We start from the raw sequence: 288,358 nt of genomic DNA, 5'->3' as shown, positions 1-288,358 counted from the left end.
AAGAGTGCTAGGAGAGTGGCAGAGGCACAGGATAAAAGCACGTGGAGAGCGGCAGAGACACAGGATAAAGAAGCGTGAGGAGTGCAGCGGAGGCGCGGGGTAAAGAGCGCGAGGAGAGCGGCGGAGATGCAGGATAAAAGAGCGCGAGGAGAGCGGCGGAGCTGCAGGATAAAAGAGCGTGAGGAGAGTGTCGGAGATGCAGGATAAAAGAGCGCAAGGAGAGTGTCAGAGATGCAGGATAAAAGAGCACGAGGAGAGTGGCAGAGTCGCGGGATAAAAGAGCGCGAGGAGAGCGGCGGAGACGCGGGATAAAAGAGCGTGAGGAAAGCAGTGGAGATGCAGGATAAAAGAGCACGAGGAGAGCGTCAGAGATGCAGGATAAAAGAGCGCGAGGAGAGTGTCGGAGATGCGGGATAAAAGTGCGCGAGGAGAGTGTCTGAGATGCGGGATAAAAGTGCGCGAGAAGAGTGTCGGAGATGCAGGATAAAAGATCTCAAGGAGAGTGGCAGAGGCACGGGAAAAAAGCGCGAGAAGAGCGGCAGAGACACAGGATAAAGAAGCGTGAGGAGTGCAGCGGAGGCGCGGGGTAAAGAGCGTGAGGAGATCGGCGGAGATGCAAGATAAAAGAGCACGAGGAGAGCGGCGGAGATGCAGGATAAAAGAGCACGAGGAGAGCGGCGGAGATGCAGGATAAAAGAGCACAAAGAGAGCGGCAGAGATGCAGGATAAAAGAGCGCGAGGAGAGTGTCGGAGATGCAGGATAAAAGAGCACAAGGAGAGTGTCGGAATTGCAGGATAAAAGAGCGCGAGGAGAGTGTCGGAGATGCAGGATAAAAGAGCGCGAGGAGAGCAGTGGAGAAGCAGGATAAAAGAGCACGAGGAGAGCAGCGGAGACGCAGGATAAGAGAGCGCGAGGAGAGCTGCGTAAACGGGAATAAAAGAGCATGAGGAGAGTGGTGGAGACAAAAGAGCATGAGGAAAGCAGCGGAGACGCAGGTTAAAAGAGCGCGAGGAGAGCGGCGGAGATGCTGGATAAAAGAGCGCGAGGAGAGTGTCGGAGACGCAGGATAAAAGAGCGCGAGGAGAGCAGTGGAGAAGCAGGATAAAAGAGCACGAGGAGAGCAGCGGAGACGCAGGATAAGAGAGCGCGAGGAGAGCTGCGTAAACGGGAATAAAAGAGCATGAGGAGAGTGGTGGAGACAAAAGAGCATGAGGAAAGCAGCGGAGACGCAGGTTAAAAGAGCGCGAGGAGAGCGGCGGAGACGCTGGATAAAAGAGTGCGAGGATAGTGCCGGAGATGCAGGATAAAAGAGCGCGAGGAGAGCGGCGGAGATGCAGGATAAAAGATCGCGAGGAGAGTGGCAGAGACGCAGGATAAAAGAGCGCTAGGAGAGTGGCAGAGGCACAGGATAAAAGCGCGTGGAGAGCGGCAGAGACACAGGATAAAGAAGCGTGAGGAGTGCAGCGGAGGTACGGGGTAACGAGCGCAAGGAGAGCGGCGGAAATGCAAGATAAAAGAGCGCGAGGAGAGCAGTGGAGACGCAGGATAAAAGAGCATGAGGAGAGTGGCAGAAACGCGGGATAAAAGAGCGCGAGGAGTGCTGCGTAAACGGGGAATAAAAGAGCACGAGGAGAGTGGCGGATACACAGTGTTAAAGAGCCCGAGGAGAGTGGCAGAGACGCGGGATAAAAGATCGTGAGGAGAGCAGTGGAGATGCATAATAAAAGAGCGCAAGGAGAGCAGCAGAGAGGCAGGATAAAAGAGCGCGAGGAGAGTGTCGGAGATGCGGGATAAAAGAGCGCGAGGAGAGTGGCAGAGACACGGGATAAAAGAGCGTGAGGAGAGCAGCGTAAACGGGGAATAAAAGAGCGCGAGGAGAGTGGCAGAGAGGCCAGATGAAAGAGCGTGAGGAGAGTGGCAGAGAGGCCAGATGAAAGAGCGTGAGGAGAGCAGTGGAGATGCAGAATAAAAGAGCGTGAGGAGAGCAGTGGAGATGCAGAATAAAAGAGTGCGAGGAGAGTAGCGGAGACGCAGGATAAAAGAGCACGAGGAGAGTGGCAGAGAAGGGGGATAAAAGAGCACGAGGAGAGCGGCGGAGGCGCGGAATAAAAGAGCGTGAGGAGAGTGTCGGAGATGCGGGATAAAAGAGCACGAGGACAGTGGCAGAGATGCGGGATAACAGAGCACGAGGAGAGTGGCGGAGACAAAAGAGCATGAGGAAAGCAGCGGAGAAGCAGGATAAAAGAGCACGAGGAGAGCGTCGGAGATGCAGGATAAAAGAGCGCGAGAGAGAGCGGCGGTGATGCAGGATAAAAGAGCGCGAGGTGAGTGTTGGAGACGCAGGATGAAAGGGTGCGAGGAGAGCGGCGGAGATGCAGGATGAAAGAGTGCTAGGAGAGTGGCAGAGGCACAGGATAAAAGCACGTGGAGAGCGGCAGAGACACAGGATAAAGAAGCGTGAGGAGTGCAGCGGAGGCGCGGGGTAAAGAGCGCGAGGAGAGCGGCGGAGATGCAGGATAAAAGAGCGCGAGGAGAGCGGCGGAGCTGCAGGATAAAAGAGCGTGAGGAGAGTGTCAGAGATGCAGGATAAAAGAGCACGAGGAGAGTGGCAGAGTCGCGGGATAAAAGAGCGCGAGGAGAGCGGCGGAGACGCGGGATAAAAGAGCGTGAGGAAAGCAGCGGAGATGCAGGATAAAAGAGCACGAGGAGAGCGTCGGAGATGCAGGATAAAAGAGCGCGAGGAGAGTGTCGGAGATGCGGGATAAAAGTGCGCGAGGAGAGTGTCTGAGATGCGGGATAAAAGTGCGCGAGAAGAGTGTCGGAGATGCAGGATAAAAGATCTCAAGGAGAGTGGCAGAGGCACGGGAAAAAAGCGCGAGAAGAGCGGCAGAGACACAGGATAAAGAAGCGTGAGGAGTGCAGCGGAGGCGCGGGGTAAAGAGCGCGAGGAGATCGGCGGAGATGCAAGATAAAAGAGCACGAGGAGAGCGGCGGAGATGCAGGATAAAAGAGCACGAGGAGAGCGGCGGAGATGCAGGATAAAAGAGCACAAAGAGAGCGGCAGAGATGCAGGATAAAAGAGCGCGAGGAGAGTGTCGGAGATGCAGGATAAAAGAGCACAAGGAGAGTGTCGGAATTGCAGGATAAAAGAGCGCGAGGAGAGTGTCGGAGATGCAGGATAAAAGAGCGCGAGGAGAGCAGTGGAGAAGCAGGATAAAAGAGCACGAGGAGAGCAGCGGAGACGCAGGATAAGAGAGCGCGAGGAGAGCTGCGTAAACGGGAATAAAAGAGCATGAGGAGAGTGGTGGAGACAAAAGAGCATGAGGAAAGCAGCGGAGACGCAGGTTAAAAGAGCGCGAGGAGAGCGGCGGAGATGCAGGATAAAAGAGCGCGAGGAGAGTGTCGGAGACGCAGGATAAAAGAGCGCGAGGAGAGCAGTGGAGAAGCAGGATAAAAGAGCACGAGGAGAGCAGCGGAGACGCAGGATAAGAGAGCGCGAGGAGAGCTGCGTAAACGGGAATAAAAGAGCATGAGGAGAGTGGTGGAGACAAAAGAGCATGAGGAAAGCAGCGGAGACGCAGGTTAAAAGAGCGCGAGGAGAGCGGCGGAGACGCTGGATAAAAGAGTGCGAGGATAGTGCCGGAGATGCAGGATAAAAGAGCGCGAGGAGAGCGGCGGAGATGCAGGATAAAAGATCGCGAGGAGAGTGGCAGAGACGCAGGATAAAAGAGCGCTAGGAGAGTGGCAGAGGCACAGGATAAAAGCGCGTGGAGAGCGGCAGAGACACAGGATAAAGAAGCGTGAGGAGTGCAGCGGAGGTACGGGGTAACGAGCGCAAGGAGAGCGGCGGAAATGCAAGATAAAAGAGCGCGAGGAGAGCAGTGGAGACGCAGGATAAAAGAGCATGAGGAGAGTGGCAGAAACGCGGGATAAAAGAGCGCGAGGAGTGCTGCGTAAACGGGGAATAAAAGAGCACGAGGAGAGTGGCGGATACACAGTGTTAAAGAGCCCGAGGAGAGTGGCAGAGACGCGGGATAAAAGATCGTGAGGAGAGCAGTGGAGATGCATAATAAAAGAGCGCAAGGAGAGCAGCAGAGAGGCAGGATAAAAGAGCGCGAGGAGAGTGTCGGAGATGCGGGATAAAAGAGCGCGAGGAGAGTGGCAGAGACACGGGATAAAAGAGCGTGAGGAGAGCAGCGTAAACGGGGAATAAAAGAGCGCGAGGAGAGTGGCAGAGAGGCCAGATGAAAGAGCGTGAGGAGAGTGGCAGAGAGGCCAGATGAAAGAGCGTGAGGAGAGCAGTGGAGATGCAGAATAAAAGAGCGTGAGGAGAGCAGTGGAGATGCAGAATAAAAGAGTGCGAGGAGAGTAGCGGAGACGCAGGATAAAAGAGCACGAGGAGAGTGTCGGAGATGCAGGATAAAAGAATGTGAGGAGAGTGGCAAAGACGCGGGATAAAAGAGCGCGAGGAGAGTGTCGGAGATGCAGGATAAAAGAATGCGAGGAAAGCAGCAAAGACGCAGGATAAAACAGCACGAGGAGAGTGTCGGAGATGCAGGATAAAAGAGTGCGAGGAGAGTGGCAGAGACGGGGGATAAAAGAGCGCGAGGAGAGCGGCGGAGATGCAGGATAAAAGAGCGCAAGGAGAGTGGCAAAGGCACGGGATAAAAGCGCGAGGAGAGCGGCAGAGACACAGGATAAAGAAGCGTGAGGAATGCAGCGGAGGCACGGGGTAAAGAGTGCGAGGAGAGCGGCGGAGACGCAGGATAAAAGAGCACGAGGAACGTGTCAGAGATGCAGGATAAAAGAGCGCAAGGAGAGTTTCGGAGACGCAGGATGAAAGAGCGCGAGGAGAGCGGCAGAGATGCTGGATAAGAGCGCGAGGAGAGTGGCGGAGACGCAGGATAAAAGAGCACGAGGAACGTGTCGGAGATGCAGGATAAAAGAGCGCAAGGAGAGTTTCGGAGACGCAGGATGAAAGATCGCGAGGAGAGTGTCGGAGCCGCAGGATAAAAGAGCGCGAGGAGAGCAGCGGAGACACAGGATAAAAGAGTGTGAGGAGAGTGTCGGAGATGAAGGATAAAAGAGCGTGAAGAGAGTGTCGGAGATGCAGGATAAAAGAGCGAGAGGAGAGCGGCAGAGACGCTGGATAAGAGCGCGAGGAGAGTGGCGGAGACGCAGGATAAAAGAGCGCCAGGAGAATGGCAGAGGCGCGGGATAAAAGAGCGCGAGGAGAGCAGCGGAAATGCAGGATAAAAGAGCGCGAGGAGAGCAGCGGAGACGCAGGATAAAAGAGCACGAGGAGAGCAGCAGAGACACAGGATAAAAGAGCACGAGGAGTGCGGCAGAGACGCAGGATAAAGAAGCGTGAGGAGTGCAGCAGAGGTGCGGGGTAAAGAGCGCGAGGAGCGCGGCGGAGACACAGGATAAAAGAGCGCGAGGAGAGCCGTGGAGGCTCAGGATAAAAGAGCGCAAAGAGAGTGTCGGAGACGCAGGATAAAAGAGCACGAGGAGAGCAGCGGAAATGCAGGACAAAAGAGCGCAAGGAGAGCAGAGGAGACGTAGGATAAAAGAGCATGAGGAGAGCAGCGGAAATGCAGGATAAAAGAGTGTGAGGAGAGTGTCGGAGACGAAGGATAAAAGAGCGTGAAGAGAGTGTCGGAGATGCAGGATAAAAGAGCGAGAGGAGAGCGGCAGAAACGCTGGATAAGAGCGCGAGGAGAGTGGCGGAGACGCAGGATAAAAGAGCGCCAGGAGAATGGCAGAGGCGCGGGATAAAAGAGCGCGAGGAGAGCAGCGGAAATGCAGGATAAAAGAGCGCGAGGAGAGCAGCGGAGACGCAGGATAAAAGAGCGCGAGGAGAGCAGCAGAGACACAGGATAAAAGAGCACGAGGAGTGCAGCAGAGACGCAGGATAAAGAAGCGTGAGAAGTGCAGCAGAGGTGCGGGGTAAAGAGCGCGAGGAGCGCGGCGGAGACACAGGATAAAAGAGCGCGAGGAGAGCCGTGGAGGCGCAGGATAAAAGAGCGCAAAGAGAGTGTCGGAGACGCAGGATAAAAGAGCACGAGGAGAGCAGCGGAAATGCAGGATAAAAGAGCGCGAGGAGAGCAGAGGAGACGTAGGATAAAAGAGCATGAGGAGAGCAGCGGAAATGCAGGATAAAAGAGCGCGAGCAGAGCAGAGGAGACGCAGGATAAAAGAGCGCGAGGAGAGCAGAGGAGACGCAGGATAAAAGAGCATGAGGAGAGCAGCGGAGACACAGGATAAAAGAGCGCGAGGAGAGCCGTGGAGGCGCAGGATAAAAGAGCGCAAGGAGAGTGTCGGAGACGCAGGATAAAAGAGCACGAGGAGAGCAGCGGAAATGCAGGATAAAAGAGCGCGAGGAGAGCAGAGGAGACGCAGGATAAAAGAGCATGTGGAGAGCAGCGGAGACACAGGATAAAAGAGCGCGAGGAGAGCGGCGGAGACGCTGGATAAAAGTGCGCGAGGAGAGCGGCAGAGACGCAGGATAAAAGAGCGCGAGGAGAGCAGTGGAGGCGCAGGATAAAACAGCGCAAGGAGAGTGTCGGAGACGCAGGATAAAAGAGTGCGAGGAGAGCGGCGGAGACGCAGGATAAAAGAGCGCGAGGAGAGCAGCGGAGACGCAGGATAAAAGAGCGCGAGGAGAGCAGCGGAGACGCAGGATAACAGAGCGCGAGGAGAGCGGTGGAGATGCAGGATAAAAGAGCGCGAGGAGAGTGGCAGAGGCACGGGATAAAAGTGCGAGGAGAGCAGCAGAGACGCAGGATAAAGAAGCGTGAGGAGTGCAGCGGAGGCACGGGGTAAAGAGCGTGAGGAGAGCGGCGAAGACGCAGGATAAAAGAGCACGAGGAGAGCAGCGGAGATGCAGGATAAAAGAGCGCGAGGAGAGCGGCGGGGATGCAGGATAAAAGAGCGCAAGGAGAGTGTCAGAGACACAGGATAAAAGAGCGCGAGGAGAGCGGCAGAGTCGCGGGATAAAAGTGGAAAAGTGACGTCACAGGAAAGCTCTGACCTGATTGGTTAGTGGGAAATCTGCACCAAAAAAAACTGCAAAGCTAATTAATAAATTAATTATCTATGTTGAGGTGTCTGGGCAGGTGATGTGCTATAGCTGTATGACGTGGGAGCTGGCAGATCCCATTGCGAGCCGCAGTGACCATATCTGCAGCAAGCGTTGGTTGCTGGAGGATCTCTGGATCAGATTTGGTGAGCTGGAGTCCAAGTTCTGGACGTTGCGGCACATCTGGGATGGGGAGAGTTACCTGGACGCTTTGTTTGAGGAGGCGGTCACACCCGGTAGATTAAGTACCTCAAATTCAGTCAGTGGTCAGAGTCAGCAGTGTGTGACTGCAAGTGAGGCAGGTAGAGGGATTCTGTATTCAGGAACAGAGGAGCTTCAGCTCTTGACCTTGTCCAACAGGTGTGAGGTACTTGCTCCCTGTGTGGATGAGGAAGAGGGCTGTAGGGAGGATGAGTCAGCTGACCACACACCGTGGCACAGGAGGCCATTCAAGAGGGAGGAGCAAAAAGACAAGTGGTAGTTGTAGGGGATTCTATAATTAGGGGAATTGATAGTATCCCTTGTAAGCAGGATCGAGAGTCCCGCATGGTATGTTGCCTGCCCGGTGCCAGGGTGAGGGACATCTCACTTGAAAGGATTTTGGAGAGCAAGGGGAAGTGTCCAGTTGTTGTGGTCTACGTCGGGACAAATAACATAGGTAAGACTAGGAAGGAAGACCGATTGAGGATTATCAGGAACTAGGAACTAAATTAAAGAACAGGTCCTCAAGTGTTATATTCACCAAATTACTACCTGAGCCACATGCAAATTGGCATAGGGACACGAGAATAAGGGAAGTAAACGCGTGGCTCAAGGAGTGGTGCAGGAAAGAGGGGTTCCATTTCGTGGGGCACTGGCATCAGTATTGGAACAGCAGGGATCTGTACCATTAGGACGGTCTCCACCTGAACCGATCTGGGACCAATGTTCTAGCAAAAAGGTTAAATAGGATTTTAAGCTAGAAATTGCGGTGGAAGGGAAGGGTAAAACTCCAAGAAGTATGGCTAATGAGAAACAAAGCAGCAGGTTAGCATGTGGGGGGTGGATTCAACTTCATGGAAAATTATGAAAAAACTGAAAATGAAGGAGACCAGAACACAAAATAGGACAGAGTGTTTGGAAAGGGCTAGGAATTTAACTTCAAGCACATCAGATAAAGGGACGACAATGAGAAAGGGGACGGGAAATACAGGACTGAAGGTGTTGTATCTAAATGCACGCAGTGTACAAAATAAGGTAAATGTGTTTGTGGCGTAGATTGAAGTTGGCAGGTATGATGTGGTGGGCATCGCGGAGACCTGGCTGCAGAGGAATCAGGACTGGGAGCTAAATATCCAAGGATGTATATCCTATCGAAAAGATAGGTAGGTTGGCAGAGGGGGTGAGGTTGCTTTGTTAGTAAGAAATGAAATTAAATCGATAGCAAGAAACAACGTAGGGTCAGATGATGTAGGATCTGTGTGGGTAGAGTTGAGGAACCGCAAAGGTAAAAAAACTGCAATGGGAGTTATGTACAGGCCTCCGAACAGTAGTCAGGATGTGGGGCACAAGATACACCAGGAGATGGAAAAGGTGTGTAAGAAAGGCAAGGTTACAGTGATCATGGGGGATTTCAATATGCAGGTAGACTGGGAAAATCAGGTTGGTAGTGGACCCCAAGAAAAGGAATTTGTGGAATGGCTGCAAGATAGCTTTTTGGAGCAGCTTGTGGTGGAGCCCACTAGGGAACAGGTAATTCTAGATTTAGTGATGTGTAATGAGGCAGGTTTGATAAGGGAGCATAAGTTGAAGGAACCCTTAGGAAGAAGTGACCATAATATGATCAAATTTACCCTGCAATTTGAGAGGAAAAAGCTGGAATCAGATGTAACGGTATTACAGTTGAATAAAGGTAACTACAGAGGCTTGAGAGAGAGCTGGCCAGAATTGATTGGGAGATGAGCCTAGTAGGAAAGACAGTGGAACAGCAATGGCAGGAGTTTCTGGGTGTAATTTGAGAGACACAGCAAAAATTCATCCCTAGGAAGAAGAAGCATACTAAAGGGAGGACAAGGCAACCATGGCTGACAAGGGAAGTCAGGGACAGCATAAAAGCTAAAGAGAAAGCATACAATGCGGTGAAGAGCAGTGGGAAACCAGGGGATTGGGAAGCCTACAAAGACCAACAGAGGACAACTAAAAAAGATATAAGGAGGGAGAAAATTAAATATGAGGGTAAACTAGCTGGTAATATAAAAGAAGATTGCAAGAGTTTTTTTAGATATATACAGGGTGAGAGAGAGGCAAAAGTAGACATTGGGCCGTTGGAAAATGACGCTGGAGAAGTAATAATGGGGAACAAAGAAATGGTGGAGGTTCTGAATAGGTACTTTGCGTCAGTCTTCACAGTGGAAGGCACGAGTAACATCCCCAAAATTCAAGAGCGCCGGGGGGCAGAGGTGAGTATGGTGGTCATTACCAAGGAGGAGGTGCTAGGAAAACTGAAACGTCTGAAGGTGGATAAATCATCTGGACCAGATGGATTACACCCCAGAGTTCTGAAGGAGATAGCGGAAGAGAAAGTGGAGGCGTTACTGGTGATCTTTCAGGAATCGCTTGAGTCAGGGAGGGTCCCAGAGGACTGGAAAATCACTAATGTAACCCCCTGTTTAAGAAGGGAGTGAGGCAAAAGTCGGGAAATTACAGGCCGATTAGCCTGACCTCGGTCGTTGGTAAGATTTTAGAGTCCATTATTAAGGATGAGATTTCAGAATACTTGGAAGTGCATGGTAAAATAGGGCAAAGTCAGCTTGGTTTCATCAAGGGGAGGCCATGCCTGATAAATCTGTTAGAATTCTTTGAGGAGATAATGAGCAGGTTAGACAAAGGAGAGCCAATGGATGTTATCTACTTGGACTTCCAGAAGGCCTTTGACAAAGTGCCACACAGGAGGCTGCTCAGTAAGATAAGAGCCCATGGTGTTAGAGGCAAGGTACTAGCATGGATAGAAGATTGGTTGTCTTGCAGGAGACAGAGAGTGGGGATAAGGGGGTCCTTCTCAGGATGGCAGCCGGTGACTAATGGATTTCCGCAAGGGTCAGTGTTGGGACCACAACTTTTCACTTTATACATTAATGATCTAGATGAAGGAACTGAGGGCATCCTGGCTAACTTTGCAGATGATACAAGATAGGTGGAGGAACAGGTAGTATTGAGGAGGCGGGGAGGCTGCAGAAGGATTTGGACATGTTAGGAGAATGGGCAAAGAAGTGCCACCAGATGGAATACAATGTTGGGAAGTGTGAGGTCATGCGCTTTGGTAGGAAGAATAGAGGCATAGACTATCTTCTAAATGGGGAGAGAATTTAGAAATCTGGAGTGCAAAGGAACTTGGAAGTCCTAGTCCAGGATTCTCTTAAGGTTAAATTGCAGGTTGAGTTGGTAGTTAAGAAGGCAAATTGAATGTTGGCATTTATTTCGAGAGGACTAGGATGTGCTGCTGAGGCTTTATAAGGCTCAGACCACATTTAGAATATTGTGAGCAATTTTGAGCCCCATATCTCAGGAAGGATGTGCTGGCCCTGGAAAGGGTCCAGAGGAGGTTCACGAGAATGATCCCAGGAATGAAAGGCTCAACATATGAGGAACGTTTGAGGACTCTGGCTCTATACTCGATGGAATTTAGAAGGATGAGGGGGATCTGACTGAAACTTACAGAATACTGAAAGGCCTGGATAGAGTGTGTGTGGGGAAGATGTTTCCATTAGTAGGAGAGACTAGGACCCGAGGGCACAGCCTCAGAGTAAAGGGAAGACCTTTTAGAACAGAGATGAGGAGAAACTTCTTTAGCCAGAGAGTGGTGTTCATGGAATTCATTGCCACAGAAGGCTGTGGAGGCCAGGTCATTGAGTGTATTTAAGACCAAGATAGATAGGTTCTTGACTGGTAAGGTGATCAAAGGCTACGGGGAGAAGGCGGGAGAATGGGGTTGAGAAACTTATCAGCCATGATTGAATGGCGGAGCAGACTCGATGTGCTGAATGGCCTAATTTCTGCTCCTATGCCTTATGGTCTTATGGTCTAACCAGTTCACCTTGTTATCTTCAAGCAAATGGAGAAACTGGGAGAGGCATACAAACCAAAGATTTGCTGAAGAAGAAAGATTTTAATCAAGCTCATCTGAGTTATCGAACCTCACCACTACAAAATGGTTTCTCACAATCAAATTTATTTACGGGAAGGAGATTGAAAAAACATTTAACATCTCTGATATAGAAATGAATTTCCAAAATAACGATGAGAGGCTAAAACAGCATGAGGAAGGAGAGGCTCATAACTTTAACCACAGGCACAGAGCACATGAGTTAGGTGCTGAAGCCAGGGGAGGGAGTATGGGTTCCAGACCAACAGGGAGAAGGCACAATCATCAAAAGAACTCCACAACCAAGACTGTACAGGACTGAGACAGGCCAGGCCACCATTAGGAGAAACCGTAGTGCCTCAATATCCTTGGAAAGAAAGCCAATAGAAACTTGGGCTCGCTATTCAGTTCCTGAGGAGAAAAATGAAGAATCAAGGCAAAACTTTACAGCCACCCAGGAGAAGAAACTCACACTGATAGAACGGAGAGTGCAGAACATCCTTGACCATAAAAAGAGATTAGAACAAGATCAGGGGATTGCTCAAGGCACCTCAGAGACTAATCTTGTGAAGTCTGAAACTTTGGAAGGAGATGGAGGAAGATGTAATATGACAGAAATAAAGACTTGTGGGGAAATGTAGAGTAAAGGGTTAAAATGAGAAGCACATGATGCTGATATAATGGTGATGTAACATCACATGATTGAGTAACAGCAATCTGGAGAAAGATGTTCCAACCACATGCAGAGTTCCCAATATGTACATAGTTACTTCCTCTTCAGTAGTCCCTAGGGACTGAGGATGACTTTCTTCAACTCCAGAGTTATGGGTCCTGTGGTGACTAAAAAGTTCAATTCTGGATCCACACATTCTGCCATAGGTGGGGCAGGTAGTGTTCGATGAGGTGGGTGCGTAGGATGCTTGCTTTTGGTACGCTCCTTCTGCTGTTTGCACTCTACCTGGGCCTGTTGAAGACATTTGAAATGGTTTGCACCTTCACAGATGCTTCTTCTCCAGTTTGGGCAGTCTTGAGCCAGAGATTCCCACATATCAGTGGGGACATTCCTTTTTATTCAGGGAGGCTTTGAGGACATACCCGAAACGTTTCTTCTGACCTCCTGATAATGCTCCCCATGATGAAGTTCGGGGTAGTGAGCTTGTTTTGGGAGTTTTGTGTCAGGCATGAGGATGATGTAGCCCCCCCAAACATAGCTGATGAGCAATAACCAATGCCTAGATATGGGGGATGTTGGCCTGAGAAAGGACACTGATATTAGAGCGCTTATCCCGCCATTGAATTGGCATAAAGAGAATAAATTGAATAAAGAGTCATAGTTTTAACAAACTACAGTCCCGAGCAGCTTATTTTGGGAGAATAGGCAAACCCAAATAATGTTCTCTAGACCCTGAACACGTGACAAAACAATATGAAGAAAGGACCATGGCGAAGGCAAAATACTGCAGATGCTGGAAATCTGAAACAAAAACAAAAAATGCTGGAAAAGCTCAGCAGGTCTGACAGCATCTGTGGAGGGAAAGACAGAGTTAACGTTTCAAATCCGTATGACTCTTCTTCAGAGCTCTGGAATATTATAAATCATGAACCTTTTTGTAATGCACATGGTGCAAAATTTACATCTAGTTTCCATGGATCATTATTACAGAGAATACTCAAGCCTTTTGACCTGAATGAACACCAATCCCTCAATATCCTTTATCTAAATATCATTATGGATTCTGGAGATAATCTCCTCAGAAAGTAAAAAGGTATTCAAGTTGACAGGAACATAAATTGTATATGACTGATACCATGCAGAAGTGTCATTATTTCATTAGATAATTAAATTTATTACAAATATTTTGTGTGATTTAAAACATTCATTTTAAAACATTGATTTTTTTGCCTTGTTTTGATGATAATTATACAAAAATCGTAGCTGTACAATTGTGTTTCTAGCTGTAATGTTTTAGTTAGAATTTTGACAGCTCCAAAATTCACAGTCTGATAGAAAATAATTGTGGCAACATTGGGAAAATCTCCATTATATCCATGGAAACCTGAGAAAATGATATAAGTGGCTGAAAGCAGGAGAACCTCTGTGGACTTTTAGGGCCAGGAAATGAGGAATAATAAAGTGTGGGAGTAGAATGTATCCAAAGTATAGAAGGACATGTTTTGCTATTTTTGGAAGGGCAATTGATGTTTTTTTTATTCATTCATGGAATGAGGTGTTGCTGGCTAGGCCAGCATTTATTGCCCATCTCTAATTACCCTTGAGAACTGAGTGGCTTGTTAGGTCATTTCACAGTGCATTTGCTGTGGGTCTAAATTCACATGGAAGAATAGCAGATTTCCTTCCCTAAAGGACATTAGTGAACCAGATGGGTTTTTAGACTTTTTCAAATTCCATCACCTGCCATGGATTTGGACCAAGGTCCCCAGAGCATTACCCTGGGTCCCAGGATTCACTAGTCCAGTAACTATACCACTATGCCACCACCTCCCCCTATGTCTATCTCCTATTATATTTTATTTGTCAGTGTACCTGATGAGATGGATAGAGAACTGTCAGAATGGACAAAGCTGACTTATTTACTGAAATGTAATTGTAATTTTTGGATTGAGTGTATTGGGGAGAAAACTTCTATGTAATACAGCTCTTAAATAAGAAAGCTAGAAAACAATTCACTAAAAGGGGAAAAATACAGACTTAACCAGTGAGCGATAATAACTTGACAGACAGACTTGACAAGATGTCTTGTAAAGGTATAGAATCTATATTATCTTGCAGTCAGTAAAATAAACTCCAATAACACAGCTTGTTGAATTTCATTAGGCTTAATTATTGCTTGTCAAATCACATGTCAACAATTGACGATGCTTTCAGTCACTGCACTCACATTGGCAAAAACATGAGATCGAAAACAATAGCAAATAACTATGTCTGTTCACTGTACTACACAGAATAAATCAGGACTGTCTTCAAAAATAGCAGCATGTCTCTTGGCTTATTATCTCAGTCACTCAATATGCTACTTTATTATAGTACAATGTTGACTCTGTGTCACTCAATGTTTTGCTAAAATACTTCCTCTTTAATCACAAAATATTGCAAAATCGTTAAGTGTTTTTGTTCAAACATAACAATTCCATCTGACGTATCTATGTCTTGTTGAACAATTCTGCCTGTAAAGAGTTATATACTAACACAAGAACAATGATGGATAGGAAAAGACCCTCTGGTCCATTGAGCCTGTCCATAATGCTGCAATGCCTCATGCATCACAGCATCCATACTCCCTCCTCACATGAAAATTGTGTAATCTCCTGGGGAAGGCAAAAATAACAGGGCCATTGGGGGAAGAAAAATCCAGAAATTCCTCTTTGATTTCCCTTTGGTGATTAAAACTATTCCATCTTAACTAAAATTATTAAAAGCTACATTTGCATTTATGCTAACCATAGAGTTGGCAGCACAGAAGAAAGGACATTCAGCAAATCATTTCTCTGTCCATCCTTTTTTAGACTAGAGTATTCCAAAACTAATTGTACACTCTTGCTCTCTATCCATAGCCTTTGTATATATCTGTTTCAAATATTTATCAATTATTCCCTTAAAAGATGCAATTGCCTCAAATATTTTCTGTTGTAAAGCATTCGCTGCCCCAACAACTGTTTGAGAAATTTCTACTAACTGCTGTCCTCAAACTCTTACAGACAATTTTAAATTACTGACCCTTTATTTCTGATCCCAAAAATGAAGAAATGGTCCCTTAAGTCAAAGTTCATTTGAGTTTGGAAGATCTACATTCTATTGCTTCCAAGAGCCATGGTATCATGGTATTCTGTATAGATATGTATGATCCCAAACTGTAAAGCTGATATGCATCAATGTGAGTTGAATTTCCTAACTATCCCAAACAAAGACAAGATCAGTCCCATTGTATTTATATGCTGAGAAATGATTCCCTTCATAGGCATATGTATTACAGATAGTTAAAAGCTAAATTTGGGCATAATCTGAAATCATTATTGTGGCATACATCATGTTATAGAGTTGAGCTTCAGGCAATTTTTCTTAGTGGAAACATTTAACTTTATTTACAAGGCAGCAGCAGCAACTACACGTGTGCATCAAACTCCATAACTAAAGAAGAACTCCTTCCTAGAGGTTCCCTGTGCTGTTAACACATTATTTGCATAGATCATGTGATCTTACAACACAGGATTATTCTTAAAGCTACAGTCCTACATTTCCCAAAACTGTTATTACTATATTCCTCCCCCTTTAACTTATCTGTACATTTTGTATTTACAAGGATATTTATCTCATGACATTACGATATTTACAAAGGTCATGAAATTACAAGTTCAGTCTTTCAGGTAGTTTCCTGATCCGTGTAGAACATCGTAGCTCCATGGAACCGTATTAACATCAGGTACTTCATTAGGCTCATGCAGTTCAGTATCTTCCATTCCGACAGAGATATCAGGCATGTCTGAACTTGGTTGAACAACTTCAACAGGAACCGTTGGTTCAGTAATGGTTACAGGTGGAACATCATTTTGTTGGGGTATCTCTCTTTTCCTTAAGTGAAGCACATGCTTAAAGGGTGATCCAGCCCTCCACTTCCACGTAGTACGACAATGGTCCGTTCACAGAACTCACTTTACCAGGTAACCACTTCGGTCCTCCACCGAAATTCTTTACATACACTGCTTCTCCAACGTTAAATTGTCGCTCACGACTATGCAAATCATGAGTTGCTTTTTGGTTCACTTGACTTTTCTCCACCTTCCCCTCCACATTGGGAAGTATTAGGCTCAGTTTTGTCCAAAGATAGCACCTTGATGAAAAGATAGAGGCATATTCTGAACTCCTGGGTAAGCAAAGGTGCAAACCTGCACTTGTATCGCTGGATTGACTTGTGTTTGTTTAAGCAGCATTCATGTGTGGTTACTCTGGTAGTGGCACACTCATGGGTTGCCTCTGATCCAGAGTTCTAGAATGATTCACAAAATCAGGATGTTGAGCAATGCTGAATCACATGCAGCATGATTTTTTTTTTTTAAAAGCCAGTGCCTTATCAGCGAGTCTGCATCCTTTTTCTACGTGTCATCTTTTTACCACAGAGTTTAGTCTCGGCCTTCTTTTTGACTTCACTGTCAGCCAGCCTTCTCTCAGGTACAATCTCAACTTGTTTTAGTCCAGTAGTTGAGCTACTCATGACTTCATTATTTACTTGTATCTTGGGAAGTACTTCAACTTTTGCTTTCAAAGCCTCTTTATCTTCATTTAGCTGATTCTTCAGCTCTTCTGCCTCCTTCTAGTATTGTTGGCTTCCTCCTGGAAACTTGAACATTGCTGCATCTTCTCTGCCAACTGGTTCTTCAGTTTATTCAGAGAGGTGTTAAATTCTTCCAGTTTCTCTTCGTAATTTTTCAGAGCCACAGACTTTTACTGGGGATCCTTGTAGTATGTGAAGGTCTTTCAACAGGTTTTCCTTTCCTTTGTGAAGTTTGCTCACTTGAACTCTGTCATCCAGCAGAGTCTCTTCGGGTTCCTTCTGCTTTCTTCCATTTCATTGTTTAAGACAGCCTTCATTTCTTCAGGTTGCTGAATATTTACACATTCATTTTTCATCCTGTTGCAGTCCTTGGACTTTCCAGGGTCTTTCTGGAGTACCTTGCCTTGTTCCTTTTTCTAGCTTACTTTTCAAATCTCATTGGCCAATCATGGTTAATTTCCCTCAACCAATTTTGACCTAGAAGGCTTGGGCCTCTGCCTTCAAATACCATCACTGGTAGCTGTGATGATTGGTGCCTATAATGAACAGTTGCTCTGGTAGTATCTTTTACTTGGATTTCTTCACCTGAGTATGTTTTCAACTTGGCAGATGTGTGTTCCAAATTTAATTGTTGATCATCTTTATCTAAATATCTGAAAGTATGTTCTCCTATTACAGTGGTAGAAGCACTCGAGTCTATTTCCATTTTTAATGGTTTACCATTCAATTGCACTGTAACAAATTTTGGCTCCGTCTTCCCAACTTTCATGCTGAATAATGAATAAATGTCAGAATTGGGTGTTTTTGGCTCTTCCATGCTACAGACTTCATTTGATTTCATTTTCTGTTTGGAAGCCTGGTTAAATCTCGTTTTGCACTGTCTCATTATATGTCCACTTCTGTGACAAAAATAACATTCTACTTATTAAAATTGCCAATTGTTAGAAGGCCAATTGTTTCCAATTTGATTAAAGTAATTTTTCAATTTAGTTGCTAAGCTGTCTTCTCTCATTTTTCGGTTAGCGGGGGCTGTTTCCTGCTTCATGGCAGGATCCCGGCTTTTCGCACCACTTTTGGCTGACCATTCTTGCCCAGCTAGGAGAACGGCACCATTTTGCACCCTTGAATTGCTCAGCGCTTTCCATCGCCAGCTCTATTTCTAACACTTTCTTAAAATCAAGACTCATTTCAGCCAGCAATCTTCGCTGAATAGTATCTTTCTGCACGCCACATAATAAATGATCTCTGAGCATGTCATTCAGGGTTTCCCAGAAATTACAATATTTTGTTAGTTGTTTTAATTTCACCATGTAGGTAGCAATTGTCTCCTCAGCTCTATTCCATGAATTGTACCTGAATCTCTGCATTGTGACTGAGGGCTTGGGTTGAAAATGTCCCTTAATGGGGTCTACTAATTCATTGAAAGTCTTATAATCTGGAGCACTGGGGGCAATCAAGCTTCAATCTATACTGCAGCTCTTGTTCCCACAAATACTCAGGAGAATCGTTCTCCTCTTTTCCTCCCCTGTGATTTTGTTTGCTTGAAAGAAGAATACAAGGCTTCTATGTATTGAGACCAATTACCTGTGCCTGGTGCAAAGGGATCAATTTTGCCAAACTGTGGCATTTCAGATGAGAATGTCTTCTTTTATTTTTAACGAGCTTAGATACAATCGCTGGGCGATGTACAGCACCGAATCTGATTTACCCTCATCGACGGTTTGTTATAGAACTGATTTTCAGACAACTTTTCTTAGTGGAAACATTTAACTTTATTTACAAGACAGCAGCAGCAACTACACGTGTGCATCAAGCTCCATAACTAAAGAAGAACCCCTTCCTAGAGGTTCCCGTGCTGCTAATATTTGTTTTACATAGATCATGTGATGTTATAATACAGGATTATTCTTAAAGCTACAGTCCTACATTTCCCAATTATTATTATTACATATCACTACTTGAAGAATAGCAGATCTGCAGTTCCTAAGAATAATATCTACACATAACAACTAGTCTTCTACTGTGATATGTTTTAAGCAGCAAACACTATGCTGAATAACACAAGTATCTTGAAAGCTTTATCATGCAATTAATTGGATGGTATTTATATTTAAAATGTTGCTATCTTATAAATAAACATGTTACAGCTTTACCTGAAAATATGTTTGCTTCAAATGGCAATATATTATAACAAAGCAAAGATGAACAATTATAAAGGTACAAAAAATACTGACATTTCCACCATTACAATAAATTTGTAATTATAAGAGAATGTCAAAATGGAAATATTGAAGCAAGCAGTTAGATAAAACTGCAGTCTGGTGCTATACACGGTTACATAATGTCGCTGGCACTTTTCCTCACTTGTTAATAGATCAACACAATAAATTAAAAACTGAAAAGGATTAAGGCAGCACACCATCTGCACACTGTTCTCCTGCCAATGCAGATGAAAGGCAGATGTTATAATATTCAGCTGAGGAATATTTTAAATCATGGGCTATTTTGCAATGTACATGGTACAAAATTTACATCTAGTTTCCAAAGGTCCTTATTACGGAGAATACTCTAACTATTTGACCTGAAGAACACCAATCCCTTGTCTGAATATCATTATGGACTCTGGAGATAAGCTGCTCAGAAAGTAAAAGAGTTTTCAAGTTGACAGAAACATAAATTGTATGTGACTGATACCATGCAGCAGTGATATTATTTCATTAAATAATTAAATCTCTTACAAGAATTTTGAGTTATTTAAAACATTAAAAGTGGATAGATTTCCAAATGGCTGATTTTTTTTTTGTTTTGAATATAATTATATGGAAAATTATAGCTGTACAATTAGGCTTCCAGCTGTAATGTTTTGATAGAATATTGACAGCTCCAAAATTCACTGTTTAATATAAAATAATCATGGCAACATTGAGAGCAACAAATATTTATTATTCACTGGAGAGCATATTCCTAAGGAAACCTTTGTCTGCCAATAGTAATGGGTAAACAGCCAGAAGCAATCGAAGTTCCAAATATTTTGAATGAATAGGAACACAGATAAACTATAACACAGGGTGTTTTCATCCGGTAAACTCTTGCAAAACAATTTACAAATTAAGTTCATATTAAAGTGGATGGTAATACAATTAAGTTACTAACTATTCTTAGTTTTCCAAATTCATTATTTTCATCTTGGTTCAACAAGCTAAGAGAAAATTTCTGGTGTATTTGTTCAGAATTTTAGCCAAAAGTACAAACATTTTACTCATAAAATAGATCTATTTTCAGTCAGCTCACTTCAAATGAAATAACCACACAGTAGAATGTTTATTCATGTACAATCCAGTGTAGTGCTACAGGTAATTTACTACGAAAATGTAAATGGAGAACAAAGGGAATGGTTTGCAATGGATAAGCACATTGTTCTTTCAATTCAAAGATCCAATTTTGATTCCACCCCAGAGATCAAGATGAGAGTCCTGCCTTCTTGAGGTTCCTGCTGGCAGTAAAGAGCATTGCACATTCTGGGTTCTTATCTATATTTCTGCCTTAGATTCAAACCTAGGATTCAGAGGTGAATGAAGAATATTTTTAATGAAGGTGAATTTCAGATGAAGCTGTGATGGGGGCCAGCTCCAATTTCATTGTAATATGTTAAGTATGATCATCAGATATGATGCCAAATTTTACATTGTTTGGATGAGCTCTGAATCACAGAAATATTACAGCGCAGAAGGAAGCCATTCAGCCCATCGTGTCTGCACCAGCTCTCTGAATGAGTAAGTTGCTTTGTGCCATTATTCCACCATCTCCCCATAACCCTGCACATTCTTCCTTTTCAGATAACGGTCTAATTCCCTTTTGAATGGTTCAATTGAACATGCTGCCACCACACTCTTAGGAATTGCATTCCAAACCTTAACCACTATTTGTGTGAAAAAGCTTTTCCTCATGTCACTTTTGCTTCTTTTACCAATTACTTTAAATACATGCCTTCTTATTCTCAATCCTTTCACGAGTAAGTAAATTTTCTCCATGTCTACTCTGTCTGGACCCCTCATGATTTTGAAGATCTCCATCAAATCTCTTGTCAGCCTTCTTTTCTGTAAGGAAAACAGTCCTAACTTCTCTAATCTATCTTCATAACTGAAGTTACTCAACCCTGAAACCATTCCCATGAATCTTTTCTGCACTCTCTCAAAGCCTTCATATCCTTCCTAAAATGCAGTGTCTGGAACTAGGCACAATACTCCACAATGCCAAACTATTGTCTTATACAAGTTCAGCATAATGCCCTTGCTCTTGTACTCTATGCCCCTATTAATAAAGTTAGGATACCGTCTACATTATTAACTGCTCTCTCAATGTTTCTTCTCACCTTCAATGATTTATGTGCATATATATGCGGGTACTTCAGCTCCTGCATCCCTTTTATTTTATATTGTCCCTCCATGTTCTTCCTACCGTAATGAATCACTTCACATTTCTCCGCATTAAAGTTCATATGCTTCTAGTCCACCCATTCCACCAACTTGTCTACATCCTTTTGAAGTTCTACACCATCCTCCTCACAGTTCACAATGTTTCCAAGTTTCGTATCATCCATCAACTTTGAAATTGTGCTCTGTGCCCCAAAGTCTACAACATTAATATATACCAGGAAAAGCAAGGGACCCCACACTGGAACCCTGAAGAACTCCACTACAAACCTTCCTCCAACCTTGAAAACATCCATTAACCACTACTCTCTGTTTCCTGTCACTCAGCCAGTTGCACATCCATGTTACTATTGCCCGTTTATTCCATGGGCCACAATTTTGCTCACAAGTCTGTTGTGTGGCACTGTATCAAATATCTCTTGGAAGTCCATACACACCGCATCAACTGCATTCAAGACTCTCTGTTATCAGCAAGATAGTTAAACATGATTTTCCCTTAAGAAATCCATGCTAGCTTTCTTTAATTAACCTGCATTTGTCCATATGACTATTAACTTTGGCCAAATTATTGTTTCTAGAAGTTTCCCCACCACTGAAGTTAAACTGACTGGCCTGTAGATTCTGGGCTTATCCTTGCATCTTTTTTTGAACAAGGGTGCAATGTTTGCAATTCTCCAATGCTCTGGCACCACCCCCAAGCCCAAGGAAGACTGAAAAATTATGGCCAATGCCTCCATAATATCCACTCTCACTTGGATGTATTGCATCTGCCCCCGATGCCTTATGCACTTTAAGTGCAGATAGTCTTCCAATACCTCCTCCTGAAAGACGACCCCTGAGTTGAAAGGGTATGGAATTGTCCCGTTCCCAGTGTGTCCCACCTCATTAATAATGCATTCCCGGGAAACAAGCCCGGGAATGATGCCGAGGCGGCCTCTGATTTGTCTGCCCACCGTCTCCTCAAGCCTTCAGCAATCCGGGTGCCATATTTAAAGGGTGCCCCTGCACAGAGCTAGCACTCTCAAAGTGATCAGAAGCTGCTGGAAATCCATGACTGCCAAAGGGAGGAAACATGCTGCCAACAAATGCAGCAATGCCTCCCTCGGGTGCCTACTGGACACAGTGGAGGCCTGCTGTGAAGTCCTTTACCCCCACTATGGGCAAAGACCAGCAAGCAAGGTGACCAAACCAGCATAGGAGGTGGTGGCAGCGATGGTCAGCGCCAACGTTCTGTAAATGAGGGCAGGCACCAATGCCGAAAGAGGGAGAATGGCCTCCTCCGTTCCAGCAGGGTAAGTCACTCTTCTTATCCTTCCCAACTCCCACACTCACAAACCCATCACACATCCACAGGACCCTCACTCACTGCCAGTTCAAGGGGCATCACCATTCACTCTCTCACATTTACCTTCATTATCCTCATCCCATCCATGGCACCTCTCACCTCTCACACACGCCAGGCATACTTGTCATCTGTCCTAGCTTGCGTCCTGCTTACACTCTCTCCATTTCTATTTATGCAGGACAAGCTGGCACACAACAAGAGGGTGAAGTCACAGACTGATGATGGAATGGCCGACATCAACGTGCTCCCAGAATTTGAAAATAGAGCCATACAACTGGCCGCCGCCGATCTGGACTGTTCCTGTGCCAACGATGAGGTCGATGATACTCAGCCAAGGGTCCAGCAGTGCAACATCCATCAGACAACTATACTGTGAGTGGGGTCCACCGTTCCGCAGTCCCCTGCCATGCACAAATTATTGCTCCTTGCTTTTGCAGGCACATCTAGGAAGCAGCCGAGGGGATCCACAACCCAGGCTCTCAACTCAAACCCCTAAGACAACTCAGGCAAAGAATCTGATGACACCCTAATTGAATACTCATCACAGCACTCACCCACATTCTGCAACATAGATACACACACCTCGGTGGGACCTGGGGGTTACTATTGACTAGAAATTGAACTGGGGACATGCCACAAAAAACTGTGGCTACAAGAGCAGGTCAGAGGCAAGGAATCCTCTGGTGAATAACTCACCCCCTGACTCCCCAAAGCCTGTCCAGCATCAACAAGGCACAAGTCAGGAGTGTGATGGAATACTCCCCACTTTCCTGGATGAGTACAGCTCCAACAATGCTCAAGAATCTTGACACCATCCAGGACAAAGCAGCCCACTTGATTGGCATCCCATCCACAAATATTCACTCCCTCCACCATCGATGAACAATGGCAGCAGTGTGTACCATCTACAAGATACACTGTAGAATCTCACCAAAGCTCCTTCAACAGCACCTTCCAAACCCATAACCACTATCATCTAGAAGGACAAGGGCAGCAGATACATGAGAACACCACTAACTGAAAAGTTCCCCTCCATCCTGACTTGGAAATATATCACCGTTCCTTCGATGTTGCTGGGTCAAAATCTGGATCCCTCCCTAACAGCACAGTGGGTGTACCTACAGAACAATAGAACCATAGAAAAGTATCAGCACAGAAAGAGGACATTCAGCCCACCATGTTTAATTGAGCATTTCAGCCTCAGCCACTGATTTAGGTAATGAATTCCAAACACACACCACCCTCTGGGTGAAAACATTTTTCCTTTCCTCATGTCCTCTCTAATTCTTCTACGAATCCCCTTAAATTTATGCCCCCTGGTAATTGGTCCCTTAGCTGGTGGAAACATGTCTTCCCTGTCTACCCTGCCTAGGTCACTCACTTGTGTACACCTTAATTAGGTCATCCCTCAGCCTCCTGTTTAAGGAAAACAACCCTAGCCTATCCAATCTTTCCTCATAGCTGCAATTTTCAAGCTCTGGTAACGTTCTGGTAAATTTAATCTGTACTCTTTGTTTTCTGTAGTTGAGCCAATCTTGGATCTAACTTGCCACATTCCCCTGTATCCCTTGGGATCTCACTTTTCTGACCAGTCTGCCATGTGGGGCCTTGTCAAATGCTTTACTGAATTCCATGTAGACAACCTCATGTACACTACCCTCATAAGTCCTCCTTGCTACTTGCTCAAAAAATGCTACCAAGATAGTAAGACATGACTTTCCCTTAAAAAAACCATACTGACTGTTCCTGATTAATCTGTGCCTTTCTAAGTGACAGTTTATCCTGTCACTCAGAATTGATTCTAATAATTTACCCACCACTGAAGTCAGACTGACCAGTCTATAATTTTCTGGCCTATCCCTTATACCCCTTTTAAATAATGGTACAACATTTGCAGGCCTCCAATCCTCTGATACGTCGCCTGTATCTGGTGAGGATTGGGAAATGACCCTCAGAGCATCCACTATTTCCTCCCTGGCTTCCTTTAACAGCCTGCGATATAATCCATCCGGCCCTGGTGACTTATCCACCTTCAAGGATGTCAGTCGCTCCAGTACTTCCTCTCTCACTATGCTTATTGTACCTAATGTTTCACACTCATCATTAACTAGAATGTTTGCATCATCCCTCTCCTTAGTGAAGACAGAGACAAAGTAATCATTGAGAATCCTGCCCACATCAATGCACAAGTTACCATGTACATCTCTGATAGGCCTTACCCTTTCCTTATTTAGTCTCTTGTTCTTAATGTACTGGTAAAACATGTTTGGGTTTTCTTTGACTTTACCTGCCAATATTTTTTCATATCCTCTCTTTGCTTTCCTACTTCCTTTTTACTTGACCCTGTACTTTCTATACTCCTCTAGGCTTTCTACGTATTAAGTCTTTTGTGACTGCCATAAGCTTACTTTTTCTGCTTTATCTTGGCCTATATGCTTATGGATAACCAGGGGGCTCTAGATTTGGCAGTACATCACTACACCTATTACCTACACCACATGAACTGCAGCGATTCAAGGAGGCAGCTCACCTCCACCTTCGCAAGGGCTATTAGGAATGGGTAATAAATGCTGGTCTAGCCAGCAATGCCCACACCCCATAAATGAATAAAAAATAAAGTAGACCCAAGGTCACAATCTGGCAGGCACATCGCAATGTCTGATCCACAACAGGCGGTGGTAGGGACTTCTCAGGTGTCCGGCACTCGGAGGAGTGCTGGAGGCCAGAAATCTACTGAGTCCGAGTCAGATAAGAAGGCTCTTGTCTCAGTCATACCTCAGTTGCTGGAGCTGAAAAGGAATTCAGGAACATCGGGAAGGGATGTCTGTAGCACTCCTCAGATTACAAGGCACGATAGAGGAGTCCATCCACCTTCATTCTGAGGTGATAGCGCCGGCATGTCAACACACTGAGGTCAACACTCATAGGATGGCAGCCGCCATGGAGGCCTTAGTCAGGGCATGGGCTGAATTCCATCACTGATGCCATAGTTGTCTTCCAACAGTGTCAACACGAGAGGGGTGCGGCACAGTTCGATCTCTTTTCCTCAAGGAGTCAGCCTCAGGTACCCATAGGGAGGGGAATCGGCAGGAGCACACCCTGGAGCCATCCACCCAGATGACTTCGGGAATGTCCAACCCATCCGAATCCCCTCTTCCTCAGATCCCAGCAGCTCCAGCTTCAAGGGTGAAGAAGGTGCCACTGCCTCACAGCAGGACCCCGAAAGCAGACTGAGGCCCTCTAGATCTTGGCCCTCCAGAGGACGCCCACCAAGGTCATCAAAGACAGGGCGTCGCAGTCAGCAGGCTGCCTCCACCTCCACTGTGGATGTCAGGGAAGCACCAAGAAGTAGCAGCAGGGTTAGGAATGTTAAGAAGATGTAATTGCGCAGCCTGGGCACGGGTGTTAGTCACTTGTACATAATGTTCATTATTGTAGATAAATTCCCAAGAATGTCTCCTTGCCTATGGCTCCTTGTTATGATGAGCAGTGTTCGTGTCATTCAGATGTGAATCCTTGGTTACTGCACAAGATAAAGGCAGGTGTCCCAGTCCAGGGCCTCTTCCCTCTGAAGTGTTTAACCTTCAGACCAAAGTGATGATCCGGCTTCACACTGACTGGACACATTAGTGATGCCTGCACCTCGATGGTGCTTGTTATTGCTGCCAGAATGTCGTTGGCAGGCATTACAGGGTTTCATCATTCTCTCTGTGTGCTCTCAGCATCTTTGACTGGCCCCCCATTTCTTCAGCATCTGTGACCAGTGACGCTGTGCACCTGAAGGGGACAGATGCTGAAAGTGAACAAAGGATCAGGTTCATTTTAAGTTTCGCAGCTGCATCTCCATAATATAACCCTGATCACAAAGCGCAAGCAAGCTGCCCTCGGCCAAATGGGAGTCAGACATTTACGGAGGCTATGTGAAGAACTATGGAGTGTCCTCACTACATGTCGTTATCATCCTCATGGAGTCTAGCGACTATTAGGGCCTCTGCTGTGTCTTCATGACATGACATGAGGGTATGTGCGTTGCTATCAGCCACACACGAGTCAAACATTCACAGATGCAAGTTGAGGATGTCAGGACTGTCCTCACTGCGTCTCATCATCACCCTCCATGCAGCTATGAGGGACTCCCGAGCGTGCCTGCCTTGTCAGGGCAGTGCGAGGGCCTCATCGCCAGCATCCTCATCTTCGAGGACCTCATCATCGTCATTCCCTTCGATGTCCTCCTCATCAGAGGAGGTGTGCAGCTCATCCATATCCTCCTCAGCCAGGCCCATCCCCCATTGCAGCACCATGTTGTGGAGCGCGCAGCAAATGATGATGATGAGTGACACCCTCTGGGGACTGGCTCCACCAGACCTGGTGAGGCACTGGACCTCATTTTCAAAATATCTGTCATTTGCTCCACGAAATCCAGGTTGCAGCATGAGCCTCGTTACGCCATTGCTCTGCTGCAGTCTGAGGCCGCACACAGGTGTCATCAGCCACGTCCTCTATGGGTAGCTCCTGTCCCTGAGGAGCCAACCCTGCAGCATCTGTGGATCCTGGAAGATGTCAGAAATCTGCTGCCTGTTAAGAATGTGGACGCTCCCTGGGAATCATGCACAACCTGTAGGATGTGTTTGTGGTGATCACACCCCAGTTGAATATTCAGCAAGTGGAAGCCCTTGGGGTTGACATAGTTGACTGCTTGTTGCCACGGAGATCTAAGTGCCGCAAGTGCAGTTAATCGTGCCCTGCATCTGTAGAAAACCTGAGATCTGTGCATGTCCCAGGGCTTTTGCTTCCTGGCTTTCCTGATCCCGGTCGAAATGCACAAAGTTCTGTGCCTTTGTGAAGATGGTATCTGCAACCTCTTGGGCTCACTTGTCCATGGAGGCTTGCAAGATCCCATTCAGATCACCTGTGGAGCCCTGGAAGGAGACACTGGCGTAAAAATTGAGTGCCGCGGTCAGTTTCAAAGCGACTGGGAGTGTATGCCCTCCATGTCCCCATGATGCCAAATCTTGCAGCAGGTGGCAGATGTGACCAACCTGTTCCCTAGAAATGCGCAGTCATCTGCAGGAAGAACAAGAGCCATCTAGCCTGGGTCTAGCAAGGTGCCTATGAACGATAGATCTCTGTGGATCTTCAGCTGCATGTGCAACAGGCCCTGCCGCCTCTTCATCTTGAGGGAGACGCTCTTCCCATTGCCGAGCCAGATGCCTCCATCGGTGTCTTCTTCTCCTTCTCTGTTCTCTATAAGCCATGAGGTATACCATTAGATCACCAGGCTCCATGCTCCTGATGCTCTCCTCCTGCAGCATCAAAGAGAGGGTTAGCATATGTGTCCTAAAAACCTCTCTTGGTTAAGTCTGAAGGCACTTTCACGCATGCCAGAGAGTGCTGGCCACTACTTGGACAGGGCGCTCATTGGCTGTCTGAAACTCCACCCTCCTCTGCCCCACTCCATTTGACCGATTGGCGGCAACTTCGACAATTGGACTGCATGCTGTGTTATCAGCTCAGGCACAGGCATTCTAACCCATACTGCAAGGCTGCACTGTTCGCTTGAAACATTGGGGACATTGGTCCAAACCTAAGAAAGACATTGCAAGGGGCTGTGACACCTTCACCAGTGACAGTGCCACGGCCACCTTTCACAAGGGGATTGTACAACTTGCCCAATTGCTCTGCTGCCCCTAAAACACACATTAATTTGCAATCTGCACTGAAGGGATGAAAAGTCCTGGAGCATTTCATGCTTTTGTGTTGCTTGAGCGGTCAGAAAATCTTCAGAGAACTGACTGCAAGTGTGTCAATGGAGCTGATGCTAACCAGTCTCAGCTGCGGAGGAATGCTTACTTTTGACAAATGTTTCCAAGTGCATGGCCGCTTAGCTCACCACCCCCGCCCGGCATGTGCTTGAGTACTTCCCTCAATCTGTGCTGCCTTGGTCCCACCACCCCAGTGGAGTAACGCGGGGGTGGGGGTGAAGGAAGTGGCCACATATTTAGAAAATCTTGTCAAAAGTGAGCATTCTTCCACAGCTGAGATCGTCAGCTGCAGCTCCATTGACACGCTTGGAGTCGGACCTCTGAAGCATTTCTGCTTCTTAATTTGGTGCTTAGCTCCTCATACTGACTTTACAGAACCTCTTTCCTAGCTCTACTTATGTCATTGGTACCTACATGGACCACGACAACTGGATCTTCCCCGTGCCATTGCAAGTTCCTCTCCAGCCCTGAGCAGATGTCCTGAACCTTGGCACCAGGTAGGCAAAACAGCCTTCTGGACTCTTGCTCATTGCTGCAGAGAACAGTGTCAATCCCCTTTACTATACTATCCCCTACTACCACTACATTCCTTACTGACTTCCCTACTTAAATGGATTCCTATACCATGGTGCCATGGCCAGCCAGCTCATCCACTTTGCAGACTTCGCTTTCATCCACGCAGGTTGTGAGCACCTCAAACCTGTTTGACAATTGCAAAGTCTGAGGCTCCTCCCCTACTGTCTGCTCAGTCCCATTACCTGCCTCACTAACAATCACATCCCCCTGTTGACCAAAACAGCTGACCCTCTTCTATGAGGTATGACTGTCTTCTGGAACAGTGTCCAGGTATTTCTTTCCCTCCCTTATGTTGTGCAGTGTCTGCATTTCAGCTTCCAGATCAATAATCCTGATCCAGAATTCCTCAAGCTTCAACCCAAGCCTTCTCCATTACCTCAAAGGTAATAATCTCTAGATTATTACCTGAGCCACGTGCAAATTGGCATAGGTCAAATAAGATTAGAGAGATGAATGCGTGGCTCAAAGACTGGTGTGGGAGAAGTGGGTTCCAGTTTGTTGGGCACTGGCATTAGTACTGGGGGAAGTGGGGGTTGTACCGTTGGGATGGTTTGCACCTGTGTGAGTGGGATAAGTGTCCTCGCAAATTGCTTAACTAGGAAGGTAGAGAGGGTTTTAAACTAAACAAGGGAGGTGAGGGGTTATGCTTGGGTAGAGGTAGCAATTCAAAGTGTAGAGTCAATACATGAGAGCTAAATAGTAATATGAGAAATGAGGGTCAGAGAATGGCAGGAAGGGACAGAGAGAAAAAACCTGTCGAGACCAGATATTACAAAGGTAACAAAAAGACAAAGCTGAAGGCTCTCTATCTGAATGCATGTAGCATTCATAACAAAGTAAATGAATTGATGGTCACATTGAAGTAAATAAATATGATCTGTTAGGAATTACAGAGATGTGACTGCAGGGTGACAAAGATTGGGTCCTTAATATTGAGGGATACATGACATTCAAGAAGAATAGGAAGCTAGGTAGAGGTGGAGTGGTAGCACTGTTATTCAAAGACGGCATTGGTACAACAGTTCAGAGGTGACCTTCATTCAGGAGATCAGGATGTAGAATCAGTTTGGTTGGAGTCCAGGAATAGTTGAGGAAAAAAGCCATTAGTGGGAGTGGTCTACAGGGCCCCTAACAGTAGCCATAGTGTAGGACAAAGTATTCAAGAGAAAGTATTGAGTGCTTGTGATAAAGGGACGGCAATAATCAGGAATGATTTTAATCTACACATACTAGAAAAATTAGGTTGGCAGTAGTAGCCTTGGTGAGGAGTTCTTAGAATGCTTTCAAGATAGTTTCTAAGAGCAGCATGTTCTGGAACCAACAAGAGAGCTGGTTATATTAGACTTGGTTTTGTGTAACGTGACAGGGTTAATTAATGATCTCAGGGTAAAGACACCCCTAGGTAGCAGCGACCACAATGTGATTGAATCTTACATGCAGTTTGAAAGGGAGAAGAGTGGGTCTGAGACTAGTACCTTAAACTTAAATAAGGGCAACTATGTGGGGATGAAAGCTGAGCTTGCTGAAGTGAACTGGGAAACTAGGCTAGAGGATAGATCAATGGAGGAGCTGTGGCAGACACTTAAAGGGATATTTCAAAGTATTCAGAATAAGTACATTCCTACTATAAAGAAAAACTCTAAGGGGAGGACCCATCAACCGTGGTTAACTAAAGAAGTTAAGGAAAGCAGCAAACTTAAGGAAAAAGCATATAACTCAGCAAACATGAGTTGCAGGACAAATGATTTGAACAGAATATAAAGAACGGCAGAGAATGACTAAAAGGTTAATCAGGAGAAATAAATTAAAGTATGAGAGGAAGCTAGCTAGAAATGTAAAAACGGATAGGAAGAATTTCTACAGGTACTTAAAAAGGAAAACAGTAAGTAAAGTGAATGTTGGTCCTTTAGAGAGTGACAGTGGGGAGTTAATAGTCAATAATAAGGAAATGGTGGAAGAAATGAACAAATATTTTGTGTCTGTGTTCACTATAGAGGATATAAAAAATTCCAGTAATAGCTGCAAATCAGGAGGTAAACGGGAGAAAGGAACTTGGTGAAATTGAAATCATTAGGGAAATGGTACTGAGCAAATTGATGGAGCTGCGGGCTGACATGCCTTTGATCCAACGGTCTACATCCTAGGATCTTAAAAGAGGTAGCTAATGAGGTAATTGATGCACTGGTATTAATTTTCCAAAGTTTGCTCGATCCTGGAAAGATTCCATCAGATTGGAAAGTAGCAAATATAACCCCTCTATTCAAGAAGGAAGGGAGGCAGAAAACAGGAATCTATAGGCCAGTTAGCTTGATATCTGTCATGGGTAAGTTATTAGAATCGATCATTAAGGAGGTTATACCTGGGCACTTAAAAGAGCTCAAGGCAATTGGGAAGAGTCAGCATGGTTTTGTGAAAGGAAAATCATGTTTAACCAATTTATTGGAGTTTTTTGAAGTTCGCGGATGACATTAAAATTGGTGGGGTGGTAAATAGTGAGGAGGATAACCTTAAATTACAGGAGGATAGAGGCGGGCTGGTCAGATGGGCTGATCAGTGGCAAACAAAATTTAATCCAGGTAAGTGTGAGATCATGCAATTGGGCAGGACAAACAAGGTACGGGAATACACGATGAAGGGTAGAACCCTGGGAAGTGTGGAGGATCAGAGGGACCTTGGTGCACGTGTCCACCGGTCCCTTAAGGTAGCAGGGCAGTAGATAAGGTGGTTAAGAAGGCATATAGGATACTTGCCTTTATTAGCTGAGGCATAGATGCTGGTTAGGCCACAGCTAGAGTACTGCATGCAGTTCTGGAATCCACATTATAGGAAGGATGTGATTGCACTAGAGAGGGTGCAGAGGAGATTTACCAGGGTGTTGCCTGTGCTGGAGAGTTTTAGTTATGAGGAGAGATTGGAAAGACTGGGGTTATTTTCCCCGGAGCAGAGGAGATTGAGGGGGGACATGATTGAGGTATATAAAATTATGAGGGGCATAGATAGGGTAGAAAGACTTGGTGGAGAGATCTAAGGTTTAGAGGAGATGTGAGGAAGAATTTTTTTCATCCAGACGGTGGTGGAAATCTGGAACTCACTGCCTGAATAGGTGGTAGAGGCAGAAACCCTCATAACATTTAACAAGTATTTGGATGTGCACTTGTGATGCCATGGCATACAAAGCTATAAGCCTAGTGCTGGAAAATGGAGTTAGAATAGTTAGGAACTTGCTTGACCTGTGCAGACTCAATGGGCCAAAGGGCTTTTCTGTGCTGTAGACCTCTATGACTCTATGAGCAACATGCGCAGTGGATAAAGGGGAGCCTGTAGACATACTGTACTTGGATTTCCAGAAGCTTTTTGATAAGGTACCATATCAAAGGTTATTACAGAAAATAAACGCGCATGGTGTAGGGGGTAACATATTAGCATGGATAGAAGATTGGCTGGCTGGCAGAAAGCAGAGAGTATGCATAAATAGGTCCTTTTCTAATTGACTGATGTAACAAGTGGAGTTCCACAGGGGTCTGTACTGGGGCCTCAACTTTTTACAATTTACATCAATGACTTAAATGAGGAGAGCGAAGAAATGGTAGCTAAATTTGCAGATGACACAATGATAGGTTGGAAAGTATGCTGTGAAGAGGATATGAGGATGTTGCAAATGGATATAGATAGATTGAGTGGGAAGAAATCTTGCGAATGGAGTTTAATGTGGGAAAATGCGGAGTTGTTCACCTTGGCAGGAAGAACAAAAAAGCAGAGCATTACTTAAATGGAGAACGGCTGCATAATTCTGAGGTGCAGCAGGATCTAGGTGTTCTAGTACATGAGTCACAAAAAGTTAGTATGCAGGTACAGCAAGTAATTAAGAAGGCTAATGCAATGCTATCCTTTATTATGAGAGGGATTGAACATAAAAGTAAGGGTGTTATGCTTCAGTTATACAGGGCATTGGTGAGACCGTAACTCGAATAGTGTGTGCAGTTTTGGTCCCCTCATTTAAGGAAGTATGTAAATACATTGGAGGCGGTTCAAAGGAGGTTTACTAGATTGATATCTGGAATGGGTGGGTTGTCTTATGAGGAAAGGTTGGACAGGCTGGGCTTGTTTCCACTGGAGTTTAGAAGAGTGAGGAGTGATTTGATTGAAATGAACAAGATCCTGAATGGCCTTGACAAGGTGGACGTCAAAAGGATGTTTCCCCTTGTGGGTGAGTCGAGAACTAGGGGGCACTGTTTTAAAATTAGGGGTCACCCTTTTAGGACAGAGATGAGGAGAATTTTTTTCTCTCAGAGGGTTGTGCGACTATGGAACTCTCTGCCTCAGGAGGTGGTAGAGGTGGGGTCATTGAATATTTTTAAGGCAGAGGTAGATAGATTCTTGTTAGGCAAGGGAATCAAAGGTTATCGGGGTTAGATGGGAATGTGGAAATCGAACCACAAGGAAATCAGCTATGATCTTATTGAATGGTGGAGCAGCCTTGAGGGGCTGAATGGTCTACTTCTGTTCCTATTTCTTATGTTCTCTCAAGCAAGGCAAAAGCATGAAAGTGCCACCAAATGCTCCAGAACTTTTCACTCCATGGATGCAGACTGCAAATTAATGTGCTTGAGTTTTGCCTTCTGCTTGTGCTGCCTTGCCCCCGCTTACCCCCAGCCTGACCTGCACTGGAGTCCTTGCCTCGGCACCACACTAAAAGCCAGCAGGAAAAAGAGGCTTGGTTGCGCGCCCTCCCCACAAATGAGCAGCACCTCTTTTTTGATGTCCTATGGGTGATGTTCACAAGTGCTGAACAAGGTTGTGTGCACTCACCTCAGATTTCCCTTCAAAGTTCAGGCTGCCAAGCGCATGTTTTTTAAAGGCAGTCATGAAGCACACTGTTCTGAAGTCAAGCCTACATGGGCGGTAAATTTGACATGGGGGATGATTCCAGTGAGCAGGACTTGTAATCAGATGCAAATGTATTAAAATGACGTTCCTGACATGTGGCAGTGGCTTTAACAGGTGGAGCGGATGATCACAAACTGGTTTCCCGACAGTGTTAAATCCAGTTTTGGTCTTCTCGCCATATTGTCCCCTGCCACCCGCCATGGTGCCAGATGCCAACAGGGCTGGAGATTTCTGGCCCTAGAGGTTAATGGTAACTCACAGAGGAGTGAGCTACCCACAACTCTGACTCATCAAGAGACTCAGAGAGCCATTATCACTGACAATGGCACAGGGCAACTGCCATTACATGGCACAAATAGTTTCTGCCAGGAACAAAAGGAACATTCGCACCTCAGTCAACCTTGGAGCCAGGTATCCCTCACCATGGGCATCGGATCACATTGCTTTCTGTCGCGTAAACAGCAGAACAATTGACTATGGGCGAATTGTTGCAGATTTGCACAAAGTGCAGTAGTGGGTATGAAAAAAGTTGTTTTACCCACCGGCCACAATGGCGGGTTTTTGTGCCATATCGTCCCCTTCCCAGCGTGTCCTGCTTCATTAATAATGCATTCAAGGGAAACACGGCAGATCACTGTTGGGCGGGCTATGGTTTGCCCACCACACTGTGACATCAATGCTTCCTTGCGCCAGGCACCATATTTAAAAAGCATCAGAACGCAGCCTTTTTTAAAATTCATTCAGGGTATGTGGGTTTTGCTGGCTTGGCTGGCATTTATTGCCCATGCCTAGCTGTCCTTGAGAAGGTGGTGGTGAGCTGCCTTCTTGAGCCGCTGCAGTCCATGTGGTGTAGATACACCCACAGTGCTGTTAGGAGGGGAGTTCCAGGATTTTGACGCAGCAACAGTGAAGGAATATATTTCAAAGTCAGGATGAGTGACTTGGAGGGGAACCTCCAGGTGGTGGTGTTCCCGTCTATCTGCTGCCCTTGTCCTTCTAGATGATGGTGGTCATGGGTCTGGAAGGTGCTGTCTAAGGAGCTTTGGTGAATTCCTGCAGTGCATCTTGTAGATGGTACACACTGCTGCTACTGTGCATCGGTGGTGGAGGGAGTGAATGTTTGTGGATATGGTGCCAATCAAGCGGGCTGCTTTGTCCTGGATGGCATCAAGCTTATTGGGTGTTGTGGGAGCTGCACTCATCCAGGCAAGGGGGGAGTATTCCATCACACTACTGACTTGTGCCTTGTAGATGCTGAACAGGTTTTGGAGAGTCAGGAGGTGAGTTACTCATTGCAGGATTCCTAGCCTCTGACCTGCTCTTGTAGCTACAGTATTAATATGGCTAGTCCAGTTCAGTTTCCACCTCCCCATTGTCACCTACCATCCTAAACCCTTTTCTTTCCAGGATGTCCAGGTGAATGAGTGCATTCCCTACCTTCCTGAGAATTCCACCCCCAGGGTCCGTGTCTGTCTCCAGGTTTCCACCAACCACCCTCGCTATCCCTTCTACTGCTACCGACGTAGCCTCACCCTCCCACCCTACTGGATTCCCTCTGCCCCCTCTCACACTAACCATTCCCTCCTACCACACCCACCTCAGTTTGTTCCGCAGGAGGCTGTCATTGACTCTAGAGGCCCTTCCCTTGCACGTTCACCTGGACATCACCACCCACCCCACCCCCTTACCCCCTACTCCCCTTGGACACTTTCTCACCTCCAAATTCCCTCCTCCCCCCTGTCTCCCCACCCCGGACACCTTCCCTTCTCCGAACTTCTTCCCTTATACCTTCTTTACACCTACTGCCCCACTTGCTGCATTCTCCACCATTACACCCTCCCCCGCCTGTACCGGCTCCTTCCCCCTCCCTACCTCACCCTCCTGACACCCTTGTTCCACCCTCTCAACCTCACCTCCCCAATACATTCATCCCCCACCCCCAACCCCCAACATCATCCCTCCCGGTACACCTTCCTGTCCCACTCACAGCTGGACCTTCCTCTCCCCACCTCACCAATCCTCCAGAGCAGTCCGTGGCCAAGGCTGTGATGTTCCGAAGCAGGCCCGAAGCATCAAGCGAGGCCTCCCACCTTCCGTGAGCTGCATCACGATGGAGCCATATCCATGAGAGTCCACCCAGCATGCAATGCACGTGAACCTCCAGAGTCTGGTAGCTGTAGGGCTCCAACATCTTCTGCTCCTCAGATGTTCGCGATCTGAGCAAGGCCCTAACACTAAGTCTCGACTTCCACACATCACACTTGTCCAGACATGTCCTGGACCAGCGTGTTTCCCACTGGCGTAATGGTAAATTGGGTGTGGGGGACAATTCTGGTCGGGCCTCACTTTGTATCTCATTAGCAGAATGCAAACTGGGTTCACGCTGACCTCCAAAAGGACTTGGCAGACACCACCAGATGACCCCACTGTGCTTTCTCACTGGCGTCAAACCGATTTTTGCCCCTCCTGCTGAGTTGCATCCTCCCCACTTGCCATGATGCCTGCCGCCAATGGGACCAGGTGATTCCTCTATATGGCTGTGCAGTCCTGTCTAGGCCAGGGCATGGAATGAAGCAAGGTAAAGAGGTGCCAAACACTGAACGACTCAGCAGAATGGTAACAGGATCCGTGCCTGTGATAGTGTGATATGAATCCTCATAAAAGCAGACAAAATTGTACAGTAGGTACTGCAGTTAAAAGGAGGATGCAGACCGGTCATCTCCAGATCCAGGCCTACAATCAACACCAGTAATGATCAGCTGTGTGGATGATTGTAAGTTTCAGCCAATCGTAGAGGGGTTTTGTAAATTTCAGTCAACCTTGCATCAGGGTTTGTACTGTGAGGCATTGTTATTAACTCTGGTCAAATTATAGAGGGGTTTGTACTAGGGGGATTTTGCGAGTTCAATAAATAAATTAATCTGCAGTTGAGCCAAACCCTACGTCACATGTATTTTGTTCTCATGATTCCTGGAGTCCATAAACTATTATAAGGGTGGATGGGAACAGAATCCCTTACACTCTTTATCAATTTTAAACCCTACTAACTGGAATCGTACTCTGAATTACCTCCTCTTTCACTATGGCCTGGGTAGCATCTTTGTCCTTCGTAAAGACAGATGCAAAGTATTCTTTCAATACCTCAGCTATGTCCCCTGCTTCGATGCATAAATCCCTTTTTCAGTCCATAATTGGCCCTATTCTCCTTTTACCATCCTTTTACTATTTATATGCCTATAAATGATTATGGGATTCTCTCCTATTTTGGCTGCCAGTCTCTTTTTATGCTCCCTCTTTGGTTCTCTTATTCGTTTTTTTGCTTCCCCTCTGAACCTTCTGTATTCAGCCTGGTTCTCAATTGCATTTTTTATCTCTCATAGCCATACTCCTTCTTCTTTATCTTAATTTCTATCTCTTTTGTCATCCAGGGAGCTCTGACTTTGTTTGCCCTATTTTTCCTTTCAAGTGAACATTCCTTGACTGTGCCTGAAATACCTCTCCTTTGAAGGTAGCCCATTGTTCATTGTGTTTTTTCCTGTCAACCTTTGGCTTAAATTTATTCAGCCCAGATCTATTCTTACCCCATTGAAATTGGCTTTCCCCAGTTAATTACTCTGACTCTGGTTGTTCTTTGTTGTTTTCCATAGTCAGTCTAAATATTAAGATACAATGATCACTATCTCCTAAATGTTCTCCCACTGATACTTGATCCACTTGGTCCATCTCATTCCCAAAAACCAGGTCTAGCAGTATCTCATTCCTTGTTGGACTGGAAACATGCTAATACTGGAACCTGCTGTAGAAAATTTTCATGAACACACTCTGGGAACTCTTGCCCCTCTCTGCCCTTTACACTGCCCCTATCCCAGTCTATAGCCAGGTAATAAAGTCCCCCATATACTCTATCATTTTTGCACCTCTCAGTAATTTCCTTGCAAATTTGTTCCTCTACATCTTTCCAACTAGTTGGTGGCCTATTGAATACATTGAGCAATGTAATTTCACCTTTTTTATTCCTTAGGTCGAGCCAAATAGATTCTGTCTTTGACCCCTCTAGGACATCCTCTTTCAACAGCACTGCAATAGTCTCCTTAATCAATTCCGCCACCAGCGCTCCCTGTTCCTCCATTTCCTTTCTTTCCAATCTTTCCTAAACACCTTGAATCCGGAAATATTTAACACCTAGTCCTGCCCTTCTTTGAGCCAGATCTTGGTTATAGCCACAACATCGTACTTCCACATGGCAATCTGTGCCTATAACTCACCAGTCTTATTTACCACACTCCGGGCATTCACATACATGCACAGCAAACCTGATTAATGACTTTCACCCTAACTCTAACCCCACCTATTAACTTACTATTCCTTATTCTAGCACTATCTATCCTTCTTAGTATTGTGTGCACCTTAGTATTCCTCTCTGCTATTATGCTGGCTCACATACCCCTGCCAAGTTAGTTTAATTCCTCCCCAATGGTACTAGAAAAATGGTACGCAAGGAACCCAGTCCTGGCTCTATCTAGGTATAACCCATCCAGCCTGCACAGGTCCCTCTCCCCCAGAGCCGGTCCGAATGTCCTAATAATCTAAAGCACCCCCTCCTACAACATCTCTCCAGCCACACATTCATGTGCTTTACACTCCTATGCGTGGTACTGGGAGTAATCCAGAGATTACTACTTTTGAGGTATCGCTTGCTAATTTCCTACCTATCTGCCTCAATTCTGACTGCAGGATCACATCCCTCTTTCTGCTTATGTTGTTGGTACCAATGTGTACCATTGCCATTAGTTGTTCACCCTCCCACCTCAGGGTGCTCTTCAGCCAGTCAGTGACATCCTTGAGGCACCACACAATCTTGGATTGATGCCTGCAGCCGCAGAAACATCTGTCTATTCCCCTAACTATTGACGCACCTATCACTATTACTCTTCTAGTCTTCCTTGTTTCACACCACCTTCCCCCCACAACCTCACACATGATGCCATGGTGCCATGGTCTTGGCTCTGGCTAAACTCTCCAGATGAACCATCACTCTCATCAGTATTCACACTTGAATGCTAGTTGGAGAGTGGGATGTACTCAGGGGATTCCTGCACTACCTGCCTGTTTCTTTTTGACTGCCTGGTGATCACCCTTCCCTCTCATCCTGCATACTCTTAAGCTGTGGGGTGCCCATGTCTATAAGCACATTATTCATGAAACTCTCAACCTCATGGTCATGCCGCAGTGATACTCACTGCTGCTCAAGTTCTGAAACCTGGAGTTCAAGCTGCTGCAATGGACGACACTTCCTGCACAAATGGTTAGCTAAGACACAGGAAGCATCCTGGAGTTCCCACATTGCACAGGATGTGCTTTCTAGAGGTAGGAGCAACCCTGCCATTTCTTTATTTATTAGTTAACTTTTCCACTGCTAATAAACCTTACCAATGCTAATAAACCTTACTGTTATCAATAAACCGTATTACTATAATAAACCTCAAGAATACTGATAAATCCTACTAATACTTAATATACCTTAATAATAGTAATACCCATTGCTTAAAAATGGAAGGTAAAAGTTAATATTCACCAGCTACTTACTTGTTATTGCTACTTAATATTTTTATCATTTTTAATTTGCTATTTGTTTAGAATCAATCCCTAAGCAGCAATACTTGCCAGCCAATCAACTTATCACTTCTCTGTGATGTAACACCTCAATTTTAATTTCCGACGCAGCCCTGATTGTCCTTGAGCTGGTCCCGAACTGTGCTCTCTCACCACTTTTCTGGCCCCAAACTCTCACTCCCTCCTGCTGCTTTTCTGGCCCCGAATTCTCGCTGCTTCTCACCATTTTTCTGACCCCGAGTTCTCACTGCTTCTCACCGTTTTTCTGACCCCAAATTCTCACTGCTTCTCACTGCTTTTCTGGTCTTGAATTCTCACTGCTTCTCACTGCTTTTATGGCTCCAAAGATTCATCTTACATGTAAACTAGGCACAATCCTGATCCATTCCCCTGATCGGCTGAAGGTGGATCCTTACACTCTAATTTTTAATCTCCTCCTGTTGAAAACCCACTAAATGATGCAGAGTCGATTCAGCACACAAACACGTACACCTGGCCAAAGCTGGTACCTCGTGAATAAATTCAGGTAGAGGTCCAATTACATCATATGGATTTGAGTAAAAACTAATGGGATTGGCTTTACAAATTGAGCGACATAACAGCAAGATCAATTTAAAGACATTTGGGTCATTAGGGCTTTATGTGTCATTGTGAGCAGTGCATTTCAAAGCCAATTTTAGGTTTCCAGTTTGCTTCATTCTGATTTTTATTTCCTTACTTTATTAAGTACTGTCTGCTTATCATGGACACTATTTCTGTCTCACTTTTTGGGATAGATGGACAGTTGGAGAAATAGGAGCTGAAGCAGCACCAATGGCAGCAATCCAAAGAACTAAGACAAGAGGCTCATGGACCAGTTGAAACACAGAATCACAAAATTGTTAGGTGAGCAGGAGGCCATTCAGCCCATCATGTCTGCATTGGCTCTCCAAATGAGCAGTATGACTCAGTACCATTTTCCTGCCCTTTACCCATAACCCTGCACATTGTTTCTATTTAAACAATCATTTAGTGCCCTTTTAAATGCCTCGATTGAACCTGCCTCCACCACATTTCCAGGCAGTACATTCCAGACTCCAACTTCTCGCTGTGTGAAGATGTTTTTTTTCTCACATCACATATGCTTTTCTTGCAAATCACTTTCAATCTGTGCCCTCTCATTCTCAATCCTTTTATGAGTGGGTGCAGCTTCTCCCTAGCTACTCTGTCCAGTCCCCTTATGATTTTGAACAACTCTATCAAATCTCCTCTTAGCCTTCTTCTCTTTAAGGAGAACAGTCCCAACCTCTCCAATCCATCCCGTAGATGAAGTTTCTCATCCCTCGAACCATTCTCGTAAACCTCTTCTGCACTCTCTCCAATGCGTTCACATCCTCCCTAAAGTATGGTGCCCAGAACTATACAGAATACTCAAGCTGAGTTCTGACTAGCGTTCTACACAAGTGCAGCATAACCTCCTTAATCTTGTACTATATGCCTCTATTAATGAAGCCTAGGATACCGTATGTTTTATTAACTGCAAAATGAATCTCCTCACACTTCTCGGCATTGAATTTCATCTGCCACCTATCTGCCCACTGAACCAACTTATCTATGTCCTTTTGAAGTTCTACACTGCCCTCCCACAGTTCACAATGCTTCCTAGTTTTGCATCATCTGCAAACTTTGAAATTGTCCCCTGCACACCAAGATCTAAATCATTATTATATACCAGGAAAGCAAAGGTCCCAATACCTACCCCTGGGGAACTCCACTACAAACCTTCCTGCAGCCCGAAGATATCCATTAACCATTACTCACTGTTTCCTATTACTCAGCCAATTTTGTATCCATGGTATCCAACTCTGTTGGTACTGACACTTTTATTCCATGAGCTATAACTTTTCTCAGTTCTGTTCTGCAGCACTGTATCAAACGCCTTTTGAAAGTCCATGTACACCACAACAACAGCATTACCTCATCAGTCCTCTCGGTTACCTCTTCAAAAAACTCCAGCAAGTTAGTTAAACATGATTTCCCCTTTAGAAATCCATGCTGGCTCCTCCTTATCAACCCACATTTTCCCATGTGACTATTAATTCTATCCCGAATAATTGTTTCTGGAAGCTTCCCCATCATCGAAGTTAAACTGACTAGTCTCTAATTGCTGGGCTTATCCTTACAACCTTTTTTGAACAAGAGGGTAATGTTTGCAATTCTCCAGTCCTCTGGCACCTTCCCTGAGTCTAGGGAAGAGTGAAAGATTGTGGCTAATGCTCCTGCAATTTCTACTCTCACTTCCTTCAATATCCTTGGATGCATCTCATTCAGTCCTAATACCTCATCAAACTTAAGTGCCAACAGCTTATCCAATACCTCCTTCTTAACAATTTTCGACCCTTGTAGTGGCCTGGGTAGCATCTGCTACCTATTAGAATACAGATGAAGGTCTTACTCAACCCACATGGCCAATGGACAGAGCTACTTGAATATTTCTGAGGGGTAGGGCAGGAGAAGGCTAAGCTTCACCAGGCAAGTTGTTGTTGTATTATGCAGCCTGTTTGGGCAGGGATTGTTTCATGTTTGACCAATGGCTGTCAAAGTCACCATGACTCTTAATTTTTTCACCACAGGGCTTTTCCAAGATACTAAAGGGGCATTGTCTGCATCTCCCAGTCTACCATGCAATGCTGCATTAAGCAGGTCACCAATGGCCTCAGAGTAAAGCAGTACATTGCCATCACAATGAAAGCCAAGATCCAAAATTAGACAGGACTTTCAGAAGTGACAAGCTTCTTTCACGCCTAGGGTACAATAAGTCTGAACTCATGTAGCTATCAGTGTGTCAGATAAGCCAGCAGTTTATGTGAACAGGAAGGGTTTACACTCCATTAATGGCAACTCACCAAGGCTCCTTTGACAGTGCCTTCCAAATCTGTGACCTCTATCACTGTGGTAATCAGATGTGTAATATACCTTTAAGAAGATAATGGAAGATCACATGATCTTAGTATCCAATAGCAGAGTAGGGTGGGCTACCTATGTAGTTAGTAATCAGTATTTAATGGTAGCAGTAGTATAAAGATAGAGTTTGAAGTGTAGGCGCATGTTTAGTTGCTGCTGAGCATCTTTGTAAATAAATACAGAATTTCTACCTATGAAGTGTCTGTTACTCAACTCTATCATTAGTACCAAATCGACCACCCGCTGCAACAATCTTGCGAACAGAATCCAACAAACAGTTGACTTGGGTCCAACAAATTGTGACAAAAATTAAACAAGTTAAACAGAAGCAAACAAGGGAAACAAAATCAGCACTATACCTCGCACAACAATTGTTAGTAGAAGTTCTGTTCAAATTGTCAAAGTGACTCCCTCACAGCATGCCACAATTCAGAAGAATTGATCATTTCTATCCAGCAACGGACAATTGGTCCCACTATATTGAGCGTCTCTCGTTCTTTTTTCCAAGCAAACGAGATTTCGGGAGAAGAGGCAGACGATCTTCTTAAGTACATGTGGGAATAAGGCTTATGGCTTGAGTTGAAGTTTGATGTCACCCAGTGCCCCAGACTCAGGAAATTTTAATGAATTAGTGGACCTGGTGACGGGCCAATACCAACCAAAGCCCTCAGTTATAATGCAAAGGTTCAAGTTTAATTCAAAACTTAGAGCCCTGGGGAAGACAGTTGTAAACTATGTGGCAAGCTTGAAGCAATTATCTGAGCATTGTGAGTTTGGTACATCCTTAAACAATATGCTTAGAGATCGTTTAGTGTGCAGTGTGAATGAGGACATGGTTCAGAAGTGATTGTTATCCAAAACAAGTTTGGATTTTAAGAAGGCGCTAGAGATTGCACTAGCCATGGAAAGTGCAGTTAGAAATTCAAAAGCCATACAGCGCATGCAAAATGGCGCCGTCCTCCACATCGGGTCCCAGCCAAAAAGGGCACGAAAGTGCAATAGTCTACTGAGAGATGGGAGGCAGTCCCCTTGCAGGAAAATGAGAAAAAACGACTTAGCAGCTAAAACAAAAAAGGTGGAAATAGCAATCTTTTAACAATTGGCACTTTAAAAAAAAGAATGTTTTTATTGTCATAAAAACGGACACATAATGAGACAGTGTAAGGAAAGAGTGAAACAGATTTCCAAACAAAAGAAAAAAAACAGTGAAATCTCCAATGTAGAAGTGCCTCAAGCAACAGATTCAGATATTTATTCATTGTATAATTTGAGATCGGAAGAACAGAACCAATCTATGTAACAGTGAAAGTGAATGGTAGACCTATTCAAATGGAAGTGGACACAGGAGCTTCCACTGCAGTAATTGGGGAACATACCTTCAAATATCTGAGTAATGGCGAGCATCAATTAAAATTGGAAGAAAGAACTGCCCAATTAAAAACATACACAGGTGAAAACATCCAAGTCAAGAGCATAAGTAAAGCAACTGTTCAGTATGGGAGACAATCGATAAAGCTTCCAGCCTTGCTATAGAAAGACAGAGGACCAAGCCTCCTAGGGTGAAGCTGGCTAAGGGAAATCAGTCTTGAGGGACCACTGAGACTCCAAAAGGAAGCAAGAAACATTTCTGCTTTGGAAAAGGAGTGTGTAAAGGCTAACAACCTGAAGAACCTCAGGCTGTCTTAAGCAAAAACATGAAAGAACAGCAGAAGGAACATAAAGAGACCTTCCTTAGGGACAGAGTTCAAGACAAGGTGACAGCCTCTGAAAGGAAAAAGAAAACCTGCTGAAAGACCTTCACTCATGACATGATTCCCTCAGGCCAAAGTTTGTGCCATTGGAAAAGTACAAAGTGAAACAGAAAGAATTCAGCACCTCTCTGACCAAAATGAAGGATGAGTTGGCAGAGAAGACACAACAATGCTTAAGTTTCCAGGAGGCAGCAAACAAATACAAAAAAGAGATGGACAGGCTGAAGAATCAGCTACATGAAGCCAAAGAGGTTTAGAAGGCAAAAGTCACAGAATCTTCTGAGAAGCAGACAGATGATGAAATTTTGGGAGACTCAACCATTGAGTTCACTCAAGTCGAGTTTGCATCTGACGTTAGTCTGGCCAATATTGAAACCAAAAAGAAGGCCAAGATTAAAGTCAGGACTAGAAAGAAGAAGGCACATAGAGAGAAGACACAGAAACACAAATAAGGCTTTAATCCTCACAGCATACGAGTATACTTTCGTACACAAACCTGGTGGTCAAATTGCAAAGGTCAATGCACTTAATCGTTTGCCTTTACAAGAAAAGAATGTGGAAGTCCCAGTTCCACAAGAACTTATTTTGTTGTTACATTTCTTGGATTCATCACTGGTTTGTTTTCGACAGATCAGAGACTGGACAAGTAGGGACCCTATCACAAGTATGAGAAAAAACACTTCATGGTTGGTCACAGGAGCATGTATACGATGAAATGAAGCTACACTTTAACAGAAGACGTGAAATAACCAGCCAGGATGGCATCTTGTTGTGAGGAGCACAAGTGATAGTACCTACAAAGGGTAGAGAGCCATTGCTAATTGAACTACACAGCACACATCCAGGAATATCTCACATGAAGACACAGCTAACTATGGTGGCTATGGTTTAGTGAAGAATTGTGTGCAATGTCAGCAACTGCAAAAGTTACCTTCAACAGCTCCATTACACCTTTGTGAATGGCCAGGAAGGCCATGGGTGCAGTTACACATTGGCTATATTGTATCTTTCATGGGAACAATGGGGAGAACTTTCCCCATGTCAGGTAGGCCGGTCAGGAGCGGGCGGGGGCGAGCGCGGACCTGATCGCCTGTGGCGATCGGGTCCACACTGCCATTTTACACAGGGGGACCAATTAAGGCCTGCCCAGTGTATTTCACAACTCCCATGCATAGTGGGAGTGGGTGGGCAGCAGCAGGCGCGTTCAGCCCGAAGGGTCCAATGGCCTGTATAAATGAAGGCCTGGCAGCCTTGGAAAGGCTGTTCGCAATGGCTGTGCGAAGGGCTCTGCAAAGGGGAAATGTTGGTGACGCAAGTCCGGAGGATAGGCCTTTGGAGCAGGCCAGTCCGGAGGGAAGGCCATCGGGGCAGGCCAGGCTGGAAGGTAGGCCAGCGGGACAGTGTGCCCCTTGCATTTCAGATGAGTGCCCAGCTGCCCTCCTGGAGGAGGTGTCAGTGCGGCTGGAGGTCCTTCTTCTGAGGGATGAGAGGCGGAGGCTCCCCCACCTGACCAAACGTGCAAGGGAGGAGGTGGCTGAGAGTGTTAGCTCCCATGATGTGGTGCGGCGCACATGGATCCAGTGCCACAAAAGGTTCAATGACCTCCTGCACTCTGGATGGGTGAGAACCATGTTGCCTCAAGTCACTTAATGCAGCCGTCATCCTTTCCCCCAAACTACCCCACGCCCCAGCACCCCCACCACACTCCTGCCAACTCTGAGTACAGTAACGTCATTGAATCTCTCACAGCATGGATCCCTCGCTGGATGTGACAGCAGAGATTTTCCAAGCTCAGTTCACCCTGAGAGGGTTGAGCTAGGATGTGTTCTGTATCCGCAGCATGTGTGACACTGACATACAGAGTATAGAATGGGGGTGAAACTCAAGGATCTGCACCTAGGCAGAGAGCTGGAACTGTGAAGCATGTCGAAGTCAGGGTGCTAACATGCTGGGAGGGGAGCTTCCAGTTGGCTGGGCACAATCCAACTTCTAGTGTTTGCGCTCCACGTGCTTGTGCCTCCATGCTTAGCAAAGTGACACCTTGTGGTGCCACATGTGAAGGAGGCAGCATTTGGGCAATGGGGGTACGTGGGGGGGGGGTCAGCCCTGGCTTGTTTGAGTGAATGTGTGGCAGCTATGGTGTGACGAAGAACTGGAGTCCTACAATGTCCCACTCTGGCTGGTTTGGCAGAGATACAATGGGAATTCAGGTGCAGGCTGGGATAATCAATGTTCCTCTCTCTGCAGGAAAAGACTGTGCACAATGCATCAGAACGAATGTGGACTGGCGGAGTTCCGGCCCAGTTGGCCATTCTTACAGCTTTCAAGCAGCAGGCCACGGACCTTGAGAGGCACCATGCCCCCAAGTCCACCGCTGGCGGTGAGGCTGGGTGCCACTGGGGGGTATATTTGGCGAACAGTCAGGTCACCTTGTGTGTCACAGATGCCATGGCATTGCTGAATGCTCCATGATTGAAGTTAGCAGCATGGATTTACCCTTGATTTTGGAAGGGTGAGCGCATAATGATTTGGGGGAACAGCATGCAAGTTGACATTGTCTGCACTATAACTAATCAAATGTCCTTTTTCTTCCTTTCAGCATCATCGGAGCAGGGCCGGGAGGAGGAGACAGAGGGCCTACCTCTCACCCCTGAAGCCCCTGAGCAAATGCACTCACCAGCGTCACACCATCTCACCCAGGCAGGCACCAGTGCAGATACTGGCACCTCAGTGGGAATTAGATCTTCGGCTAGTACCCAGGGGCACGGCGGTGAGGGCGTTTCACATTCGCTTGAGATGTGGGCAGAGTCAGAGAGTGCCCAGGGCACTAGCCGTCAGAGGACTGGTGGGAACCAGGTACTTGCTCGGTCGATGGCTGATGATGTGCCTCTGGAGTTGTCCGTGAGGCAGCGAATGCTGGAAGTGCAGCAGGGTATGCGGGAGGATCTGGCAGAGATGCATGAGGCTATACGTGGCATGCTGCCCGTGCTGGAGGAGTCCACGCAGAGCATCACCAATGCAATGAGCTTCCTGGCTGAGCGCCATGCCCCCCCATGGAGAGAATGGCGACTCTCGTGGAGCGGCACCTCCATGAGAACAATCAGGTCCTTCTGGGGTTGCGCTCGGACCTGCAAATCCTCACAGCGGCATTGGCCACAGCTGGTCAGTGCCAGTGTGGGAGATGGTCTGGGTACCAAGTTTCCCAGCTCGGTGCCCATCCAGCTACAGCAAGCAGGGAGGCCCAAAGCGACATCACGTCGGCGCAGCAGCTGCCTGTCATCACTGCGGGCTCCTCTCAGGGCGCTCCGGATGAGGGCAGCAGCTCCTCCACCCTTCTGCCAGTGATCATGGCATCTGATGAGGGTGCGGCAACTGGGGAGATGCCAGCTGTGGAGCTGACTGCTCCCTTCCAGGCAGGGCCATCAAATGCACCGCAGGCCAGAGGACGTCCACCAAGGTCATCGAGGCCAACAGGACAGCACAGTGAGCAGGCTGTCTCAGATACTAGTGCCAGCGAGGGGGGAGCACCTAAACATAGCACCTGTAAGTGTAAACTTAAGGCACATTAGGCACACCACGGGTTTCTCACTGGTGCTTTTATGTTGGCCCATAGTACTTAGTCAAAGACTCCATGTGATGTCCAACACCGTTTTTGTTTTGCTTTATGAATTTACTTTTGTTTACTCAATAAATTTTGTCATGTTTCCATGACTCAGGGTGATTCCTTACTTCTGCATGTGTACAGGAAGCCATGATATTATAAGCGAGTTGTTTGACATTGAGCTTTATTGACAAGGGCCTTAGTTAATGTTATTATCCAGGCTGATTTAGCACTCAAGTATCGAGTGTGGAGTCTGCAGCCCTGTGTTGAAGATCCATCTGTAGTGGGCAAGCTGAAGGTTCTTTGGATTAAAGCCTCTCAGGTGTCCCTGCCTCCCTGGAGTATGCCCAGGTCAGCATCTACCCCTTCAGCGTTCTCCTGTGCATGTTTGTCCTCGGACTCACTGCTGGACTCATAGTGTGCAGCTGGAACAACTGCGTCTACGTCTTCCTCATCCACTGCCTCGCCCCTTTCCAGCGCCAGATTGTGGAGCGCGTGACATGCAACCACTATCAGCAACACATGATCTGGGGGATACTGGAGTGCACCCCCTGCGCAGTCCACGCATCAGAAGCGCATCTTGAGAAGGCCAATGGTTCTCTCCACCACAGCCCTTGTGGAGGCTCCTATTGTATCGCTGCTCAGCTTCTGTTCTTGGATGGCAGAGAGGCATCATGAGTCACATTTTGAGGGGATAGCCCTTGTCACCCAGCAGCCATCCATCTAGCCGGGCTGGAGCACTGAAGAGCCCCAGCGCCTGGGAGTGTCTGAGGATGTAAGCGTCATGGGAGCTGCCTGGGTACCTTGCACAGACTTGCAGAATCTGCATCCTGTGATCACGCACTATCTGCACATTCATGGAGTGGGAAGCCCTTCCTGTTGACGAAGGCACCGGGTCACCTGCTGACGCCTTGATGGCCACATGTGTGCAGTCTATTACACCCTGGACGTGGGGGAAGCCAGCAATGGCTGCGAAGCCTCTGGCTCGCTGTGTCTGACTGGCCTCATACCAGCGGTAGTGGATGAAAGTCAGTGCACAACTGAATAGAGCATCTGTCACCTGCTTGACACAAATGTGGACAGCTGACTGGGGGGACACCACAGAGATCACCACTGGAAAGAGCTGGAGGCATAGAAGTTGAGGGCAGCTGTGACCTTTAGAGCCACTGGCATTGGGTGTCCACCCTCACATTTTGTGGAGATCTCAGGGCCTATCATCTGACAAATGGATCTGATTGTCTCCCTTGACAGGCGGAGCCTCCTTTGGCACTGGACCTCAGGCAATATTAAGGTAGCTGCTTCGCCGTCTGTAAACCCTGGCAGCAGAATAGTGGTGTCTTCTGCAGCCCTTTCCACCTTGCTCTTCCTGTTGGCCCTGCACCCCTTGTGCCTGCACCTCTACTCCCAAAGGTGGCTCCCCTAGAGGCTGAATGTGGACTCCTGGCCTCCTCCCTCTTCTGGCCCTCCCTTCCTCCTCAGAAGAGGTGCCTCCAGTGGAGGGCACAACTCCCATTCCTAGGCTAATGGAAAGCTTCCCGAAAGCTGCAGGCCTGCAAAATGATTTGTACAGTAGCATCCTGACCAAGATTTTTACTCCTGTCCTAGCAACTGGTTTGAGTTTTGAAGTCATCCTGCTCACTCAAGCAAGTAAAAGTTACTTTCACACTTAAATCCTTCAAACATCACATTCGCGACCCCACTCACCCAGCTTATCCCACCCGTGGATGAGCTTGATAGAAATGTCTCATACCCGCCTGCCCACTGCGCCTATGCAACGTCCTGAAGATCAGGCTGCAAATAATCAAGGTCAATTGCTGCCTCAAGGACCTTAACTGGCCTGTTAATTGTTGGCGGGCGCACACCCGAACTTGTAGCGTGCCCGCCTTCCCAAATAGCACGATGACAAACGGTGACATTGGGACCCTTGTCTGACTTCACTTATTTTACACACGGGCATGCGGGGCCCACCCCCACACGCCAATGGGAAAATTCTGCCCAATGTTTCTGCTCATTGTTGATGCCCACTCAAAATGGATGGACATATATGAGTGAAATCACCAACGTCTTCTGCTACAATTGAGAAATTATGTCAAAGTTTTACCATTAATGGACTACCAGAAGTGGTCATTTCTGATAACGGCATGGCATTTATGAGTGCTGAGTTTCAGCGGTTTATCAGCCTCAACGGTGTAACTCATGTAAAAACTTCACCGTACCACCCTTCCTCAAACGGACTGGCTGAAAGTGTGGTTCAAACTTCAAGGCTGGCATGAAGAAAATTAACTGGAGATTCCTTATCAGCCAAGCTAGCATGCTTTCTTTTTCAGAATAGGACCGCCCCTCACATCACAACATGTATCACACCTGCGCAGTTATTGTTGAAACGCCGTCTCAGCACAAGATTGAGCTTAATAATGTTGAATTTATGGGGGAAGGTGGAAAGGAATCAAGGAAATCAGAAAATTAGACACGAATGGCATAGTTGCGAGAGGAAATTTATCATGGGAGAACAGTATACATGAAGAAATTTGGAGAAGGACCAAAGTGGTTACTGGGTGAAATAAGTGCAGTGACCGGACCTCTATCTTACTACGTAGAGGTGGAAGGCTGAGTCATAAGGAGACATGTGGATCATTTAAGGAAGAGAGAAACAATGCACCAAGAAATAATTCCACCAGTGTTCGTGATCAGGTCAGTGTTTCCTGTTTAGAGAACTCAATCTAGTACAGATGTGTCTGAAGTATCTGTTGTTCCTTCAAGAGTTGAGGATACAGATCTGCAGGAGCCCACCGAAGCACTGATGTTCAGACAACCCCAGAAAAGGAGGTTCCTGACAAGATATCTGAAGTTGTAGAGCTGAGGCATTCTACATGCTAAGGAAACCACCAGAAAGATTGAATTTGTAAATTACTTAACAGTGTAAATATTTTGCTATTTTGAGAAAATTGTAATTGTAAATATAAAATGTATTTCTGAATAAAGGGGCAGGGATGTGGTAATCTGATGTGTAATATACCTTTAAGGAGAATGTTATAATGGAAGATCACATGATCTTAGTATCCAATAGCAGAGTAGTGCAGGCTACCTCTGTAGTTAGTAGTCAATAGTTAGTGGCAGCAGAAGTATAGAGATAGAGTTTGAAGTGTAGGCGCATGTTTAGTTGCTGCTGAGTATCTTTGTAAATAAACACAGAGTTTCTACCTATGAAGTATCTGCTACTCAACTCTATCATTAATACCAAATTGGTCACCATTTACAACAAGCGTACGAACAGAATCCAACAAACGGGTGACTAGGATTCAACAACTATCTAGAAGGACAAGGGCAGCAGATGCATGGGAACACCACAACGTTCAAGTTCCTCTCCAAGTCACTCACCATCCTAACTTGGAACAATATTGCCATTTCTTCACTGTCCCTGGCTCAAAGTCCTGGAACTTCCACCCTAACAGCATTGGGCATTCCTACAACACATGGACTGCAGCTGTTCAAGAAACATAGAAATGTAGGAACTAGGAGTAGGAGTAGACCAGTTGACCCTTCGAGCCTGCTCCGCCATTCATTATGATCATGGCTGACCATCCAGCTCAATAGCCTGCTCTCGCTTTCTCCCCATATCCTTTGATCCCTTTCACCCCACCACCTTCCCAAAGGCAATTAGGGATGGACAATAAATGCTGGTCCAACCAGCGACACCCGCCTCCCATGAATGAATAAAAGAAGATGGTTAACTGATGTGTGATCAAAGCACAAAATTAATGCAAGGCCCTGACAGTTTTATTGGCAGCTGCCACAATAACACCATTCTGCTACCCCCTCCATTCCCCAACTTTTCCACCCATCCAGGAATATTAGATGATGGCTGTTGAACAACAGGGGTCAGCCCTTCACAACTCAACCACACCTGTGCAACACAGGTACAATGCAGCCATGCAGCCACAAGGTACTGAATAGAGCATCCTAATGACATTTTGAATCTAAGGTTTAGGTGCCTTGATTGTTCTGGGAGCTCCCTACCATTTGAGCCAAACAAAGTGAGCCATATCATTGTCATTTGCTGCCATCTATAGCAGCTAGGCATAGCAATAAGAGGCACCATCAGATGTGGAAGAATTGGATGAGCCCAGTGTAAGTCATTCATTTGCTTTACAAATAGTGCTGTTCAAATTTTCTGAGTTAAGTATGTGTAGGAAAATGTTTGTATACTATTTCACAGAAGATGCTGCAGCACACAACTGTAGTTTTTGCCATCCAAACTATGTTTCACAAGTAAAATGAAGAATAAAGAACTGAATACATTTACTTTGGTACTCCCTCTGATATGATGAAACATCTTTCCCATTTGTTCCAGATCCTAAGGATCTAGAGGACCCGTTTCGCTCTCTCCAGAAACTCCATCCAAGGAGGTTCAACTTCTGCTTTTATAGGAATGTGGCCTGTGATGGTGAGGTGTTTCATGATATTTGAAATAAAAAGAAAGTTGACATATCAATATCTATTTGATAGATGACTGGTGCCTTTAACTGAGTGTTACTGCAGGTACATTGCGGAGTTGAGCATAACCCACATTTAGTATGTGCTGTCAGAAGTTACTTTAATCAGTAGATAAGTTTATAGCTAAGTTCACAAAGTATAGACGGCCATGATGTGTTGGTGCACTTTTTAAATTGTAGCACCAATAGATTTGATTACCTTTGGCTAATTTCTATATAACCATCAGTCACTTTGGAAGAATGATGGCTTTTTGCCTTGTTTAGCTGAAAGCCAGGGTGAGGGCAGCCAGCTTTAATGCCTTTTGAACCCACCATGACGAACAGCTGTATTTGTTTGTACAAAAAACATTCCCATTGTGCTGAGAATAGATGAGAGACTTGAACTTGAGTGACCCTGTTATATCATCAGGGGGAAGTCCCACAAGGTGTTTCTAAGGCACAGGAGTAGATTGATTGCTTGATGCCCAGGCAGAGTTATACGCTGCACCATTTCTCTCTCTCAATTCTGACTGAATTTGCCCATTCATTAAATAAAGCAAATGAACAAGGTTAAAACAATCTCATTAACATATGAAGCTTACTGTGCTTACCCGGTTTGTTTCCTGATAATACTTCTTCATATTCAGCTAACCTGATAGCTGAATCAAAATAAATTGTAAATTGATCTTCCACCTCCATAAGTATAGATATGAAAAATAGACGGTAGATGACCTTACAGTTTTAGATGAGTTGCAACTGTCTGTTCATCACATAATGCTTCTAATATTGAGAAAGCAGAGCACTTTAATTCAATGAGAACGATGCACAAAGAATGGTATACTGATGTGGCATTAAATAATTGCATAGGTGACAGGAGAAGTGATACAATCAGATTCTGGATGGGATGGATCATATGGTAGAAGATAAGTAACAGATCGGTATGGACATAACAACCTTGAGGGACAAACTAGCCAAGGAATAATATTGGGAGAAATGAAAGAAGGCAAATCTACACTAAGGTTCTCCTATATGAATGCAAGCAGCCTTGCAAATAAAATGACTGAACTGGATGCTGATGTGGCTGTAAGGGAACTAGGGGGTGGTGGGAAAACCAGAAACATGGAAGAATGGAAATTAATATTTAAGTGTATACAGTGTTCAAAAAGGACAGAGAAAGAGGTCATGAAGCCATACATGTCAGAGACTTGGGTATCTTGTGATTTATCTCCTGTCAACTAGACTGCTCACATACACAATCAATGCTTCACTTATGAGAACTGAACACGTTACACTTTGTGCAGTGGAATGGTCTGCCAAGGATTTGTCCTCAGCTTTCACAGAGTGTGTCAGAGCCTGCCAGAAATATAGACTCCCATGCCACGCGCACAGTCCGTTATGCTTCAGCTTGCAGAGTCAGATCTGTCCAGTCATATGTTTGAACATTACTCTTGGGCTTCACAACAGCTGATCCTGCTCAATTGCCTATCACATCACTGAAGCAGTCATTTCATGTGAGAAGTTTGCTCTGCTTCCTCTTAGAGTGTGGATTATGCAATTTCCCTTTGCTTCTCTTCATTAAGCAGGCTATTCCATTGTGGACAAAGAGCTGTGCGGAACAGTTTATGTCATTTAGCACACTCTTTGATGGCCAATATCATAATCGCTGGATAAAATTAACCATAGTCCCCAGAGGTAGGATTGGTAAATTGAATATAGGCCAGTTTTGCTGGTCAGATCTCTCTAAATAACCAGGCATTAGTAATATGTTTGAGTGGGGCTTGCTATTGCTCTGCTTCCACCTCTTCAACAGTGCTTTCCTCTGCCCAAATATCACCCCACTCTTATTGAAAATGTTGTGGAGGCTTTTGTTATCCAATTCAATTGTTCTGATATCTGGATAAACAACATTCCATTCTTCACCCTCCATAACCAAAGATAATACAAACTCAGCTGTTCATATTCTGTCCAACAATGAGGGAAGAATTTAATGCAACTTCCCGGGCAAATAAGGACATGTGGGGGAGGGGGGTAGGGGGCATGTGATTGGGCCGCTGGTACTCAGGCAGCAGCAGGTGGGGCACTTGCCACACTGGGAGACCACCTGTCTGGGTTGCTTGTGGCCTGAGCGGGGGTCCGGGTTGGATGGTCCCTCATTCAATGCCTGACCAAGGCACCCCTCTTCGGGAGAGGGGGCCAGCTTAGAGCCACCCCCCTGTTCTTTCATCCAACCTCACTATCCTCCCTCGCCTGGATCCTCCTTCCCACAGCACCCAGTCTGCCCTCACTTATCTTTCTCTGGGGATCCCTGATGTAGGCCCAAATGAATTACTGACAGCAGCCAATGCCAGTAATGGAGAGCTTCCAGCCTCCGATTAGTCTGATTGAGCAAGTGAGTGGGGGGGTTGGTATTTCCATCCCACTGGTGGATGTCCTGGAATTAAATGCCCCCTTTGGAGCCAGAAACCCTGGCAGCAGGGTTCCCGCTGTCAATTAGGCAATTAATTCCTTCAGTGTTGTCGGAATTTGCTGATGATTTAATCCTAATGAAAAACATTGATGAAGCATCAGCCAGTTTCTATGAAATATAAAAAGCCTTTGACAGATGCTTTAGATCCAAAGAGGGATCATATAAAGTTGCTAGAAAAAATAGCAAGCCTGAGGATTCAGTGCAGTTTAGAATTCAGCAAAGGAGGACCAAGAGAATGATTAAGAAGGAAAAAATAGAGTATGAGAGTAAACTTGCAAAGAACATAAAAGTGGGCTATAAAAGCATCTATAAATATGGAAAAAGAAAAAGATTAGTGAAGACAAATGTAGGTCTCTTACAGTCCAAAACGGGAGAATTTATAATAGAGAACAAGGAAATGACAGAGTAATTGAACAACTACTTTAGTTGTGTTTTCATGGAGGAAGACACAAAGAACTTCCCAGAAATACTAAGGAATCAAGGGTCTAGTGAGAAGGAGGAATTGAAAGAAATTAGTATTACTAAAACAATAGTACTGGAGAAGTTAATTGGACTGAAAGCCGATAAATCTCCAGGGCCTGATAATCTACATCCAGGGTACTAAAGGAGGTGGCCAAATAGTGAATGCATTGGTTGTCATCTTCCAAATTTCTGTAGATCCTGGAACAGTCCCAGCAGATTGGAGGGTGGCAAATTTAACCCCACTATTTAAAAAAGCAAGGAGGGAGAAAACAGGGAATTACAGACTGGTTAACCTAACATCTGTAGTAGGGAAAATGCTAGAGTCTATTATAAAGGATGTGATAACAGGACATTTAGAAAATATCAATGGGATTAAACAAAGTCAACATGGATTCATAAAGGGAAATCATGATTGACAAACATACTGGAGCTTTTTGTGATGTAACTAACAGAATAGATAAGGGAGAACCAGTGGATGTGGTATATTTGGGTTTTCAGAAAGCTTTTGATGAAGTCCCACATAAGAGGTTAGTGTGTAAAATTAAAGCACATGGGATTGGGGGTAATATGCTGGTATGGATTAAGAATTGGTTAGCAGGCAGGAAACAGAGAGTAGGAATAAATGGGTCCTTTTCAGAGTGATAAGTGGTGACTAGTGGGGTGCACAGGGATCAGTGCTTGGATGCCAGCTATTCACAATATATATCAATGATCTGGATGAGGGAACCAAATATAATATTTCTGAGTTTGCTGACAACACAAAACTTGGTGGGAATGTGAGCAAGAGAAGGGTGTTAGGAGGCTTCAAGGCAATTTAGACAGATTGACTGAGTGGGCAAATACTTGGCAGATGCAGTATAATGTGGATAAGTGTGAATTTATCCACTTTGGTAGGAAAAACAGAATGGCAGAGTATTTTTTCAATAATGACAGATTGAGAGATGTTGATGTACAAAGGGACCTGGACGTACTTATAGACCAACCACTGAAAGCAAGCATGCAGGTGCAGCAAGTAGTTAAGAAGGCAAATGGTGTGTTGGCCTTCATTACAAGGGGACATGAGTACAGGGGCAAGGATGTCTTACTGCAACTACACAGGGCCTTGGTGAGGCCACACCTGGAGTATTGTGTGCAGTGTGGTCTCTTTACCTAAGAAAGGATATCCTTTCCATAGAGAGAGTGCAGCAAAGGTTCACCAGACTGATTCCTGGGATGGAAGGATTGTCACATGAGGAGAGATTGGGCCAACTAGGCTTGTATTCGCTAGAGTTTAGAAAAATGAGAGGGGATCTCATTGAAATGTATAAAATTCTGACATGCTCTTGTTCTGACAGAACAGGATCCATTAAGTAGAACTGCTTTGTCCATATACATATACATATTTAGACATGAGTATGTGTGTCCATTTTTCAACACAAATTACCAATATGTTCCCAGATGGAGGTACAGGAATGATACAGAATGATATAACGTACCTTTTAACTATTCAATAAATCCAGAGCCTGGACATTAGACCACAATTTTACAGTCAGAAAAACCACAAAATTGATTTTTTCTCCTTGAAGATAGACCACTCAACAACTCTTCATCTTCTTCGTAGAATTAACAGAAGATGCAAGGATGATGTTTCTTCTGGCTGGGGATGTCTAGAACAAGGGGTCACAGTCTCAAGATATGGGGTAGGCCATTTAGCACTGATATGAGGAGAAACTTCCTCATTTAGAGGGTGGTGAACCTGTGGAATTCTCTACCACAGAAGGTAGTGGAGGTCAAGTTGCTGAATATATTTAAGCAGGAAATAGATAGACTTCTGGACTTTAAAGGCATCAAAGGGTATGTGGAGAGCATGGGAGTATGGCATTGAGATACAGGGATCAGCCATGATCATAATGAATGGAAGAGCAGGCTCAAAGGGCCAAATGACCTACTCCTGACCTACTCCTGATCCTACTTTTGATGTTTCTATGCTTTAATCTGCAAGTTGTGGAGAGCACAGTGCTTAAAAAGAGGGATAGAAAACCCCTAGTAAAGTGACTGAAGGACAAAAGCTACTGCACAAGTAAACCACACGAGGGCAACAGAGAGGCAGGGAAACTTCCAGATGTCTTAAAGGTAAATCTGTTTGAAGATGCCAACGCATTTCCTGAACTGCAACTGTTGAGCCAGCTGACTATGTTCCAGTGAAAAGTTGTAGACCGCTCCATGCTATGAATGGGCAATGAAGTCATATCCAACACCATTACAAAACTGCAACAAGTTAAGACTTCACCAGAGATAAACCAAGCTAACATTGAAACTGAAGTGAACAGCAAGCTTTTCTGCAGGTGGAGAAAGAAAAGGCAGATGTAAGATTGGAAAATGTTTGTATCAAAGCTGAACTAGAAGATTTGAACAGAAAGATTCAAGCTAACCATGTACTTTTGGAAACACATGATAAACCATGAGGTGTCAACCTGGTAAAGCTACAGCACAGCACTACTTGCATAAGCAGCAACTGATAGACAGAGCTAAGCAACTCCACAACCTTCTGTCGAAGGGTCATGAGGACTCGAAACGTCAACTCTTTTCTTCTCCGCCGATGCTGCCAGACCTGCTGAGTTTTTCCAGGTAATTCTGTTTTTGTTTTGGATTTCCAGCATCCGCAGTTTTTTTGTTTTTATCCACAACCAATGGATCAGATCTAAGTTCTGCAGTCCTGCTACATCCAGTTATGAATGGTGGTGGACAATTAAACAACTCACTGGAGGCGGCCCCTCCACAAATATCCCCATCCTCAATGATGGGCAAGCCCAACACATCAATGCAAAAGATAAGGCTGAAGTATTTGCTACAATCTTCAGCCAGAAGTGCCGAGTTTACCCTTTTCTGTAACCTCTTCAAAAAAAACTCCAGCAAGCTAGTTAAACACGATTTCCCCTTTAGAAATCCATGCTGGCTCTTCCTTATCAGCCCATATTTTTCCATGTGACTATTAATTCTATCCCGAATAATTGTTTCTAGAGTCTTGCCCACCATTGAAGTTAGACTGACTGGCCTGTAATTGCTGGGCTTATCCTTATCCAGTCCTCTGTCACCACCCCCGAGTCTAGGGAAGACTGAAAGATTATGGCCAGTGCCCCTGCAATTTCTACTCTCACTTCCTTCAATATCCTTGGATGCATTTTATCTGGTCCCGGTGCCTTGTCAACTTTAATTACCGACAGTCTGTTCAATACATCCTCCTTGTCAATTTTGAACCCTTCTAGTGACAGAGTTTCCTCGTCTGTCACCATTCCCTGGGTAACAGCCACGTCCTTGATAAAGGCAAATGCAAAGTATTCAGCCATGGCCCCTTCATCCATGTGTAAATTCCCTTCAACATCCTCAACCGGCCGTACTCCTCCTTTCACCATCCTTTTACTATTTATATGTCTATTGAAGGCTTTGCGATTCCCCTTTATGTTGGCTGCCAGTTTTTTTTCATAATCCCTCTTCGCTTCTCTAATATGCTTTTTCACCTCCCCTCTGAACCTTCTGTATTCCTCTTGGTTCTCAATTGTATTTTCTACCTGACACCCGTCATAAATGCACTTTATCTTCTTTCTCTTAATTTCAATCTCCTTTTTCATCCGTGGAGCTCTAAATTTGTTTGCCCTACTTTTCCCTTTCAATGAAATATACATTGACTGTGCCCGAACCAATTATTTTTTGAAGGTAGCCCAGTTATTGTTCAGCTACAGTTTTGCTGCCAACCTTTTGTTCCAATCTATCTGGCCCAGCTCTGTTCTTGCCCCCTCAAAGTCGGCTCTTGTCCAATTCATTATTCTTACCTATCATCCTCTTCTTTCATCATCCTAAAACATACAATACAATATCACTGTCTCCTAAATGTTTCCCCATTGACATTTGATCTACTTGGCCCACCTCATTTCCAAGAACCAGGTCCAACAGTGTGTTTTTTTTTGTTGAATTGGACACATACTGCTGTAGAAAATTCTCCTGAACGCAATCTAGGAGCTTTTGCCCCTCTCCACCCTTTACACTACCACTGTCCCAGCCTACATTCGGGTAATTAAAGTCACCCATTATAACTACTCTACAATGCTTTCATCTTTCTGTAATTCCCATTCTTCTCACTATTTGGAGGTCTATAGACTACGCTGAGCAATGTAATTGCACCCTTTTTGTTCCTTAGCTCTTAGCCAAATTGATTCTGTCCTTGAACCCTCTGGGACATCCTCTTTCTCCAGCACTGCAATGCTCTCCTTAACCAATACTGCTACTCCTCCTCCTTTCCTTCTTTTCCTATATCTTTTGAACACCTTGTACCTGGGAATATTTAACACCCAGTTCTGCCCGCCCTTGAGCCAGGTCTCTATCATCACCACAACATCATATTTCCACATGGCAATCTGCACCTGTAACTCCCCAATCTAATTTACTGTACTTCGTGCATTCACTTACATACATAGTGACCTTGAATTGGATTTTGTTACTTTCTCCCTTGCCCTGACTTTACCTATTAACTTACTATTCTCTATACTAGGGCTATCTGTCCCTCACAGTATTTTGTGCACCCTGGTATTCCTCTCTCTTCAGCCAATTTGATTCACTCCACGTGATATCCATAGCAAAGGCTATGGGCCCTGACAACATTCCTGCAATGGTAATGAAGACTTGTGCTCCAGAGCTTGCTGCGCACCTAGCCAAGCTCTGGCTAGGGGTGCAGCAAGCTACAACACAGGCATCTATCCAAAAATGTGGAAAATTGCCCAGTATGTCCAAAAAGCAGGACATATCCAACCCAGCCAATTACCAGCCTATTAGTCTACTCTCGATCATCAGTAAAGCGAGGAAAGATTCATCAACAGTGCTATCAAGTGGCACTTGCTTAGCAATAACCTGCTCACTGACACTCAGTTTGTGTTCTGCCAGGGCCACTCAATTCCTGGCCTCATTTCAGCCTTGGTTCAAACGTGGACAAATGAGCTGTACTTTAGAGGTGATAGTGACGTCAAGGCAGCAGTTAACAGTGTGTGGCATTAAGAAGCCCCAGCAAAACTGGAGTCAATGGGAATTAGGGGGAAAACCCTCCGCTGATTGGAGTCATACTTAGCACAAAGAAATACAGTTGTAGTTGTTGGAGGTCAATCATCTCAGTCCCAGGACCTCACTGCAGGAGTTCCTCAGGGTAGTGTCCTAGGCCCAACCACCTTCAGCTGCTTCAGCAATGACCTTCCTTCCATCATAAGGTCAGTAGTGGGGATGTCCACTGATGATTGCACAATGTTCAGCACCATTCGTGACTCCTCAGACACTGAAGCAGTCCATGTTCAAATGCAGCAAGACCTGGATAATATCCAGGCTTGTACTGGCAAGTGGCAAATAATATTCATGTCACACAAGGGCCAGGCAACAAACATCTCCAACAAGAGGGAATCTAACCAGCAGCCCTTGACATTCAATGGCATTACCATTGCTGAAACCCTCACTATCAACGTCCTGGGATTACCATTGCCCAGAAACTGAACTAGACTAGCCATATAAATACTGTGGCTCAAAGAGCAGGTCAGAGGCAAGGACTCCTGTGGCTAGTAACTCATCTCCTGACTCCCTAAAGCCTGTCCACCGTCTACAAGGCTCAAGTCAGGAGTGTGATGGAATACCATCTACTTGCCTGGATGAGTGCAGCTCTAACAGCACTTAAGAAGCTCAACGCCATACAGGACAAAGCAGCCCATTTGATTCTCACACCATCCACAAACCTTCACTCCCTCCAACACTGAGGCACAGTAGCAGCAGTGCGTATCATCTACAAGGTTCACTGCAGGAACTCACCAAGCATCCTTAGACAGAACCTTCCAAATCCATGACCACTACCATCTAGAAGGACAAGGATAGCAGATAGATGGGAACACCACCACCTGGAAGTTCTCCTCCAAACCACCCACCATCCTGTCTTGGAAATATATCTCCGTTCCTTCACTGTCGCTAAGTGAAAATCCTGGAACTCCCTTCCTAACACACGGTGGGTGTACATACACCATATGGACTGCAGCAGTTCAAGAAGGAGCTTACCACCATCTTCTCAAGGGCAATTAGTGATAGGCAACAATACTGGACTAACCAGCAACACCCAGATCCCATGAATGAATATAAAAAAAGTATTGAGAACACTGATGTGGAAGGGTTAAAAGGCCTCCAGACTGCCTGAGCCTATGAATTCAGAACTTGGTGGGGAGAGTTGGGATAGTAGTAATGATGTGATGCATGGGTTAAACTGGGATAACCTGTAAATACTTTGGATAAAGATTTGGAGGAAGGCATAGTATATTGGTCTGGCACATAAAGGTTTATCGTTGGACTGAATACAGTACCATGTAAGAGAACACATGATCTGCACTTAGGATTAAGTGTAGTGTTGGACAGAGCCATGTGCAGAAGAAAGCATGGAGCCAGCTTCAAGCTTGGACCTTTGCTGTACCTATGTATATAGTTTCTAGTAGTTAATAAGTTCTTTCTGTTGAACTGCTTAAGACTATGAATACCTTAATTAGACCTACCGAACTATGCCCAACACCTTACACCAAATATTATCATTTTTAATTAACTGCACATCCATAAAACAACCAGCTTAGATGGCATATTTCCCTTTATTTTCAAAGTATTTTTTAAAATATTGGAATATATGCCTTACACCATGTTTAAATTATTTAATTAGATAACTTATTTCCTGTACAACAATTACTATAATTACAAGACCCACTTGGCACACTGTTATGTGTGACATGTTATTTACATAAGAAGAAAATATTTAGTTTGCTCCATTATAATGACATAATTCCAGGCAGTTATCTAAAGTCCAGTTCTCTTGCCTGCTCCAAAACCAAACTGTATTTAACATTGAAAAAGCATGTTTATAAACATCTTGAATTTCAGTCATGTGATTGTGGAGCGGTTGCTTTATTCTATTCTATTCTAGGACACAAAGAATTTTGTGAATCTAATGAGCCATAATATAAATCTAGAACTTGTCTATTCTACTTCAGTGCCTTTTTTAGTTAAAAAAAAAATCTTATTGGCTAATAAGGAATGCTGAAGATATAATTATAATAATTATGCAATAATGTTGTTATACAAATACTCTTCCTGTGAATCAGTGCTCATCCAACTCAACACCCCTTGCTCTATTTTCTCTGAATTCACTGTCTTCCTGTCCTTCCTAAACCTCCCTTCCATTTAAATTAAAACCTCTCCTCCAATCTTCTGTCTCCATAAACTTCAGATCATGCAAAACCCTGCTGCCATTGCCTGTATCATATGGAATGGATGTAACTGGAAGCAGAGAGTTGGCATAAGTGGGTCTTTCTTTCTGGTTGGCAGGATGTGATGAGTGGTGTGCTACAGGGATCAGTGCTGGGACCTCAACTTTTTACAATTTACATAAATGATTTGGATGAAGGGACCGAAGGAATAGTTGCTAAATTTGCTGATGACACAAAGATAGGGAGGAAAGTAAGTTGTGAAAAGGACGTAAGGAGGCTACAAAGCAACATAGATAGGTTAAGTGAGTGGGCAAGATCTGTCAAATGGAGTATAATGTGGACAAGTGTGAAATTATTCATTTTGGCAGGAAGAATAAAAAGGAAGCTTATTATCTAAATGGTGGAAGGTTGTAGAGCTCTGTGATTGAGGGGATCTGGGTGCCTGAGTGCATGAATCACAAAAGGTTAGTATGCAGGTACAGCAGGTAATTAGGGAAGCTAATAAAATGTTATCATTTATTGAGGGGAATTGATTACAAAAGTAGGGAGGTTATGCTTCAGTTGCGCAGGGCATTAGTGAGAACATATCTGGGGTATTGTGTACAGTACTGGCCTCCTTCTTTAAAAAAAGATATAAACGCATTAGAAGCAGTTCAAAGAAGGTTTACTAGGCTAACACCAGGTATGGGTGGGTTGTCTTATGAGGAAAGGTTGGACAGGTTAGGCTTCTGTCCACTGAAATTTAAAAGAGTAAGAGGCAACTTAATTGAAACATTCAAGATCCTTAGGAGTCTTGGCAAGGTGGATGTGGAGAGGATGTTTCCTCCTGTGGGAGAATCTAGAACTGGGGTCACTGTTTAAAAATAAGGGGTCGCTCATTTAAGACAGAGATGAGGAGAAATTTTCTCTCTCAGGGGCTAGTGAGTCTTTGGAACCCTCTTCCTCGATAGGCGGTGGAAGTAGAGTCTTTTTAAGGCAGATCTGGATAGATTCTTGATTAACAAGGGAGATGAAAGGTTATCGGGGCTAGGCAGGAATGTGGGGCTGAGGTTACAGTCAGATCTGCCGTGATCTTATTGAATGGCGGAGCAGGCTCGAGGGCCTATTCATGCTCCTAATTCGCATGTTCGCATGTACATTCATATTTTTGTCTCCACCGACCACCCCACCACATCCCAATCCTGGCTAAAAGGTTGTAAGAAGCGTTACTTGGCCTGAGGTGGGACTGCTCTCCCATCTGGGGAAGAATATCCCACCTCAGAAAGCTGCTGGCCAAATGGATGTCTTGCTGCTCTTCTGCAGCTCTCCAGTCCCAGTAGCCCCACTGGGAGCAGTGGTCACTGCTGGGACTGCATCCAATCCTGGACATTGAAGAACCAGGAGCCAAATGCAAGTTAAGTATGAGGGGTATCATCAGAGCCAGGCTGGCAGACCCCAGTGAACGGGGTGAGGGTCCATGTTGACAGACCGGGGAGGAGAGTAAAGGGCGGAGGATGACTTTGTGAGGGGCCTCTGTTGGGCCTATAAAGCAGGTTCCCCCTTGCTCACCACCTACCTATGCCATTAAAGCTGCAAGGATTTGTACATGGCATGAGCATCCCCCATCCCCTGCCCCATACCCATGGTGGTGGGATGAGGCCATTAATTGGCCACTTGGGGGCCTCAGTTGGCCCAAGGATGGGCGGGCCTTCTGATGTATAATTGTGGAAGGGGCAGGGGCAGGTGAATGCATAACGGGCGCAATAACCACTGGATTTTGCCCCTCCCACCCATTTCCAAACCTGTTGGTGGGGGAGTGTAAAATCCAGCCCAATATAATGCTAAAAACCATTCTCCCATCACCATTTCCTTTCTGATCTACTTTGGTTCCTCGCCTCTCAGGACTCAAATTTAACATTTTCATCTTTCAAGGCCTATTCCTCCCTGTCTCTGTTAACTCAACTAACACCAAAACCTGGACTCTCCATGCTCTGCCTCACCGTTATGTCCATCTCCCCTTGCTTCAGCTCTTTTGAAAAGGATGTCATCAGCTACTTCAACCTCACACTTCAAAATTCCCAACCTAGTCCGCTCTGCTACTCCACCTTCAAGCTGATGTAATTTAGTAATGTTAATCCCTTTAAATCTAGAACTAATGGAAGAGCTCCCAATGGGTATATTTTTTTGTTTTTCCTTATCTTTCTTGTGTACAAAAATGATAATGATGAATCAGAATCATGCAGCACAGAAAGAGGCCATTTGGCCCATCATACCTGTCCTGGGTCTTTAAAAGAGCTATCCAGTTACTCCCAGTCCTCTGTTTTTACCCCTTAGTCCTGCAGATCATCCTTTTTTCAAACATGCATCCAATTCCTTTTTGAACATTACTATTAAATCTGCTTCCACAACTCTTTCATGTAGTGCATCCCAGATCATTAAAACCCTGCTTTTTGGACAGGAAGTTTTATCAAGTTTGCTGATGACATTGTAATCCAGAGGTTATATGGTGAGAACTACAAAGAGTTAAACCAGCATGAAGTGAATGATGTGCATTTGATAAATATAAATTATTCTTAAATGTGAAGGGAAAAAATTGGTTAGATTATTATTTAGCATAAGAGATTATTCCTGCCCTTTTAAAGTATTGTCATCATTAGTATGCATCATTAGTATAACACAGTAATGTAATTTGTGGGCATAATTCACCAACGTGGAACATAGCTTATATTTGTTATAAAGATCCCAAAGATGAAGGCTTGAGGTACCCTGTCCCCATTCATTTCAAAAGCTACTGAGTGGTGCCCAAGTAAGATGTGGCCAGTTAAACCCTGCTTGATGGATTATAGGAGCATCCACTGTCCATTCTTCACACCAGATAGTGCGTAATAAAGGCAAAGGAATCAGGGAAAATTGAACTTACTAGATGTTTCAAAGAGATCTGCTTTGGTGGATAAAACAAGTCGCACTGAATTGGCAACTTGATTCTGTCATGAAGTATATTCAACAATTTTGGTATTGCATCTCAACAATGAAGACCTGGAAGAATTATTTTTTGGAAGATTATAAACATGGGAGGGGAGGAATGTGCAATACAGCTTGGACGTCAAGAAATATTCTTCACTGAGAAGATGATCAGCAGTTTCTAGGATAGATCATCAATATCAGAACATTGGGTTCATTTAGAAATCATCTGATGTCTTGAAAAGATGGTAGGGTTAGTACCCTTGAAGGAGAAGATGAAATAGTTCAGAGGACCTTCTTTAATATAAATCTTCATAACACAGGTTAATATTTTTATAGTCACGGAATACTCTAATCAATACAGTCAATGCAAAACTGTCATAATTTCTACAGTGATAAGGCTTTACAATGATTAATGTACTAATTTTAATAATCTGGATGCAGCTGCTGTATCACGATTTCTAATACAGAGTTGTTAACTGTAGGTAACAAGTCAGTCACTTTGTGTTTTTAAAAACTGATGGACTTATACGGATGACTGTTAACTCTTAGATTTAAATAACATATTTGTTGAGTAATGCTTATGCAACAAACTACATTTAGAATGCCAAACAACCTGTATTGAAATAAAGAATTAAATATAATTCCAAATTGCAGGAAATTTCTTAGCTATTTCCAACATTTACCCAAGAATAATCTTCTGTATGGAAATTTGTCAATTTTTTTTTTAAAAATGTAAGTCCAGCACTTTTGCTAATGTACAATTTTCTCCTTATAAACAATTCTATTATTTTGCACAAGTTGCAGTAAAGCTAGCAGATTTGGCTTTTCCAGCATCTATTCTTCCAAGCATCATAGTAGCTTATTTGAACTCTCTGGTATCCATTAACTGTACACAAAATCTTAACATCCATTGAAGTTGACAGAAAGAATAATTGTGGAAAGGATGGTAGCATATGAAGAGCAGGAGATCCATTACTACTCATCTTGTGTCCCCGCTGCAGTTGAATTTCACCCTGAAGGTTTCATCAAGTTCTGAAAAATTCAGTTAAAGGTTTTGGGAGGTGAAAGCGGAGGTTATAATGGTTGAATCCTTCCTTTAAAATGAAATAAATTTGGTGAATAAAAACTAATACATTTGAAAAATTGAATCAAAGATTTCTCCCCATTCAGTAACGTGCCCTGAATCCACACTCTAGCTATTTTGGTACATAAAAGTTTGGCTGAAATATAATGAAGAAAAAGACCCCAACATTTTATGCTACACTGCAATATAGAAAGTCCAAACCATGGAAATTATGACCTCGATCCGGATTTTCAGAGACCAGGCGTACCTCCCAAGATGTGCTTTGGGACCCAGTGGAAGTCCTGACATGCTGACACTGTGGGAATTGCCTTGGAATGTTAGACAGGAAAATCCTAGTCCAACTCCTGGGTAACAATACAACTGACACACCCAACTCCCCCGTTAAACTCCCCCCTTGAACACCGAATACTCCTTGACAACCAACCTGACCTGACTAGCTCACATCACCTGACACCCCCCTGATCCCCCGATTTTGTGACTCACACCCAACCGAACCTGACTAGATTCAACCATCCAACACCAACCCCCCAACTCTCCGACTCCTGTCCCGGCCCGGCCTGACTAGCCACCAGCCTGACATATCTCCCAATCTAACTACTCCCCTGATCTACATGCCCACTCACCCACCCTACCCACCTCACCAAGCTACCACCCTACCCAGCTGCTACCCTACTCACCTGACACCATACCTAGCTGTCACCCTATTAATCCACTTACTTCACCCACCCAACCCAACATCTACACATTCATCCATTCTCTCAGACACTCATTCACTAACACACCTAAAAGCTGTTCAGTTTGTTAGTGAGCATTTACCAGATCATGGCAGCTAGTGCTTAGATTTATCTTCCCCCCAACAATCCGGCACTGTGAAGAAGCAGTTCAATGGAAGACTACTCCATGCCCAGAATTTTACATTTGGTGTGTGGGCGTGCGCCCAACATGTCGGAACATAAAATGGCGCGTGATGACGTCAGGCGTGCATCCTGATGTCACCTCACACCATGCCGATATTTCGCTTGGTGGCGCACACCGGAATTGACTGCGCATCCGGCGATAATTGAAAGGCCCGTTAATGCCTTTAAGGACCTAATTAACCTGAATTTTACCCAGCCCTTCCAACCTTATGGTTTGCGGGCAGGTGAAAAGGCCAAGCGGCCGTTACATTTTTTAGGTAACCTCAACCACGAGCAGGATGAGTTTTGCTAAAACTATTCCAAATGAAATAAAACCTTTCTTTTGAAATTAAAAACATGTCACATCTCATGTGACACAGTCACATGAGGGGACACGTTTCATTGAATTTGTTTTGTATTTATTAATTTTTTCAAAAAGCCCTTCAACCTCCGTGGCAGCTCATTGCCTCTGGGAAATTGAAGCACTCTTTCACGTGCATTTGCATGCCAGGCTCGCTCTCCCTCCTCCCCCCTGCCTGCACAGGCAGCACTCAGCGCTGCTGCTCGCAATTCACACGGGATGGGCATTAATTGACCCGCCCGTGTGAAATCACGGTGTGGAGCCGATCGTGGGCGACAGTCGGCTCCCAGACCGCCTCCCAAGCGCTCCCGCCAAGCCCACCTGACGAATGGAAAATCCTGACCCATGTTTCTGAAGAAGCTAGGGTCAGAAGAATCAGCCAGAAATGCAGAGCAGAGTCATAGCACAGAAAGGTAGGAGCGGAGTGGCAATCCAACGCTGATTGCCCGTCCTCGGAAGACTCAGGCCTTATATGTTTCCTCCTAGGGGGAAAAAAATTGCATTGAAATGAATAGGAAAGACTAAAGAGACTGTAGTTATTGCTTGACTGTCTAACTTGTTTAAGAAAACATCATAAATGTAAACAAGCATTGATAGCTGTTAATTTATGGACTTAATGTAATTGTCTTCTATTTGTGGGTGCAATGCAAGATTGTCCCGGTTATACCAAACATAGGGAAAACAGAAATATGACATCTGGAGGTTTATCATAGCCACACCACAGAAGCTTAGTGCTCTCACCCTCCCATATCCTTCAATTGTTTAGCAAAATAAATCAGGTGTAAAATACATACAAACATGCAAACTAGGAGCAGTTAGGCCACTCAGCCCTTCAAGCCTGCTCCGCCATTCAATAAGATCATGGCTGATCTGATTGTAACTTGCTGCTTATCCTTGATAACCTTTCACCCCCTTTGTTAATCAAGAATATATCTAGCTCTGCCTTAAAAATATTCAAAGACCCTGCTTCTGCTGCTTTTTGAGGAAGAGATTCCAAAGGCTCCTGACCCTCAGAGAAAAAAATTCTCATCTCTGTCTTAAATGAGCGACCCCTTATTTTAAAACAGTGACCCCCAAGTTCTAAATTCTCCTCTCCACATCCACCCTGTCAAGACCCTTCGGGATCTTAAAGGTTTCAATCAAGTCACGTCTTACTCTTCTAAACTCCAGTGGATACAAGCCTAACCTGTCCAGCCTTTCCTCATAGGACAAATCGCCCATTCCTGGTATTAGTCTAGTAAACCTTCCCTGAACTGCTTCTAACACATTTACATCTTTGCTTAAATAAGGAAACCAGTACTGTACACAGCATTCTAGATGTGGTCTCTCCAGCGCCTGTACAACTGAAGCATAACCCCCCACCCTCTACTTTTGTATTCAATTGCCCTCGCAATAAACAATAACTTTCTATTAGCTTTCCTGATTACTTGCTGTACCTGCATACTAGCCTTTTGCGATTTATGCACTAGGACACCCAGATCCTCCTGAATCTCAAAGCTCTGCGATCTCTCACCCTTTAGACAATATGCTTCCCTTTTATTCTTCCTGTCAAAATGGACAATTTCACATTAGCCCACATTATACTCCGTTTGCCTGGTCTTTGCCCACTCACTTAATTTATCTATATTTTAGGCTTCTTACATCCTCTTCACAACTTACTTTCTTACCTATTCTCCATTTTCTACCAAACCTTAGTATGCAAAGAATCTCCCATAAGAGTAGAGAGATATGAACTGTTAAGTGACTTATGTCTAAGATGGATTTGCACAAATGGTAATGAGGAACAAAATGTTAAAAGCAGTCAATATAATTCCACATATTTTCCATGCAGTTTCAATATAACCCTTAAACCTCAGTTTCTTAGGTTGTGCATATGATTTGATCCATTACAGATTCAAGATATCATTCACTAATGCGCTGTTTACAGCATTGGCATAGTTAGATACTGTATACATCAATGATGAAGGCAATAATACATCCAGAATTTTTAAAATCAGAAATCTGTATCTTTCAAGGGAAATTAGTGTGATTTAAAAAGTACTTTCGAGCAGAGCACTGTAGTTCTGCTTGAAAAATTTCTAGAGCACAATAAGATTAAGATCTCTTGACTCCTCTCCTTACAATTTCCTCACATCTTTTAAAAAGGGGTAATCAAATTGATGAACGAGAACGGTCATTGCTCAGTCTGATGTACTATAGAAATTGCTGACAAATGACTGCAATGGTTTTCAAATTTTTTTTTAAGGCCTATGAGGAAAGTATGTCTTTCCTTGATAAGATCTGAGCACAGCATTCATCAGTTTTAGAATATATATTTTGCCACAGAAGAACTCAATGGCCTAGATAGCATCTGTCATTAACTAGATTTGCCCTTGCACATTTAAGTTTTTAAATTCTTGCATGGCAAGCTTCTGTAAGCTCATAACAGCACAGTGAGGGAAACAAGTCATCTGGGGCTCCAATAAACAGGGCAAGCAACCGTGTATCTCCTTAACCAAGGAGACTGAAGGACTGTGTAATAAATACAAGGACTGAGTCAGAAGTGTTAAATTGGATCACATGAATTCAATGTCAAATCAAATAGAAAGGGAAGAAGAATAGGAGAAAGAAGATGGAAAAGTAAAAAAAAAGTTTTAAATCTTCGACAATTTAAACAATAGTTAATTTTAGTGCCAGAGAGGTTAATTAGCAGTAATTAATGCATGCTTGTTCCATACACTTTAAATTACAGGATTTAACTGTCTGGGGTGAGGTTAGTTCATATCAATCATACAAATATGGCAACTTTGAGGAGAATTTTCTCCCCGTCGGGGGAGTTGGGCGGGAGCGGGCATGGGCGGGCGCACATCCAATCGCCGCCCATGATTGGCTGCACGCTGCCATTTATGTGGGGGGCCAATTAAGGCCCACCCAGTGTCACATGAGCTGAGACATGTCTATCAATTTCATTTCAAACATTTTTGAAGTTTACAAACCTTCATGAAGCCTCATCCTGCCCGTGGATGTGGTTTCATGCTAAATGCGAAGGCCGTCTGGGCTCTTTGCCTGCCCGTCAACCTTAAGGTTGGTTAGGCAGCTATGTTAATTATTTAAATTGATATTTAAATGGCCTTAATAGGCCTTTGACAGTTCGGCGGGCGCGCAGCCGACTCTGGTGCGCGCCCACTGAACTGAAGGTCTGAATGACGCGCAGTGACATTGGGACACACACCCGACATCACCGCGCATCATTTTACACGTCGGCGAGCAGGGCCTGTCCCCGCACACCAACCCGAAGATTCTGGCCTTTATGTTATTCAATTCATTTCAATGGTGAGGTGCTGTTTTTGCAAAGCTAATGGAATGGTGTAATTCAGACAGCAACTTGTGGATATTTGAGTTCAACTGTAAATCTGCCTTTTGCCTGAAACTGCTATGCCATTTGCACATTAATAATGATGAGTGCTATTTCAGTCTCCATTAAATTGAGGGCAAAGTGTACTGGCTTATTACAGTACATATTGTATTTATTTATTTTAGGTTTAACGATGTTTAAAGGCCTCCGAAATGAATAAGTGCCCAGCAAATGAGTAGATTGCTCTTAATAGAAACACGTTTTCTGTGAAATATTTTGGAATGTTAAGTACTGAATCATCTAGCCGCTGGGTAATGTAATTCTTCAGTCAGGATATTGCTTTGCTTATTCAAAGGCTTTTTTTTCAGTTTTGAAATATATTTATTTGATGTTTGAAAGATAAGTGATGCCATTCTTGGTGATCAAATATATTTTTCCACCAAGAATGTGCGAGTATGGCCCAAGTGCCCTGTAGTCTAGTCTAAAAATATGCATTAACCCCAAAAACAGAAGAGATTGCTTACAGCAGTATGTGATTTTTTTTTCCATTTGCCACACCAGTCATTGCTATATGAGATTTCCCACCTTTAGCAGATTACGAGCGCTTTATTCGGACTCCATGCCCATCAGGCAATTAGTTGAGGCTGGCCCTTCATGGTGACTCGAGAAAGAAGCGTTTGACCCCAGCAGCGCAGACTGAATATAAATCAAAAACCCTAGAGATGAACGAATGGCATTTCGTTTATTTGATTTTGTGGAACTAGCACTCTGACATCGGGAAGATGACATGGGAGAGGGGTCTCTCAGATGGGAAACAAAGGAAAATTGAGAAAATAGCCAAATAAAAACATAAAGAAAGAAATATGGGCATTGATTTTAACCTTCTGCCTGGCAGAAACCAGGGAAGTGGGCAATTAAACAGGAACAGATTACTTACTTGACCCTCTCCTGCCATCCCCAATATTAACCTGCAGGGCCTGCAAGAAGCAGTCGCATCAGTTTATGCAAATAAGGGTTCTATTGCATCAGTTGACAAGGGTTCTATTGCAACAGTTGACAAGGGTTCTATTGCAACAGTTGACAAGGGTTCTATTGCAACAGTTGAACTCAACTCAACTAGCATTTGACCAGGGGTTGGGAAGCTGCCAGGTAAGTGGCTGGTGCAAAAGATGAAGAGGCCCTCCAGCCAAGTTAAAAATATGACCTTTACGAGACCAGGGAAGGAGGACTGCTCCTCCAGAATGCACAAGGAAATCTATGGCCTCCTCTTACCTGGACTTATCATGTCACTTAGAAGTTGATGGATGACTAAGGATCAGCCTGTATCCATTGCATTCACACAGGTATTGAATTTCTCCCACCACTTGTTTTCCCAAATGAAAATTGGGAAATACACATGGGATTAAGGGAGAAATTGAAATACCATAAAAATAACTTTTAAAAATCTATATACTTTTTATTATTATGAAAATCAGGCAATTTTTAAATGTTCTGAGGGAATGTAGTAGTTAAAGTAGTTTTTAAGGGCCCGATAGTCTCAATTACCATTGAGCAACCTTAATATGCCATTAAAAACTCAGTTACCCCTGAATGAACATTTGCATTCTTCACATCAAGAATAGTGCATACAAAGTTAAATTTCATGTCAAATCCATGATCCTGTATTGATTGTACCTGTGAAGACTGCAGCAGCACACCCTTCACCCCTTACTGACAGCAACTTCCAGCTTTCTGTGTTTTGCTGTGCATACCAGAATCTGCTGTCAGTTTTATACTGTAATAATGGTGAGTATTGACAATTCTACCATCATTACAACCACAGCCTATAAAAAGAATTGCAAATGTGTAATGTCTAATAAAAGCAACACCGTACACATTGCAGAAAGAAACATGCAAAGCCTGTCACAATTTCCTATGGTCTTTGCTTCCATTTCAAATTAGCACATGTTGGGTGAAAAAAAACAGCAATCTGAGACAAATCCAATAGAACTGTGACAGAATTCATTGAATCAGTTCTTAGATTTTAATGAGGTAAGGCATGAAATGAATGCATGCACATTGATCATAAAAACAGGCACAGATCTTGCTTTTCCAATCTTGGAATTCCATATGAGCCATTCTGCACCTACCTGCCTGGCAAGAGAACTGCAATATTTTCTCAATCTTGTATTGATTCATCATAATCCAATGAGGAGTACTATTTAGTCTCATTAATATCTCCATGATAATTAAACACATTGGTGCATTCAGACCCAAGATTCAGAAGGTTCAAATTATGTTTTTTTTTTACAACTAAAGTTCTAAGAGAGAGCACAAGTCTGAGGGGAAATAGTGCCAGAGACCAACACGTAAAAGTGATGATGGGGAGTCAGTGGGAGTCAGAGTGAGCCTGAGGGAAAACAGTGCGAACAGTTAAGGAGCACGTAACTGAAGGAGTGCTGCGCCGGAACCCAGAGGGAATGCCAACATCAGGACGCAAGGTAACAAAACACTGACATCATTACAATGGAAGGTGCTGATTAGATAGGAGCCGGTGAGTTTTATTTTAGATGTAAGTCTTTATTTCTGTTAAGTTTAGTCTAAAAGATTGAGGATGGTGGAGGATCTGAATCTCACTGGGTATGCATCCTTTGTCATGTGGGAGCTCCAGGATGTTTCTAATGTTCTTGTCAATCACAGTTGCAGAAAGTGTCGCCAGCTGGAGCTATGGGTTTCGGAGCTTAATCGGCAGCTGGTGTCACTGCAGTGCATCTGTGAGGTGAGATCTACGTGGATAGCACATTTATCGATGCAGTCACCCCATAACTTATGGGTGTACAGGCAGAGAAGGAATGGGTCAAGGACAACCAGGCAGCTGGTATATGAGTCCCCTGAGAGCAACTCATTCTCCAACCGGTATTCAATTCTGAACACTAGTGAGAGTGATAGTTCATCTGGGGCTGCAAACAAATTCAAGTCCATGGTGCCATGGCTGGCTCAGCTGTACAGGGGGAAGACTGGGAAAGCAATAGTGATGGGAGATTTTGTAGTTAGGGGAACAGACGGGTATTTCTTTTTTTTTATTCATCCACGGGATATGGGCTTCCTTGGCTGGGCCAGCATTTATTGTCCATCCCTAGTTGCCCTTGAGAAGCTGGTGGTGAGCTGCCTTCTTGAACCGCTGCAGTCCATGTGGTGTAGGTACACCCACAGTGCTGTTAGGAAGGGAATTCCAGGATTATTACCCAGTGACAGTGAAGGAACAGCAATATATTTCCAAGTCAGGATGGTGAGTGACTTGGAGGGGAACTTCCAGGTGGTCGTGCTCCCATCTATCTGCTGCCCTTGTCCTTCTAGGTGGTAGTGGTTTTGGGTTTGGAAGGTGCTGTCTAAGGAGGCTTGGTGAGTTCCTGCAGTGCATCTTGTAGATGGTACACACTGCTGGTACTGTGCATCGGTGGTGGACAGAGTGAATGTTTGTGGACGTGGTGCCAATCAAGCAGACTGCTTTGTCCCGGATGGCGTCCAGCTTCTTCAGTGTTGTGGGAGCTGCACTCATCCAGGCAAGGGGGTAGTATTCCATCACATTACTGACTTGTGCCTTGTAGATCCTTGTGACACTCATTTTGGGATCCACCAGGGTCACTCAGCTTCTGACCTCATTACAGCCTTGGTTCAAACATGGACAAAGATCTGGAGTCAGGAGGTGAGTTACTCACCACAGGATTCTTGGCCTCTGAACTGTTCTTGTAGTCACAGTATTTATATGGCTAGTCCACTTCAGTTTCTGGTCACTAGTAATGCCCAGGATATTGATAGTGTGGAATCAGTGATGCTAATGCCATTGAATGTTAAGGGGTGATGGTTAGATTCTCTCTCATTGGAGATGGTCATTGCCTGACACTTGTGTGGCACAAATGTTACTTGCCACTTGTCAGTCCAAGCCTGGATATTGCTGCATTTGGACATGGACTGCTTCAGTATCTGAGGAATCATAAATGGTGCCGAATGTTGTTCAATCATCAGTGAATCCCCACTTCTGATCTTATGATGGAAGGTCATTGATGAAGCAGCTGAAGATGGTTGGGCCTAGGACACTGCCCTGAGGAATTCCTGCAGTGATGTCCTGGGACTGAGATGATTGACCTCCAACAACCACGACCATCTTCCTTTGCTAGGTATGACTCCAACCAGCAGGGAGTTTTCACCAGATTCCCATTGACTCCAGTTTTGTTTAGGCTCCTTGATGTCACCTTCGATCAAAAGCTGTCTTGAGGTTAAGGGCAGTCACTCTCACCTCAGTTCTGGTGTTCAGATCTTTGTCCATGTTTGAACCAGGACTGTAATGAGGTCAGAAGCTGAGTGACCGTGGTGGATCCCAAAATGAGTGTCACAAGGATTGTGCGGTGGTCACTCCTCCTGATACTGTCATGGACAGATGAATCTGCAGCAGGCAGGTTGGTGAGGATGAGGTCAAGTATGTTTTCCCCTCTTGTTGGTTCCCTCAACAACTGCCGCCGACCCAGTCTAGCGGCTATGTCCTTCAGGACTTAGCCAGCTCAGTCAGTAGTGGTGCTACCGAACTACTCTTGGTGGTGGACATTGAAGTCCACCACCCAGAGTACATTCTGTGCCCTTGACACCCTTGGTGTTTCCTCCAAGTAGTGTTCAACATAAAGGAGTACTGATTGATCAGCTGAGGGAGGGTGGTACATCAGCAGGAGGTCTTGCCCATGTTTGACCTGATGCCATGAAACTTCATGGGGTCTGGAGTCGATGCTGAGGACTCCCAGGGCAACGCCCTCCCAACTGTATATCACTGTGCCACCACCTTTGCTGGGACTGTCCTGCCGGTGGAAGAGGACTTACCCAGGGATGGTGATGGTGGTGTCTGGGATATTATCTGTAAGGTATGATTCCATGAGGATGACTAAGTCAGGCTGTTGCTCGAATAGTCTGTGAGACAGCTGCCCCAATTTTGGCACAAGCCCCCAGATGTTAGTGAGGAGGTTTGCAGGGTTGACAGGGCTGAGTTTGCCATTGTCATTCCTGGCGCCTAAGTCGATACTGGGTGGTCTGTTCAGTTTCATCGTTTTTTAGCAGTTTGCTGCAACTGAGTGCAGAGTGTTTCCTATAAAGACTGCAATCCTGGTTAGAGCATGCTGTATATATACACGAGGTGTGGGGTTATTCATCCTGTTAATAAACGTTATAATTTCTGCAGTTTAGGAGTACTAGTTGCCTACTAAGTAATGTTTAGTCAATTTTGCTTTTAATTTACAAAAGTAAATGTCTTAAACTTGAAATATTTGTGTGCAATTCCTTTAAGTCAGTCACTGGGAATTCAAAACCTTTGTAAGCATTATCTGTCTCTACAGGAGTCGTAGCACTTCCTATTCCCATTGAGTTTCCAATGATCAGAAATAAAGGTTCCCTCCTTCCCTTATATAGCATTGTTGCTATTAAAAATACTAACTCTGGTATACAAACACAATTGATGAATATACTAAAGAGGTGGCCATGGAAATAGTGAATGTGTTGCTTGTCATCTGCCAAATTTCTGTAGATTCTGGAACAATCCCGGCAGATTGGAGGGTGGCAAATGTAACCCCACTATTTAAAAAAAAGGGAGGGAAGGAATGAAACAGGGAATTACAGACCTGTTAGCCTAACGTCAGTGGTATGGAAAATGCTAGAATCTATTAAAAAAGGTTAACAGGACATTCAGAAAATATCAGTGGGATTAGACAAAGTCTACATGGATTTATGAAAGGGAAATCACGTTTGGCAAACCTACTGGAGTTTTTTGAGGATGTAACTACCAAAATAGATAAAGAAAAACCAGCGGATGTGGTATATTTGGACTTTCACAAAGCTTTCTATAAAGTTCCACATAAGAAGTTATTGTGCAAAATTAAAGCACATGGGATTGGGGTAATATATTAGCATGGATTGAGAGTTGATTAGCAGACTGGAAACAGTAGGAATAAATGGGTCTTTTTTGGAATGGCAGGTGGTAACTAGTGGGGTAACAGAGAGACCAGTGCTTGGGCCCCAGATATTCACAACATATATCAATGATTTGGATGAGGGAGTCAAATGTAATTTTTCCAAGTTTGAAGATGACACAAAGTTAGGTGGGAATATAAGTGGTGAGGAGGATATTAAGAGGCTTCAAGGCGATTTAGCCAAGTTGAGCGAGCGGGCAAATACATGGCAGGTGTAGTATAATGTGAATAAGTGTGAAGTTATCTACTTTGGCAGAAAAAACAGAATGGCAGATAGACTGGGAAATGTTAATGTACAAAGGAACTTGGGTGTCCTAGTACACCAATCACTGAAAGCAAGCAGTTAAGAAGGCAAATGGTATGTTGACCTTCATTGCAAAAGGGCTTGAGTACAGGAGCAAGGATGTCTTACTGCAGCTATACAGGGCCTTGGTGAGATTACACCTGGAGTATTGTTTGCAGCTTTGGTCTCCTTACCTAAGAAAGGATATATTTGCCATAGAGAGTGTGTACTGAAGGTTTACCAGACTGATTCCTGGGATGGCAGCATTGTTGTATGAGGAGAGATTGGGCTGACTAGGACTGTATTCACTGGAGTTTAGAAGAATGAGAGGCAATCCCATTGAAACGTATAATCTGACAGGGCTGGACTGACTTGATGCAGGATGATGTTTCCTCTGGCTCGGAGTCTAGAACAAGGGGTCACAATCTCATGATATTGGGTCGGCCAATTAGGACTGAGATGAGGAGAAACTTCTTCACTCAGAGGGTGGTGAACCTGTGGAATTCTCTGCCACAGAAGGCTGTGGAGGTCACTGAATATATTTACAAAGGAAATAGAGAGATTTCTAGACTCTAATGGCATAAAGAGGTATGGGGAGAGAGCGGGAGTATGATATTGAGATAGAGGATCAGCCATGATCATATTGAATGGTGGAGCAGGTTTGAAGGGCTGAATGACCTACTCCTGCTTCAATTTTTTATCTTTCTATGTTTCTTGTGATCCTTTCTAACAGGAAATCAGTTATGTTTTTTAAATTAGGCTTTAATGAAAGTTGAAGAAAGAATTTATTCTAATATGCTATATTTGAATTAAGAATACATTCTACCCTATTCTCGCTCACTTACTTTTGGTCTAGGGTTATTGCTTTTGTGACTCATTGGCACCATCGATATTTCTCCTGTAAAGTCTGCAAGCTTAGCTGTCTTTCAGCTGTTAGTTCTCTGATAGAATCAATCCGTCACTTGTGCGTTCCTATGGGACATGTGGTGCTTCTGATGGAATTTTTCATACAGTCAATGTAACTATGGTCATTCATTGCACATTACCAAATTATTATAGTTACCTTCTCTAAATCTATAAACCAATCATTTGCCCATCACAATATCCTCAAGGTCTTGTGGCTCAGTGGGTAACATCCATATCTCTGAGCCAGACGGTCTGGGTTCAAGTCCCAATCTAAGACTTGATGGCCATGGAAGATCCATTCATAACACAGCCAAACAGGTTGATTGTCAACCTGTAAATCCTTCCAACACACTTATGGCAGGTGATAGGAGCGGGAGACATTCCTGGTCAGCCATGCTTGATGCGAAGTGGCACTCCTGAACTTCTAGCCTCTGGCTTTAGGCTAGCAACATGCTCCAGGAGAAACAAGTTATGGAAAAACGGTGTAAGCATGTGCTTTGTCTACTTTATGGGAGGGATTTTCTGCACCCGCCTGCCGTGATCGTCCGGTCCCACCGCAAGTCGATGTCGATGGACCTCTGGCTGGGGCGCCATCTCTCCTCCCCCATTCCCAGTGGGGTCCGCTTACATCGGGGCCGAAAATCCCGGCCCACTTGCTGAAACACACGAACATACGACAAGGAGCGGGAGTAGGCCATTCAGCCCCTCGGGCCTGCTCCACCATTTAATAAGATTATAACTGATCTGATGGCCTGAAATCTACATCCCACCTACCCCCTATAACCTATCACCCCCTTGCTTACCAAGAACCTATCCATCTCTGCCTTAAAACTATTCAAAGACTCTGCTTCTACCACCTTTTCAGGAAGAGAGCTCCAAAGACTCAACCTTCTGAGTGAAAAAATTTTGCCTCATCTCTGTTTTAAATGGGCGACCCCTTATTTTTAAAGTTACCCCTAGTTCTTGATTTTTCCATAAGAGGAAGCATCCTCCCCACATCCAACCTGTGAAGACCCCTCAGGATCTTATATGTTTCAATCAAGTTGCTTCTTACTTTTCTAAACTCCAGTGGATACAAGTTTAGTATGTCCTACCATTCCTCTTAAAACAACCCACCCATTCTGGGTATTAGACTGGTAAGCATTCTCTGAACTGCTTCCAATGCATTTACATCCTTCCTTAAACAAGATGACCAAAACAGTACTCTAAATGTGGTCTCACTAGTGCCCTGTACAACTGAAGCATGACCTCCCTACTTTTGTGTTCAATTCCCCTCACAATAAATGATAACATTCTATTAGCTTTCCAATTACTTGCTGTACCTGTATACCAGCCTTTTGCGATTCATGCACCAGGACACCCAGTTCTCTCTGCACCTCACAGCTCTGCAATCTCTCACCATTTGCATAATATGCTTCTCTTATGCTGCCAAATGGATTATTTCACATTTTCCCACATTATATTCCATTTGCCAGATCTTTGCCCACTCACTTAACCTATCTATATGTTTTGTAGCCTCATTATGTCCTTCTATATCTGTCCTCAAATAGCCAACATTGATGTTTGCTTATACCTATTCCATAAACAGAATATTTCAGAACGTCATGTACTTACCTGACTGTAAAGTACTTTGAGACATTGAAAAGTGCTTTATAAATGTAAATTTTGATTCTTTTTAAGCACAGGGAAGTCTTTTGTTCATTGTCCACCTTTAATGCCTGAGCCTCACATCCATTAAGGACAGCTGGGGATGATGAGATGAGATTGGAGTTGTACTGTTGTCATTTTTTTGATAACAGCCAGTTTTATTAATTGCCCTGATGTCATGAAGAGATCCAATGATATTGGAAATTATTTTTAAATTGGAATTGTAGTAGGCTCTGTGTCTGTGTGTCTATGGGTAAAATTTTAAGTTTGGTGGGCGGGTGCGTACCCAAGCTGACCAAGCATAAAATGATGCGCGATGACATCGGGCAAGCATCCTGATGTCATCATGCACTCACGTGATATTTCAGTCATCAGCGCACCTGCCGACAATTATAAGTCTTATTAAGGCCATTAAAAAGTTAATTGAAAGAAATTTTTCGCTGCCCGTCTGTTATGACACAGCAGTTGGTAAATTTAAAATACCAGACGGAAACTTTAAGCAACTGTCATAACCTATATTTTCAATTGGTATATTTTGAGTTGCAGCTTTAAATTCAGGAATAAGACCACCGGTTCTCAAAATATTTCTATATCAATCAAAATGAGACATTTATTAATTTATAATTAGATGTTAAACACATACACAAGGCTACACATTATTACTATCATTACTTTTAACAAATTCCCAAATTAATCTGCACTAAGGCAACAATAACCCATAGTCTTTAAGCAGACGCCAGGCAAAGCATTTTCACCTTATGAATTCAAAATGAGGTCCCTTTCAATTTGGTTCCTTTGCAGACAGTTGCAGGCTTACCGTTGCTTTGATGTTACATGCCTCTGCTCTGCACACACATAATCCCCTCAGGTTATACCCAGCACTTCTCTTTGAATGTAAATTTTCATTGTATCACCAGGCTCTTTGAGCTCCACCTCCTCTAACAATAAAACCCCTTTCATAGTACCAATTTTATTAGTAATATAAACATATTGCTTGGTGTCTCCTAGCTAGATGCGAGATTTCACTCCCCTTTTTGAATGCTCTATTCAACAAATGCAAATGTACTCTTTACCTCTCTGTTTACATCTCAAACTACGATACATCAAAGCGCCTAGACTAGCTGGCTTTAATCCAATTAAAACACACGCAGACACACCCACAGACTAACCCTCTATTTAAAAAATAATTTCCAATAGCACTGTACACATTAATAGCTTCATGACATCCCCCTTCTGATCGAAAAATGAACCATTATAATTCTAAAAGATGGCTTCATTTTTAATAACCCATCTCATACTATCTCCTTTACTTATTACACTATTACCTTAACAGTTGCATGCATTAACATAACTATATATATACACAAATGTTTGATATCAACAGTAATCACTCCAGTTCAGTGTCCAAGGTTTTAAAAATGTCCAGTTTTCCTTTAAGCTTCAAACTCTTGATAATGCATCTGCAAACAGATTTTCTTGGCCAGCAATATGTACAATCCGTAGATTAAGTGGTTGTAATAACAGACTCCATCTGAAAAGTCTTGCATTTTTTGTCTCAAAATTTGTCCAAAAACTTCAAATGATTATGGTCTGTATAAACAATTGTTTCTGATGAATTGTTTGCAACATCAATTTCAAAAAGCTGCAATGCTAAAAACAAACCTAAAGTCTCTTTATCGATCGTTGAATATCTTCTCTGTTGTACATTCAGCTTCCATGAAAAATACCCTATTGGTTTTCCAATTCCAGTGTCATCTTCCTGTAACAGTATAACACCAATGCCTATATCGCTTAAGTCAATGATCAACTTGAATTGTTTGGCATAATTGGGTAATGCCAAAACTGGTGTCATAGTTAATCAAGTTTTCAAACTATTAAATGACTTCTGACACTCGTGTTCATTGAAACTTCTTGTTCCTTTTTAATAGTTCAGTCGGTGGAGCAACCACTCGGCTAAAATTTGGTACAAATTTCTGGTAAAACCCACTCTTGCTCAGAAATCTGAAAACTTCTCATTTTGTTATAGGTACTGGGAAATCCATGAAAGCCTTGACTTTTGCATCTCTTGGAGCCACTTTATCATGTCCAACGGTATGGCCTAGATACGTAACTTGCACTTTTGCAAATTCACTTTTAGCCAAGTTCATCACTAAATTAGCTTCTTGCAGTTGAGTAAATAATTTTTCCAGATGATGTAAATGTCCGTCCCACGTCTGACTGAAAACGATTAGATCATCAATATAAACAGCACTATTGCTTAGACCTACAATTACTTTGTTTGTCAGTCTTTGAAATGTCGCAGATGCATTCTTCATAACAAATGGCATGACATTAAACTGATATAGTCCATTTGGCATTACAAAAGCTGATATCTCCTTTGCTCTCTCCAACAACGGTACCTGCCAATATCCTTTTAGCAAGTTAATCTTTGTGATAAATTTCGATTGTCCCACTTTCTCAATGCAATCTTCCAACCGTGGTATAGGGTATCAATCTCCTTTTGTCACTGCATTCACTTTTCGATAGTCCACACACAGCCTGTGTGTGTGTGTTCCATCTGGTTTCAGTACCGGTACAAAAGGTGAACGCCAGTTACTGCAACTACACTCAATGATACAATTTTGAAGCATGAAATCAATTTCTTTTTGTACTTTTGATAAGTTTGCCAGATTTAATCCTTATTGAAGATGAAATTTCTATTCATACCTCGTGGCAAGAATCTTTGGCTTGGCAAGAAGGGCCGGGGCCCACTCGCCGAGGCAACGGGTGTGCAGCAGAGTCTTTTTTCATGGAACCTCATCCATGGGCAAGATGAGATTTCTTAAATAATTTTAAATTTTTTCAAAATTTTTTATTGAAATTAATGCACATGTCCCAGCTCATGTGACAGTTTCACATGAGGAGACATGTCATTAAAAAATTTTCAATACTTTATTGAACTGTTAAAACTAATCTCCCTGAGATTATGCCTCAAGGGAGATTTCTGCACTTTTTCACACACGTGTGAAAGAGCACACTCCCGACTCAGGGAACATCCCCGCCTGCATGGGGAGCACACAGAACTTCCAGGTGCACACCACACTGGGTGGGCCTTAATTGGCCCTCCCACATAAAATGAAGGCGGCGCCAATCGGGTCAGTGGCCACCCCCACAATGGGGTGGTGGGGGGAGTTCTACCCCATGTATAGATAAATCTGTCTTCCCCAACTTATTTCCACAAATAGGTTTGTGTGACTGCAATAGCTTTTCCAAATCATTTTGACACTTGCTAGGAAGGTAAGTCAATATTTTGTTTAAATTTTCAAGCACCCCCTCATTATCCAATTTGATTAGAGGAAAATCAATTTTTGTGTCCTGCCTTCTGCCTCTTTCTCATCATCCACCATTAGTAATACCTCTTTTTGTTCCTCTTCCCTGTCAAAGTATTTTTTAAGCATACTTACATTATAGACCTCTGCTTTTTTCTTCTATCTGAAGTATTTATTAAATTATTTACTTCGCTAAATTTCTTTTCAATCCTGTAAGGCCCACTAAATCTTGCATTTAATGAATCACCTAATACTGGTAACAAAACTAGTAATTTCTCTCCAGAAACAAAATTGTGAGTTTTAGCTTTCTTATCTGCCTTCACTTTCATCAGTTGCAGTGATGTCTTTAAATGTTCGCTAGCCAGCTCACATGCCCTGTTCAATCTTTCCCTTAAATTTGTTACATAATCCAGGAGAATAGTTTCTGAATATTGATCCGTCAATTTCTCATGAATCAACTTCAGTGGTCCCCTTACTCCAAGACCATAAACTAGTTCAAAAGGACTAAAGCCAGTTGATGCATTAGAAACATCTGCAATAGCAAATAACAAAAATGGAATTCCTGTATCCCAATCCTGTAGATAATCCTGACATTACACTCTCATCTTAGTTTTTAAAGTTTGAAGCCAGCTTTCCAAAGCTCCTTGTGACTCTGGACGATAAGCTGTTGACTTAAACTGTTTTATCCCCAAACTTCATTACTTCCTTGATTTGCTGTGACATGAAATTTGACTCCTGATTTGATTGTATTTCCTTAGGTAAACAATATCTTGTAAAAAAAAATTATTTATTAAAGGCATCACTTCAAGAAACCTGGTAGATATCAATTATTGTCAGTAAATACTGATTTCCACTGTTAGCTTCAGGGAGAGGTCCTACATAATCATTCATGACTCTGGTAAAAGGTTCTTCAAATGCTGGTATTGGGATTAAAGGCACCGGTTAGTCACTGTTTGTGGTTTTGCTGTTATCTGACATGTATGAGAGGTTCTACAGAACTTGATTACATCTCTATACAATCCTGGCCAAAAAAAAGGCTTCTGTACCTTTTCCTGTGTTTTTCCTATTTCCTAAATGTTGCTCCCACCGCACCGCCCCACCCCCCCCAACCCCACCCATTGGAATTTCATGAGCAATCCCCAGAATCTCATTTCTATATCCTAATGGGATAACAATCTGATGTACTTCCCTCCAGCTTTCATTTGCTGAGACATGATTAAAATATCTCCCTGAAGATAATGACATACTGGAATACATTTTGCTTCTGTTTCTGAATAAACTCTCTGATATAACTGCTTTAATTGTAAATCATTTTTCTGTAATTCCATTGTCCTTCTTGAGTTAAACACTTCAGCTGAATTGTCCTGTATTCTTTCCTCCTGAACAATATCATGAAACACATTGCCAGCAAATTGGATTTCAACACTTTCTCCTTGACTTTGACCTGCCTGCCTTTCTCATTTTTCTTGTTCTTTCCTATGAGCCTTTGATCTCATTACAACACAATCAGAAAACAATCCAGGATGTTCCTTCTGTAACACCTCTGTTGAAAACACCTCTACAGGCTGCTCAACTACCATAGGCATCACCCACATTTGCAATCCAGTTATATCTTTACCCAGAATAAACTGAACACCTACAATGGGCAATTTTTTAACCACTCCAACTATAACTTTATCTGTCTTTCATTTGCTCTTCAAATTTACCTTCCACAATGGAATAGGTTTAGAATCTCCATGAACCGCACTTATTATCTGCTCCTGCAATACTCCATTTGAACAACAAATATCACTGTCCCACAACATTTAAGGGTTGACTAGACATTGTGGGCAGAATCTTGCCCTTCGATGATGGACAGGCCCCACCGGCCTGGTGGCAGGTGGGCAGCCGACCCCCACCACTGAAACGGGGCCCGCCGCCATTTCCCCCAACGGGAAGTGCTATGCGGGGGGGTGGGGGGGGAGGGGGAGGGAATCCCCAGCTGTCAAAGTGCCCTCTTTCACTCATGCACGTGAAAGAGTGCACTTCTCCCTGAGGCAAAGTCCTGTCTCATAGTGTCAAAAACATTAAAAATAGAAACATTACAAAATTATTAACATGTCCTCCCGCCAGTGGATGAAGTTTCATCAATAACCTGGAGCCTGCTGGGACACCTGGCCTGCCCACCAGCCTTAAGGTTGGACGGGCAAATCTTTAATTACTTTAAATAGCCTGTCAACGGCCTCAGTTGGCCATTGACAGGTCAGCGGACAGCTTATTTCGCCGTCCGCCCGCCTTCCTAAAAATTTAAATGGGTCGGGGCCTCCTCCCGGCGTCATCCCATGTAATCTTCCCCTCGGTGACTGGGCCCTGCCCCCAAATCACCAAGGGGAAATCCTGGCCTGCGTCTCTTAAAATTTTAACATCTTCGCCTACTCCACCCTATACACCTGGAAAGCCTTTCCCTTCACACACACCAAGTCTTTAAACATTTCTGCAACCTGCTCCTCAGAGTTATCTTGAGTAAACTGTGAACACATTTCCACTTCTTCACCTACCACTGATTCTCCCTGTTTCACCGGTACAAAAACCATTGGTTTCTCCTGTGCCTGAACCCCAGGACCCACAAAGCATTTCTGTACCCCAACAATTCCAACAGATTTTTCCTGCAACCTCCAACACACTGACTTTGTGTGCCCCACTTTGTTACAGTGAAAACACCTGAATTTTCGAATGTCACTTCTACCTTCAGCAACTTCCCTTTTATTCCAAGAAAAAACTTCCTGGGAACTTCCAGCTGCTCCTTCTCTTCCCTGACTACCTACCTTCCTTTCATTTTCCCACTTTTTATCCGTTTCCAATTTGAAAGGGTGAGGAAAAAAAGGTTTAGCTCTATAAACTAACTCATAATCATCAGCTATCTCTGCTGCTTATCTTACAGAATCAACCCTCTGTTCCTCCACATGAGTTCTCACCACTGAAGGAATTGAATCTTTAAATTCTTCCAAAAGAATTACTTCCCTCAGAACTGCGTATGTTGTCTCTATTTTTAACGCCCGTATCCACTAATCAAAATTACTCTGTTTTACTCTTTCAAACTCAATATAAGTTTGCCCTGGCTGTTATCTCATATTCCTAAATTTCTGCCTGTATGCTTCAGGAACCAATTTATATGCTCTCAAAATAGCTTTTTTCACCACATCATAATTCATCAACATTTCTTCTGATAGCGAAGCATATACCTCATGCGCCCTATCCACTAACTTAGACTGTAATAATAATGTCCAGTTTTCCTGTGGCCATTTCAACTGTTTAGCTAGCTTCTCAAATGAAATAAAGAATGCTTCAATATCTGTTTCCTCAAACTTTGGAAGAGTTTGTATAAATTTAAACATCTCCCCACTGGGTTCTACTCTGGAAATAAATCCATCCTGTTGTCTCTTTTTTAACTGCCAACATTTTCAGTTGGAATTTTCTCTCTTTTTTTTTCTTCTTTCTTCCTTCTCTATCTTCATAATTTGTAATTCAATTTCCTGCTTTGTTTCTCTTCTCCTGCCTTTCTACCTGTTCCCTTTTGAAGGCCATTTATCTGTCCTTTGCTTCTAATTCAAGCTTTTTCAGTTCCTTTGCTTGTTCAAATTTGAGCGTCTTCATTTGAAACTAAAGTCTCACTACCTCTAGCTGTGACTCACTAGTGTCAAGTTTCACTTCCAACTGTAGATTCTGTGCTATACTTTTAATTAAATCTGATTTCCTAGCACCTTCAGGTAACCCCAATTTTAACTTATCTGCCAGCTCTGTTAAATTACTTTTGGTTACTTTTTTCCAACCCAATCAGAGTGATATCTTCTACTCCCAGACAAGTCTTAGCAATTGCCAAAGCCATCTTCCCGTCTCAGCGCTTCTAAAATACCTCACCAACTCCTGAATTCAAAGTGCTTCTCGTACTTGTAACTTTAACATTCACCAATTCCAATCCAATCAAGGAATTATAAATTTCTGATCCCGCAAGAGCCCCTTAATTGTTATGACACAGCAGTTGGTAAAGCCCGTTATTTAAAATCCCAGAAGGAAAGTTTAACAATTGTCATAACCTATATTTTCAATTGGTATATTTTGAGTTGCAGCCCTAAATTCAGAAATAAGACCACCAGTTCTCAAGAGGTTTTTATAACAATCTAAATGAGACATTTATTAATTTACAACAAGGCGTTAAACACATACACAAGGCTACACATTACTACTATCATTACTTTTAACAACTTCCCAAATTAATCTTCACAAAGGCAACAACAACCCATAAATTTTAAGCAGACACCAGGCAAAACATTTTCACCTTACAAATTAAAAATGAGATTCCTTTCAATTTGGTTCCTTTGCAGACAGTTGTAGGCTTACAACTGCTTTGATGTTACATGCCTCTGCTCTGCACACACTAAAACCCCTTAGGTATACCCAGCGCTTCTCTTTGAATGTAAATTTTCATTGTATCACCAGGCTCTTTGAACTCCACCTCTTCTAACAATAAAATCCCTTTCATAGTTCCAATTTTATTGGTAGTATAAACATATTGCTTGGTGTCTCCTGGCTAGGTTCAAAATTCCACTCCTACTCGAATGCTCTATTCAACAAAATGCAAATGTACTCCTTATCTCTCTGTTTACATCTCAAACTACGATACATCAAAGCACCCAGGCTAGCTGGCTTTAATCCAATTAAAACATACACAGACATGCTCATAGACTAAGCCTCTATTTTAAAAAAAATAATTTCCAGTAACCTTATACACATTAAAAGCTTCATGACACTGTCTAACCGTACAGTTGGTGGGCAGGCAAAGAGGCCAAGCGACCTTTGCACTTTTTGGAAACCTTATCCACGGGCAGGTTGAGATTCCCAAAAGCAAATAAAAATAAAATAAAAACTTTTTTTCATTTATAACATGTTCCATGAGGGGACATGTTTTATAACATTTATAATTTTTTTTTTTTAAATCTGTTCATCTCCCTGGAGGCATATCTATGACTCAGGGAGATTTGCAAATGGCACTCACGTGCATGCACAGAGTTCATGCTCACCCCGCTCGCACTTCCTTACTGCCCCCGCCTGCCCCCACCGAGCCCGCCCGACATGGGTGAAATTCTGCCCTGTGTGTATATGGCTTAAGTGGATTAAAGCCAGCTAGTTTGGCTGCTTTGAAGTTTTGAGATGTTAATTAGATAAACGTAAGGAAATTAAAAGGTAAAGTGTAAATTTGCATTTGTTGAATAAACCATTCAAAAGAATGGATAAAATATTGTACCTAACTGGGGACGCCAAGCAATGTGTTTATATTACTAATAAAATTGGTAATATAAAAGGATATTATTGTTAGGAGAGGTAAAAGTGAAAACCTAGTAATAGAATGGAAAATTTACTTTCGAAGGGGAAGCTAGGTATAAACAGAAAGGTGTTTGTGTGTGCAAGTCAGATGCATTTAAGACTAACCAGCCTGTAAGCCTACAACTGTGTCTGCAAAGGAAACAAACTGCAAGGAGCCTCATTTTGAATTCATAAGATCAACCTGCTTTGCCTGATTATCAGTTTAAAGTCTATGGGTTACTGTTGCCTTGGTGAAGTTTTATCTTGGAGTGATTAATTTGAGGATTTGTTTAAAGTTATTATGGAAGTAATTTGTAGACATGTGTATGTATTTAATTTGTTGCTAAATTATAAATGTTTAATTTAGTTTTTTATAAAACCAAAACCTTTTGAGGCTTGGTGGTCTTATTCCTGAATTCAGAGCTACATCTCAAACATACCAATTGAAAATATAGGTTATGACAGTTGTTCAAGTTTCCCTCTGGGATTTAAACAAATCAACCTTTACCAACTGCTGTGCCATAACATCCGATGCAATTGAAATTTCCATTTTGTGTCTCCTGAGTCTCCGTGTTATCCCAACCAAGCAATCAAACATATCTACTTGTTTTAGTTGGTACTGAATCAGAATTCTGATACCCATATTTGGTCTGCCTTTATTGACGACATTTTTTTAGTTTCTTCAGTATTGTTACAATGCCAAAATCTTTGTCTAATATCTCTGTTGTGATAAACTGCATAGCATCATTGTGATCTGTGATTAATTCACTGTTATTAAAAATTACAAATTATGTCTACAACAGTGATACCAAGATTTATCACTATACATTAGCATTTTGAATACCTTACTGAAACAAGGCAATATTAGAGAAGTTCACCAGTCCAGGGAATTGCTTTGTATGTGTGCTGGGCTTCATGAAAGTTCCTCAATGAAGCTGACAGGTATGTGACATGTTGAAAGTCTTCATTATTTTACATGAAGCTTTTCCCTAATGATCAAAAACCTTCTTCATGTCAATACAATTGATCAGATAGATTGAGTTCAGTATACATTTCACTGAGTTGTCAGTCTGAATGATTGAACAAACACATTTTCTAAACAGCTTTTTCTAAACTGTGCTTGTTCTTTTCCCAAGATTGTGTCCACTTTAATAACTAACCTTCATTGTATACACAAGAGGAATATCTTCCTGGCTTATCTTTAGGGATTTTGACTATGTTGTTCTCTTTGCTGTGAGCAAGGCCTGAATACAAATGTGCTTTGGTATTTCAACATCCCTTCATAGAGACATCTTACAAGTTGGGGGTATTCACAGAAGAGTTCCAAACCTAGGAAGGAACCCATTATACAAACTTTCAACATAGCTGTAACCCTTAAAAGCCACTGACAGAGTCATTCTTGTCAGAGAAGTGTTTCTGATTAAAGGAGTATGCAGAGTTCTACTATGTTCTCGTGAAATATCAAACCAGGATTTTCCAGTGCTGTAATTGAAATAGGTTTTAGCCTCTGAATGCATTGAGTCTTCAGGCTTGTGTTGATAAAACAATCTGGCACTCTGTATGTAGGTAGTGGTATAAGAGTCATTCTTGTCAGAGAAGTGTTTCTGATTAAAGGAGTATGCAGAGTTCCATTATGCTCTCATGAAATGTCAAACCAGGATTTTCCAGTGCTATAACTGAAATAGGTGTAGGTATAATGAAATAGGCCTTTGTATGCATTGAGTTTTCAGGCTTGTGTTGATAAAACAATCTGGCACTCTGTACTTGGTAGTCGTATAAGAATGAAGTGCTTCACATGTAAACATACCTCACTGACACTCAGTTTGGGTTCTGCAAGGGTCACTCAGCTCCTGACCTCATTCCAGCCTTGTGTTATGGATGTCCAAATCTTCAAGAAAGTCGAAAGTCAGCCACTTCCGATATGGCCTACACAGCGCATCCTGGCTGTAAAGATGTCACTGTGGGCATACTGTGTATTCCAGAAGCCATGCAGTGAGCAGATCTTGATGTCAAACTACACCTAACACCAATGCGGTGCACAAACTCTTTTGTTGAACCTCGCAGGCCATGTTAAAACCTGTCAAACACTCACAGCTGAACACATATTCAACTGCATGAGAGATCCCTGCTTTGTGCTTCACATGGGTTTCCACGTGAGGTGCTTTTAACTTTCTTTTTGACTTTATTTTGCTGCTCATTGTAAGTGGATGAATGTGTTAGGTGTCATTGGAGAAGTTTGGAAAAGGTTTGCGTTTACAAGGGAACAATGTCGGATTCTGAGGGGGAGGTCAGAGGAGTTGGGGGCCAGTCAGGAAAAAGTGATGAGGATATAGCAGTAGTTCCTCTTAGGGTGCAGCATGACTTGGAGATGAAACAGAGGCATCAGACAGGGGAAACTGCATAGAAGGAGGTGGAGGAGGAGGGTTCTCGATAGAAGGCCCTACCTACCAAGGGTCTTTAGGGAGCACTTCTCCTAGCTCCGCCACAGCCACTGAGATGTTTACATTTCAACAAGAAGGTGATGACTAAACTGAGCTACTTCCCACAACTGTAAGATAACCATGGCCCACTCTACAACAGAGCATCCTTCCAGGCAGGAGCTGGTGACATTGCCAACATTTCACAGTTTGTGGTGCATTGCTGCATTAGGGAAGTGACAGAGCCCCCTGTACACCAGGGAAGGAAACGTCAGTCTTCTCCTCTACCAGAGAGAAGCAGAAGGAGCAAGCATGTGACTTTCCCAGACTAGCGGGATTCCCAATAGTGCAGGGTCAACAACTGCATGCACATGGCTCTGTGGATCCTACATATATGAACAAGGAGGTGTAGCAAAACTGTAAAGGCTATCAATCCATGAATGTGCACTTGGTGCACAATCATGCACAGAACATCCCATTGGCAATCAGCTATACCCACCATCTTTGGTGTCACGTGAACCAGAGGTTGGCTGTTTGGTGACAATTGTTACTCAATCTGCACCTGGCTGCCCTCTGTCACTTGACCACATGGGGATGGTGTGCTACAACGAGAGCCATGCTACCATGAGGAACATGATGGAGTATCCTGAAACAACGGTTCTGGAGTCTGCACTGCTTTGGTTGCAGGGGTCCTCCTGTTCACACAGGAGTGTGTCTCCATATGGTTTGTTGCAACCCCCACAACCTGGCTCTCATGAGGACACAACATCAAATCTTCAGAGAACATCTCAGGAGGATGAAGATCTTTGAGGAGGAGGAAGGGAGAAGGCACCAGGGGCCACTGCATGCTGTGGGGCATATCTAAAACTGCTGTGCACCACCAGGCAGGATGTGATGTATATACTCATGTAATCATTGGCAGATGATAGGAGCAGTCCTAGAGACTGTGGCACGGTCTTATACATGCACCCAAAATTGTCCAGCCTTCCATGACATATGCAAAGCATGGGGACACTGGAAGAGCCAATGCAGGAAGCTAAAGCCAGAACAGATCCCTCGACAACATGACAAGACACAGTCTGATGCAAGACATGTACAACATTCCAGCAAAGGGAGTGCACCAAATATCACAAAGAGCAAATCCACAAAATGACCAAGCAGGCTGCAAGATTCTATTATAAGGATGACCAGAGCAATAACACACACAGTGAGCAGGCATTCCATACAGTCAACATCACAGAACATATTGACCATCCAAAGCCTTTACCACTAGTCACATTGTATGCCCAATGAAGCCTGGGAAACATGCATTTTTGTCACGACGATGTGTTGAGTGCTATGTGGAATATTAATCGTTAGTTTCATCAGCTGTTGGATTGTTTTAGAACTACAAAGACACTGGGCCGAATTTTGCCGTCGGCGAAAAGGAGGCGGGGCCCGCTTGCCGGCGCGTAAAATGAAATCGGATGACATCGGACGGAACCCCCGTCATCCTGACCCATTTCAATTTTCAGGAAGGCAGGGTCGCAGCAAAATCAGCTGTGGGCCCGCCGACCTGTCAATGGGCAACTGAGGTCATTAACAGGATCATTGAAACAATTAAGGGACCTTTAAGGTTGGCGGGCAGGCCAGGAGCCCCGGTGGCAAATAGAAAAAACATGAAACCTCATCCAACGGCGGGATGAGGTTTCATGTGGGGTTTTATAAAGTTTAATAAAGTTATAGTGTAAATTATGAACATGTCCCATCTCATATGAAATTGTCACGAGAGAGACACGTCAGGGATTTTTTTTTTTATGTTTAATCTTTTTCAAAGTGGAAGCGATCTCCCTGAGGCTGCATTTTGCCTCAGGGAGATGTGCATTCTTTCATGTGCATGCGTGAAAGAGCGCACTCTTGCTTTTGGGAAATCCCCCCCGCCCGCACAGGAAGCGCATAGCTGGGCAGGCCAATTAAATAAAATGGTGGTGCGGCTCGCTTCTCCAGCGGGGTTCGGCTCCCCGCCAGCTGGAGATTGGGTTGGAGCCCACCTGCCTGGCAGGCAGAAAATTCTGCCCCACCCACCCAACAGGCAGAAAATTCTGCCCACTGTGTTTTAAAATAGCTGCAGATGTTGCCTAACCTGCAAATTGATCAAATTTCTGTCAGCCTCTGAAAGCAAATTACCAGGGGACATGTCAAGGTATTTCCCTGATGGACTTCATACCTGCTATCTGAACTCTCTGCAATAAGGACAATAGGCCACCAGACTCCCTGGCTCCAGAAACTACGAAGAACAAAGAAGGGCTAACAAAATTCATTATGCAAGGAGGGTGCTAAGAACATCCTGTTTCAATGGCAGCTTGATAGCTTTGACAATGGGAGATTGAAGCTCCCTTGTTAATTAGGGTTGCCTTCCATTGTGTGCCAATAGTAGCTGTCATATGATTGGAGACCCACTTGCGAAAAGCTGTGATTATAAGCTTGTCTGTTTGTTATATCACAGGAGAAGTCTGCATTATGTACCGATAACATCCAGAAGACGACTGCAGAATGTATCATCTCTCTCTCTCCCTGCTGTTCTCAAGTTCGGACCCTATCTCTGTTACATTTTGGAATAGACTAAAGAGATAGAGAATTTTAATTAAAATAAATTTCAAGTGCCATTGCACCCACTTTGGAAACTCTAAATTACAGTTAACAGAGACTATCTGCAGGAAAATAAAGAGCTAACATCAGCTGCAACACCCCTGGAATTTCAAGACACAAAAGAAAAACATCGGAACGTACATTTCCTTTTTTGTCTTATTGTCTTCAAGTCTTATTGTGTGTGTGTCTGTCTGTGTGTTGTGGGATTTATGGCATATTTTAACTTTTTAATAAGTCTTATAGTTTTATTATTAAAAACTCACTCAAATAAAAGTAACTCCTTACTTGTTAACTCTAGAGATCTGACTGGCTTATTTCTTCATATAGCTTTATATATGATCAAGTACTTACTGAATTGAAAATCATGTACCCACAGAAGTGAAAAGTGGTGGCTCAACCAACTATTTGCCAGCCTCAGAGCCTGCAATGACTCGGCGCTTCTTTCCCTGGGATCCGGCACACTCAAATGTCACTCCAACAACTCACCAGGGTCATCCCAGATTTTCTATATTGTGGACACCACAAGTCCAGCGATTGCACACTTATCTGTGTGCAGCGGCCTTACCTTCGTTACTATTCATAATAGACAAAACAATGGCAAAAACAACAGATCACAAGGACAACCTTATCGCCTCAGTGGTTGATCTAATATTGTTATACATGAATAGGTTTGACAGAATTGGAAGTTTCAAAGGTGATTCAGTATTGCAGAGACGTGCAGATGCTATTACCACATTTACATGGAGGCTCAATGGAAGCATCTATATCCAGAGTAAGCTGAAACTAGAACTAGATAAGAGCGAAAGAGATGGCATAATTCATAAAGTCCAGCCCCAAACTGATTGGTGTAGCTCCATCACTTGTGTTGTCAAAAAAGATGGCTCTGTATGACTTTGCTTAGACCCAAAGTTTCTGAATGCGGCACTAAAATAATGCCCACACAAAATTCCCACATTTGAGGAACTAAACCCCAAGTTTGCGAGTGCCAAACTTTTTTCCAAACCTGAAATTAAAAATGGATATTAGTCATTACATTCAGAAAATACCTTTTGGGAGCTAACAACATTCCACATTCAGTTCAGGAGATACAGTCCATCATAATTGTTGGAAATTGTATCATGTGTGAAATTCCAGAATGCATCTGCAAATGAAACAAGAGCAGCATGTCGAGAGGTCAAATCTAAAGCTTCAAGTTGTTTACCCAACTTGTCTAAAACTGCAGGTTTTTCCTTGGATCCACAAGTAGATCTCAACGATATTGAGATAGAAGGCATATTTAATATTGACCTCATGAATTTCGGCAGTATAAATGCCAGCTACTGCAATGAGAAACATCCAATGATCCCAAATTGCAAAAGCTATGGAAGAGCTTGATTGGCAGGTTGCCAGAATATTTCCAGGGTGTTCCATAGGTTCTAGGACCATTTTGGCTTTATAGAGATGAGTTCAGGGTATCCCAAGGTGGTATCTTCAAGGGCAATCAAGTCCTTACTCCAGAACCCCTTAGACCTAACATTTTACAGCAATTGCATCAAGTGTGTATGGGGACAGACTGAAGCTGGAGACTGACCAGGGAAACAGTACACTGGCTAGGGATGAATCAAGACACTGAAGCAGCCACAATAGAATGTGGGGTATACCAAGCCAACATACCCAGTTACCGCAAAGAAGCATTATTACCTCACCGAGTACATCACACATCCATGGACCAGAATTGCAACTGATCTCTTTAGCATCCATGGAGATAATTTCTGGGTTGTGACTATTTCTTGAAATTTCCCATTATCTTTCAGTTACACAACACATCCAACACAAACACTTAGACATATTGGCCCATAACTTCCCAGCTCCAGGGCGTACTACGTAAATTTTGCACAGCAATTGCCCAGAAGTTCAAATTTCCTTTGGGCAATTCCCCTTCAGTGGGAATCATCCAAAACTCCAATTTAAATTGCAATAGTTGGAAGAATTAAAACCACTTCTAACTCCTGGGTAACTATTGTACTGACTCGTCCCAACCGTCTGCCGCTAGACACCCCAACCTTCCCCCCACTTTGCTCATCTGCGCTTTGCCAACCCATAACTGCCACCACCCCCTGACCATCTCCACAACCCCTGACCACCCTCCCCCACTTCCAACCCCAGCGATAGTGAAGGAGCGATGATATATTTCCAAGTCAAGAAGGCGAGTGACTTAGTGAGTGAGTTCTGTTTCTGGTCAATGGTAATCCCCAGGATGTTGATAGTGGGGGATTTAGTGATGGTAATGCCATTGAACATCAAGGGGCGATGGTTAGATTCTCTCTTGTTGGAGATGGTCATTGCCTGGCACTTGTGTGGTATAAATGTCTCTTGCCGCTTGACAGGCCAAGCCTGGATATTGTGCAGGTCTTGCTGCATTTGGACATAGACTCTTTCATTATCTGAGGAATCGCGAATGGTACTGAACATTTTGTAATCTGCAGCGAATATCCCCGCTTCTACCCTTATGATGTGAGGAAGGCCTTGATGAAGCAGCTGAAGATGGCTGGGCTGAGTACAATAGCCTGAGGAACTCCTGCAGTCATGTCCTGGGTCTAAGATGACTGACTTCCAACAACCACAACCATCTTCCTTTGTGCTAAGTGTGACTCCAACCAGTGGAGATTCCCGTTGGCTTCAGTTTTGCTAGGGCTCCTTGATGCCACATTCAGTCAAATGCTGCCTTGATGTTAAGGGCAGTCACTCTCACCTCACCTTGGGAGTTCAGCTCATTTATCCATGTTTGAACCAAGGCTGTAATGAGGTCAGGAGCTGAGTGGCCCTGGAAGAACCCAAACTGGGCATCAGTGAGCAGGTTATTGCTAAGCAAGTGCCGCTTGATAGCACTGTTGATGACCCCTTCCATTAGTTTACTGATGATCGAGAGTAGACTGATGGGGCTGTAATTGGCCGGATTGGATTTGTCCTGATTTTTGTGTACAGGACATACCTGGGCAATTTTCCACATAGCCACGTAGATGCCAGTGTTGTAGCTTGGCTAGGGGTGCAGCAAGTTCTGGAGCACAAGTCTTCAGTACTATTGCTAGAATATTGTCAGGGCCCATAGCCTTTGCAGTATCCAGTGCCTTCAGCCATTTCTTGATATCACATGGAGTGAATCGAATTGGCTGAAGACTGGCATCTGTGATTCTGGGGGCCTCCAGAGGAGGCAGAGTTGGATTATCATCTTGGCACTTGTGGCTGAAGATTGTAGCAAATGTTTCAGCCTTATCTTTTGCACTAATGTGCTGGGTTTTCCCATCATTGAGGATGGGGCTATTTGTGGAGCTTCCTTCTGCAATGAGTTGTTTAATTGTCCACTACCATTCATGACTGGCTGTGGCAGGACAGTAGAGCTTAGATCTGATCTGTTTGTTGTGGGATCGCTTAGCTTTGTCCATCACTTGCTGCTTATGCTGTTTGTCACGCAAGTAATCCTGTGTTATAGCTTCACCAGGTTGACACCTCATTTTTAGGTATGCCTGGTGCTGCTTCTGCCATGCCCTCCTGCACTCTTCACTGAACCAGGGTTGATCCCTTGTCTTGATGGTACTGGTAGAGTGATATATGCCGGGCCATGAGGTTACAGATTTGAGTACAATTCTGCTGCTGCTGATGGCCCACAGGGCCTCATGGATGCCCAATCTTGAGTTGCTAGATCTGTTTGAAATCTATCCCATTTAGCACAGTGGCAGTGCCACACAACATGATGGAGGGTAACCTCAATGTGAAGGTAAGAACTGTGTGGCGGTCACTTCTTGATGGACAGATACATCTGCGGTGGGTAGGTTTGTGAGGATGAGGTCAAGTATGTTTTTCCCTCTTGTTGATTCCCTCAGATCCTGCCGCAGACCCAGTCTAGCAGCTATGTCCTTTAGGACTCGCCAGTAGTGGTGCTACCGAGCCACTCTTCGTGATGGACGTTGAAGTTCCCCACCCAGAATACCTAAATGAGTTATCAATCCTCTTTGTGCGGCTGGTGTGATTGTGTAAGGTAGAAAACATAACAATCTGCTGTAGTTGTCCATGACCAGCCACTCTGGCTCCCCTAAAGTCACAATCCCACATCAATGTTGTTCCATAATTGCCCACCATACCATCCCTCTGTTGCGGACATTAACAAAATCCTCCTGGTCATAATCCAGAAATAACAGACACCACAAAAAATAATTCCATAACCACTTTATCCAACACTTCCAAAAATACATAGAAAACTGAACTTATCACCCTTGTGCACTCCCTTAGTGCCTGTCTGCAGGTACCTTTGCCGGTCTCGGTGCTCCATTACAATGCTCCAGTGGCTACAATGCTGGTGAAAGGCTGATTTTTACTGGATGAGACTGCTGGTGGCCTTGAAGAAGGATCTTGCACAGCACTGGGGCTTGAGGGCCTGGCTTCAAACTGCATTTTCTCAGCATGGGCAGCTGTCGATTGGACTGGCTGGCTGAAAGGCAACAGCGTGAGCACCGGTGGAGTGACAAATAGTTTCAACCAGCAGGAGGATAGGAGACTTTTGCTCGATGAAGCCACTGCTATTCCCCCAGGGCAGTAACTCCGGAATACTAGTAATATGCTGGAGGGCAGATTGCTAAACTGCTGTGAGAGTCTGCATACTCCTTTGAGCACTGGTATTTGCTACCATAATGGAAGCAGTCTAAGCCTGCAAGGCACCAAGCTGGGTTTGTATGATACTGCAGCTTTGAAACATTGATTGGATTCTACTTGTGTTGCAATGGAAGCTGAAACACTGGCCATCAGATGTTGCATTACAGCTGGGTCTGCATGTACTGATACATAGTTGCCTCCCATTTTCATGCTAGAAAGAATGAACTCCAAGCTCTGTGTGAAATCTTGTGTCAAGATGGAACCAGACTCTTCCATGCTCCTTGACAGTGACAACAGGCTATATGGCAAACCTACTAACGCACCAAGCATTTCAGTGTGCATGGTCATCAATCTTTTCCTGCACACTACCGAATATCATCCAAGTCCTCCACAGCAGAACTCATCTGCAACCTCACCCTAATGTTAGCTCACACACGTGCTACTCTTCTCCCCCTTGCCCTGGCTGCAGCCATTTGCTAATTCTGACAGGGTGAGGTTGCACTGCCTGGCCAGGTGGCAAAAGGGGGAGAAGTGGGAAACAAGAGGCTCATGGTCACCACATCCATAGTATAGTAGGAAGAGGGTGAAATGGAATTTGAGAAGGTGCATAAGGCAGGAACATACCATCATTCTAGATGTTCTCAACATTATTTGCAAGTCCTCAGTGACTGCAGAACATTGTTTTCTCCAAAGGGCTCAAGATATACAGTTGTCTGTCCCCCACCAGTGCTCTACTACTTCCAGAGGTTATACAGTGCCTTGTCCTGCAAAAGAGGGGGAAGAATGATAGTTAGTGTATTACCACTTATTTTGGTGATATGCCTGTCACAGCTAAATAGCTGGAGGCATGTGAAAGCAAACAGAGGCAAGTGTGTGGCTGATAGCATTGATCAGTGTGTAAGGGTGAGGAGGAGCATCTGAAATTAGTCTTGAGTCCTGATGGTTGAGTGATGGGTTGTGGTGCATTGACATGGTGAGTGGATAGGAGATGTCATCTGAAGGTGTGCTCACTGACCTTGACTGCATATGGTAGGTTAATGAACTTTTTCCAGCATTGCAGCCAGGTCCTCAGGACAGACTCTGGGAATTGATCTCCTACTGATGCACAGCTAGTCAGCAACGCATTTCATGATGGGCTTCCAGTCACATTGATGAACAGGCCATAGGAAGTTTGTGTGCTGCTTGCCTCAACAGGATTAGGCATGGAGTAATTGTGGATCACAATCCCTGACCCTGAAAATGAATTTTATCAAATGTTTCCCTCTTGATCTTATAAACAGCCGATGCACCAGTTCCAGCATCTTTGGGTCACATGTAGTACCTGATGTCTGGGTTTTTTTTAAGCCTCAGCATGCCTCTATGTATGAAAATATCCATCAACGAACAGCCATACAATGAGCCCTGTAGAATCTCATTAACAATTTCACATTGAGTCAAAGCCTACTTGAAACCTTTGTATGCAATGGGTAGTTTCAAATTTATCTCGGGGCATGAGTGTGGCATTCAGGTTGGGAGCCAAAGCAAGCACCAAAGCTTGCATCATGGCACCACATGAGGCACAAAGAGATTTCAACACCAGGACCTCATTTCCATGTTAAAGATCAGAGTCCCACCCGAATCGTAGCAGAAATCATGAGGTGTCAGCCAGGCAGGACAGGGTTGAGTGGCAAAAAATTTACAAGCAACCAGTCCCTTTCTCTAAATTCAGTGATTATAGAGCAGTTGGGAACCATCACAGTAAGACAGGGGTGAAGGGGGATGGTGGGGTAGAGCACACCCAGGTCAAGGCCCAAGGTTTCAAATGAAAACAGAATGTGCTGGAAATACTCTTCAGGTTTAGGCAGCATCAGGGGGGAGAGAAAAACGGAGCTAATGTTTCAGATCTGAGACCTTTCATGTGAACCCTTCGCTTCACTCTGATCCCATTCTATGCAAGGTATGCACGATACCTTTAACCTTCCCCTCTCCGACACCGAACGATCTGTCTTCAGCAAAGGCCTTAGCTTCATCCATTTACGACCCCACCTAAAAGCATTTTGAGCTTGGCATGATGCTAAGCTTTTCTTCGCCTCCACGCCTATTTCTTCGGTCAGTACTCTTTCCCCCTGCACGGCAGACCTTTTTATCCATTCCCACCATTCTCCCCCCATTTGAACCCCTCCCTTTACCTTCTCGCCCTTTCTCAGTCTTTTCATTGAGAATTTGCCAATTGGGATTAAATATATTCCTGGAGATTTCATCCTGAACGATGTTTGACTGTCAGCCAAACAGCCACTCCTTAACCGAGGTTTTCCACCCACAGTCGTTGACAGGGCCCTCAACCATGTCCAGCCCATCTCCCACGCATCTGCCCTCACGCCTTCTCCTCCTTCCCAGAAACATGATAGGGTCCCCCTTGTCCTCACTTATCACCCCACCAGCCTCCGCCCTTTCCGCCAACTCCAGCATGATGCCACCACCAAACACATCTTCCCTTCATGCCCCCTGGTGGCATTCCATAGGGATCGTTCCCTCCAGGACACCCTGGTCCACTCCTCCATCACCCCCTATTCCTCAACCCCCAACTATGGCACCTCCCCAAGCATACGCAAAAGATGCAACACCTGCCCCTTCACTTCCTCTCTCCTCACCATCCAAGGGCCCAAACACTCCTTTCAAGTGAAGCAGTATTTCGCTTGCATTTCCCCCAACTTAGTCTACTGCATTCATTGCTCCCAATGCGGTCTCCTCTACATTGGAGAGACCAAACGCAGACTGGGCGACTGCTTTGCAGAACACCTTCGGTCTGTCCGCAAGCATGACCCAGACCTCCCTGTCGCTTGCCATTTTAACACTCCACCCTGCTCTCTTGCCCACATGTCTGTCCTTGGCTTGCTGCATTGTTCCAGTGAAGCTCAACACAAACTGGAGGAACAGCACCTCATCTTCCAATTAGGCACTTTACAGCCTTCCGGACTGAATATTGAATTCAACAACTTTAAATCTTGAACTCCCTCCTCCATCCCCACCCCCTTTCCGTTTCTTCCCCCCTCACTTTTGTTTTTTTCAATAACTTATATAGATTTTTCTTTTCCCACCTATTTCCATTATTTTTAAATCTATACCTTTTATACCCTTTTAGTCGTATTTCACCCCACCCCCACTAGAGCTGTACCTTGCATGTCCAGCCATCCATTCTTAATTAGCACATTCTTTTAGATAATATCACCTTCAACACTTTTGTTCTTTTGTCTGACATCTTTTGATTATCTGCTCCTATCACTGCTTGCTTGTCCCTACAACCACCACCCCCCCACTTCTCTCCTCCCACACCCCACCTTAAACCAGCTTATATTTCACCCCTCTCCTATTTTTACTTAGTTCTGTTGAAGGGTCATGCGGACTCAAAACGTCAACTTTGTTCTTCTCCGCCGATGCTGCCAGACCAGGTAATTCTGTTTTTGTTTTGGATTTCCAGCATCCGCAGTTTTTTGTTTTTAATAGCCATTTCCATCCCTCCCTCCCAGGCATTTTCACTATTCTTACATCTGGAAAAGAGAAATATTCAAAGAAAATGACCAGAAAAACCCCAAAATCTTTTCTAATGCCCTGATGATTTTTCTCCAGGGTTACACACAGCATTGCCCTGGAGATTGACCTTCAATTCCTGGAGACTCCAAACCAACCCTATTGTGATATTGACCATCTAGATTTTGCTGTGTCCTCACTCTAACTTATTCCCCCACCCGCTAAAAGGAAAGGTCACAGATCTGAAATGTTAATTCTGTTTAACTCTCCAAGCCTGCTCCAGAGCTCTGTGTATTTCCAGCACACACTGTTTTTATTTCAGCTTTCCAGAATCCACTGATCCACTATATTTTTATTAAGCCCACGGTTTCCTTGTGGGACCCAAAGAAACAATGCTGCACCTACTTGCCTTCCGAGGGCTCGTCTGCTTCTAGCTGAAAGAGACTCTGGCAATCAGTGCAATCCAGGGTAAAAAAGCATTGCAGGCCTAATTGCATCTTAGGATCCCAACTTTTACAGCCTGCAGCGAGCACCTCCTGGAACCCAGGAATTAAAATGGTGGTGGGCAGAGTGGAGCAAGATTGGGGCAGTGAGAATTCTGCCTCTACTTTGATCTTTTATCCTCATCAGGTACAGGTTATTAAGATCAGAACTAGTGTTTTGAATTCCCATGAAAGAACAATGATTACAAATATAATTTGATATCTAACCATCAGTTACTTTTACATTTCAATAATAATTGTGGATCATTTTGCAAAATCATTTTGTATAACATATAAATAGTAATGGTGCATCACCCACTAGGTTTCCTATAGCAATCAAGCACGAAATTTGACATTTTTCTCAGTTCAAGGGTAGGTTCCAGCTCACACACTGGCTTCAATATATATTGTCAATCACTGTTCATTAACTGAGCCATGGCCTTGATGTAACATCACATCCAGAGTAATAGAATGAAAATATATCAAACCACATACACAGCATTACTATGGTGATCTACAATATTTTCAGGGCTCCATGTGTATTTAATCTTGGGTTTATAATCCATTTTTTGAAGGATGAATACATATTCATTTGGAGCCCTGTACTTGCCTAATTCAACCAGGAATTCTAAACTTTCAAATACTGTCACCAGAGGCTCATGGTGACTGACATTTAACTACTTATTTGTTTGAAAGTTTACAGACTCAGCATTGCTTTTTCTTTTTAACCTATTTAGCCATAACTGCAATTCTATTGAACTAGAATGAGGGAGGAGATATAGCGAGAAAATTGGATGAGGCCTGAAAGAGGGTGAAACGATCACAATATGCAATTAACCCATGCCTATTCCTTCTGAGGAAAGCAGCATGCAGACATTTTACTGCATGCTAACTTAATCAATGGCAACACGCAGAGTGCTGAACATGCTGTTGAGTAGCTGCAAGCCTTACATGGAGTCTGCAAGTTTGTGTCTGGTCCAAACTGCATTCCTTAAAGTCAACCTGTGCCTCTTAGAAGGGAGGTGGAATCTGGTTGCAGAAGATAGAAGAAGTGGCTGGGAAAGGCATTCCAAGCAGGAAGAACACTGATTAGTAGCATAACAGGACAGAGAACATGCTCCAACGTTCTTAGATACAGCACCAGAGGACTTAGTACGAGAGGAAGATAAGAAAGAAGTGTGCTCTAGCTGCAGGGGAACTGAGGCCAAGCATAGATACTGCAAATACAGTGAAAGCAGACAGTCATGGCAGTTAATGATGGCAGCCTAGTCCCAAGGACCTGGATGCTGTGCTGCTGCAAGTTCGATGAGCTCAGGCAAATGGTAAAGATTAAATGAATTAATTTTTAAATGAAAATTCTTTCAACTGAACCAATAGCATCACACTGTTCAATTGTTTAATCATCTACCTACGATCTCCAATCTTACCTCATATTCATAGTTTAACCGGACGCTCACACATTTGCCACTGCTGCAAATCTCTCGCCATTTCACATCTTGCATAAACTACCAACTATTCAACCATGACAGTCACATCATCCAAATACATTGCACCATGCTCGCTGATGAACTTTCCCTTCTCTTGCACAAGGTGGTGCTTAACCACAGGCAACAGCATCTAACCCGTGGGGCACAAGTGTGTGTTCCCAATGGAAGGGCAAGTTGGCAATCATTGGAATAACCACAACTGAAGCAGTGGCTGGAGGCATGGCTGAAACTATTGAAGCTGAGGATATCTTTCTACCTAATCCATGTTCCTCTCATCCCATATTCTCCAATGAATTTACAAGTTACAAATCGTGTAAACTCACTAGAAAGGGTAGTAAAGGTAGAAATCCTCAACTCAATTAAAAAAGGTGTCTGGATATGCACGCAAGACCCATAACCTCCAGGGCTATGCACCAAGTGCTGGAAAATGGGATTAGGCTGGGTGGCTCATTTCTCAACCACTGGGAACACGATAGGCAGAGTGGCTTCTTCCCTCTGTGCCGTAAATCTTTCTACATTTTCCAAATATCTGAAAAGGAGGAATGTGCAGGGATGTGGGGAGAGGGCGGGGGAGTGACAGTACATGAATTGCTCCTTAGGAGAGCCAGGACAGACATGATGGACTGAATGGCTGCCTTTTGTGCTGTCATGATTCTAAACATGCACCTCTTGCTTACCACCCCCCCAAAAAACCTCCCCAGTTCCAATACTGCAGCTTTACCTTTGTGCCTTTCTCCATTCAGATACTGCCATCTGGCCAGGCAGTGGTGCAGGCGGGTGAAGTGGAAGAGGAAGAGGGGACTGATGATGATAAATCTCAATCTCACATTCGCAACCACCAGCTCAGATGCTGCATATAGGTTAGAGGGCAGCATAGAGATGGGATATGCATGTGGTAAGTCCCCAGGTATGGGCATGAGGGGAGAGGGAAAATTGAGTGGATAAATAGACTAAAAGTAAGGCAGTAAATAAACAGTATGAAGCGTTTAATAAATTATTCAACAAAAATATTTTCTATTAAACAAAAACTCAGTGGAAAAGATCCATCCATGGATTACTAAGGAAGTTCATAAACTTATTTTAATCTAATACTATTATGTTACAAAGGATAGTAGCAAGCCTGGAGGGTTAGAAAAATTTTGGAAGCCAACAAAGAAAGACCAAAAAATTGATAAAAGGGAAAAATTAGAATACAAAATTAAATGAGCCGGGAATATAAAAACAGAATGTAAGAGAAATCATGTTATGTGGCACAACCACCATGTTAAAGTGAGAGATTCAGAACAGATCTAGGTGGTCAAAACTGGATATCTGTAAGACACTGAGCCAAAAGCAGCATATCCCTTGGCATATTTGGCAGATCCCTCACTCTACCATCATCATTGAGCCAGGAGGTCAACATTGGTCAATGAGGAGTGCAAGAAAGCATGTCAGTAGTAGCACCGGACATACCCAAGAATGTGGTGCCAATCTGGTGAAGCTATAACACAGGACTATGTGCATCCTAAACTGTGGAAGCAGTATACAATAGACAGAGCTAAACAATCCCACAACCAAAGAGTCAGACCAAAGCTCTGCAGTCCTGCCACATCCAGTCATAAATGGTAATGGACAATTAAACAACTAACTGTAGATACTAAGAGTGAGGAATTTAAAGTAGTATCATCAGAGAAAAAGAATTAGGCAAATCTAAGGTTTAAAAGCCAAAAATCTCCTGGACCTGCTGACTTACATGCTAATGTTCTAGAAGAGATAGTTGTTTGATAGTAGATACAATGGTTATGATTTTCTAAAATTTCATATATTCTAGAACGGTGCAGCAGTTTGGAAGTTAGAAAATGTAACACCCAACTCAAGAAAGGAGAGAGAAAACAGAAAACTACAGGCCAGTTAGCTTGACATCAACCTTAGGGAAATTGCTGAAATCTATTATTCAGGAAGTCTTAACAATGCACTTAGAAAATCATAGTATAATCAAAGTTGGCATGGTTTTATGAAAGAGAAATTATGTTTGACAAATTTATTAAAGTTTTCTTCAGGGTGTAACTAATAGCATAGATAAAGGGGAACCAGTAAATATTGTATACTTGGATTTCCAAAACGCATTTGGTAAGGTGCCACACAAAAGCTGAATACACAGATAAGGGCTCATGGAATTGGGAGTAATATATTAGCATGGATAAAAGATTGGTTAGCAGACAGGAAGCAGATGATATGGATCAAGTTGACACTTTCAAATTGCAACAAGTGAAGTGTTGCAAAGATCAATGCTGGGGCATCAGCTATTTACAATCTCTATTAATGAAGAAGATGAATAGACTAAGAGTCACGTATCCAAGTTTGCTGATGTTTAAAGTTAGGTGGGGATGTAAGCTGGGAGAATGACACAAAGATATGTAGACCGATTAAATGAGCTGGCACAAAAAAAACTTCCCTGCACTAAAGACCCAAATGTTTTAATTCAAGGCACTGAGACTTTTTGTTCATAATGCAGCATCTTCAGAAGGATTTTGAAGGATGAGGTGTGGGATAACTCGTAAAGACCAAGTTATATAAAAGACTATAATAGTGCCTAAGTTTTCCTCATCTTGAAGAACATATTCAACTTGAAAATAATTATTTTACAGTGACTTTTTTTCTATTATACATCTACTATTATTTTCATATTGTCCGTACTATTACTTCAGACCAGTGAAAGTGAAATTGATAACGAACCCAGGGATCCATGATGCTCAGTCCAATGCTCAGACAGGAGGAGCAGTCAATTTATCTCTTAATAAACAACTATATCTAATGTATCAACCAACAACAGCTGCCCAAAAGTAAACGCATCTTTATACAGCCGCTTAGTGGGCTGGCCTCACAAGAGCAAAGAACCATAATAAACAATAGGTGATGAGATCTTTACATCTGACCACAAATATTAGTTACTAGATTCATAAATGTTTATTCATTAAACTTTTACAATTTAAAAATTACATAGTTTAAAGACCAATTAACACATATCACCATTCAAGGAATAAGCTTAGTATTCCTGCCATTAAGAATTTTCCATTTATATTAAAGGAGATCGTCTGTGCAGTAGCCATGCATAAATCGAACATGGCTGTGGAAGCCAGTGGAGCAACTGCAAGATTTATAACTTTGTGCACTAAATTTCATCAGTGGCGTTAATGCTAACCGGAAAAATCAATTCCAGATACAAGATCAAATTTAATAAATATTATTATAATAGATTTATGTGAACGAGTAGAAAATAAAGGCACTAGTCCCCGACTAGTATTTTCTTTTCAAGTGTTTCTATACATTTTTTAAAAGAGCATTCTTTTTGTAGACTTTATTGTCATAATTGGAGCTAAGGGAAACAGTTGGAGAGATGCATTCCTTAGGTCAGTTAGGTATATTTTTCTCTTAAAAATATCTATTTTAAGTATTTTCTATCTTTCATTTATCAAAAATATTAAAATTAAATGTAATAATGTAAAAAAAAGTTTCCAAAGCAACAGCAGGATTAACATATTTACTAATAAGCTTAAATACAAATTTGTACAAACACTTCCATTGATCACTTTATAAATAGCACAGTTAATAATTCCCAGAAACTTGTCATGACTTACAGTAAATAAATGGAGGTCAACAAAGAGTATTTTTGATGAAACAAACAAAAAGGACTCTGAAGCTATGCCACTTAGTGGGGTGGACTTAGTCCAGTTATATGCAGTGGGATCAATTTTGACTTTTATGTGCATGACCAGTCTTCCACATCTACGATGAAAAGACAGCAGGGATTTTCATGCCTGTCCTCATTTACATTGGGAAAATCATGGGTTATTGGTACATTTCCATTTGAAATAGATTTACACTAGTTTTCAACCATTCAAGACTGAATTTTGCCAAGAAAGGAAAATCATCTCCTTAAATCAATAAGGAGTCTTTAGACAGAGTTTTAACTCACAAGTGGCAAGCCAGTAGGACCAAGGCAGCAGTAGCCAAAGCATCCTTCAAGCCCCACAAAAATGATTTTTACACTTATAGCTCACAGGGCCTGCATTGAACATCTGCTATGTTTTACCATATGTTAAAATTGAATCAAGGATTCTATTTGATTGATAGAACCACAACATGCTCATATTTGAGGTTCTTGCCCAAGGAAACAGAGAATTAAAGTACCCACCAGGTAAACAGAGTTACAGCTTCCCCTTAAAGGTTAATCAATTGTGACCATTGCATCCAAAACCCTCAGAAGTACTCAACACTGTTTCTCTCACTGTTTGGCAGGTTAAATAACTATGCAATAAAAATGTAGCACTTTGCATTTGTTTGTCTTTCATAATTCAATGATATTTAATCAAATTGTCAAAACTAAAGTTAAACAGATTCTTCTGACCATGCAAAAGTAAATTCTCATTCTTAATCAGTTCATTTTAAGATAGAAATCTGTGGAATTTTACAAAAAAGAGGCATGAGAAGACTTGTGAAATACATGATAATGAATAATAATTATAAGAATAAAACAAGTGACCACAGGTGTCAACCTTGGTTGACAAAGGCAAACCCTGCCCAGTTAGCCCTGCAAAGTCGTCCTCAATAACACGTAAGGACTTGTTGGAAAACTGAGAGAGGGGATGCACAGGCTAATCAAGCAACAAACATGGCATCGTCATACTCACCAAATCATACCTTAGAATCAATGTCCCATACTCATCCATCAGCATCCCTGGGCATGTCCTGTCACACTGGCAGGACAGACCCACCAGAGATGGCAGCACAATGGTATATAGTCAGGCGGACATTTCCCTGGGAGTCCTTAACAATTGGCTCTGAACCCCATGAGGTCTCTTGGCATCAGGTCAAACAATGACAAGAAAACCTCCTGCTCATTACTACCTACTTCCCTTCCTCAGCTGATGAATTAGCACTTCTCCATGTTTACCACCACTTGGAAGAAGCAGCGAGGGTAGCAATGGCACAGAATGTACTCTGGGTGGGAATTTCAATGTCCATCACCAAAAGTGCCTTGGTGGCATCTCTATTCACCAAACTGGTCAAGTACTGAAGGACCTACCTGTAAAACTTGGCAGCAGGTGATGAGGAAGTCAACAAGATGGAAAAAAACCTACTTATCTCTTTCTTATCAAATGACCAGTTACAGGTACATTTGTCCATGACAATATTGGTAGGATTGACTGCCAATCAGGGCTTCTGAAGCTAAAGTCTCATCTTCACATTAAGAAGACGCTGTATTGTGATGTGTGGAACTACCACCATGCTAAATGGGATAGACAGATCAGATCTAGCAGTTCAAAACTGGGCAAAATAAGGCGCTGTGGGCCATCATAAATGTAATCCACCACAGTCTGTAACCTCATGGCCTGATATATCCCTCACTCTACTATTACCATCAAATCAGAGAACCAACCTTGGTTCAAAGAAGAATGTAGAAGCACATGCCAAGAGCAACAAATATACATAAAAATGAGGTGCCAACCTAGTGAAGCTACAACACAGGACTACATGCATGCTAAATAGTGGAAGCAGCATATAACAGAGCTAAGCAATCCCACAACCAACATAACAGATCTAAAAAAAACAAAAAAACTGCAGATGCTGGAAATCCAAAACAAAAACAGAATTACTTGGAAAAACTCAGCAGGTCTGGCAGCATCGGCGGAGAAGAGTTGACGTTTTGAGTCCTCATGACCTTTCGACAGTTCTGTCGAAGGGTCATGAGGACTCAAAACGTCAACTCTTTTCTTCTCTGCCGATGCTGCCAGACCTGCTGAGTTTTTCCAGGTAATTCTGTTTTTATAACAGATCTAAGCTCCGTAGTCTTATCACATCCAGTCATGAATGGTAGTGGACAATTAAACAACTAACAGGATGAAGAGGCTCCACAAATATCCCCATCCTCAATGATGGGAGAACCCAGCATATCAGTGCAAAAGACATGGCTGAAGCATTTGCAACCTTATTCTTTCAGAAGTGCTGAATGGATGATCCATCCTGGCCTTCTCCTGAAGTCCTCCCCTTCACAGATTCAAGTCTTCAGACAATTTTTTCACTCCACACGATATCAAGTAATAGCTGAATACAGTAAATCTAGCAAAGGCTACGGAGCCTGATAACATCCCAGCAATAGCACTGAAGACTTGTCCCCCAGAGCTAGCCACATCCCTAGAAAAGTTATTCCAATGCAGCTACAAAATTGGCATCTACCCAACAATGTGGAAAAGTGCCCAGGTATGTCCGATCCACTAAAAGTAGGACAAATCTAACCTGGCCAATTGCCACACTATCAGTCTACTCTCATTACCAGAGAAGTGCTGAAAGGCATCATCAACAGTGCTATCAAGTGTCAATTACTCAGTTTGGGTTTTGTTTGGCTCAATTTCTGACCTCATTACCGCCTTGCTACAATCATGGACAAAAGAATTGAATTCCAGAAGCAAGGTGAGAATGACAGTCCTTGACTTCAAGGCAGCATTTGTCTGAGAGTGGCATCAAGGAACCCTAGCAAAACTGAAGTCAGTGGGAATCAGGGAAAACCCTGATGATGACCCTTCATCATCGAGCTGAAAAGATGGAGGGTATTTTCTGGCCCCACCTGCCGTTGGCATCGTCCAGTCCTACCGAAAGTTAATGGACTTTTGACTGGGCCGCCGTATTCCCCATGCCAGGGCTGGAAAATCACAGCCATTAACTCTGTTACTCTCCACAATGCTGCCTGACCTGCTGAGTATTTCCAGCAGTTTCTGTTTTTATTTCAGATTTCCAACATCTGTAATATTTTGCCTCTCTGTTGTGGAAAACTCTCCACTGGTTGGAGTCATACCTAGTTTTGGAGGCCATTCATATCAGCCTCAGGATATCATTGCAGGAGTTACTCAGGGTAAAGACCTTGGCCGAGTAAGCTTTGGCTGCTCCATCAATGCCCTTCTGTCCAACCTTGGGTCAGAAGTAGAGGTTTTGGCCGATAATTGCATAATGTTCAATACCATTCGCAACTCCTAAGGTGCTGAAGAAGTCTGTGCCCACATGCAGGAAAACCTCCATAATATTCAGTTGAGCTGATAAGTAGCAAGTAACATTCATGCCTTGCAAGTGCCAGGAAATGACCATCTCCTACAATAGAGAATCTAACCACTTACCCTCGATGTTCAATGGCATTATCATCACAAAATCCACCACTATCAACATTGTGGGAGTAATTGGACCAGCCTTATAAATTATGTAGCTACAAGACCAGATCAAAGGCTATGAATTATATAACGAGTAACTCATTTCTTGACTCCCAAATGTCATCCACTATCTACCAGGTGCAAATTAGGAATACTCTCCATTTGCCTGAATAAATCCAGTCCAACAATACTCAAAAAGTTCGACACCATTCAAGACAAAGCAGCCCACTTGCTCAGTGCTTCATCCACCACTTTAAACATTTATTCTTTCCACCAACAGCACAAAGTGGCAGTTCGGTGTACCATCTACAAGATGCACTGGCAGCAACCGGCCAAGGCTCCTTCAACAGCACCTTTTAAACCTGTAAACTCTACCACCTAGAAGAGCAAGGGCAGGGAATTCATGGGACACCACCACCTGCAATGTACCTCCAAGTCACCATCCTGACTTGGAACTATATTGCAGTTCCTTCTCTGTCGGTGGGTCAAATGCTTGCAATTCTTTCCTATCAGTACTTTGGGAATATCTACACAACGTGGACTGCAGCAATTCAAGGAGGCAGTTCATCACCACTTTCTCAAGGACAATTAGGGATCGACAATAAACGCTGACCTTGAATGAATGAATATAAAAAAATGAAGATCTAGATCATAATTCTCAATGTGCACATTTAAAATATAAAAGTATACACGAGGGTTTGGTAGCAATTTACAGATGATTAAACATTTTAAATAAATGCATCAAATGAGCTTGTATTTTTTATTCACATTTTGCTAAATATCAATTGTTCTGCAAAGTGCATAATCCTGAATCATTATCAAATCACGCTCTTTTCAAATGATGTTCATATTTAATATTACAAATCAAACAATACATCCCATTTCATTGAGCTTTCCCAGAAGTTATTAATTGCAGAGGAACAGTTAAATTTTATCTAATATTTATCTCTGACACACTGTCAGAATAACAGCAGAACATTTTGTTTGTCTTGGGCCTCCTCTCCCTCATCATCTGTTTGACCTTCATCGACCCCTCCTGTCAAAGAATCAAGCATAAACTGAGAACCAACAGCATCCCTAGGAAAAATTGAAAGAGACAGACATGTAAAACACAACTTTTCTAGTGAAAAACATAAATCATCCACTTCTTCACTGGCAGGCACAATTTCTGAGAAGTTCCAACTGAAATCAAAATATATAGCCTCAAAGCACAATGAAGCTGTTGATGCATGATTTAGGATTATTTGCATGCAATGTGCAAAAAACAATGTATTGATTTTATTGTTTACCAAAACAAACATGTATCTGATGCAAACAGAAAGTGCTGGAAAAACTCAACCTGTCTGGCAGCATCAGTGGAAAGAAAAATAGAGTTAACGGGCCTGAACTTCCCCAGAGTGGTAATTAGAATTGAATTGCCACACAACGCCCAATTACTTACTTGAATTTTTTTCTCCAGTTCTGCCTCGCCCAACCTTCCAGCTCAGGCTAGGCAAGATCCAGGCAGTGCAGCATGTCTATGGGGCCTAGTTTTGAAGTGCAGCTGCGTCGAAGGGAACAATGCCATACCCCCTTTTTTATAACAGCAGCTGCCGTAAACCAGTTAAGTTTAAAGGTCCAGTGAAATTTAATGATCCTTGACAGGCCAAGGAGAAGATAAGTATATAAGGTAAATGGAAAGGATTGGGGGGGTGGGGGGGTTGAGTGGAATCAGAGATCAGAAGTCGGCTGGGGGGCAATGAGAGGTCAGGGTATGAAGGTGTCAGACCTGGGGGGTTGGGTGTTGGGCCGGCCTCGAGTCGGGCCTGAGGGTTGCAGAGGGGGGGCTCAGGCCTCAGGTCAGGTTGGGCTGAGCCTGGGAATAGGAGGGTGGGGTAGGGTCCCCGTGGGGGTGGGGGGAATTCCGCAGGAGGAAGGATTGTCGGGGGCTGGGGGTAGTCAGAGGCTGGGAGCAGTCCCCGGAGTGGTCAAGGATGTGGGGGATCGGTCTGGGTCTGTACAACAGTTACCCAGAAGTTAGAAGTGCTTTCAATTCTTCTAACTTTTTCTGAGTACCTATCGGTGTGACCTAGGCGGAACCATCTGAAGTTTGAGATTTAAATTACATTTATGGTTGGTTCCCAGTGCAGGACAATGGCTCAGGGGAAGTTTGCACTTCCGGGCATTGCTACGCTGGGGAGCTCGGATGTTATGGCCCAACGTTTCAAGTCTAATATGACTTTTCTTCTTCCGAATTAACTGTGTTTCTCTTTGACTCCCAAGTCTTTCTATTTTCATATCCGATCTCCAGCATATGTAGTATTTTGCTTTTATTTTATACATTTGATGCAAATAGAGATTAATCACAACTCTCATACGATGTTGAAAAATTCTATCATAACTAGGGAATAAAACAAAATCAGAAGAATGCTGCTTCAGAAACTTTTAACCAAGATTTCCATGAATTTTCATTACCATGAACTAAAGGATTGACCTAGTTAGGCATGTTTTATATGCTCCTTATTCGAAGGTTAGCACTGAGGGACTATTCCTAAATCCACCTCCCTATATGAGCACAAATGTCTTCTGCACTCTAACAGTAACAATTCCAACTAGCAGAACCTCTAATGTAGAAAAACCATCCTCAGGTGCTTCACAGAGGGAAACAAAAAAAGATACATTTCATGCAAATAATTATCCCTAATACAATACATTTTATTTTGTGCTTTGAGGTTAAAAAGAGTTGTTGTAAAGGCAGACATGAATTCCATCACCACATTTATGGAAGCTGGTTCCATGGCTTCAGATGATGATAGCAGGAAACCAGGTTTTTGATGAAAAAAAGTTGACCATCAGGAAGTATGCACAGTCACAAGATTTAGAATATATTGGGTAGATTGCTGTGTGAAAATTAGCTGCCACTTTATGTACTTACTGCACCTCAAAAAGAGCCTTAAGACATGCCAAGTGACACTAAATGCACTTATGTTTCCTTTCTAGATAGCTCAACCTAAAGTGAATCCTAGATTTAAAGGGTATTAGTACTTATGTTTAGAACTTTCTATACCATAAATCCAAGAGCAACAAATACTATTTTTCCTATTTCCAATTTATTTTACGAATTTTTTGGAAAAATGTAAACAAAACACTAATACATTGCATCTTTGAGAAATTATTTACTTGGTTCTTTCTGACCTTTGCATAGCAGGAGCAGCCTTTCCAATTGATTGCCCAGTAGAGATCAACAGCTCATTTACAGATGACAAGTCAAGCCTTTTTTCGCTGCCTAGATTAGCAAAAAATAGTTTTCAAATAATTTGAAATGCATTTATAAAAATTATACAACATTAACGATGCACAACATACATTTATTTCTATATTATTCATTTTGCTAAAAAAATAGTATTCGTTTCTAGGCTGTTGAAGCTAATTTTGGCATTTTACTTGCAAGCATTTTAACATTTTCATGAGCTTTATATGTATATTTCATCCTTTAGAGCTTCCCTTACAAACAGCAATTTCTCTTGAGCTGCAGCATGACTTGGATGGAGGTGGCAAAGGTCAGCAGTCATGGGGCCACCTGAAGGATAAGGCTGCAGTGCTCCAAGGGGATGAATGACCTTCTCCATTTGCAAGAGAGTGAATAACAAACCTAATTCCCTATGTGAGCACACATCCATGGGAGGTTTTGCAAGTGATGTATGTGGGAAATGGGAAATGAGTTAATCTGGCCAGCAGCCAGAATGCATACTCAAGGAGCGTGGCATCTTGCATGGCTTCGGGGGACTGAGGAAGTGGTGAATAGAAAGGAAGGTTTGCACGTGAGGGGCATTGCCAAGTGATGGAGTTAGGCACTGTGAGCTGTGGGCTCAACCCTAAGGTCATGATTGCTCCAGAGATGAGGCACATCATTCTTCCATTGTCTTTGCAGAAGAAAAGGGCCTATAATGCCCATGAGAGGTTGAAGACTGGTGGGGGTGTGCCCACCTGACATTTATGAGACCGATGAAGGAGGACATCCTGCAGTTGGGCCAGTTCACAGTAGTGCAGATCTGCTGACCACAAGTGGCTAGAGTTTGTGCAGTGATCAAGAGTGAGGCAGCGGGGTGAGAATCCAAGGGACCTTCACGCCAAGGTTTTGCGGGAGGGAGGGGTGGTGCAGTGGTGGGAGGAGGAATGAATCTGTCTCATCTAGAAGCTGCGAGGGCATCACTATGAAATAGGTTAAATGGCAAAGATGTCTGTCTGAAGTGCAGCAATCTCTTTAGCAACATCCACTGAAGTGCTAGTATTTATGTCTTCTCCAACAGGTTAGTCACTGGCTCCAGCTGCCAGCATCCCCAAGGGACTGGCATTGACCTCTGAAGATGATGAAGAGGGCCTCAAAGGGTGCATCATCCCACCCTTGCTCTGCACCTTCCACCAGCTCAGATGCTTGCACTTTGGTCAGTCTGAGCATATCAGCCAAATAGGAAACAAAAACTGGATGGAGCACAACACAAGCGCAGGCCAGTTTTTGGAGGCTGCAACAATCCATGTCTCTGACACAATGAGGAGTGTGGGAGTGCAGGTCCCAAGCAGACGACCAGTCTCTGGAGTTGTCTGTGAGGCCGCAGGTGCTGGATGCCCACTGGGACATGTGTGAAAATCTGGTGGGAATTCCAGAGGGTATGCGTGCCCTGCCAAGGACAGTGAAGGAGTCCAACCAGGCCATTAGGTCTGTAATATTCTTCCCATCTATGCATGTAGCTTCCTCCATCTAGAGACTGACAACTCTCACAGAGAGCCAGGTCCTGTAGACCAGTCAATGGCTGCCGACGCTGGATGTGGACCATCCAACCTTGGGAGGTGGTGGCATAGTCACTGGACTAGTATTCCAGAGGCCCAGGGTAATGCTCTGCGACCCTGGTTTGAATTCCACCATGGCAGATGGTGAAATTTGAATTCAATAAAAAATCTGGAATTAAAAATGTCTTGTGATGATCACAAAACCATTGCCGATTGTTGTAAAAACCCATCTTGTTCACTAATGTCCTTTAGGGAAGGAATTCTGCTGTCCTTACCTGGTGTGGCCTATATGCGACTCCAGACCCACAGCAATGTGGTTGACTCTTAACTGCCCATTGAACAAGGGAAATTAGGGATGGGCAATAAACGTATAGACCTAAACAATAGACCTAGCCAGCGACTCCCACATCCCATAAAACGAATAAAAAATTCTACTACCTTGTCACTGAGCTCAATCAGGCAATGCCAAGGTGAGAGGGGGATGAGGTGCCTGGAACATCCACCAGGTTCTCTTCCCTTTCAGGTAAGCATGGAGGGCCAATTGGTCCTCACAAAGGTGGCTGAGCAACAGCTGTCTGCATCTGAAGACTCCTCTCAGGGCATTCCAGATGGCGACAGCTGCTCCTGCTCTCCACCTCCAGTGGCACCAGTGCTTCAGGGAGCTGTGGCAACAGAGGAGGCTGCCGTCATTATTCAGGAGTCCCTCACAGTACTGGAGCCCCCTCAGCCTTAGGTAAGTAGAGGTCACCTGCAAAGGTCATCCCAGCTAAAGGGGCAACAAGGTCAGCAACCTGCCTCCAGCGCATCGGACAGTGAAGGGGGAGAACCAAGATGCTGCAGATATGAAATAATTAAGGAATCACAACAGGTGTTCTTTAACTTGGGTACGGGCAAGAGATTGTGTTGATGAATCTTATTAAATGAGCATGACCAAGAACGGACGTGTCATTGTTGTGGAGGATCTCAGTTAGATGGTAGCTTAAAAGGAATCTAACCCATTGCTGCTTTGTGATGTCTGTGTCAGTGAACGTCCTCACAGGTTTACTTGGCAATGAAATATGCAATGCTGGCCGTGGTGTTGTTGGCTTGGAACCCAATGGGGTTGCAAACCCTATTTGCAGCATATGGGGTTGCAAATTGGAAGGCTGTGGAGCACAAATCTTATTGAAAGTCTTCCATATCCTTAACAGAAGATCTCATTGTGACGGACTCCAGAGTCTCCCTGGCACCTATTCCCTGTTGCCCTCAGGTGCAGCGACAGGCTAGCATGGATTCTCCTGATCATCTTCCGAATCCTCGTCAGATTTATCATCCAAGGATGTGGGCTGGGCACCAAAATCCTCCTTTGCCTGGACCAGCTGCCGCCCAGCCCTCCCTTCCCCAATCCTGCAGCACAAGGTTGTGAAAGGCCCAGCATACCAGAAGAATGAGGGAGACCTGAGCTAATGCATCATGCTGCATGCCACAAGCTTGTTCCAGGCAGCAGAATCGCAATTTGAGTAGACCATTGGAGGCTCTGGTGGATGCACAGCTCTCGTATCAATGCTCACCCTTGGTACGTGGGTTCCTTACCAGGGTTATGGCTGATACACCTTATTGCTAAGTATCCATCCCTCCAATAGCGGTGATGGGGAGAATAGTTGTGGAACCTGGGATTGCCTGAGGATGTAGGCATCGTGACAACTCCCAGTGTACCGCACACAGATCTGCATGATCCTCTGACAGTGGTCACATACAAGTTTTACATGCAGGAAGTGAAATCCCTTGTAGTTCACAGCTTTGGGCCTTGCTCACCTTCTTTATTATTGCAGGTAGCCGACTCAATGACATGACACCCAATTTTACAGAGATGCAGGACAGACAGCTACCCAATACATCGCCATAAAATCCAGCCCTGTTTCTTCAGAGGTCTGGCATTGTTCTTGCCCTTCCAGCTGCAATGTTTGGCCAGGCATCAAATCTTGGGTATTTGAAAGCTGAAATGCAGAAAGGGAGTGTTGGGGCGAGGGTAAAGGGGAGGGATGGAAAGCGAGCTCCATGGTCACACCAACTACATCCAGCACTTGATGTCAGATAGCAGGGTGAGGATGAACTAACTGTGATTTGAAAACATGCATAAGGCAGGAACATCCATCATCCTAAATGGTCTTGGCAATGCTGGGTGTAAAGGCCTCAGGCATGCCTCATAATGAGGAGCACTGTAGCCTTTAAAGGGCTCAATAGTTGCAGGTATGCTTGTCCCCTGCTGATTTTCTTCTGCTCCCAGAGATTATATGCCAGTTAGTCGTGCAAGAGTGAGGAAAGAATGTGAATGTGTTGTATTGCGTTTGGGTGGTGTAGCTGCTGCGGTTGAATAGCTGGGGATACTTCGAAGCTGCAAGAGTTGGTTGTGAGGCTAGCAGAATTATTAATTGTCTGAGGGTGAGCTAGAGCATCTGAATGATAGGCATAAGTCCTAATTACTGATGGGTGAGCGATAGGATTATGATGTATTGAGCAGAATGACAGGTTGGTGTTCCAGTGAGCAGGAGATCTCATTTGAAGATGCGCTCACTGGCCTTGATCATCCATGTGAGATCATTGAACTTTCTCCAGCACTGCAGCTAGAGACCTTAGGGCTAGACTCCAGGAATTGTCGTCTCTGGCCACCTGCTCCATTTTACTTCTCAGGGTATGCAAACCAATCAAGGAATGAATTAAAGAATCCTCTGGCTCCAGATACTTTTCATCCACAGAAAATAAATGCTATTTTAGGTGCCCTTAATTTACTCCTCATGTGACTGCCCTGCATTATTTTTAAGACCTTCCCTCCATAAGGTCAGAAGTGGGAACATTTGCTGATGATTGTGCAGTGTTCCATATTATTCAAAACTCCTCAGATACTGAAGCAGTCTGTGCTCATATGCAGCAAGGCCTAAACAACATCCAGGCTTCGGCTGATAAGTGGCAATTAACATTAAAACCGTATAAGTGCCAGGCAATGACCATCTCCAACAAGAAAGAATCTAGCCAACTTCCCTTGACCTTTAATGGCATTACCATTGCTGAATCCCCCAATATCAGCGTCCTACGAGGTACCATTGGCCAGAAGCTGAATTGGGCCAGCCATATAAATAGTGTGGCTACAAGAGCAGGTCAGAGACTGGGAATTTTGCAGCAAGTAACTCAGCTCCTGACTCCCTAAAGTCTGTCTGCCTATAACAATCGAGTTAGGGGTGTGATGGAATACTCTCCACTTACCTCAATGAAATGCAGCTCCAACACTTGAGAAGCTCGACACTGTCCAGGACAAAGCCTAATTGGCACACCATCGACCACCTTAAACATTCACTCCCTCTACTATTGAAGCACAGTGGTAGCTTGTGTACCATCTACAAGATGCAGTGCAACAACTCAGCAAACTCCTTCGACAGCACCTTCCGAACCCGCAGCCTCCAAGGACAAGGGCAGCAGATGCATTAGAACACCATCACCTGCAAGCTCCCCTCCAAGTTACACAGCATCCTAATGTGGAACTATATCACCAGTCCTTCACTGTCACTGGGTCAATATCCTGGAACCCTTCCTAACATCATCGCAGGTGTACCTACAGGACATGTCCTGCAGCAGTTCAAGGTGGCTTCTGAAGGGCAATCATGGATAGGCAATAAATGCTGGCCTAGCCAGGAATGCCTACACCCCATGAAAGAATAAATTAATAGAAAAAGAGTGCAAGGTCAAGTAGGAAATCAGAAATTAAATTCTACTCATCATCTTCTTTAAAACAAGCTGAAACGAAGAAGGTAAAATAAAAGCTTCTACACTAAAGCTTCAGCAAATGTGGATTGATGGTATATCTGTTGGGTTTAACCATTAACTTAGTTGTTGCTTCAGCTTTCCAAGATTTGATCAGCAATTCAAAGCACTAGAATATTCTTCTGGCTTGAAATGTCTATATTTGTATCCCCACAAAGTTGTGATGGCATCAGAAGCACAATTTGTAATACAATTAAAGAATAGGCCTTCCTTGAGCTATTTTACACTTTTTGGCCAAGGCTATGCATAAAGTAAGTATTTTTGAGGAGGTTAAATTGAAGCCTACAAACCTGATATAAAAAATAAACTACAACAGAGATTGGTCACTCTAGGCACATCAAAGGGATCACTAAGTTTAATGAAAAACTTGTGAGAAAAATACTGCAAGCTTATTTGTGGTTGAAAGACAATGAATATGTAAATTGTGATTAATGACAATTTATTGAGTCTTTAAATCCATCTCTCTATTGCTAATTATTAATGTATTACCTTACAGTGTTACACCTTGGTGATTTTAAGCAAACAAAATACACAACAGATAAATATTATTTATTTCAAAGAACTCAAATTAATGTTGCATATATAATATATTGTGACTATAGCCTTAAAATGTTAGGTTGTAGTAACAAATTAACATTGTATTTCTATGACATTGTTCTGCTCTCAAACTTTTGTGTAACAACATCAACAGTAATATCTAGGTTTATGCAACTTCCCAGTAACACAACTTAACTTATCATAATTAGCATTTTTTGTTAAGCAATGCGATCTATCCATAGCTTTGTATACAAATACTCATTTGGTAGTACAGAACTTGAGTATTGCTGAAAAAAGAGACACGTTTTGCACTCATCAGGTCACTCGCAAGAATAAGGGGAAGACAACAATTTATACTGTATGTGAAGAGAGTGATAATTGGCTCGCTGACTAACAGTTAAATGCACAGCTGGACTCAGGTCTATATGAAAGTACAGTAATTTAGTGGTTATAATGCTGGATTATCAATCTAGAGGTCAAGACTTCATAATTAGCAATTTGTGGGACAGCACCAGATAAATAAAATTAAAGATTTTTCGATTTTTCAATGTCATTTTGCAGAAAACTAAAATAGTAACTAGAACCCTGGATTAATTACTTGCTTCAAATGTTATAGGTTTGGTTAAAAAAACAGTTAAGCTGATTGCACACAGGGAAGGTTGGCCACATTGAAAAGTCTTATATAGCAGACTAAGGAGGTTGAAGGTAAGATAGTTGTAAGGCATTGAAAGTCTGTGAGAAGCTGTTGTAAATATCAGATGTTGTAGCATCAGTGCAAACATGGGTGAGAAAGAGAGAAGGTAAAGTTAGTGAAAAAGCTTATTTCGCACGAGCCATTTTAAAAGTTTGAGGAGAAAGTCTTCAAGACAGACCAGAGACATACCAGAAGAACACCATGCAAAATATCAATGCAGAATTAGCCACCAAAGCAGAGGAACGAGTTTCTCGTTATGGTACTGACTTAAAGGTTGCATGTACATCCCCTGTAAAAACAGTTGTATTTTTATGTAAATAAAACCAATAGCTGGAAAAGAAATAAAATTTTGATCAATTTTTACCTCTGATTACCCTAGAGGTATGAAAGTTCAAACAAAGGCCTGATAGAAAGCTGAGGAACTGTTAGAAATATCAAAATCATTCATAGGTTTGTTAGATCTGTGAGAATGTTAAAATCTTAATGGTTTCAGGTATTGATGCTTCATCAGAAATGCAATTCACACCCAAAACATTACGTTGTTCTCTCTGCAGATGCAGATTAAATTGCTGACTTTTTTCTAGAATGTTCCGATTATATTTCAGATTTCTAGCATTTGTCGTTTTTGCTTTTTGCCTCACAAATAGAACAGGCCACATTTAGCCAGTCTGGCCGACATGAAGAATCAGTCCCAACTACGTGGTTGAATCTTAATAACCTCTCAAATGGCTACTCAGTTACAAAAGAAGTGTAGTAATTGTAAGTTAAGGCATTTTTTTTTAACTGTTATGGGGATCCTGTGATTGTAAAGACGAATCAGCCCTAAGCACAGAGAATCGTAGGGGCGGCGCTTTTTAGCCTTGGCCTTGGGACAAGTATGTAGCCTATGTTTACTGTTTCTTACAAGAAACCAGACCTGCATTCCAAGTTTATCGCAAATGGCGACAAGGATAAATAGCATTGACACAGCACCTCGCCACACGACTGAGTATTTTGATTTTTAAGGGAAGAAGAGAAGTATACTCACCGGCAATGTCTCTCTTTGGCAGAATTGACCCATACAACTCATCCGTCGAGGGCTGGAGTCAATACATTGAGGCACTAGATTTCTACTTTGTAGCTAATGACATAAAGGCAGAGGAGAAAAAGAAGGCAATTCTCCAAAGCGTCTGCGGGAACAAAACCTATAACATAATCCATAGCTTGACAGCTCAGAATCACCAAATTCCAGATCCTTCACCCAGCTAGATGACCTCGCAAAAAGACATTTTCAGCCTAAACCCTCCATGATCATGCAAAGAGTCAAGTTTAACTCTCGAGTAAGGGGCCCCGGAGAGTCGATTGCAACGTACATCGCAAAATTAAACAGTTAACGGAGTACTGTGACTTCAATGATTTCTTAGATGACATGTTGCGAGATCATTTGGTTTGCAGCATAAATGACAACGCCATTCAACGCCGTTTGCTTGCAGGAGTTGAGATAGACCTGAGCGCGCCATGGAGATAGCGCTGACAATGGAGAGTGCTGAGAGGGGTTTGCAGAGTGTGCAGCATGGTGCCATTTTGGAGCTAGGGCAGGAATCTGCTGCTAGGCGTGGCACGAAGTTCAAGGAGGCTACTGGGAAGCAGGACATGGTCCTTACCACTAGAAAAACAAAAAGAAATGCTGGAAGCAGCTCACTAAGAATCCAGAAGTTAAAGTGTTACCGTTGTGGGGGAAATCATGCACCCGAAGTCTGTAGGTTTAAAGATGCAGAATAACACTACTACCACAAAGTTGTTAAACATGTTGTTAAACAGTGCAGAACTCAATCAAGGCAGCCATTCAAACATCAAGTCAAGTTAAATGAAGTGCACAATATAGCTGAGACAGAAGTTACTGAGGCTGACGTTTATTCCCTACACAATCTGAAGGGAATTCAGGAAAACTGAACCAATTACTGTTACACTTCAAGTGAATGGAAAGTCTCTGCTCATGGAGGTTGACACAGGAGCATCGACCACAGTGTTGGGAAAACATATCTTTAAGTACCTCAGAGAGGGTACCCAGCCATTGAGTTCGGAGGAAACTGCTGCTTAGTTAAGAGCATACACAGGAGAAGCAATAGAGGTGAAAGGTATCACCTCTGTACCTGTATCATGCAGATAACAGGCAGCCAATAATTGTTGTAACAGGAGAAGGACCTAGCCTTCTGGGCTGTGATTGGTTGATGGAAATCAAACTAGATTGGTCAGAAATTTTTCAGATCAGGACAGGAGGAATTCTAGAGTTGCTGAAAAAGTATGACAGCGTATTTCAAAAATAAAAACAAAAAAACTGCGGATGCTGGAAATCCAAAACTCGAACTCAAGTTCTGTCGAAGGGTCATGAGGACTCGAAACGTCAACTCTTTTCTTCTCCACCGATGCTGCCAGACCTGCTGAGTTTTTCCAGGTAATTCTGTTTTTGTTACAGCGTATTTCAAAATGAGTTGGGGAAAATCAAAGATCTACAAACTAAAATATAGGTGGATCCTGAAACACCACCTCGGTTTTTTTAAGGCAAGACCTGTGCCTTACACTCTAAAATAAATGTCATTTGGAGAAGTTAGGAATAATACAGCCAGTCCAATTTTCAGAATGGGCAGCATCCATGACCCTGTGCTAAAACCGGACCAATCTATTCACATCTGCGGGGATTATAAACTAACAGTAAACATGGCTGCGAAATTAGACAAATACCCAATCCCAACGATTGAAGATCTGTATGCTGAACTTGCAGGAAGAAGGTCCTACACTAAACTGAACATGAGTCATATGTATCAACAGCTCGAGCTGCACAAAAGATCAGCAAGTTATGTCACCATAAATACGTACGAGGGCCTGTACCAGTATACACGCCTACCCTTCAGTGTGTCATCTGCCTGTGCAATTTTCCAAAGAACCATGGAAATCCTACTACAAGGACATCCCCAAGTTATAGTCTGCCTGGACAATGTCCTAATCACAGGACCCACAGAAGCAGAGCTCAGGACAAACCGGGAAGAGATTTTTAGAGGCTAGCGTTCGTTTAAAAAAAAAGTGCACCTTCCAAGCGAGGAAGTTGCGTATCTGGATCATCGAGTGGATGCCCAAGGGTTGCAACCATTAGAGGAGAAAGTCAGGGCAATCAAGGAAGCACTGTCTCCTATCAATGTCACGAAGCTCAAGTCTATTTTGGGCATGGTAAATTATTACGGTGGATTTTTGCCTAACCTATTTAGTGTTAGCCCCTTTGCACTTATTATTGAAGAACCACCACAGGTGGTCCTGGAAGGCACAGCAAGAGGGAGCCTTCACCAGAGTTAAGAAGCTTTTACACTCCTCGTGTCTACTAGTGCACCATGACCTAACAAATTTATACCTACTTGTGATGCATCTCCTTATGAAGTGGGAGTAGTATTGTCACACAAGGTGGAGGATGGATCTAAAAGACCGATGGAATGTGTATCCAGAATCCTTTCTGTATCCAAGAAAGGAGACTCGCAAATTGAAAAAGAGGGCTTATCTATCGTATTTGCAATAAAGAAGTTCCATCAATATTTGCACGCTCGACACTTCACCAGAGTCTCAGATCACAAACCACTGTTAGGATTGCTTAGTGAAGATAAGGCAATCCCACCAATAGTCTATGCTATAAATCAGATTGTCAGCATAAGAGTACACTTTTATGCACCATCCGGGTGTGCATATAGCAAATGCAGATGCCCTCAGTTGTTTCCCTTTGCCAGGTAGAATAAACATGTTCCTGTACCTCAAGAGGTTGTACTTATGTTGAATTTCCTGGACTACTCACCAGTCTGCGCGAGACAGAAGAAGAACTGGTCAAATCGGTATCCAATTTTAGTAAGAGTCCATAAACATGTATTACAAGGATGGTCAAATGCACAAGTCCCTGAAGAATTAAAACCATTCTTTGTAAATAGACCTGAATTGAGTTGTCAAGATAGTGTCTTGTTATGGGGAGCAAGTGTCGTTATCCCTTTATAGGGAGGAGAACTTCATAGTGTGCATCCTGATATTTCTAAAATGAAGATGCATGCACAAAGTATTATAGAAAAAATGGTGAAACGCTATCTCCAGTGACAGCAACAGCAGAGCCCGTTTCGGCTCCACTGCATACATGGGAGTGGCCTGGTTGACCCTGGGTTAGACTACATATAGACTACGTAGGTCGATTTCTAGGTACTGTGTTTCTTGTGATTATTGAGCACATCCCAAATGGATGGACGTGTTTAAAGTAAGGTCACCTACTTCGTCTGCAATCATTGAAAAACTGCGCCAGAGTTTCAGTGTTCATGGTTTACCCAAAGTTATTGTGTCACACAATGGTACTGCTTTCACTAGCACTGAATTCCAAAGATTCATGAACATAAATGGGTTTAAATATGTCAGAACAGTACCAAATCATCCCTCGTCCAATGGGTTAGCAGAAAGAGCAGTACAAACCTTTAAAACAGGCATGAAGAAACTAACAGAGGGAACATTAGAAAAAGAATTGAGATTTCTGATCAGCTATCGCACAAATCCTCATGCGACCACTGGTTTAACACCTTCAGAATTGATAATGAAGCGCTGACTTCGTACAAGATTGAGTTTAGCATTCCCTAATTTAGAGGGGAAGGTGGAGAGAAACCAGGGGAGTCAGAAAGTGAATCATGACGTCCACTATAAAGGTCGAGAGTTTACTGTGGGAGAGGCAGTTTTAGTATGAAATTTTGCAACTGGTCCAAAATGGGTCCCTGGTACAATCATCTCTGAAACAGGGTCTTTATCTTATCAAGCTGAAGAGGAAAACAGCATTGTTAGGGAACACATGGATCATCTCAGAAGTCAAGAAGCCCTCCAACAACCAGTTAATCCATCTGAAATCAAAGTCGAAACTTCAACCCGAGGTGCCAGATCGACATACCTGATGTCTCTGTTCAAGTAAATAATTCTGAACTGCCAGTGTCTAGGGATGTCCCCAAAGCTGCAGTTCCTGTTCAAGTTGATCCAATGGAAGAGCCTCCAGTTGTAGAGTTGTGTCACTCTACCCGAATCTGAAAACCACCTCAAAGACTAAATTTATAATGCTATGGACTGTATATAATTGTATATAATATGGGTTATGTTTTTGTAAATAAAAGGGTAAGACAAAATTAAAGGGGGAGGAATGTAGTTATTGTTAAACCATTATTTATTATTATGGGGATCTTGTGACTGTATAGATGAATCAGCCCTAAACGCGGAAAATCTTTGGGGTGGAGCTTTTTAGCCTTGGTCTTGGAACAAGCATGTAGCTTCACCAGGAGTCTGTAAATAAAGTTTACTGTTTCTTATAAGAAACCAGCCCTGCATTCCAAGTTATTATAGAACAGAATAAGAAGAGCTGATCAGCACAAGGACGTTAGAGATTCAAGGACAAGACCTACCAACGCCCTTCTCAGGGTAATAGGGATGGACCATAAATGTGGCCTTGCCAACCCACAAGTAGTAAAAAGGTCATCAAAGGTAGGGTGGGACAAATTAGAAACAAAACGATCTTCTTTTAGTGGCAGGAGGAATGATTGAGGTAATAAATGAGTACTTTGCATCTGACTTCACTAAAGAAGCAGCTGCCAACATAGCAAAAAAGGAGGAAGTGGTAATGATATTAGACAGGATAAAAGAGCACAAGGAGAGCGGCGGAGACACAGGATAAAAGAATGCAAGAAGCGCGACGGAGAAGCAGGATAAAAGAGCACGAGGAGAGCAGCGGAGACGCGGGATAAAAGAGCGTGAGGAGAGTTCCGGGGAGCAGAGTCGGAGGGCGGAGTTCCAGAGAGGTGAGTATAAAAACCTTACCTTGGGGATTCGTGGACCTCGGGTCTTAAAAAAAAATTAAAAGTGGCGTCACGGTAAATCTGTGACCTGATTGGCTGGTAGAGAATCTACACTGAATTTGGAACTAAAACATTGTTAAACTAATTAAACCAAATACATTAATCACTTAATTAATAAGTAGAGGGTATCTAGACCAGAATCAGGGGATTACTGTTCTTAGAATTTAGCATTTATAGTAGAAATATAGCCCTAGGGAACATATAGTTAATAAGGATTCAATAAGCAGTTATTAGATTTAAATTAATTTATTAAACAGTTCTAGAAATGGCAGTTGCTGGGGTGAAGTGCTTCACCTGTGGGATGTGGGAAATCTATGACACTTCAAGTGCGCCGGACAATTACATCTGCAGGAAGTGTACCCAATTGCAGCTCCTCACAGACCACATAGATCAGTTGGAGCAGCAGTTGGATGTACTTAGGAGCATTCAGGTGGTGGAAAGCGTCATTGACGGGAGTTTTGGAGACGTGGTCACACCCAAGGTACAGACAGATAGATGGGTGACCGCTAGAAGGGGCAGGCAGTCAGTGCAGAAATCTCCCTGTGGCTCCCCCTCTCCAATAGGTATACCATTTTGGATACTGTTGGGGGGATGGCCTATCAGGGGAAAACAACAGCAGTAGCCAGAGCAGTGGCACCACGGCTGTCTCTGTTGTTCAGCAGGGGGTGTCAAAGCACAGAAGAGCAATTGTCATAGGGGACACTATAGTCAGGGGCTCAGATAGGCGCTTCTGTGGTCGTGAAAGAGACACCAGGATGGTATGTTGCCTCCCTGGTGCCAGGGTCCAGGATGTCTCTAATCGGGTACAGGACATTCTGAAGGGGGAGGGAGAACAGCCAGAGGTTGTGGTACACATTGGTACTAACGACCTAGGCAGGAAGAGTGACAAGGTCCTGCAGCAGGAGTTTAGGGAGTTAGGCAGAAAGTCAAAAAACAGGACAGTGAGGCTAGAAATAGGAAGATAGTGCAGCTGAACACGTGGCTGAACAGATGGTGTAGGAGGGAGGGTTTTCAGTGGGATCTCTTCTGGGGCAGGTGGGACCTGTACAAGAAGGACGGGTTGCATCTAAACTCCTGGCTGTGAGGTTTGCTAGTGTCACTTGAGAGGATTTAAACTAGTATGGCAGGGGGTGGAAACCAGAGCAATAGGTCAGCAGGTGGAATAAATGACTGGGAACCAGTGAATATGGCCAGTAGGACTAAGAGGAAGGGCAGGCAGGAAGAAATTACTGAACACAGTGGGACTGGGGGTCTGAAATGCATTTTTTTCAATGCGAGAAGTATAACAGGCAAGACAGATGAGCTTAGAGCTTGGATTAGTACTTGGGACTATGATGTTATTGCTATTACAGAGACTTGGTTGAAGGATGGACAGGATTGGCAGATAAATGTTCCAGGATTTAGATGTTTCAGGCAGGATAGAGAGGGATGTAGAAGAGGTGGGGGAGTTGCCCTGCTGGTTAAGGGGAATATCATAGCTGTACAACAGGGGGACACCTCGGTGGGCTCATGCAGCGAGGCAATATGGGTAGAGCTCCGGAAAAGGAGGGGTGCAGTCACAATGTTGGGGGTTTACTATAGACCTCCCAATTTCCAGCAGGAGATTGAGGAACAGTTATGTAGGCAGATTTTGGAAAGATGTAAAAGCAATAAGGTTGTTGTGGTGGGTGATTTGGTGTTTTAACTTTCCCTATATTGACTGGGAATCACTTAGTGCTAAGGATTTGGATGGTGCAGAATTTGTAAGGTGCATCCAAGAGGGCTTCCTGAGACAATATGTAGATAGTCCAACTAAGGAAGGTACAATACTGGACCTGGTATTGGGGAATGAACCCGGTCAGGTGGTCGAAGTTTCAGTAGGGGAGCGTTTCGGGAAAAGTGACCATAATTCAGTAAGTTTCAAGGTACTGGTGGATAAGGTTAACAGGAGTCCTCAGGTTAAGGAGCTTAATTGGGTGAAGGCTAATTTTAACAATATTAGGCAGGAAATGAGGAATCTAGACTGGGGCGCATGTTTGAGGGCAAATCAACAACTGACATGTGGGGGGCTTTCAAATGTTAGTTGATAAGAATTCAGGACCGGCATGTTCCTGCTAGGATGAAGAATAAGCATGGCAAGTTTCAGGAACCTTGGATAACCAAGGATAGTGTGAGATTAGTCAAAAAGAAAAGGGAAGCATTCATAAGGGCTAGAAGGCTGGGAACAGATCAGGCCCGTGGAGAATATAAAGAAAGTAGGAAGAAACTTAAGCAAGGAGTCAGGAGGGCTAAAAGGGGTCATGAAAAGTCACTGGCAACCAGGATTAAGGAAAAGCCCAAGGCCTTTTATACATATGTAAAAAGCAAGAGGGTAGCCAGGGAATGGGTAGACCCACTCATGGACAGAGGTGGGAATCTGTGTATGGAGCCAGAAGAAATGGGAGAGATGCTAAATGAATAGTTCTCATCGGTATTCACCAAAGAGAAGGACTTAGCGATCAATGTGTCTAGGGAAGAGTGTGTAGATAGCCTGGATCATGTTGAGATCAAAAAAGAGGTGTTAGGCGTCTGGAAGAATATTAAGGTAGATAAGTCCCCAGGGCCAGATCTACCCCAGAGTACTGAGGGAGGCAAGGAAGGAGACTGCTGGGGCCTTGACAGAAATCTTTGTATCCTCAATGGCTACGGGTGAGGTCCCAGAGGACTGGAGAATGGCCAATGTTGTTCCATTGTTTAAGAAGGGTAGCAGGGATAATCCAGGAAATTACAGGCCAGTGAGCCTTATGTCAGTGGTAGGGAAATTACTGGAGAAGATTCTTTGTGACAGGATTTACTACCAGTTGGAAGCAAATGGGCATATTAGTAAGAGGCAGCATGGTTTTGTGAAGGGGAGGTCGTGTCTCACTAACTTGATCGAGTTTTTCGAGGAAGTGACAAAGATGATCGACGATGGAAGGGCAGTGGATGTTATATACATGGATTTCAATAAAGCCTTTGATAAGGTCCCTCATGGCAGACTGGTACAGAAGATAAAGTCGCACAAGATCAGAGGTGAGCTGGCAAGATGGATACAGAATTGGCTTGGTCATAGAAGACAGAGGGTAGCAGTAGAAGGGTGCTTTTCTGAATGGGGAGCTGTAACTAGTGGAGTTCCGTAGGGATCAGTGCTGGAACCTTTGCTGTTTGTGGTATACATAAATGATTTGGAGGAAAATGTAACTGGACTAAATAGTAAGTTTGCAGACGACACTAAGGTTGGAGGATTTGCAGATAGTGAAGAGGATTGTCAAAGGATACAACGGGATATAGATCGGTTGGATACTTGGGTGGAGAAATGGCAGATGGAGTTTAATCCGGACAAATGCGAGGTAATGCATTTTTGAAGGTCTGATACAGGCAGGAATTATACAGTAAATGGCAGAACCCTTAAGTGCATTGACGGGCAGAGGGATCTGGGTGTACAGGTCCACAGGTCACTGAAAGTGGCAATGCAGGTGGATAAGGTAGTCAGGAAGGCATATGGCATGCTTGCCTTCATTAGCAGGGGTATTGAGTATAAAAGTCATGCTGCAGCTGCATAGAACCTTGGTTAGGCCACACTTGGAATATTGCGTGCAATTCTGGTCACCACATTACCAGAAGGATATGGGGGCATTGGAGAGGGTGCAGAGGATACTGCATGGTCTAGAGGTTATTAGCTATGAGGAGAGGTTGGAGAAACTCGGATTGTTCTCACTAGAGCGACGGCGAAAGAGGGGCGACTTGATAGAAGTTTACAAAATTATGAATGGCATGGACAGAGACGATAGTCAGAAGCTTTTCCCCAGGGTGACAGAGTCAATTACTAGGGGACATAGATTTAAAGTGAGAGGAGAAAACTATAAAGGAGATATGTGGGGCAAGTTTTTTACGCAGAGGGTAGTGAGTGTCTGGAATTTATTGCCAGAGGAGGTGGTGGAAGCAGGTACGATAGTGGTGTTTAAGGCAGCTTGACAAATACATGAATAGGATGGGAATAGAGGGATACAGACCCCGGAAGTGCAAAATGTTTCAGTTGACGAGCAATATGATCAGCGCAGGCTTGGACGGCCGAAGGGCCTGTTCCTGTGCTGTACCTTTCTTTGTTCTTTGTTGTTTTTTGTAGGATAAAAATGGATGAACAAAGGCACTTTAAAGGTCAACAGTAGTTAAAGTAGAATAGTCACCTTGTCTGGATAGGAATCTTCATAGGTTACTGAATGAACTAAGGGTCAAAATTGCAGAGAATCTGGACACAATCTTCCAATCATCCTTAGATGTACCGCAGTTGCCAGAAGATTAGAGGATTGTAACACCCTTGTTCAAATAAAGAAATATATAAAAGTGAGCCACGTCAACCATGGCTCAATTGGTAGCATGCTTGTCTCAGAATTAGAAGGTTATGGGTTCATGTCCCACTGTAGAAACTTGAGTTCTACGCTGACACTCCTGTGCAGTACTGGGAGGGTAATAGGCTGTCAGAGGTGGCACCCATTGGGATGAGATGTTAAATGAGGTCTTGTCTGTCCTCAAGGTAGACAAAGAAATTCCATGGCATTATTTTCAAATGTCACAGCCAAAATTTATCCCTCAATCAACATTATTAAACAGTTATATCTGCCATTAGCTCATGCTATTTGTGCGAGCTTGCTGTGTGCAAATTGGCTGCTGTATTTCCTACATTACAATGGTGACTACACTTCAAAAGTATTTAACTGGCTCTAAAGCATTTTGGGACATCCAGCGGTCATGAAAAGTGCTATATAAATGCAATTCTTTCTTTCTTTCTACACCTGGCAATTACAAAACAGCCTAACTTTGATGGTAGGGAGCATTTTGACAATAATCTGAGTCAAAATTACTTGACATTTGGAAAATTATAGGCTAAATGAAAGTAACGATGGATTTGTTAACGGCAAATCAACTTTACTCAATTTTTTGCTAAGGTAATGGAGGGGGTTGATAATGGTAGCATGGTTGATGTAGTGTTATGGATTGTTTGACAAGTACCATTTAATAACCTTAAAACAAAATATAATTAAAATTAAAGACCATGAGATTGAAGGGACAGTGGCAGCGTGGATACTAAATTGGCTAAGGGACAGAAAGAAAAATGTAGAGATGAGCGTTTGCTTTGCAGACTGGAAGAAAGGTGTCCAAGTGATATCCTCCAGGAGTCACTGTTGGGACTACAGATCTTTTTATTACATATCAATAGACTAAAAATGCTGCTTTCAAATAATTGGAAGCTACTTATTTCCATTTCATGTCAATCATGAAACTTGAAGAATATGGAGCACAAACTTGTTCTTGAAAAGCATTATAACTTAGCATGTTTCCTTTTAAGAATTTTATACCTTTATGAGTCTGCAACAGCTCCTTCTCCAATTCAATTAAAGCTTCTTCATCAGCATCATTTTCGAAACTGGGTTCATCTTGACCAATGCCTTCAACTTCAGAAATTTCCCTTGCAGCTCTAGACAGCGGGTATGGAGCAATAGAGCTTAGATGAGCGATTTTATGCTGTTTCTGGGAAACCAGAGGTTTTGTTGAAATTTGAGATGCAATATGTAATGATTCCACTGGAGTGGGAGACATTACGTGCCTAGAGCGTCCCAGAGTTCCTAAAAACATTACAAGTTTCAGTTAAGTCACAAAAATACAAGTAACCTGAAAATTTTTTTTAATATCATACCCAAGCAGGCTGGAAGCCAATTATTCATGTTATTTTGCAACATATACCAGCCACAGACATCAGCCTTCTCATTGCTGCTTATTTTACTCAGAATCGGTACTTCTTGTCCTTCCTACTCTCTTTTAAGTTACAGCACTCTCTCTTCTAATTAGTATCTCCCACTCTTAATTCATAAACTTTCAGGCCAATCTAATGCCTGGCATTCAACAGAAGGATGCCTTTCTCTACTTGTTTCTTCCTCTGCAATCTAAGCAAGCCCACAATAAGCAATATTTAGCAATAGTTATCCACATGTTTGTCCATTGCCCTTTTATCTCTCTTTTTGAGGGTGGGAATCCTTCTTTCAGAGATGATTTTCCTATTTCTTTTTCTAAAATCTTTTTGTGCCATTCATCAAACAAGAGACCAACAGCCTGTTTCTGAGCCTCTGCCAATAAAGTACTGAAGCCAGTTGCAAGGAAATGCATAAAAACAGTCTAAGGATGACACTTTCTTTCTCCCTCTGGAAAAATGAATGGTCACGGCTGAGTTCCTTTCCCATAGAGATGTAAGTAAGGTCAATAACTTAGCAGGTGAGGATTATGGGAGCAAATCTCCTTCCTATTATCCCAAAATGAAGAACTTTTGTGTCCATTCTAGTTTCTAATACACAACCACAAAGGAACAATTGCTGAATTAACACTTAGGATGGCTGTTATTTCCCACAAATCCCAACGTAGCAATTAGTAGTGTTCTTCAGTCTTCTACCCAAGTAAAATGCCAATTTTGTTCTCTGATACAGACAATCACACTATCCATGCAGAAAGGCAAACACTAACACCTATCTCAAAATTCTGCATGGGACTTGTCTCTATTTGTCACCATATTTTTCAATTTATAAGTTGAGCTCATCACCTAATATTGGAATTTTTAATTTTTCATAGTCTGCTGACCAACTCGGCATAATTGCACATCCTGCTGTTAACTATAAAAAGAGACTCAACTAACAAATGTACATAAAAACATTGGATTCCTTCATTATGCAGGTATGTTTAGAATTGAATTTAAATTCACAGCAAGTATTAAAAAGATATGAGGAAACGAGAAACTTTCTTTTTAAAAGATAGGTTTTTCAAAATGTCAATTTAGTTCAGTTGGTAGTATTATCACTAAGTCAGAAAGCTGATTGAGTGCATTATCTAGGCTAACACATCAATAAGAAAGTGCTGCATTGTTGGAGCTGCTGTCTTTCAGAAGAGATATTCAACCAAGGTTCTCTGCCTGCTTATGTAGGTGCAAAATATTTCCATATCACCATTAAAAGAACAGAAAAGTGAATTATCCCACTGCCCCAGCCAATATTCTTCAATTAATGTTAGTGAAAGTAGATTTAACTTTCATTCATTTGTTTGCTGTTTGTGAGACCTTGTGCACAAATTGACTGTTTGCCTACATAATAATACTAACTGCATTTCAACATTGATGAATTAGTTAGAGTGCACTTTGGGACATCCTGGGGATGTGATAAAATGCCAAATAAACTCAAGTTTCCTGCATTGTCCAATATTTTTAATCTAAAAAGCTGTTAAGTTCAAACTTTTCCTTTTGATTCTGTTCAAATTGAACAACTTGCAGAAGGCTATACGTTATTTGTATGGTTAAGATAGTGACTGTACCTTAACTATCCTATAAAACTTTACTGAGATAATAAATTCTATCCTGTTAAATTCAGCCTACCATATAAATAATCTTTCAGTGGTTGACCTTCTGTCACAACAATTTCACATGCAATGAATGCAGTAGTAAACTGTCCATGAATTGACCTCTATATGAAACTAGCACAGAAATAACCTTCAATTCCAAGGCCATTGCCAAAATTATAGATATGAACAACACTGGAAAACTCTCAGTTGTTATGAATGCAAGGTTTTATAAGATGATTATGATTTGGGATTGTCTCTTTAGTTCAAGATAAAATGGGGTAGTGAAGAAAGTCACGTGATCTGTTCCGAATTCTGCCCAAGAGCAAACCTTAGTTACCATAGAGACGGCGGGGAAAGAGTTACTCAGAGCAAGATGCAAAGTGTTCACACCTGAAACAAAAACTAGAGCAGCTGCGGTTACCTTTTTTCTCTGAGATTTTGGACAGAAAAAGAGAGAGAGGGAGGTTTCATAAAGAGATACAAGGCTGCAGCTAGTGTGGTCAGCAGAAAGCAATGTGCTGCCTTTCTATGAATTACCAAGCATATTGTGGGAGGCAAGATAGTCTCTGGTCGAAGAGACACATCCCATAGCAATCTAAGGAATCCAGAAGATTCATCCTGGCGTGGCTGGGGTAGTGGGGGAAGCAAGCCATACTGCTGGTATTCAATTCGGGGCTCCTCCAGAAACTGAGAGAAGTGCTTTTTGATGATCAGTCAACGTTACAACTCAGTAAGGTGGGGAGAAGCGAACTCATTGGAAGCTGGGAATTATGTTGGACTGGTTCCTGTAAAAACTGCAAGAAGAATGTAGAAGCAACCGCATTGAGAGCAACAAATATATTAGGCTGAATAGAAAGGAGTGCAAGCATTGGCAGTCCATTCCTCAATTTCTATATTTTCATTCCTAGGAATAGGCTATAGCCCAGTATCTACCAAAAGGACACTAGCTTGATCTCACAGCTACCTTGATTATACTTCTCACACTCCACCTGGAAGCTGGTGGGGTGAAAGGTGAATCATGACTCTGGAGGGAGAGAGTAAGGAATGAAAACTGAAATGTGGGAACCGGGACAGACACAGTCAAGGGCACTATAAACAATGGTGATGGAGAATACTTCGTTAAGGAAAGATAAGGACATATTAGCAACTCCACACTTGTCCTTTTATCTCCTCCCTTCCCACTGTCCAGAACTCCAAACACTCCTTCCAAGTAGGAAGCAAAACATACTTGTACTTCTTTCAATTTAGTATACTGTATTCACTGCTTACGATGCATCTCCCCTACATTGAGAAGACCAAATGCAGATTATATGAGTGCTTTGCTGAGCACCTGTATTTAATCCACAAGAGTGATCTTAAACTTCTGGTCACTTTTAATTTTCATTTGCTGCCCCACTCCTACTCTGATCTCTTTGTCCTTGGTCTCTTATTGTACCAATGAAACTCAACGTAAATTCAAGAAAAAGCAACTTATCTTTCAATCAGATGCTTTACAGTATTCCAGATTCAACACTGAATTGAACAATTTCAGATCATAGCTACTATCCTCACTGTTGCTATGATTCTTCTATTCCCATTTACACCTTCTCTATGCCTACTTCTGTTTCTCTACATGTACCATTACCATTTCCTTTTGCCATGCACCGTCATCCCTTTTGTCATTTAATTTTCCTTGCTGTCACCCTCTTACAGACCTACTTTTTCCATTATTTCCCCACCCTCCTCTTCTCCCTGCCACTGTGCTTAAAATCTACTAAAATCGCTAACATTTCTCCAGTTCTGGCAATAGATATCAGCCTGAATTAATGGTGTTTCCCTCTCCACAGTACTACTTTGCCTGTGTTTTTCTAATATTTTCTGTTTTTAATCATAGCTAAGACACTTATGGCAGCACCTTTATTTGTAGGAAGTGAGTGGAGTCAAAGAATAAATGTAAGAACTAGTTCAGCCAGCCCGAGGAGGGTGATGGCAGATGGTAAATGGTTGGCCTCCATTCAAAGAAGCAGCAGAGCACATTTCGACCAGCCTGGTGAGGGATAGAGTGAAGGACTTCTTGTTCATGATGAAAGTTAGGCAGTTAGGGCCAGGGAGCTGTTAAAGTAGCAAAGGTGTCAGGAGAGTTGCAGAGGTAGATGGGAAGACACTGAATAGAGGGAGAAATACAGAATCAATACAGGAAAAGATACATTCTGAGGTTCAAGCAGTACTGTTTGTGGACTTTGAGCAGTTAGAAGCAGGTTTCTTGTGATAAATTATGAGTTTGGAGGCCAAGGAGGGACGATCTCAATTGATGAGGTCAGTGACAGTCTGAAAAATTATGGCGTAATGATGATGGTGGAGTCATAGTCCAGGCGGAGGTAGGAGAATGTGTCACACAGTTAATGATCAGGGTCCACAAGGCAGAAATTGGTTTGCCAAACAACAAGACTGCCATCCTTGTCAGCAAGTTCAATGATAATGTTAGGTTTGAACCTGAGAAAACAAAGTGCTACAAGTTCAGAGGGAGATAGGTTAGAGTGACTGTGCACAGTGCTTTGTATGAGGAAGGCAATACAAAATAAATTGCTGAGCATTGCAGGATGGAGGTTTGGATTTGGTGAAAGACAGATATCAAGCTTGGAAATATATTGGATTATTGTAGGAATAGACCTAAAAAAAAACATGGATGGAAATCTCTTTGGTCGAGTACTGACAGCTTACCTGTTGATTTTGATAATCGTGTCCATGGCGTAACTCTTTTGATTGCTACGTGTCTTCCAAAACTACTTGAAGGCCTGCTCTGAATATCATCAATTACATCATAAACAATGGAGTCATCTGCATATTTGCAGAGGCTGCTTTGTGGTCGCCAGTCTCCATTTTCTAGAGAATTAGGAGATAAAAAGGAATAGGTCTTTATTCTGAAATCTGCCAGGGCCAATTTTAATTTTAGGTGGCAGCAGAAAACAGGTGATATGGATTGAACATCTCTTGGAGTTGAGGTGTATAATGAGTGACTGGTCTGCTACCATTAACTTTCATCCTTGGGAGAAAATGTAAGATCAGTCATATAGCATACTGGAACAAGTTAAAATGACAAGTAATTCAAATGCAAGTTTAAAATAGTTTACCAAAATATGACTTGCATAAATCAGGATGTATAAAATCCTTTAAAATATAAAGGATGTATAAATCCAATTGCAACCTAATGAATCACAGTCTGAATCTTCCTCCTCATTCTATCCAGAGAGGAAGTAACTGGCCGCGAGTGATACCTTCCCAAAACAGTACCGCAATTCATCATGTTTTTATTAACAGTTCTCAACCACCAAACCCATACAGAGTTCGCACTTGGCGCTTCAGGGCATAGACCACAGTCAAGTAAGTAACAGTCTTGCGTTTAGAATGTCTATGTAGGTGATAAAGTACCAGATAATATTTTCCAAGAAGACCTCAAGAACCTCTTGAGTTTCCTCGTAAATAAGGCCAGACATGTGTTTAACGTCTCCACGACAAGCGAGGCGGCGAATGGTAGGTTTAGTGATTCCCTGGATATTATCTCGAAGGACTTTCCGGTGCCGTTTAGCACACCCTTTATCGAGACCTTTACTGCGTTTGCCCCTAACAGACGTCACAGCCAGAGACAAAGCCTTGCAATGATCAGCATGGATGAATAAATCTGTGCACTATTCCAAACACTTGCAAATGCCATTCAAAGAAAACAATTCTAGGCTTCATTCTTTTGCCATATGGTGTTTTTGTAACTTGACTGGTCTATTCTCAATCTAGTAAGTATCATGCTCAGACCTGCAGAGCCGCAATACAGAATGGTTTCAACAAATGTTCAATACTTCTTGAAAAATGACCACAGTCCAGAGTGATAACTTTAAAAGGCATTTTAAGTCTGTATAAAGAAGAGCCAGCATGTAAAGTGTCATTATACAATAAATTAACTTGTGATATCAGCTACATTACGTCAATTAAGAACCCCACCATTTTATGGCTTATTCTGTAGTAAGACATTTCCAACACTGATTTTTTGACTATATGTTGTACATCAGCATAATAAACAGAGAAGCAACTGGAACAAGGCAGAAGTCTCTCAAAAGGAGGCTTTGCTGAGAAAAGACTGCTACAACATAAAAAAAATCAGATGTCTACAATTGTCTAATACTTGCAACAGCAGCATTAGTTTAGCAGGATATGTGTTATGAGAGCTTTTCTCACAAGCTAAATTGTTTTCCTCTGTTTTCATTATGCAGCAAAGTAGTATAATTAAAAGGGGTTATTTATCTCGAACTATTTAAGTGAAGTGGGAGATTTTACATTGATCTGAAATCCTCTTTTTCATTCCTTGTCAATCTTAGTTGGATTCTCATTCTGCATCTTTCAGCCAAGATGCAGAACGACTGCTAATAAAAGACATAAGAAAATGTAATTTATATATAAAAACTGCAATTCTTGCTGAACAAGAACTCCATCCACCAGTGTATGCGTGGTTTTTACTGCTGCTGCTGTCGTGTGCCCTCTCCCATCGCTCCCTTCCATTGTTGTCTGTCTCCAGTGTTGGTTGCCTCCCGCCGCTCCCTACTCCCCTATCTTGCTCACAACTCTTTCGCGCTCAAACTGCAAGCAGTAGGGAGAAGTAAGTGGTAGGGAGCAGTGAACAGGAGGAAGGCAATGGAGGCGGGAGGAAGAACAGTGTTAAGAGCTCTTTTCTGTTTGGTCTGCGCCATCTTCGATGCGGGCAGCTGCCTGGAACATCACTGTCATTGACATCACAGGTACTGTAACTGTATTTTGAGTTGCTGTGTCAGCAAACGCAGCCACAAACTAAAATTATAGAATAAATAGAACTTTATTGGGAAAAAATGTTTTTAAGAACAAGGATCAGAAAATTAAAGTGAGGGCTAATTCAAAAATGGTTAAATCTATAAATACTGGGAAAGGTCACTTAAGAAAAGCAATTTTACAAATATTAATTTAAAATTCATTACTTTTGGTTCAATAAAGTTTTATCATGGAAATGACAGGAAATGCTTCTAAATGGATCCTCATACGAACATACAAATTAGGAGCAGGAGTAGGCCACTCAGCCCCTCAAGCCTGCTCCGCCATTCCATAAGATCATGGCTGATCTAAAAGTAACCTCAACCCACATTCCTGCCTACCCCCGATAACCTTTCAACCTCTTGTCAATCAAGAATCTATCTAGCCTGCCTTAAAAATATTCAAAGACTCTGCTTCCACCACCTTTTGAGGAAGAGAGTTGCAAAGACTCAGCCCTCAGAGAAAAAAATTTCTCCTCATCTTTGTCTTAAATAAGCGACTCCTTATTTTTAAACAGTGACCCCTAGTTCTAGATTCCCCCACAAAAGGAAACAGCTTCTCCACATCCACACTATCAAGAAGACCCATCAGGATCTTAAAGGTATCAATTCTTACTCTTTTAAATTCCAGTGGATACAAGCCTAACCTGTCCAGCCTTTCCTCATAAAGCAACCCACCCATTCCTGGTATTAGTCTAGTAAACTTTCTCTGAACTGCTTCTAATGCATTTACATCTTTCTTTAAACAAGGAGACCAGTGCTGTACCAATACTCCAGATGTAGTCTCACCAATGCCCTGTACAACTAAAGCATAAGCTCCCTACTTTTGTAATCAATTCCCCTCACAAAAAATGATAACATTCTATTAGCTTTCCTAATTACCTGCTGTACCTGTATATTAACCTTTTGTGATTCATGCACTAGGACACCCAGATCTCTCTGAATGTTAGAGCTCTGCAATCTTTCACCATTTAGATAATAAGGTTCTGTTTTATTTTTCCTGCCAAAAATGAATAATTTCATATTTGTCAGATCTTTGCCCACTCACTTAACCTATGTCACTTTGTAGCCTCCTTACGTCCTCTTCACAATTTACTTTCATCCCAATCTTTGTGTCATCAGCAAACTTAGTCACCATTCCTTCAGTCCCTTCACCCAAGTCATTTATATAAATTGGAAAAGTTGAGGCCCCAGCACTGATCCCTGTAGGACACCACTTGTCACATCCTGCCAACCAGAAAAAGACAAAAGACCCATTTATGCCAACTCTCTGCCTCCTGTTAGCTAACCAATCTTCTATCCATGCCAATATGAACAGATCCTCTATCCATGCCAAGTCTTAATCAATTAATAGCAGCAGTTTAAAGTTATGCTTGTTGTAAGGTGAAATCATATACAGGTTTAAAGTGCTTTGAAAGTAAATACCATTTAATTTGCTGATGGTGCTTTTTAAAAGATGGCAATTATGTGTTTCAATAAAATAATATGCAAATAAAAGCATTGTGTCTGGAAAAAGAATCATTCTAATTTTTTTTTTTAAAAAGGATAGAATGGCTAGTTTTTCATTTATAATCCCTCCCCAACAGCACTATAGGTGTACCTACACCACATGGACTGCAGCAGTTCAAGAAGCAGTTCACCACCACCTTTTCATGGGCAATTAGGAATGTGCAATAAATGCTGGCCTAACCAGTGACGCTTACATGCCATGAATGAATTTTTAAAAAAATCTCTCGTTTTTTAAACTAAAAGCCACATTGGCAGCAGGATTGATGGCAAGCCAGGGTGATGAATATGGCAAAAAGGAAAGGACTTAATCCCAAACAACAGGTATATTATTTTTCTTTCCAATTTAATGTTTTCATTTTTTTCTCCTGGGTTAAAGAATTTTATTCAGAAGATTATTCACAATCTCCATAAAAGGTGTGCATAGTATTTTGGAAAGAAAAGTAGTTTAAAAATATGTTAAGATTCAGCTGATTAACAGTCAGTACAGTCAACAGTCAGTAAGGTTCAAAGAAAACCAAATAAAAAACAGGAAGCGCTGGATACACTCAACAGGTCTGGCAGCATCCGTGGAGAGAGAAGCAGAGTTAACATTGAGTCCAATGTGATTCCTCTTCTTCAAAGGAAGCCGGCTGGTCAACAAACATTTAATAGACTCATTGAGGAAAGACACTTCAGAAATAGTAATTAAAAAACATACTTGCATTTATATAGTGCTTTCCATGACCATCAGATGTCTCAAAAGGGCTTTACAGCCAATGAAGCACTTTCTGAAGTTAGTCACTGCTTTAGTGTAGGAAACATGGCAGTCAACCTGCCCACAACAAGCTCCCACAAGCAACAATGTGAAAATGACCAGATCATCTGTTTTTTTGTGATGTTGACTGAGGGATAAATATCAGCCAGGACTCCAGGGATAGCTCCGCTGCTCTTTTTCAAAACTGTGACATGGAATCTTTAACATCCACCTGTGCAGGCAGATGGGGCCTTGCTTTAACATCTCATCCAAAAGACAGCATCTCTGACAGTATGGTACTCCCTCAGTACTGCACTGGAATGTCAGCATTGATTTCCTTTTGTGTTCAAGCCCTGGAGTGGGACTTGAATCTGAAACATTGTGGCTCAGAGACGAGAGCGCTACCAATTAAGTCACAGCTGGCACACAAATGCTGAAGACATGTGTCTGTACAGTGAAGCACAAAGCAAGCAACCGCAAAGAGAACAGGGTAGGAGAGTACTGCCAAACAGGTTTGGAGGCTTCCCTCTAAATTAATTGGGTTGTTTGAAAATTACCAGGACACATTTCACTATGAACAATAATCTTTTTTTTACAGAAATATACTTTATTCACACAATATCTAAAAGAACATTATAAAACATTTCAAAATGGCCACCACAGAAAGTGCAACACCCCTTTGTCCATCTCTTCTTTGCCTCCACCTATCACTGGCCCCCTATCTAGCTCCACCTGTCCCACCCCCCTTTATCACCTCATTTCTCTATTTCCTTAGTTCTGATGAAAAGTCATATGGACTCGAAATGTCGACTGTGTTCCTCTCCGCAGATGCTGTCGGACCTGCTGAGTTTTTCCAGGTATTTTTCTTTTTGTTTCGGATTTCCAGCATCCGTAGTGTTTTGCTTTTATATTACAGAAAGTGAAATGATATTCAAATTTTCTACATAGATCATGTTGCACTCTAGAGGTGCTTCAATACAATTGTGTTACTTATAATATTTAATGTATACTTTCAATGCGAGTCATACAGACTGGTTCTATACAATTTCCAGCCCCTCGGTGTACTGCGGCTGAAAGGGCTTAGACAGCAATCTTTCCCCATTGCTCCTCTGCAATGGCCGCCTCAAAGCTTTAGTATATCCCTCAGCATGTAGCCCTGAAACTTGGAATGTGCCAGTCTGCAACACTCAGTCATGGACAACTCTTTGCACTGGAAGACCAACAAATTTTGGGCAGACCAAAGAGTGTCTTTCACCGAGCTGATGAGCCTCCAGCTGCAGTTGACGTTTGTCTCAGTGTGTGTCCCTGGGAACAGCCCATAAAGCTGCTCCCAGAACTGCTTAGAATGAACTTGGGCAAAAATCACTGCAAAGGCACATTCCAGAAAGAGGTGGACAATGGTCTCTTCCCCTCCACAGCTAGCTCAAGGGCAACTTGCGAAGGGAGTGAGACTCTGGGCATGTAGAAAGGATCTGACAGGGAGGGCATTCCACACCACCAGCCAAGCTATGTCTTGGTGCTTGTTTGAAAGTTCTACTGATAAGGCATTCTGCCAAAATGACTTTGGCAGTCTGCTCAAAGAACCATCTGACAGGATTCACCATCTCCCTTTCCCGCAGGACATCTAGACCACTACCTGGATGGGCTTGTGGTCAAAGGTGTTTCTCACCATAAACTTTTCCACAAGGTCTAGGCGGTATGGCATGGTCCAACTGCTTGAAGTGTTCTGCGGCACTGTGGCCAGACCCATCCTTTGCAACACTATGTGCTGAGGTTCTATCTGTCCGCAGTGACATTCGGTGTTTGCGTATCGAGAGTCTATGCAAAGCTTGTTGCAGCCACATACAAAGGTAGCCATCAGGATGAGGGTGAAGTTAGATACGCTTTTTCCCCTTTTATCTAGAGGTCTGTACTTCATGTCCCTGTGAACATGGTCCATTCTTGATGTCCAGATAAAGTGAAAGATGGCTCAGGTAATTGCCACAGCGCAGGTATGAGGAATGGGCCTGGCCTGCTCCATATACAGCAACAGAGAGTGCTTCACACCTGATGGCCAGGTTCTTACCCGCAATAGAGAGGAAATGTTGCTCCACATGTGCCCAGTTTTTATTTGTCCATAGCTACTCACTCCTTCCAGTTTTTAGTGCAAGCTCTGGTCCTTCCAAACCATATTCCCAGGACCTTCAGGCAGTCTGACCTGACAGTGAAGGAGCCAAAGGGTCAGTCAGCCCCGTTCCCAAAGAACATGACCTCGCTCTTGTCACTATTTACCTTGTCTCCCAAGGCCAGTTTGAACTGGTCCCAGATGTTCATTAGTCCATGCACCAACAGCGAACCCAAGAAGACGACAGTGGCATCGTCCATGTATGGGAAGGTTTTGACCTGAGTGCCTCCACTACTGGGATTGTCACTCTTCCTATACTCGAATCCATTCAGAAATACTCAGCAGATGAATGGGACAGGGGAGAGAGGGTAGCCCTGCCTGACTCCAGACTTAACTGGAAAGCTTTCCAATTCCCACCCGTTGATTGAAACAGCACTACTGATGTTTGTGTAAAGCAGTTGGTTCCAATTGCGGATTTCCTCCCCAAAGTCCATTTTGGAGCATATCCTTCATGTAGGTGTGCGATATTCTGTCAAAAGCCTTTTCTTGTCCAGGCTGATGAGGCAGGTTTCCACACTCCTGTCCCATATAAAGGCAATCATACTTCTGAGTAGTGTGAGACTATCAGAGATCTCCCTGCCGGGTACAGCGCACGTCTGGTCAGGTTGGATCACCAACTCCACAACAAACTTGACCCGATTGGCGATGACCACGGACAGAATTTATAGTCCACAATCAACAGTAAAATGGGTCACCAATTTCTAATTTCCTTTCCCCCTTCCACTAGTAGATGAGGGTGATGATGCCTTTCCTCATGGATTCTGACATGCTGCCGGCCAGAAACATACTCTCATATACTACTTGTAGATCTAAGCCGATCCAGTGCCATCGAGCCAATTACAACTCGGCCAGTAAGCCATCACTTCCCAGAGTTTTCCTCTTCTCAAAGGACTCGAGTGCTTTGGTCAGCTCATCCAATTAGGGTTTGTCCAGAATTTCCCATGTACTAAGACCTCTGTGATGAAGGACAGGAAGGACTGGGAGGCTGTGCTGTCTGTGGGCTTCACTTCATACAATCTGGCATAAAAGGGTTTACTGATCCTCAAAATGTTGGACTGCAATGACTTTACTGAGCCACTTTCTTTCTGGAGGCTGCTGATCACAGAGCTTTCTCTGTGTACCTTTTGGAAGAAGAAATGTGGGCACATCTCATCCTGCTCCATGGAGCGGACTCTGGGCCATAATGCAATCTTGGCGGCTTCCAAGGCAAAGAGCAAAGCATGTTGGCCCTTCACCTCTGGGAGATCCTCCTTGACATTAACTCCCATCGACTGTAGCCGGAGCAGATTCCGTATGCTTTTCTGGAGCCGAGAGATTTCCCTCAGTTCCTTTCTAGCCTTCTGAACACCTTTGAGGATGAAAAACCTCAATGATCTCCATGATTGCTTCCCACCTTCATTTAACTATTTTCTCAACAACAGCCATCAATCTTTCATGGGGTAGGACCCACAGACCTCAAGTCTCAACGACAGTTAATTTAATGAAGATTACCAAAATACAAAACAAGTTATATCACATCAGTTACCAGAGTAGTATCCTGACCAACATGTATCATCAACTAACTTCACTAAAACAGTGAATCCAGTGATTCCTCTCATGGTTTTTGTCAGATCTTGCTGCATGCAAATTGGCTGCCACATTTGTTTACATAACATAGGAACTGAAGTTATCTGTTCAGTCCCTCAAGTACTTCCACCAATTAGACCATGGTTGATGCACCTCTGCTTCATTTACATGTCTTTGTTCCATATCCTGATGCCCTTACCAAACAGTCTTCCGGACTTAATATTGAGTTTAACAATTTCAGATCATGAACTCTCTCCTCCATCCCCACCCCCACCTCCTTCTTCCAATAATTTATAATTTTTTTTTTTACAACTATTTTTTCTCTTCCCTCCTATTTTGATCTATTGTTTCATCTCCACCTTTTAGCCCATCTTGATCCCTTCCCCCCACCCCACCTGCATTAGGGCCATCTGCCACTAGCTTGCTTCCCTTAATGTCCCCATTAGCACATCTTTTAGATAATATCACCATCGTCAACCCCCCTTTGTTCTTTTGTCTATGACATCTTTGGCAGTCTCTTCTTGGCCTCCACCTATCACTGGCCCCCTATCGAGCTCTCCTGTCCTACTCCCTTCTACTAGCTTATATTTCATCTCATTTCTATATGTCTTAGTTCTGATGAAGAGTCATATGGACTCGAAACGTCAACTGTATCCCTCTCCGCAGATGCTGTCAGACCTGCTGAGTTTTTCCAGGTATTTTTGTTTTTGTTTCAAATTTGTCAATCTCAGTATTGAAAACTTCATGTTGATCATCCTCAACCTTTCCACTATTCTTTGTACAAAAAAGTGCTTCCAGATTTCAATCCTAAATACCTTAACTCTCATTTTATGCCCTCTTACAATGTATTTCCCATCAATGGAAATAGTGTCTCTGCATCTACCCTACTCTTTAAACATTTCAAACACCTCAATTAGATCACCCGATACTGCAGATTCTTCCTGTCCTGGAAGGAAGCAAATGTCACCCCACCATTTAATAAGGGAGAGAGAGAGAGAGAGAGAAAAAATGGGAAACTACAGACTTGTTAGCCTTATACAAGTAGCAAGAAAAATGTTGGAATCTGTTATAAATGGGCACTTAGATAATAATGATCTGATTGTGCACAGTTAACATGGAATTATGAATGGGAAATCATGTTTGACGAACCTGTTGAGAATTTTTGAGGATGTTACCAACAGAATTGATAAAGGGGTGGACGTAGTGTACTTGAATTTTCAGAAGCCTTTCAATAAAGCCCCCCACAGGATATTCATTAGCAAAAAACAAAGCACTTGGGATAGGGGGTGACATACTTGCATGGATTAAGGATTGGTTGACAGGCAGAAAACAGAGAGTAGGAATAAATGAGTCACTCTCACATTGGCAGGCTGTGACTAGTGGGGAACCACAAAGAACAGTGCTTGGGCCCCAGCTGTTCACATTACATATCAATGATTTGGATATGGGGGCCAAAAGTAATATTTCCAAGTTCACAGATGACACAAAGCTAGGTGGGAATGTGTGTTGTGAGGAAGATGCAAAGCGACTTCAAGGGGATTTGGACAGACTTAGTGAGTGGGCAAGAACATGGCAAAATATAACGTTGAAAAACGTGAGGTTATCTATTTTGGTATGAGGAACAGATGTCCGTAGTATTTTGTAAATGGTGAGAGATTAGGAAGTGTAGATGCACAAAGGGACCCAGTGGTCATGTCAATAAGTCACTGAAAATTAACATGCAGGTGCAGCAGGCAATTAGGAAGGCTAATGGTACGTTAGCCTTTATTATAAGAAGGTTTAAGTATAGGAACAGCAAAGTCTTGCTTCAATTGTATAGAACCATGGTTAGACCCACAGAGTACGATGTGTAGTTTGGCCCCCTTACCTTAGGAAGGATATTATTGCCATAGAAGGGGTGCAGCGAAGGTTCACCAAACTTGTTCTTGGGATGGCGGGACTGTCCTATGAAGAGAGATTGGGTCAACTGGGTCTGGATTCTCTTGAGTTTCGAAGAATGAGAGGTGATCCCATTAAAACTACAAAATACTTAAATGGACAGATAGGGTAGATGCAGGTAAGATGCTTCCCCTGGTCGGTGAGTCTAGAACCAGGGCACACGATTTGAAAATAAGGGGGAAAGCCACTTGGGACAGAGATGAAGAGAATTGTTTTACTCAAAGGGTTGTGAGTCTTAGGAAGTCTCTACCTGAGAAGGTTGTGGAAGGGCAATCATTGAGAATGTTTAAAGCAGAGACTGACATATTTCTAAATACCAATGACATAAAGGGATATGGAGATAGTGTGGGAAAAAGGTATTGAAATGGATGACCAGCCATGATCGTATTGAATGGTGGAGCAGGCTTGATGGGCGGAATGGCCTACTCCTGCTCTTATGTTCCTAATTGTCCAAACTCAAGTGAATACAAGCCAAGTGAATTCAAGTCAAGTGAATGCAACCTGTTCTTATACTTTAACCTCTTAAGCCTTAGTATCATTCTGGTGAATTTGACTTTTCCAAGGCCTATACCTCTCAAATGTTTTGGTATCCAAAGCTGAATGCAATACTCCACATGCGGTCTAACCAATGCTCCGTACAACTGAAAAATCACTTCTGAATTTTGTATTCCAACTCCTGAGATAAAAATCAATATTTCATCAACCTTTTTGATTACTTATTGTACAAACCAGTAGCTTTTTATGATTTGTGCTTATGGAGACCCAAATCCTTTTGTTCCTCCACAGCACTTAGCCTCTCATTATTAAGAAAACAAGTAACTACATGTCAAAAGGATAGACTGCAATTCCTTGCTATATAACATCTTGAGGACATGAAAGGCACCAAACAAAAAACAAGTTCTTTCTTTCCACTGGTTCCAGGTCAAGTGTAAGCTTCCTTTATAAAATCCTGGCACTACTGCTTCCTGTACTAGCACTCAAGTGCTATGTCTATTAAAGGGACATGCTGCTACAGTGAAGTAAGATGGAAATATCTGACACTTTGTTTTGCAACACATTTTGAAACTTCAGTATTTGTTGCTGAAGGTTGCAAGTCTCTTTAAATTATTGACAGTTTGTTTTCAGTACTGTTCCACTCCCACCAGACTGTTCCACTGCCCCCCATTGCACCTCCCCACCCACTCCATACCAAAATGCATATGCTGTTTTATATTGCAAATTTGAAGGGAGAGGCTAGTTGATGAGGGGCACTGTGAGGAGAGTTCCAATTTGGTCGTAATCCTGTAGATGAATGTGAAGCAGCAACCTAGCTTTAGGTAACTTAGCAAATGAACAGTACGTTCTTTGCCTGTATTACCCAAAGGTGTAGTATGCTGCTTGAAGACTTGCAACCACTTTCAGAGCTGGAAAAGTTTAAACCCTGAGATTGTGAAAAGCATTAAATAATTGTAAGATCTTCCTTTCTTTAGGATCAAAAATACTGGGCAGGCAACACTATTATTAGCGTAGTCACTTCACCAAAAATCTCTGATAAACCTTTAGGCGTGTCAGGCAAAAATATTTGGCATAAGGCAATCCCACAACTGTGTACAAAGGTACTAGATAGCATCTCACTAAGTAGATCTAATTAAACCTGCATTGAACAAGTGAGAGAGGGGTCATTTACAAGGCTGTGTGTAGTCTATCTAGAGCAATACCATGATTTATTCTCAACATTATACACAGATACGTTCGAGTGGGATCAGAGGGTTGATACTCAAGACATAAATATGTCATGCTTGACGTGGAAAAAAAAATGACTAACAGGTATTGAAATCAAATGTTGCACACATTAAAGCTACAGCACAAGCATGTTGTCAATTGCATTTACTCCCACATCCATTCACATCAGTGCAAAATTACCAGATAGCATCTTGCTCATCATTATTAATGGATGATACCAGTGATTCAATTATGTTGAACTGCAGCTGTGGGAGTTCAACTGGAATTGATACTCGCTTTTCCTTGTAGAAGATTTAAACTGATCTAAAAGTTGAGGCAAAAGGAATGAGGCCGATAAGGGATGGGATTTTAAGAGCTCATATTCCATCATTAGGAAATAACAATCAGCATACAGTCACGAAACTTCAAGTCTTCTCGAGAAAACGATCTGGAAAAGCAACAAGTTAGGGAACTGAGATCCCATTCCTTCACTTACAGTCCAACTAATTCATTTACAGCTAATTCTAGGAATAAATTCCTCTAATTAAACTTTTTAATTAAGTGGCAATGGCATGGAAATAAATGGTTGAAATTTAAAATAGAAGTATACTCCTGTTATGGCTCATTATTAGATTGTATAATCAGCTTGATTCATCAACCTCTTCTCAAAGCGAGAGATGAAAATCTCTCTATCACCATAACATCCAAATAACTTTCACAAAGCTGAATTTAGTCTTCTGAAGGAGAGCAGATGCAGTTCAAGCATTCCAAGGGATTACAGCTTGGCAACAAGATTTAGTAGAAACCATTAGGCCTCTCAGTACTTTCCCCCCCGCAATTAATATGAATCGAAAGGTTGGTGTATACATTTTGGAATGCTGTGCAGCATAAATTCTTTTTAAATATTATTCATGCAAGAAGGTTTCGTCAAAGGCATATTTATGCGAATGTATTAATCTCCTGTACAGAGACAGATTTCTTCAGGCCTGTTCTATCTTCATAACTGGAATATTCAGTCTATTCAGGAAACCATCGGTGCGAAATTCAATGCCATGGTGCCATGGAGACCCTACACTGCCTGCATGGTGTTCCAGCAGTAAAATAGTGTACATGGAGCTGTTCCAGCTGGCAGGCTCTAAATCGACACTATCTTGAAGTCACACAAGAGGCTGATGCAAAATGTCTCGGGATACCTTATTTAGACTATGCAGGCCCAGGCCACAATTTTGTACATCATTCGCCAAACCTCAGGTGTTCTGCTACAAGCTAGGCCCTCAACCATGCTATTTAAAATGGCTACTCAGCAAGTTGCAGCTGAGGTGCTTTTGACTTGCCTTTGTTTAGGCTGTTTTGGTGGCATCACAGTGCTGGGTTTTTTTTTAAAGCAGATTTTGGCAGTTGCTGAGAATGAGGAGGACAGAAGTACCTGGCACAGCTATGGGGGCAGTTATTGTACTGTGAGAGAGCCATTGTAACGCACTGTTTTACCATTCCCACATGGACCCAGCATTCCCCGTTGTTAAATCAATTTCAGACTCATCACAATGCCACCTAGGCCAACATCCAGCAATAAAAGCCACCAACAAAAACTTTCACATAACATTAACAAATCATCCAATCGTACACAAAAACAAAAACACCTGGAAAAATTCAACAGGTCTGGCAGCATCTGCGGAGAGGAGCACAGTTAACGTTTCGAGTTCGAGTGACCCTTCAACAGAACAAACACCTCGAATCAAATTTAAAATGCTGTGTTGTTACCAAGGATTTCGGCTGAAAGTGGCTTTTCTCAGGATTTGCTAACTCATCAAAATTCTTGGAATCTGGGGCGTTGGGTGCCATTAGACTAAGAATTAGGCTGTATGTTTTACTGCCACGTTTCGCTAAGAGGATCGCTCACCTCTTCTCCCCCCCCAAAAAAGAATAACTCAAGGCGTTTAATATAATGTGACCAGTCATCGTTGGTCTGATCAAACAGTTCGATACGGCCAAACTGTGGCAGATAACGTCAACGACTATGTTGAAGGCATTACTTACAATCGCCTTGCAAGGTACGACTGATTTACTTCTGTTTAATTCCCACAGCTTTCGTTGGTGTCATCGGCTAGTCGTGTTTTGCCTTGTCGCCAGTTGTTACGTTCCTTCTGTGGGGTCGCTTCGCTCAGCGAACATAGTTACACACCTATCTAGTAATCACTAGTGAGTGATTTGGTAAACAATATACTGCAGATGCAGAGACCAATGTAAAATGAAGTACGTGCTGTTTATTAACACAGGGGGTGACATGATTGAGGTGTATAAAATTATGAGGGGCATAGATAAGGTAGCCAGGAAGGAAATTTTCCTCTTGGTGGAGGGGCCAATAACCAGGGGTCATAGTTTTAAGGTAAGGGGCAGGAGATTTAGAGGGGATGTGGGGAAGAATTTTTTCACCAAAACGGTGGTGGGAATCTGGAACTCACTGCCTGAAAGGGTGGTAGAGGCAGAAACCCTCATAACATTTAAGAAGTATTTGGATGTGCACTTGCGATGCCATGGCATACAAGGCTTTGGGCCTAGTGCTGGAAAAGGGGATTGGAATTGTTAGGTATTTGTTTGACTGGTGCAGACTTGATGGGCCGAAGGGCTTTTTTCTGTGCTGTAGACCTCTATGACTATGACAACTAACAGCATTAACATTTGTGCTTCTCAGACCACAACCTATTCTAAACTACTGATTAACATTGTAGACCACACTACACAGCAATTGGGTAATGCAATCACATGGTCAAGCCGTTCATATCCTCTTAAAGGTCTATAGCACCTCAGATTACCACAGTCCTCATCCAGTCCATGGCTCCACTCACCACACAAATATTCCATGCAGTGCCATGTGTCTTACTCACACTCTTCCCATCCATTTTCATGCTGGAGAAGCTGGCTTACAGCAGCAGGGAGACGTCCCAGACCGGGGGTGGATTGGCCACATTAGGCCCCTCATTCATATCAAGGAGTATGCCATCGCGCTGACTGTTGAGGATGTGGACCGTGCCTGCAGCGAGAGAGATGTTGGCAGCGAACACCCACATGAGGATCCTGCACCACATCACCCCTCTCTCAACACAACTCAGTGCTCTCTCTCCTACTTTTGACTCTGCTGCCAAGCACTAATCATCTCTGCTTTGGTTCGCAGGGAGCTCTGCCAAGAGACCAAAGCCCTCAACGAGCCAGTGCCTCAGCTCCATCCAGGTCCTCAGTTCCAGCTAAGAGGACACTTCCTCCATTAAAAAGCTGGAAATAAGCAACCTGGAAGATCCATCACTGCATTTACTCACACGCTCCACTAGCGCAGAGATACACATCTCCTTGGGACCTAGATTTGGAGCAGGCTCAGTTCATAATCTGGTGGTCAGCGTACGGACACATGTCCACAGCAGGAAAAGGCAGGTTCAGCCGAGCTCCCTGGCACTCGGAGGACTGCTGAGGAAGAAGCATCTGCGAGGTCAGAGTCAGATGACAAGCCTCTGGATTTGGCCTTCCAACTCATCGTGGAGAGTCAGCAGAAGGCAGGGGAACATCACACAGGGCCGTTGGAAGCCCTCAATAGAGCGGCACACGGGTCGGAGGAGTGTGTCCACCTGCTCTTTGATAAAGTGGTGCACACGTGCGCATGTGGAATCTCCATGGGAAGGGGAGCGGATGCCATGGAAACCCTGGTCTAGAACTTGGAGATGCGTGCACACCTGTACTCCATCGCGGTAGACATGGGTGAGTTCCTACAGTGGCAACACGAGAGGAAAACAGGGCATCTCAACGTCCCTCCAAGTGATCTTTCCCCTCAAGGAGTCAGGCCGGGCCTTAGGCACCTGAAGGGAGGAGGAGCGGCAACTGGACACACCTGGGTCATCCACTCAGGAATCTCAGAGACTGTCCACTTCCTCCAAGCCCCCTTTGCCTGTGACCCCCTCATCCTTATCCTCTGTCACCACAAAGGGAGCAGCAGGCCACTAGGAGGACAGCCAAAGCAAGTTGGAGACCTCAAGGCCTGAGTTCTCCAGAGGACCCATGCCGAAGTTATCAGAGGCAACAGGGCCAACCATTGCACAGGCTGTCTCTACCCCTGCTGCAGATGTCAGGGCAGCACTTAGAAGAATGTTCAGCCTAGAAAAGTTAAGAATTTCTGATCACATATGGCTGTATGGGTGAACACATTTTGTCACTGAATCGTGAATGGTAACTTTCAGCTTAATGGACAGGCTTTGCAAGTCCTCCCACTGCATCCCCTCTCCCCCCCCCCACGAGCAGTTCAGCTGCACCCAACTGGCCCATGAGTGATTCTGGAGGGAGAAGTGTTTGTGTGGCAGGGCCTTTCGGAGCCTCATGCAAGCACTCTCCCATACGCACAGATCCTTCCTCCATTACGCTCATCTCAATGTCCCAAGCATTTTCAATGCTGCCTGCTGGGGTTCTCTTTCAGTTGTCCATCTGAGCTGACTTGCATCTCCGCCCACCCACTGATCGCATGCCTATGCAGCACCTGTTCCCATCCAACACGAGGCTCCTTTCACTTTTGATTTTGCAAGATGGTTGTAATGAAGTATGTCTTCAGCTCCCCTGTCTTTTCCTTTCCTTCAGTCACCCATGTCCTTTCCTCCATCACTGTTGACACTCCGGCATCACCTTCCACTTCCCCATCATCACCTACCAGCCAGAAACCTTTTCTTTCCATGATCTCCAGGTGAACGGATACGTTCCCCATCTTCCCGGGAATCCCACCTTCATCCACGTTAACCTCCCCGACCTCCTCCTTTCCATCCCCAGGGTCCGTGTCTGCCTCCGAGTGTCCACCAACCACCCTCATCATTCCTTCTACCTCTACTGTTGCACCCTCACCCTCCCCCCCTATGGGCTCACTCTGTCCTCTCTCATTCTTATTATTTCTTCCTACCACGCCCAACCTTATTTTGTGCCCCAGGAGGCAGTCATTAACTCCATAGACATCTCCCTTGCAAGTTCATCTTGGCATCCACACCATCCCCCCGCCTTACTCGTCCCAACCCTTCCAAACTCCTTCCCTTACACCTTCCTCCCCCTTTATACCTACCTCCTCAGTTGCCACATTCTCCTGTTAAACCCTTCTCCTCCCTCCCCGCCAAGATCCCTTCCCTCACCGACACCATCATTCCACCCCCCCCCCCCCCCCAACCTCCCAACTCTCCCACTCATAGCTGGGCCTTCCTCTCCACCCCCTCAATGATCATCCATAGCAGACCAGGGACAAGACACTGATGTCCTGAAGCTGACCCTCAACAGTGATCTTTCACCTTCCGTGAGCTGTTATCCAGTGGAGCCACGTCCAAGAAAATCCACCCAGCATGCATGCAACATGTGTTCCTCCAGGATCCGGTAGCTATAGGGCTTCAGCACCTTCTGCTCCTCAGGTGTCCACAAGGTGAGCAAGACTGTGATGTTAAGTCCCGACTTCTGCATGTCACACCTATTGAGATGTGTTCTGCACTGGCATATTTTCCCGCCGACATGAGCGGTGAACTTAACATGGGGGCGATGATTCTGGTGAGCAAGGCTTATAATGATTTGCAGATGTATTAAAATGATGCTCCCAACATGCGGGGGTGGGAAAGGCAGCCTGCCACTGACAGGCAAAGCAGACGATCACAAACTGGTTTCACAACAGCGTGAAAACAATTTTTGGTCTTCCCACCTTATTGTCCGCTCACACCCACTATGACACCTGTGCCAATGGGAGTGGAAAATCCCACCCTATGAGAATTAACATCAGGGTTATGAATGCACGCGTCATCAGGATCCTACCATAATATCCTACCAAAATCCTAACATACCCTTTTGATCTGCTCTTCCAACACTCAATTCATGGGGGAATTTGATCATTGATTTAATATTCATGCGGAATATGATTTGTGCGCCATCAGCAGATCTGTGCTGCATTCTACGCCCTTTACATATTGGCCGGATTTTTCTGTGCCCGCTGGCGTCAGGCGTGCTCGGTGGTGTGAGCGGACAATATGTCACGATTGGTTTCACAACGGCATGAAACCAGTTTGTGATCGTCTGCTCAGCCCACTAATAGTGGGCCGCGTTCCCTGCCTTGGGACATTGGGAACCTCATTTTAATATATCAGCATATCATTATTCCTGCCCGCTTGAATCATCTCCCCTCGGCTGGATCGTCTGCCCACATCAGCGGGAAAACAAGCCAATGTGTTTCACAACAGCACGTAAGCGATGTGCAGCTGGCAGGCTGCACTTCGCTCGAGACTTCAAGGTCTGTTTGCCTACCTTACTTGCTCAGCACCAGGCTTCACAGACAGCACCACTTCACTTCTAGGGAGGCTCACGGCACGTCTCTACCTACCAGATCAGTCATATCTGGCTGGCTTTTTAATACCTGCAGGGCTAGGGCTTGCTTGGTGAAGGGAGGGAAGTGGCCTCAGGCAAGGGAAGAGGCTGCAGGACGGGGGCAGTACTGGGGAAGGAGGATAACCCAGGGTGTGTGTGGGGTATATGTTGATTTGTGTAATGGCCTCAAGGTAGCGAGGACTAAGGAGGCAGATTCCAGAGGAGATGAGGCTAGATGGACATATGGGGTTATGTATGTGAGAATGGGTGGTGATGTCCCTTGAGCTGGCAGTGAGTGACATGCCAGCAAATGTGTGATGGGCTTGAGTGTGAGAGTTTGGAGTGATGAGATGGTTGCCATACCCTGGCTGCATGGGTGAGATCATTCATCCTCTGTCTGCATTGGATGGCTAACCTCTTCTGTGCAGCATTAGCACTGATCACCACTGCCACCGTCACCCAAGCCTGGCTGGCCACACCACTGCCCATCCTGCAGCCAGAGCACATTGGACATTGTGGCGGGTCTCCACGGCGGCCAAAAGGCACTCCAGTGATGCGTCACTAAATCTGAGGGCTGCCTTTCATGGACCTCTTCCCTGCAGTAGTCATGGGCTAGAAGAGTGTGCACACAGATGGATTTTAAATAAGTTCCAGGCTTGATGAAGCAGCGAGGTGATGGCATGGTGGGCAAATGAGAGCCCGTCCCACCATGAAAACGGCGTGTTTCCTGGGAATGCATAACTAATGTGGTGGGTTTGGGATGATATGGTGTGAAAACCCGCCATTGTGGCTGGCAGGTGAAATGTCGTTTTACCCGCCCGCTACTGCATTTAGTGCAAATCTGGGACAATTCCGCCCATAGGCATACTTACATACAGAATCCACTTCAGGTGCAAAAATACTTTTCATAACAAAACCATTCATTCTGAGCTTTCCAAATACTCTATTTTTACTTCTACGTTCTTGGGTGGATTTTATACTGAACGATACTGTAAAAGAGTTATGCTGGACTACAGCAAGTAGTGTATTTACAAATGTCACAAATATTATTGACTGATCCAGCATGTGTTGGTTCATGAGATTTGATTCAATGCATTATTCATGAACTGTGCAAAAAGTTATAAAAGGATCTAAAGTCCCATAAAGCCTGAACCCATTAGCTCCCCCTCTGACCAATGAAGCACAACTAAGCAAGTAGATGTTGAGCAATAATTGTCTGGGTTACTGGGTAGGTCACTGCATTGATCCATTTCTGCTATAGCTCTTTAAGGGCAAATAGTGATTTTTTTTTTGTTTCTTTGAAACATTAATGAATCTTTGGAAGAAGGTATTTCAGTCAGGAAAAGTACTTACCCTGGCCTGGCCATTACCACATTCTGCTTTCCACTCTTAACGTCATCATTAGCACCTCCTTTAGCCAGAACCACCACTATTAACAACCCTTTGACCTTTTGTTAATGACATAGTTCGCAATCTCTCCTTTGCCTCCACCTATCGCTGGCCTTCTAGCCAGGTTCACCTGTTCCACCCCCCCTTAAGCAGTATATATCACCACATTTCTACTTCCCTTCAGCTCTGAAAAAGAGTCACATGGGCTCGAGACGTTAACTCTGTCTTTCTCTCCACAGATGCTGTCAGACCTGTTGAGTTTGTCCAGCATTTTTTGTTTTTATTTCAGTCAGGGTTCCTCAATGGATGTTTTGATTTTTTTCCCCCACTATATATTGGCTTTAGTATGCTAGTTTCATAGTTTACACTGGTTGGGTTGATTCCAACTGTTGACACAAATCAAGATAACTGCTTTGTCTAGTACCCAAAGCTATTCAATGAATCAATAACACAACTTTAGTTAATGTTAGACTGAATGCTCAAATAAAGTCAGGGCAGCCAGTGATTCAACCTTTTTGCTTGACACCATATGAGTTTATACAGAACATTGCTTGGCTGTAGAATCTTAGAAAATTATGTGGATACATTTCATATTCACGACTCTCAGGTTAAACAGAGAATGGATTAGGAGTGGCTTTGTGCCAAGCTCCTTAAGAAGGAGGAAACTTAATATTTGAGAAGGCACAATCATCTTCCAATGAATGGGTCAGTCCAATCAAGCACTATGCTGTGCCTGGTACAGGTCTTAAACTCTGGTTACTAGGAATAATCCATGGTCATAAGAACATATGAATTAGGAGCAGGAATAGACCATATGGCCCCTCGAGCCTGCTTCACCAGTCAATACGACCATGGCTGATCTGATTGTAGCCCTAACTTCACTTTTCTGCCTTCCCCCATTCCCTTGATTTCTTTTTCAATCAAAAATCTGTCTAGCTCAGCCTCAAATATATTTAATGATCCAGCCTCCACTGTTCACTGGGGAAGAGATTTTCAAACACTGTATGGCCCTCAATGAATCTTCTATGTTTCAATGAGATTACCTCTCATGCTTCTAAACTCCAGAGGATATAGGCCCAATCGATTTAGCCTATCATAGAGCAACCCTCTCGCCTCAGAAACCAATGCAGCAATGCAAACTTTAAAGCCAGCAGCTTCACTTGAGACAATAACTGAAACAATTCTGAATGAAACAGGCTGAAGCAGACCACAAATCAAAACAACGGGGAAAAAATTACACAAGAACATTGTAGACTAAATTGGACAAATAAATCTGACTCAAAAAATTAAACTCAATAAAATTTGGCAACATTTTCTTTATACAAACTAAAAAAAAAAATCACACAGGAACATGTGAACTTCCAGTTAGTGAACAGAAATTATAAATGATTTGAATCTTTTGCAGGTTTACAATAACAATGTTAGCAGCAATGGATGAACTACTGCTGCACAATAAGTTAGCGTTGTTGAATGAAATGTATGACTCCATGTTCAAGAGTAGCCAGAAGATAAAGTGTTCATTTTAACCTGGTATTTGTAAGTGATCCAGATGCTTACAGTAAGTGGCAATTGTAGCAGCCCTCAAGAACATTGTCAACAAAGTGATCAATTGACTTTATCTGGGAGACATTAATACCAAAGACTGGGTCCCAATTTTACAGCTTTAAAAAGGCTATTTTTTTAAATTAAGCATCTAATTGGAACAAATGGATTGGTAGAGGATTTTGTTGACATTGCAAAAGAAGTCAAGTGGAATCCTGTAAAAGAATAATACTGGCCATGCAGGACTAATATATACCCAAAATGAACAAGTTTAGAGATAAATTAACCCTAAATGGATTAACAAGTTAAAAATGAAATAGTGAGGAAACATTACTTCTAGAAATTCTACAAGGATAAGGGCAAGCTAAAGGATGTATGCAAGATCACATAGATACAAGTTAATCAGGAGGCACCATAAAAAACCCATCCGTTTAAATGCAAAACCTGCACTAATCATTTTGAACTCCAAAATATGTTTACATCATAATAAAATTACAAAGGCTAGATTTTATGCTGTGCTCCTGTTTAGCGAAATAAATTGGCATGTTCAGCCAGAGGTGGCGACTGACAAATTTCAGCAATTGCGCTGGGATGTTGGCCCTGGGCATTTTGGCTCCTCAGTCTAAGGTTGTCATCTATCTATAAAGTAATGACATTTTGCATCTGTCTTCAGTGCCTGTTGTCATGATTATGCAAGCAACTGTCCTGTTTAAAACAATTAAGCAAAACTATCCTCGTTTAATATTAAACTTATCTTTTAACCTGCCCAATACTAGATTGCACTTCTAAACTACATCTCAGTTGTATCATTAAATAGTTCTCTTGGACTTAAATATAAGGAACTTTCTAATGCTTTAAATGTTGATTTTGGGGTCAGTCACTCATTAATAAACCAATCATGGTGCAGCCATAAATTAATTAAACAAATGCTTCTGTGAAAGCAAACCATAGGGAATATTAACAGCCACAAGTGAATTAATTAAATGAATAAGTATCAAAATAAATGAAATAGGTTGTTCACTCCTCTGGGCTTTCTCTCAAGACCTGCAATCTCTCTGGCTCTCCCTATCCAAGGCCAATACTCTCTCCTCTCACTTACCATCACCATGTCCACTTTGTCAAAACATTTCCTCCAACTTTTCACCAATGTGTCAGGTGATTCACCATTATTAGAGAACAGTATCATAGTAATAACCTTACTAGACAAGTAATCCAGAGGCCTAGACAAATGCTCTGGGTACATGAGTTCAAATCCCACCATTGGTTGAATTTAAATTTGGTTAATAATTATATCTGGAATAAAAAGCTAGTTTCAATAATGATCATGAAACTGCCAGATTGTTGTAAAAACCCATCAGATTCCTTAATGTCCTTTAGGGAAGGAAAGCTTACCTGATCTAGCCTGTATGTGGCTCCAGACCCACAGTTGACTCGTAACCATCCTCTGAAATGGCCTAGCAAGCTACTCAGTTGTACCAAATTGCTGCAGAAAAGTTGAATAAAGATAAAACGGCATCCACCTAGGCATGGAACGATAAAGGCACACCCTACCTATTGGACCCCATATATAGTCCTTATTAATATTTGGGGACTTGTGCCAAAATTGCAGGAGCTGTCCCACAGGCTAATCAACCAACACCAAGTCATACCTTGCAGCCAATATCCTTGACTCTGTCATCACCATCCTTGTCCTGTCCCGCCAGAGGTGGCAGTACAGTGGTGTACAGTCAAAGGGGACTTGGGAATCCTCAATTTTGACTCTGAACTCCATGGAGTCTCACGCATCAGCCAAATATGGGCAAGGAAACCTCCTGTTGATTACCATCCTCTTTCAATTGTTGAATCAGTGATCGTCCATGTTGAAAGCCACTTGGAAGAAGCTGAATTCCAGAGGTGAGGTCTGAGTGACTGTCCTTGACATTAAGGCAGCATTTGACTGAACATGACATTAAGGAGCACTAGCAAAATTGAAATCAACAGGAATCATCAGGGAAACTCTTCACTGGCTGGAGTCATACCGAGCACAAAAGGAAGTTGGTTGTGATTGTTAGAGACCAATCATCTCGGTCCCAGGATATCACTGCAGGAGCTCCTCAGGATGGTGTTCTAGACCCAACCATCTTTCAGCTGCTTCATCAATGTTCTTCTCTCCATCATAGGATCAGAATTGGGGATGTTTGCTGATGATTACACAATGTTCAGTGACATTCATAACTCCTCAGGTCATGAAGCAGTCCATGCCCACATGTAGCAACACCTGGACAACATTTAGGCTTGGGCTGATAAGTGGCAAGAAACATTTGCACCACACAAGTGCCAGGCAAAAGCCATCTCCAACATGAGAGAGATTCTAGCCATCTCCCCTTGACCTTCAACTGCATTACCATCACTGAATCCCTACCAACATCCTGGGGGTTATCGTTGGCCAGAAACTTAACTGGATTAGCCATATAAATACTGTGGCTATAAGGGCAGATCAGAGCAGTGAGTAACTCAGCTCCCAATTCCCCAAAGTCTGTCCACCATCTACAACAGTAACTTCTGGATTTCTGCATTCAAGCAAGGGAAGGTTTCCTCCATGTGATAATGTGTAACAAATTATAAAACCATTCATAAAGAATGGGTTTATGACTTAATCATATACAGCGTGCGATATTTTGTTTCCTCCAACCCCACACATTTGTATATAGCACAATTTAGATGCAGGGCAAAACTCTCTTCATACAGCCTAATCAATATGCTTTCATAATTTCAGAACAGTATCCTTTAAGTTTTTGTGATGCATTCGCTTTTATAAACTCCATGAGGTAAACTTACGTCTTTACGACCGAGCTATTAAGGAGCATCTGGATGGAGCACAAAGGAAATCTGGTGGCGGAGGATTTCAAGCTCTTTACAGGACCCATCGTATTTCCCTCCAATTAAAATAAATTGAAAGGAATTCTAGCGGGTTTTGTTATGACATACCATCTCCTATTAGGTTTTCCTCTCTACATCCACCCAAGCAGTAGAGATGAAAATTTACCCAATTAATCCCTGAATAAAGTTGGCAATTACTGCTGAATTGTCGATATTTAGATCCAGGCACCTTTGGAACTAAATTTTGACAACTGAGGCACTTTCATGCCGGTATTCAATAATCCCCACAAACTTTTTCTTTCAATCAAACTTGGCTGGGTTCAAAACCAATTCAAAAAGAATACATTCTGACCAATTGTACCACTATTTACTTTCTACAGTTCTTGAAAGATTTTAACATGCAATACAGAAATGAGAGTCATGACTGAACTTAATTTTACAGTTACAGCTGACTTTCAGATACTGTATATTCATTGAAATAACTGGCAGTTACAACCAATCTGAATCCTGCCTGTCTGAGTTCACATACATAGGATGTCATACCTTTGATCAGTGTTTCTGAAATGTGTTTTTTATCATTGATCACACGTTTTGCAAAGGGTTGTGCAGCAATTTGACCAGGATCCATCTGTAAGGTGAAAAAACCTTCCAGGCCCAGATACTTGCTAGTATCAATATCTTGACAATGAGCGATCTCATGCAATTCCTAAAAAGATTGAAACAAATTATCACAAAAATATTTGGGTTACCTTATAAAAATGTAGAAGTTGTAGAACAACAATTCACTTGGCCCATCACGTCAGTGTCAGTGCATGCTTTTTAACTAGAGAGATCTATACTAAAACTATTTACCTGCAATATATTCTGCAATCACCAACAATTACTACAAAATTCCATTTACTGTTCGTGACACACTGGCCATTTACTCATATGTGTGTTAACATTTTTAAAACCCAAGCCTTAAAAAGAAACTTCCATATTATCTATTAAATGTTTGTCTAAGTTATAGCATAGTACATATGTCGTAATAAAGAACATTTATAAAAGTCTATAGGCCATCAACTTGTGGGAAAGCTGTACTTTACTGAGACATATTTGCAAGGAAATTACAGAGAAGCGTAAGGACTTTGGTCATAATGGGGGACTTTAGTTATCTGATCATAACCTAGGATAGTAGTAGCGTAAAGGGCAGAGAAGGGCAACAATTCCTAGGGTGCACTCAGGAGAATTTTCTATAGTAGGATGTTTCCGGTCCGATGAGAAAGGAGGCATTGATAGGCCTTGTTTTTGGGAAAGGGTTGGGCTAAGTAGGTCAAGTGTAACTAGGGGAACAATGAGGGGACAGTGATCATTGTATCATAAACTTTAGGTTGGCTATGGAAAAGGCAAGGACAATCCAGAGTAAGAATAGTTAACTGGGGAAAAAACAACTTCAATAAGGTAAGAATGGATCTGTCCCAAATAAATTGGAATCAAAGATTGCCAGGTAAGGCTGTAACTGAACAATGGACTGCCTTTAAAAAAATAGTTCAGGCATAGTCAAGGCATATTCCCACTAAGTGGAAATGTAGGGCAAACAAATCCAGAGCTCCCTGGATGACAAAAGGGATAAGAGATTATGAAGAAACAGAAAAAGTGTGTCTATACCAGACGGATAATACAACCAAGAACCAAGCTAAATATATAAATATTCGCAGCAGAATTGAAAAAGCAAATAAGAGAAGCAAAGAGAAAGTATGAGAAGAGACTAGCATCTAACATAAAAGGGAATTCAAAAGTCTTCTATGGGCATAGAAATAATAAAAGGGTGGTAGGAGGAGGAGTGGAGCCAATTAGGGGACATAGAGGGCAGGCTCAGCTATGAAATGAATAGTTTGCATGCCTTTACCAAGGAAAAAAGATGCTGTCCAGGTCATGGTGAAAAAAGTATTTCAGAGGCTTGAAGGGTTTAAAATTGATGATGATATATTGAATAGGCTGTCTGTACTTAAGGTTGATAAGGCACCTGGGCCAAATGAGATGCATCCAGGGATAGTGAAGGAATGAGTGGAAATTGCGAAGGCACTGGCGATAATTTTCCAATCTTCCATAGACACAGAAATGGTGCCACAGGATTGGAGAATTTCAAATGTTCCACCCTTGTTCAAAAAAGTGTGCAAAGCCCAGCAATTACAGACCAACTAAATTTAACCTTGGTGGTAGGAAAGCTTCTTTTAGAACTGATAACTTGAGATGAAATTAGTAATCATTTTGGAAAATGCTGGTTAATTAAGGAAAACAAGCACAAATCATGTTAAGGACAAATCATGTTTAACTAATTTGCTAGCAATTTTTGAAGTGGTAACAGAGAGGGCTGATGAGGTGATGATGTGGTGTATGCAGACTTCCAAATTTGATAAGCCTGCCATACAACAGACTTGAGCAAAGTTAGAGCTCATTGAATAAAAGGGACAGTGGCAACATGGATATAAAGTTGGTTGAATGGCAGAAAACAAAAAAAAGTGGGTAACAGTTGTTTTTCAAACAACTCCCCAGGGTTTGGTGTTAGGAACCCTGCTCTTACTGGTATTTTTAATGACCTAGACCTTGGTGTACAGGGCACAATTTCAAAATTTGCAGACGATAACAAAACTTGAAAGTATTGTGAACCATGAGGAGGATGGTGTAAGGACAGAGGCAGGTTGGTGAAAAGGTGAACAAGTGGCAGATGAAATTTAATGCAGAGAAGTGTGAAGTGATTCATTTTGGTAAGAACAACATTGAGAAACAACATAAAAAAGGTTACAATTCTAAAGAGACTGCAGGAACAGAGGGATCTGGGTATATATGTGCATAAATCATTGAAGGCGGCAGAACAGGTTGAGAAATCAGTTAATAAAGTATATGGTATCCTGAGCTTTATCAATATGGCCATAGAGTACAAAAGCAAGGAAGTTATGTTAAACCTATATAAAATACTGGTTCTGCCTCAATTGGAGTATTGCATCCTGTTCTGGGCACTACAATGGAGGCAGGATGTGAAAGCATCAGAAAGGATGAAGAAAAGATTCACAAGAATGGTTCCAGGGATGAGGAACTTCAGTTATGTAGATAGATTGGAGAAGTGGAGTCTGTTTTCCTCCGAGAAAAGAGGTTTGGGAGGAGATTTTATAGAGTATTTAAACCATAGTTCTAGACCTATTGGTGGAAGGACTGAGAACCAGGGGGCAGATTTAAAGTAATTGGCAAAAGACAGGGAAAGAGACTATGCGAATGAGCATGGGAAACTTATTTGAGTAGGGTTCTGATGACTGCTCTGCAGAATCACACATTTTGCTTTCTATTTTTAATAAATTATTTTTGCATGAATAGGCTGCCATCTTATTTGGTCATAGTACTGTCTAATGCAATCACCCAATCAACCACCTGAGTACACAAGACGACAAACCCACATAAAAATTATTTTTAAATACAAAGATTGCTTGTATAATAGTTACACAATGAACTAAATATTTATTCTAATTTATGGAGACAAGGTAAAAAGATGGCAGCACATCTTTTTAATCAAATGGAACAAATTGACAAGTTTAAGACAGTAATTTAGGAAGGAACTAGCATTGCTCTATGTCCAGATTTAGAGAGAGGGAGGTTAGTGAGAGTCACATTACAGCACATTTGACCATTGCTCCTGCACTGATTCTTCAAATGGTGCTATTTCCTCTATTCCAATTTTTCATATTTCCCTGGATGTTTTATAGTCTTCTTTTCCAAAAATTTATTCAGTTTCATTGTATGTTGTTACAAGTTCATGTGTTAAAGTGTATGCTCTAATAACCCTTTATTCTAACTTCCACCCCCTCATTATTATTTGAATAATAATCTTGAATATCTGTCCTCATGACCAATTCATCAACTAAGAGAAACAATATTTCACTATCTATCCTGATAAATTCTTTGCAAATCTTTTAGTCGTGTAGGTTTCTCTTCTTTGCTTCAGCAAAACAGCCTTAATTTTCCAACTGTTTCATTCTAACTGTAGCCTCTCATTCCTGATATTTCATATCATTTCCATAGCTCTAAAATACTTGCAATAAATAGGGTGCCCAGAAATGTATGCACATTTTTCCAACTTTGGCATCATCAATATCTTCAATATCACAAATTCATCTTTACATCCTTACCTTTACATTCATACTGTATTTATAGATCCCAGAATCTCATTTTACTTATTTATAGTCTTTGTGTATAAACTCAGCTTCAAAATTTTATGTACATTAATTCTTAGAATTCCTATATTCTTACCACTGTGTTCTTGTTTTGAAAATATATGTCACATCTCTTTCCTTCAAATTACTACCTATGTACACACACTGCTGAAGCATCCTCCTTAAAAGGTTTGTCATGCTCCATAATCTGATATCAAATTTTGATACCACTTTGTTTGTGTTTATGCCAGTTGATTTAAATAAATGGAAAAAAAAGGTCTTAGTACAGCTCCCTGGGGCATACCAATAACATCCTCTCAATCTGAAAAAAATCCACCTATACTTGCGATTACTTTCTGCCTTCTTGGAATGTCCCCATACAACTTAATTTGCTTTAATATCATGTGGCTTAATTTTTAAGTATCTTATGTGGCACTTGTCATATGCTCTGAATCATTCCTGGAGTTTACAATAATGGAGCAAGAAAGCTGAGCAGTTTTATAATATTAACAATCATTGAACCTATAGAAAAAATTGGATATCGCCTGACTGTATAACATTCCCTAGAGATACCAGCACTGTGAGATTTTAGCTGCTTTAATTTAATAAAATATGGAAAATTTATGTTCAGACTTAGTTTATTATAAGTTCTTTTTTAAAAGAACCTTACATTAGATGGTTTGGAAGTGAGGCCAATGTTCTTGTTGTCTTCTAAACTGTCTACCTGTAGCTTATGGTCAAACTCTTCCAAAATTTTCAATGTAGAAATAGGGTCTTCAAGTGCAACATTTGAAAACAGTGAAGTCCTCTGAGATGACAATATAGAAGTAACAGTGGTTGTACTGTCAGGGATTTGGTTTACAAATCCGTGTCTCCTGGATGAACTACTGCCACAATCAGGAAAGACTGTATTTAGTCTTTCACCACATTGGTTTCCTTTCATTTGTCCATTCTGAGGCAGAGATGTCTTGCAGTTTGAAACTGAATCATTCTTCTCAGTTGTTGAGGAATCTGTAAAGTTAGGTGAAAAGCATTGTATAGTATATAGCTATATAGTATTTTTCAAAACTAGTTTAACAATGTAAAGATATTAAACCAACAATACTAAGTACCAATAAGCCACACTTTTAATCTTTTAGAGACAATGAAACAGTACCAACTTAGTTCAGCAATTATTAATTCAGTTAATGACTTTTGAAACTGGGTTCCAATGAAAGGTCATCAACCTGAAATATTAAATCTGTTCCTCTCTCCACAAATGCTGCCTGACCCGCAGAGTATTTCCAGCATTTTCTGTTTATATTTCAGTTTTTCAGCATCTGTGGTATTTTGGTTTTCTTTAAAATAAGCTACTCATGCATCAGAATATGCATTACCAACATTGTTACATAAAAAATTGAGACAACTTTGCACAACTTGTGTATAAATGACAAAATATCAACTGTGAAAATTATCACAAAGCAAAAGGGTCAAAAACAAAGTAAAAATTAGAAAAGCATTTTTTTTTTAAATGCTTTAAGGCTAATACATTTATGGAATTGACTAACTGGAAGACACAGCAAAGACCAAACAAAAATTGAGAACGAATTTGAGGATTACAACAGTTGGATATTTTACTAACATGGAAGAAAAATATCACTGCTATTGAAAAAATAATGCTCAGGGTTTTTTTTTCCTGGTCTAGAGAGAAGGCAGTGTGCACTTAATTTAATTAAGTAATGTTTTAGCTATGTTTTATTCTTTGTATATCTCAAAATCTGTTGGCAGTAGTTGATTATCAATTCAGGTCTGGAATACACCTTTGGATAGGAAAAATAATGATTAATCTACATTAGCTAACATCAACATATCTGCAGCTAATATTGAAGATATGTTGGTCCGGATTTTGCAGTTAGAATGATGGTGAAAATGTCAGTGTTCACTGTCATTATTTTATAAAACTGACAGCAACATCGGGTAATCACAGAAGCGCAGTTAAATGTGGAAATCCAGAAATTGCTGTCAGTGATTCCCTGTTCCTCCACAGGATGCACTGAAGCCTTGTAAATGACAATCCATAAGAAATCACTAAATTGACATGAACTTCCACTTTTTAAGTTACTATTCTCGCTTTAAAAACCTTTGATCACGCTGAATAAGCTAAAATTGGGGTTTTAACAGCTAAGTTCTTAATACGGCAGAACAAGCTAACTCTGAAAAACTAATAGATTTGTAGAATGTGAAACTTCTCCATTCTATGATAAAAATTACATAGATTTTTAAAATAATAAAATTAAAGTTTATGATATGCTTCTACCCATGTGTATGTCCCAATCTATATCTCACTTCCTGTAAAATTATAAAACATGAATGGTAAAACCTGCTTGTTATTTCCTAGCTTGATGTCAATGAGAATTCTTCAACGGGATCAGCTGCTTCATCTGCTAGATGACATCAATGTTGTTAGATGCCAGAGGTCTCGTAAAGCTGGCACCAGAAGAAAATTTATGTCAGAGCTTGTGAGATCTTTGTGGGCAGTTTTCTTTGATATCAGCAGTGAGTGCCATCACTTTGTTGCTTATAGTATAAGGGTCTAGCACATATAGGGATAACATGGGACTGACTGCCACCCACAGAGTGATGTAAGAGAACACATGACCTGCACCTAGGACAGAGTTGGACAGAGCCGTGCGCACAAGCAAGCATGGAGACAGCTCCTAGTTTGAACCCTTCACTGTATATATGTATATAGTTCTTGTAGTTAATAAGTACATACAGTTAACCTACTTAAGACTACAAAGACTTCATTAAGACCTGCCAAACGGTCTCCAACACCCTACAACATGATGGTAACTCTTGGAAAAACCCAGAACTTCAGAGAAGCTGGAGCACAAATTCAAAAGTTGGAAAATTAAAGGAGCAGCATTTTGGCCTGACTGAAAGCTGAACCTACACTTGACTTTTTTAAACCATGGATCAGGGATTTACCCTTCCAGCTCAATTTGGGCATAGTCAAGGCCCAGATCAGTCACATAATTGGAGAATTTGGAGAAAAAGATTCCACTGAGGGAGGTTTGCTGAGAAAAGCTCCATAGCAGAATTGGACAGAGGGGCCGGTGTTAAGGTCCTGTCAGACCCAATGGCTGATGCCACCCACAACACACCTATATGGAGCAGGAGGAATAAAGGTCCTATTGAAAAGCACTCTGCAGAGAAGACTGAGGAACAAAGATAAAAGAATCCAAGACACACTGTTTATGGTCCAAAGCCAGGACTGTTCACTACTACACGGCAGAGGAAAAAATCTCCACTGTGCAGCTAAAGACTCCAGAGATTGCATGGAGATCCAGTTTGAATACTCACGGATTGCAGAGTCAGAATAAAGCAAGTCCTGAAAAAATGTTAAATAGTTCAGTGGTCAGAAATTGCCATTTAAAAACTCCATCGGAAAAATCTCATTAACGAGTCGATGCCTCAAATCGTGACCTCCGAGCTTGCTCCAAGAAGAAAAAATATTAATTTGTGTCATGACTAAAGGATCAGCTTTAAAGATCAGCAAAGACCAGGATTTGACGCTTTCACGACCCTAAAGCATAGCGCTGAAACAGAGAAATCTGCAGCTAGTCAATCCAAGTAGCCATTGTTTAAAATTTTTTCAAAGGCTGAGTACAAGCGCCATTGCAGCGGGAGTCCGTCAAACTAGCAAGCGCAGGTAAACTTAGGCCAGAATTTTACATTCGTCGGGCGGGCTCGGCGGGAGCGGGCAGGGGCAGTTGGGGAGCTGACCGCTGCTAGTGATCAGCTCCACACCGCGATTTCATGTGGGCAGGCCAATTATGGCCTGTCTTGCATGGATCGTGAGCGGTAGCACTGAGCGCTATCTGTGAGGACGGAGGGAGGATGGAGATACATGATTGTTTCAGGTATAGATAAAAAGCCAGAAGCTGAACAAGTTAACATATTGTTTTATTTACTAAGACCGATATTAGTCCGCGCATAAGCACAAAAGAGCGCTTCAGTTTCCCTGAGGCATGGAGCTGCCTCAGGGAGATTGAAGTGTTTTTTAGAAATAACAAATAAATATATTAAAAATGTAATGAAAGATGTCACAAGATGGGATATGTTTTTATTTTCAAAATAATGGCTTTATTTAATTAGTATCAGCTTTAGGAAACCTCATCCTGCTTGTGAATGAGGTTTCCTAAAAAACATAAAGGCCACTTGGCCTTTTTGCCTGCCTGCTGACCATAAGGTTGGACGAGCAGCGTATAATTCAACTTAACTACCTTGTTAATGGCCTTAATAGGCCTTTCAATTATCGGCAGGCGTGCTGCTGACTCCAGCGCGCACCCGCCGAACAAAATATCACGCGAGTTCGCGATGACGTCAGGACACATGCCCAATGTCAATGCGTGTCATTTTACATTCCGGCGTGTCAGGCATGAGTCCGCATGCCAAATGTAAAATTCTGGCTTTAGTCTTCAAATGAACGGCATCACCATCTTGGATTTCAGCAACTTCTTAATGCTGAGCTTACATTTTAAAACCTTTTTTAACCATGGATCAGAAGTTTACCCTCCCAGATCAATTTGGACATATTCAAGGCCCAGATCAATCACATTAATTGGGGACTTTGGAGAAAAAGGTTCCTTAGGTACAGGATTGCTTCAGGTCTAAATAAAAAGTCAGCAGCTGAACAAATTAACACATTGCTTTATTTGGTAAGACCGACAGCGGACAACACTATTGCTAGATAAGGAATCAACAAATCACCTGCTAAATCTGAAGTAGTACTAAAATCATTCGATGTTTATCTTAACCTAAGAAGCAACAAAATCCTCAAAATGGGATAAATTTAATAAGCATGTCCTGCAGTCAGGGGAACCTGTCGACTCATTCACTAATGATCTGAATAGGATAGCTGAAGTCTGCAAATATAGGAGACTCAAAATCTGAACTTATCAGGGAAAGAATTGTAGGAGTAGCAGACAACACTCTCTCAAACATGCTGCAAGCAAAGAAAGATCTTACCCTCAAGAAAGTTATCCAGATTGTTTAGCAATCTGAACTCCATGTGCAGCATTGGTCCATTTTAAGAGAAATGTGGAACAAAGGAAATCCTGCACTCCAGTTAGCAAAACAGCACAGAAACAGGCACCTCCAGGCCAAGGGAAGAAAATCCCTAACCGACCAGTAAAGCCATCATACGGCAGAACAAGCTAACTCTGAAAAACTAATAGATTTGTAGAATGTGAAACTTCTCCATTCTATGATAAAAATTACATAGATTTTTAAAATAATAAAATTAAAGTTTATGATATGCTTCTACCCATGTGTATGTCCCAATCTATATCTCACTTCCTGTAAAATTATAAAACATGAATGGTAAAACCTGCTTGTTATTTCCTAGCTTGATGTCAATGAGAATTCTTCAACGGGATCAGCTGCTTCATCTGCTAGATGACATCAATGTTGTTAGATGCCAGAGGTCTCGTAAAGCTGGCACCAGAAGAAAATTTATGTCAGAGCTTGTGAGATCTTTGTGGGCAGTTTTCTTTGATATCAGCAGTGAGTGCCATCACTTTGTTGCTTATAGTATAAGGGTCTAGCACATATAGGGATAACATGGGACTGACTGCCACCCACAGAGTGATGTAAGAGAACACATGACCTGCACCTAGGACAGAGTTGGACAGAGCCGTGCGCACAAGCAAGCATGGAGACAGCTCCTAGTTTGAACCCTTCACTGTATATATGTATATAGTTCTTGTAGTTAATAAGTACATACAGTTAACCTACTTAAGACTACAAAGACTTCATTAAGACCTGCCAAACGGTCTCCAACACCCTACAACATGATGGTAACTCTTGGAAAAACCCAGAACTTCAGAGAAGCTGGAGCACAAATTCAAAAGTTGGAAAATTAAAGGAGCAGCATTTTGGCCTGACTGAAAGCTGAACCTACACTTGACTTTTTTAAACCATGGATCAGGGATTTACCCTTCCAGCTCAATTTGGGCATAGTCAAGGCCCAGATCAGTCACATAATTGGAGAATTTGGAGAAAAAGATTCCACTGAGGGAGGTTTGCTGAGAAAAGCTCCATAGCAGAATTGGACAGAGGGGCCGGTGTTAAGGTCCTGTCAGACCCAATGGCTGATGCCACCCACAACACACCTATATGGAGCAGGAGGAATAAAGGTCCTATTGAAAAGCACTCTGCAGAGAAGACTGAGGAACAAAGATAAAAGAATCCAAGACACACTGTTTATGGTCCAAAGCCAGGACTGTTCACTACTACACGGCAGAGGAAAAAATCTCCACTGTGCAGCTAAAGACTCCAGAGATTGCATGGAGATCCAGTTTGAATACTCACGGATTGCAGAGTCAGAATAAAGCAAGTCCTGAAAAAATGTTAAATAGTTCAGTGGTCAGAAATTGCCATTTAAAAACTCCATCGGAAAAATCTCATTAACGAGTCGATGCCTCAAATCGTGACCTCCGAGCTTGCTCCAAGAAGAAAAAATATTAATTTGTGTCATGACTAAAGGATCAGCTTTAAAGATCAGCAAAGACCAGGATTTGACGCTTTCACGACCCTAAAGCATAGCGCTGAAACAGAGAAATCTGCAGCTAGTCAATCCAAGTAGCCATTGTTTAAAATTTTTTCAAAGGCTGAGTACAAGCGCCATTGCAGCGGGAGTCCGTCAAACTAGCAAGCGCAGGTAAACTTAGGCCAGAATTTTACATTCGTCGGGCGGGCTCGGCGGGAGCGGGCAGGGGCAGTTGGGGAGCTGACCGCTGCTAGTGATCAGCTCCACACCGCGATTTCATGTGGGCAGGCCAATTATGGCCTGTCTTGCATGGATCGTGAGCGGTAGCACTGAGCGCTATCTGTGAGGACGGAGGGAGGATGGAGATACATGATTGTTTCAGGTATAGATAAAAAGCCAGAAGCTGAACAAGTTAACATATTGTTTTATTTACTAAGACCGATATTAGTCCGCGCATAAGCACAAAAGAGCGCTTCAGTTTCCCTGAGGCATGGAGCTGCCTCAGGGAGATTGAAGTGTTTTTTAGAAATAACAAATAAATATATTAAAAATGTAATGAAAGATGTCACAAGATGGGATATGTTTTTATTTTCAAAATAATGGCTTTATTTAATTAGTATCAGCTTTAGGAAACCTCATCCTGCTTGTGAATGAGGTTTCCTAAAAAACATAAAGGCCACTTGGCCTTTTTGCCTGCCTGCTGACCATAAGGTTGGACGAGCAGCGTATAATTCAACTTAACTACCTTGTTAATGGCCTTAATAGGCCTTTCAATTATCGGCAGGCGTGCTGCTGACTCCAGCGCGCACCCGCCGAACAAAATATCACGCGAGTTCGCGATGACGTCAGGACACATGCCCAATGTCAATGCGTGTCATTTTACATTCCGGCGTGTCAGGCATGAGTCCGCATGCCAAATGTAAAATTCTGGCTTTAGTCTTCAAATGAACGGCATCACCATCTTGGATTTCAGCAACTTCTTAATGCTGAGCTTACATTTTAAAACCTTTTTTAACCATGGATCAGAAGTTTACCCTCCCAGATCAATTTGGACATATTCAAGGCCCAGATCAATCACATTAATTGGGGACTTTGGAGAAAAAGGTTCCTTAGGTACAGGATTGCTTCAGGTCTAAATAAAAAGTCAGCAGCTGAACAAATTAACACATTGCTTTATTTGGTAAGACCGACAGCGGACAACACTATTGCTAGATAAGGAATCAACAAATCACCTGCTAAATCTGAAGTAGTACTAAAATCATTCGATGTTTATCTTAACCTAAGAAGCAACAAAATCCTCAAAATGGGATAAATTTAATAAGCATGTCCTGCAGTCAGGGGAACCTGTCGACTCATTCACTAATGATCTGAATAGGATAGCTGAAGTCTGCAAATATAGGAGACTCAAAATCTGAACTTATCAGGGAAAGAATTGTAGGAGTAGCAGACAACACTCTCTCAAACATGCTGCAAGCAAAGAAAGATCTTACCCTCAAGAAAGTTATCCAGATTGTTTAGCAATCTGAACTCCATGTGCAGCATTGGTCCATTTTAAGAGAAATGTGGAACAAAGGAAATCCTGCACTCCAGTTAGCAAAACAGCACAGAAACAGGCACCTCCAGGCCAAGGGAAGCAAATCCCTAACCGACCAGTAAAGCCATCATGTCAGCGTTGTGGAGCAAAGCGCCCCCACAGGCGAGATCAATGTCCTGCAATTTCAGCCCAATGCTTTCAATATAACAGAATTGGACACTTCGGTAAACTGTGCAAGGCCAAAGCATCTAAATGCTCAGAAGACCCAAAGATGATTTATGAGATCGTGATTGCACACCAAAAGGACACACAACCATTCTTCTTGGGTGAGGTCAAAGATACAGGATTTTCGTATTGGAATGCAGACATTTTGGTTAAAGGCCATCTCTCAAACTTCAAATTGGACATGGGAGCCAGTGTAATGGTCCTGTTGGACAGAGAATGATGGCTGGTGGCCCAGTGGCTGATGCCACCCATGACACACCTATATGGAGCAGGAGCCATAAAGCTTCCGGTGAAAGTCCCACTGCAGGTGATGCTGAAGTACAAGGATAAGATAATCTGCAAGACCCTGTTCATGGTCCACAGCCAAGACTGTTCACTACTAAGCCACAAAGCCTGTGTTGAACTTAACCTTCTACAAAAAATTGACAAGAGCCTGGCTCCAAGTATAAAAGTGAGTTCCCAAAGCTCTTTACAGGACTGGGCTGACTAAAAAGCACATACAACATCACAGTGAGGTAGGATAGTAAAACCTTGTGACTGTTCATAGCACAAAAGATTTCCGACCCACTCATGAAACAAGTGCAGCAGCAACTGAATGAGATAACAAACTGGGAGTCACGTCCCCAGTCATACAACCAATCACATGGTGTTCCAGGATGGTCCCATGCCAAAACTGAATGGGTCCATCTGTATTTGTGTCAACCTAACAGTTCAATAAAAAGAAGCACATCTCATGGGCTCAGTGAACAAAAGCCTGACTAAACTCTCGAAAAGCATGGTATTTTCAAAGCTGGACACCAACAGCAGCTTTTGGAAACTTGCCCTTGACAAAGACTCCAGGCTGCTGGCCACATTCATTACCCCCTTCAGCGGATTCTGCTTTAATTGCCTGCTGTTTGGAATCACTTTGGTGCAGAAATGTTTCAACGTACGATGCCAACCATTTTGCAGGGCCTACAGGAGCCCATTTGCCACATTGACACTGTATTGGTTCACTACATGACAAGAGATTCACAGCAGTCTAAACAAGCCTGAAGGAAGCAGGGCTGATGCTGAATGAGAAATGCAAATTCTCCAAAACATCAATTCATTCCTGGGCTACATTGTCAGCAATAAAGGCATCACAGTGGATCCACAGAAAACCAAAGCGATTCATGAGTTCTGAACCCCATCCTCGATTCCAGACCTCCAGTAATTCTTGGGAATGGTGAACCAGCAGGCAAAATTTTTTACCAAATTTGGCACAGGTCACAGAACCTATGAGGCACTGCTTAAGACAGACCAGGCATGGTGTTGGGACTTGCATCAAGAGCAAGGATTCACCTGTATCCAAGCAATGCTACTCTCCGCTGACATTCTGGCCCACTGTGACCCATCCCTGCCAACTGGATGGAAGTCACTGGCCGGTTTCCATAGGGCCGTCAGACACAGAGACAAGATACACTGTCGTAGAAAAAAGAAGCCCTCTCAGGTCACGTGGGCATGTGAGAAGTTTTCAGACCATATCACCAGCTTCAAGATCACAATCAAAAACCGACCATAAGCCACTAGTCTCATTACTGGATGAAAAGGAGTTAGCAAAGATGCCTCCCAGAACCCAAAGGTTCCACCTGTGCCTCATGAGGTTTGCCTACAAGACAGTATATGTCCAATATAAAAAAACAACGGCTGACAGGCTTTCCATGGACACTGTCGGATATCGACAAAACAAGATGTCAATCTCATCGAAGAGCTGGATGCGTACTCCCAATTGACAAGGAGACACCGTCCAGCAACCATAAGCGACCTCCAACAGATTCGGCAGGAACAAATGTGTGATGAAGAGTGTGCCTGCATTTGCCGTTACCACCAAAAAGGGTGGCCGCAACAGAGGCCAAGAGTTTGTACCATGAAAATGTGGTTCGAACAACAAAAACATTTTATGGTCATAGATGATCTCCTGATCCACAACAAAAGCTGGTCATCCAGTTTCCTTTCGGCCAGAGATCCTTCAAAAAACGTACACACCAGGGCCACCTGGGTATCACCATGTGAAGGGTACAGGCCCTATCCGCTGTCTGGTGGTCAGGCAATTGAGAACAGCAAACTGTCAGGTATGAATGCTGCACAGGCAGGACCAAAGATTGCCCCTCATCCCCACACAGTTCCATACTACACCATGGAAGATGCTGGGCATCAACCTATTTGTCTTCAAAAGCAAATTGTTCCTTGTAGTGGTTGATTACTTTTCCAGATGGGTTGAGGTGAAGCAACTATATACAATTACCACAGAGGCAGTAATTAAGGCACTGATAGAGATGTTCACAAGCTACATCACCCTGAACGAGGTCATGTCCAATAACGACCCACAATTTTCAAATGAGTATTCTGAGCCCTTTGCCACCATATCAGGCTTCCACCACCATACAAGCGCCCCAAGATACCCACAGTCAAATGGGGAGGCCAAAAGAGGGATCCACATTGTAAAAGCCCTCCTAAACAAGAACTAGGACCTTCCCTTAGCACTGCTAACCTACACGTCCAACCTGTTACAATGCAGCCTGTCCCATACAAACTCCTGATGGGCAGGAAACTCTGCACATAACTTCCAGTCCTGCCAAAAAAACTCATACCAGGGTTGGTACCAAGGACTACCAGGACATCCAAACAAGAGAGCAGTCCTACAGGCAGAAGCAGGCTTCTGCCTACAATAAAAGGTACTGCACCAGGCACTTGCCACAACTACAAAAGGATGACAATGTCTGGATTCAAGACCTTGAGAGAGAGAGGATACCATCATGAGGAAGGATGATGATCAACCTCGGTTCTACCTGGTTGGGACCCCTGAGGGTACAGTCAGGAGAAAAAGGAGGAGTCTCCTCCTCATCCTTAGTTCCCACAGTACAGTGCAAAGACATCAAGGAAGATACTCAGAATCCAGAACAGCCTCCAAATCAACAGAGTTTACCTGCAACAAACAGAGCCCATCACTTCTCTAACAGGTGTGAGAACATGATATGGAAGGGTTATAAGGCCTCCAGACTGCCTGAACCTATGAACTCAGAGACTTGAAGGGGGGAAGATGGAGTAGTGATAACGGTGTTAACTAGAATAACTTGAAATACATTGGTTAAAGGCATTGGGGAGGTGTAGTATAAGGATCTGGCACATTCCAGGGTTAACATGGGACTGAGTACAGTACTGCTCACACAGTGACCTAAGGGAACGCATGACCCGCACCTAGGGGTCAGTCTAGTGTTGGACAGAACCATGTGCATAAGCAAGCACGGAGCCAGCTCATAACTTGAACCCTTTACTGTATGTACATAACTCTTGTAGTTAATAAATACATATGGCTAACCTACTTAAGACTACCAAGGCTTCATTAAGACCTACGGAAAAGTATCCAACATCCTACAACATTGTTGACCCCAAAACCCAGGCCCTTTCTTTTGTTCCATCTGCAGATGTTGATGGAATGCGTGGAGTAAATCATCTGCCTAGATAACATGCATACTTCTTCTCCTTAGGACTATTGCTATGTCTTCTCCAACAATTAAGTACAGTTAAAGTACATGAAAACAGCATTTTAATTGTTTCTTAAATTATTTTACACCACCCTAGTTGAATTTTGCAATTAACGAATAAAATAGATTATATGGACATTTCACAGCTTCCAAACATAATAATAGTGTGATCTTATGTGGGAGTGCTGAATTGATTAATTTGACCTGACACCACACTTACCTAGATATATGTGGCCATGACACTGGCATCTACCTTAAAATGTGGAATATTGTCCTGACATGTCCCAGTGACCCAGTGATAAACAGGATAATTCTATCTCAACTAATTACTATGCTATCAGCCTCATCTCAATCACATGCAATACCTATTTATCAATAACCTGCATTTTCATTTCAGGTTCTACCAGAATCACTTACCTCAACATCTGAGTCTTGATCCAGACACATTTGCAAGAAGGGAATACAAGAGTATGAAAGTAGCTCCCATCATCATCAACACTGACATATCATTCAACCAAATATGATGTCAAGGAGCCCTTCAACAACATCTTCACCAAGTACTCCACCATCAACATTTTGGGGACGACAATGACCAAAAGCTGAATTGGGCTCACCATATCCACCGTATGGCTGTAAGAGCAGGACAGTGGTTGGGTAGTTTGTAACAAATGGTTCACCTCCTGACCCCTGAAAGCTTTGCCACCATCTAAAAACTGAAGTCAGGAGGGTATTGGAACATTCCCCTGGATGGGTGCAGCTGCAATGATATTGTTGTGCCATTAGGCTTAATATCCTTCCCACCACCACTGGCTTACAATAACTGTAGTATGTGCAATCAATGTACAAAGGAACTCACCAAGGTTACATCAACAGCACCTTCTACCTGTGACCTGTACCAGTGAGAAGGACAAGAGCAGCAATGCTAATTCAACCCCACAAATCTCTAGCCCACTGTACTGACAAGCGCCACAATTAAAGCTCAAAGTTCAATATGTGGTAGCATCAGATGACATCCGCTAATTCCAGGATGATCACCAAGGCTGCACCTGATTACATGCACAGCAACAGCCATCACACAAAATTCAGAAAATGCTATTTCCAGAATCTTTGCTTTTCTTTTTATTGCCATGTTAAATTCCTTGCACCAAAGGTAGAGACAGCAAACGCGACTCAATATATCCAGTCCATTTTCCGGAGCAACGTTTGGATGTTTGAAAGGTAGATTTAATTCTTAGTGCGATTCAAAACAAAATAAAAAGCATCACCATGCCACACATTTCAATGTCAGAAGTTCCTAATTGAGCAAATCATTACAAACCACACAATCTCCAACCTTGACATTAAGCAAATATTCCAACTAAAGTTTTATTTCATTATTTTGCTGATTTTTGATTTTAATTCACATTTATGTGCGAACATTTTAAAGCCTCACACAAGTATCTGCAAGTGTCTGACTTCAATGTTAAAAAATCTATTAAAGAACATTAATGTCTCCAGGTGTTGAACAAAAAACAAAATATTTCACTACTTTAACTGAGCTTGACTCCATGAAAAAAGAAAATTTTAAATTCTACCAATATATTCACTGCCATTATGTATGATTCAAGGAGAGGCAGTGTACCATCCTTGACACTAAAACCTCCTATCATATCACCTTTTATAACGAAAGTAATTTATGGATGTGGGCATCACAGGCCAGGCCAGCATTTATTGCCTGTTTTTCATTTTTTTTGAGAAGGTGGTGATGAGCCGCATTCTTGAACCATAGAAATCCATGTTGTGAAAGCACTCCAACAGTCTAGTAAGTTAAGAAATTTCAGGATTTGACTCCATAGCAATGAAAGAACGACAATAAATTAACTTATTGTTGAAACAAAAACAAAAATAGCTGGAAAAGCTCAGCAGGTCTGACAGCATCTGTGGAGAGGAAGATAGAGTTAACATTTCGAGTCCGTATAGCTCTTCATCAGAACTGAAGAAAATTGAAATGAGATGAAATATAAGCTGTTTAAGGGGGGTGGGACAGGGTGGAGCTGGATAGAAGGCCAATGATAGGTGGAGGCAAAGGAGAGATTGCCCAAACTGACAAAAGGACAAAGGGGTGTAGACGGTGGTGATATTAGTTAAAGGATGTGCTAATGGTGACATGAAGGGTAGAAAGCAGGATGAGCAAGTGACAGATGGCCTTAGTCGGGGAGGGATGGGGGGGAAGGGATCGAAATAGGCTAAAAGTTGGAGATAAAACAATGGATAGAAATAAATTTTAAAATAATAGAAATAGGTGGGAAAAGAAAAATATATTTGAAAATAATAATTATAATAATTATTATAAAAAAAGGGGATAGGAAAGGCGGTGGGGATGGAGAAAAGAATTCATGATCTGAAGTTGTTGAACTCAATGTTAAGTCTGGAAGGCTGTAAAATGCCTAATCGGAAGATGAGGTGCTGTTCCTCCAGTTTACGTTGAGCTTCACTGGAACATTGCAGTAGCCTGCCTCTTTACTGCCCCCCTCTCCTCACCATCCAAGGGCCCAAACACTTCTTTCAAGTAAAGCAGCACTTCACTTGCACTTCCCTCAATTTAGTCCACTGCATTTGCTACTCCCAATGTCGTCTCCTCTACATTCGAGACCAAACGCAGACTGGGTGACCGCTTTGCGCAAGACCTTTGGTCTGTCTGCAAGCATGACCCAGTCCTCCCTGTTGCTTGCCGTTTCAACACACCACCCTGTTCTCATGCCCACATGTCCGTCCTTGGCCTGCTGCAATGTTCCAGCGAAGCTCAACTCTTTCCACACAAATACAGAGGCTACAAAAATGGAGTACTTGGTGTGACTTGGAGAACTTGCAGATATTTGGTGTTCCCATGGATCTGCTGTTCTTATCCTAATAGGTGGTAGAGGCGGTTTGGGAGATGCCTTCAAAGACCCCTTGACAAGTTGCTGCAATGCAACTTACAGATGGTAAACACTCCAGGCACTGGGTGCCGGTGATGAAGGGAGTGAATGTTTAAGATAGTGGAGGGGATGCCAATCAAGCGAGCTCCTTTGTCCTGGAAGGTGTTGAGTTTCTTGAGTGTTGTTGAAGCTGCACTCATACAGGCAAGTGGAAAGTATCACATTCCTGAATTATGACTTGTGTGTGATGGAAAGACTTTTAGGATTATGGTGTTGTTTCACAGAATATCCAGCTTCTGACCTGTTCTTGTAGCCTCTGTATGTGTGTGTCTGGCCCAATTAAGCTTCTGTTCAGTGTTGTGATGGCCCATGTGCTTTTGGAAAATAAAAATATATTTTATGCTGGGGTGTTGGTCCCTTTATGTTTCTCGAGGAGTTCTTTTCTGGTAAAGCACATGGCTTTCAGTAAATTATCATATGACCAAGTTGTCTGAGAAATAAATAATAGAATAGCCAAGTATCAACAAGAAGTTAATCATAGGGGTGAGTAAACTATGGATTTGGCTCTGGTCTCAAGCAGGATTTTTAATTTTTTGAACAATATGGCTGCAGAGCAAGGAACATCACTTCCCACCATAATCCATTTGAAATTTGGTGTCTGGTTAAAAAGGTTTACACTTCTTAACTGAAGAATTCCTGACAGTGAGTTAGATATATAGGATAGCTAAGCTGGGAAGACAGAGAATGAAAGAGAGAGAGAGAGAGAGAGAAATAAGAGAGAGAGAGCACGAAATAAGAAAGAGAGCTAAATAAGAATGAGAGAGAGAGCGCAAAAGAAAACGTCAGAAGTAAGCAGAAGGCCCAAGAAATCTCAACCCTTATTTGAATTCTTGAAGCAGAACACAGAACTAGTGGCTAAATTTCCAAATTTTGATAAGGATCTGGCTTGAGTTTTGGCGGTATAAGTCAAATGGGTGCAGAACGAAAGTTGAGCTAAGACTTTTGGTTTAAAAAGAAAAGTAACTTTGCTGATTAACTTTTGATATCTTTAATGTAACTGACCATTTAAGATTTGAATATTCATGTTCTTCAATTTTTGTTTGGTAAAATTCTTTTGATTTAAACCATGAACACAGTGGCTTAATTCTTTGGTGTAAAGGGAGGGGGAGGCAAGTGGAAAGTATTCATCACATTCCTGAATTATGATTTGTGTGTGATGGAAAGGCTTTTGGGATTAAAGTGTAGAGTCACAGAATATCCAGCCTCTGACCTGTTCTTGTAGCCTCTGTATTTATGTTTCTGGCCCAATTAAGCTTCAGGTATAGTGGTATTGTCATTGGACAAGTAATCCAGAGACCCAGGGTAATGCTCTGGGGACCTGGATTCGAATTCCATCACGGCAAAAGGTGAAATTTGAATTTGATAAAAATCTGCAATTAAAAGTCTGATGATGACCATGAAATCATGGTTGATTGTTGTAAAAACCCATCTAGTTCACTAATGCCTTTTAGGGAAGGAAACCTGCTGCCTTACCTGGTGTGGCCTACAAGTGACTCCAGACCACAGCAGTGTGTTTGACTCTTAAATGCCCTCTGAACAATTAGGGATGGGCAATAAATGCTGGCCTAGCCAGTGACACCCATACCCATGAACAAATGTAAAAAAAACCCTGGGTTTTTGGATTCTGGAAATAAATATAAAAAACACGCTACTGGTCTCTACTGAGATCATAACAATTGATGGTCTCATCCGGGATCAAAACAATAGTGATCCTCAGGATCTTTGAGGGGCTTTGACAACAATAGTATTGGATACCAAGGGGAGGCAGCTCGACTCTCTCTTGTTGGAGGTGGCCATTGCCATTCATGCACCCGTGTGGTATGAATGTTACATGCCATTTATCAGCCCAATCCTGAACATTGCTCAGGTCTTGCTGCATGTGGGCATGGACTACTTCATTATCTGAGGAACTACAAATGCCACTGAACACTGTGCAATCACCTCTGGCCTTATGTTGCAGGGAAGGTCACTGATGAAGCAGCTAAAGATGGTTGCGCCTAGGACACAGCCCCCAGGAATTCCTGCAGTCCTGGGCTCAGATGATGAGACTCCCACAACCTCTTCTTTTGTACTAGATATGACTTCAGAAAGTGGTGAGTTTTCCCCCGATTCCCATTGTCTTCAGTTTTACTTGGGTTCTTTGATGCCACACATGATCAAATGCTACCTTGATATCAAGGGTAATCATTCTCACCTTAAGTTTGGAATTCATCTCTCTTGCCTATGACTGCACCAAGGTGGTAATCAGGCCTGGAGCCCAGAGGTCCTGGCAAATGTCAAACTGAGCATCAGCGAAGTTATTGATGAGTGATTGCTGCTCGATGGCGCTGTTGACAACACTTATACATGAGGGGAAAGACAGAGCTCATCTTCAATGGGGAGGTTTCCTTTGGTGTGCATGGGAGTATGTTGAAATAAAGGTGGCATGTGCACCCATTAGAGATTTGCCAGGATGCCAGGTATGCCTTCGCTGCACATGAGATGGCAACACTTCTTTGGCCTCAGTAGTGACAGGGAAGGTTAAGCTTCTCCTCGGTGGGGGGGGCAGTGGGGAGAAGGGGGTAAGGGAGGAGAACATGCTGGCAATTTTAAATTTTTGCAACATGAGGGATGTAGGGTTACTATCTAGATTTTTGTTCAGTACGGCTGGGGAAAAAAACTAAATATTCTATACCTTTATGATTGTGCTGCTTTTCCATGAAATCTCCACTTGAGTCATGATCATGCAGCTGTTCATTTTCCTTTTCTACTGTATTGGTTTGATTGAAGGTTGATAAATCAATTCTGTTTGAAGCTTGAAAGAACGAAACACCAATATTGCTTGTTGTGATGTTTTCTTGTTGCAGTGATGAGCTCATTGTGTTAGATAAACTTCCATAAATTCTGGGATAAAAGAGAAAAGCGGTGACATTCATATACACTACGCATGCTCTTCTCATCAAACTTTTCCACTGGCATCAGCAGAAAGGTGTAATTACAATGCGCAGAGTTTACATTAGTAACTATAATTATAAATGCAGGCACAAGAATTTATAACAGGTATATAGAGATAAACACAGAATGTTTAACTTTAAAATGGTGACTGAATTACATCACTTGTATCCAATTATTCCTCACATTCTAACTCTACTTACCAGTAAATTGCACTTAGGACTTCCTGGGCTGAATGTTACACACCCCTGCCAGCAGGTTTGAAGGTGGGGGTGGGCACATAATATCTAGGAGGTGGCCTTCCCACCTGCCTACCCCCAACCTGTCTGAAAGTTTACAGGTGGTGGGGCTGTGGGACCAGAGGAGGCATCTTCATCTCACCACTGCCAGTATTTTACACGCAGAAGGGGGAAGCCCATGACATGCCCGGAGGCCCTGCACCTTTAGCTGCATTGGATGGTTTCAAGAAAGGTTTGGGGGGATGGAGAGACAGACATCCTTTGCAAGGCATTGGAGGCACCTCCTCCTCCAGAGCTCATCAAACCCCCCCTCCCCCCCACCCCAGGACTCTTGAATCTGGCCCTCCACTCTCTCTGCAAGAGCCCTGACCCTGGACCTACATGGTTCCTCAGCATGGTGGGACGGCCTGTAGTCCCACCAATTGCCAGCATTTCCACTGATACTGGTGTGACTACAGAGCTGCTGGCCAGTGTGACTGGCCAGCAAATCGCTAAGGCATAACTCCACCCAAGATGGGGGCTGAAGTCTCACTTTAAAGTAACTAACGCTACTCCCAGGGTTAAATTGCCGCTGGGCAGCCATTGATTATGGACAATTGAATAATCAAAATTGTAGTCATTATTTTATTATTTAAAATTATAAAATAGCTGTTGCCTCACACTGATGTTAAGCTTGAGGTCATCACACTGATGATAATAGTCTCCAGAATAACCATCACTAAACTGGCATCACATAACCTCTAAATTTTAACCCTAAATAATAGTGCAAATGTCAAACAGAGAGAAAATCTGGATGCAATGTATCAGTAATGGGTGGAAAGAAAACCAAGGAAGTTGGATTGGAAAGCAAGGTAACAAAGGAGAAAATGTTTTGGTTGGGATCACAGTTGAAACAGATGACAGAAGGGCAAATTCACAGTTGGGAAGGTGGAGAATCAAGCAGGATTCCAAGTTTGGGAAAAGGAGAACAGAGGAAAGAAGGAAGAATTGTGGCTACCAGATTGTAGGGTGGGAATCTAAAATGCAGGAAATGGCCAAGTGGCGTTATCCTGATTATCTCCTCAGTTTCTCTTTCCTCCCTTTTCAAACTCTGTGTCAAACCAACAAACCATTAACTTGAAAAACATCTATACTAACTTGAATTTGAAATGGAAGTTATACTATATAATATTGACACTTGAGTGTTATATAAATTAGAATACACATCACAAATTTACACTATGGAAAATAAGCAATTCTTGTGGCTGATGTAAATAACAAAAGATGTTCAAAGTCACTTAACCATCCTTCTCATGGTGATTGAAAAAAATTGTAAACCACAAATCCCCAATGTTCACCTTGAATCTTTTTATTGTAAAATGCAACATATTCTAAAGTTTCTGATTACTTGTACTGAAGTCATTCACAAATATTGCAATATTTTATTACCTTGGTCTATATTCTTGCCCTTTATAATCGGCTTCTTCAACCAAGTAATTGGAGGTTCCTTCGAATATTTCATCGTTAGTCTGGTTATAAAGACAATTTGATTCACTGCAAGCTTTAACAATAATTTTGCCTACACCCAATTCATAAATATGCCTCTATTGTATTATAATACAATCTAAACTTTTATTATTTAGCACATTTCTCTGGCCCTCCGTAGATTCTTCACAAATTTTGGCTGTGTCCGAGATCAGGGAAGCGCACATTAAGTAATAGAAAACTATTCTTTTTTTGGGCCAGCATCAGCATTCCTATGTCAGGTAATGTGTGTAGTATTCCAAAGAAAAGTAAATCTTTCCACTCTACCCCAACAACGTGTCATAGCTCTAACCTTAGAAATTAGTTACTGAACCAACAGAACACTTCCATTTTCCATACAAGCCATGAAATAGGACAATTTAGTACATGACACTTCACAAACTCAGGAAATCTGACTGCCCTTTAAAGCATGACAACTCACAGCTGAAGAACAGCAAGTCCTATGACCAAGATAAATACCTGAAGGTAATTGAAATAGTTTTTTTTAGTACATTGATCTCAGATTTACTCGGGCTTTGGGATAACATTTACAATTCAGTTTTTCTGTGAAAACTAAACTCATGCATGGAATTTCATTCGCTAAATGGAGCTTTGACAAAATGGAGATAAGACAAAATAAAAAGTTTTTGAACAGATCTCCCATGAGAAGAACTACTCGCAAAAGGTCAATCAGTAGTAACAAAAGAAACGTCATAAAAATGCACTGAACGTATTGCATCCACTGTGCTTTATGCAATATGAAAGCCATTACTTCAAGTAAGCACATTTAAGTCATGACCTAAAGTTAACATGAGGCATTTAGAGGAATATTAAAATGCTATATACTTACAAGCTTCCACAAAGTTCCTCTTCACTAGTGGTTGGAAAATTTTAAAACTTTGCTCGTCAGTCATTTTCCTTGACATGTGAGAATATGAGAAGTGCAAGATCATATTCCTAAAATGGGGTCTGATTGCTGAGGTTTTACTAAATGCTGATATCAATTATTTTAAAAAGGTTTATATTAGAGATTAGCACCCAGGAGCTTCAGTAAACTTTTCTGGTCATTACAATGTTATTTTGAAACATAGGCATTATTATTAGTTTTTTTTTTCTAACAGGACTTTCTTTTTGTAAATTTTCACTTGGCAGTATGTTGCAGGATGTCTCACCTGTGTCTATTCTTTCTGGAATAACTCTCAAGTATCAAGCCTTTATGATTTGAGAATATGTTGCAAGGGAGAGTGAGGCTCTTACACAAATTGACTGTTACCCAAATGTAAGAAGGGAGATCTATAGACAGGGTCCAAGGAACCAATGCTGATTGGATTTGGGATATGATAGAAGTAACTGCGTTATCTTTAATTGTTGAGTAACAATTTCTGGAAAAGTAAACTCTCATAATTTGGCATCTCCTTCCCAACTGCCAGTGAAACAGTATTTACATGTCACAATAACTGCAGTCAGGCTGCCCACCAAACTCTTTGTACAAGAATCACGATAGTCTCATGCTTTTGGATGAAGTCTTAATAAACCGCATTAAGTTTTTAAAACTGAAAATCAGCAAAAAGTCAAAATGGTACACCAATAACATAAAACCTTCATTTTTGAAGAAAAGTATTCAATGTGCTTTAGGATATATATAAACAAAATTAAAGATGAGGAGACTGATATCACTTTTCAACTTCTAAGGACGTGAATAAATTGGCCTTAAACCCTCACAGCTGCTACTTGAGTAATACAGCATCCACATTCTTTAGGAGTTGTTGATTGTGTTACGGCATGGCTGATGGCAAATGCCAAGCTGCCCAAATCCCAAAAGGGAAACTTGAAACAGTTGCCAAAATGTTTTTTTGTAATTTGTATAGTTTGAGGAGAGGTGCTGAAATCAGGAAGTGATGTCCCTGACTACGTGTGATGATTTTATAGTAAACGTTTATTAAAAGAATAAAGCAAATAAAACACAATTACACTAAAACACAAGTAAAGGGCACTTTAAAACAGTTCCACGAGATCTTAACTTAACTACCCTCAGAGCTAACCTTCCCCATTTTCTGTTCAGAACTATCCTTATAAATTTTCAAAATCTATAGAATTCCAGTAATTTTTTCCACACCATGCCTTTTTCCTTGGGGTGTCCTCTGAAGCCGACAGCAACCGAGTCTTTAGACACAGAGATAAAAACAAAAAACTGCGGATGCTGGAAATCCAAAACAAAAACAGAATTACCTGGAAAAACTCAGCAGGTCTGGCAGCATTGGCGGAGAAGAAAAGAGTTGACGTTTTGAGGCGGTCTGGCCTTGCTCACAATGTCCTCTGGGAGTTCTGGCTAGCAATCCTGCTGTTTTCTGGGAGATCGAAACAGCTACCTCCTCCTCCTCATATAAGCTTCAGTATTTCCTTAAATGTGTTCCTTCCCTTTGATCTCTCTATTGTCTCAACTAATCTCTTTAGAAATGCTTTCTTCCCAACTTGATTAGACTCATCTTTGCTTTAGCTCTTATGTTTTTTTAAATAAAAAATTAAACTGACCCTATCTTTACATTACTCACTTACACCTTTTATAGCCTACATATATCCCCTTTTGAACTCAATTCAAAACTACTCTTGTTATTGTTTTATGTAAAACTCTGACTGAAGTTCCTCTTGGTTCATTAACGTATCAAAACCACTTCTTACTGTTGGTTTAGACTCTTGCAGTCACTCTGGCTTTTACTCCAAATTTACAAACCCCCAATAGCCTGTCTCCCGGTACATAACAAATATAACAGGATTATTAACAGAAGAAAAATATTACTATTTCTTGTTTTCCTGACAATTGCAATACTCTTCCAAGACAGCAGCCAAAAAATTATAATATTTACTGCTGTTGAGAAAGATTTAATTTGATGCTAAGAGTTCCACTTCTACAATCTTTGCTGCACAGCTATGACTGGACTCTCGAAGCTATTGCATAAGTTCAGCAAGATTTCTGACAGCTTAGAAATACAAATGTGACCTTCGCATTTGGAGACCTTAACAGTGGAAAATTCCAGGTTTATTTGCTTCTGTCCTTGCAATCCATAAATTTAATTTACTTGGTATACACATACTTACCTCTTCTAATTCTATAATTCTCAAAACTGGCTGCACTTCCTCTGCGTGCTTAGAGGACTCATCGACTTTAAAAAGAGCAACACAGTTTTCATGTTCCTCAATCTCTTCAGCTGCCAAAAAGAAAGACAATATACGTGATGGTATCAGTGTAGGTGCCACAAAATTGCTTTATAACTTTGACAATGGCAGCTTGGAAAAGCTTAAAAACAACGTGCCTCACCTCACTATCACCAAGTTTCCCCCAACCCTTCCACTTCCCTTTTCACTCAATTATCTTTATCACAGTTCCCTAGCGTAAAAAAGAGGAGATGGATTACAAACAGAAAAATTAAGAGTAGGCCATTCAGCCCCTTGAGCCTGCTCCGCCATTCGATAAGATCATTGTTGATCTAATTGTGGCCCTTGTGGACTCAACTTCACTTTCCTGTCTACCCCCAATATCCTTTGACTCCCTTATTAGTCTAGAATCTATCTACTTCTGCCTTAAAAATATTCAATGATCCTACCTCCACTGTTCTCTGGGGGAGAGTTCTACAGACTCAAGATTCCTGAAGAAAAATTTCTCCTAACTCAATCTTAAATGTGAGATCTCTTATTTTTAAACTGTGTCCCCTAGTTCTAATCTTTCCCATAAAGGGAAACATCCTTTCAGCATCTGCCTTGTCAAAGTCCCTTAGGCTAGTATATTTTCAATTAAAAAAAATCATCTCTCATTCAGGCCCAGCCTGTCCAATCTTTCCTCCTAAGATAACACCCCCATTCCAGGTATCAGTTGAGTGAACCTTCTCCGAACTGTTTCTAATGTAATTATGCCCTTTCTTAAATAAGGGGATCAAAACACATTACTCTATAAATGGTCTCAACCATGCCCTGTGGCAAAACATCCCTACTTTTATGTTCCATTCTCCTTGCAATAAACAACAACATTCCATTTGTCTTTGAATCTGTCTGTCCACTCCTCTTTAGCAGTCGTAACGTTAACTGTTTCTACAAAACTAGGAATTCTGTTTCAGAACTTTTGATTGCATTAGCTGTTCCATGACTAAAGTGTCAGTTTCACAGAATCAACAAAAATAAGAAATGACAAAGAAAAGCAGTGGTGGGCAAAGAGAACACAAGAAATAGGGGCAGGAGTAGGCCATTCAGCCCTTTGAGCATGCTCAGCCAATATCATGACTGACCTTCTACCTCAACTGCACTTTCCCGTATTATCCTATTATACCTTAATTTTCTCATTAGCCAAAATTTGTTGATCTATGTCTTGAATACAGTTACTGAACATCCACAGCTCCTTGGAGTTGGTAATTCCATTGATCCACAGCCCTCAAGTGTAGAAATTTCTCCTCATCTCAGTCTTAAATGGTCAGTCCTTAGTTCTGAGACTGAATCCTAATTCCAGATTCCCCAGCCAAGGGAAACATCTTCCCAGCATCTACCTTGTCAAGCCCTCTCAGACTTTTATGTTTCAGTGAGATCACCTCTCATTCTTCTAAATTCTAGAGAATGCAGGCCTAGCCTACTAAATCGCTTCTCATAGGACAACCCTCTCAGCCCAGGAATCAGTCTAGTGAATCTTTGTTGCACCCCCTTCCAAGGCAAATATATGCTTCCTTAAAGACGGCCAAACCTGCACACAGTACTCCAGACTCTGGAGTACTCTCATCAAGCCCTATATAATTATAGTAAAACTTCTATACGCCAATCCCTTTGTAATAAAGGGTAAGATGCCATTTGTTTTTCTAACTGCTTGCTGGACCTGCATCTTAAATTTTTGTGATAAATGTATAAGGACACCTAGGTCTTTCTGGATATCAATATTTTCCAGTCTCTCACCTTGTAAAAATTATTTTGCACTGAATGGCCAACATCTTCTGTACAGCATTGGCACTGACCACCACTGCCACAATCTCCCAAGCCAGAGTGGTGAGATTGTTGGACCTCCTACAGCCAGACAGGGGTGGTGGACATCATGGCGGGCCTCCAAAAGGCATTCCAGGGACGGGTCACTGAACTTTTCTTGGCTCTCAGGGCCATGTCTTCACTGGAGCAGTCCTGGGCTGCAAGCACTGAGAACTGTGTGCATGTCTGCAGTTTAGACATGGCACTCGGAGTGAGGTAATGGCATGGTGTGCGATTCAGAGGCCCCCCCCACCAGCAAGATGGCATGTTTCCTGTGGCTGCATAACTATCGAGGTGGGAAGTGGACGACACGGCCCGAAAACCCAACATTACGCCTGGTGGGTAAAACGTCGTTTTTCATGCCTGCTGCTGCACTTAGTGCAATTCTGGGATGATTCCACCCTTAATGTACCTTCAAGAAGGAAGATAGTGGTGCAGTGGTATGTCACTAGACTAGTAATGTAAATACCCAGGAAACTTGGGTTCAGATCCTACCACGGCAGCTGGTGGTATTTAAATTCGGTTAAGTAATAATAAAAATCTGAATCTGAATTATCAATTGCTGGATACCTAGTTCACTAATCTGGTTCACTAATATCCTTTAGGGAAGGAAATTTGCCAGCCTAGTTAGGCATGTAACTCAGCAATGTAGTAATTTTAAATACCCTCTGAAATTGTCTAGCAAGCCTTCAGTTCAAGAGCAGTTAGGGACGGGCAATAAATGCTGGCCTTATCAGTAATGTCCACATCCCATGAAAAGAATAAAAAAAACAGAGAGAATGACCAGTTGGACCCCTGTAGTGATTGAGGTAGAAATGGGAGCTGAAGCGGCCTAAAGAACTTGCTTAGTTTCAAATTTGCCAATTTATAAAAGAGTCTTTCCAAACCCAGTACAGGGCAGAGGGGATGGGTACTTCCTGTGTCCAAGCCCTTCAATGCGCTATTCAGTACCCTGCATGTGCAGTCAAACTTACCTACACATTGGGGCAAGTGTAAGTCTTAAAAAAACTTATGAAATCTCAGGCAGCAGTGGAGAAGCTAAAATAGAGAAGCTAAAATATATATCTTCAATAATTTAGATTTAAAAAAAGACAAACTGTCATCAATAACTATAACTTCCCCAATGATAGGCTCCAGTCCCCTCTCCCCAGTGTGACCCCAGCATAGGTAGCCCTATTCACTGCAGCCAGATCCAAAAATCCACATCATGTTGGCAGTAAACTTCTGTTTGCTCATGTGGCTTCATTGGCCTTTCAAGCTGCAGTCCTCTAAGTGTGGCTTAACTTAATTATGCAAAAATCATCACAATTTTTAGTATTAAATGTATCAATTAAGGGTTTTCTCTAAACCAGGTACATGCAAGAGGAGTCCCTGTAGCCCAGCCCATCAATGGGACCAGATTCCTAGTTGATTGTGGTACACTTTATCAGGCCACCTTGACAACGACCAATTGTTTCAAATACCAGCTATAGCCCAGGTATCTGAAGAAAAAGAGAACTTTGGAAAAAAAAATCCTACAGCCTACAAGAGGCACCGCATTATTTTATTCTGGTAGTCCCTCAAAGCTACTTCCTGGTCCAACAGCTTTTGACCAGATTTTCCAAGTTCTTTGCAGGCAGGCACCTAAAATATTCTCTTAATGGCACAGCTGCTTGCCATCAGCCAAGTAAGAGAATCGTTCCCTGACTCAGTAGATGCCCTGGCATTCCTTCCAGGCTAAGGCCGGTCAGCAAATGTTGTGTGAAGAAAGTGGCCCTCCAAAGGAGTAATTCCAAGAAAAGTCAAAGCCACCCTTGTCACTCCACCTTCCCACACTCAGCCACTCTACTTCACTCCTGTGACACCCTCCCTATAACCTCCTTGCAAGATTTCCTTTGCTTCCTGGCATCTGAATTCATCTGGCATGCAGTGAGATCCAGAAATTAAAATAGCCTAGGCCTGAAACTTGTGGTTTGCAAGATCATTTTGTACTTTTTTGCCTTGTCAAAACCTGGAGGAAGTTAAAAGTGATCTCAATAACTTACATTCAAAGGTTTTAAATCAGAGGAGATCACAATTCCCTTGGCAAGTTGATAAAGATATCCAGTTGTCCACTCAGACCAATCAAGAATTTTATGGCTTCTTTGTTGTGCAGACTGCATCCAACTTTCATTTTTGAGACTTCCTTGAGCTCATGAACACGGTCATACTGCAACCCTGATGAGAGTGCGCTTGCATGGTTCATGCCTTCATGCTCAGCCTTGACTCCATGGTAGTATTCAGAAGATCATGGGTTCAAGTCCCATTCTACGGACTTAAGCACATACTTCAGTGCTGTACAGTTGGAGGGTGCCATTTTTAAAATAGGGTGTAAAACCGAAGTTCAGTCTGCCTTATTAGATTTATTTAAAATCTATGGCATTACCTTAAGGAGAACAGAATGTGCCCTGGTCGATATTTATCCCTCAACCAACATTACTAAAACAGATCACCTGGCCGTGTATCTCACTGCTGTTTGTGGGACCTTGCAATATGCAAGTTGGCTGTGGCATTTCTTTATATTAAAAAGTGTTCATAGATCATACTTCATCCACTGTAAAGTATTTCGGAACGTGAGGCATTATATTAATGCAAGCCTTTTCCAAGGCTGTATTCTGTTGTTGGTGGAGCATATTTTACACAAAAGACTACATATTTACATTAGATGCATTGTTGACAAAAATAAATGTTTAACTCCATATAAATGTTTTCTTTTGCACTTTTACTTTGATCCCCATTTTCAAGCTTTACAGGCAATAAGAGTTATTCACAGCCAACAGTCCAAAATTGTCCTTGCCCCACGTTTTGTATGCTGAAAACATTTACCAGAGGTTGCAAGTCCACATATTGTCATATACAAGGTTACCATTAACTTAAGACAAGAGTCAGTGTAAAGGACAAGGAATGAAGAACAATTGCACCTGAACACAATCAGGTTTGGCACAAACCGTAGAACAGCTGAAGAGTTCAAGTACATATTAACACATTATTTTTTATTCGTTCATGGGATGTGGGTGTCGCTGGCCAGGCCAGCATTTATTACCCATCCCTAGTTACCCTAGTTAAGAGGGCATTTTCAACCACATTGCTGTGGGTCTGGAGTCATAGCTTTCCAAACCGGATTAGTTTTTACAACAATCGACACTGGTCATAATTAGACTTTTAATTCCAGTCTTTTTATCGAATTCAAATTCCACCATCTACTGTGGCAGGATTCAAACCCAGGTCCCCAGAGCATTACTCTGGGTCTCTGGATTACTAGACCAGCAACAATACCACTACACCATCACCTCCCCATTGACAGAACTAACCTGTTAGAAGGAGCTCATCTTTTTCATCATCCTCTTCTTCACGAGATGATGGGGAAAAGGGCCTTAAGTCATTCGTACAGGAAACTTGAAAAGATTCAAATGGCATTCTAAAAGACGAAACAGTATTAATTTAAATTATATTATACTAAAATATTTTAAAATACACTTCACAAATATTTAAATTCAGAGAGAAAATTGGGTGAACAGAGTAAGCAGGAAGCTACGAGGATGTTATGCGCATGAGGCCATCATTTAAATATGATTCCTAGGCTGCCACATGATTAGTCAGGAAGCAAGCAGCTCAGCCTCATGATGCGCACAATTTCAACTGAATTCACAAAACCTATTTAAACCAGCAATGTATCTCGTAATATGAAATTGCATTCCTTCCTTGAATTGAATTTAAAATATTCTTCAATTCCACACGTCTACCTAAATTTTGCAGATAAGTGTGTTCACACTGTTACAAATGTCTAGTTCATGTGGAAAATTAACTGTAGGAAATGTGATAAATGCAATTAAAGCAAGCTTGGAGTCTATTACCCTTAAAAGGTAAAACTTAAGAGGTTAATGGCTAGAAAGGGAAGATCATAAAACAGCAGGTGGGCTTATTTAGCTCTAGAACTGGAGACTTTGGCCTGAATTTTTCAGGTGGGTTCAGTGGGAGGGAGAGTCAAGACCAGCGCTCTTTCGCGCACGCGCACAAAAGAGCACTTCAATCTCCAAGGCATGGAGCTGCCTCAGGGAGATTGAATCGATGTTTAAATAATAGAATAAAATGGTTCAAAATGTATTTAAACATGTCCTCTGATGTGACTGTGTCACATATGATGGGACATGTCTTTATATCTATGAAAATGTTTTTATTTATTGAATAAAAGCTTTAGGAAACTTCATACCGCTCATGGATGAGGTTTCCTAAAAAATACGAGGGCAGCTTGGCCTCTTTACTTGCCCGCCAACCTTAAGGTTGGATGGGCAGCATTAATGATTAATTCAATTACTTTATTAACGGCCTTAATATGCCATTTACAGATCAGCAGGCATGCAGCCGTCTTTGGCATGCGCCTACCGAACAAAACATCGCAACTCAGGACAATGATGTCAGGACACACGACTGACATCATCGCACGTCATTTTACGCGTTGGCATGTTGGGCCTGCCCCCAAACACCAACTAAAAAATCCTGCCCATTGTGTCTGTGATCCTTGCAGAGAAGCACAGTCCAATGGATATTGTTTTGGGAGTTAGGGCTAAATTAATTTAAAAGCATTCAGTGAACCCTGAAATGTTGTAAAACTCATTTACTTCATCTATTCAAAGAAAAAATTGTGAATGAGGGATAATTAATCTAAAGAGCAGTTTGCGGACATACCAGAGCAGGATGCATCGTTATGGAGATGGGTGGAGCTTAGGGAAGTTATTTGGTTTCAATTTTTCTGGCTATTTGCTGAGATTTAGTTGAAGTTTGGACCTCACGTGGTTTGTAGCTCGCTAAGATAACCAAAGTAAAAGACAGTTAGATAGCCTGCACTGTAAGCAGAGTAAAAAAATAACTTCATCATTAGACATGTGGAATGCAGATGTGGTTTAATTTTGTGTGAGGAAACAGAAGCTGGAAGGTTGCCTACTTTGAAAGTGGAAGAATTGAGAGTAGTCCTCCACAAAGTCTTGTGCCAAAGAAAGAAACAAGCAGATTAGCTTGGAAATATCAGAATAGTAACCAGAACAAGGAACTGAGGCATTCACAGTCAAGGGATAGTAGATGAAAGTTTTACCTTCGAGAATAGCTGGAGCTGAGAAGAATTCTCCAGAAAACCTTGGCAAACTTATCGGTGATCCCTACAGAAAAAGATCACTAAGATTTATACATTCTATAAGAGAATTCATGGGGGAAGAAAGAAGTGAACCTGAGTGCATAATATATGTAGTTATAAACCATACTGTTAAGTTAACAGTGTTTTAAAGTTTTTTTTATATATAATAAAGTTTGTTTTGTTTCAAAAACAAGTGAAATCTTGTGGCATAGATCTGTTGGTTAAAGTTAAGTTTTCGGATTTCTATTTAAATGTTAATGGTGTTTAATGGGATTGTAACAACACAATATTTTAAGTTACCATTTTGACTCTGAACATTATCTGCTTTAATCAAAAGATGTGAACGTAATTTGGCTTTCTGCTCCACAATTCTAACTTCAATCTATTGGAAGCAGAGTGGAACAGCGAGAAATATGTCTGTCATTTTTGCAGTCACTCTGCATGTTTAAAAGCAGATCATTGTTACCGTTTTGCTACAGTTTCAACTTTATCCATATTCAATGACTAAAATTGCTCTGAAGAAATAATTGTCATGTGTTTTATGTTTTGTTTAAGGGCTCATTTTCACTTAGAGACAACAACAGTTTAAAATAGCGCGTGAAGAACCGGGATTTTTACAGTTTAAAACTGCAAGGGGAGAGCCAGGATTTTCACAGTTTAAAACAGCGAGAGGAGAGCCGGGAGCACACGGAGAGCAGACCTGCATGGAGGCAGAGAGCCCATTCAACAAGTTTCTACCTGTCAGAGACAAAGTGTGACGTCACAGAAAAACAGGTAGATGATTGGTGGGTATCTCTTCCCTGTCTCTTTTGATTGGCCAGATGGTTTAAATCAGGATACGTTATTACAGCAGCAGAGTGCAGTTAAGAAACTCACTTTCAAAATATTTAACATCCAACTTAATTAATTAAATAGAGATGGCTGGACAGGCGAAGTGTTGCAGCTCTACATGTAGGAGCTGATGGACGCCAGTACAATCCATGGTGACCACATCTGCAGCAAGTGTTGGCTGTTCAAGGAACTTCATCTCAGAGCTGATGATCTGGAGTCTGACCTGCGGACACTGCGACACATCAGGGAGGGGGAGAGTTACCTGAGACACTGTTTCAGGAGGCAGTTACACCCCTTAGATTAATTACATCAAAATTGGTCCGTGGTCAGGGGCAGGAGAATGTGACTGCAAGTGAGGCAGGTATGGGAATCCAGAATTTAGCTCTGGTAGAGCCTCAGGCAGTGTCCTTGTCCAGTAGGTACAAGGTTCTTGCTCTTGGTGTGGACGAGGGCACAGACTGCAGGGAGGGTGAGTGAACTCACCACAGCACCGTGGTGCAGAGCATCATTCAGGTGGTGCGTGGGGGGTGGGGGGTGGTGGTGGGGGGGTAGAGAGAGAGAGAGAGAGAGAGAGAGAGAGAGAGAGAGAGAGAGAGAGAGAGAAAGAGAGATAGAGAGAGAGAGAGAGAGAGAAATGTAGTAGTAATTGGGGGTAGCATAGTTAGGGGAATAGATACTGGTCTCTGCAGCAAAGACAGATAGTCCTGTGTTGTCTACCTGGTGCCAAGGTTAAGGACATCTCTTCTGGGCTAAAGAGGAACTTGGAATGGGAGGGAAGGATCCAGTTGTCAGGGTCCACATAGGTACCAACATAGGTTCTTCTGAAGGACTACAAGCAGCTAGGGGCTAAATTAAAAAGCAAAACCACAAAAGGTAATAATTTCTGGATTACTACCTGAGCCACGTGTAAATTGGCCTAGGGTAAATAAGATTAGAGAGGTAAATGCATGGCTCAAAGGCTGGTGTGAAAGAAATAGGTTCTGATTCATGGGGCACTGGAACCAGTACTGGTTCCAGGACAGAGCTGTTCCATTTGTACAGGCTTCATTTGAACCATGCCGGGACCAGTGTCCTGGCAAATCGTATAAGTAGGGTTATAGTTTAAAGCCCTAATTAGTGGGGGGGTTCAATTGAAGGGAAGTTTAGAAAATCAAAAATAAACGAGAGAGCAGAGGTGCAGGGCAGTGAAGAGGTGAACGATAATCAAAGTACGACAGAGGCAGAAAGCATAAGCAGAGTGCAGCAGAAATTAGAACCAGAATGAGTAATAATGGTAAAAAGTCAAAGCTTAAGGCTCTTCATCAGAATGCACGCAGCATTTGTAACAAGATAGGCGAGTTGACAGCTCAAACAGGAATAAATGGATATGACTTGATAGCTATTACAGAGACATGGTTGCAGGGTGACCAAGACTGGGAACTCAATAGTCAAGGGTATTCGATGTTCCGGAAAAAATAGACAAAAAGGAAAAGGGGGTGGGGTAGCTTTGTTAATAAAGGAAGGTATCAATGTAGTGACAAGTAGTGATATAGGTGCAATAGATCGTGATGTGGAATCAGTTTGGGTGGGAGTAAGGAATAGCAAGGGGAAGAAGTCACGGGTGGGAGTCATCTATAGGCTCCAGAAGAGTTGCCTCACTATAGGACAAAGTATAAATGGGGAAATAATGGAGGCATGTAAGAAGGGCATACATTTGTCATGGATGATTTTAATTTGCATATTGACTGGACAAATCATACTGGCAGGGGTAACATGGAAGACGAATTTGTAGAGTGCATCAGGGATTGTTTCTTAGAGCAATACATTGCACAGTCTACACAGGTACAGGCTATTTTAGATCAAGTAGTACGTAATGAAGTAGGATTAATAGGAGATCTCTAGTTAAGGATCCTCTAAGGGGTAGCGATCACAACATGGTAGAATTTCAAATTCAGTTTGAGGTTGAGCAACTCGGATCTCAAACTAGTGTCCTCAATTTAAATAAGGGCAATTACAGAGGTATGAAGAAAGAATTGTCTAAAACTGGCTGGGAAAATAGACTAAGGGGAAGGTCAGTGGATGAGCAGTAGCAGGCATTTAAGCAGATATTTCATAACGCTCAGCAAAAATTTATCCCGATCAAAAAGAAGGACTCAATGAGAAGGATAAACCATCTGTGGTTAACAAAAAAGGTCAAGGAGGGCATCCAATCAAAAACTAAGGCATACAAAGTGGCAAAAACTAGTGGTAGGCCAGAGGATTTGAATTTTTTTTAAAGGAACCAGCAGTAGATGACTAAAAAGCTAATAAAAGGGAGAAAATTGATTATGAAAGTAAATTGGCAAGAAATATAAAAACAAACAGCAAGATTTTCTACACTTATATAAAAAGAGAGAGTAGCTAACATGAGCATGGGACCCTTGGAGGATGCAACTGGAGAATTGATAACAGGGAACAGGAAAATGGCAGATAATTTAAGCCAATATTTTGCATCGGTCTTCATGGCAGAGGAAACTATAAACATTCCAAAGATATCAGATATGCAAGTAACTAATGGGAGGAATGATCTTGTAACAGTTTCTATCACGAGGGACAAAGTACTTGCAAAACTAATGGGACTAAAGGCAGACAAGTCGCCATGACCTAATGGCCTGCATCCAAGGGTTTTAAAGGAAGTGGCTGCAGAGATAGTGTAGTGGAGGCATTCGTCTAAATATTCCAGAACTCACTGGATTCCAGGACGGTCCCAGCAGATTGGAAAACCACTAATGTGACACCCCTGTTCAAGGGAGGGAGACAGACAAAAAGCAAGAAACTATAAGCCATCTGTTGTTGGGAAAATGCTAGAGTCCATTATTAAGGAAGAAATAGCATGACATTTAGAAAAGCTCAAAGGAATCAAACAGAGTCAACATGGTTTTGTGAAAGGGAAATCATGTTTGACAAATTCGTTAGAGTTCTTTGAGGCTATGCCAAGCAGAATTGATAAAGGGGTACCAATAGGGGTAGTGTATTTGGATTTCCAGAAGGCATTTGATAAAGGTGCCACATAAAAGGTTATTGCACAAGATAAGAGCTCACAGTATTGGGGATAATGTATTATAGCATGGATTGAGGACTGGTTAACACACAGAAGACAGAGTTGGGATTAATGGGTCTTTTTCAGGTTGGAAAAACGTAACTAGTGGAGTGCCACAAGGATCAGTCCTCGGGCCTCAATTATTTACTATCTGTATTAATGATTTGGAGGAGAGAACAGAGTGTAATGTATCCAAATTTGCTGATGATGGAAAAATAGGTGGGAGGGCATGTTGTGATGAGGACATAAGGGATCTGCAAGGGGATATAGACAAGTTGAGTAAGTGGGCAAAAACTTGGCAGATGGAGTTTAATGTAGGCAAGTGTGAGGTCATGCACTTTGGTAGGAAGAATCAAAAGGCAGACAATTAAAATGGACAGAGACTCCAAATAAAGTGCAGCACAGAGGGATCTGGGTATTCTTGTACATGAAACACAATGTTAGCATGCAAGTGCACAAATAATTAAGACGACAAATGGAATTTTAGCCTGTATTGCTAGGGGATTGGAGTTTAAAAATAGGGAAGTCTTGTTACAACAGTACAGAGTGTTGGTGAGGCCGCACCTGGTGTACTGTGTGCAGCTTTGGTCCCTGTATTTAAGAAAGGGTATACTGGCATTGGAGGCAATTCAAAAGAGATTCACTAGGCTGATTCCTGGGATGAAGGGGTTGACTTATCAAGAACGGTTAAATGGGTTAGGCCGTTATTCATTAGAGTGTAGAAGAATGAGAGGTGATCTTATTGAAACATACAAGATTCTGAGAGGGCTTGACAGGGTGGATGTTGAGAAGATGTTTCCCCCTAGTGGGGGAATCTCAAACTAGGGGACATAGTTACAGAATAAGGGGACACTCATTTAAAACTGAGATGCAAAGGAATTTCTTCTCAGACGGTAGTGAATGTCTGGAATTCTCTATTTTAGAGAGTTGTGGAGGCTAGATCACTGAAAATATTTAAAGAGGAGGTAGATAGATTTTTTTTAAGTATCGGGGAGTTGAGGGCTATGAGGAGCTGGCATGAAAGAGGAGTTGAGGCCTGGGGCAGATCAGCCATTATCTTATTGAATAGAGGGGAAGGCTTGAGGGACCGAATCACCTACTCCTGCTCCTATTTCCGATGTTCTTATAAACTACTGTAGTTATCAGTTAGGAACAAGAGCTGCTCTGGATTATGTGACCACAAGAAACCATATTATTGGTTGGGATTCATATCCTTTCTACTTTATGCAATATCTGAAATTGGCTAATGGGGTATCTACCTTTCTCCCTAATGTTGTGTCCAATGGTAGTAAAATGAAAAACATTTGAAAAGTCAAGGCAAACAAACTGAAGACACCTTCTGTACTTTTTGAGCAGCAGTTTCTCCAAGTAGCTTATGTTGTGTTCCTTAAACTGAATTTCAATTGGCGTTTTTGGACTTTGCAGGTTGTCTTGAGCAGGTGATGTCCCTGTAGAAACTGACCAGGATTATGCAAATTAGTCATTAGACTTGTGGAAAGGTTTACTTCTAAAATACAATATGAGCTGCCCCAATGGCTTGGTGAATTTGCACAGCAAGTAACTGAACCATACAGCCCATGAAGGTTATAGCTTTTAGCCTGTTTATGGAGTGAGACAAGATTGCTTGTAATGTGGTAGAGGCACAAGAGATCTCAGTGCCCCTTAATTAATGAAGAACAAAAATCAACTAGAATCCCGACTCTGATTGCTATTGAGCAATAGCGGATAAGGCAAGATTGAGTTCAGGTGCAAATCCCTCTGCAATCATTCAGCCTGATAAAACTTAACATCAAGATCACTTGGATGAGATAAAGGGCCAGGAGGAACAGGAGTCAGACTGTGAGCAAACTGCATATAGAATTAGCATCTGTGGCACTGGTTGAACGCAGATGAAGCCCAAGGCCCAATTTCACTCAAGTCTCAGTTCAAAACACTGCAATTTCACCAATTAACAACATCACCTGAGCCCAGTTGTGCTGCTTTTTAAAAAAAAGTCAATTTCAATGAACTAACTTTCATAGGTCAAGTTTATAATGGTAACTTTATTTTTTTTTAAAAAAGGCAGTGATTAGGATCAAATCACTTAATCATGACTTATTCTACAGTGATAAGGAATTACATTATTGAAGGAAAATTACCCGGTAAATTGTGAATGATCATAAATAACTGGTTCATTTGCACTGTGCTGCCAGTAGCTTCATGAAAAGAGCATCTCTCACTTAACTTCTGATTTTCAAAAAGTTTCTGCATTTGCACATAATCATTACCCATTAAACTTGCCACAATGACAAATCTAGTAATTAATTCTACCAGTACCCAACTAACAATGTGACAATTGTTAATCACTACCAATTAATCTCTTACCCAGAAAATGGACAATTATAATTGTGGAGTTCAAAACTGGACAGAACCACTATCAAAACGTTGTTAATTTGTTAAATTTGTTCATTTGGTATACTGAGAGTACAAATGCAGAATTTAATTTCCTTAGGTTACAAATTGTCGTTCAAGATTACTTTTCCTTTATTTTCTTTTTGACAATTTTTCTTTCCCTTTTTTCTTTTTGAATTTGATTTGACTGTAATTCATCCTCCTTCTTAGTCCTTCCTGTTTCTTTCTCAATTGTTAAATCTTTCTGGTTAAGGAGATTCCCTGTTGGTAACCTTGTCATGCCATTATCAGCTCACACTGCCAGCAAGAAACATTTTTGAGCTGAAGGGTACAGGAGGAAGTCGAACCATCATGATGCTTGTTCAAGCAAATACTCAGTCATTATATTTGTTCTTTGCAGCTCTATTAAAATTTGAAGACAAGATTGAATACAAATTCCAAATTCTTGTGATTTTCAGCATGATTAATGGAAGTGGGAGTAATTGCATTACTCAGTCAAAGAACTAGCACAAGCACAATAGGCTGAATGACTGTTCTGTGCTGAATCATTCCATGATGTTTAAAATCTGTTATCTTAAATTATTAAAAATGATCAAACAAGTTTGCACTATTTTAATTGCTAGTAGTGAATGCTGCTAAATCTAAATAGAGGGCAAAAACACATTTTTTCTTACTTTTATATAGCTTAGACAACATGTCAGGGTACATGACAGCTGACAGCTTCCAAATACCACCGGCAGCTCGGAGAAGTACTGTGCAGCTTTAATCATGTAACATTTCCTTAATCCCTGCTCATGGGCATTTCACGATAACATCTGTCACTTCAAGGACGAAAGCATGCTTCTGCGATATGGATTATTTCAAATTATTGGTCTTTTATAAAGAATGATTAATGCCAGGTTCCATATAGGGACATTCTAAAATATCAACAAATTACTGACACATCACTGTAAAAGAAGCGAGGATTCCATCTTGCTACAATTTCTGTTGTCATTATATTGACAGATTTAAGCCAATACCTAAAAATCTTCCTTTATGCATCACTGACTCAATAATTTACAAGAGTTTCTATGGCTTAGTTTGGTTTTTCAAATCTGGTGCTCAGTTTTAAGTTTAGAACGTATATGGATTTACATAAAATGATTAAATATTAGAATGAAAAATACTGAACAGCTTTACTGTGGCCATTTAAATGTAATAAATATGTTGCTCTTTCCTCACAGTTCCTGCTGCAAAGGATAGCTTGTTTTGCAATTAATTAATGAAGACAAAAAAAAGTTCCCTGGCTTCCTGTGATCATGAGTAAAGAAAATCACAGAAGGTCCCATTAAAACCATATTTAGTACAGTTCACAAACAAGGAGAGGTGGAAGATCTATTTTAAATCAACAGTCTACAGTACATGCCCTAAAAATAAAGCTGTTGCCCAGAAAGAAAAAGTTTAGGGCTGCGGATGAACAACTTAACTGCCTACAGTTGTGAAGAGTCAACAAGATATTGTCACTGATCCTTAACTAACCCATTTCCTGGGTTCTACTTTGTGTGGGGGAGAAGCATGGAGAAGCAACACACAGACACAATTATGTAAAGGAAGCTTGGAGACATGGGGCAAAATTTTCTCCCCGTTTGGGGCGGGGAGGGGTGAGAGAGAGAAGTGCGGGAGCAGCCGGCCCTCTGATTGGCTCCCTGGTTCAGGGCACGCTGCCATTTTTCGTGGGCAGGCCAATTAAGGCCTGTCCAGCATGATGTCCTCACGAAAGTGCTGTGCGCTCCCTGTGAGGGCGGTGGGGGGGGATGGCAAATGTGGAACTGCACTCCTTCACGCGTGCACACGAGTGAGCGCTCCGATCTCCCTGAGACTAAGTGCTGCCTCAGGGAGATCGGTTTCCAAAGGGAAAAAATTAATCTTTGGAAAATTTCATTAACCATCAATGTCCCCTCATGTGACAATGTCACATGAATTGGGACATGGACATAGCTTGAAGTGAAAGTTAATCTTAATTTTTAAATTCAGTCATGAAACCACATCCCACCCCTGGATGAGGTTTCATGCTTTTTCAGGTGGCCGCCAGCACGTTGACAGGTCAGCAGGCACACAGCTGACTTGGCTGCGCCCCCGCCGAACTGAAAATGCAAATGATGCGGGATACATCAGGAGTTCTGCCCATGTCATTCTGTGTCGGCGAGCGGATCCCGCCCCCGCATGCTGATGGGAAAATTCTTGCCATGAATCAAAAAGAATAAGAATGGGAAACCCCCTATTAACTCCATATTATTTATAATATTGTGAAAAATAAACTCCTTTGGAGTATGGAACTACTCATATTTTACTCAGTAAAGGTAAAACACAATAAAGTAATAAACCACAACAAGGATTACCATCTATACTTGCACTGGTAAGTAAATGCTTAAAACATTTATACATTTAAGCTTTGTTTTTATTCAAAATTTTAAAGTGATCAAATTATGAATAATAAATATGAATTTTTATGTTGTTGGTTTTCATTTTATTCCATTGAAACAGTCTTTTATGGATTTCATGGGCCCAATCAAGCGTGTACATCAACCCTTCGTAAACATTACCCGTGTAAAATTCGACCCCATGGCTTTTGACCTAAAAAATTGACCTCAAAAATTGGACTTTTACATGAGTATATATAGTAATTAGTGTCCACAATCTTGTAATTATTCTATGTTGCTTTTACATAGGATTACATACAACAGTACAGAAACAGGCCATTTGGCCCTCCACTCAAGCTCGACATGTTCAGCTCCGGCATCTTTGGGGATGGAGAGATTTTTGGAGCCTCCTCCAGTTAATCGTTTAATTGATTACATCATTCACAACTGGATGGGGCGGACTTGCAGGACTTTGATCCGATCCATGGATTGTGGAATCGTTTTATCTGTCATATACTGCTTCTGATGTTTAGCATACATGTATTTCTGTGTTACAGTTTCACCAGATTAGCACCTCATTCTTAGAAGTGCCTGGTGCTGTTCCTGCCATTTTTGTTCTCTACATCCTAGACTTTATGACAGGGAGCATCTCTGATTTTGCAATGTTTATATCTACTGACATTCAGGGTCTGAGGTGCTTGTGTGTCAGAGTCATCTTGAAAAGAGGTGACAAACGGCCTAAAGAACAAACAGTTCTGTTGCACGAGATTTGTCATGTTGCTGGGCCAGCCTTTGTTGCACACCACTAGAATGGATACTCAAAGGCCCTCTCTGTCTACTTTTGAATCTTGGTGCAAGACCCAAGTGGTGCTGGCCTCCTGAGTCGGGCAAATGGCAGAAAACACACTTACACGTGTACCTACATTTATGGGAGGTGGGTGGGTGGGAGGAAATGTGATCAACTAGATTGTGGACCATAATTCCAGTGCCATTTATCCTAGGTCTACTGAAAAACTGATGGGACATATCTGGAGAATGAGAGGGGGACTGTATGTTGGAGACGGAAATGTGACAGTACATGAAAGAGATATTGAAAGAACTGAAAAGGTTAGAGAAAGTCAACACAGAAACTAAGAAGGGTGTTAGCTGCAATTTATAGAGCATGAATACAAATCTTTTGGCAGTGGTTTACTATTGTTCCCAATTTCATTCAAAATGCTATTTTCATTTCCATATTTCAGGTTAGTATCATGACATTGTTCAAACTTATCAGTTTTTTCACTTTTTAATAATTTATACAAAATAATATTTAAGTTACTAAATCACATTTTAAGGTATTTTTCCTTAAATTGTTTGAGTTTTCAAAATGGACGTGCCACAACCATTTCTACCTGAAAACATTTCGGGAAACTGTTCTGCTTCATTAGGTTTTCTCTCTCTCCATTCATTTAGAGCTTCTTGGAAAGCCTTTGATGACTGTTCCTCATCAAAGTCGCCATTTAATAATGAACTACTGTTCAAATCTTCCGCACTGCTGTTTTGCACACATACAGCGGATTCATCATCCTCTTGTTCCATGTTAAGAACCTACAGCATACAGGAAATTATAAAATGTTATCAAGTTTTGATACATATTTTATTCCAAACCCTCCAACATGAAAGTTGTTTTCATGTATTAATGCAGCAGACCATGCACTGCTGTAGCAAACTTTCACAATTTAGAAAACAGATAGATAACTTAGGCATTATTAAACCTTTGTCAGATTAAACTACCTATTGTTAAGTAGAGGATGAAACAAGGTCCACCAAGAGGAAAAATCACTTGGGCTTACAGCATTTCCTATTATTATGTAAATTCCCAACTGATCTATCCATTTGACTTCCTTTTTGTATGTACTGTTTTCTTTATGTAGGGTGGTTAAAATCTTCTAAGTTATATTATATGGAAGAATTTGGACAATTCAGGTCAAATGGATAAAATGTGCATCGTCTTCACAATGGATCTTTTTTAGTTAATGGCCCATGGCTGCACAATTGTAAGTGGTATCATTTACTGAACGTAGCTGGCAATCAGGGAGTTTATCTCCACTCTGCTTGCATTCACAACAACTCCTTTGGAGTGAGCCTCTCCTCAAGGACTTCAAACTTCTGGACCATCTGTATATTTACATTTCACTGGTTGCTAAATTGTGAAGCATGTGGAATGTGGCAATGATCTTGCTCATGTTGCCTGATCTCTACAACAACGCTCCTTAATTGGTTAGGATATTCAGAGATATTGCTTCAGCATGCACGCAGTATGTTGAACAGCAATGCTGGTGGAGCCATATTGCATTGCACTGTCACTCTACTGCTATATGGCATTTCTGGATTAGAATCATGAAGCCAGAGCTTCAAAGCGCAGTAGAGGTGGACTGCTGCAGGATATAAGAATAATATCAACACCCAAGAAATGACCAATAATATGCAGAAGTATATATGAAATCCACTTGATCAGAAGTAGCTCCATAATATAGTATTCTGGAATTATATTTCTGTACTAACTGTAGCTATTAAATTACCTGCGGCTCTCAAGTGGAGCACTCATGGCCTCATAGGTTCCACCAAAGACACCCTGCACCAGAGGAAACATTGAGAGGCAGAAGTTGCTCTGTGCCCTCTCAAGCTGCTGGAACCTTTCCATTTGGAAAGTTATGAGGGTGTTGCCAAGAACAAACATGGCATCTTTCATTGAACTTTAAGCCTATCTAAAACTGACTGGCTGATGTCTCCTGCAATAACCTCGAAGGGCTCTACGGCATAAAGATTAAGGCTACCACTAATTCATAGCTACAAATAGTCCTGGACGTTGTCTGAAAATCAGCTTTCAGAAGGTGGCAAAGCCTAAGCTGCCCATTCAACAAAATAAAAGCTTCATAAAGTGTAAATGATGTCCAATACAGCTATACAAAAATGCTCAGGCAAAATAAATCATTCTGAAATTTCCACTGACACATAATCAGAAGGCCAGTTTTAAGAGAAGTTCCAAAAGTAGGCTAAACATATTTACCATAATTTGAAGAATCTGGTATGGACTTATTAGTATGTTTTAATATTTAAATGAATGGTTGGACTGTCCTGTAGCGAGGCCCACTTTTGGGCAGGCAAACAGTAACAAAATAACCAGTTGAGAAGTTGAAGGTCAATCTTTCTGACTCATGTGCATGTCTGCACCAGATGCAGAAGTGCAGTGTGGATGAACCACCCCAGCCTTTCCTAAGCACCCCAACATCACAGATGTCAGTCTTCAGCCAATCTGATTCACTCCAAGTGATATCAAGAAATGGCTGAAGGCACTGGATACTGCAAAGGTTATGGACCCTGACAACATTCAGGCAGTAGTACTGAAGACTTGTGCTCCAGAGTTAGCCCCACCCCTAGCCAAGCTGTTCCAGTACAGCTACAACACTGGCATCTAACTGTCAATGTGGAAAGTTATCCAGGTATGTCCTGTACACAAAAAGCAGGACAAATCCAACCTAGCCATTACTGCCACATCAGTCTACTTTCGATCATCAGTAAAGTGATGGAAGGTGTCATCATCAGTGCTATCAAGTGGCACTTACTCAGCAATAACCTGTTCACTGAAGCTTAGTTTGGGTTCAGCCAGAGTCCTGACCTCACTACAGCAATGAAAATCCCACTTATGTGGACACTTTCTCCCAATGGAGGCAGGCTGAGTTGGGAATGTTCCCAGCTCGTGCTAACTACCTCAAGGATGAAAATTCAGGCCATTATCTGAAAACACAGCAACTGTTTCTATACGTATGCTAATGACAACCAGCTCTACTTCACCAGCTCCTCTCTCAATTCCTCCACTAATTCTAACATGTTCAACATTCTGTACTGAGCAGAAATTTCCTTCAATTAAACATTGAGAAGGTCAAAGCTACTGTCTTTGGTTCTCACCATGAACTCCATTACAAACCACAACCCCATTCCTCTCCCTGTTTGAGGTTGAATTCGACTGTTTGGTGTTTTTTTTCATTCTTTCATGGGACGTGAGCATCACTGGCAAGGCCAGATTTGTTGCTCATCCATAACTGCCCTTGAGTAGGTGTGGCGAGCCCATTCTTGAACCATTGTATTCCATGTGTTGTAGATACACCCACCACACTTATGAAGGGAGTTTTGACCCAGAGGCAATTAAGGAACAACGATATAGTTCCAATAGCAACCTTGGTGTCATATTTGACTAAGGTGAGCTTTCCAACTACATATTCACACCATCATTAAGACTGCCTATTTCCATCTCCATGACTTCATCCCTGCCTCAGGTCATGTGCTGTTGAAACCCTTATCCATCACTTTTTACCTCTAGACTTGACCATTTCAACACACTTCTGACTGGCCTCCCATATTCTATTCTCCATGTGCTCCATGACCTACATTGTATTCCGGTTTAGCAACACCTCGAAAACTCACTGCACACTGAGCAGAAATTCTTATGAGAATGGGAGAGAAGTCAGTAGCAGTGCTTTAATGGGGGGGGGGGGGGGGGGGTGGAGAGAAGGGAAAAGGCAGGAGCACACTTTGTGCAGAGGAAATTTGAAGGCAGGATTGGTGCTGTAAGGGACTAATAAACCAGAGGCAGCACTCAGAGGGAGGGAAAAAACTGAAAGAAGGAGACGGAAAAAAAAAACTTTGAGGTTTTAGGAAAGCAGTCTTGGTAGGATTTTAAGAGTTTTAAAATCCACCCATTTTCAAATCCACCCATAGCCTCACAACCCTCCAATAGATCTACACTCCTTTAATTCTGGCCACATGGAAAATCCCAATTTTAATCACTCCACCAATGCCTTCAGCTGCCAAAGCCTTAAGCTATGGAATATCCTCCCTAAATCTCTCCATCTCTCTACCCCTTTTTCCTCTTTTGACACAATCCTTAGGACTTACCTCTTTGACCAAGCTTTTGATCATTTGTCCTAATATCTCCTGATGTGGCATGGTGTCAAATTTAATTTTATATTGCACCAATGAAGCACCTTGTGATGTTCTATTATGTTAAAATGCTATATAAATACAAGTTGTTCCTGCTGTATTATCAACAATTACTAAGAGAACTTTAAGGGCTAGTCTAACAAACTCTACATACATGGGCTATAAAGCTTTAACTTATTATGTTGTACTCATCGTTCATGTCAGTATGTAGAGTACAAGATTCAATTTATATTCTGGCATGATTCATCTGGATTTTAATCAAAGTCATATAAATGTCAAAAACAGTTTTGAGTCATTAGTAACTTATTCTCCAAGTGTGAGAAGATTCAAACAATATATTGATATCAGCAAATTTGATTCAAAGTCTTTGAAGTGTTTTTTTAAATTTTGCAAACCCTCCTCACAGATGTCATTAGAAATCACAATAAGATCTTCAATTCTCCAGCTAACATGTGGGGGATGGTGGTAAATCAATTCCTGCTATATCAAATGCTTAAAATTTTAAACAAATACTTACCAACAGTGCATGTTTGATACAGACAATTAGCAAAGAAAAGCATGGAAGATGGTAAAAACAGCACATATGGAGGCTCTTCCCCCAAACTCCTATCTCCTCCTGCTTGGTTATTGATGGCACTGCACACTGAGCAGAAATTCTTATGAGAAAGGGAGAGAAGTCAGAAGAAGTACTTTAATGGGTGGGGAGAAGGGAAAAGGCAGGAGCACACTTATGCCGAGGAAATGTGAAGGCAGGATTTGTGCTGTAAGGGACTAATAAACCAGAAGCAGCACTCTGAGAAAGGGAGGGGAAAAGGTTTTAGGAAAGCAGTCTCAGTCTCTGTTGGTGAAATCAGTGTTTAATCCCAGAATCTGCTGCACAGATCTGGCATTCACTAGAAATAGGTGGTCATGTGTTCAAATGCCTAGGATTAAAGCTCTGGAATTCCCTCTGTCACTGTCTCTCCTACTTTAAATCAATCTTTAGTCAAGCTTTTGGGCACGTATCCAAATATCTCTTTACATGGCTATACGATAAGGTTCCTGTAAAGTACCCTGGGACATTACAAAACATTCAATGTGCTATTAAATCCAAGTTGCTGATGTTGGGCGGGCAAGTATTCAATTTATGCTACTTTAGTATAGAAAAGGAAGTGAATGCCACAAAACAATAGGGGTCACTCACTATGAGGTGGCAGGAAAGAGAAACAAAGTTAAAAAAGGAAAGCCAGAATGTGGAAAAGAGAGTGTGGGAGAGGGGGAGAAGTGGTGGTTAGATGCGATACAGTGAATCTAACTTGGTCTGGTTGTGGAAAAGAAGTGCAATTGTTGAAGAAGCTTTTGCAGAAGTCAGATATGGTAGTTTTGGAGGGTATATAAATTGCTTCTGTGATTATGTGGGGGGACGAGGGATGTGAGAAAGGGTGACCTTTTAAGGTATAAAGGCTTGGTCTCGTCTTTCTATTGACAACCTAAAGCTTTACTTATATCTTTTAAAAAATCAAGACCTGTACAATATAAGTGTTTAAAATTAATATGAATGCACCCATTTGAAGTAAAACATCGACATTTTCCTGGAGAGCATATCTCCCTTCAGCAGTTAGAATTTATAAATGTGCTGCCTTAAACGCCAACTGAAATTAGATTATGGGATTGAGTTAAAATACTCTATTACAGAAAATAGATTAAAACATTTCTCAGCAAAAGATGCTGCTACTGGGCAACAGAAGTTTTAAAATATAAAGATCATTAATTCCCAAATGTCAGAGTTATTTTTAAGAAAATGGCACAAAGTCCCATCTTAAATGAAACTTTAGCAATGCCCACGCAAATTCTAAAACTGGAAAATAAACCATATAAATTGTCAAAAATTAAAATTGCTGGAGGCTACTTGTTCTTCCCCTCCCAACCCACACTCCCACAGAAAATAACTCTTGGGCCTTTTCACCTTTGGGCTGGTATCACCCTTCAGATATTTACATTTCCATTTCCTTCAAAACAAAATAAAGGAATGTTGCTTTTGCAAACAGTTCAAATTATAAGACAATGTCCCACTGCACTTTCATTGTAAGTCTTAGGTTCAGTTTTCTGGTTTGACATGTATCTTGTTGGTAATTTGTACCAATTACTAAATCTGATGCTTACTATATAAATCTGGGTTCTAATTAACAGAAATGCAAATATGCACCAAATTAAACTGTGGCCCTTACATGGCTAAAATTTTAATTTCAAACAATAACTTACCTCAGCATGTTGTTTGCCCCTTTGAGATGAAGCTTTTCTCACTGAAAGCTGTTTCTTCAGAAGCTGCTGAGTATTAACAGGTGGGTCATCAGGTTCAATTTGTTTTTTAAATTGGTTGACTAAATGCAATGAATTGCTCGATGTATGTTCCTCAGCCTGAAAATATTGTAAAAATGGATGACATTGTTAAATAGGAAATTTATTTATTTTTAAAAAGAGGCAGTTTAATAAGGGCCATGTTAGATTATCATTCCCGCTTAGATTTTAAAGTCATTTATTATTCAGTTATTCCTCACAAATATTCCAACAGCTCTCCAAAGAACATTTGTAAACATGATAGAACAAAATGACCCAAAACCAGTGCAACACAATAGATCTTGTGACTGAAAATCTCTACATGAAGTTAATGTTGCTCTTTGCAATAAAAGATAACTTGGAGCGGTACAAGATAAATAACTATACTGCACCCTTCAACGTTTGCTTCATTCCATGTGCTCCAGGCAAGATTAACAAAACATCACTGAAAGTAAACATATTTTGAGCTTCATTATCAAGGAAGGGAAAGCTAAATTGAAAAGAAAATTTAGGCTTAGTGTGTGTAAAATTATTCACCAGATAAAATATTTTGGTCACAAAACAGACGTCCAAGAAAATTGAAGTAATAATTATTTTGTTGATCTACCCAATCAATTATCATTACCACAGTGCCCTCTTTGTGCCTTTCAAAAAGAATGTATGATGCTTTCTGTTATTATTATACTGTCACATATAGAGTACAAAATGAAACAGGGCATAAACATGACAATGATGTTCTTCTCCATATGAGCTACCTATGCACTTTCAAACTCTGCTGCATTTCCTTCCCTCTCCAAAAGGAAAGGAACATAAGATTTAGGGGTAGGCCATTTGGTCCTTCTTGCCTGCCCTGACATTCAATAAGTGCTTGGCTGATCTGATTGTGGTCTCAAGACTACTTTGCTGCCTGTCCCCATAACCCTTCACTCTTGTCTATAGGAACAAAAGCAGTTTTTTACTTTCCCATTGCGTAATGAACAGAATTCCTTAGGTGCAGAATTCCTTACAGTAGAAATTCTAATACCCTTTAGAACCACAAGGTGGCACTGACCAGCTTCTGCACCATTATTTTGGTACTGTACCTGAATTCCAATGGCATGGTTATGGCCTTTTTGGAGCATTCACTTGAAAACAAGCAAAAAAGTTGAATCTTGGGCTACATATATTATCTTGGTCTAGTGGTAAAAAGTAATGGTCTTTGGCATTGAAATTGCATTTTGAATGGAGTTAATGGGCTGAATTTTCATATGGGTGCAGAGGTATATTTTGGTGTGCAAATATTCACACTTTGTTTTTCTTGGAGGATATCAGATTTTCCTCTGCATTCTCGACCCCGCATTATTTTCCTTTCTGCAGGTAGGCAATGCCTAGTGTGCAAAACGCACACCTGCCCCTGCTGGAGGTCATGTTCCCCATTTTTAAGGGGGACAAAAATCAGATTTCCTCTTGCACACCATTTTCATCTGATGGTGTGGGGTTTTCAAAGTCCATTAAAAGCATGCCAGGTTTAAGAGTGTGTAAAGAAAATGGAAAGTCTGCTGAGCTGTGGGGGACATTCTGAAAGTTAAGTGTTTTCTCACACCTTCAAATGTCACTATTAGGTGCTGTATTGCAATGTAGATGTGTTTTAATGCAGTGATTCATCATAGGGATCCATCCGGCAGAAGTAAATTGACACTTGTGTTTTTGTTACATGCATGACAGTGCTTTCCAATGGAGAATGCATAATGCAGTGAAAAATGTTACAAAATGCTCTGTCAGCCTGTGCCATCATCTTTTCTACCATCATTTAAATGGCTCTGGCTGATAAACAAAACCTGGTTTTGACACCACCTGCTCCCTTACATTGATTGACAGGCATTCTGCTTTGAAATTGAAAGGAGGACCTGTTGTTCCTTCCTTCCCAGAGAGGAGTCCATTGTTTGGACAGCTGTGGCCATTCATTATCAATGCTTGGCTGAGTTTCAAGGGCTAATGGGTTTCAGCACAGGAAGTGTTCCATTCATGAGAATGAATGACAATTTCAACAAGTTATAATAACAGATTGTCCCTTTGATGCAGTTTAAGTTTCTAGAATTACAAATATTACAAGGTCCCCCCCCTTCATCCACCCCCCCACCCTCACAAGGCAGAATGCATTTTTTCTCAGGATCAGAGATATGGAGGTTTTTACTAGATGGTTAGAGGTTTATTTCTTTCCTAAGATATGTAAAATATTTTCCATTGATATTACATAGAATCTGAAGACTGTACATAGTGCAAAGTGTGGGTGACTGGAGGATAAATGGGGAGACATATAAGTGGCATGGATTATCTGAGGGGTATGGAGAATACATGGGGGTGTGGAGGTAGCATGGATGATCTGCTGGGGCATGAGGGTGAGCAGTGAGGTTTATGGGGCCTTTAAACATCGTGGGAGCTGGAAACCATGTTTCATAATGGAAGCTGGCATTCTAACTGGCCTGCCTCTGCACTCAAGTGCCTCACACATTCCAGATTGGCTCGCAAACTGCTCTGCAAACCCAACCCGTGTGAAAAGACAAAAAAGTGGCATGTGAGGTTACACATGGGTTGGGTGTGCAGTTTGAGAGCCATGAACTGCGGTCAGGTTTCCTCAAGCCCAGAGGAAGATTCAGCCCAATTAGTTAAGCTATTCTATTTGCAGTCAGTGCATAACTAAAACACTGAGTGAAACACAGAGCAAGAGAATAAGTCACAGAAAATTTAAGAATAGTAAATTAATTTCATTGATTTCTCTAATGTTCACCAATACTGCTATAATAAAATAGAAGCTGTTAGCATGAAAAATAAAATATTAAGCAAGTTGCATACCGACGAATTATACCCTGCAGTAAAATAGTTTGTTGCATCTGCATTATAAATCACTGCTGCAAGTTTTAAATTTGTATGTGTATAACAGTTGCTGCATTTTAATTAAATACAACATACGCAGAGCACACAACTATTAGCCATATGCAGACTTAAATACTCTCTTGATTTGAAAATACATGATGCTTCCATTTGTGACTGAAACGGATAGCAGTTTCTTCCTCAACACTTAACTTTCATGCATAAAGTAAAAAAAAAGTCATACATATTACAGCCACAATAAAATGTTCCCACAGTTTATGCTGGAATAGGGGTTTCTATTTATGGTACAAGTGAGTGGGAAATAATACGAACAGTCATAGTATAAAAGAAAAACACGAAATTTCACCTATAATTAACATCTCAGAAATCTCTACAGGTGAGAGCTGATTAAAGCACAAGTCTGAGGTCACCTATACTAGAATAAAATCCACATAAATATTCTCTATAATCATTAATAGATTAAATACATTTTAAATTAATTCCCTCTAGTAACTCCTATGATCCACTGCCAGTACTTCAAGTATATGGAAACTTCATACACAATTCTGTCCTCCCAATTGGCCTAATGCTATCTGACTTCACCTAAATATTTTAACTGCATACCTAACTGTTTTAACTGTAATTAATCTGCAAAAGGAGTTTGGTGCTTGTGTTATAATGCTTCTGATGTGTCATTCCTCTGGTAGGAGTAAACAAAATTTAACACGTTTGGGAGCACTTATCATTCTTTAAAAAGTGAAGTTTGTTGGACTATTACTCCTACTTCGGTAAAACTCAAAGGGGTGGCCCTCACCTATCTCCCACTAGCCACAGCTCAAAATCAACCTAAAGATCCCAACCACAAAAGAGATCAAAAACACTGCCTAAATCAACAATGGCCCTCATGTCCACCAGGTCTATACCAAGGCTATATGTCTTCGCTCCCTTCAAGCCCTATACCCACCATATAGCCATCCACAGTTTCCTTTCCTAGCACCAAAATAAAAATCATGTGTCCCTCAGAGGCCCATTCACAGTCACCCACTCATCAACTGACACACAAAAGTATTATAAAAACAACATAAAAACAAGAAAGAAAGAAAAAGCGATACAAGAAGAATTGAACAAAGCAAAACAGGAACACAAAAAAGTAGCAGAAAAACCCAGATACAACAACCTATAGGAACATCGGACATAGAATCAGCAGTATGCCATTTAGCCCCTCAAGCCTGCTCCGCCATCAATTAGATCAGGGCTGATTTTCTACCTCAACACCATTTTCCCACACTGTCCCCATATCCCTTGATATCTTTAGTATCCAGAAACCTATTGATCTCTGTCTTGAATATACTCAATTCCTGAGACTCCACAGCCTGCTGGGGTACAAAATTCCAAAGGTTCACCATCATCCAAGTGAAGAAATTCCTCCTCATCTCAGTTCTAAATGGCCTAACTCTTATTTTGAAGCTGTGTCCTCTGGTTCTAGACCTCCAGCCAGGAGAAACATCCTTCTTGCATCTACCTTGTCAAGCTGTATAAGAATTCTGAACATTTCAATTAGATCACCTCTCATTCTTCTAAACTCTAGAGAATACAGGTCCAGTCTCCTCAATCTCTTCTCATAGGATAATCCTGCCATCCCAAGAATCAGTCTGGTGAATCTGCGTTGCATTCCCTCTATGACAAGTATATCCTTCTTTAGGTAAGCAGGCCACAACTGTATGCAATACTCCAAGTGCAGTCTCTCCAAGGCTCTATATAATTGCAGTGAAAACTTCTTTACCCCTGTACTCAAGTCGTCTTGCAAAACTGCTTGCTGCACCTGTGTGCTAGCTTTCAATGACTCATGGGGCAGAATTCTCCCCGCATCGGTGGGGGGGGATGTTGAAGAGCGGGCATGCGGAGGCGCACCTCCGACCGGTGCCCCCAATCAGTTGCACACCGCCATTTTACATGGGCGGGCTAATTAAGGTCCGCCCAGAGTGACGTCCGCATGGAAGCGCTATGCACTCCATGTGTGGGGGGGGGGGGAATCCCTAAACCAGAGTGTGCGACTTTCGCGCATGCACACGAAAGAGCACACTCATCTCCATGAGGCAAAGTGCTGCCTCAGGGAGATCAGCTGTACAATAAAAAAAATATTAAAAATAGAAAAAAAATTCCTTGACATGTTCCCCCATGTGACACTGTCATGAGTTGGGACATGTCCATAACTTTTAAAACCACTTTAATTAAATTTTTAAAAACCTACATGAAACCTCATCCCGCCCGTGGATGAGGTTTCATGCTTTTTCTAATGCCCGCCAGGGCTCCTGGCCTGCCTGCCAACCTTAAGGTTGGACGGGCAGGTCCATTAATTACTTTAATGACTGTCAAAGGCCTTAATTGGCCATTAATAGGTCGGCGGGTGCACAGCAGATTTAGCTGAGCCTCCGCCTACCTGAAAATTTAAATGGGGCGCAGTGATGTCGGGAGTTCCGCCCAACGTCACTGCGCGTCATTTTACGCATCGGAAAGCGGGCCCTGTCCCCTGCTCACCAAAGGGAAAATCCTGGCTATGAACAAGGACATCCAGGTCTTTTTGGACATCAACACTTTCCAATCTCTCACCATTTAAAAAATACTCTGCATTTCTGTTTTTCCTACCAAAGTGGTTAACTTCACATTTTTTTATATGATATTCCAACTGCCATATTCCTGCCCATTCACTTAGCCTGTCTAAATCCCCTTGAAGCCTGTTTGCATCCTCCTCACAACTCATTTCTACCTAGTTTTGTGTCATCAACAAACTTGGAAACATTACATTTGGTCCCCAGAACCAAATCATTGATATAGATTGTGAATAGCTGAGGTCCAAGCACTGATCCTGTGATACCCCAATAGTCATAGCCTGCCAACCTGAGAAATAACCCATTTATTCCTACTGTTTTCTGCCCGTTCTCAAACCTTGCCAGTGTATTGCCATGTGCTCTAATTTTACTAACGAACCTCTTGTTGTAGGACCTTGTCCAAAACTTTCTAAAAATCCAAATACATCCACATCCCCCTTATCTGTTCTGCTATTTACACCCTCACAACGCTCCAACAGGTTTGTCAAACATGATTTCCTTTTCATAAATCCATGTTGACTCTGCCCAATCCTACCATTGTTTTCCAAGTGTGCAGTTATCGCATCCTTTATTATAGATTTTAGCATTTTCCCTATACTGATGTCAAGCTAACAGGTCTGTAGTTCCCTGTCTTCTCTCTTTTCCTCCATTCTTAAACAGCGGGGTTACATTTTCTGCCTTCCAATATTCAGGAACCTTTCCGGAATCTAAGAATTTTGGAAAATGGTCACCAATTCATACATTATCTCTCTAGTCACCTCTTTCAACACTCCAGGATGTACATTATCAGGTCCAGGGGATTTATCAACTTTCAGTCCCATTAGTTTCTCCAATACTACTTATTTAATAATACTAGTTTCTTTCAGTTCCTCATTCCCTTTAGACCCTTGGTACTCTAGTATTTTTGGAAGGCTTTTTTTTATCTTCCTCTTTGAAGACAGACACAAAGTATTTGTTTGCCTTATCTGACATTTCCCTATTCCCCATTATAAATACTCCTGTCTCTGCCTGCATTGGGCCCACATCTGCCTGCGCTAATCTTTTCCTTTTTGGGTCAAAATCCTGGAACTCCCTCCCTAACAGCACTGTGGCTGTAGCTACAGCACATGGACTGCAGCAGTTCAAGAAGGCAACTCACCATTGCCTTTTTAAGGGCAATTAGGGAAGGACAATAAATGCCCTCTAATTTCCTGATTTATACCTTGCCATTCATTACCACTACTGTTTGGTGGTGAAATGCTGGCCCAGCCAGCAACGCCCACATCCCATGAACAAATAAAAAAACCTACAAAGGCTTTTACAGTCTGTTTTTATGTTTTTCACTAGTTTACTCTCACATTCTATTTTCTCTCTGTATCAGTTTCTTGATCCTCTTTTGCTGAATGCTAAAAAGTTTTTGGAAACTTTATAAGCCTCTTCCTTTGATCAAATACAGTCTTTAATTACTCTTGTTCATCAGATTACTTTTACTGTTGGTTTTTTGCCTCAAAGAAATATATATTTGTTGCAAATCTATTTATAATTCTTTAAATGCTTGCCATTGCCTGTCTACCACAGTAGAATGTAGTTTCCCAATCTACCACAGACAACTTGCCCCTCATAGTTTCAATTGTTTAAATTTAAGATCCTTGTTTCGGAATGAACTACATCACCTTCAAACTTAATGTAAAATCATATTATGGTCACTCATTCCTAAAGGGTCCTTTAGAACAAGATTATTAATTAGCCCTTTCTCATTGTACAATACAAGATCTAAAATAGGCTGTTCCCTAGTTGGTTCCTCAACAAACTGTTCTAGAAAAACATCTTGCATACAGCGTTAGTGCTAATTTGGTTTATCCAGTCCATATAAAGATTGAAGTCCCCAATGATTACTGTATTACCCTTGTTACATGCACCTCTAATTTCCTGATTTATACTTTGCCATACATTACCACTACTGTTTGGTGATCTGCATATAACTACCACCAATGTTTGCTGCCCCTTGCTGTTTCTTAGCTCCACCCAAACTGATTCTACATCTTGATTTTCTGATCCAAGATCTTCTCCACTAGTGTACTGATTTCATTCTTTATTAACAGAGCTACCCCACCTCCTTTCCCTTTTTGCCTATCCGTCCTAAATGTTGAATACCCTTGAACATCCACTCCCCAGCCTTGGTCGCCATGCAGCCATGCCTTTGTAATGACAATTAGATCATACCCATTTACTTCCATTTGTGCCATTAATACATCTACATTACCTGAATGCATGCAGCATTTGCAGCAGAGTGCCTTTAATTTTGCCTTAACAATTTTCTGTATTTTGATCCTATTGACGCTGGCCTTTGTTTCTGCTGCCTTCCAGTTTTGCTTACTACTTTTCCTCCTACATTACCAGCTTCACTTTTCTCTTATCCGAAATCCCTCTCTGGTTCCCATCCCCCTGCCAAGCTAGCTTAAATCCTCCACAGCTGTACCAGCATATCTCCCAGTGAGGATACTGGTCCCAGTCCTGCTAAGGCATAATATGTCCACCTTGTACAGGTTCCATCTGCTCCAGAACTGGTCCCAGTACCTCAGAAACCTAAAGCCCTCCCTCCTGCACCATCCCTCCAGCCATACATTCATTTGCTGCATCTTCCTATTTCTGTACTCACAAGCACATGACACTGGGAGTAATCCTGAGTTTACTGCCTTTGAAGTCCTGCTTTTTAAATCTTTTTCCTAGCTCTCAAATATGCTTTCAGGACCTCGTCCCTCTTTCTACCTATGTCATTGGTACCGGTGTGGACCACAACCTCTTATCCTCCCCCATAAGGATGTCCAGCAGCCACTCAATGACTTCCTTGCCCCTGGCACCAGAATAGCAACATACCATCCTGGAGTCACATGAACGGCTGCAGAAATGCCTGCCTGTTCCCCTAAATATTCAACACCCTACCACTATTGCTCTTCCACTCTTCTTCCTCCCCTCCTGCACAGTTGAGCCACCCATGGTATCATGGACCTAACTTTGGGCTGCACTCCTCTGAGGAACCATCGTCTCCACAGTATTCAAAACTGGAGACTGGTTAGTGAGCAAGGTGGACTCAGGGGGCTCCTGCACTACTTGCCAGGTCCTCCTAGATTGACTAGCGATGACTCATCATCTTTTTAGCTGTACTCTCTTAACCTGCAGTCTGACTACCTTCCTAAATGTACTATCCACGCAGTTTTCAGCTTCGCAGATACACCAGAGTGACTCCAGCCATTGTGCGAGTTCTGAAACCCAGAGCTAAAGTTTCTGCAGCTGGTGCCACTTCCTGCATATGTGGTCATCTATGCCACAGGAAGCATTCCAACTTTCCACATACAGTACCTTCCACGAAATGAAATGTCCCAAGGCGCTTTACAAGGGCATTAGAATACAAATCATGACGCCGAGCCACATAAGGAAACATTGGGTCAGATGACCAAAAGCTTGGTCAAAGAGGTAGATTTTAAGAAGTGTCTAAAGGAGGAAAGCAAGGTAGAGAGAGAGAGAGAGGTGTAGGGAGGGAATTCCAGAGCTTGGGGCTTAGGTAACTGAAGGCACATCTACCAATAGTGGAGCAATTAAAATCGGGTATATTCAAGGGGCGAGTATTGGAGGAACACAGATATCTCAGAGGGTTGCGGGGCTGGAAGTGATCACAGGGATAGGGAGGAGCAGGCCATGGACAGATTTGAAATCAAGGATGAGAATTTTAAAGTCAAGACACTGCTTGACCGGGAACTAATGCAAGCCAACGAGCGCAGGGGTGGTAGTGGAACAGGACTTGCTGCAAGTTAAGATACGGGCAACTGAGTTTTGAATGATCTCAAGGTTTTCATTTGGTAGAATGAGACACACTGGCCAGGAGTGCATTGGGATAGTCAAGTCCAGAGGTAATAAAGCCATGAACGAGGGGCTGAGACAGGGACAACGTCTGGCAACGTTACCCAGGTAGAAATAAGCAGTCTTACTGATAGCGTCTATACGAGGTCAGAAGCTCATCATGGGAACAAATGTGACACGAAGGTAATGTAGCAAACAGACTGGCTTGATCTCAAACTGTTGCTAGGGAGAGGAATGGAGTCAATAGCTAGGGAACTGAGTTTGGAGTATTACAAGCCAAACGTAATTTATATCTTCCAACTTCTTTTAAGCAAAGCCTAAAGGAATTGATTAGTTAGAAAATAAAATTGGAGTGCATATTTAGAAATGTTACTGTGAACTCAGTTGGGCCTTTGCTCACAGCAAAATCATTAAAAGTAGAGTAGTTTACCAGCACTTGCTCAAGCTACCAGGAAGGTGGAACAAGCTTTTCTGCAGGCAAAAGCAGAATATGAGGAAAAAGATGCAGCAGGGGAAAACCTTGGTAGCAAAAACAGTAAATGCTGGAGACAGACAGCTGACCAGGCACCATCAGTTAACATTTCAGTTACAGACCCATCAGAACCCAATTCTCCTATGCTTTGTTTTGGAATCTCAGGATTGCAATATGTGCTTTTTGTTTTAAAAGAAGCACAAAATGGCCTCCATTGGATGATCTTAATGCTAATCCTACTGAGGTTTCTGTGCAATGGGGAGAACAAAGAGGGAAAATAACTACTTTTCCTAACATCCTTTACAATGCATTCAAATAGGTGAAATTAAAGAAGAAAAGTTGATCAAGTAGTACAAACATGGCATTTACTTATTTTCAAAAGATACACTATGTGCCCTAGTCCAATATCCTCTGTCTTCTAATTACAGTTAACCTGAAGACAATATTTGACCTTGACTCATTGGAGGTTAATTTTAACTTTTAGCAGAGGCATAAAATGGGCGGTACCGGATATACCACCCATCATACAACCTGCTTGATTTTCTGTTCCATTGACTTCAATACAAAGTTCGAATTCAGCAGACCTTTTCAAAAGAGGTGATCAGTTAGGTCTTGTTCATCAGTGGTATGTTATCTTCGATCAACGTGCGTGTGCATTTGCGTGCACGTGTCTGTATATGTTTGTGTCCCCGTCTTCAAGTACAAAGTTAAGCATACCTTCAAATGTAAGCTAAAACAGTGGGCATGATTGTTGACCATTCATTTATTGACAGTAAATCAGCTAGATTGTGCAATGATAATCGCAGTTTGTGGGTTTCTTTCGGAAAGCAGAGTCAAAAATAATATATTGAAAAGTTATCAACCTTGGAATGATTAGTTGCTACCTTAAATTCAGGTAAAATTTACAATTTAAAAACTCTAAGTTACAACACACGTAAATAACATCACCATGTTTTGAAAATATGTAACAGAAGATTTGTCTATACCTGAAAAGGAGAAAATCTGTGAAGCTTCAGTGCCCCCTTTTGATGGAATTTAGCAAAGCAGCTAGAACAGTAATCCTCTCCACATTCCACACAAACCTTTGGAAAGTATAGAAACATTTTAAGGTGAAACTAGCTGAAATGCACATTGTCTTTTAAATCAGAGACATTTCTCTGTCTCCAAACATATATATAGTTATCTTTAAAGCACAGATGCAGTCAAAAATCAAATGAAATTTAGCTGCTTTAGGGCTGGTTTACAAAATCAAGCTCCCAGTGGGGACCTTTAAATTACTGGGAGCACATATTGGGAATCACAAGCACGCTCATGATTTTCCACACATTATACGGAATGGATAGAAAATTATGGTAAATACATGTGATTTCATGATGTGCATTCCCAGCAGGCAAGGCTTCTCCCTAACAGCAGTTTCATAAAATTAGCTCTTATACACATTGATTTTTGAAAAACATCAAGCTAAAGCAACAGCACTGAGGAAAACATTAAAATATACAAGTAACACTATGAGAACATAAAATTATCTGCACTCAGTAGAATGCTTTGCAGAACAAATACAATCTCTTAAGCAAAGAAGCTGCAAAAATACCGTTCTTAACTGCTGCATAAAAAGATACAAACTACAATGAATCAGATGAAATGTTAAGAAATTCTGCCTTGAATAGGCAGGTATCAAAATTCTGAAACAGGATAATGGGCAAATTACACTGAAAATTCTGCCCATCTCCCCATTGGCAGGTTACATTCCCTAAGAACCTCATTACCATATTTTGAAACAAAATAGACTGTAAAACAAGTGATTTCATGACCCAGGGAATGCTGCAAACTTATGCAATGTTTCTTTTTTTTAAATTCCTCTTCATGCATGAAAATTAAAGTTTGAAAAAAATCAAACTAACACCATTTATGTACATTACACGCACATTTTAGAAAACACAAAAGAAGTTTTTAAATTTTAATGCAAATAATGTTGATGCCATAAATATACTTTCAAAGATGAGCCTAAAAGTTTAGCTGCAAAATGACAGCCTGCTCAGAACTGGAATAAATTCTGGAAATTTGAGTGAGCTGCATTTTTGCCTGAGTAGCAAAGGATATTGTGCAGATGACTGAAACTTGACATAAACAAAAATGGGGCCATTCTGACAAGATAAAATTGTGTTCAAGTCACTAGTCAGAATTTCATTATGGTTTATGCTAAAAAAATCTGCATAATTATGTACTTACACCAATGTTTAAGCACAAGTTTTCATGAAATTTTGGGCAATGTCAGACAAGAACTTCTCAGTCTGATATCAGCTGGACAGGTATGTGATGCATACCCAAACATTATAAGCACTAACCCTATTATAGAATGTAGAGTATTATTACAAGATTTTGAACAAGAAACTCCCACTGGGATGCAAAATAGTGTACTACATGAGGATATAAAGGATTGAAGCAGTTTTAAAGGAGTATGCATTATCATAATGCCAGATTTAGCTCAGTTGTAGCACTCTTGCCTGAGTCAAAAGGGTGTGGGATTTAGGCACCACATCATGACTTGAACACATAATTCAGGCTGACACTTCTTTGCCATATTGAGGGAGAACTGCATTATTGGAGGCACTGTCTTTCAGAAGAGATGTTACACCATCCTCCCAAACGGGGGTAAAAATCAATAGCACTATTTGAAGGGCAGGGAGAGTTCTACTGCTGTTCTGGAAAATCTTTATCACCTAACCAGCATCAGTAAATTATCTGGTCACATCTTATTGCAGAATGTGTGGAATCTTGCTGTGCAGAAACTGATTGGCACATTTTCCAATGGTGGTGACAATTCAAAAATTTTAATTGTCTGTGACAGGCTTTGGAACATCCTGATGTCATTAAAGCTACTACTTAAATGCTAGTTCTTTTTCCTTTCTGCAACAGAGTCCATGATAAGGAATATCTGGCTGGTCTGTAGGAGAACAGAAAGCTCCCACATTTACACATACAGCAATGGACATGTTGAAAGGAGATAGAGAAGGAAGGCCTATGTTGACACAAGCACTGACAGCAGAAATTGATTGTAAAGGGATGGAACTTGTGGTTGTGTCAAACACAACAGCAGCATGATGTCTGTACTGGCAGTGGGCTACAGGTCCTGGTGCAGCCTGTGGCATAACTTAGCAACAAGCTTCCTTTGTAAAGTAATGCTACTACAAGCATTCTTCCTCTAACAAATGCAAATAGTCTTTGTAGTGTTACAACCACATAAGGTATGAAATTACCCCCTATTCTCTCACTCGAAGTTTGACCGTAACAGGGTTTTTGTGTGAATTGAGAGAGAATGGGCTTTGCCAATTCTGTAGGAGTCCCACTATTTATGCTCTCAGATTGTAAAGAATTAGTCAAACAGGTTTTCTTAGGTTAAACAGAAAAACAAATTTATTGAAACTACTTCCCAAATTTAAAAAAGTCACACGCATTCGTACACACACACACACGTACACACACACACGTACAGTAAGAGCATAGGCTTATATGATTTTTACAGTTCATAACAGAAAAACAGGAGTATACAGTTAGCTGTTTCTTGGCTGGTCTCAAATCTATGTTTCTATGTTGTGGCCATTTTGTTCAGTTTTCCTGTATGTAGTTGTACGGAGCAGATTACCACATTTTATTCTCAAAGCTCTCAGTTTCGCAGTAGATTTCTCTTCTCAGGAGGGTTACTTTGCAAAGCCAAGCGCAATACTTCAGAGAGCGAGAACAAGGGGGCACATAGCTTTAGACCTGCATTCAGTCCAGCATTGTCTTTTGTTCTCTCTCTCTCCTTCTTGGTTAGCAGCCCCTAAAAATATCTTGCTAGTTGTATAGTCCAGAGAAATTCTATTAGTTCATGTCTGCTGCAGTTATTGTTTCAGAACAGGTAATTACATTTTGATGTCTTATCTGAGAAACATTTGAAAAGTCTCAGGATGGTGTGAAACCAATAAGGGAATGGGGTCTTTCACATCCCCAAAAAGTGTTGTGTCTATTTTTTTCATCGCACTTTGTGGAATGAGATTGTGTGGACTGCCACAGTCTGGACAGTTTTCCATTGTCTGTAGTGATTGTCCCAGTGTTTTTTTAAACCCAGGCAGAGGAAAAAGAAATAGAAACTGCATCTTTAAAAAGCGCATTCTCGTAACAATATAGACTGGTGTGGGGATTACCAACCAGCAGTTGGAGGAAATATGCCTCCAGCTCTGACCAGCTGTTACAACTGGGTGAGGAGGAGTGAGTTGGCCCCCCTTTTATTCAGCCCTCTCAGTTGGTCACAACAAAGGCTTTAACATTTATTTTCCTCGTAAATGCCTGTTCCACTCCAAATGTGTCAATAAGGAGCAATTCAAACCAGGTTTTCTTGAGTCAAAGAAAGAGTAGGTTTATTGGTTAATAAATCCAACAAAAATAAAGACACACACACACAATGATACGTGATGACGTTGAGCAAGCGTCCTAACATCATCACGTAGTCTCATGATATTTCGTTCAGCGAGCACACGGCCAACTCCAACAATTGAAAGGCCTATTAAGGCCATTAGGGCAATCAAATTCAAATTTACACTGCCCATCCAACTTAACGGTTGGCAGGCAGGTGGCATGAGGTTTCCTAAAGCAAATAAACATCAAATAAAAACTTTATTTTTGAATTAAAAACATGTCCCAACTCAAGAGACAGAATCACATGAGGGAGTTTTATAACAATTGCATTTCCTTTATTTTATTTTAAAACAGCACTTCATCTCCCGGAGGCAGCACCACACCTCAGAGAAACTGAAGCACTCTTTCGTGTGCATCTGCAAAGATTGTGCTAGGCCCACTTGCCCTCCTCCCTCCGCCCGCACAGGCAGAGCTGAGCGCTGCTGCTCGCATTCCAAGCTGGGTGGGCCTTAATTGGCTCACCATTGTAAAATCGCGATGCGGAGCCCATCGCAGGCAGCATCCCTACCGCCCCCAAGCACAAAATCCTGCCCTAGAAGTAAGAAAGTTAGAGTTGAATAAAATGTTAAAAAAAAACTTACGATCAAGTCCTTTGTTTGCCTTTGAGGCCTAGATTGTTGAAAGTCATGGCCGTTTGAAGTTAATTGGTTTCTTGTAAAATTCCAGAATTGATTTGGTTCAGGTCTGCACTTTGTTGAAGACACTCTTGTAGATTAAGAGCTAGAAAGATATCTTTACTGCTTTTTTCCAGTGTTTTCAGATGACTACAATGTTTCTTTCTCCTCCTTCTGATTCTGCTTGCCAGAACCAGTTTTTAAAACTCTTGTCTTTATATTCCCAGAAAAGGAATTCAATTAGCATGTCTTGCAGTCATTGTCGCAGACCAAGTAATCCCATTTTTTGATCTTTTCAATTCCGAAACCTTTGACACATTTCAAGATTGAAATCAACAGGAGACAGAATTATTTCATTTTCCACAGGGGGTTTTGAATGTCTGAGGAGTATCTGACTGGTTAGCAGTTCCTATTGCCTTAATAGAATTACATCTGATCAAAGTCCAGCACTGCGCATTTTTAAAGCATTCCTTTCAAGTGGGTCCCTGCTTGAAGTGGACCTCAACACTGCCACCCCCCACCCCAGGTGTGAAATTCCATGCAACCAATTTGCAGTGCAATTCCTGTAAAAACTTTCCAGAGAAATGGTCAACTTACAGACCACTAACTTACAGACATTAGCTAACTCATGGCCACCATTTTTTAATCAGTGTCTTTCCTTGTATTTTTTTTTAAAAACAAATCTTCTTGAAACACGTCAATATGTCTGTGGTTAGCAGGTGAAGTTGTAGGTAAATCTCAGTCACAGTTTCCTGTCATCATGACACAACCCAGGCATCCCTCAGTTGTTCTCTTCTTCCGAAAAGCAAAGGTGCAGTGAAATTTCCAATGGAAAATACATTATTCCATGTCTGATGTTGGAGGCAAATAGCAGCCTCATAGCAAATGGCAGAAGCACAGATGTGAAAGCAGTTGACGATAAAAAAAAGTAAAAATACTGCAAAATGAGTCTAAAATAATCTCTGTTAAACTCTTTAAATTCTTATCTGCCTTTTTCAGATCATCCAGCAACTGAAATGCCTATTCATACAGGTGAGAAAAGTAATCAAAGACCGGAAAGACGACATTTCATAATTTGCCTCATTTCCACAGAACAGCCTAAAACTGGACAAATATTTACACAACCACCAGAAATAATTCCAGAAATAGTATGAACAAAAAAGTGGGCAAAGATCTAGCATCACAGCAGTTCATTCTCGTTTCACGATTGGAGAAGCACAAATCATGGTATTCCATTGGAAATATCCAGGCTAAGTACTCACCATCAGACATGCCGGAGTGCAGATAGGAAGTCTTGTGGCACACTGGGTAGTTTCCCTGCCTCTGAGACAGAAGCTCTGGGTTCTGAGTCCCACCCAGGTCTTGACAAACAAGGAAGGTGTGTTTATAACATGGCCAAGTAAGTTCAATGTCAACCTGCAAATCCTTTCCACACAGGCCAATGACAGGTAGTGAAAGCAGATGAGATTCCATGCCAACCGTGTGATGGAAAGAATGTTGGCACACCTACCATCACGATCCATAGCTCTGGGCGACAACATGCTTAAATGTTAAAATTAGGCACAATGCCAGTGGCACCTACCCACCCCTGCTGAAATTTTATCAGCAGGAAGGCACTGGGTGGCCTGCTCACTTATCAATTTAAGGGTTTCCTCCTGCCACCACTGGGGTTTTAACCAAGGCGGAGAGGGAGGAAAGCCAGCGCTGTGTCCAGGAAAGGTGAGGCTGAAGTACCACCTTTTTGAGCCCCAGTTCCAATCGGGAAGTCCCCCACTACAAAAAAAGGAAGGTATTCCTCCTACCCCTCCACACTGTCCACCCCAGTCTCCAAAACCCTTTGCCAGGGTTTGCCAATCTGGACCCAGGGAGACCCCAGATTTGCCTTCAAGTCTGACTTCATCAGAGATAAAAACAAAAAAACTGCGGATGCTGGAAATCCAAAACAAAAACAGAATTACCTGGAAAAACTCAGCAGGTCTGGCAGCATCGGCGGAGAAGAAAAGAGTTGACGTTTCGAGTCCTCATGACCCTCGAAGGGTCATGAGGACTCGAAACGTCAACTCTTTTCTTCTCCGCCGATGCTGCCAGACCTGCTGAGTTTTTCCAGGTAATTCTGTTTTTGTTTCTGACTTCATCAGAGCTCATTTCACTGTGGGACTCCCAGCAGGGGGCCATTGCTCCTGGTGGTGCTACTGGGAACCAGAGAGCTGTCAGCCTTTTGATTAGCTGGCAGCTCTCAGAGGTGGGGTCTCCTCCCTTAAGGTAGCGAGGAAGTCCCTCCCTTGGCCAATTAACACCCCAACAGCCATTACATGTCCACGGGCTTGCCAGTCAAGTGGGGGCAGCCTTGTCCCCAATTTTTACATTGGGAGGTGCCCCAGAATAAAACCGAATTCATATGTCACCTTTAATGACATTGCCCTACAGGTATCAATTTATGATCAGTAATAGAGGTAGCAAGATTGGCAAATGCATAAGTTATATAATTGGTTTGTAGCACACAAACCTGGGAAAGGTGCTCTATACATACATTTAATCTACCTTGTGCACAAACATAAGTGTGAACCAGCAAATAAGGTCACAGCAGGGAAAAATAGTAAAAAGGCAAAATTAAGGGCTCCTTATCTGATTGCATGCAGCATTTGTAACAAGATGGATGAACTGATAGCACAAATAGAAATAAATGAGTGTGATATGATAGCCATTACAGAGACAGTTGTAAAGTGACCATGGCTGGACCTGAATATTCATGGGTGTTTGACATGTTGGAAGGCTAGGAAGAAAGGAAACGGAGGTGGGGTAGCTCTATTAATCAAAGATGAGATCAGTACAGTAATTTTTCTTATTCATATGGCTGGGGAAGCAGTTTTAGTTCAAAGTCAACAATCCATTTAACAGAGAAAAAAACAAAAAAACTGCGGATGCTGGAAATCCAAAACAAAAACAGAATTACCTGGAAAAACTCAGCAGGTCTGGCAGCATCGGCGGAGAAGAAAAGAGTTGACGTTTCGAGTCCTCATGACCCTTCGACAGAACTTGAGTTCGAGTCCAGGAAAGAGCTGAAATATAAGCTGGTTTAAGGTGTGTGTGTGGGGGGCGGAGAGATAGAGAGACAGAGAGGTGGAGGGGGTTGGTGTGGTTGTAGCGACAAACAAGCAGTGATAGAAGCAGATCATCAAAAGATGTCAACAACAATAGTACAATAGAACACATAGGTGTTAAAGTTAAAGTTGGTGATATTATCTAAACGAATGTGCTAATTAAGAATGGATGGTAGGGCACTCAAGGTATAGCTCTAGTGGGTTTTTTTTTTATTTTATATAATGGAAATAGGTGGGAAAAGGAAAATCTTTATAATTTATTGGGAAAAAAAAAGAAGGGGGAAACAGAAAGGGGGTGGGGATGGGGGAGGGGACTCACGACCTAAAGTTGTTGAATTCAATATTCAGTCCGGAAGGCTGTAAAGTCCCTAGTCGGAAGATGAGGTGTTGTTCCTCCAGTTTGCGTTGGGCTTCACTGGAACAATGCAGCAAGCCAAGGACAGACATGTGGGCAAGAGAGCAGGGTGGAGTGTTAAAATGGCAAGCGACAGGGAGGTTTGGGTCATTCTTGCGGACAGACCGCAGGTGTTCTGCAAAGCGGTCGCCCAGTTTACGTTTGGTCTCTCCAATGTAGAGGAGACCACATTGGGAGCAACGAATGCAGTAGACTAAGTTGGGGGAAATGCAAGTGAAATGCTGCTTCACTTGAAAGGAGTGTTTGGGTCCTTGGACGGTGAGGAGAGAGGAAGTGAAGGGGCAGGTGTTGCATCTTTTGCGTGGGCAAGGGGTTGTGCCATAGGAGGGGGTTGAGGAGTAGGGGGTGATGGAGGAGTGGACCAGGGTGTCCCGGAGGGAGCGATCCCTACGGAATGCCGATAAGGGGGGTGAAGGGAAGATGTGTTTGGTAGTGGCATCATGCTGGAGTTGGCGGAAATGGCGGAGGATGATCCTTTGAATGCGGAGGCTGGTGGGGTGATAAGTGAGGACAAGGGGGACCCTATCATGTTTCTGGGAGGGAGGAGAAGGAGTGAGGGCGGATGCGCGGGAGATGGGCCGGACACGGTTGAGGGCCCTGTCAACGACCGTGGGTGGAAAACCTCGGTTAAGGAAGAAGGAGGACATGTCAGAGGAACTGTTTTTGAATGTAGCATCATCGGAACAGATGCGACGGAGGCGAAGGAACTGAGAGAATGGGATGGAGTCCTTACAGGAAGTGGGGTGTGAGGAGCTGTAGTCGAGATAGCTGTGGGTGTCGGTGGGTTTGTAATGGATATTGGTGGACAGTCTATCACCAGAGATTGAGACAGAGAGGTCAAGGAAGGGAAGGGAAGTGTCAGAGATGGACCACGTGAAAATGATGGAGGGGTGGAGATTGGAAACAAAATTAATAAATTTTTCCAAGTCCTGACGAGAGCATGAAGCAGCACCAAAGTAATCATCGATGTACCGGAGAAAGAGTTGTGGAAGGGGGCCGGAGTAGGACTGCAACAAGGAATGTTCCACATACCCCATAAAGAGACAGGCATAGCTGGGGCCCATGCGGGTACCCATAGCCTCACCTTTTATTTGGAGGAAGTGAGAGGAGTTGAAGGAGAAATTGTTCAGCGTGAGAACAAGTTCAGCCAGACGGAGGAGAGTAGTGGTGGATGGGGATTGTTCGGGCCTCTGTTCGAGGAAGAAGCTAAGGGCCCTCAGACCATCCTGGTGGGGGATGGAGGTGTAGAGGGATTGGACGTCCATGGTGAAGAGGAAGCGGTAGGGGCCAGGGAACTGGAAATTGTTGATGTGACGTAAGGTGTCAGAGGAATCACGGATGTAGGTGGGAAGGGACTGGACAAGGGGAGAGAGAAGGGAGTCAAGATAACGAGAAATGAGTTCTGTGGGGCAGGAGCAAGCTGAGACGATCGGTCTACCGGGGCAGTTCTGTTTGTGGATTTTGGGTAGGAGATAGAAGCGGGCCGTCCGAGGTTGGGCAACTATCAGGTTGGAAGCTGTGGGAGGGAGATCCCCAGAGGAGATGAGGTCAGTGACAGTCCTGGAAACAGTGGCTTGATGTTCAGTGGTGGGGTCATGGTCCAGGGAGAGGTAGGAGGAAGTGTCTGCGAGTTGACGCTCAGCCTCCGCGTGGTAGAGGTCAGTGCGCCAGACAACAACAGCACCACCCTTGTCAGCGGGTTTGATGACAATACGGCTATGGGTACCCGCATGGGCCCCAGCTATGCCTGTCTCTTTATGGGGTATGTGGAACATTCCTTGTTGCAGTCCTACTCCGGCCCCCTTCCACAACTCTTTCGCCGGTACATCGATGATTACTTTGGTGCTGCTTCATGCTCTCGTCAGGACTTGGAAAAATTTATTAATTTTGCTTCCAATCTCCACCCCTCCATCATTTTCACGTGGTCCATCTCTGACACTTCCCTTCCCTTCCTTGACCTCTCTGTCTCAATCTCTGGTGATAGACTGTCCACCAATATCCATTACAAACCCACCGACACCCACAGCTATCTCGACTACAGCTCCTCACACCCCACTTCCTGTAAGGACTCCATCCCATTCTCTCAGTTCCTTCGCCTCCGTCGCATCTGTTCCGATGATGCTACATTCAAAAACAGTTCCTCTGACATGTCCTCCTTCTTCCTTAACCGAGGTTTTCCACCCACGGTCGTTGACAGGGCCCTCAACCGTGTCCGGCCCATCTCCCGCGCATCCGCCCTCACTCCTTCTCCTCCCTCCCAGAAACATGATAGGGTCCCCCTTGTCCTCACTTATCACCCCACCAGCCTCCGCATTCAAAGGATCATCCTCCGCCATTTCCGCCAACTCCAGCATGATGCCACTACCAAACACATCTTCCCTTCACCCCCCTTATCGGCATTCCGTAGGGATCGCTCCCTCCGGGACACCCTGGTCCACTCCTCCATCACCCCCTACTCCTCAACCCCCTCCTATGGCACAACCCCTTGCCCACGCAAAAGATGCAACACCTGCCCCTTCACTTCCTCTCTCCTCACCGTCCAAGGACCCAAACACTCCTTTCAAGTGAAGCAGCATTTCACTTGCATTTCCCCCAACTTAGTCTACTGCATTCGTTGCTCCCAATGTGGTCTCCTCTACATTGGAGAGACCAAACGTAAACTGGGCGACCGCTTTGCAGAACACCTGCGGTCTGTCCGCAAGAATGACCCAAACCTCCCTGTCGCTTGCCATTTTAACACTCCACCCTGCTCTCTTGCCCACATGTCTGTCCTTGGCTTGCTGCATTGTTCCAGTGAAGCCCAACGCAAACTGGAGGAACAACACCTCATCTTCCGACTAGGGACTTTACAGCCTTCCGGACTGAATATTGAATTCAACAACTTTAGGTCGTGAGTCCCCTCCCCCATCCCCACCCCCTTTCTGTTTCCCCCTTCTTTTTTTTTCCCAATAAATTATAAAGATTTTCCTTTTCCCACCTATTTCCATTATATAAAATAAAAAAAAAACCCACTAGAGCTATACCTTGAGTGCCCTACCATCCATTCTTAATTAGCACATTCGTTTAGATAATATCACCAACTTTAACTTTAACACCTATGTGTTCTATTGTACTATTGTTGTTGACATCTTTTGATGATCTGCTTCTATCACTGCTTGTTTGTCGCTACAACCACACCAACCCCCTCCACCTCTCTGTCTCTCTATCTCTCCGCCCCCCACACACACACCTTAAACCAGCTTATATTTCAGCTCTTTCCTGGACTCGAACTCAAGTTCTGTCGAAGGGTCATGAGGACTCGAAACGTCAACTCTTTTCTTCTCCGCCGATGCTGCCAGACCTGCTGAGTTTTTCCAGGTAATTCTGTTTTTGTTTTTAATCCATTTAACAGCTTCAGCTGATGCAGTCTGAATGGTTGCGATGCCACTGGGAATGGATCTCCCAGAGAATTATTAACCATATAAACCTCATAAACCATCAGTTTGGTCCTATGGGTCAGCTTGATGTTATTCCATGCACATTTTGAGAGTCGGCCAAAGGTGACAACTGCTTTTCCAATGCGTGTAGCAAGTTTTGCATCAAGGGACAAATCGTCTGTCATCACTTCCAGCAGGATGCTATTTATGTTATTGGGTCAGAAATGCAACATCCTGCCCCATGATCACTGTTTGCTTGGTGCTACAGTCAGGGAGAACATGTCACCGGTATTGGAGAGATGATTAACGTAGCTGAGTTGCCATGTGGGCAACTAGCACAGCACCATCAGTGAAAGGAATTTTCTGATCGGTTCTCTGACGTGCTTTTGATTTTGTTTTCAGTTTTGATAGATTATGGAGCTTGCTGTCTGACCTATTAAAAAAATAGAGTTCTTCTTTATCTACAGGAAAGCAAAGGTGAGAAGCATGGAGAAGATGCAAAACAGATTGCAGGCTAGCACATTGGCCTGTTTCACTCCAATCTTCACTCTGAGGAGATGGTAGCAGGACATTGTATTACGATTTTCTAAATCAGGCAGAGTCAATGGGAGATGGTGATGTACTGGTAAAGTCACTGGACTAGTAATCCAGAGGCCCAGGCTAATGCTCTGGAGACTTGGGTACAAACCCCACCACAGCAGCTGGTGAAATTTAAATTCAGTTCATAAAACCTGGAATTGAAAGCTAGTCAGTGATGTCCTTTAAGGAAGTAAATCTGCCATCATTACTGGTCTCACCTACATGCAACTCCAGATGCACAGTAACATTGTTGACTCTTAACTGCCCTCTGAAATTGCCTAGCAAGTCAGTCAGTTCAAGGCTAATTAGGCATGTGCAATACATGCTGGTCTTGCCAATGACGTCGACATTCCATCAAATTAAAAAAGATGGTTTTGTGAAAGGGAAAACACGTTTAATAAATTCATTAGAGTTCTTTCAGAATGTAACAAGCAGTGTGGATAAAGGGGAACCAGGAAATGTAGTGTATTTGGATTCCCAAAAGGCATTTGATTAGGTGCCAGATAGAAGGTTACTACACGAGAGTTCATGGTGGTAGGGATGAAATATTAACATAGATAGAGGTTTGGTTAGCAAGGTTAACAAGCAGAAAGCAGGGATAAATGGGTCATTTTCAGGTTGGGAAACTAACTAGTGGAGTGCCACAGGGATCAGTGCTCGGGCTTCAACTGTTTATGATCTGATTTAACGACTTGTTACAATCTCCATAGAGTTCATTAACATTTAAGAGAAGTTCAAACACCTAGTGATTAACTGAAAGGTTTCATGTCTTAAAACCAAAACAAACTTTATATAAAAAAATAAACAAAGCAAGGATCACTGACTTAGCGTATTAACCCAGTTCCCGTTTTACTACCTAATTTCACCCAAGAGTTTTCATATACAAGGTCTTAAGGGTTCATTCACTTCTCCATTTGGAACCAAACCAAGTATACCACAGCCCTGTGGAATTAACTTTGATTTCTACTCAGTGTTCTAATTATTCTCTGAGGTATGAGATTTCATGGGGATCTTTCCTTTAGCTTTTGGCTAAGCAATCCTCCAACTTACCTTTTTTTTTGTTCCTGGGATGTGGGCGTCATTGGCTAAGCCAGCATTTATTGCCCATCCCTAATTGCCTTTGTTCAGGAGGCATTTAAGAGTCAACCACGTCGCTTTGGATCTGGAGTCACATGTAGTCCAGACCAGGTAGGGACAGCAGATTTTCTTCCCGAAAGGACATTAGTGAACCAGATGGGTTTCTTACAACAATTGACAATGGTTTCATGGTCATCATCAGACTTTTAATTCCAGATCTTTATTGAATTCAAATTTCACCATCTGCCAGGGTGGTCCAGGTTCCCAGATCATTATCCTGGGTCTCGGGAACACTAGTCCAGTGACAATACTACCATGCCACCACCTCCCTAATGACTGTAGACTTCTCCACTCAAGCTTAGGCCTCACTGCATTTAAAAGAATCAGGTCACCCCTGGTTCTAATAGCCTCTACACACCTTGCCCTGACTTTGGACAGACACAGACTGCTTTCTCCCAGTCTGCTCCCACAGAAGATTTACAGCTCCTCTCTCACTCTGCCTGTTCCCAAGCTGAATTGCTGACTGCCTGCTTGAGTGTGCAAGCACAGTGACAAATTAAAACAAATGAACCTTCCCAACTCTCATCTCCGTGGCATACTTGGGAAGGCTCCAAATAAAAATGCCTAATACCTTCAAAACAACCCACATTTGATTGTGACCCACATGAATACTTAATATTATTCACAATAATAATTATTTTTATTAGTAGTATAGGATACCACAATTGAGTTTTGGACGAGTTGTTGGATCAGGATTTCCTCTGCTTGCTTTTTCTCTTTGCTTCGTGTGAGGAAACCAAAAGCAGGTTGTGTCTATACTCACAGGGGTTTTGAGGAATAGGAGGTGGTCTTACTGAAACGTATAAGATTTTGAGAGGGCTTGACAGGATAAATGCTTAGAAGGTGTTCCCTCTCATGGGGGAATCTAGAACTTGGGCCACACAGTTTCAAAATAAGGGGTCTCCCATTTAAAACTGAGATGAGGAGAAATTTCTTCTCAAAGGATTGTTAGCCTTTGGAATTCGCTACTCCAGAGAGCAGTGGAGTATGGGTAATTGAATACATTTAAGGCTGAGTTGGACAGATTTTTGATTGACAAGGGAGTCAAGTGTTATGGGGAACAGGGAAGAAAGCAGAGTTAAGGTCACAGTCAAAGTAGCCATGGTCTTAATAAATGGCAGAGCAGGCTCAATAGGCCACATGGCCTACTCCTGCTCCTATTTCTTTTGATCTTATGAAACGCTGGTTAAATTCGAATGATAGAAAAGAACTGATTGGCTGACAACTCTTTGGTAACATTAAAAAGGGTAAACTTATTATTTACTTTGCACAATCAGTAATATTCTTGGGTATCTGTGGTCTCAAACGACTTAATTCAATTCAATTTGTGCAACTTCACTGGCGAGTTATAGCACACATTTCCATTAATGGGAAACCTCAAATTAGTTCATAACTCACTGCTCTTTGCAAAACTTGCTGCTCTTTTCAATTATCTGATATTCTCATTCTGACTATAAACCAGGTTAGATTATACATAAAAAAAGATTAAAACAATATTTAAAATATTAAATATTATGCCAGAATATTATTAAGCAGCAAGAGGTCTGGAAAATGCAGATCCCACCTAATATACAGGAACAGGCTTTCAAAAGGATAACAAATACATTTTTAAAGCAAAATTGCTAATTTAAAGGGATAATAGTTTGTTTAGATTTCAAACTAATTTTGATCAACAAGCTCATCTGTTTCGTTACAAACACCAGAACTTGTGCAAGGGATTTTAAAGCATATATCTAAGAATTTATCTGTTCTTTCTATTAATAAACTAAAATGTCACATCGCAATCTAGGGCACACAAGTCATCAGTTTCCATGTTTCCACTAATATACCAACTGTTTTGTCAAAAAATTTAAAGTACAGGTTTTATTTGACAATTTAACTCTTGGCTTACTTACCAGCACAGGACTTCTGATCTCACACTGCCCACATAATTTCCCCTTAATCTTTGGCCTTGCAGTTACACAAGCTGGCGTACTGGTGAATACACATTTCGGAGGCTCTGAAATAAGCACAATGAGAAGCCATTTTATATGCTTGTAACTTGCATAAACACAAGTTAAATATAAAACAAGAGCTATACCTTCACTAAGATAAAAGCAAAATACTGCGAATGCTAGAAATCTGAAACAAAAACAGAAAATGCTGGAAAAACTCAGCAGGTCTAACAGCATCTGTGGAACAAAAAAAACAGAGTGTTAACCCTTTGAATCCATATGACTAAGAGTCATACGGACTCGAAACGTTAACTCTGTTTTATTCTCCCCAGATGCTGTGAGACTTGCTGAGTTTTACCAGCATTTTCTGTTTTTGTGTGAGCCATACCTTCACGTTGGTCTTTCAGTATTCTGATTTTTGTCTTTCCAGAAGTTATCTGTGACAGAATAAATGCAATTTTAAAAGCGTTACCTTGCAAAAGAACAGAAATGGACACCAGTGAATGGGTATATCCATATGCATTTATGTACAGCTATCTGGCCATATGAATATAAAGAGTGCAAATTCCATACTTGGAAGAAAAAGCTGGTTAGTGCAAAGGTCTACTTAAATGCTAGTCAAATAAATTAACTGGAAATCGCTCAAACATTTTTTCAAATCTGCTAGGCATTCACTTTTTAAAACTAATATACCTATTCTTTGAGTAGAATTGTGCAAACCTTTTGAGACCCACCCAGATTGCCCCCATTTTTCTCCAAAACCACCAATTTTGATTGTGTTTCTCCACTGCCTCGTCCAGTAGCAGGCATGACATTCAATGCATATCTTGTTCCAATGACCTGATACTCCACTATTCTACCATCAAGACGACATCCCAATTCTGAAATTAGCTAAAGCTACTGTTGTAAGCCTTGGATATCACATCGCAGGAATCATATCATGAATATCTCTGGCAGATATTTGAGATTAAGCTTTGAAAATTAGCAATGGTCAGGAAGAACTCTGATGCTTTTTCTACCACACAGCATATTTCTAAGAATTTCTCAACAAAAAATGGAATTATTTCAGACATTTTGAGGTAGTCAACCCGGTTTTGCGTGGAGTATAAGCTCAATTGTTGTATTTTATAGTACCTTGCCTTTATTTTAACTTCTGTGTATTGCTTTATCTTTGGAAATCTGCAGAATATACGGTTACATTTTACCTCAAGCAAGGAGGTCCACACCCAAGATTGAAAGTGGGTCCCAAGCCCACACAAACAGACAGGGCTGCGTAGGCAATTTTATCAGCGGGGGCCAATCGAGAGGCCACCTCCAGAACTGCCAAATTGATGATGAGAGCCACAGAGATACCAGCCCAATCAGAGGGCCGGCACTCAGCACAACACCAATAGAGATGGCTGCTGCTGAGGCTGCAGGGAGAAGGAAAAGGCGCCTCAACATGGAGGTGCTCTGGCAGGACATGTAAGAAATCTTTTCAATGTGCCAGGATCTGACAGACAATCAGAGAAGTGAACCCTTTAGCAGCAGAGTCAGAACCACAATGGCAACCGTAAGGGCCAAGAGGCCCCACCATAGGCCCTGGAGTGGCCAGAAAGAAAGATCACCCCCAAAATGCCACGGGGAGGCTGCATCAATGTACCTGGCACTCTCCCCACATGGCAGAGGACCATGTGCACACCTGTAAAAAGCCAGCATGGGTGTAAAGTGGTTGTTAATTGAATTAACTGGCAGTCCACTTCCAGACAGCAGATGGCCAAGCCTTAGTGTTTCTGTGAATATCCTGTGGCGGCAGGAAGCTATTGGGCTTCCCTCCTAACACCTCTTGGACACCATTTTACAAGCTTTTCCACCTCCCAGCCAGTCTCAAGAGGATTAATAAAATTTCAGCCATAGTTTTAGCTGATTGATGGTGATGTGATATTTTCCAACTGCAGAAAAGAGAAAAGATCCAATGCAAACTGGATGATTGTGTAGGTTTTGAAATAAGCTCTGAAGTAAAAGCAATTCAATTTATTTTTGACTTCAGAAAGCAAGAGAGAGAGCCCATTTAATCTTGTCTGTTTACACTGCTGCTTTTTGAAGTGCAGCATCTTTCTCTTGCCATTCCCCCACCACACTTGCCACAACTGTTCAGCAGAAAATAGTAGAGGCAGCATAAACAATTTTTGTGATATTAATCTAGAAACATATCCAGACCATATTCTGCTGTCATTTTATCCAAAAGTTACATCAGGACACTTAACAGAAGGCATTTCTGGAAAGGTGCATGATCAACAGGGTTAGCAATTTATATGAAATGTTGGTTAGTCTCCATCGCCACCTTTCCAGGAGATGCAAAATGCTAAACAGCAGCAACATCTCTCCCCAGGAAACTTCTGCCACCCCTCTCCCCGTCTGCTTTTTTTTTTGTCTCGTTAGTATATCCAGAAGCATGTTAACCCACTATATTTTCCACACACATGCTTCCTACTTTGCCCACCACATAGCCTGTTTCCTTAAGTCTCTCCTCCTAAACAAACCAACTCCCAGGAGCATTCTCTGGCTGCCTTCTAACATACTTGCCTAACTGATCTCCAAGATCACCCTATTCCCCATGTTCATCTATCCATACAAATTAAGCCTTGGGTCATCAAACTTATCTATTCTTTTTTCTTACTGGCTCACAAACATACCTGCCCTATTTCCATGCCCCCCTCAAGTTTCAAGGCACCCATCTCATCCTCAGATCTCTCTCATTTCTTCTTCTCCAAAGCTAATAAACCAATAGTACTGTTACAATACAATAAAAGCATATAAAGTAATTAATAAAAATTATAAACGCTTATTTTCCAGCTGTGTTTGGAAACAGAATTTTATTTTTCCTTAAAAACATTAGGGTGAGAGAGGAATAAGGGAAAAAGAGTATAGGGGTGGATGGAAGAAGCAATATGGTGGAGCTGAGAAGGGTGTTGCATTTGGGCAATAGTAGTGGAGGGGAAGAATATGAGGAAGGGATTGGAGCAAGTGTAAAAACAGCACAAGTGCTGTAACTGTCATCTATGCCTGAAATTATAGGAAAAAAATACTAAAAAAGAGCTAGCACTGGTATAGACATATTTGGCTAAAAGGGCTCCTCAATGCTATATTTCTATGAAACTTCCCAACAGGGCAATCTCAATGCCAGTTATTACAATACTTCAATTGAATTTCAAACATTGCATCAAATGTTAAAGAAACAGGTGAAGGTACTAATGCACAACAGCCTCAAATGATAGAAATGCTTCCCAAATGATTTTATTCCTCTTTTAATCTGAAATCGCTCCTTACCTTTTGATTATCATTTTTGTTATTCCTCAGCACTTCCTGTGCATGATTTACAAGGCTCCCCATGTGTCCAGATTTCCAATGATATGGTCCTGAACGCCTACAATAACCAAAATGGAAAACAAAATCATAGCACACCGATTAAAAGCTACAATAATTCAAAGCCCAGTACCTATTTTATAGTGCAGATTATCAGGATATCCACAGTGAGGTAGGCAATCCCTACTACTAGATGATACTGAGAAGAAACAGGAGGCTAAACGTTCAATTTCTGCACGCTGACAGCTGTAGCAAGAAACAACTTTATAGCAATCTATTAGCATCTATCATGCCTTCACACTGCTCAAAAACTACTATAAATAAGAAGGGAACATAATAAGTGCAAGAAGAAAAAAAATGCAGCAAATTATAAGGAGATTAAAAGTTGCATTTGAATCAGTATGTTGATCCTGAACCAGCAAGTTTTTATAGGTGGCTAGTATTGCAAATACAGGGCGTACTCGCAAATTTCATAAGAATTTAAATTAATTAAAGATAGTCCTCAAATTTGAAGGGATAATTCATATGAACATGGTATTTTTTGGCCCAGTCATCCATTCTGCAGCCAAATTGCATAATATGTAACATGAACAGAAAACGCAGGAAAACTTAGCAAGTCTAGCAGCATCGGTGGAAAGAGAAACAGAGTTAACATATTGAGTCCATACGACTTCTTCAGAGCAGAAGAGGGGTAGAAATGGGATGGGTGTTATATTGTTGAAGAAGGAGTGGAGCAGGTGGAGCAAAGTAGGAAGTCAGGGATAGGTGGGAGCTCAAGAAGGATTGACAAAGATGTCATGGACACAAGACAAAAAAACATAAAGGAGAATTTTCTGCGTCGGGCAGGCCGGTCAGGAGCGAGCGCGATCGCCACCCGCGATCGGCTGCACGTCGCCATTTTACCTGAGTGAGCCAATTAATGTCCACCCAATGTGTAGCACTCAGCGCCAGCGGGGGGAGGAAGGAGAGCCGGGGCTTGCGCTCATTCGCACAAAAGAGCACAGAAATCTCCCAAGGCACGGAGCTGCCTCAGGGAAATTATGTTCAGAATGAAAGTTTTTAATAAAGATAAAAATTATTTAGACATGTCCCTTCATGTGATAGTGTCACATGAGCTGAGGCATGTTTAAGAAATATGGAAAAAATATTTATTTAATATTAAACCTTTCATGAAACCTCATCCCGCTCGTGGATGAAGTTTCACGAAAAACACGAAGGCTGCTTGGGCTCTTCACCTGTCTGCCAGCCTTAAAGTAGGACAGGCAGCCCTGTTAATTATGTAAAGTGTTTTTTTAAATGGCCTTGACAGGCCTTTGACAGTTCGGCAGGTGCGCAGCTGCCTCCACCACGCACCTGGCAAACGAAGGTCAGAATGATGAGCGGTGATGTCGGGACACACGCCCGACGTCACCGCACATCATTTTACGCATCGGCGTGCAGGGTCCACCACCACACGCCAAAGAGAAAACTCTGCCCATAAACTCTTTCCTCCACCCTTTTTTAAAAAATCTATTTTATTCCCTCCACAGGCCATCAATCAATTGTTCTTATGTTTTGTTTTCACTGAATGCTGACCCTTTTATTGCTATCAACACGTCCTGCTATCTTAACTTTACGCCACCATTAACACCTGCCTTAGTCTTTAACACCAACATTAACACACCTTTTATCTTGTGTTCATAACATCTTTGTCAATCTCTCCTGAGCTCCCACCTATCCTTCTATCTTGCTCCACCCCCTCTTAAATAGTATAAAATCCATCACATTTCTACCTCCCTTCAGCTCTGAAGAAGAGTCATACGGACTTGAAATGTTAAGCTATTTCTCTCTCCACAGATGCTGCCGGACCTGCTGAGTTTTTCCAGCGTTTGCTGTTTTTATTTCAGATTTTCAGCATCCATAGAATTTTGCTTTTATGCATAATATGTAATATCATCTTGAATGGTGCCATTTGTTGCAGCAATAAGAAGTCATCATTAATGCAACGGGTTCAACGTACAGTTTTATTTCAGAGATGAAGGAAGAAACCTTGAAGCTGCTGAATTTAACAGCATATGCTACCTCAAAAAAGGGGTGGCCAATGAGTCAAAACAAAATCTGAAATGTCCCAAATCTTAAACTTTTTAAAAAATATCCCCAACACATATGCCAAGGTAAGTTTTATGTTGAGATTTTCATCTTGAAGCAAAATTGCTGCACTCCTTCAATTCCAGTCTTTCCGGCATCCCTGATTTCTAGTGTTTCACCATTAGCATCCATGACTTCAGCTACCTAGGGTCCAAGCTCCTAAATTCCCTTCCTAAACCTTTCCTCCTGTCTATCCTCTTAAGCCACTCCTTAAAACCTCTGACTAAGATTTTGGTCACCTGCCCCAATATCTCTTTTTGTGGCTCACATCAAATTTTGCCTGATATGGGATGTTTTTCTTACATTGAAGGTGCTATATAAATGCAAATTGCTGCAATTGTCATTGAAACTCTGTCCACCTAGTTAACAGCTTTAAAAAAGATTATGTGAAGTAGTAACTCATAACACTTACTCCCTTTCCTCCTTTTCCTTACTCATGGCTTGTCGAAGCTGCTGCAATCTCTGTTCCATCACATCACTATCTAGTTCTAGTTGCACAGTTTCTAATCGTAGCTCCCGAAGATTTCTAGAGAAAAAAAAATTAAGACTTTAATATTATATATGCGGGAAACTCAATCCATAGTAACCTGACAAAGATAACCAAATAGTAATATATATATAGCCTTCCAGTCCTGCTTCTTACTGAACTTTTGGAATCAGTCCAATATTCAATACTATGAAACATCATTAAGTGCCAAATCCAAACTCAAATACTGAGCCATTCCTTTTAGAACTTAAGAATTCCAAAACATTGTCTATTTCCACCCAATAAGTGCAATTCTTAAGGAAAAGATTTTAAAATGTATATATATTCCAATGGCTTACTAACAAATCTAATATTCAATGTATTTCTGAACATCCAACTGGAAATGTGCCTCCAATATGATTTCTTCATCATACATGTACATAACAATCTACATGCAATCCTGCTAACATTTGGTATCTACTTCTGTTTTGACATTTTTTAGCTTTTCGAAAGAACAAAGTTCACAGTTTTTAAAATCAATACCCTTTTACAATTTTGTCAATGCTTGTATACTCTTAACTGGTTGGGACCTGGAAAAATGTGCCAGTAGGAACCAGAGATAAGTAACACTGCTAAAGAACAGTGAGGTGTAACAATTCTCATACTTTAAAGGAATTGTTTGCAATAAATCAATAAAATATAAAATAAAGAACATTATATCAATTAAACTGATTCTGACTGTTTATACCTGTCCAATAGCTTTGTTTGTTGATACATGAACACCTAAACTCTTTGCTCTCCACAGTTCCTAGTTTCTCAGCAAAAACAAAACATTTCAATTTGTCTTTCATAGATCCAACAGATGATCTCACACTTCCCCCACACTGAAGGACATTTGCAAGCTTCGCCCACTCCTTTAATCTACATCCTAAAGTTGTGCTAAGAGCTACTAATTAACCCTCATTGGCCTAAGTTTCCAAGATAAACCATTCATTCAGCTGAGCATTTCATAATATTAACCATCTTAAGAAAAACTCGTGAAGTAGTACCGTATAATATCCGTATTATGTGTTGTTACAAAACTTTGGAGTAGGAAAAAGTATTGATTTCTATTTTCTATACATTCACTACGTGTTCCGGCTGCAAACATATCAGCAAACAGCTATGTAGCTGATAACAAATCAAGCTTAAAAAAAAGTCCAGTTATGAAACTTCCATGATACATATATTGGTATGCATTTTGAAACAAACTCTTAAATACTAAACTAGCAAGCCCATATTAATCCATAGCTTAACAAGTCTGCACCTTAAGGATAGTTTAACATTTGTAAAATCAATCTCATCAATTTTTTTTGTGTGACTGCACATAATATTGAGCTTGGAAAACAATAAGCATGTGTCAAAAACATTGAAAATTTGGGTGGATGCCTGAGATGGCTACACATAAAAATATTTTATACTATATTATAAAATCCAACATTGCAAACTTCCTTCTGATTTGCAATAAAAATGAAAAATAGTGATTATTTACAATGATCTTAGTTTGGAGTAGAACTTATCACCTCTGAATGCCACTTTTAAAAATTAGCTGCCGATCAAGGATTTGCATCAGGCTTTAATTGCCAGCACAGATTGAAAGCACAACATAAGTTAGGCTTGCAATAGTACCAAGTTCAGAAATTAAACTATAGGTACAGTACCTCAAATTTGGCTATCCAAAAATTGCCCATGTCTGAAAACCAAACACTTTTTGTAATAAGTGAGCCATGTAAAAATACCCCATGGAAACAAGTGCATAAATAAAAAATTAATAATTTCAGCATTCAGCTCCCAAAAGATGTGTATTATTCTGCAACTTTTAGTTAATTAATTAACCACAAAGCCACAGTAGAAGGTAAAATTCCAAGTGTTCTCTCTGGCCAGTAGTAGAATGAAGAACAAAATGAAGGTTTCCATGCAATATCACGTGTCCGTCATTTCCCACGCTCCAAGTGGTTGAAGCAACCCTAACCCCATCTGACCCAACTTGTCCCAACCCAACCTGAACCTGAGTAACAACATGGTGCCAGTCTCGCCATTGGTGCCCAGCTGCTGTATCGCTGGTGAAGAAGAAGAAACTGCTGCACAACATTTTGTTACTGATAGGCAAGCAGCACCTATAACCACCCATGGAAACTATATCTACCATAGCCTTTAGAACGAAAAGCAAAATAGCAGAGGGAAACAGCCAAATTCTAGGACCAAACAAGGTTCATAAGGGAGGAATAAGCACATAGGAGCAGACATATTGTTACATGCATGAGCCTGAAGCCAGCCATCACCTTGCCTCCAAAAAACCGGCAAGACCCAAAATCCAGCATAGACTCAGTTCCAAGGTTGCCAGTTTTGTGACCTTGTATTAAATTCTTTTAATTTAAATCATGATCTAAAGTTGAGAACTTAGCAAGCACTATGCTCATCACTAAAAATACATGGGAAGATCAGAATCTGTTTCAATTTTATCCTCCATAAAAATTCTACTTCATATCCATAAAAATTTTATATTTGCAAAAATTTTATGTTAATCCAAAATTATTTTATTTCATTTACCTTGCTTTTAACTTAACAGATGTGCCAGGTTTGTTGCCTGGGATCACAACAAAATCATTGGGATTCATGGTTCTGTGATTGTGACAATTCAGTCAAAAATATCAGCTGTTACACCACAGTGCAAGAATGGAGATTTCTGAAAGAACAAAGGATTAATCTATTACATCTGTAAAATGTAAAGAGTAGTTAAGCCACTGGGTAATAACCAAATCACATTCAGTATGATGGAACAGCACAGCAATACAAAAAAGAGCTAAATGCAACATCATGGAAGCAGTGCAGCACTGTGGTATATTGTAATTTTCTAGTGGATGAAGCAAGGACATGTGGGTTTGTCTCCGCAATTTTTCACAGAAAAACAATGGTCCCAACCAGACATTTAGCCAATTTACCCATCAAGGTAATTATGGATGTTAGAGATTAATTAGAATTTATAGAAGTTGATAGCAAACAAAACAGTATTAGCAATGATGGGTTAAATGGTTTTTTTATTGTTTGGGGCATTGCTGAACCATTACAGTTACCAGAATAGAGAGAGATCAACATTTCCAGTAAATGTTATTCTACAATATCAAGACTAAAGGCCACCACAGCATAAAATGTACAATGAATGGGTCCAACTATTCACTATATGAATAGCAGAGAGGCAGACATGAGTTAAATTGCAGAGGATTATAAGGTCAGGTTCACAAATTTTAAATTTGGAGGACATTATTAAAGCTAAGAATAATCTCCACCTTTGGATGTTATATACTGGGAAGGATGATAAAGCTTTGCAGAGCATTGAAAGGATTAGTAAAATGATGCTGGGGTGCAGAGAAACTGGGATTTGTTCACCAGAACAAAAGAAAATGAGAGGAGATTTAATGGAAATGCTCAAAATTCTAAATGGGTTTTGAGAAGGTTAAATAGATAAAGTATTATCTTAACTGGTCAGCAAACATGAGCACTTGCACTCTGCAGCAATGGGCTTGATCCAAGAAGTGTTATTTTAGTGTACATTAACTAAGTAAATTGTCCTTTCATAGAAACATAATTGAAGAATTCTCATATTTCATACGTATTTCCATACTTCACAGGAAAAAATGATTGGAGGAAAAATAACTTGTAGAAAAAACAAACTTGCATAAAAATGAAGAGATGCAAAACTTTTGCTTCATCACCAATTAAATACTTCTAAAGTGCTATCATTAATTTTTTTGGTGAACGTGGTGATCAGTATGTGCACAGCAAGGACCCAAAAACAATAATTAGAAAAATGATCAGTTAATCCATTTTGATGGAACATGGTGAGAAATAAACATAGGCTAGAATATTTGAAGAACTTCCTGCCCTTCTGGACAGTACCTTGGACATTCAAATAGACAGACTGAGCCTTGGTTTAACATTCCATCTAAAAGACAACACCTCCAGCAATGTAGATCACCCTCAGTACTAGACTTTAATCTACTTTATATGCTCAATGCTGGCATTGCGAGTGATGCCCACATCCCACGAAAGAATCAAAAAGACCACAGTTGAACTTAAATCTATGACCTCCTAACTCATGTGCAAGAGCACTACCAAATATTCAAATCTTATTACACAGTTCCAATCAGGAGCCAATTTCCTGTTAGATGAAGAGCATGATATCAGAGGTGATTTGTTTCAAAGCTATGCCCTAAATTGCATAGCTTTAATATGAATCATAGCTCTCAAATAAATAATTTCTGTGTTTTGATACTGAATCAATTAAGGATTGCCTTCCAACAAGCTCCCAAGTTTCCCATATTCTAGAAAGCAACAGATTCCTCAGTGTCTTGAGATCAAGTAGATGTGAAAGAGCAAGAAAAGCTTCAGCCACCCTGCCCCCATTTACAACAACCAACTTACTTTTGAATAAGAATTAATTTGCTTCCCAAGCATTGGTAATTCTTTATAAAATAAGTTCTTCCTTTTTATTTGTTCTCAGAATCAGGTTGATGCTGGTGAAGCCACATTTTTGTCTAGTTACTCAAAAAAGGCAGATGTGGACAAAGGTCCTCAACTGCTACAGTCCTTATGGTGATGATGCTCCCACGAGTGTGTTAACAAGGGGATTCCAGGGGCCTGACCCAGCAATGAAGTAATCTATATCTCAGTCAGGTGGTCTTCCAGATCCTGCTGCTCTCTTTCTTCTTGGTGATAGGTGTCACAGAGGAAGGGAGGTGTTGTCAAAGTAACCTTGTAAAATTGCCACAGTGCATTCTGTATATCATACCTAATGCATGCACAGAGCACCAATGATGGGGGAGTGAACTAAGAATCGAATGACAAAAATACTGATCAGGCCTCGAGTACTGTTGCCATCCAGGTGAGCAAGGAGCATTCATTAATTACAAAACAAAAACAGAATTACCTGGAAAAACTCAGCAGGTCTGGCAGCATCGGCGGAGAAGAGTTGACGTTTCAAGTCCTCATGACCCTTCAACAGACCAGTTCTGTTGAAGGGTCATGAGGACTCGAAACGTCAACTCTTTTCTTCTCCGCCGATGCTGCCAGACCTGCTGAGTTTTTCCAGGTAATTCTGTTTTTGTTTTGGATTTCCAGCATCCGCAGTTTTTTTGTTTTTAGCATTCATTAATACTCTTGGTGGAAGAGGTGATCCATACACAGAAGACTACACAGCCTTGCCTCCTGCTCTTTTTCCATGGTAGTGATATGGTTGGTCCAGTTATGCTTCTGACCAATGGTAACCCACAGGATGGTGGTGGAAAAGGACTCAATAACGGCAGCACCTTGCTGAAGATATGCATTGCCTGGCACTTCTGTAGTGTGAATGTTACTTGTAATTTGACAGATCATGCCTGCACATTGTCCAAGTCCTATAATAGGCTAACATGGACTCCTCAATTATCAGTGAAACTGTGAAATGAATTGAACACTGAAATGTTTAATAGACAGCACCATTATAGTGACTGGACAAGATTCCCATTTATCCAATAGATGTCAATATAATAGTTACATTGTTACACCTTAGCTAGTAGGGTGTGAGAGGCAGTTACATCTAGTGCACAGGACTTTAGTCCTGACAGATGTCATCAGGGCCCAGGATATTTACTGTATCCAGTGTATTTTACAAACTCTTGTAACTGTGTAATAAATTCAATTATCTTTATGTCTGCATCCATGATGGTGGGCACCTCAAAAGGAGGAAGAGTTGATCATCCACTTGGCACTTTGGTTAAAGATACTTGCAAATGCTTTAGTCTCCCAAATTTGTATTAAAATGCTGGGCCACACTATTGTTATGGATGGAGATGTTCATAAGACTTCCTACTCCCATTAATTACCTAATTTTGCAACTCTCAGCTGAATGTGAAGGAAATGAAAAGCTTTTCTCTCATCCATGGGCAGCTGGGCACATAGCTCTGCTACTTTAGTGATCAGAACACAGTCAAATTTATGAAGCTGGTACCTTAATCTTATTATCAGTGCTGCTCCTGCAATGCCCTTCTACACTCCCTATTTGGTTGGGTTGGTTTCCCAGGTTGATGGTGATGGAGGAATGAGGAATGTCCCAGCAACTGAAGTTACAGGTTCTATTGACACACAAGACTGCTGATACTTTACAACTGAATGTTGGTGGATGGTGAGCAAGGAATATTAATTATTTTAAAAATCTTTTTGTAAAAGTCTAATTTTGTTTGTAGTTAGCATTTAACTGAAATCTATAGTTTAAATTCTAAAGTTCCCAGCTTCAAGCTGGGCTTTAACAAGGTCTCCATGGATGAACAGTTGGGCCTGGTTAATTAAAGAAGCAACCGAAACTGGTTCCTGTGTGACTAGGTCAGCTAGCCTTTGTCTTGGGAGCATATAAAGCCAGTCAATTTAGTGCAACTTGGCAATTGAGTGCTGGGGTTTGGGTGATTGGGGGAGGAAAGGAAAGAGGTGTTCCTTTGTTTTTGCTTTTGGCATTTGGTAACACGAGAGAAACAGCGGTCTTAAAGACCAAGGGGAGCCAGGCCCGAGGCCAGGGCAGGACCAGGAGCCAGCGCAAGAGGAGCAGCTGCCTTGGTAAGTAGGAGCTGGTATTTCTACTGTCCAGTCTCTAAATCAAAAACTGGTCCTTAGTTTAGATCAAATAGTGTTTAAAGTACAAGAAGTAAGGTCCATAGTATATAGTCAATATTCTTTAAAATAGGGGAAGTAAGTGTAAAGGGAGTAATTTAAGGGCAAGTCATGACAGAGCAGCTCGGCCTTGTGGAACATTCCTCCTGTGTGATGTGGGAAGTCAGGGATACTTCCATGTCCAGGGCGACCATATGTGCAGGAAGTGTCTCCAGCCGTAGCTACTCGAAATCTGTGTTTCGGAGCTTGAGCTGCAGCGGGAGTCACTGTGGAGCATATGCAAGGCTGAGATCTTCGTGGATAGCACATACAGTGGGGTGGTCACACCACAAGTAAAGAGTGCACAGGCAGAAAGGGAACAGGTGGCTGCTAGACAGAGTAAAAACACTAGCCATCTCCCTCTCTAACAGATTTTCTGTTTTATGTACTACTGGGGAAGATGGTTTCTCAGGGAAATGCAAGAGCCAAGTATGTGGCACCATGAGTGGCTCAGCTGGGGTGGGGGGTGGAGAGTCAGAGAACAATAGTGATAGGGGATTCCATCATAAGGGGAACTGGTAGATCTTTCTATGGCCACAGACATGACAGCAGGATGGTACATTGCCTCCCTGGTGCCAGAGTCAAGGATGTCACTGAGCGGCTGCAGGACATTCCGAAGGGGGAGGGTGAACAGCCAAAGGTTGTTGTTCATATCAGTACTAATAACATAGGTAAATAACGTAGGTCCTGAAAGCAGAATATAGGGAGCTAGTAAATAAATTAAAAAGCAGGACCTCAAAGGTAGTAATCTCAGGATTACTCCCAGTGTCATATGCACTGAGATCAGGACTAGGAGAATAGATCAGATAATTGAGAGATGGTGAAGGAGGGAGGGATTTAGATTCCTGAGGCATTGGGCTCAATTCTGGGAAAGATGGGTCCTGTACAAGCTGGATGGGTACAATATCCTCGCAGGGGTATTCGCAGGTACTGCGAGGGAGGGTTTAAACTAGAGTGGCAGGGGGATAAGAACCTGAGCAGGGAGACAGAAAACAGGGAAGCAAAGAAAGAAATGAAATACAGAAAAGTAGAAAGCAAAAGTGGAAGGCAGGGGAAACAAGGCAGAAAGTAGGGCCAGAGTAATAAAAAATGTGTAAAAATGTTAAAAAGACAAGTCTAACGTCACTGTATCTGAATGCAGAGAGCAGTCACAATAAGGTAGATGAATTAACAACACAAATAGATGTAAACAGATACGATATGATTGTGATTAAAGAGACACGGCTGCAGGGTGACCAAGGCTGGGAACTGAGTATCCAAAGGTATTTGATATTTAAGAAAGACCAGCAAAAAGGAAAAGGAAGCAGCATGGCGTTATTAGTTAAGGATGAAATCAGTGCAATAGTGAGAAAGGATATTGGCTCAGAAAATCTCGATGTAGAATCAGTCTGGGTTGAGCTAAGAAGTAACAAGGGGCGGAAAACATTAGTGGGAGTTTTCTATAGGCCTCCAAACAGTAGTGGTAAGGTAGGGGACGGCATTAAACAGGAAATCAGAGATGCATGTATCAAGGATGCTACAGTAATCATGGGTGACTTTAATGTACATATAGATCGAGCAAACCAAATTAGTAATAATATTGTGGCGGATGAATTCCTGGAGTGTGTACGAGATGGTTTTTTTAGACCAGTATGTCAAAGAACCACCTAGGGAACAAGCTATCCTAGATTTGGTATTATGCAATGAGAAGAGGTTAATTAATAATCTTGTCGTGCAGGGTCCATTAGCGAACAGTGACCATAACATCTAGAATTCTTCATTAGGATGGAAAGTGTAGTCCAATCCAAAGCTAGGGTCCTCAATCTAAACAAAGGAAACTACGAAGGGAGTTGACTCAAGAATTGAGGATCTTCATTAAAAGGCATGATGGTGGATAGGCAACGACTAATATTAAAGGAACAAATGCATGTATTGCAACGGTTATACATTCCATTCTGAAGCAAAAGCACAGCAGGAAAAGTGGCCCAACCATGGGCTGCAAAAAGGAAAAGGAGGCAAATTACTCCCAGTGCCACATGCTAGCAAGATTAAGAATAGGAGAATAGGTTAGATTAGATTTAAAGAGGAATCACAAAGTTGCTAGAAAAAGTAGCAAGCCTGAGGGTTAGGAACAGTTTAGAATTCAGCAAAGGAGGACCAAGAGATTGCTTACGAGGAGCAAAATAGAGTATAAGATTAAACTTGCAAGGAACATAAAAGAGGACTGTAAAAGTTTCTCTAAATATGTAAAAAGAGAGAGGTTAGTGAAGATAAAGGTAGGTCCCTTACAGTCCGAAATGGGAGAACTTATAATAGAAAGGAATGGCACAGCAATTAAACAACTACTGTAGTTCTGTCTTCATGGAAGAAGACACAAATAACTTCACAGAAATGCTCTGGAACCAAGGGTCTAGTGAGAAGGAGGAATTGAAAGAAATTAGTTATAACAGAAAGCTAATAGATCCCCAGGGCCTGATAATCTAAATCCAGGGTACTAAAGGAAGTGGCCGTGGAAATAGTGGAAGCGTCGGTTGTCACCTTTCAAAATTCTGTAGATTCTGGAACAGACCCCTGGAACAGGTTGGAGGATGACAAATGTAACCCCACTATTTGAAAAAAGAGGGAGAGAGAAAACAGGGAATTACAAACCAGCTAGCCTAACATCAGTGGTCAGGAAAATGCTAGAGTCTATTATAAAGGGATGTGATAACAGGACACTTAGAAGTATCAACAGGATTAGACAAAGTAAAGATGGTTTTATGAAAGGGAAATAGTGTTTTGACAAACCTACTGGAGATTTTGAGGATGTAACGAGTAGAATAGATAAGGGAGGAACAGTGGATGTGGTGTATTTGGAGTTTCAGAAAGCTTTTGATAAAGTCCCACAATTTAAAGCAAAATTTAAGCACAAGAGATTGGGGGTAATATATTAGCATGGATTGAGAATTAGTTAACAGATAGGAAACAAAGAGTAGGAATAAACAGGTCTTTTTCAGAGCGGCAGGCAGTGACTAGTGGGGTACCACAGAAAATGATGCTTGGGCCCCAGCTATTCACAATATTTCTCAATGATTTGAGTGAGGAAACCAAATGTAATATTTCCAAGTTTGCTGATGACACAAATCTAGGTGGGAATGTTAATGGTGAGGATGATGTTAAGAGGCTTCAAAGCGATTTAGACAAGTTGAGTGAGTGGGAAAATACATAGCAGATACAGTATAAGGTGGATAAGTGTGAATTTATCACTTTGGTAGGAAAAAACAGAATGGCAGAGTATTATTTAAATGGTGATAAATTGGGAAATGTTGATGTACAAAGTCCTTGTCCTTGTACACCAGTCACTGAAAGCAAGCATGCAGGTGCAGAATGCAGTTGGGAAGGCAAATGGTATGTTGGCTTTCATTGAGGGTTTGAGTACAGGAGCAAGGATATGTTACTGCAGCTGTACAGGGCCTTGGTGAGACCACACGTGGAGTAGTGTGTGCAGTTTTGGTCTCCTTACCCAAGAAAGGATATACTTACCCTAGAGGGAATGTAGCGAAAGTTCACCAGACTGATTCCTGGGATGGCAGGATTGTCGTATGAGGGGAAATTAGGTCAACCAGGCCTGTATTCACTGGAGTTTAGAAGAATGAGAGGGGATCTCTTGAAAAGTATAATACTGACAGGGCTGTACATACTGAAAGCAGGGATGATGTTTCCTTTGGCTGGGGGGTCTAGAAGAAGGGGTCACAGTGTAAGGATACAGTGTAAGGATACAGGGTAAGCCTCTTTAACTCAGAGGGTGATAAACCTTTGGAATTCTCTGCCGCAGAGGGCTGAGGAGACCAAGTCACTGAATATATTTAAGAAGGAAATAGATAGGATTTATAGACTCTAAAGGCATCAAAGGATTTGGGGAGAGAGTGGGAGTATGGCATTGGGATACAAGTTCAGCCATGATCATACAGATTGGCAGAGCAGGCTCAAAGGGCCGAATGACCTTCTCCTGCTCCTATTTTCTATGTTTTTAATACCTCGTGGGCTGCTAGATCTGTCCTTAGTCCGTCTCTGTAGCATGGCAAAAGTACCAACTTACACAATGAAAGATGTTCTTGCTATGAACAAGATACTACCTTCACAAAGATTGTGGAGTAGTCCTTCCTCCCAATACTATCACAGACAGATCTCTCTGTAACAGGTAGGTTGGTAAGGCAGAGTTCAACTAAATTCCTCCTTTTCTCATTCCCTCACCACTTGATGTGGGCCCATTCTGGCCACTGTATTCCTATACTGAGCCATCTTATCAGTTGTGGCTCTACCCTGCCACTCTTAGTAATGGATATTGAAGTGCTCCAACTAGGCAACAGGGGTCTCACCTCCCGGCTGTAGAACAACAAGAGAGCCCTGAATCACCACCTATAGGGAAGGCCCACCATATTAAATGCCTCACCAGCACTTAAGTGACCACTACCGGGCATTCCTTGGGATCAAAGACCACTGGGGCGGAAATTACACCTCACCCCACCGCCCTCCCTCCAACCACAAACTGCCAGCTAATCAAAAGCCAGCAGCTCTCCATTGCAGGCAGTGCCACTGTGGGAACTGTGGCTGCTGCTTGCAATGTACCCACCAGAGGCCCAGGATCATCAAGGGACCTCAGGCCAAAGGTGAGTGAGGGCAAAATGGGAGTCGTGGGGAGGGAGGGGGGAGGGTCACACAGTAGGAGTTAAGAAGAAAGAGCAGGGGTTGGCTAGCAGTGAGCCCTCTTTCTCGATGCTCGATCCGTCTAAAACAAGGACTCCCCTGGAGCCCACAAGCAAACTTAACACCGTTTGCTTTTCAGACTCCCCATGTGGTGACTGCTACATCCACCACTAGCTGAATACTAGCGTCGACAGGATAAGTCCCATAAGTGGGCATTAATTGCCCAGTTAAGGATCTCAATTAGCATCAGGATGGCTGTCCATGAACCTTCCAGCCCAGACTCAAACAGGACAAAAGCAGGAAGGCAACAGGGTAGGCCAGTTAGGACTGAGATAAGGAGAAACCTCTTCACTCAGAGGGTGGTAAGCCTTTGGAATTCTCTATCAGAGAGGGCTGACCACCCTGCACCCTCTAGGCCAATTATATGCCCTGCGCCTCCAAACTCACCTCGGGAATGACATTAAATTTCCACTGTGTGTGCCTGCTTCAGTCAATGCTTCCTCCAAGTATTATTCAAATGGAGGAACACTGACTCGTCACCTCAGGGAGGCGGAGGCAGTAAATTAACAGTGTATTTCCTTGATATACCTTGAGCTGAAGTTATAAGTGACTCTGTGGGGTCCAAAGTCATTGCTGAAAACACAAAGGACCGCTCCCACCAAACTGTATTTTAGTGAAACAACTCAGTTACTAGACATGACCACCGCAGGCAGCTTCCTCCTGTTAAAAATCCCATTAAAACTTCCAACCTCTTCTCACAGCTCCACGCTATGGAAACCCTGTGCACCACCAATATTTTCTTTCCATACTCCATTTATTTAATACACTTCAACGTTCTTGTTAGCTATTGTTCTGCAAAACCCTGGGCTTGGTCTCAAACTCACCCTGTAACCATCACCACCACATCTGACCTTCCTCCCCTCCTCAGGCAAACCTCCCTCTCCTCCATCACCCAGACCTAGCCACCTACTTACTTGGATTTCCCACCTCACCCATCACTTCCCCCAACCAGACCTAGCCCCAACTCCTCCTCACCCCACTGGACCTACTCACTTAACCCCTCTCCTCTCCCCCAGAACTAACCACTCCCCCATGCCCACCCCCAGACCTACCTCCCTCTCATCCTAACCCCTCTTCAGACAAGTCCTTTCCATCCACTGCCCAGACCTAACTCTCCCGCAGGCTTGCACCACTCTCCCTCCAGCCCCTGGACCTTCCCCCTTTCCTTTACCCAGCCGCTCCGCTCCCCCATTCCGGATGTCCTTCTCCCCCACACCCCCTCCAGATCTCCTTCGCCCACCCCGGTATCCCCATCGTCCCTCCCCGTCGGACCGCATTCTCCCCACCCCTTACCCAACAACCACCCCCACCACAACCCTCCCCCACCCCCGAACTCCCTCCCAAACTCCCCACCCCCAAACTCCCCACCCCCAAACTCCCCACCCCCAAACTCCCCCCCAACCCCCAAACTCCCCCCCAACCCCCAAACTCCCCCCCAACCCCCAAACTCCCCCCCAAACTCCCCACCCCCAAACTCGCCTCCCACCCCCGAACTCACTCCCAAACTCCCCACCCCCGAACTCGCCTCCCACCCCCGAACTCACTCCCAAACTCGCCCCCCACCCCCGAACTCCCTCCCAAACTCCCCACCCCCAAACTCGCCCCCCACCCCCGAACTCCCTCCCAAACTCCCCACCCCCAAACTCCCCACCCCCAAACTCCCCACCCCCAAACTCCCCACCCCCAAACTCCCCACCCCCAAACTCCCCCCCACTCCCGAACTCCCTCCCAAACTCCCCACCCCCAAACTCCCCCCCACCCCCGAACTCCCTCCCAAACTCCCCACCCCCGAACTCCTTCCCAAACTCCCCACCCCCGAACTCCTTCCCAAACTCCCCACCCCCAAACTACCCCCCCCCACCCCCGAACTCCCTCCCAAACTCCCCCCCAACCCGCCAGCCACACCCCGAACTACCACCCCCCCCGAACTCCCTCTTCCCCAACACCCCGGACCCCCTCTCTCCCCACCCCCAACACCCCAGACCCCCTTTCTCCCCACCCCCAACACCCCGGACCACATTTCTTCCCCCAGACCTACCCCCTCCTTCTCTGCTCTCGGTTCCGAGCTGTTTTGCAGCGCCGCTTGTTACCTTGGAAACCGTTTCTCGCGATATTCGGCTCTTCTCCCGGATCGAGCTGTCAATCAGGCTGAACCGGACTCCCTGATTGGCTGAAGGAGTAGCTGCACCAATGGTTCATTCTTTCAATGTTGTTCAATCTGCTCTTGTGCAATTTGTTGATTTAGTTTATTAGGTTGACTTAAAAAGAGCTGCTTTTGTTCAATCTCAGAATTGTTCCAGCTCAGAAAAGGGGGCATTCGGCCCGTCGTGTTTATACTGGCTCTCCATAGGAGCAATTCACCTCGTGCCACTTCCCTTAAGCTGCACATCTTTCCTTTTCAGATAATAGTCCAATTCACTGTTGAATGCCCCCAGAGCACCAAACTCTCCGGCAGTGGATTCGAGATCCTGATCACTTGCTGTGTGAATTATTTTTTCCTCATTTCATCATTGTTTCTTTGGAAATTACCTTTAATTATCCTCTGGCTCTCAATCCTTTCACCAATGGGAACATTTTCTCCCTATCTACTCTGTCCAGACCCCTCATGATTTGGAGTGCTTCTAGCAAATCTCCTCTCAACATTCTCTTCTCCAAGGAAAACAGTCCCAACTTCTCCAATCTATCCACATAACTGAAGATCCTCATCCTTGGAACCAACCTCGTGAATCTTTCCTGCACATTCTCTAAAACTTTCACATTCTTCCTAAATTGTGGCCCCAGAACTGGATGCAATATTCCATTTGAGGTTTAACCAGTGTTCTACACAATTTTAACATAACTTCCTTGTTTTTTTACTTAATCCCTGTTAATTAAGCCTGAATGCTGTAGGCTTTATTAAACACTTTCTTAACCTGCCCTGCTTCCTATATGATTTATGCACATGTACACCTATGTCCCTCTGCTCCTGCACCCCCTTTATAATTGTATTTTTTATTTTACATTTCTTCTCTTCATTCTTCCTACTAAAATGTATCACTCCGCACTTCTCTGCATTAATTTTCATCTGTCACTTGCCCACCCATTCCACCGAACTGTCTATGTATTTTTGAAGTTTTACATGGCCCTCCTTACAGTTCACAGTACTTCCAAGTTTTGTATTGTCCACAAATTTTGAAATTGTGCCCTGTACACCAAGATGCACATCATCAGGGTGAGCAGGGATTCCAACATCAATTTCTGGGGAACTTCACTATAAATCTTCCTCCAGTCAGAAAAGCTTCCATTAAACACAACTCTGTTTCCTGTCACTCAGATAATTTTGCATCCATGTTGCTACTGTCCCTTTTATTCCATGAGCTCTAACTTTGCTCACAAGTGTGATGCGCGATACTTTATCAAATGCCTTTTGGAGGTCCATGTACACCACATAAAGAACATTATCCTCATCAACCCTCTCTGCTACCTCATCAAAAAACTCAAGCAAGTTAGTTAACCATGACTTGTCCTTAACAAATTCATGAATGTGTTTTGAAGTGTAGTTGTAACATAATTGTAAGGAAACACAGCAGCTAATGTGTGCAAAAAAATTCCCGCAAACAGCAATGTGCTAATGACCAAATAATTTGTTTTGTGATATTGATGGAGGGTTAAATATTGGCCAGGTTACCAGGGATAACTCACCTGCTCCTCTTTAAAATAGTGCTATAGAATCTTTTACATCCTCTGAAGCAGGCAGATAGGGCCTCGGTTTGAAAGGAGGCACCCTCCAACAGTGCAGTGCTCCCTCAGTATTGCACTGGAGTATCAGCTTTCATTTTTGTGCCTTAACCTGGAAACTTGTGACTTAGTAGAAAGAGTGCTACCAACTAAGCCACAGTGGTTAAAATGCAAAAACCCAACCAATATTCCCTGTAGGCTGCACAGCAACCCAAAAGCCCCCAAGCATGCTGCACATAAGTTGGCCCTTTCAAATTACTGAGTGTGCATGGTCATGTGAAGAAATTTAAAGGCGTGACATACTTAGATAAAACACCCGTGCACTCCAAAAAAAAATTAGACCCAACCCATTTTGAGCCCACCCTCATCTAGTTTTACCAGAGGTAGGTCAAGGGTGACAAATCTGCTCATGGGAACTGGGTTGGTCATCTGAATATAATGAGGCTGTGCACCTTCATTTTAAAGTCAATCTATTTTTAGCTGCAGGTAACCAGGTTTTCCAGGCCTCCGGAAACTCAGCAACGTAAAGGAGATGAGGACTGAATCCATAAGCTATGTGCTTTTACAGCTCTGCTTGCAGGCCAAAAAGAGCAAAAGTGAAAACAGAAAAGGAGACGTGGACCCAGAGCTTCCGATCAGATTGGAAACCCTATTTCCAACCCTGATCAGACAAAAAATGCACTATTACCTTCCTCCAATTTTTCTGAGCCATCTTCCAATGGAGGATCCTTCATATCTGACCCAGTGCAGCAATGTTTGTAGGGAGCAGTGCAGATAATCCGTCCAGAAATCATGCCCCCTTTTTATGGCACTAGCTGCCGTATTCCTGGAAGTAAAGAGTTTAAATGTCCCAAAGCTATTTTATAAACAGCTACAGAGAGAAGGTAAGTGGGCAAGGGGGTAGTGTGGGTAAGGGGGTGGGGTGGCAGGCAAGTAGAGAGGTAGGTGGGTGAGGTGGGTAGGGTGGCAGGTGGAGTGAATAGGTGGGCAGGGAGGTTGGATTGGGCCGTGGTTAGTCAGGTCAGGTCGAGGGGAGTCAGGGGGTGCGGTTCAGGGATATAGTCAGGGGTTCAAGGGGGGAGTTGGGATGTCAACGTGAGTGATTTCAAGGTCAGTTGTATAATTACCCAGATGTAAAGCAATACTTCCTGGGTAACTATCCAATAAGTAATTTGGAACTGTCCAAAGTTTCTGACTTTAACTCGGAGTTGGAGACTTTTTCAGAGGGTCCTGGAGAACAGGGGAATTGCCCATCAGAAGTTCAAACTTCCCAGGAAATTACAGAGTTCTGGAAATTAAGACATCCAAGAAGTCTCATACTGCATCTTCCAGAGTTATGTTCAGTCTCCAACTATCCAGAGATCGAAAGATCTGGACCATGGAGACAAATGGCAACACATAGTGCTAAGGATATGGAAGGAGATAAATTTCTGATATGCATATTGGAGAACCTTCTTGATCAATATGTCTCTAGTCCAACAAGGAAGGAAGCATTTGGTAGAACTGGTTCTGGGAAATGAAGTAGGTCAAGTGTTACAGTGGAAAATCTTCTAACTAACAGTGAACAACATACGAACAACAAATTCAATGATATTTGTTTACACAGCATTGTTTTTATTTTACAGTGCATCCTTATCTCTCCCATTGAAATTCATCACCTCTGGGTCCATTACTCTTCCCATAAATAAAACTGAACCTGAAAATGAAAAGTATTTATATTAATGTAAAGAAAATGGTGGAATATCTATTACCAGTGACAACTAGTTAGATTTTATACAATTCATACCAATTAGACTAAGCTGAACACTAACACGGTGGGTGGTATATGCTATTTTGTATTTATGTATTTAAACTTCCTTCAACATCTTCAAAAATGCACCTGAGAAAGCAACTCATTTTTAATGGTGTGACCTGTGATCATTAATAAAATATAGATCTGTTAGTCAAAACTAAGGTAACTTCAACAAAGGTTTGCATTCTCAAAACAAAATAAAAAGCATAACCATTGTACAATATATGTTTATTCAGGATTTTCTTATACAGTATTACTTCAGATTGTTATCAAACAAAAACTAATTTCATGATTTTAAGCTTTGGTAAGAGCAGAAAGCAACTTGCATTGTTTAATAAATGATAATTAAGCTCTCAAAAACACTCCAACAAATAGCATGAATAAACAAATTAAATCAGTGAAACATTACCTGTCAATTTGCTCCATATAAGAAACACAAATGGACGATTAGCTATAAATTGATGTTGAGGAAGACTCATGATTGCTGCTGTCATACCTGCATGCAAAGTTCCACAAGGGAATTACTTCAATAGCATTATATTTTGCACATAGTTTTGGAAACTAAACAACAAAAAGTACATAAAATATATTTAATTTTGCACCAAGACTGAAATAATTATATTTCATCCTTCTTATTAATAACAAAGTAGGTGTCAGCCTTGGCTTAGTGGCAGCACTTTTGCTTTAGCTAGAGCACTATAGACCAGCAATAGTGCAAAGGAAATAGAGGAGCAAATTTTGAAGCAACTTGCAGGAAGATGCAAGAACTCTAGAGCATTGACAATGGGGGGATTTCAATTACCTTAACATAGACTGGGATAGTAACCGTGTACAAGGTAAAAGAAGAAGGAAGTTTTGAAATGTGTTCAAGAGAACTTTCCTGATCAGTGTGTTTCCAGAAAACTGAGGCGGGATGCTGAATCTAGTTCTGGGGAATGAAGCATGTTTCAATGGGACATCATCAGGTTTTGAATAGTTATGAAAAAGAGGCCATTAAGGGTAAAACATAGTTAACTGGAGGAGAGCTAATTTCAGTCTTTTTCAGTTCTATTGTTAAATCAATGTCTATAGGCAAGTTTTAATTTTATTAAGAAGCAGAGGAGAAAAACAACTGAGGTACACATACTAAATATAAAATTGATGTAGATTTGATCAAGTGATGACATACCTGTTGAAGCTGCTGCTTCACTCCCTCCTTCATTTATTTCAATAAATGCTTGGTGGACTGCTTGAGAAATGTGCAGGTCGGATGAATCTATTGAAATGAGCGTTATAAAACATAGCATTTAATCTGTGTAGAGTATTTGCTATTTTTGAGCATTTTAGATGATCATTCTATTGTTCATGTTTGTGTTTGGATACTTATCAATTTTCTTATTTCACCCCACCCCAACTAGAGCTATCTGTACCTTGCGTGTCCTGCTATCCATTCTTAATTAGCACATTCTTTTAGATAATATCAACACCTTCAACACCTCTTTGTTCTTTTGTCTGTGACATCTTTTGGTTATCTGCTCCTATCACTGCTCGCTTGTCCCTACAACCTCCCCCCACTACCCCCCCCCCCCCCCCCCCCCGCAACCTTAAACCAGCTTATATTTCACCACTCTCTTATTTTTACTTAGTTCTGTTGAAGGGTCATGAAGACTCAAAACGTCAACTTTGCTCTTCTCCGCCAATGCTGCCAGACTTGCTGAGTTTTTCCAGGTATTTCTGCTTTTGTTTTGGATTTCTAGCATCCACAATTTTTTTGTTTTTATAAGGAAAGAACAGTGTTTAGTAGAGGGTTCTGAAACATTCAAGAAAGAAATATCCTCCACTTAAAACACTGAGTGCAATTAGCTATGCAGAGTTCAGTTAGTTTCTGATCAAATATGCTCCAAAAGTTACTTACTTTCCCAAAAAGTGTCAAGAATCCTATTTTTTAAAACTTGTGGAATATTTTATCAAAGTTGTTTATAATAGAATATCACATATGACATTAACAGCAAAATAATCACTAACAAAGTGTGAAGATGACCATAAACTGTACATACCCATGCAAAAGTCAATTTTTTGAAACAAAGTTTTTAGGCAAAAATTTAAAGATCAACTTTTACATTGGTAATGTTTTTGAGGAGTTGACATTGGTTGATTTGGGTCCAGACAACATCCTGTACATGGAACAGTACCAGCTAGAACAAACTCGCTCAGATACCATGAAGCCTGGTTAACCATTTGTCTCGGTTTGACAGGGATGTTTTGCAGGCTTATATCTGGAGTTCCATGCCTGATTTACACCAATTCAAATGGGCATGGCTCATTGGGCTGACTCTCCATGTACTTTACTGACCCCAAAGGAGTAAAGTAAACGTAAAAACATCATTCCTGTTGCCAGGCCTGGAGACAACTTTGGAACAGACTAAGGGATATCCTCTGGGATCAATATCAAGTGAAAGGATGAGCTGCAGAGCCATGTGACTGCATGTCAGCCTGGCAGAGAGACTGCAGGAAAGCTATGTACTGCTTTCAGACTGATCAATCTGCAGGGCCATGTTCAACCTTCTCTCTGCATCCATTGGGTGTAGCCGGGTTGAAGCAGCATCTGACGGTACCAGAAGCAATCGGATCAGAGGCTGGGAAGCTAGGTGGGAGTATTCCGAATCTATCGGGACGAACGGGTGAAAACTGTGGAAATTAAGGTTATCATCGCATGTCTCCTACCTGCTGCATGTTTTCAGTGAGTATGTAAAGGGGCCCTGGGGGGAGCAGGGAAGGGAGTAGGGCAGCCGATAGGTTTCATCCCTGAAAAGCTAAGGTTGACCTTTACATGAGACATATGAAAAATTATGAGTTTTTTAAGCCAAAAATCATTGGTCAATTTTTACATGAGATTGACTTTTACACGGGCATATGTGGTATTAGTATTTGTACAACAAGGACATTTTTGGAAAATCATGCTCCCTATGTGCACTATAAGGGTTTGGCACATAATGGGTTAACGTGGGACTGTGTATAGTGCCGAAGAGAACACATGTAAGAGACAGCTCCTAGTTTGGATCTTTTTACTACGTGTATGGTTTCTAGTAGTTAATAAACACTTACTGTTGAACTACCTAAGACTACGAATACTAATAAGACCCACAGAACAATGGCAAACACCTTTATAACAAGGGGCTGAATCTTCGGCTCGGTGGGTGGAGGTGGGGCGCACTCACCAGGGCATAAAATGACTCGGGGTGATGTTGGGCGTGCGTCTCGATGTCACTGCAGGTCATTTAGATTTTCAGTTCGGCGAGCGCACAGCCAAGTTGGCTGCGCACCCGCCAAACAGCCAAAAGCCTGTTAAGGCCATTAATGAATTAATTAAGCCTATTGAGAAAGCTGCCCGTCCAGCCTTAAGGCTGGCGGGCAGGTGAAGAGCCCAGGCAGCCTTCGCATTTTTCATGGAGCCTCATCCACGAGCGGAATGAGGTTTCTTAAAGATTTAAAATTTTCAGAAAAATTATTAAAATTAATGTACATGTCCCAGCTCATGTGACAGTTTCACAAGAGGGTACATGTCATAAAAATTTTTAAAGCTCTTTACTGAACTGTTAAAACTTAAAGCTAATCTCCCTGAGGCACCAACAAGGGAAAACAAAGAAGTATTCTAACTGAACAAAATGTCATGAAACAAAGGCTTGGAAGCTGAAGGCAGAAATTAAATTCCTCACTGCAGCAGGAGACTCCATTGAATCCTGTGGAAGCCCAGATTCAATACCCAGAGAGTGCAGAGTCAGAAGACCTAGCAGAGGTGAGCTAAAAATTTTAATTTCCTGGACAGCACAAGTCCTGAAAAAAGTTAAATGCTACAGTGGTCAGAAATTGCCTTTTAACTCGCTGTCCGAGAAACCTGATTCCTGAGCCGACACCTGAACATGTGGCAGCCAATCTTGCTCAGAACAAAGAGAAAAATATCAAACATTAATCGAATCTGAGTGCACAGCTTTAAAAGCCCAGCAAGAATCAGGATTTGATGCTTCCAAGACACGAGAACATTGCACTAAAGCTGGGAAGACTCTAACCTGTCCATCCAGGCAGCCATTGTTGAAAAAATTTAAATGCTGAGATTGTGAATGCCACTACTGCGGGAACCCAGCAAAAGTTGGAAACGCAGGAAAACCCTTTGTGAAGAAGCATACAGTGGCACCATCTTGGATTTTCAGAAACCTCTTAAAGCTGAGCTTGCAACTTAAAAATTTAACCAGATCAGTTTGGACTCATGCAAAGGTCAAACCTGACACAAAATTAGGCCGCCTGGTGAACTTTTTTTTAATTATTGGAATGCAACAGATCTAAGTAGGAAATCAGAAGAAGTCCAATTTTTTTTGTTCTGTTTTGGTGAAATTGCTGATGAAGTAATCCTAATCTAATACATTGATGAAGCCTCAGCTAGCTTCAATGAAATCTTAAAAGCCTTTGACAAATACTTTAACCTTTAAGTTGTGGAATGCACAAAAGAGGGATAGTGAATCTGCACAGTAAAGATACGAAAGGGCAAAAGACACTACCCAAGTAAACCACACAAGGGCACCAGAGAGGCAGGGAAACTTCCAGAAGTCTTAAGGATAAATCTTCTTGAAAATGCCGACACATTTCCTAAACTGCAACAGCAGGTGGCAGTGTTGAGCCAAATGATTGTAGTTGAGGGAAAAGTTGTGAACTGTTCCATGCTGTAAGTGGATAATAAAGCCACGAGCAGCACCATTACACAACTAGATCAAGTTAAGACTTCACCAAAGGAAGATATAGCTAACACTGAAACCGAAGTGGACAACAAGGTCAAAGCTCTGTGGCGGCTGGAGAAACAAAAGGCAAAAGTAAGACTGGAAAATGTTTGTATCAAAGCTGAACTGGAAGATGTGAAACACATGATTCAAGCTGTATATGTACCTTTGGAAACTTATGATAAACCAAGGTCTTCAATGAATCAAACTGTTCAAGATCTGAACAAACAAATTTCTAAGGTGTCACAAAGGCACAAGGAGGCTTTGAAAGAAATAGAAAGGTTGAAGGTTGAGAAAGAATTGCTGTTGCACCAGAACAGTTGCTTGAAATCAGAATTGACAACCAAAACTGATGAAATTATATAACTTCAATCCAATCAGAACAACTTGCAGGATGAGATGCATAGGACAGAAGAGCAACTCCAGACTTTAAAAGCAGAGAAGAAAAATTCTAAGAAACAGATTGAAGATCTAACAAATTAATTTAAAGAGTCTAAGGAGCAGTCAGTGACCAGGAAAGAAAGATTCTGAAAGGAACTGAATGCCCAGGCAAAGTTGTTAAATTCATATAAGAGATTCGCAGACAACTCTGAAACAAAGACAACTGAACTTACCAGAGTAGTTGCGAAGCTGAATGAAAAGACTTGTAAGCTCGGAAAACTTATTTTTTTACTCTCTTATAAGAGAGTAAATCAAAGATTTGGGTACGATCATGAAACAAGTAGGAATAAAGGTTCCATTTTTGAAACATCAATCTCAATATGCATCGCACTGAGCTGCACAAAGGAAGTAAAAGAAAACACACTGTATAGATGAGCTAAGAGTTCATTCTCCCTGTAAGGAATGGGATAAACTAACTACCATCCATAACAAAAAATGGGAAATCGACAAAGAGCAATTCAATGCCAAGGAATGAAAAGAAGAGGAAAAGACATCCATATCCCAGAACAACCACGGATTCAACAAAATTTACCTGCAGTGACAGAGCTTACCACTCCTGGGTCATTCGTGAGAACAAGATATAAAAGGATTATAAGACCGCCAGAGTGCCTGTACCTATGAACTCAGAGATTTGAGGGGTGGAGCTGTGGTAGTAGTAATTAAGTAATACATGGGTAAACCCAGGATAACTTGTAAATACGTTGGAAAAGACCTGGGGGTTGTTGGGGGGAGGGCTGTAGCAGAAGGATCTGGCACATAAAGGGTTAACTTAGGACTGAGTACATTATCACCCATATAGTGATGTAAGAGAACATATAACCTGCACCTCCGGTCAGTGTAGTATTGGACAGAGATAAAAACAAAAAAACTGCGGATGCTGGAAATCCAAAACAAAAACAGAATTACCTGGAAAAACTCAGCTGGTCTGGCAGCATCGACGGAGAAGAAAAGAGTTGACGTTTCGAGTCCTCATGACCCTTCGACAGAACTTGAGTGAGTCCAAGAATTCGCCCCTTTCTTGGACTCACTCAAGTTCTGTCGAAGGGTCATGAGGACTCGAAACGTCAACTCTTTTCTTCTCCGACGATGCTGCCAAACCAGCTGAGTTTTTCCAGGTAATTCTGTTTTTGTTTTAGTATTGGACAGAGTTGTGTGTAGAAGCAAGCATGGAGACATCTCCTAGCTTGGTCCTGTACTGCACCTATGTATATAGCTTCTTGTAGTTAATAACAGCTTACTTTTGAACTATCTAAAACTATGAATACCTTAAGACCTACTGAACTATGCCCACACACATTCAGCACTATGCACACATTCCCATAATCTTCAGTCAATTCATTTTAATAGATGGTAAATATTAGGGACCATGCACATAATTTTCTAATATGCATTCCTGATAGGCATGAGTCCTTTGGAAAGACACCAGTATGTTAATCCATATAACTTCCTCTTTAAATGGCTGTATCATTTTATTTTTAAGCCATACTCATTTAAGGGTTGCTTACTCATTTCATTTTGCATAGTCACATACGTTACATAAGTGACAAGTGACACAGCGAGATGTATTAAATGGAATGCCTGAGCTTTCCAGATAGTGATCCTAGTTCCCTAGCATTCTAATATAGACATTAACCTCAGAATCCAGTCCCAGTGACATTTTAGGTAGGAATGCAAAAGTAACCCAAATATTCATACCTGCAATCCCAGAAAGATCACTTCCATTTTCAAATATTTCTGTGATATTGAGGAATTCAAATGGTTCTTTCAAATCTAACTTTTGCTGGATTTTAAACCTACAAATGTTACATTGAGAAAGTGGACTATCAGCATCTTAGCCTGAAGCAAACCACATAATATGTCACTGCAGTTGAACAATTGAACATGGGTGATGCTATTCATTTTATATTTGGATCTAGTCCATTATCCTGCAGTCCCAGCAGAAAGCCACATTCAGAAAATCAGGACTACAACTTTGTATTCTTATTTGCATCACTCACTTCCTTTCAGATCAGTGGCCTTGTCTGTCACAAAATCAGTTCCTTGTTAATTTTTGCATGCATCAAAATCAGGCAAAATCAGTTTTGTGGCACATTTTATTTTCCAGCGTGAAATTCATACAGGTGTTCTAAACTATAATCAGAGAGATAGCAGCTGCTGAGTTTTGATTTGAAACAGGTAGTTCTAAATGCCAAGGCAAGTTGTGTGTTGATTTTATTTCCATTTCTGGGTGTAAATACATTGGTTATGGCAGTTTGAAATGCTGTATTATTACAGCTATCACTTCAGACCAATAGCTGTAGTAACCATAAGCAATGCCTTGTTTATGCTAATTGGCTAAGATTTGAGCTCCCAAGATATGAATGTGCTGATGTCCAAGCTATTAGATACTAAATATATATTAACAGGTCTGATGGAAGTATTCAGCCACGCAATAAATTTAACTAAATTCTGGGTAAATTTAGAAGCAGCCCAGGAACAGTTTCCAAACTGGATTTGAACTGCACTTTAGTTGGATTGTTGTTCAGCGTTATGCTGCTACAATAGCTTTTGTGCAGAATGGAAAGGTACTTTGGAATGGTGCTCAAGTTTCAGTACAAAGTCAACCCAATATTTGTAGATTAAATGTACTTTATTATTGTTTCCCTTCCCAATTGGCCTGAATAGCATTTTGAGTGTACATTCATTACTACAATGTTTCAAGAAGCAGTTCACCACCACTTTCTCAAGGGCAATTAGGGATGAGCAATAAATACTGGATTTGCCAGCGACACTTACATCCCAAGGATAAATAAAACAAAATTGTATTAATTTCATTTTTGGGACCTGCAATTACTTGCTTCAATTTCTATGATAAAAGAGTATTTCCCAGAATTATTAAAATTCTGCTTTGGGGTCTGCTGTTGTTGGATGAGAGCATTAAAATAACTCATAACATAAACACTGCTTCTTTCTTATGGAGAAGCAGCCTAATGCCCAAATATCAAACTTATGCGAATTTCCAAGCACAAGTTTTTGGGCAGAATTTTTAGGTCAGCGGGCGGGTGTGATTCGTGGGTCTGGGATTGGCCGGGGAACGGACCACCGAGCACAATTGGCCCCAGACCATGATTTCACACTGAAACGCGTGCTGAGAAGCTCAGCGCTGCAGGGGTGGGGCCAGGAAGAGGGTGGGCGCTGACGTCAGCACGGGCGAGAACTGGCAGAAAGCTCCCTGAAGGCAGAGAGATGACTCAGGGAGCTGAAGACCTGAAAAGCATTAAATAAAGTTTTTAAAATCAGGAAAAAAATGCGCAAGCATCACAAACAGTCACCTGAACATATACATGATGAAAATGCTGTCTGTAGATTTTTATTTTTCTTTCATTTAACAACGGAAACTTCATCCTGCCCTTGGATGAGGTTTCATGAAAAATGCAAAGTCTGCCTGGCCGATTCACCCTTCAGCCAACCATAAGGTTAAAACGTCAGAGACAATTGCACCTTTAATTACCTTAATTGGCCTCTTAATTGTTGGTGGGCAGGCTTCTGACTTTCGCATGCGCCCGCTGACCGAAATATTGTACGAGCGTGGGATGACATCGGACTATGGCGTGATTTTGCGTCTAATCGGGTCAGACACGCGCCCGCAGGCCTAGCTAAAAATTCTGCCATATCACTCCATCACAATATTGGAACAAACCCATTTATTTTAAATATGCTTCTGCTTATAATTAAAGTGATAGGGAATAAAGAAACTGAACTGAATACATTTTACTAAATGATTTGAATATGCAACACGCATGAGAAGATCAGCATTTTCATTACACAAAATACTTCTTGTGCTGTTGCAATGAGATAGGCGGAATTTTCCGTGCCCAGTGGTGTTGGGCGTGTTCGGTGGCGTGAGCGGACAACATGGCGAGAAGGCCAAAAATTGGCTTCACTGTGTCATGAAACCAGTTTGCGATTGTCCATTCTGCATGCCATTGGATGTCGGGAACCTCATTGTAATACGTCTGCATAGCATTACAAGACCAGCCTGCCTGAATCATCCCTGGGTTGGATCGTCCACCCACATTGGCGTGATTGCAAGCTGACGTGTTTCACAACAAGATATATAAGACATGCACTTGGCAGGCTGCACTTCGAGGGGAACTTGGAGGTGAGTGCACAGAAATGTTGTGCAGTGCTCGCGATGGTCACCCATTGACTTCAAAGCTGAGGCGCGTTGGAGGGGCAATGGCTGCCATACAGTTGAGGCGACTTTGTTGGAGGGCATCAAGGGCTGCCCTGTGGTTGAGGTGACTTGCAGCTGGGGGCTGGCAGGGGCCAGGAGGTGACTTGGTGGGGGGTTCACGGGCGCAAGGGGTGCCCTGCGGTTGAAGCGACTTTGGGGGGTTGAGTGGGGGCTTCAAGGGCTGACCTGAGGTTGAGGTGATTTGTGGTGTGGGGGGCAAAGGCTGCCCTGCAGTTTAAGGGAGTGCACAAGCATGAGCAGTGTGAGGGGTATGGAAGCAGCCGTGTATTAGGGAAACCCTGTGTAAAGTGACAATTCCTCTGCAGCTGAGAAAGTTCAGGCGCAGCCACATCAACATGCATGCAGTTAGGCCTCTAGCTTATCTGCCCACACAAGCAACGCAGAGGCATGAAAGTGCTCCAGAGTTTTTCACCCCTTGGGCACAGGCTGCAAACTTATGAGCATTTTAGTGGACTGCAGAACAGTTGGAAGGCTGGGCATGTACAATCTCCCTTGCTGGAGATGGCCTTGGAGCAGTCACTGGTAGAGGCGCTCACAACCCCTTGCACAATGTCATTATTCCGGTTTGGATCAATCTCCCCCATGGTTCAAGTTAACAGCGCAGCCTTGCAGTGTGGGTTAGGAGAATGCCTGCACCTGAGCTGAGAGCACAGCATGCAGTCCAATGGACAAATCTTGCACCAATCTGTAAGGTGGAGTGGGGCAAAGGCAGGTGTGGTTTCGGGCAGCCATGCAGCGCACCAAACTCTGGCCATTCAAGTAGTGGCCAGCGTTCTCTGGGATGTGTTAAGGGACCTTCAGGCTTAACCAAGAGAGCTTCTTAGAACACCCAATCTAACCCATGTGTCTCTCTCTTTCATCCTGCAGGAGGACTACATCAGGAGCATGGAGCCTGGTGAACAAGCTGTATGCCTCGTTGTGTACAGAGACTGAAGGGAAGAGAGTGACAAGGGCACCTGGCTGGGCAGAGGGAGGAGCAACACCTTCAGGATGAAGGGGCAGCTGGAGGTCCCACGCATCCTACTGAAGAGCCACAAGCAAGACATTGCTGGTCAGTAGCTAGCTAGATCCAGGCTCTATAGACACCACCTTTCATTCTGCAGATGACTGAGAACCAGTCACCGAAGACTGCGCATGTCTAAGGAACTGGTTGGTCACATCTGCCAGCTACTGCAGCATTTGGTGCCACGGAAACATGGAGGGCATCCACTGCCAGTGGCTGTGAAAGTGACCCTGGTGCTCAATTTTTATGCCAGTGGGTCCTTTCAGGGCTCCACGGGTGACCTCTGTGGGATATCACAAGCCTTCATCCACAAATGCATCCATGAGGTCATGGATGCCATCTTTGCGAGGGCACATAACTTTGTTCATTTCACCCGGGAGCAGGACAGCAACTTGTTTCACCCAGATCTTGGGTTTCCCAAAGGTGCAAGGTACCATCAACTGGATTCATGTGGCACTTAGATCTCTGTTGCAACACAGGGTCAACTATGTCGACCGCAAGGGCTTCGATTCGCTGAACGTGCAGCTGGTGTGCGATACCCACAAACGCATCCTGCAGGTCTGCACACGGTGTGTACAACTCCTACATTCTCAGTCGGTCACAGATCCCTGACGCCTTCCAGGGTCCACAGAGGCTGCAGGGATGGCTACTCGGGGACGAGGACTACCAGCAGAGAACTTGGCTGATGACACTGGTACAGCAGCCTCAGACTGCAGCAGGGCGACAGTATAACGAGGCTCATGCTGCATCCCGCAACTTGGTGGAGCAAACCAACAGGATGTTGAAAATGAGGTTCTGGTGCTTGGACCTGTCTGGTGGAGCCCTGCAATAGTCCACAGAAGGTGTCACGCATCGTCGCCTTCCTCGTCCTTTACAACCTGGGAGAGGAGCTGTCTGAGGAGGAGATGGAGGAGCTACAAGTCTCCTCCGATGAGAAGGACATCGATGGATATGAGGGTGAGAAGGTCCTCAAAGGTGACTAGGACTACACAAGAAGATAATAAAGTAAATGGTAGTTCTGTATGATTTCTTAAAACAGGGAGGGCACTTATAATGAAACTAACTAAACCCACAGGAGTTCTAAATTGAGAATGTAAGTTGCTTTAAAAAAAACTAAAGAATACCAATATAAAGCAGAATATGTTGAAACTAGCCATCATGTCGGTTAACAACTGAAAGGAAAAGACCACTAAGTTCTCATGTCTTGAATTGCATTTCCAGCTTTTTCTATTTTGGCTCTCTAATAAAATTTCAGAAAATACAAGTATTGTAACTTATTTTTAACAAATACATTTTTGGTTGTTGTCCTGGGGATCAAGGAAAGCCAATCAGAAAATGTGTGTATAAGCAGTACAGCCTGTGGATTCTGCTCTAGCAGATTTCAACTTAAACTGCTAGCTTTATATCGATGAATCAGATGCTTGATCCCATAAACTCAGGTGGATCTTGTAATAAATACAGAGAGCCAAGAAGTGATTTGCATTTTTATTTTGAATCATGTGTATGCACGCTTATAACATTCATTCTCATCTAATACTTAAAAAGCAGTTTTTACTTCCAAGTAATGTCATTCCTGAGAATTTTACTGATCATCCATCCACTGAATAAAGGAATCATTTTTGATTTGGTATGTTAATGTGGAAATCTGAATCTCATCTACACACATACATGTGAGTCAGAATAAACATGTAAATCACTTCTACATTAAGGTTCCAGATGCAAACTCACTAGAATAGATCCCAAGGTCTATTCTGCATGTGCAAACATTTTCTGGTTGGCTTTTCAACAATCAAATACGTAGCCATAAAAATATATTCATACAAATATTTAAGATACTATGCATGTTTTTCTGCAATTTTTCACCTCTTAAAATCTATTTATTTTCTACAAACATAAAAAAGTCAACAGAAATGAGGATTGGTAAAATGTTGCTAACCAACCTTGGAAGATTAATCTCAATGAATTCTTCTGCCATTGTGGAAAGCCAATTTTGGATAATCTGTGGTGTAATAACTTTTTCCAACTCAGTTAAATCAATTCCTTCTGCTGGTAGTGCCAGGATTATGCTGGCCTCGTCTCCACTGTAAGGCATTTCTAAAACCTGATAATTGACATTACCAGCTGTAAAATAGTCTGTAATAAGATCATTTAATTGTTAGTGATTGGAATCAGACATTCAAAAGCTGAGCTGGCATTATAATAGTTTTTTTTACATATGGTTCATTAATCAGGGATTCACAAATAATGAAAGCCATTATTTTTGATGATAGTTGTAAGGTAAGGAATCCTGCATAGTATTTCAGTCATACAACCCTGTTGAGTTCATCATCCCATTTTAGAAAAATAGCAACTCCAAACTATTCTTAAAAGATGACTTTTTTTGCCATTACAGCACAGGCACGATGGGCTAAATGGTGTCCTTCAGTGCTGTATGATCCATTAGTTAAATAATTCAACGTGAGATTTTTCTCCAGATGTATTTTGCAAGTAAAATGGTGCATTACATGTATGTTTTAAACATCCTCACCATTATAGACTATCCACTGTCAATTACTCAAGGTATGTTTGTTAGCTGTAACAACCAATTTTATTTTAACTGTGAACAAGCTTTCTGTTTAACGGTAGCTAAATCCATAAGGCAGTATGGTTTATCACATGCTTATATCCTTACGTCTCTTATTTTTTGTGTTTTAACATCTGAATAAACAACCAGACCAGGATCTGTTGTTCACTGCAAAAAAATAAAATGTGTTTGCAGTACTAGCTGTGTAACTTAAAAGGGACTGATCTGAGTTAAAACACAAATGGAGGGGGTAAGTTGGTGACTCAGAGCTCCAATGTTAAGCTTCAGTACCGCACATAATGTTAACAGTAATCAACAGTGATAAAAGAGGAATGAAATTTTCACACAAGGCACAGACCCTATTTCAAGTGGTCAATTTGGATAAAGTATGCTAACAGTCATAAGTTAGCAAATATCTTTTTAACTAACAAGTCCAGACATGGTAAGCTCCCATCTCAATCAGTTGGTTAAAAGATGATGAATTGAAAACATTTATTTCCTGATAGGTATACTGGGATAGATAATCATAGATTGCACTCCCATACACATTTATAATAATAGAAAAACAATTCTTCAGATGCTATTTAATATACTATTGCTATATCACTTTATTAAAATACTGAGTTACAAATATAGAAAACATAAATAAGACAAAAATGATTATTATACGAGAGAGATATAACAATTCTTACCTTAACAATACATAGTGCATGATTATTTCAATAAGGGAAGGTGTTGGGAATACTATCTGCAAGTTCACAGTTGACACAAAGCCAGTGTCAGAACGCTTGAGGAGAAACTGTTAATAATTTGATCTAGTTGTGATGGGGGAATTTGGCTGTGCCTGGCAAATGGCATTTAATTTAGGTAAATGTAGCATTAGACATGTTGATAGGACTAATGATTTGATTGGACTACTTCAAATACTGAAGAGACAAGATAGTGCCCATGTGGGTAGATTATTTGAATTAGATTGCATTTGATAAAATGTGTATGTTTTGATAGCGCTTACCAAATCTGCTCATCACTAGTTGGTGCATCATCGGTACCTCAGCTACAGAGCCATCTTGCTTGGTAAACTCCATTAGTCTGGTGTTGTCTGGATTAAATTTATGTTTCCATGTTCCCTTGAAGTAAATGGCATTAACTAAAACTAGCTTTGTGAAAGAGTTGAAAGATTGACTTGTAACCAAGTTTTTGACTTTACCTAAAAACAAATAATTGATTTAGGCAATGTGTATTTAAAACAATTTAAGATTTTAATAACATTTTATGATGACCCTATATAAACAGTCATTTGGTAATACAGAACTTGAGTATTACTAAAAAAGGAAATGTTTTTGTCTTGCACTCATCAGGACATTCCACAAGAATACAAATCCAAGGGAGATAACAATTTTATACTGTATGAGAAGAGAGTGCTGATTGGTTGGCAAGTGGACTCTGATTGGTGGAGATATTGCCATGGATAATGCAACAGTTGATGGTGACTGACAGTTAACTGCCAAACATGGGTTGAAATTTAAACCAGGTGGCTTGACCCTGATTGGTCAAAGCATTGTCCTGAAGAATGTTCAATCAGAGTCAAGCTGCCTGGTTTAAATTTCAAACCATGCTTGGCAGTTAACTGTCAGTCACCATCAACTGTTGCATTATCCATGGCAATACCTCTACCAATCACTCTTCTCATACAGTATAAAATTGTTGTCTCTGTTGGATTTGTATTCTTGAGAATTGTCCTGATGAATGCAAGACAAAAGCTTTGAGAAAAAATACCTCCTTTTTCACCAATGACCCTATATTTAAAAGGCTCCTCCAACGGAAAGATCAGCCCCGACAAGCTTCATCACAGATTCCATCTCCCTTCCTGAATCCTGAACCAAACTATTTGCAACCTCCATGTCCTAACTGGTCCTGAACTGACTTTCTGACCCCATATCCAACCAATCACAAAGACCATCAATTTTCATCTCCATATCATACTAAGCCTTAGCTTACTGCTGAAACTTCCAACCATGCCTTTATTACCTTTAGGCTTGACTATTCCATCCCTTCAGGTCTCCAATTATCAATCATCTTCCTCTGTAAATCTCAGCTCATCCAAACTCTGCTGCTAAATTCTATCCTATGCCAAGTTACATCAAGTTGTCAGCTCTATTCTCACTAACCTATATTGGCTACCGGTGCTTCCAATTTAAAATTCTCACCTATGCCTTTAGGGATGGGCAACAAATACTGGTCCTGTCAGCAATGCCCACATTCCACGAAAGAATTTAAGAAAATCCATTCATGATCTTCTCTCTCTGTAATCTTCTCCAGCCCTACAGTCTCACCTGCCCTCTGTTCCTACAGTCCATCCTGTCGTGTATATATCCACTCGTTGCTGCACCATTTGGTAGCTTCAGCCACCTAGCCTCAAGTTCCGTAATTTCCTCCCTAAACCTTTCCACCTCCCTCTCCTCCTTAAAGCCCTGCTCTTTGACCAAACCTTTGGTTACCATTCTTAAAAGCTCCTTATTTAGTTTGGCATCTATTTTTATGAATATGTCCCTGTGAAACACTTAGGGACTGTATTTATAAACATGTGAGACCCCCAAGAAATCTTGTCCCCATTTAAAAAAAAATATTTTTCCTTATATATCACTTGGTTTGTTTAGCATTCTGTGTCTAATATGTGATTGGTTCCAAGTATACCTTCTGTTAACTTTCTCTCTTAAAGGCTTACTCACAACCAAACACCCCATAAAGACAATGGACCCAGGAGATGGACATACTGTGCCCTGAAGTAGCAACTTTATCACTCCTTTATGTTACTTCAACCGACACACAGTGTCTCTCTATTTCTGTTGTCTTAGATAAACACCGTATGACACATCAAACCCCCACTCCACCAATCCCGTTCAGGTAGGCGCAACAAACATTATGTAGATGAGCTATTTCACTCTGTTCAGAACAATAGGACCAGAGGATACACACTGCTTGGGAGAGGGGTAAATTCAAAACTAATCCATTAGCAAGTGATCAATCTATGGACTGATAGATCCAATCTGGGTCAATCTGGCGGAACCAATTAGTATTGATAAATCTAAATGCAAATTGGATAAATTTCTTTCAAAAAATAACAATTTGGAATACAATAATAATCTGAGTCACAACAGGACCTGTGTTAAGTGTAGCATGCTTGAGAGAAAAAGGTCACTTTGGACCATTGGTTTTCAAAGCTTTCCACCAATGGAATTTTACCCTTGTCATTTCTAGGTCTATTGTAAATTAACTGATATAGGTTGGTTGTTATTACAGTAATTGTCAACAATTCTATTATTAATGTATCATGTGATTGCCAGGATGGTAAAAGGAGAATTAGATGGACTGTGGCTTTTATCATATAGCAATTCCAATGTTCCTAAATGCAAGTTTATTGCCATTGGTATAGTTAATTTTTAATGCAAATGTCAAATTAAACTACTGTTGATTTCAAAATTCATGCAATATCAAACTGTATTTGTTACTGTATTGTCGTTGCAAATGTTGTTCGTGACGGGTTTACAAATCCAAAGTATTTACAGTTATAAATTTGCCAAGTAATCTTCCAATCAATTAAACAAACTGCCCGAGTTAATATTTCTCACAATCTTATTTTCAAGCATAGTTTTAGATTACTTATTTCTGTAATTTCAGAATGTTCTCTTTAAAATCATTCACTGGGGATTGGCATGGTGTGAAATAGGTGAATTATAGGACCTTTGAGGATTTGCACAGACATTACCATATATGATAAAAACAAAAAAACTGCGGATGCTGGAAATCCAAAACAAAAACAGAATTACCTGGAAAAACTCAGCAGGTCTGGCAGCATCGGCGGAGAAGAAAAGAGTTGACGTTTCGAGTCCTCATGACCCTTCGACAGAACTTGAGTGAGTCCAAGAAAGGGGTGAAATATAAGCTGGTTTAAGGTGTGTGTGTGTGTGTGTGTGTGTGTGTGTGTGTGTGTGTGTGTGTGTGTGGGGGCGGGGGGGGGTGGGGGGGGGGGTGCGGGGTGTTGGTGGGGGGGGTGGTGTGGGTTTGGGTGGGGGGGAGAGAGAGAGAAGTGGAGGGGGTTGGTGTGGTTGTAGGGACAAACAAGCAGTAATAGAAGCAGATCATCAAAATATGTCACAAACAACAGAACAAAAGAACACATAGGTGTTAAAGTTGGTGAAATTATCTAAACGAATGTGCTAATTAAGAATGGATGGTAGGGCACACAAGGTATAGCTCTAGTTGGGGTGGGGGGAGCATAAAAGATTTAAAAATATTTTAAAATAATGGAAATAGATGGGAAAAGAAAAATCTATATAATTTATTGGAAAAAAAACAAAAGGAAGGGGGAAACAGAAAGGGGGTGGGGATGGAGGAGGGAGGTCAAGACCTAAAGTTGTTGAATTCAATATTCAGTCCGGAAGGCTGTAAAGTGCCTAGTCGGAAGATGAGGTGTTGTTCCTCCAGTTTGCTTTGGGCTTCACTGGAACAATGCAGCAAGCCAAGGACAGACATGTGGGCAAGAGAGCAGGGTGGAGTGTTAAAATGGCAAGCGACAGGGAGGTTTGGGTCATTCTTGTGGACAGACCACAGGTGTTCTGCAAAGCGGTCGCCCAGTTTACGTTTGGTCTCTCCATTGTAGAGGGGACCACATTGGGAGCAATGAATGCAGTAGACTAAGTTGGGGGAAATGCAAGTGAAATGCTGCTTCACTTGAAAGGAGTGTTTGGGTCCTTGGACGGTGAGGAGAGAGGAAGTGAAGGGGCAGGTGTTGCATCTTTTGCGTGGCATGGGGTGGTGCCATATATGAGATGACTAGTTGTCCTGATACAGCAATGCAGAAGAAAGAAAAATATATCCAGAATTGGATGGAGGACATTGAAGCCTAAAGAGAGGCATTTTTATAATCAGATATTTTGTAGCATTTCTGGTCTTCTACGTAGGTTCATACACCAAGAAAAGTCCTGCTGACAGCATATGTCCCCAGGATGTTAAAGTGTGAAGACAAATTAACTGACTTCCTACACAGCTGGGAAATTCTATTACGATAAATTAATATTCCAAGTTCACTGTTCTCAGTATTCTGAGCATTAAGATTTCATAATTATGCCTGGCTGCACCCTACTGTTCTGTCACTTGATGTATAAAAACAAATTCACATGTGCAGTTTAAGTTAATTGGAAAACAGGTTTTCTTCTGCATTGTGAAACAGAAGAGCTCATTGTTATTTTTCTGCTGAGTTGCTGATCTGCTGAGTTTTTCCAGAATTTTCTTTCTTTAGTTCAAATTTCCAGCACAGTATTTTTCTTTTGTTTTACAACTGTTATAAAATCATAGAAGGCCAGTAAAGTATCACTATGTGTGAAAGAGTATTTAAAAGAGCATTCAGCATCTATTGATTGTAAAATAAATGCATGTCAAAGGCCCAAGAAAGTTAAAAATGTTCTGAAATAATGATACTTGACTGGATCACTCATTATAGCCACAGGACAATGACATTTTACTTTTTTATTATAGGTTCATTTTGATGTGATTTATTTTGAAAGCATTTTTCAACATGTATTATGAATTTTCAATTGATGCAATTTGTTATTAAACATGTTGCAGACTTTGAGAGTTGGATAGCTGTTCTTAAAGATAACTTTATTTACATAATTCATGATTACACATTTAATCTGTGGGAAACACACAGATGTTCCTGGGTCCTTAAAATTTCCATTTTCAGTTTTGCCAATAACTTTTCCATGCAGGGATAAACATGCTTGAAAGCATTTTGGTAGTTTTTAAGGATGAAGTTGAATTTGCCTAAAATGAGCATAAATATTAAACTCATTGAAATTTTAAGAATAAAAACTGTAAAAACTGATGGATGGATTTAATGCAGCCCATCAGGAAGGAAACCATGGCGACCTGGCCTACTTAATCGTGGGACAGGCCCTGCACCAGTTTCCCAGCAGCAAAATTTCCCCAGTTGTCAGAGGCGGAAGTAGTTGACATGGAATTCCCAGCCAGCAGAGGCCGCACATCTTTGCTCGCATGCTGCCCGGGGTCCCAGCTGGGGAGTGGGGAGGTGGGGGGAAGCGGGGTGATTACAAACCTCCAACCACCACCCACCGGCCCCTGCAAATTTCATTCTGTGATCCCCATGCTGTGGTCAGCTTTGGCCTCGGGTCCCTTGGCAATCCTGGGCCTCTGGTGGGTCCACTTCCGCAAGCTGCCGCACCTACAGACGGCGCTAGTGGCACAGAGAGCTATAAGACGATAAGACCATGGGCTGAATTATCCCCCTGTCGGGACGGGTTGTGTGTCGGCGGGAAGGAGTGAACGCAAATCCAATCGGAGCCCCGGATCGGGTGCGTGCCGTCACTTTACGTGAGCGAGCCAATTAAGGCCCACCCAGCGTGATGCACACCCTGAAGAGCTGTGCGCTCCCTGTGCGGGCAGGGGGGGATTCCCTGAGTCGGGGCGTCAGGGAGATTAGTTTAAGTTATGAAAAATTTAATAGAGGTAAATTTTTTAAGGACATGTCCCCTCGTGTGAAACTGTCACATGAGCTGGGACGTGTCCATTAATTTTTTCAAAAAATGTTATTTAATTAATAAACTCTTCATGAAACCTCATCCCGCCCATGGATGAGGTTTTATGAAAAATGCGAAGGCCGCCTGTGCTCTTCGCCTGCCCGCCAACCTTAAGGTTCGACTGGCAGCATTATTAACAGCTTTAATTACTTTGTTAATGGCCTTAATAGGCCTTTGACAGCTCGGCAGGCGCACAGCCGACTCTGGTGCGCGGCCACCGAACTGGCAATCTAAATGACACACAGTGACAGTTGGTATGCCTGCCCGACATCAACACACATCATTTTACACGTCAGTGAGCGGGCCCCACCCCAACTTGCCAACAGGAAAATTCTTCCCCATAAGACGTAGGAGCAGAAATAGGCCATTCGGCTCATTGAGTCTGCTTTGCCATTCAATGAGATTATGGCCAATCTGATAATCCTCAATTTCACTTTCCTGCCCTTTAACCATAGCCCTTGATTCCCTTGCTGATCAAAAATTTGTCTACCTCAGCCTTGAATATACTTAACGACCCAGCCTCTATAATCCTCTGCTGTAAAAAATACCACAGATTGACTACCCTCTGAGAGAAGAAATTCCTCCTCATCTCTGTTTTAAATGGATGCCCCCTTAGTCTGAGATTATGGCCTCTGGTCCTATTTTCTCCCACAAGGGAAAACAACCTCTCGGCACCTACCCTGTCAAGCCCCCTAAGAATTTTATATGTTTCGATAAGGTCACCTCTCATTCTTCTAAACTCCAATGAGTACAGGCCCAACCTACTTAACCTCTCCACATAAGAAAATCCCTCCACCCTCGGGATCAACCTAGTGAACCTTCTCTGGACTGCCTCCAATGCCAGAATATCTTACCTTAGATAAGGGGGCCAAACTGTTCACAGTATTCTACATGTAGTCTAATGAGTGCCTTGTATAGTTTTAGCAGACTTCCCTATTTTTATACTCCATTCCCTTTGAAATAAAGGCCAACATTCCATTTGCCTTCCCTATTACCTGCTGAATTTGACAAGTGTTAATTCTTGGGACTCATGCACGAGGACCTCTAAATCCCCCTGTGCTGCAGCTCTCTTCAGTCTTTCTCCATTTAAATAATATTCAGCTCCTCTACTCTTCCTGCCAAAGTCCATAACCTCACGTTTTCCCACATTATATTCCATCTGCCATGTTTTTTCCCACTCACTTAACCTGTCTGTATCCCTCTGTAGATTCTTTGTGTCATCCTCAGCACTTGCCTTCCCACCTATTTTTGTGTCATCCGCAAACTTGGCGATAGTGCATTAATTGCCCTCAGCCAAGTCATGAATATATATTGTAAATAATTGTGGCCCCAGCTCTGATCCCTGTGGCACTTCACTAACTACAGGTTGCCATCCTGAAAAAGCCCCCATTTCCCAACTCTCTGTCTTCTATTAGCCAGTCCTCTATCCATGCTAATATACTATCCCCATAACCATGGGCTCTTATCTTATTAAGTAGCCTTATGTGTGGTACTTTATCGAATGCCTTTTGGAAATCCAAATATATTACACCTACTGGTTCCCCTTCATCTATCCTGCTTGCTATCTCCTCAAAGAATTCTAATAAATTTGTCAGGCATGATTTCCCCTTCATGAAGCCATGCTGACTCTGCTAGATTATATTATGCATTTCTAAATACACTGCTATTACATCCTTTGTAATAGACTCTAACATTTTCCCAATGTCAGATGTTAAAGCTAACTGGCCTATGGTTACCTGTTTTTTGCCTCCCTCCCTTTTTGAACAAGGGTGTTACAATGGCAGTTTTCCAATCCTTTGTGACTTTTCCAGAAACTAAGGATTCTTAGTTTCTACAAGTGCATCCACTATCTCTGCAGCTATTTCCTTTAATATCTTAGGATGCAACCCATCAGGTCCAGGTGACTTATCGGCCTTTAGCCTCATTAGTTTCCCTAGTGCTTTTTCTCTAGTGATAGTTGTTGTATTTATTTCCTCCCCCCATCTTTTTACTCCTTGATTATTTAGTATTTTTGGTGTGCTATTAGTGTCTTCTATCATGAAGACTGATGCAAAGTATTTATTCAACTCCTCTGCCATTTCCTGGTTCCCCATTATTATTTCCCCAGCCTCATTCTCTAAGAGGCCTATATTAACTTTGGCCTCTCTCTTCCTTTTTATATATTTAAAGAAGCTCTTACTGTCCATTTTTACTTTACTTGCTAGTTTACCATCAAAATTTATTTTCTCCCTTTTTTTTCTGGTCATCTTCCTCTTTAAAACTTTCTCAATCCTCTGGCTTACCACTAACTTTGCCACATTATGGGCAGAATTTTGCTGGCGGCGAGCAGGGGGCGGGGCCCACTCGCCAACGCATAAAATGACACGGGATGACATTGGGCGGAATCCCTGCAGTCATCCCGGCCTATTTAAATTTTCAGGAAGGTGGGGGCGCAGCAAAATCACCTGCGGGCCCACTGACCTGTCAGTCGCCAATCGAGGCCATTGACAGGATCAGTTAACCAATTAAAGGACCTGCCCGTCCAACCTTAAGGTTGGCGGGCAGGCCAGGAGCCCTGGCGGCAAATAGAAAAAACACAAAACCTCATCCAGCGGCGGGATGAGGTTTCATGTAGGGTTTTAAAAATTTTAATAAAGTTATTATGTTAATTATGAACATGTCCCATCTCATGTGACATTGTCACATGAGGGGGACATGTTAGGGAATTTTTCTTTAAATATTTTTCAAAGTGGAAGCGATCTCCCTGAGACTGCACTTTACCTCAGGGAGATGTGCATTCTTTTGTGCACATGCGTTAAAGAGCGCACTCTCACTTTCAGGGAATCGCCCCGCCCACACAGGAAGAGCATAAAGCTTCCCGCCGGACATCACACTAGGTAGGCCTTAATTGGCCCGCCCACATAAATTGGTGGCGCCCCCACACTTTGGGGATTGGGTCAGGCCCGCCCACCTGACAGGCAGAAAATTCTGCCCTATATGTTTTTCCTTCACTTTGATACTATCCTTAACTTTCTTGGTTAACCATGGTTGGTTTATCCCTTTCCTACAATCCCTCTTCCTCACTGGGGTATATCTTTGTTGCAAGTCATGAACTATTTTCTTAAACGTCTGCCATTGTTCATCAACTGCCTTTTCTCCTAAACTCCTTTCCCAGTCCATTCCAGCCAATTCTGCCCTCGTTCATTTGTAATTACCCTTATTTAAGTCTAGCACACTTGTTTCCAAACTAAGTTTCTCACTCTCAAACTGAATGCTAAATTCCACCATGTTATGGTCACTGTTTCCGAGGGGATCTTCTACTCTGAGATGATTATTAAACCTGCCTCATTACACATCACCAGATCCAAAGTAGCTAGATTGGATCCACAACATATTGTTCTAGGAAACAATCCCAAATACACTCTACGAATTCTTGCTCTTGGCTACCTCTGCCAATTTGATTTTCCCAATCTACGTGAAGATTTTTACATGCCATCATTATCTCATGATTTATTCTCTGTCCTACAGCATAGCTACTGTTAGGGGCCCTATAGACTATTCCCACTAGTGTCGTCTTCCCCTTATCATTTCTTACCTCCACCCATATGGATTCTACATCTTCTGATCCAAGATCATTTCTTGCTATCTGCCAACTTCTGTTTGGCTGGCAGCTCTCAGTAGGTGGGTTTGCTCCGCCAGGGACCTCAATCATGAGGAAGGGCCCGAGGGTGGCCAATTAAGTGTCTGAAGGGCACTTGATTCCATCAAGCCTCCCCTGCAGAACTGACAGTAGTTCCCTGCCAGTTCACTGACCAGTGGGCAAGACCCCTATTGGCCAGACAGCATCCTGACCACTGTTAATTTATACCCTAAACAATACAAAATTCAGCTATGACCATCTGTGCTTGTAACTCTGGTTTGGATCTTACTCTGAACTTCCACCCATTTTGAATCAATAAACTGAGCACAATTTGTGGGCTGTCACCCTGCATCTGCCACAAAAATTCTGTACCTGCATTTCCTTCCCAAAAACCCACAGCTCCCTTTAAAATCTGCCAGAGTTCCATATCGCCAAATATAAATGGAGTCACTATCAGTGGCAGTTGGACTTGCTGCCAGGCGTCCTTGAGGTGGACATCACATCAAGGAAGCCATTGTTTTGTGCTGGTGGTGCAGGATTGGAGCTGGTTACCTGGGCAATAACTACTTTTAGTAGTTTGGAATCGATTCAGGCCTTCTGCTATTGATTTTACTCAGCTCTACGCAAAGCATCTCTTTGCACTCCAGATATGGATTTACTTTGATATTGTGAAGAGGAGGATGAAGAAATGGAAGAGGCTAAGTTGGAGGCTCTTGGAATCAGGCATCACCAAAGCTACATTTTATCTATAAACATGTGGGGCAGAATTTTCACTGCCAAGAGGAGGCAGGCTTGGGTAAGGGTGCTGGGTTAAATTTTGAAAAAGCAGCACCAGATCAGGAACCTGATGTGATCCTGCCCGTCTCAGGGTTTGACCTGAGCATGTTTATAGGTGAAAGAGAAACCCCCACACAGCTGTCAGTTAAGTCATTATAATATATAAATAGGTAATCACTTTGAATGTAACCCTTTGTCCTGCCTTTAACAGCTAATGCATGGGTTTCCTGAGCTGACTGCATCTCGCCAGGGTCAACAAGGCAAGTGCACAGCTGGGAGAACTTCAGTGAAACTGACAGGCTGGAGAGCCTTCAAAAAATGAAACTGAAGACCTCGCCGTACTTCTTGAGAGTTTGCTATACTGATTCACAGGTGATTTCCTACTTCTTGGAGATCAGTTTACCTGTCTTGCACTTTTCTTACCTTGATCTGCACTTCCCTGCTCTCAGCCTTCACTACAACATGGGAACAGCCTACGCAACTCTACCTTGTACCTCTAAAGAGGAACAAGAGGAGCAGCAATGCCAGCAGTACCAGGAACAGCTGCCTTCTCTTCAGCCACATGCTCATCCACAGGACATAGCTGATGGGCACAGAGACCCAGTTGCAAGGAAGCACGACCCTCCAACATAGGATGTATAGGCAGAGGATCATTTCTCTCAACATCTCTGAGCACCAGTGGCTCAGGCGTTCATCTTGCTGACATTTTCAGCCTTTTGGAAGAAGACTTCCAAAGTGGATCAGGAGGGCACATACTGCTAGTGGCTGTCAAGGTGGCTATCACTGGCAAAGCCCCTTTCAGTTACAAATGGGTTCTTAACCTGCTACTGGCCTTCTGCTGTCTGGTCTATTCAGTTGAGGTACTGTCCTTGGTCTACAGACCAAGGTGGGCTTACTTAGGCATTCCCTCTTCATGAGGAGGATGCATAAGGAGAGAAAGTGGAATAGGAGAGGCAGCAGCCAGCTGCCAGAACAAGGGCCATATAGCTGATGCAAAGTTTTCAATAAGGTGACTCACCAAATAAAGTCACTTCCAAACTCCCGCTTCTACTCTCCAACACATGTGCAAACAAATCCACAGACTCTCACTTACAATGCCCAATTTCTAAGACTTCAGCCAGAGCCCTCTGCAGATCAACTGCCATTACCCATCTCCCAAAAGTTGAAAGTATACGAAGAAATTAACTCCCATCTCTTATTTATTAAATTGTCCTTATGTTAAATAACACAAACCATAAAGTGACAACAAAATCAATTCTCCCTATCTGTACCTATTGCTTAAAACTATAATTACACTGCATACCAGCTGCCTTAGTTCCTAGTTGACTATTCCTACAAAGTGCTCACTGACTGAGACAAGCTTGAGCAGTGCTTGGTTACAATGATCCCCTTCAAGCTTTCGTCTCAGGGTAGCTGCAACTGACAGTCAGCTTCCAGTACCAATGGGGAGCAATACCATGTCAGGAGCTCACTCATGGGAAGCCACTGGAAGAGTGCCTTCAAGGAAGCAGGATCACTGCCACCCTCTAAAGAAACAGCAACATCTATGCCTACTACAAGTCGCTCACTGGTGTTGGATGCTGTACCTCACTGGTCAGTGTCATCACAAGACTAATTAGGTCTTGGAAGCTCTGTGATAATATTCAAAGCTGAACGTTTTTGAGCCAAACAAACCTGATGCTCAATCTGTCAGCTCCACACTCAGTCAGCGTTAAAATTTGGATTTTCTACTTTCCTCTTGCCTATTTTTAGATATTTTCTTCACAGTCAATTACCTGATGATCTCATAGGTTTGAAAGATTATTTTCAAATTCTGTTTCATACTGTTGTATGAATTATTCAGAATAAGGCATGCTTCCTTGTGCACAGGTGGATTGCAACATTTTAGCTCAAATTGGAATGGCCCATCTACATCTCAGCTACTTTGTTAGATTAAATAATACTTTTAGCCAGAAATGAGGGTACTAACACTTACGACTGGTCTGATTAGATATCCATGCATTGATAATGTTGGCAGCAGAAACAGAATCTTGAAAATTCACCTTTCGTACAGCATTATCAAAGAATTCCTGGCTGCTGTGGAGATATTGTTCAGTCACGCTGAATCCATCCTGAATGTAAATTGCGTTGGCAAGTTTTAGCTTGTTTTGCCTACTACTAGTAGAGATGATTTTAGATTGTTTTTTCAACATAGAAAATTCTTTTCCTAAAATTAGAATCACAACACTTTAGCATTCAGTAGACATAGTTCAAAAATAACTATTAGCTGATGTTATTAATATGCCATCTAAAGGTGAACAGGAAAGCAATTTTTTTCTACAATTGGAAAAGCATTTTTATGTGGATCACGTTAAGCAACAAGTATTCAGAAAGGGTTTTACCTACCTTCTTCTGCTTTATCAAAATGTAGACCTTGTCTTAACTGTTGCAAAGTGGTTCCTTTGGCACCCAGTTCAACCATCGCTAAGCCCAGACTGATGGACATTGGTGAACAAATAAGATTTTGGTTCTTCTGCACTGAACGAATGGCATGGTAGAGATCAACTGCAAACCCTGTGGTAATATCATTAGGAAGAGAATCGGAGGCGAAAATCAGCAGCTCTTCACAGAGCAGCAGTAGACTTCCAAACAGCAGCATTCTCATTGCTGTGGAGGAAATAGAAATATACTTTAAAATGTAATTTTAAGAATTAGCCCCTTTACAATAATGAACAGGATTCAAAATCATTTTTTCATCTAACAGTTATATTGTTTAATGGATCTTATCGAGACTGTGCAAAACATTATTTACACAATTATTCTTTTAGAATAACGAAGTGCTACTTAATGTAAGATAAGAACTATTTGGGAATAATGACTGTACACTACAGATTTACATGGGCAGTTCAATTCTTCTATGAGATTAAAAATTACATAAGAATTAGATGTATTTCAATCAGAAGTTAATTCTGGATAAAAAAGATATTTTGAGAAATACAATAGTTTCTGATGAAGGGTAGACATCAGAAGTGACTAACCTCTCATTTCTTTACACATCGGTTTACTACACAGCATTTTGTTTTAAGTTCAGATAATTATAGATCCACTTCACACTGAACAGAAGTGGAACTGAATCTGCTTTAGAAATTTGTTATACATTAAATTCACAGTAACACATATGAACATTATTAAACTGTAAAATATCTAGCCATTAATTTTATAATAGTGCACTATATACAGACTACAAAATTCTCCCATACAAAAATATTTTACACATACATGTGTGCAAAGGCATAATTGTTGAGTTCTGTAAAAATACTCTATCCAAGTTATTCAGAAAACTTTCAGCAACATAAATGGCATGACTTGTTTTGATAATATAATCTACCAGGTGGTCAAAGGCAGCGTTGTTGGTAATGTATTAAACCCTGAGTAACCAATGATTTAAATATTTCAAGGGCATGAACAATGATAACAACTCAATCATTTTGTCAATAACAGGCAACTTGCAAAGCAGAAACAGTGATGAAACTAAGATATTTTGTTGTAGACTTTAATGTGCCAAAGTTAATTGGTATACATTTTGTTTTCACACCTACACATCATGCAACATTGTAATGTTCATTAAACATCCAAACCAATATTGTAAATGTTTTGGAAACTATTTTAGCCCAAAAAGAATAGCTATCAAACTATCAAGCTGCTGTGACATTAATTTGGTAATTATTGTGTGCCCCTGAATAATACCATTCATTTTGGTGGGTATCTAATACTCTGCCACTATCACCCCTTATGAAGTTAATTACCCCATCTAAATTCCAAAGTTTCACTTGAACCCCCACAGAAATTCCCATCCAGAGAACTTAGCTCACAGCGACTGATATTGCAGCTGTATACTACTTAATATATGGAAAGGGATGGTAACTGGAAATCCTGAAACGCAAAATAAAAAGAATGCTCTCCACAGCAACAGGAATCCATGAGGAGGAAAATTGTTCTATATTGTGAAAGCTGTGCTACAGAAGAGGAGGCAGCTTTCCAAAAATTGCTCTTTTTCTTGACTGGAAAATGTTGTATTCAATACATTGGGTGGACAGGTAATTATTTTTAAATCAGAAGTCCTAAAGGGAAAGAATTTCTGATCTAAGAATGAATTGCAGCAATAATTCTTGACAAAATTCAATTTAAAAACAGGATATCATGTCTTAAATATAGATCTACTTTTTAATAAATAATTGTAACTGCAAAAACATTGATTTTTACAGGAATAATTGCAAATATCCGGATGTGACATGTATTGTGGTTAACAGTAATTACATTTAATTTATTTATTTTTCAGAGAGAAATTGCCTCTTTTTAAGTCCATGGGAGCTTATCCTGTCTACCGTTTACAAGGAGGATGATGATCTTCTTGCTCCAAGGCCTCCATCCTTACCACTGTAAAATTAGCCATTAAGAGTCACACAAAAATGGTCCTGTGAAAACTTCCAGTGAAAGCAATGGACCAGTACCAATTCCCATGAAATACGGTATCAAAATGGAATATCCAGCTTTTATTATTATTTTCTAAAGCAACATTTCAAACAATATTCTGCAAACAAAGTGTAACAGTCCATTTCATGTTTCTTCTGGCATGCATGAGAAGTTTTAAGATTTTGTTCGCATAACCTGAGATCTTCTGCATTAAACTTTAGAACTTAATCCAACTCCAGAAAACATTGTTGTTCGATTGATTGAGAAGGATTAAAATTCTGATTTCAAGTTCTTGTTAACATTTGATTTAACATTCCAATTGCACAGTAAGGGGAACATCAGTAATATATAGTAGCAATGGGATTTCCCAGGGTTGCAGAAACAGGTTCCTTTCTACCACATATATTGGAATTTTCCAATTCGGAAACTAGGTGCAGTGTTCGATGGGTTTGGCGGCACATTTCCTACTGGGTGGTGTGGTGGGAAATCACACCTAATTTCATGGTCAGAAGCTATGCATCAGCGAAGAGGTCTCCGAATCACATGGCAGGTCAGGAACTGATTCGTCCACCCCACCATTACCTTATGGGATCAAAGGTCCAGGCACCATATTTAAACGCCACCTGAACATACACATTCACTCTCTCCAACCCTGTTGTGCTCAGGAAACCTCTCAAGGTGGCTGCTTCTAATAAAAAGCTTCACTAAGGTTCAGCAATGACTCCCTTGAGGCTCTCATCCATGGAGTCCACCAGCACCTGGATGTGCTCTACCCAAGTGATAGCTCCAGGAGGCCCACCAGCCTCACCTCACCGGACTGGGAGATGGTTGCAAGGGAGGAAAACATGTTGGGTACCCGCCTGAAAAACGCCATCCAGTGCAGGAAGAGGATAAATGATCTCATCCATTCCACCTGAGTACAGTCAACCTTCAACTCACTCCAATCTCACACTCCCATAATAGCATCATGCACTCAAAGGGTTACAATGCTCAGGGATCTCGCCAGTATTAGCGGGGGATACATCAGCACCGAGTGTCTCACAGATACTTTAACATTACCAGCATCTCATCTTTCATGCTGCACAAACTCCTGCCTCAGCCCTTACTGGGGAGAGATCAGCACACACAGCAGGTTTGCATGCTTCCCAGCCTCTCCTCCATTTCGCCTCATCACATTCCATCCATTTGTCTTCATGCAGGCCAAGCTTGCCCAGAACGAAAGGGAGGGTCCCAGACTGGAGGAGGGACAGCCAACATACAGGAGCTCTCCAAATTCAAGGAGGATGCCACCAAGTTGGCAGGGGAGGACAGATATTACTCCTGTGGGGAAGACAAGATCAGCCTCTCCCAGCAAGTCAGTACGGATACACCCTCTATGAGTTGATCACATCTTGATATTCACAGTGAGTGACATGCAATGTTGTATTCAACCTGCTCGTGAACTAAATCTATCTTTTCAATCTTACAGGCAGCAGCAGACATGTCACTGTGGCAACAGTGCAACACCTCACTGACACATCTCCACAGCAGTCGGAGACAGTGACAGCTCGGAGGACTGCTGAGGAACAGCCACCCACTGAGTCCGAGTCAGATGATGAGCCTCTGGAAGAGGCTGTTGAAAAGGTGCTGGAGATGCAATGGCATGCAGCAGAACCTCAGGCAGAGTTGTGAGAGGCAGTCAACAGACTAGAGCAAAGGATGGAGAGTCCGTCCATGTTCTGTCTAATGTTATGGCTCTGACGTGCGAGCGCCTGAAGGTCACCATGGGAAGGGTGGCAGCCACCTTGGAGACCTTGGTCCAGCAGATTCTGC

The 288,358-nt window shown here is 42.3% G+C and overlaps 2 protein-coding genes across 2 annotated transcripts; both read right to left on the bottom strand.

Annotated features, from left to right (window-relative positions):
• Window positions 1-111,419: 111,419 nt before the first annotated feature.
• Window positions 111,420-254,707, bottom strand: zbbx (zinc finger, B-box domain containing). The gene is made up of 20 exons (XM_041205303.1): window positions 254,640-254,707; window positions 243,749-243,884; window positions 241,106-241,219; window positions 238,531-238,627; window positions 235,610-235,658; window positions 235,183-235,286; window positions 220,557-220,652; window positions 209,728-209,883; window positions 203,898-204,093; window positions 199,053-199,173; window positions 192,011-192,117; window positions 186,783-186,892; window positions 183,612-183,691; window positions 181,688-181,896; window positions 164,930-165,270; window positions 160,619-160,781; window positions 136,210-136,371; window positions 131,490-131,756; window positions 113,635-113,725; window positions 111,420-111,537 (listed from the first exon to the last, which is right to left on the bottom strand). Exons 2-20 carry the CDS (start codon window positions 243,814-243,816, stop codon window positions 111,420-111,422), a joined length of 2,649 nt encoding a protein of 882 aa, XP_041061237.1. The 5' UTR covers window positions 243,817-243,884; window positions 254,640-254,707.
• Window positions 254,708-257,937: 3,230 nt separating this feature from the next.
• On the bottom strand, window positions 257,938-285,130 carry LOC121287421 (serpin I2-like). Its single transcript, XM_041205291.1, has 9 exons — window positions 285,112-285,130; window positions 284,480-284,740; window positions 284,070-284,300; window positions 272,115-272,309; window positions 270,480-270,672; window positions 264,995-265,092; window positions 259,279-259,365; window positions 258,520-258,606; window positions 257,938-258,014 (listed from the first exon to the last, which is right to left on the bottom strand). Exons 1-9 carry the CDS (start codon window positions 285,128-285,130, stop codon window positions 257,938-257,940), a joined length of 1,248 nt encoding a protein of 415 aa, XP_041061225.1.
• Between the last annotated feature and the right edge of the window lie 3,228 nt (window positions 285,131-288,358).

This window comes from Carcharodon carcharias, chromosome 2, assembly GCF_017639515.1.
Source record: "Carcharodon carcharias isolate sCarCar2 chromosome 2, sCarCar2.pri, whole genome shotgun sequence".
In the NCBI taxonomy this organism is placed as follows: Eukaryota; Metazoa; Chordata; class Chondrichthyes; order Lamniformes; family Lamnidae; genus Carcharodon; species Carcharodon carcharias.
The sequence above is the reverse complement of the archived record's forward strand: the minus strand, read 5'-3'. Positions and strand labels throughout refer to the sequence as shown.

Excerpts from the sequence above, each read along its gene's own strand:
- LOC121287421 (XM_041205291.1), bottom strand. Across the intron at positions 272,310-284,069 it reads GATATCTAATCAGACCAGTC|GTAAAGTCAAAAACTTGGTT; the intron begins GTAAGTGTTAGT and ends ATTTGTTTTTAG. Across the intron at positions 270,673-272,114 it reads ACTAGTGATGAGCAGATTTG|ACTATTTTACAGCTGGTAAT; the intron begins GTAAGCGCTATC and ends ATCTTATTACAG.
- zbbx (XM_041205303.1), bottom strand. The coding sequence starts at position 243,816 with ATGAATCCCAATGATTTTGTTGTGATCCCAGGCAACAAACCTGGCACA. Across the intron at positions 192,118-199,052 it reads CTGCTCAAAAAGTACAGAAG|AATGCCATTTGAATCTTTTC; the intron begins GTGTCTTCAGTT and ends TTCGTCTTTTAG. Across the intron at positions 113,726-131,489 it reads GCTGTTGCAGACTCATAAAG|GCAGCGAAAAAAGGCTTGAC; the intron begins GTATAAAATTCT and ends TTGCTAATCTAG.